At 45.4% G+C, this 288,358-nt stretch overlaps 4 protein-coding genes and 1 long non-coding RNA gene across 8 annotated transcripts; 2 read left to right on the plus strand and 3 right to left on the minus strand.

Moving 5' to 3' along the window:
• Nucleotides 1-16,087: 16,087 nt before the first annotated feature.
• LOC142589021 (uncharacterized) lies at nt 16,088-21,404 on the minus strand. The gene is made up of 3 exons (XR_012829778.1): nt 20,996-21,404; nt 19,779-19,884; nt 16,088-16,504 (listed from the first exon to the last, which is right to left on the minus strand). It is a non-coding gene; the product is annotated as an uncharacterized LOC142589021 (long non-coding RNA).
• Nucleotides 21,405-55,878: 34,474 nt separating this feature from the next.
• Nucleotides 55,879-72,969, plus strand: LOC142589022 (uncharacterized). 4 transcript variants are annotated; one of them, XM_075700814.1, is made up of 6 exons: nt 55,879-56,081; nt 56,406-56,546; nt 60,918-61,072; nt 64,151-64,215; nt 67,041-67,124; nt 72,552-72,969. In XM_075700814.1, the coding sequence occupies exons 1-6, from the start codon at nt 56,079-56,081 to the stop codon at nt 72,689-72,691; spliced, it is 588 nt and encodes a 195-aa protein (XP_075556929.1). In that variant the 5' UTR covers nt 55,879-56,078; the 3' UTR covers nt 72,692-72,969. The 4 variants fall into 4 exon arrangements, with proteins under 4 accessions (XP_075556929.1, XP_075556932.1, XP_075556930.1 ...); XM_075700817.1 differs by having other exon boundaries at nt 55,879-56,024; XM_075700815.1 differs by having other exon boundaries at nt 55,880-56,028.
• A 21,015-nt stretch (nt 72,970-93,984) lies between these two features.
• Nucleotides 93,985-120,527, minus strand: LOC142589023 (uncharacterized). Its single transcript, XM_075700818.1, has 3 exons — nt 120,422-120,527; nt 110,883-111,077; nt 93,985-94,195 (listed from the first exon to the last, which is right to left on the minus strand). The coding sequence occupies exons 1-3, from the start codon at nt 120,519-120,521 to the stop codon at nt 94,110-94,112; spliced, it is 381 nt and encodes a 126-aa protein (XP_075556933.1). The 5' UTR covers nt 120,522-120,527; the 3' UTR covers nt 93,985-94,109.
• Nucleotides 120,528-150,720: 30,193 nt separating this feature from the next.
• On the plus strand, nt 150,721-226,955 carry LOC142588615 (glucose dehydrogenase [FAD, quinone]-like). The gene is made up of 9 exons (XM_075700450.1): nt 150,721-150,801; nt 152,393-152,644; nt 157,263-157,452; nt 173,843-173,974; nt 174,721-174,854; nt 184,090-184,257; nt 209,016-209,193; nt 216,758-216,974; nt 226,820-226,955. The coding sequence occupies exons 1-9, from the start codon at nt 150,721-150,723 to the stop codon at nt 226,953-226,955; spliced, it is 1,488 nt and encodes a 495-aa protein (XP_075556565.1).
• A 13,665-nt stretch (nt 226,956-240,620) lies between these two features.
• On the minus strand, nt 240,621-250,356 carry LOC142587424 (sulfotransferase ssu-1-like). Its single transcript, XM_075698436.1, has 2 exons — nt 250,266-250,356; nt 240,621-241,923 (listed from the first exon to the last, which is right to left on the minus strand). The coding sequence occupies exon 2, from the start codon at nt 241,901-241,903 to the stop codon at nt 240,959-240,961; it is 945 nt and encodes a 314-aa protein (XP_075554551.1). The 5' UTR covers nt 241,904-241,923; nt 250,266-250,356; the 3' UTR covers nt 240,621-240,958.
• Between the last annotated feature and the right edge of the window lie 38,002 nt (nt 250,357-288,358).

Raw genomic sequence — 288,358 nt, forward strand, 5'->3', positions numbered from 1 at the left:
AGGCCACGCGCCTCGCGCCTCGGCCACGAGCCGCCTGCCCATGCCCGAGATTTGAGACCGAACTTTTCGCCTCGTGAACCATCTGCCCGCCGCGTACTGGCCCTTTGAAGGCGGGGTACGCTTCATTTCTTGCTCAAGATTGAGTATGAAGTGGCAGGGGAGGATATCTCCCCGGAAGAGGTTACCCAAGATCAAGGCTGGCAGTCTGCGGGGGCCAGAAGGGTTAGCGCCAAAACGCGCACGGCTGACACTAACGCGCCATCGCCCCAGCCGGGAGCGCGCCGTCACAAATCGGGTGGTGCTGCGCTAAAATCCAAAGTGATACTAGCGGAACGAATGCCCTCACTTCCTCGAGACGATATCAAGATTGTGATCAGGCCGCGAGGTGGACTTAATATCTCCAAGATTGGCGTTGTTACGGTGGCTGACGCAATACTCGCCGCCACTGGCATCAGTCAGGAAGATCTATGCCAAGATACTCTATGCCCGAATCTACAACAAAATATTATGGTTGCCAGTACTCCCAAGCGCGAGAATGCGAACCGCTACGTCTGGATGAGGCAGATGTTCATCTCGGGCAAGGTATATGAGCTCAGTGCTTACGAGACAGCCCCGCATTCCACGTGCAATGGGGTGATCCGCAACATCCCTCTTCAAGACGGCCCTGACGTCATCGATGCCAAGATTGTCAACGCCAATAATACACTTGCCTTAGCAGCGAAGAGAATAGCTCAAACCGGCACGGTCATCGTCGCGTTCGACGGGCATCGTGTACCGAACTTTGTCAGGTATGGACCGCTACTCGTGCAGTGCTCACTCTACTGCAAGCAAATCGACGTGTGCTATACGTGCGGCCGCCGCGGTTATCGCGGCGACGTGAGTCCCAATCCAGGTGACGCTATTTGCCGTGACTCTGGTGCCCCTAGTCCCGATGAGCAGCATCAGTGTACCCCCAAGTGTAAGCTCTGTGGTGGCCAGCATCTCACGGTTAATAAGGAATGTGCTCAAAGATTCAAGATCCCATACATCGTGCGTCGTCGTCGTAGTGAGCGCGCCAAGATAGCCGGTGCCGCGTCACCGTCCCCTCAGCGGCGCTCGGACACTGCGGAACTCGTCCAGGCTTCGTCCACTCCGGGTGCTCAGCGCAGAGGACGCTCCCGTTTCAGGGGCAGCTCGAGAGTCCGTTCCGTATCCAGGGCCCACTCCAACTCCAGGGCACGTTCCGGCTCCCGCCGTGGGTCCAGAGAACGGGCCTGTTCCCGAGGACGCTCCGGTTCTCGGCCTCGCTCCAGCTCCAGGCCGGAGCGCGACACGTCGAGGGGGACCAGGTCCCGCTACCGCACGCCCACCGCCCTTAGAAGCAAGTTCACGCTCTCCTGGGCCGACAAGGTTTGAGGGGGACGTGAGGCTCCAAGAGGTGACGACTCGCCTCGCGATTCGCACCACGCACACGAGCTCGAGGAGTTGCGACGAGTTAACGAGCAGTTGAGGAAAGAAAAGGCGCAGGTTAAACAAGAAATGCGCAGGCTAGCTGTGGAGAAGGTGGAGATTAGGAAGCTCTCGATTTCACCCTCCTCGCTGCAACCCGCTTTGGCCGCGGTCGCCATGGATACCTCCGAGACATCCCACGCAGCTCGCCCGCCCAAGCGTCGAGCGGTAGAGAACAGAGAGGAAGACGAGACTATAAAATTGCTCTCAGAACTCAAGAATGCCTTCGCCAGCATACAGGCTAGCTTAGCAAAGGTCCAGGAATCTATAGCGCACCCAAAAATGGGCTTAGGTGCACTCAGTGAACGGATAAGCAAATTAGAGAACGTCGATGCCAGGAGAGAATCCAGCCCCGCTCCTTCGCAGTTCGCAGGACAACGTCATGTACTAGCGCCACCGACGGAGGGCGCGATTCCCAGGGCCGTTCAAGCCTACTCTCAGCCTAGTCATGGATAGTGCGAACGAGAAGTTTATTATATGGCAATGGAACTGCGGAGGGTTTCCCAACAAGAAGCCGCTTCTGCAGAAATATTTAAGAACTCTCACGGTTAAGCCCCAAATCATCGCTATTCAGGAAGTTGAAACTAGTACTCCTACCAAACTCGCAGGTTATCTGGTAGCATCCTCAGATTCAGGAGGTAGGGGAGTTGCTACCCTTGTCAACAAAAGGTACAATTGCCTCTGTCGCGACCTCGGCGCAATTGGTGATGGCATCGAGTACGTCATGACTGAAATCCTCAGGAACCCACCCAGAAGGGGCCTCAAAAGAAACAGCCTCTTTACCCTCAGCGTATACTGCAGCCCCAGATACCGCAGGGCGAGGGCGAACTCTCTCCTCAAGAGGACCGTCAGCCTGGCCGGTGGGCACCCCCTTGTAGTCGTCGGGGATTTCAACGCCCCACATAGGGTGTGGGGGTACACCCATGACACGCCCAAGGGACGCGAACTGTGGCAGACTGCGATGGAACTGGACTTGACCCTTATCACCGATAAGGATTTCCCCACTCGGAGAGGCAACTCCGCATGCCGGGACACTACTCCAGACCTCTCTTTTGTCAAGAACGTAGGGGAGGTCAAGTGGGTAAACACGGCTTATAGGGGTATTACTCAGGCTCGCGCGTGCGCACCTGACCCTTCTCTGGATCTCACAGCGCCGGCGGAGCGGCAGTCGTTCACTAGCACTTTCGCAGCAGCCCTAGCAGTCAGAGCTGTGACCCCTAACCCGCGGTTCGCAGTGAATTGCGACCACGGCGGGTTCAGGCCAGTGGGGACAGGGTGAGTCTCGACCTAAGGTGTTTATTCACCTTAGAGTACAAGGATACCAACTGACAGCAGCCACAACACATACAAATACAACACAAAACAAAACCACAGCGGCGGAGCATTCCGCACGTCTGGGGTGAAACAAACCGCACAATGTGGGAACCACAAAAGAGGCTGATAACAGTTCAGCTCACCCAAAGTGGATTCGTGCTCGGGCCCTGGGGCGGTGAGTCGCTCGCTAAGGCCGGGCGCAACAGGGGGACGGCGTGCGGCGGTCTCAGCGGCTGAATTGAGATGCGGCCTGTCGCAAGCTCGTCAGCCGAAAGACCACGGTGCATCGGGGGAATAGCGCTTCTCCCCGAGCGGCGGAGAGGGAGTCTCCCCGGCTCCAAGAAAGGGAAAGGAGGGAACGGGGTGCCTTGGCTGCAGCGTTGCGGCCAGGCGCGAAGAGCAGCGGGAGCGGCGAACGTGCCCTGTCCCAGCCACTCTCCGCGAGCGAGCACGTGATTATCGCGTGATAACCGCGTGGCTGCTCCGGAGATATTGGGATGCGCGTGCGATCGCCACAGGCTCTAGACCTCGGAAGTGACCACTACGTCGTCGAAGTCTCCCTCCCGATTGCCCGCTATAAGACGAGGAAATTCAAATTGATCGACTGGGACGTTTTCCGCAAGATCAGAGCCGAGCGCGCACCGATGGCCGGGACAGATTTTGAAGGTTGGTGCAAAGGGATCAGGGATGACGCCGCGGCGGCAACTAAGGAGGTCGTCACTGAGCTCGACGTTGACAAGATGGATAGCAGGTTGGCGCACCTGCTGGAAGCCAAGCAAGCCCTCCTCACGAGATGGAAGGGGCAGAAGCATAACAGGAGGCTCCGCAAGAAGGTTTCGGAGGTTAAGAGGGAGATCGAACATCACTGCAAGAACCTGTGTAAGCAACAATGGGATGAGCTCTGCGATTCCGTTGAGGATCAGCTCAGATCAGGCAAGAGCTGGGGTCTGCTCAAACACTTTCTCGATGAGGGCAGCACCAGATCCAGCCAGAGACGATCCCTCGCGCGAGCCATCCACCTCTCTACGGACTCTACCCCGGACGAGTTGCTTGTCGACAGGCTCAAAGACAAGTACCTGCCGGTCGCAGATAGCTCTGCCCCTACCCAGTTCCCGGACTACGCGGGGTGTGCGGTGCCGGAGTTGGACCAGGACTTTACCGCGGCCGAGATCCGAGATGTCCTGTTCTCACTCAACGTCAAATCTGCCCCTGGCCCAGATGGCGTCACTAACAGAATGCTGAGGAATCTCGATGATGAGTCGATCGACTTCCTCACTGAAAGGATTAATGAAGTCTAGCGTAGTGGACAGGTCCCCAAGCAGTGGAAGGTGGCCTGCGTGGTACTCATCCCCAAACCCGGTAAAGCACCAGGAATAGAGAATACCGATTTCCCTGACGTCGTGTGTCGGTAAGGTTGCAGAGCATGCCCTGCTCAACCGGCTCAAGGTGCACATCGAGGCCAATGACATGTATACCCACAGTATGATTGGTTTCAGAGCCGGCCTCTCGACACAGGGCCCCATGAAGCTGACAAAGCATCAGATCATCGACCGGAGCACGGGTGATACCAGAGCCATCCTTGGATTAGACCTGCAGAAGGCGTTCGACAATATCTCACACTAGTTCATTCTCTAGTCTATTGCCGGCCTCGGGCTTGGGAAGAGGACCTACGACTTCGTCCGATTCTTCCTTAGCCAGAGAACTGCCAAGCTCAATATCGAAGGATACCTTTGGCAAGAAATCACCCTCGGTTCACGCGGCACGCCTCAGGGCTCAGTCATCTCGCCAACATTATTTAACATCGCAATGATCGGGCTTTCTAAGAAGCTCACGAAGATTCAAGGAATCAACCATACCATCTACGCAGATGACATCACCATCTGGTGCGTCAGCGGGAGCGACGGCCAAGTTGAAGCCGCCATGCAGAGCGCCATCGATGTGACCGAGCGCTTCCTCCGCGCCACTGGGCTCAGATGTTCTCCAAGGAAATCTGAGCTACTCCTCTACAAGAAAAGACCCAGAGGCGGTGGCCATCGTGATTGGAAACCGGCGTCCGAAAGCGAAATACGGCTTTTCACTGGTGACGGGTCCCCGGTGCCAAGAGTGGCCTCACTCCGAATATTGGGGATGTATATCGAGTCTAACGCTGCAAATGGAACCGCAGTCAGAAAGATCACCACCAAGATGGAGAGTGCTCTCTGCCTCATTCGGAGGATCGCCAACAGGCACCGGGAAATCAAGGAAGACAACCTCATCCGCAGTATACATGCTTTTGTTCTCTGCCACCTTTCATACTCGGCGGCCATGCATAATTGGCATGTTGCAGACAGGAACACGCTCAATTCACTCATCAGAAAGGCCTTTAAGCTTGCCCTCGGCTTACCTGCGAGCACCCACACCGAAAACCTGTTGAAGCTCGGAGTCCACAACACGCTCGAAGAAATTATCGATGCACAAGAGCACTCACAGCTGCTCAGGCTATCCGGCTCCCCGACGGGTCGCAAGTTACACGGCGAGATTGGCCTCAATCCTGTCGACCAATGGCCCGACGCCATGCGGATTCCCAGCGATATCAGGTCTCCCCTGCACATCGCGCCCCTTCCCCGTAATATGCACTCCGCAAACAACGTCGGCAGACGTCGGGTCAGGGGTACAGCTCTACTCGAGCATGTCCGCAATAACCACATTGAGGCAAGCTTCGTGGATGCCGCGGCATATGTCCAACAAGAGGTATTCGCCGTCTCCATCGTAGACTCCAATTCAAGACTCACTTGCTGCGCTACGGTACGCACTTCGAGGCCCGTGGTAGCCGAACAGGTTGCAATCGCGCTGACTGTGCTCGATGGTCGCAGAGAGGCAATATATAATGATTCCAAGGCAGCCATTAAGGCCTACCAAACCGGTATCGTCTCCCCCCAGGCCCTCCGCATTCTCCAAAGCGCCAAAAGTATCTCTCCGCATTCTCTCATTTTGTTTCCCGCTCACTTGGGGTCGATTGAGGGTTCTCCCTCTAACCCTAACGAAGGCGCACACGAGGCCACGCGAGGACTCAATGACCGCGCCACCTCAGCAGTCCCCCTGCCCCGCGGGGAACCCTTGCTTACGTTTAATGAAATCACCACACACTACTATCTGTCAAGACGGGTATTCCCCTTCCCGCAACCCGCCTTATGCAGGGCGCGGGCGGTTGCCCTTCGACTTCTACAAGCCAGTGCGTACCCTAACCTCGCGGTTCTTCATGCCATATACCCTGAAAGATATCCCAGTGCAGACTGCCCTGCCTGTGGACTAAGGGCCACATTGGACAACGTGTTGTGGGAGTGTGAAGCCATGGGCTCCTCCTTCAGCGAGGATAGGTGGGCTGCGCTCTTGGGCAGCCCCGAACTCAACGACCAAACCCTGGCCGTCCAGAGTGCCCGCGATCGGGCCGTCAAGCTCGGCTTGGCGGTCCCTACGTGGGACTAGCCGGGTGGTGCGGGGTCTTCCCTGCGTCTTCCCTGGACCGAAATAAAGTTACTTCACTCACTCACTCACTCACCCCTAAGCGATGGCAAACATTATCTTGCTTCTCTCCAGACACGTGGCATGTGCATATCTTTAATACTTGGCTAAACTTACGTGGGCCATCCTTAATAGGCATGTGTCTGAGTAACAAAATAAGAATTCTGAAGGTGCGTAAGATGACGTATTTCAGGACAAGTTTATCATGTAAATCAGTATGTCACAATGAAATAAAACACAAAACAACAAGATATCGTGCACAGAAGAGGTGTACAGGGGTGCTATGCAGGATGCGCCGAGTTTCTCGTTCATACGAGTTTTACCCGAGTTTGCTCGACGGCAGTCAGTGAACGGAGATAGCGCTGAACGCGCGAAAGCTACAGGCAAAAAAATATCTAGACAAAAAAAAAAACGCGTATGACAGCATGAGCGCACCCTGCGCGGCACGCTGCTTCCACGTTTCCACGTTTCAAGCGCAGAAGGCTGCACAACGAAACGCGCCAGCGCCGCGTATTGTTATCAACGGATTATCGCAACTTAGCTATACACCAGAACACCGTGAATTCAAAGCGCGCCGCCATATTGATGAGCGCTCGTCGCGCCATCTATCCCAAGCGCCGCGAAGTAGCAGGTCTGGGCTGCCACGCCGGGAGATGCGACCCGGCGCATAAGCGAAACTTGGGCTTTTCAGCTGGGCGGAAGGCGTGTGTCGCGTTTTTTCTAACCTGTAATTTTCGCTGTCTCGATCCAATCAAACTTCAAGACATCATGCAAGTCCGCAATGGCCACACTGAGTGCTGTGCAGGCTGGAGAAGCAAATACATCGGGCAAGTACGCTATTACGTTTGTAAAAACCGCGCGCTATATGCTAGAACACGTGTGAGCTGTAATATCTCCGCATTTTTGGCACGTAACCTGTGAAGAAATATACAGCACTGTGTTGGTGCCATATATTAATAAAGCACGCAGAACATTGTCCTCTGCACTTTCAGTTTGGTCTTGTTTGTCATGGTCACTACAGGGTTGGCCGCGTTTGGCAACCAACTGGCGAGGTCGTATAACTGGGCTTATAGACTGCCTGATTAGCGGACGCCTGCCCTTCACCACCTGCACATTGAAAACAAAATATATGTTATAGTAAGAACGGCTGTGGTTCTTTCCCATGCCATCACTATTGCGAAGATATAAAGTCCTCTCAATATGAAAAATACACCAGGCAAATTGTATCGTGCAACCACTTAAGAGTACAACATTCAGAACACAAGCCTACCGCACTCGAACAAGCAGCATACGAAGCTAAACCTGCACTCAATGGAAAATGAGGAACCACAGTAGTTATAATGCTCAACTACATGTGCAGTCAAAGCCCGTATAGCAGGGTGAGCATGACAGATGCAGGTGTTGTACAGCTGCTGCAAAAACCATGACAGGGCACATAAAATTACCATCCCTACTTTAAGCTGCATCATCAGGGACCCCTTTGTACAATACAACAACCGCACCTGCATTAAATTAGCCCCACCAACTGCAGCTACCTGGTATCAGACCTGTTTCGCCTGTGCGAGGCCATATCGGATTGTTGGCGCTCCCTTAGAAAAGAAAACAGTAAAATAAAAAAAACTGGCGAGAACGAGCAAAATTTTGTTACAAAATGCAACAATAACTAACCACCTTATTTTCCTCGCTATATGAACGGAAAAATCTTGCGCTTTACCCCGCATAACAGCCCGCGCGCAGCTTAGAGCTCAGGAAGCTCAAATGATTTCGTCACGAATGACACCTGCAACACCAGCTCGTAAAGACAGGCGCGCTGCACGAGCACCTTCGGCGACAAGCAGTCATCGTTTACGTTTTTATGGACGCGTGCTACGTGACGAGCAGACTTCGGTTTACTTTCATAGCAATAACGCTCACCAGCAGGGCAACATTCTATTGCCTACAACTTGTGGTTCACGCTTATTGGTCATGCCGTGCACCAGCTGCAAGTATCGCTAACCGCAAACTCAACTGTTCCGCTTAAACGTCGAGGGCTCTGCATGACTAAAAACACGAAAAGGCTTGTCTTCTTGTTATAGCCAAGGCGAAGCACCGGCACGGGATTCTGCTCTGTAGGCTTGTTGCCCAGAAAGTGCTCGGAGCAAACCTGCGTGTTACACATATTACGTTCGTAGGGCGCAAAGTTGAACGTGGCACCAAAATATACAGAGATCGAATACTCACTCGTGCATTTTCACTGGGTTGGTAGTTCTTCCTATTCACAGCAGCTATCCACCGGTGGCGCAGCTTGGCATTCTTCGTTGCGGATGGAAATCGGTGCAGGCTGAAAACACCGCACCGGCACGATTCCCTACGTGTGTTGTGCTCTTCGCAAACAGCGCTAAGCAACCTGCTCCTTTTGCGCTGGTTGTTTTGGCATCCAAACACGACGCAATGATGCCCAGATGACTTCTTGTACTTTGGATCCGCGTGAACGGGCACATTTCCGCACTTTGGAGTCCTAGAGCTGACGCTCGCCATGTGTGCCGGTCGCCGGCGAACACGCTTTGGCAGCCCAGTACAAGATGGCGCCGGTCGATCGGGCAACCCGGGTGCGAGAGTATGCGTTCGGTTAGTCTGGGTGCGAGGCTGTCGTGTTCTGGTCTATACCGTGACTGTCACGCTGTCTTTCTGCACACTTGCCTTGAGCCTCTTGCCACGCCATTTTCGGGCGCGTAAAGGGCGTGCCTCCTCTCTCGGGCACTATCTTTCTATTCTCCGTCGAATGCGAACAGGGTAGATGCGGCGCACACTTGCACCTACACTTTCGCTCAAACGAATACGTTAAAATACAACAAATAAAATAACAAACATTTTTTATTTCTAGGATATCTGTTTTTCGTTTTGAATGCTAAAAATTTCTGATGACAAACGGAGATTGAGAAAATTATTAAATTTTGCACTTCTTGCCGCGAGTGGCGACAGTGAGGCGAAAGCTTAGAAGCGAATATATTGCAGAGGGTCGCACGCACGAGGGAGTTCATACGGTGAGAAGTCGCTTAGGGGCGCTGCTATTAGGGGAACAGAAACGCAGCGCCGTGGTACGGCTGTTCATCGCTGGCGCTTCAATAGGCTATTAAGGCCCCCGCTTTACCAACTGAAAACGCCACCAGGGGTAGCACACTCTCAAGTTCAACAAATGGCCACAGAGGGCGAAAAAATCGAACGCGCGCCGCTGCTAACAAAACCAGCGTAATAGAATCATTTCGGGATGCTTACGTTAGTTCCAACCTTTCACCGTAGAGGCGTCGTAATAAGCGCAATTTTATTTTACAAAGTTTTTCTCACAGCTACCGAAGCACTTTTGCTACATGAAAAATAGGGCAAAATTATGATTGCTAATTAGATATTGTACTCTTTGTTAGTAAGTTTATTGTTTCTTCGTCATTGTAAACGGAAATAGCGTTCAGCATCATCGGTCTTTCACGTGACCTCTGGCCTGAATTAAAAATTTTTACCGATATTCTCGAGTGCACGGCGGCACAGATTCATTTGTTCGCACACTCAGACTGGTTGCTTCTTTGTTTCAAAAGCTACTTTCTTGCGCTTCGATGTCTCGCGTTATTTAACTTGGGGTGAAGTTAAGTGTTTGTAAGCGGACATGTAAACCCGGAAGTTGGGTTTCTGTCGTGAGCCATTTGGAACACGTGTGCATCGAAACGGGAGCTGGATTTTGCTGATGCTGAAAACGGCAATAACGGTGAGTTGTTTAACACCGCTGCTTGAATCGTTATACAATATCCGTCTCATTACCTTCCATGCGGGCACAAGTTAACGAACTAGATCCTGCATTACAATACGGGCAGTCAGGATCTCAGTTGCTGTTTCCTAAATAAACTTTTACTTGCGAGGCTGTCGTTATACACACACAACCGGGAAAGAAAGGGCGATATCGGAACGCGTGTCTTATTTTTCACCTTATTGTAGCCGTGGTCGTAGGTGACTGAGTAGCTTTATCAATATACATATTAAACTTTTTTTCGAGTGCGCCGGCAACTTCTTTCGTCCACAAAGCCGAATAATCCTTTGGTAAAATGAAGTGAAAGTACAGAATTTAGTGTATTAAGCAGTTGCAAGCATGATAATTCACCCGTATTTCGTACTTGTTGGTTCCAAATGTTCTTGCTGTTCAGCTTGGTTTACCGTAGGGCATATATTTTTGCAGTAGTGAAGCAGTACATCACGTTCGTGCAGAAAAATAATGCATCAGTTCTAGTAGCTTCATGGCTTTCATGCATTTGCTGTGGAACCAGCAGTGTGATCTCTTCTAGTGTATAAATGAACGCACAAATGTTATCGTTTGTGATCTTAATATTACTGAAGCTGTTGACATGCATTGTAGTTAGGCAGACATACATTTTATGGCAGACATAAATTTTAAAATTAAGAGTTACGGAATGGATTCTAAGGGAAGGAAAGCGTAGCAGAGGGCGGCAGAAAGTTAGGTGGGTGGAGTAAATTAAGAAGTTTGCAGGGACAACATGGCCACAATTAGCACATGACCGGGGTAGTTGGAGAAGTATGGGAGAGGCCTTTGCCCTGCAGTGGGCATAACCAGGCTGATGATGATGATGATGATGAAATTTTATGGAAAATAGCAATATTTTTTAACATGCTGCTTAAGCACCCTAGAAGAGACAGTGTACATTTGCGTGTGTTCCGTAGTCGCAAACCATTACAATATTTATGTCACACCTTTTTGTAATTCATATTGCAAAATTTTGCTTTTTCAATTTCAGATTCAGTCAAAATTTCTGTTCCAGACATGCAGTAATGAGGACGGCACCCGTATAAAGCAACACAGACCGCGCACTAAACAGAAGCTGCTGCCTGCTACAACAAGACCATTGTGTGGACCTTGGCTACTAATGAATGAATGTATGGTTTTTATTGGCGCAAGAGCCAGGTATGGTCAAAGAGCGCCATGCAAGTGTTAGTGATTTCGCAGTGGAGTGATGGGTTCCATGAAGTTGATGTTACGTGGCTGTAAAAGGGCCTAAAATATAGTCGCTGTAAAGTGCGTAAAATGTACGTGTAATAAAATTAAGGCGATGACAAATGACGCGTACTATGAGCATTAGGGTGCATTTCAAAATAATGATATGACATTAAAAATTACATAAGTTTCTAAAGTTCACTAGAGCACCATGGCCTCGTTAGAGCCCTGGAGACACAAGGGCGTGGAGGCATGTGCTATATAAAACAACCATCACAGCGGCATCCTCTGGAAAAGGGATGCGCTACGAATTTATTGGGCTCATAACACGTAGGACAACCTCATTTAAAAAATTGAGGAATACTTTGGTGTTGAAAAATGGTTCTTTACCAAGAAACATAGCTGGGTGAAGAGGTACGTAATAACGATATGCAAGAGGAAAATGTTTCTTTCTTTCAGACTCGGCTTTGCGACACTCCAAGAGGACGTGGAGGACGGTCAGCCTCTCACCACATCGACCACAGGTTGGCGGTTCATTTCCTGTAAGCAGAAAATTGTGTGTACCAAATCTGTGCCCTGTTCTGAGGCGGCAGAATAGGACATCTGTTCGCCGCGATTTTGTTGGGGAGGGCCAAGAACCTAGCTGTGGCTTTATAACATGCAGTTTATTGCTTATTTCTGCGTTCCACATGCGTTGGCAGTGTTGTCGCAGTTTCTTGCGCAAGAAAGGCTTCAGATCTGTGACAGGGACAGCAGCCGTAGGAAAAGTGTTTAGTGATGCGAATGATGTGGCCATTTTATCAGCCAGTACATTACCCTCTATACCTCTATGGCCAGGTACCCAGCATATTACTACATGTATATGTGATAGATAAATACTGCATAAGAGGGAGAAAAGTTCAATGAAAACAGGATTTTTAAGCTTTTGTAATGAAATTAACGCTTTTACGAGACTTAGCGAGTCTGTGTATACAATTGCTCTGTGGAGCTTTACTTTCTGTATATGTTTTACTGCATACAGTACTGCATATATAGGCTTCTGCAGTGAAGATACTTGTTCGCGGTTTCAATAAGTCAGATTTAGAAAGAGAGGGACCAACAGCAGCATAAAATACACCAGCATGTGATTTTGACGCGTCCGTGTAGTATTCGTAGCACCTGTACTTCGATTGAAGTTCACGGAAATGCATAGCGATTCCGAGGTCAGGTGCGTGCTTTGTGACATCTACAAAGGATACGTCACAGTCTATCACCTGCCACTCCCAGGGCGGTAATAGCTTAGCTGGAGGCATTAGGCGACTTTCGAGAACAGGGACATCCATTTCCCTGCTAATTTCTCTTGCACGCAGTGAGAAACGAAGTCTCATAGAGGGTTTATTATGAAAAAGCGTTTCACACGTCAAGTCGTTAATAGTTTTGAAACACGGATGTTCTTTATTGGAGCGCACATTGAGAAAATAAGTAAAGCTTATGTACGTTCTCTGAAAATGTAGTGACCACTCGTCTGACTCTGCATAAAGACTTTCCACCGGGCTTGTTCTAAACGCGCCAGTGGCCAGGCGGATACCCAGATGATGAACGGGGTCAAACATCTTTAGCGCACTCGGTGCAACAGAGTGATACACTACGGCACCATAATCTAATCATGATCAAACTAGGCTCCCGTAAAGATTCAAGAGGCACCTGCTGTCGCTACCCCATCTAGTGTGGGATAGAACTTTAAGTAAGTACATGGGTTTTAGACATTTTTCTTCAAGATATTTTATGTGTGAAATGAAAGAGAGCCTAGAGTCGAGAATAACACCTAGAAATTTGTGCTCTTTGTTGAAGGGAATTTGTTGTCCACCCAGTTCTACACAGGGATCACGTACCAGGCCTCTCCTTCTTGTGAAGAGAACACAAGATATTTTGTGCGGGTTGATTTTAAATCCGTTTTGGTCTGCCCACTTGGATACCTTCTTTAAGCCCTGCTGTACCTGTCTTTCACACACTGTAAGGTTGCAGGATTTTAAACCTTAATGTATATCGTCCACGTAGACGGAATAAAATATGGCCGGTTGCAGTGAAGGACGAAGTGTGTTTATTTTAACGATAAAGAGAGTGCAGCTGAGTACTCTTCCCTGGGGTACAACTGTTTCTTGTATAAAAGGTCGCGACAATACGTTGCCGATTTTCACGCGGAAGATACGATTCGACAAATGTGTTTCAATTATGTTCAGCATATTTCCACGGATGCCAATTTCCGAAAGGTCTCGCAAGATCCCGTAATGTCATGCCGTGTCATACGCCTTTGCCATGTCAAGGAATATCGATAGGAAATACTGTTTATGTATAAATGCATCGCGGATATTTCCTTCAATGCTCGGTTGTTGACCGCCCTGCTCTGAAGCCACGCTGATAACGATTGAGGATATTGTTGAGCTCAAGGAAATGTATAAGTCTGTGGTTTGTCATTTTTAAAAAAATCTTACACAGACAGTTTGTTAGAGCTATCGGTCGATAACTTGCTGCCGTGGACGGATCTTTTCCCTGCTTCAAAACAGGAACCACAATCGCTTCTTTCCATGTGGATGAGAGGTATCCCGAAGCCCAAATAGTGTTTAACAGTGTAAGTAGTGTAACTTGTGTGTCAGTATGTAGGTTTCTGATCATGTCATACATGACTCTGTCAGGTCCCGGTGCAGTGTTTTTGTGTTCAAGGCAGCTCTCAACTCGGCAATACTGAAAGGCCGGTTATACGGTTCATTCTGCCTGGATTGTCGTATGATTGGCTTACGTTCTACTATTTCTTTATGTTTAATAAATGATTGGGAATAATTGATTGAGCTCGACACACGCTCAAAGTGTTCCCCAAGTGAATCTGCCTCGTCTTGCAGGGTATCGCCTTGTGTGTTTATCAAAGTCGCCCTCTTATCCTACTAACCCTGTTCCAGACTTTGGCCTCATCTGTATGCGAGTTGATACCCGATAAAAACTTCTGCCAACTCTATCTTCTGGCCTGTAGGCGGGTTCGCCTGCCTTTGGATTTTACTTTCTTAAAGTTGATAAGGTTCTCCCCAGTGGGGGAGGCGCGTAGCAACCCCCACGCTTTGTTTTGTTTCTTACGAGCGATCCTACAATCGTCGTTCCACCACGGGACACGCCGTTTACATGCCAAGCCATTTACTTGTAATATGCATTTAGATGCGGCATCTATTATGAAGGTTGTAAAATACTCCACAGCAGCATCAATTTCTAACGAAGAGATGTCATGGCATGAGATACTAGTAAGAGGTCGAAATTTCTGCCGATCGGCTGTCTCAATCTTCCACCTAGGTGCCTGTGGTGGATATTCGTTTTCTATAAGCGTTCGTAGCAGTATGGGGAAGTGGTCGCTTCCGTAAGGGTTCTTTGTAACTTCCCATTCGAGTTCAGGCAGAACAGAAGGAGAAACTATGCTGAGATCGATTGAAGAAAAGGTTCTGTTTGCTAGGGAGTAATATATGGGTTCCTTCTTATTCAGAAGGCACGCACCAGAAGAAAAAAGGAACTGTTCAACAAGACGACCTCGCGCCTCTATAGGAGAGTCGCCCCACAGGGAGCTGTGCGCATTGAAATCGCCAAGAACAACATAAGGTTCTGGAAATTCGTCTACAAATGACTGAAATTAATCTTTGTTTAATTTGTAGTGTGGGGGTAAGTAAAGCAAGTAAATTGTGGCGAGTTTATTTAGGAGAACAACTCGAACCGCCACTGCTTCAAGGGGCGTTTGTAACTGTAAACGCTGACACGAAATACTTTTATGAATAAAAATGGCAACACCGCCTGATGATACGACAGCATCATCGCGATCTTTGCGAAACGTGACATACGGTCGGAGAAAGTCTGTGTGTTGTGGTTTTAGGTGTGTTTCCTGTAGACACACCACTTTATGATTGTGTTTTTCGATAAGCTATTGCACATCATCAAAGTACTGAAGAAGGCCTCTGACGTTCCATTGAAGTATTTCGAATCCATATTTGAAGTAAATCGGTGCTGTGTATACAGAAACAGAAGGGATGCATTAGGTTACAGAGCTCTTTCGAGGCCCTGTAACCGAGGTTTTGCCTTTTCTGAAGCGTTCGAGGGAGCCTCGCCGCTCGTTACCCTTACAAAAAATTGTAGTAACTTTCAATAAACTTTCTTTAGACAAATGTTACTAGAACCTACCGACAGTCTATTGAATTTCTTTAGACCGTTTTCAAACTTCTTATATACTTCATACCAACATCCTATCGACTATTGGCCACCGATATTCAATTGAAACCCTTTTTACAAACTTTCTTTAGACAATGAATGAACATCCTTTAGACACTAAAAGCAGGATTTATCGACCATTTTCATACTTCTTAGAAACATTTTAGTAACATTCTACTAACTTTCTATTGCTCGATCTAGAAACATTTTAGTAACTTTCTGTCGCTCGATCTAAAAAGTCTTAGTAACTTTCTGTTGCTCGGTCTAGAAACTTTTTAGTAACATTCTGCTAACTTTCTGTTGCTTGATCTAGAAACATCCTAGCAACTTTCTATAACTCGACCTAGAAACGGCCTAGTAACATTCTACCCACTTTCTATTGCTCCCCCTAGAAACATTCTAGCAACTATTTTAGTATGCTTTAAATGTGCTGGTGACATTTAAGCAAATTTCTCTGGTATTGTGGTGCTGTTCCAATGTAACCTTCAACATGTGTAGTATATATAAATGTACTTGCCTATGAACAAAACACTCCAATCTTTTTGAAAACTAACATTTATTTAGCACATTTCAATACCTATGTGCAAGCATCAATGACATGTTTTTGATCTCCGCTGTGTCGAAGTGCCTTGCTGTGTAGCCTAAGGGAAGAGAAAAAGTAAAGAGTTAGTTCAGCCTTATGTCTCTATTAGTGTATCTGGGTAGGACGGCACAAAGGAGTGATCCACAAGATTTTAACTTCAAATTACGAATTAAAGCAAACGTTTTAGTTGTCTGCGCTGTCACACATACTCAGAATGGCGTTCTCACGCCTTGGGTCCAAAGCCTCTTTTTCGGCGACATCCTTGTGGGCTTAGGAATGCCGCCCAAATAGAGATTTGTGCTCTCTTAACTCTTCTGGGCTGAAAAGAACCTTCAGGAGGCCCCGTGCACATCTTTAGCCTGAGTTTTTGCGTCTCGCTGCAGTCGTGCCAGTGTGGCCTCATCAAGGAGGATTTCTTACCCAAGGTCCACCTGAAAACGAAAAGCAAACATTAGTTCTCTTTTTTATGCTTTGTAACTAAAACACTTGTTTTTCCTATGCTATAATATTCGGAAAGGATAATTTCTTACTTAGATGGTCTATTGTAGGAAGTCATTCTATGATACAATAACATAGGTGACTTTGCAACAAAAGCTGTGGTTTATATCTATAGGTTTCTTAAACACTTCCAGTGAGTCAGGATGAAATAGAAATGTGATGGCTTCATTCGGCATATTGCTGCATCTAGACTTTCCAGCTCACGTAAAACTTGCAACAATTGCTACCCCATTTCACTCTTCAGAAGTGAAGTGTTTCATGTTTCGACTTTATTTTATGTCACCTAAGCAGCGAATTCCAGCAATTATGTAAGCTTTGCCACCAACCCATCTTTCGTCCTAATTAGCCAGTTTTTCATTTGGGGCACTTCAACGCTTTCAGCCACACACATTAAAATAAGAACTGCTCCTGGCTCCAGCCCATTTGTTCGTACATATTCTGCTCTCCCTATCATGCATTACTGCAGCAGATTGCACGTTGGTCCTTATAGCATCAACATCAATGGCAGCTCACCTAGTGGCTTTGATGAGCAAGATGTCGGAAGGGTGAAAAAAATAAATTATGGGGTTTTATGTGCCAAAACCACTTTCTGATTATGAGGCACGCCGTAGTGGAGGACTCCGGAAATTTCGACCACCTGGGGTTCTTTAACGTGCACCTAAATCTAAGTACACGGGTGTTTTCAAGTTTCGCCCCCATCGAAATGCGGCCGCTGTGGCCGGGATTCGATCCCGCGACCTTGTTCTCAGCAGCCTAACACCATAGCGACTGAGCAACCACGGCGGGTGTCGGAAGGGTATGCCAGATGGAGTGTCAGGCTGAAACTATCTTACAGCCTTTGAAATAATGGTGTTGAACTTGACTAAGTGAACATCATTCAGGACTATACAAGATATCTGCAACAACATATTCCATTGCACTGGTTAGTACCAACAGCGTTTTATCCACATATCAGTGTACTGTCTGCATGTGCAGCATCTTACAATCACGTCACAAATATTCTAGGCTCGTGCAGCCTAGCTAGTTCACACTCAGGTGGTTGGCAACAGCCAAACTTGCATGTGTGTGTTTGGTTTCATTTTCTTTAACCAAAGCTTTGCTACCAAATAAATGGAGAAAGGAGTTTTGAAGGAATAACTTATGTGACTAAGATGTCTTAATGTTTCATTTAGTGTCTGTTTTGTGAGGTGGGCTAGGAGCTTCTGAAAGCCGTGCTGCTTGGTTCAGAAATGAAGTAGCTCAATTTTTTATAGAAGCAGAATTAACTGCACCTGCAATCAATGTAATGGAATTGAAGTAGTTTTTGAAGCCCAAATTGAAAATACCTCACTTCACTAGCTTTCAATGAGGTGAGTATGCAAGAATGAGTTTTTTGCCTCTAAGCTCGTAAAGCCAACATGAGGCAAGAAACCCATCCTTGCATACTTAGCAGCTCATGAATGTCCATAACCATAGTGTCTTACAAAGAGTATGCTACGTTCTCTTTGACAGATTACTGCTGAACAAGTATTTAGAAGAAATTCTCCATATTGAATAGAGTTATGATCAAATTTCAAGAACAGTAATTGCCAAATTCTATATCTTATAGCTTGTAGATTGAAAAAATTAAATACACAGAATGCATAATGAAAGAAATCTATATGTACATTTACAGCAAGGTTCCACAATTACTTGCCCTATACTCAAAAGTATAATGTGCATGTAAATTTCTATTTTCTCGGCTAGATTGAACTTTGACAGACATGCAACTGAAAAGCACTTTGCTTGAAGCAAATGGCTACTCGTGGCATCGAATGCTTTGCCAGAGCATGCAGCAATTATTAAGCACAACAATGACTGCATGAACTGTAGTGCAATTGGCCAGGAAAGAAACTGGAAGCCACACCTGTACCTGTGGGTTCCCTAGAGATACAATCAACAGGACACACACTTATCGAAACGAAGGAACCCTCTCCGTGTTATGCGCGATGGATGCGTCACATGCTAAAACCTACTAAGTAGGCACTTCTACTTTGTGCCCCATTGAGAATAAGGCTTTCGAATAGACGCCAAACTGTCTAGCTTTTAAAGTTTTATTTGATTAGTCTATGTCATTCTTTGCCATGTTCCATTGCGACCAGACAAGCTTCCATCAAACTCTCAATGATAGAACTTTTGGCGAAAGCATTAACGCACTTTTTGCCTAAACCATGTATGTGGGTAGCAGAACACATTCTTCTAGGTGCTCTACAGTGCATTATTCGCAGTATGAAACCTCAATTTGATAAGAAGTGCAACAAATAATTGCACTATAACAAAAAGTGAATAGTTCAAAAATTAAGTGCAGGGCAGCTTGAGCTTAAAGCAAGCCTCCTTGCGACATCTTGGTAAATCCGAGGGAAAGTAAAATCAGTTCTTCGCATTACACATAATTGCACAGAACAAGCTTTAGCCCATGCCAACTGAAAAAGGGCAAGGAAATTGAGAAAAATTATGGCAATGTAACAGTGAATTGTCAGCACTGAGCTGTGCTGTCATGGTATGGTTCGCAACTACTGCACTGGGCTGGTTGTTATATGATTCAGCAGTTTCCTATAGCGTGTTACCAACTCAAATTTCTGTAATGTATAAAGGAGACCAGCTTCCAGCCTGAAACGAACCTGCACTTGAGACTCATTGTGAGCTTCTAACAGCAAAAGGTTAATGATTTGTTATAAGTTTGAGGAATTGGACACTCATACTGACTAGGAATTCAGCAGCTACATAATAAAGCCAGAAAACATTATTTTATGCAAATGTATTTAACAGGTGAAGTATGGCATGCAATACATAAGTGTGACCGATTGGAGGGAAGAATATAGGCACACAGGCAATAGTGTGAGAATTTAACTCCATAAGACTGCATAATGAAAAGATAAAAATTATACACGTCTGGACACCTCATGCATCTCAACCACGTTCTTATAAAGGTAATTTGGCTAGATAGTTATAGAGCCTGTATGGAGTATATCATGCATCATTACTTAAGCCCCCCCCCCCCCAATTATATGCAACTCAGAGGAGGCTACTTTGGTAAGTTGATTAAACTGAGGGCATTCCAGATCACCAAAAGATAAAATTCAAGTGATCTGCCACTAGAAATCCCGAAAATGGCACATACAGTAAAATGATTGCATACTGCACAAACGTATCCTACAGCTCACAAGGTAGCGACAGTTTTGTACGCACCTTTGTGAAAGCATGCAGATCAGGTGCTTTATCGTTGTGCTTCCCAGCTTCCAGCAGTGCAGCAGGTTCCTGCGGGGTGTAGGGATGCCTCCAAAATCTGCATAGCCTTCAACAGGAAGAAATGATTGTTTATTGTACTGTGAAGGAGGAAATTTGTGATTTACCAGTGTCATGTGGAATTGCAATGAGTGCCTCACATAGCCAGCTGCATCAATCTATGTCTGGTTGTACAAATTTCTTTTCGTTATATCTCAGGAGGTTTACACTGCTATTTTGTAACAAGTGAAATTTCAGGAAGGAACGAAATTAGCAGCAACAACGGACAACTAGGACGATCATCAACAAAACTCGAATATATAGTAAAACACAGAGCATTGGATTAAGAAAAAAAATATTGAGCACATGAGAAGCATTCTGAAAGCTAGGCCGCGATTTCGTAGCGATGCTATTGTTTTCGCTATCCGTTAGTGGTCTGACCAACGCCTCGGCCCTTGTTAGCCGGCCGTTAGCGGTGGGCGACAAGAGCGGCAAAGAATCGAGCGGTAAGCATCGCTACAAAATCGCAGTCCTTACTTTATTATGCACTAGCCCTAACCTACGATTGCCAAGAGCGGACATCCAGTTATTTATATATAAAGAAGGCCAGCGTCTCACCGAAATGTCTCGATTAAAAAGAAACCTTGTCATTGTACTATCGGCCGATATCTGCTCCGGTTCACAGACAAATTCGCGAAGACACTCAAGAACATGAACGATACAGGCAGGTTCTCGCGACGCAGACCTTCAAACCCAACTGCATACGTACAAACATCTTCATACAAGGCTATATCTGCTCAATCGTCAAACTTAGCTATCGTGTGCCAAAGCGCGAAGCCCATCACACATCAACGTATACATTACACATGTACTATAATTGCGGGAACGCCGACATAACGAATAATTTCTTGCCAGGAAACTACTGAGCAAACAGCAACTTTCAGTGTTTTCTTAATTGTGTGCCTATTCAGTCATAGCAATCAATGCGGGTAGCATATACTTCACATAAGAATACTAGTACGCTGCAACATCAGACGAAGCTTTCGTCAAATCGCTTGCTAAATGAACACAGCAGCACGGGCAACCTGCGATCAGAAAGCGCTCTGCTCTGGCTAGTTACAGGACTCTCATTACATGAACCATAAGCTTCAAGAATGCGCGCAAGCGCCCAACTTGCTTACCTTTCAAGACGTAGTCAGCAAACGCTTCTTCGTCTCACACGTACCGTGGCACCGACGTTTTTCTGGCGCAAGCACTGTAGAACTTTCGATGAACTCCAGCTCCGCAAAATCACCACCTTCAACAAAGTCTTCCACACACTATGATTCGAAGCCCCAGTACCAGACTTTTCACGAGAGCGCGGGCGGGCAGCTCGGCAGAACAAAGGTAGCTCGGACGAGCGGGCGCTGCAGTAGGACACTCACTGTCGACACTAGTGGATCGCACGAAACACACGGCGAACTAATGTCGTTACACGAGTCCGGAAGGTTTTGCGATGGTTAATGCACACGACATGGTGCACATTTTCTCTAGGCACTTCTAAAACATAATTCCACTACCGCCTTACAGCAACGAGCACTTTGTACAACCAACGTGATCTGTGAACCAAACAAATACTGCAGTGGCGCCACACTGCGGTTCTTTGAAAAATGTAACGTAAATGAGAAAATTCCGTGTTTTTTCCTAATAAGAATCGGTAGAGACCTTTTAACGAATTTGGTAGGTTTGAAAAGTGTGTAATTTGTAAAAGTATGCACTTTGTGATACGAAGTTTAAGGAAATGTATATAAGAAAAAAAAAAAAAAGAAACGAAGTGGATATTGCCTCCAAGATTCCCATCCGCTTTAGGCGCATGCAGTTTTCAAAAGCACCGCCTTCGAGATCAGATTTTGTTGCTCAAAGGAAGCCGCAGCTGGGAGGAGGGCAGGCATTTAGGCCCCATTTGGTGGGCTTACAGTATCTGGGTAAGCTTGCTTATTTATAAAGTATGTACATACAGGGACTTAAGCCGAACCATGAGCGAACTTTAGTTGGCGAACACGAGCCTATCAGCGCGCCGTCCGTGCAGGTCCGTTTGCTTGCAATGGTGGACGGCCTACTGGCTTCTTTGACACCTACCGAGCGCACATACATGATCACCGCCCATATACACGCTTCCAGAGCCTAGTGCAGCGCCCGATTATGGACCCAGTGCCGTGCTCTGGATGCTGGGGCGTTGGCAGGCGCGGCGTACTGGGAGGTGCTGACGCGAAAAACAGCTCTAGCGTGTTAAATACGCGGTGCCTAGACATCCCATATATTTTTTGAATGCAGAAAGCAACAGTGAGCGTTTTAGTGCAATAAAAAAATAAAAAGAAAACGTAACAATAAAAAACGCTTTTATCAGGATTCGACCCTCCGAGCTTCACATCTCAAGTGCGGTACTCTACCGCTGCGCCACGCCAGCCAGTTGAAGTTGAAGGATAATTTGTAAAATTAAACCAAGGCATTGGTTAAACTCTAGAAGCAGTTTTAGTTTTCCTGCGATACGTTTCGCACAGACCTGGTAGTGCGGTAGATGCGCTATCGCCCAGCAACTAAAACTCACGCCTGTACCACAAAGGCAAATCTGCTGTCCGTATTCAACATGCCTTTCAGTCGACCCGTCTGCCTAGTGATATCTCTTCGTCAGAGAAGCGCAGGCTAGTGCTGGGAGCCTTCGGCGACAGCACATATACCTGTGTTTATGACGCGTAGCATCGGCACTGATCGCTTGTGCTGGCACTGTAAATATGAAAAAATGGTTTATTTAAAAACACCGATGCGAAATCCGAAAAGAACAGTGATTTATCCTTGTGAGACTTCTTTATTCCTGAGCCTTGACGCGCCGATAGCGTGCAGACGGACTCGGAAGGATACGCTCTGCCTAAGCTTCGGTGGGGAATGATCTCGGCGCGGGTATAGTTGGCGAAAGTTAAAATGTGTCTATTTGAGCCTCAGAACTCTTTTTAGTACAATAGGGAAAGTGTAAGCGCACGAACCGCCTCATATTTGTTATCGGTGCGATAATATCAATCAGCGGTAGGCTTCGAACTCGGGGCCCGTTCGAGCGCGTCTGAACGACTTCTGGATTTCATGTTCGCTCCACAACACTGCGACAACGGCGACAACTCCAAGTCATATGTTGCTTGCGAACTACTAAAAAACGCGGCGTCCTCTGCGTGTGCGTGGTTTCATTCACGAATTTAGCTATCCGCCCAGTCAAAAGGGAAAAAGGCAAAAAAGCGTCGCGAACAAAAGTAAACAGCCTTACAATATGTCAAGAAGTCCAATAATGCCACTGTTTTAGATGGAGCAGAGGTAGTGTGTCTGCCTCACACGGAGACATAAAGGGACTCAAAATGTATAAAAGTATTTTTTTATAGTAGAAGAAACGTCCTAAATAGACAATTTCGCCGGTGTAGGCAAATATATTTTACTTTTGCTTCAGCTGATTATATGTCCATACGCAGCAAAAAATTATTTTGTCTCCTATTATTGCTTTATTTCAAAGTGCACGAAGGAATTATCTCTATGACACTCTGGCATTCGTACTAATTATTGTATTACCAATTTTCATATTACGCCTCTTTATCGCAGTATTAAATGAACAAACGAATTAAGCAAATACAATTGGTATAATTTTCTTTAAACGAAAGTAAGAACAGAGTCTACCAACTTTTCTAAAACTTTCTTGCAACAAACTTTCTTCACACAAAAGTAAAAACACAGCCTACCAACTTTTTTAAAACTTTCTTCAAACAAAAGTAAAAACAGACCCTACCAACTTTTTTAAAACTTTCTTTCAACAAACTTTCTTCAAACGAAAGTAAGAACAGAGCCTTCCAACTTCCTTTAAACTTTCTTTTAACAAACTTTCTTCAAACGAAAGTAAATACAAAGCCTACCAACTTCCTTTAAACTTTCTTTTAACAAACTTTCTTCAAACGAAAGTAAATACAAATCCTACCAACTTTCTTGTAACAAGCGTTAATAGGAAGTAAAAGTACATAGGATGTTAATAAAGTTGATTGCCTCTTGTGAGGCGCCGGACACGCGCTCTTGCGAGCGAGAAGTTTTTCGGGAGAGTCTCGCCTCGGAAGGCAAGACCCCTGCGCCCACCAGCCTCGAGGTCTATGGGGCTCCTTGTGGAATTTGGTTGCGCCGGCTGTTGTCAGCGCTGGGAGTGGCCGGGGAGGTTGAGGCAACCTCGGCTGCGCCTACCTTCGGGGCCACTATCAGTCCTGCTGGATTGCCACAGATGACTCTTGTGGGGCCGGCAACCGAAGGGTAGCCTGGCCTGTTTGCTGGTTGGATGGCTTACCTACTTCCACCCTGGGGGCAGCAGCCAAAGTGCTCGCTGCACGCGGGCAGGGCACTTTGCATTGGCCGCTACGACGCCGCTCGCCGACGCGCCGCATCAGCATAAGGTGTGCTGTGGAAAGGTGAGCACCTCTTACGGGCTTCCTTAAACGAAATGTTTTCTTTAACTTGGAGAGTGATTATTTCTTTTTCTTTCTTCCAGTTCGGACAGGAGCGTGAGTAGGCAGGATGGTCACCACTGCAGTTCACACAATGGGGTGTGCCACTGCAGTTGTCGGAGGGGTGGCCCTGGACTCCACATTTTGCACAAGTTGTTTGGCCACGGCATCTCTGAGAGCCATGGCCAAACCTCTGACATTGGAAACACCGTCTAGGTTTGGGGATATATGGTCGGACAGTTAACCTGATTTATCCTGTTTCGATGGTTTCTGGCAGAACACTGGATGCAAATATCAGGACACGATGCTTGGTGGGTATTTCCTTGTTGTCTCGTCTAAGTATAATTCGTTTTACATTGGTGACATTTTGTTCTTTCCACCCTTCCAGGAGTTCAGCTTCTGTCAAATTTTGGAGGTCTGCCTCTGATATGACTCCGCGTGAGCTATTCATTGATCTGTGTGGTGTAACAGAGACTGCTATATCGCCAAATGTCACAACCCTGCCTGTTTTATCATACTGATTTTTCTAAGGGTTCTCAAGAAGAAGGTCTCCACTAGTCATTTCAGTCACTTTATAACCTGACCCTTAGGCTTCGGTGAAAGATTTTGCTACTGTGAACGGTGAAATGAATCTGGCTTGTTTTTCAGGGTTCTCACTGTGTACTACGTGGTATTTTGGGTAGGTCTCCTTAGTGAGGGTGAAATATGTGATCAGGTCTTCGGTGCGCTCCCTCTTCTGAGGGTGGCGATCAAGTAGGCGGGGAAGTGCGGGTGTTCGCATAGTATTTCAGTTTCTTTTCGGCAGCAATGGCGGCCACCCACGACGGAGCCCAACATGGCGAGGCTGCAGGACTTAACGCGTAAGGCTGCAGGCGCCAACCGTGCATTGCCACTATAACCTAATATATTATGCCCAAGGGAGGGCACATACACAAGGTTAACCCTAGCCGCCTAGGAAAATTAGGAAGTGCGGAAGAGAAGAGATGAAAGGACAGTAAAAGAAAGAAGATAGAAAAGAAAAAGGTTGAAGAGGTGGACAGGAAAAGGCGACTGCCGATTTCCCCCAGGTGTGTCAGTCCGGGGGTGCCGTCTACGTGAAGCAGAGGCCAAAGAAGTGTGTTGCCTCCGCCAGGGGGCCTTAAAGGTCCGAACGCCCGGGATCGGCTCAACCCCCAGGATCCCCCTTTTCCCGGACACGGCTAAGCCGCGCATGGCTACACGCGGGAGAGTCCAACCCTCATGTGCTCGGGTACGTGGTGTCGCCACACACCAAAGGCCTGCTGACGCAGACGCCCCTGCGGGGGTTGGCTACTACTACAAGGTAAAAAAGACATGGTTGAGAAATAAATATGTTTGATATATGCTGTATTGGCTTGCTGTTTGCAGCAGATATGAATGTTTGTTCACATCTATGGTTGAGTATAATTGGTTCGAACATAAAAGAAAACACACATGAGTTTGGCTAATCGGTGCGGTATCACATGTGTCACCGTTCTGCCCCAACAGAGTCTAGGCCAAGCACATCTTGGTCATCACAAGAGCTACTATCTGCACCAACAGGAAGGGGCTGGAGCCTAATTCGCAAGGCTTTTACACCAGGAACCCTTCTAGAAGCGCATGCAGAAGAATATGGAGGAGATATCAAGTCTGCAGAGAATATCAAGACTCCAAAGAACCTCAGCCACCATTTCACCAGCACGGACATTTGGCTGAGTCATCGAGGTAACTCAAAAAGGACGTTCTGGAAATTCTTCGTCTTCAGATGCACCTGCAACATCTGACCGAGCCCGCACGACGCTGGCCAAAAGATCGAGTTCCGTCAGTTTGCCCTTAATCAGCTTCCTAGCTATGTCAAGTCCGTTTGTGCCAAGTGTAATTTTTCTTCTACAAATGCAAGTTTTTTCATTGCCTATTCTCGTTAGAGATCTTTCATCCTCATTCAAACATGAAGGTAAACCGATTCTTCGCTGAAACTTAATACCAGTCACTGTCTAGTAGCCTAACATATCTGTAACAGTATCTTCTAGTGTATGTTGTCATGCACAATTCCTCTCCTGAAATAGCTGATGCAGCATCGGCATGTGTCTTGCATTAACCTATGCACCATGTGCTATGCACCATTTTACTTTTCTTGATGTTTTTAGCCTTCAATGCTTGCAGAGCTGAGTGGCTTCTCTCTTGAATGCAAGCTTTCTCATTTTCCATATTCCTAGTCTCGTTGATGATTGCTCTTCTTCCTCGATAGCCTGGTCTTTGCGCAAGCTACGCTGAAGTGATTGATTGCAGAATCTAGTTTTGCTGCCCCACTTGGTTGTGGTAACTGTGTTACATTTCTCGGATGTGGGCGCCTGGTCAGTTGCATTGGTTAGCAGTCCCTAGAGGTAAGCATTTGCTCCTGCAGTCCGCAAAACGACATAGACTCCCAGTATACACGCACCGTAAATGGTGCTCCCCGTTCGTTCTTGCCTGCTGCGCCCATAGGCAAATTGTGCTTGTGGCCTACCTCGGCCATGATTTGCTCAAAACAGAGACCAGCATATGTGCTTACATGGTTCGAAGTGTATGACGTTGATAGCCGTATGGGTGGAAAGGCCCGCAAAAATGGCTCCCGACGGTGATGCCCACAAAAGTGACTTGTCCACATTGAGATAAAGTGGGACACAAAGTGTGAGCCACACGTTAACGGCCCTCGAACGAAAATAATGTGCAGGTTGGAAAGGAGTTAACGCTAAATGCCGGGTAGTCCATGTCGCTGTGCTGGTTGCGGCAGTAGATGCCTGCGTCACCTGATTGTTTCGCAATGGAAGTTGCTCATCTTCAACGGCAGCTGTTGGTTATAGAGGGGCGAAGCTCTGTCCAATCTGTTTGTACCGCTGGTTGTCGCTCGTTACCAGACCACCACATGCGACAAAGGCAAGCATTATGCCTGTAAGATGGTTCGTAGCCAATGTATAATGTATTGTCTGAACCACATGCGGTGACTGATTGCTGTTTAATTTTGTTGTTATGTCACTTGGTTACGTTCGCAGTGTTATGTCTTTAGAATATTGCGGCCTGGTTGGTTGCACTGGGAAGCAGTCTCTCGATCTAAGCATCTGCTCCTGCAGTCTGCACAGAGACATAGACTCCCAATTTACACACACCGTGATTCGTGCTCCCCGTTCACCCTTTCCTGCTGCAGCCATGGGTAAGTTGTGCCTGTGGCCTTTCTCGGCCGCGATTAAGCACGAACGGAGACCAGAATACGTGCTTACATGGTCGGACGTGCATGAAGTTGGGTGGAAAGGCCCGCAAAAGTGGCTGATGAAGGTGATGCTCGCGAGAGCGACTTGTCCATATTGAGACAATGTGGGACACCAAGTGTGAGCCACACATTAGCGGCCTCTGAAAGAATAGAAACGAGCAGGTTGGAAAGGAGTCAATGCTTAAATGGTGGGTAGTCCATGTCGCTGTGTAGGCTGCGGCAGAAGATGCCTGCGTCACCCGATTGCTTTGCACTCCAAGTTGCTCATCTTTAACAGCGACTTGTCGCTGCAAACAGGTGGGACACTCTGTCCAATCTGTTTCTGCGGCTGGTTGCCGCTCCTTACTAGACCACCACGTGCGACGAAGGCAGGCACTACGCCTGTAGGTAGGCGGCTGAATGTGCCCTAAGAGACCCGAGTATGTGAATGCTCACTGTTGGCATATGGTTCGCAGCCAATGTATAATGTATTGTCTGAACCTTATGTGGTGATTGACTGCTGTTTAATTTCGATGTTATCTCACTTGGTTATGGTCGCCGTGTTATGCTTTTCGAATGTGGTGGCCTGGTCAGTTGCATTGGGAAGCGGTCTCTCGAAGTAAGCATTCGCTCCTGCAGCCTGCATAGCGACATAGACTCGCAATTCTCATGCACCCTGATTCGTTTTCCCCGTTCGCCCTTTCCTGCTGCAGCCATGGGCAAATTGTGCCTCTGGCCTTTCTCGGCCGCGACTAGGCATGAATGGAGACCAGCATACGTGCTTACATAGTCCGATGCGTATGAAGTTGATAGCCACATGGTTGGAGAGGCCTGAAAAAGTAGCTGATGAAGGCGATGCCCACGAAAGGGACTTGTCCATATTGAGCCAATGCGAGACGCCAAGTGTGAGCCACACATTAGGGGTCCCCGAAAGAAAAGAAACGTGCAGGTTGGAAAGGAGTGAACGGCTAAAATCCGGGGTAGTCCATGTCGCTGTGTAGGCTGCGGCAGCAGATGCCTGCGTAATCCGATTGCTTCGCAATGCAGTTTGGGCACGTTTAACGGCGACTGTCGCTGCAAACAGGTGGCACACTCTGTCCAATCTTTTTCCGCTGCTGGTTGTCGCTCGTTAACCTGACCACCACGTGCGACGACGACGGTGAGCCTTTTACGAGCTCGAGTCAATTATTCCAGCGTATCTCGATATGCAAATTTTATTTCTGCTATTGCACGAGAATGTACACTGCTTGTCTTCTGCCAATAAAGTATCACGTTCTGTTTACTCACTTGTGGCTTGTTTGTATGGGCGTCAGTAGAGGCTCCTGGCAATTAGAACGAACCAGCTACGCGGCAGCCTAGGCAATGAGGCATGCCGCATAGCCTGCAGGGCAAGCACGGGGCGTACCAGCGTACGCGACCGGCAAGAAGCCGCTGTATTTGATTTCGCTCTTTAAAAAAAAAGTGCACTTCCACTTCCAGATTGAGCAACATCATCTGGCGTCCACCTAAGTAAGTTCCATGCGCTGCCGCTACTTATTTTTGAACCACTGCGGAAGGTGTAGTTTCCCTTCTCTTAGTTGGTTCTTTATTCTATGACGACACATTAGTCATAGATACGGGAGCAACCGCTGTAGCTGCAAAATGGCGGTACGTTATTTTAGGTTCCGTAGTGACGCAGCTCAGTGAAAATGTAACAGTTTATCTTTGTGCGCGAAGCCTCTGCGATACATTGCGAAGTAGTGCGTGCTTCCCAGCGACACATTTCATCGCTTGTCTTCGCTTGCCCAGTGAAGGTGCCTCTGAGCGCATGTACGTAGTATTTGAGTGTGTTGTGCAGTCCAAGATACTTGCTGATTACCTCTGCTGGAACAAGCAGCGATCGCAGATGGATATCGTAACGACACCGCAGCAATCGCATTTTGGCAGGTGAAGGCTCTTGTGTGCAGTTATGAAATGAGACTTCGAACGGAGAAAGGTGTTGGAACTGTTGAGTGCGCAGTGCTTGTGATGAAGATATGCCATTGCACTGGGTCTAGAAGTGTCAGCGATTCTCGGACGCTGATCGTGTTTACGACGCTGTGGCTCCGATACATCACCGATGACAGAGCAGCCATCTCAAACGAGTGCTGCTATACGTACTCCTCACCATCGTCGTCCCCCTCGGCGCAGCGACGCCTTGCAAGCAGATACAGTGACGGGCCGATAATTATTTACTGTGCGCTACGTCCCCACAATGCAGACAATGAAACCGCGGTGTGGGGCCATCTCAGCCCGAGAAGATGTATGCATAAGCCAGTGACAGTCAACGCTTTGTTTTTGATCGTGGTGCTCAGTGCATCACCGATGACAGTGCATTGTGCATGTTTTATGTCGGCGGTCAAGGTTGTTGATGCCTCTCGGCTCGTCACCGCGTAGCTGTTGCCGAAAGATAATTGGGCGAGGCCCAACCGTGGTGGGTGTGCGCACAAGAGTTACATGCCTATCGCGGGGCGTGACCTCTGGCTTTGATTGACAGGCGAACTCGTGCTAAACTCGTAAATCGCGAAACCCCCTCCGAGTTCAACTCGCGAACATAGCGGCGGCAGCAGCAGCCTGTGTCATTGCATCCAGCGGCAGCAAGCGTCAGTATGACCATCTGGACCCTTTCACCTACATGACCGACATTGAGTTTCAGCTTCATTTTCGCCTGTCGAAGACATCAGTGCGCTGGCTGTGTGACGAGCTAGGCGAAGACTCTCGTCTGCGGAGAAAGCGTGGCAGGCTTCGTTCGCTCACCGTCGTAGAGCAAGTCCTCTGCGCCCTCCGTTTCTACGGGACTGGCAGTTTCCAGGGAAGCGTCGGCGCAGAGTGTTGCAGTGGACGTCATCAAACTACTGTTAGCCGCTGTGTCAGAGATGTGTCTGACGCGCTTAGTGATGCCGCAGTGCGTAAGCTGTAGGTAGGTTTCCCGAAGACTGCGGCTGAGCGGGCATATATAAAAGAATGCTTCCTACTTCGCGGGGATATTACGAACGTAGTCGGGTGGGTCGACAGAACGTACATAGGAATTAAGGCGCCTTCAATGTCCGCGTTACTGTGATTAGCATCGAAGCAATGTCTAGACACGCCATATTGCCAAATTTGTCCCTTCTTTGTAGGCGACTTAAATTTTGTGATGCCGACCTCTCACCTGCGGCTGCCTTTGACAATGACTTTTTCGCTGGTTGCTGAATTTGTCCCGATTGTTCTACTTGTCTGTCAGGGTGCCTTCCAAATGGCTCACTTTCTTGGGAAAGAGGTTAATTAAGTATAAATAGATAAATGGATATCACAAATTGTGTGAAGTAACCTATGAATGCCAATCTCATAAAGAACGTGGGGTTCTTCATTGGTGAAGTTATTAGTATGCATTATGCTGAATTTTGGTCATGCGCCATGTATCGGCCGCACTATGAAACAGCGAGGCATTGCACAATTTGTTCCAGCACGAGATGTGGATGTTGCGCCAAGCCGGTTGTGCCTATGCATTAGTGGCGAAATCAACCTAGTGAATATTTGTGTGGCTGCTAAGCACGAGGTCGCAGGTTCAAACCCCGGCCACGACGGCCGCATTTCTATAGAGGTGAAATGAAAACACCCGTGTACATAGATTTAGGCGCAAATAAAAGAACCCTAGATGGTCACAATTTCCTCTGGTATTGCATGGTTAAACAACCAGTTTCAAAGCATCATTTTCCTTCACCATAGGATCCATAGAAACATAGCAGGGATTTGTTAAATATTTGCTTTGATTCTCTGACCTTCATTTTAGGTCATTATCAAATTTACCTAGGCTTCTAAAGAATGGTATCGTGCACAGCTTCCAGGGTTTACAGGCAGCTTGAGCACATTGTGCCTGATTGTGAAGAAGCCGCAGAGGTCGCAGTGTCCCTAGTCCTGTCCGGTAAACGCAAATTTATCATTTGATGCATTATGCTTAGCGCAAATTGCATTAAGTCATCTATTTAGCAAAATGTTTGTTTTCGAAGTATATGTCAGTTGATGTGCGTCCAAAGAACCGCACTTTTTAATCAAGTTGCTCATTTCTGAGGCCACATAATATTGTTATGAAATGCATGTGCGTTGCAGAGCGTAGTCTTTGGCCTTCAGCTGAAGGCAGTATTGGCCCATTTGCATGCACATAAACTAGCCATAAGACAACTATAAAGATTCAAATGTTAACACGACACAGATATGAAGCAGAAATTTACACGTGAGCAAATCGTCTGGTGCAATCACTAGGAAAAAACTAAAATATAAAAGTCTGCCTATATGATACACAGCACCTATGTTTCCAGGGCATTGCCTTTTTTTTACCTTTAGGTAGCATAGCAGCTCATTATTCAGCATCACAAAGCTACTTGTCTAATTGATGTTCAACTGCTCTAAATTTACAATTTTCATTGATTGCACTGGAAAGGTTTTGGGAGTGCCTTGAGTCACTGCCAGAATTAAATTTATGATTGTAGCCGTCCTATGTGTGATAACAAAAAGCATGTTGAAACCAGGTGAGTGTTATGCAGTATGCTAAGTGAGTGTATTATTACAGTCAACTGTATCGCTATTCTAGAACCCGCCGTGGCTGCTCAGTGGCTGTGGTGTTGGGCTGCTGAGCATGAGGTCGCGGGATCGAATCCCAGCCATGGCGGCCGCATTTCGATGGGGGCGAAATACGAAAACACCCGTGTACTTATATTTCGGTGCACGTTAAAGAACCCCAGGAGGTCGAAATTTCCGGACTCCCCCTCTACGGCGTGCCTCATTATCAGACAGTTGTTTTGGCACCCAAAACCCCATAATTTCTTATTCTAGAGATGTATATGTGTACGTACACATTTTGAAGTCATAGACTGTGCAATGAGAGTATTTGGTGAGGGTATTGCGTAGATAGAAGATTTGGATAAAGCATTTGGATAAAGCATGCTCAGATGTATTCTACCTCAACTCAGAAATTACTGGAATAGGCACCCGTGCATTGAAAAACACAGCGCCTGATAACTCTAGATAAGCGTGCCCGCTACCGCATACTTGCTCGTAGCCGAGTATGGTGTCAAACAGCGCATTTCTCCAGTTTTGTAACACGAAAGAGTCCTCTGCAGAGCTAAAGATAAAATTTGTTCTATGTATCTATATCACATAATCATCATCACAAATGTTCCGTGGCATCCGAGACAAGCGTATGTGTGTAGGGGGGGGGGTTAATTACGCGTAAACACTTCGCTAATCTGTTTTCAATTCCTTGAAATATAGTTATGCGACCTTGTCAGAAGGTTTTCTTAAAGGCAGTAAAATTGTACATGTATTTCATAATTAGAAGCCAGCTTCTAGAAGACCTTATAAAGGAATCTCGTGCCACGGTTATTAGTGAATCGAATGAGTTCTACCATACAATACACCCAAGGTTGGCTACAACCGCAGCGGCTCAGTGAGAACAGCATGCGGAAACTGCGCGAACTGCTAACGAAACTGCCATCAGTGTTCGGAAAATGCCACATAGGCAGTTTTTATACGTTGCATTCTTTTAGTTTATTTTTTTCTTTGCTAAGGCTGAACAAGTCAGGCTGTGCTAATTATGTGCAAAAAATGGAACAAAATGGCGAACCCACCGGGTGTTTTATTTTTTTTGTGATTCGTCCTTTTACATGCAAGGCGGGAATAGGCCTGCTTTGCGGATGACGTTAGATACCTCGTAGCTATATATCTCTTTCTTTTTCTTTTACTGTGGAAAAATAAGGGCAGCGGGCACATCCGGGAAAAAAAGTCTAACACACCCGCTGTTTCGTTTGCCACGTGTCTGCTCAACCCCCCACCCTCCCAATGACCTCGAGCATGTTGACCCTGTAATACTGTCGAGGGGCTAAGATAGTTGCAGCAATAACCTTGACAGCAAGCGCGATGAGATATGTCGCGCGCTTTGTGCCCGCGCACCATACACCGATCCGATGGATGTTCTTTGTGACGAGACAATGCAACGAGCCGCAACAGTGCGTTCTTTATTCGAAGCATCACATGGTTGCAAGATATTTTTCAGGAGAAACGACTTATATCTGAGTGTTCTTATCAAGAGGGTGATATAAAGAACAATAGCACACTCATTTTCTCAGATCTGCAACGTTTTAAGTTTTAAATGTAGCAGCAAGCCGATAGAGACCAAGGCACTTTTCATTCGCACTGCAATTCTGCGTCTCACGGTGTTGTTGGTGGATCATATGAGCCCACTGAGCTATACGATCAGATTTCATGGTCTTTAGATTTATAAAATGCCTTTTTTAGTACTGAAGGATATTGCCTTTTCTACCATGTCGCGCCTTCACACTTCCTGATGTCATCAACGACTAGCGGATCTCCGCATCGTCTGCTGCATTAGCTACTGACTTTTCATTAGCAGTTGTCGCATCAGAGAAGACAAAAATGACTTACTTTACAAAAAAAGCGAACAGTGCGGAAATAAAATAAATTTGACTGGTATGGTTGAACTTTGGCTGTGCGCATAGAAAACACAGGAGTAACAGAAATAGAACGGCTTTCTTGAAGGAAAAGAAGAGAGCTTGCCCTGAGCTAGTGTATTCTAGCCTCCTACTATACGCAGGGGTATAAGGAACAGGGAAGAAAAAACAGGCTGACTGGTGATGACGACACATTAAAGAGAAGCTGGATCTAGAATAATGCAGCACTGCTTTATTCAACTAGCCCAGTTGGGGAAATGTTCCTAAACACCAAGCATACTTAGGAATTCATCTCGAAGTGAAACCTGTAGAAAAAGAGGTGGTTTCTTGTACTTTATTGTAAAAAGAAAGAACTTTTATGAATAGATAGCACAAATGAAGTGAATATGGGAATCATTTGCTTCGCATGGAACTGACTAGTTACTTGCATACGCCTTCCACTTTCGCTCAAAAGGATGAAACAAGAATCGGTCAGACATCTTCAATCGTTATCAACATCACGACTATTTTTTCTCAGATGTAAGCAGAAGAAATAACTTCTAAATCATAAATTTCATTACGTGAACTCTTCCCAGAACACACAAACAAGAATAGTCGTGATTCAGTTTTTTTTTACATGTTGATAGCCTTTTACCAGAAAAAATAAAGATCGAATGCAAGATTAAAAGGACACAACGCACACAGTAAACGTAATTGACGGTTTCAAACAGGCATAACCATATACACAGAGTGATACTCAGCAGCTAAGTTGTTACGTGCCCGCTAGGTGGTATTAAAAGTAGCATTTTTACCCATTAAAATACAGCTTTCATATTTATTTCATGTGCTGCGGACTCTAGCATTGAACAACCTTTACAATTAATAAAGAGAAAATCGGGCATACACCCGTTCGTAGCAATTGCTACAAAGGAACTCCATACGGGTTCCTCGAAAGAAAAGCCTCAGAGTTGAAGAAAAATTCGTCTTAGACCGGGACTCGAACCGGGGACCACCGCTTTTCCGGGGCAGCTGCTCTACCATCTGAGCAAACCAGGCGGCTAACAGAAGACAGGGCGAAGTTGAATTTGTCGACAACACGAATCAAAGACAAGTGTTTGCCGTAGTAGTTCTGCGGAAACCTGCAAGGTAGAGACAAGTAATTATTAAAGGGGAAATCAGATATTCACCCGTTCGTAGCAATTGCTGCAAGGAAACCCAGCAATTGTAGAAATTGCTACGAACGGGTGGACGTCTGATTTCCCCTTCATCAATTACTCTCTTGCAAAGTATTTTTTTTTTGCTACAAGAAGAATTACTCAATTTGCAAGGCTTAGACAAGTTACACGTTGCAGAATACAATCTTTTCAGATGAGCACATTCAGCAGCTTGTTACTTTCTGTGAAATTTATGCAAAGTTGGTGAATTTATATTTTCCACATGCCAAGGGGGTTCAAAACATTTATGTGGTCATATTTAGTGAACCTGAACAAATAAATGAGTGATATTTCAAAACACAGTGAACGTCTCAGTTTGAGGGGAATATATTTGTCTGAGCAACAACGAATGATTGGTGCATCGTTCGATCGCACAACTGAACCAATTTTTTTCAGGGCTCTTGCAAAGCCTTACCTGGAATCTGGGATTCTGCGGGCCAAAATCACGACATGATAACAAGGCACGCCATTTTTGGGGACTCCAGATAATTTTAGACCACCTGGGGATCTTTAAAGGCAATTAGAGAGGTTTTGGCTTACTATAGAGAAGTCAGGGGCAGTATCTACTAGTGTTGTCACCAGGCGCCCATCTATGTAAACGGTGAGGCGAGATCGGCGCTAACATTTTCCATTCGAGTCGGTGACGTCGTATCGTCTGGTCGTATTGATGACGTTGGGGGTATTGTAGCATCTCGAAGTGCGGCAACCTTCTCCCCAGAGGCAGCTGCTCCTGGTTTCCCCGACGAGGACTAGGGGACCTGCGCCGGACTACATCGGCGTAACTACAACGATGCGGTGAAGTGCTTGTTACAGGTGACGGAGTTCGAGCTAGACGATATGGTGGAACTAGTGGCTGTGCTGGCGTGGATACGCTGGTGTCGTATCGGTTTTTCCGACGAGTGCGAGGGAAAAAAGGTCTGGTATCCAGGGTCACGGTACGGGCAAAAACGGTAAGTACGGCCTGTTTCCCCGCAATGGAAGCAAAGTGGACGTCGGCCGACGGAGCGCCACATGTCCGTCTTGCGAATAAGTGGTCGATTGATGGGCGGTCCTTGCGACCAAGTTGGGGTAGTTGGCATAGGGTAGTAGGATGGCGTTTCCACGGGCACAATAAGCAGTGGGGTCGGCGACGGCGGCGGGTGGTACGGAGGGGTGAAAGACTCGTTGTCAGGGATGACGAGCTGTGTGGCGCTGGGGTTGGATGACGGACGCCCGACGCGCAGTTTATAGACCTGCGGTCTCGTAGCGATTCGGGCAAAGAAAATGCTTGCGTGAATTCTGGCCGTGCAACCTCTGCGAGAGAAGCCACCACAAGTTCTTCCAGAGTCAGCACAAGGATGCGAAGCTCCTCCTGAACGACCTCGCGGATGAGCTCACGCAAGGAACACTCAACGCCAGCAGCCCGAGCACAGGCGCCGATCAAGGCGTTGCTCGGTGGGTCGTACTAGCGGCACCATTGTTGAAGTGCTCGCTTGATCGTAGAAGCCTCTTTGATGAACTCTACAACAGTTGTCGGCGCGTTGCGAAGAAGACCGGCGAACAGTTGCTCCTTGACGCCTCGCATCAAATGTCTCATTTTCTCTATTTCAGGCATCGCGGGTTCAGGACGGTGAAAGAGGCGGTCATGTCCTCCGCAAACATGGTGACGCTCTCACTCGTTTTTTGCATACGCGATTAGAAAAGTTGTTGAACCGAAACGCGACGATCGTTGTTAACGAAGGTATCCAAAAGTTGCTGCCGAAATTCATCCTAGGAAGACAGTGTGCCATCCTGGTTCCCGTACCATGTACAAGCGCTGTCAGCCAGGGCGAAGTACACGTGTGAGAGTTTCTGTTCGGAGGTCCAACCATTCGCCTTGGCGACTCCCTCATATTGTTCGAGCCAATCTTCAACATCCTCAGAAACATCACCGTGGAAGGTCTCAGGAATCTCAGGGTACTCAACAGTCAACTGTGAAGCGCCTCCTGTTCCCATTTCTTAAGATGGGGGCTCCTTGGCTGGGAGACTTCCAAGCGAATTAGCTCGAGGCTGAGACCTCGCTGTAGGCAACTGTAGCTGTGGACTGGAGTATCCATGGCTGGAAGGAGCTTGTGGGTTCGGAGTGCAAATGCCGTTCCGCAGATGATTCCCGAGCATCAGGTGGTGATACGCGTCCTATGGTAGAGGCATGGCATATCTTTAATGGTGGAAGTGCGTGCGTAAGTCAGCCTTCGATTACTTTACATAAGGAAGAGATTAAGTGTCTTAACAGTTATCTCTCACGTAGACCGGCACGTGTACCCGACTGACACGTGGTGTTACCATTCCTGAGCATGCGCAGATGTGTTTTGTGTCTTCTTTTTTCGCCTTAGTGCTCCCTTCAGTTGATAGTTGGCGTTCGTGTTGTCCACTTCTCTACTCCTGTGTCCTGTCTGCACGCCTCACTTCTTTTTTGCATCATGAACACATCCCACTCCATAACCACGGAAACTGGCTTTCAAAACGCTGGAGTGAGGACGCATGGCAGCAGCAGCGGGCGAACTGACCTTCGCGCTGCCGCTCGCATGAACGCGAACTAAGCCGCGAAAACGGTGCAGCGTGGACTTTGTACCCGTCGCAGATGGCTTTCGACATACCGTGGTCGGGCTAGGTAAACGCGGCCGCGCGGGCTACCGGGAGTAGAACTTACCCTCCTCCCTACCCTCCCCGCGAAGGCTTCAGTGATAGCGTACCGTTGGGCGTAACGGTAACCACAGCAATTCGGCAACCGCACTGCGAAAATGAACAAAGGCAAAGGGTCAAGCCAAATGAAAAAAAAAAAAAAGATGGACTCGCTATACCCGCGAAAGCGGTTGAGCACACGTGTACTGTTGAAATGAGTCGGGTCCAGAAGTGTGCTGGAACTCCGGGAGTGTGTTTAATCGGTGTTTCTGGGTGGCTCTATTAGAAGCTTCCATTAGGGCACAGGAAAAATACGCTAGTGTCCCAAGCCTGTCATTAATGCTCAATACTGCAGCATAGGAGAAATAAACGCATTACTGTGACACAAGCATGTAAATATAGATAACCTACACCAGTTAATTGAATCAGATTGTTCGTTGTATAGTAGGAATGCCTGATGGCAAAGCATTGTTTGTTTGAGGTGCCTCACATGAATATGAGCTCTGCGAAGGCATAAGAAGCGAGCATGATTACGGCGCAGTGATTGCATTTAATTACATGCCTTGAGCTTCTGTCGACTCGACATGAGCAGCCACAAGTAAGCCATACTGAGGCCTGCCAAGTCAATTAAGGGATAAAATGTAAGAATAGAGAGATGTCAACATCCCCATCTGATGTTGTGGATGATGTCACAGAATTTTGTGTGTAAGGTTTCATTATTATCTTACAGCACTTAGGAGTTTACCATTAGAAGTTTAACGGAGACAAGAACACCTACTTTGAATGACATAGTAAACACAGTGTCTAAAATTCTAGAGAACAACGGACATGTCTTCATCATTATCATCAGTCTATCGTATGTTCACTGCAGGACGAAGGCCTCTCCCTGCCATCTCCAATTACCCCTGTCCTGCGCCATCCGATACCAACTAGCGCCTGCGAGATTCGTAATTTCCCCACGTCACCTGGTCTTCTCTCGTCCTCAACTGCGCTTTCCTTCTCTTGGCACCCATTCTGTATCTCTAATGGTCCACCGGTTATCTAACCAACGCACAACATGGCCTGTCAAGCTCCGTCTATTTCTGTTAATGTCAATTTGAATATCGGCGATCCCGGTTTGCTCTTTGATACACACCGCGCTCTTCCTCTCTCTGAACGTTACGCCTAACATTATTCGTTCCATCACTTTTTGCGCGGTCCTTAACTTGTTCTCGAGCTTCTTTGTCAATCTCCAAGTTTCATCCTCATATGGTAGCGCCGGTAGAATACATTCATTGAACACCTTTGTTTCAATAATAGGTAAGCTTCCAGCCAGGATCTGACATCTGCCGTATTCATTCTAACCCAATTTTATTCTGTAAATTTCCTTCTCATGATCAGAGTCCCGTGTGAGCCATTGTCCTTGGTAAACGGACTCCTTCCTAGACTCTAGAGGTTGATTGGGGATCCTGAACTCTTGTTCCCTTGTCAGGCTATTGAGCATTATCTTGGCCTTCTTCATATTGATCTTCAACCCCACTCTTACACTTTCTTTGTTAAGGTCCTCCATCTTTTGTTGTAACTCATCTCCAGTGCTGCTGAACAAGATAATGTCATCTCTAAACCGAAAGCTTTTGAGATATTCACAGCTGATCCTGACTCCTTAGACTTCCCTGTTTAGTAACTTGAATACTTCTTTCAAGCAGGCAGTGAATAGCATGGGACAGCCTGTGTCTCCTTGCCTGACCCGTTTCTTTGAAGGTACGTACGCGCTAACAAAAATGGGCATGTGCATTGACAGCCTTTTTGAGCACGTTTCGCAATATTAACAGGCCAGTCATCGACAAGCAGCGTTGCGGTGAAATATCTTGTAATCTTTTTTTTTTACGTGAAAGATATCTCTACCTTAAAGGAGCCTCTGGAGTCATCAGTCTGTGAAACTCAAATTATTTCACTGAGTTAAGTGCACGTTAATCTTTAGGCACATATTCACTATAGAGTAGGGCGTAGAAGAAGAGGCGGTGGTGCTTCTGCCAGCATCGACAACTGGCTAAGACAAGAAAAGGCTCCCCTTCTATTTGAAGTGAGCGTAAAGGAGAAGATTCTGTTTTTTTCTGCCACAACAGCGCAGACAAAATTTGTACGATTCGTTTGTAAATTTATCGCATGCAATTTTAACAGAACTTTCGATCCCCCAGAAGACAGCAAATGTATTTCAACCCTAATATATCTGAAAAATGGCAAATAAAAGGGAAAACGTTGGAAAACGCGCAGCTGTTATAAATGAACACTGTAGGCTAGCATGAAAATGTTAGCATGACCACAGTGGGCTAGGCTGCAGCGGCACCGGCACCGTGTTTAATCGCCGCTTGTTCTTCATGGAGTTCTTCGGCTTCCTTGCTGTACCCCCCCCCCCCCCCCCCCCCCTTTGCGGCATCACATAGTTTGGAACTGCTTCGGTAGAACTTGTTGCTGGGCGAGTTGGTTGGGATCTAAAGAATACATTGTTGCGCCAAAAAAGGAAAATAATGACTTGGGAAGGAAGAGTACGAAAAGACAGATTGAGCGCTGAACTTCAACTGATTTTATTCTTACAGCAGGGCAGGGAGAATGAAAAAATTCGCATGTGTACATCAGTGTTGCCTAGAGCGATTCCAGTGACGTTTTAAACAGTTGCAACTCGTTTTCAAACAGAAAAACAGACGTGTCACTAATACAACTCGTGCCTCTCTTTTTAATGTGATATGCCTCGAAAATTTCTCTTGCTAACGTATCACCACTCCTGCCAAGTATCTTTATCTCACGCAGCAGTGTCTGGCATCTGCCTTCCATGCAAACCGTGCAATGCTCAGGTAAATGCGCATTTACCTTTATTGATTACAGAGAATTCATGCTCCCGGGCCCGGTCACTAACACATCTCCCCGTTTGTCCAACGTAGGCTTTCCCAGATTTTAGCGGTAGTCCAGATTTAGCGGTATATAACGCCCGTCACACATTTGACGTACTGTCTAGTGTGCTTTTTCTGGCATCCTGACTTTTTCTCAACGCGGCTTATGCGCGAACACAGTCCAGCCAACTTGCTTGGTGCCGAGAAAACAACTGGCACAACTGGCACACCAAACCTAGTAGCGACTTTCTTCAAGTTGTGGGAAAGCTTGTGGACGTATGGCACCACTGCGGGTTTGCCTTGTTTTTGGTCGGGCCTAGGCTCGGGCCTACTCTTGCTGTCCATCATGCTGTTGCAAATTTCATGAGCGAGATTAACATTGCTTCGTCGAGTTTTATCTGCATGGGTGACTTCAACGCACCTGGCATCCACTGGCCATCATTGTTTGCAGTCGGTCGTGACACAGCTATTTGTAAAGAACTAATAAGCATTTCCTTGTACTTTGGTCTCAACCAAGTTGTTCCTAGTGTAACCAGGTTAAGTTCCGTCCTTGACTTAGTTATTTAAGCGCTAGCCTAGCCGAACGTGACTCTTCTTGCAAGGTAATTAATGGTATTTCAGACCATAAAGGCGTTTTAGTGCCACTCTCCTGTCTAATTTCTAAATACCCCAACACGTTTACTAGTTTCCCTGATTCCACTCGTGCGGACGACAACTCCATTACTGCTGTCTTATCACATCATTTCGATACGTTTAGTGCACTTTCAGACAACCAGGACGTCAACTGCCTTGCTAATTACCTTGAGCGTCTTGTCAAATCATAACATTCCATGGATGATTCGTGATATCTTGCATTTGTCCCATTGCGTTAGAAGGTTAAGACGTTCCAGAAGAGGCCGTGATACCATGGCGTTGGATAGATTTGTTAAGGCAAAGAAAGAACTCAATCTTAAATTCCAAAAGGCCAAGGATTTCTTTTGTCGCGTTCACCTGCACAATTTGTTAAGAACTAACCCACGAAAATTTTGGTCTTCTATTTTACCTCGCGATGCTTCATCCACTTCTTTCAGAATAGATAACGACGTCATCAACGACCCGGCGGTGATATCCGATGCTTTCAACAAGTATTTGCAGTCCGTGTTTGTTTCCGATAACAACTTTATCCCGATACTTACCAATATAGTTTCTTCTAAAGCAATCAGGGACGTTGAGATAAACTGCGAAGGCATCCTCAACCTTATATTAAACCTTGATGTTAAGAAATGCACCTGTCCGGACGGGATACACAACGCGTTCCTTGTTCGTTATTCGCTGTGGTCATCGAAATATCTTTGTCATATTCAGAATGTCCTTATCATCCTCTACTGTACCTTCTTCATGGAAGTTAGCCAAAGTGCTCCCTCTTCATAAATCTGGAGATTAGCAGTTTGTCGAACTACAGGCCAATTTCACTGACGTCACAGTCATGCAAAATGCTAGAACACATCATTCATAAGCACATCCCGCTCTTTCTTGAATCAGATAATTTACTGTCTAACATGCAACATGGGTTTAGGCGCGGTTTTAGCACGTTAACGCAGCTATTTGAGTTCACGCATGACATTTCATTCAACCTTGATGTTGGCAACCAGGTTGATGCCATTTTTATAGATTTCTCGAAGGCATTTGACACCGTTTTACATTCTAAACTTATTGCTAAACTTAATGCTGTATTGAATAATCCTCATTTAGGTAACTGGATTTTAATCTTTCTCTCATTTCGCTCCCAGTTCGTCTCCTACAGTTCGACTGACTCCGCTACCGTTGATGTGACATCAGGTGTGCCCCAAGGCCCCGTCCTTGGGCCGCTTCTTTTTTTATTATGTACAAACAACTTGCCACTTCACTGCTCTTCTAACATCCGTCTCTATGCTGATGACTAGTCTATATGAAGGGATTAACTCTTCTAATGATCATTATCGCCTTCAAGAGTCGTTTTCTAGGTTTTGCGATTGGTGTAACACTTGGCAAATGAACATTAATTTCCATAAAATCGTTCTGGTGTCTTTCTGCAACAAATCTTCCCCCTCCCTTTTCAGTTACTCTTTCAATGGCCATGCTGTAAATAAGATTTCTGAGTATAAGTGTCTTGGTATCATTTTTACGCATAACATGTCATGGTCCAAACACATTGATTACATATGCAGTAAACCACTAAAAAAATTACGTTACTTGAGGCGAACGCTAACCCGATCTTCTAAAGACACAAAGTTACTATAGTATAAATCTCTATTCCGCCCTGTTTTTGATTATACATCTGCAGTTTGGAGCCCGCATAACCAGTTAGAGATTAACAAACTTGCAGCAATACAGAAAAATGCTGTGTGATTTATGTCATCGTTACGATCGCGACTTTTCGCCCTCTTCAACACTTTCTTCCTTGAACCTAAACATGCTCTCTTCTCCTCGCAGTGTCGAATCATTAAAATTCTTGCATTGCATTGTCAATTCTTTGGGTAGGCTCTCAAAATATAATTACATTAACTTCGTGCCGGGATCATCAACGAGAAGACATCATGACCTAAACTTGATACCGTACTACTCACGTACTAACATGTTCAAATTCAGCTTTTTTCTTCGCTCAATCGAAGAGTGGAATTCATTACCTGGGTCCATTCGCTCATGCTCATCCCAAATTTTTGCAACCGCCATCGCAGATGCATAATCGTGCTCACCCATGCCCTGCAGCCTTTGTATAACTGCTTTTGTATTTTCCTTCGTCGGTGCTCTTTTGTAAAAGTGTTCACTTTTGTTTACCGCTGTATACTTCAATACATTTTCTGTACCTTTTCTCAGCCCACTCCTGCTATAGCGCAAATTGCGCTGCAGTATGTATAAATAAATAAATCAACACTACCGCTCCAACGCATTTTTTCTTACCCCAACTATATCTAAGTTCACGCTTGAGTCAAGGCTTGTGCCCGACTGTATCCCAGGCGGAGACAAGAAGCTGCCACGATAGCCTCGAAAGCACACGTGTACAGAAAAGTTAGCTTTGGGTTCCAAGGACACCGGATGAATGAGGGCGCCCAGTTTCTTGTAGAGCTTCATCATAACTCCTTTACGTCGACTTTGGTAGCGAGAATATGGTGTCGCCGTCAGCATAGGTGGATACCTTTGACCACACTCACAGCAAGCCCCAATGTGCAGTGCAAGTAGTATGCACGCTGAGATGGGTACTAGGTTTGAAACGCTACCGGGCTTGACGAATGATCGACGCGATATCCCTAGCCAGCGATTTTTTTCTGTAGGCTATGTGCACCGATCGCCTCTAGGTCCTAATTTTTTTCTGGCTGCGTACAGCGTACTCGTCCGCCACACTCGCACACATTGTCGCCAAAAAAGAAAAACAATAACGAAGCGTACTTCTTATAAAGCATAACTTCATGTTCAATTTTGCAGCCTTCTTTAAAAGTTACATTTGACAAGCATGAAGTCCGCGAATGCTCCAAGCATTTAGTTAATATTTTACAGGAACTGAAGATGGTGTTAATGTTATATATTGTCGTTGAATGTGCCGGGAATTTTGTGTAACAAAGGAAAGTGCAGTGTCCATGCTGTCCCCGGAGGTCTTGTAACTTCGACTTCCTTCTGTAGAAAATTCATATGGAGTGAATTTCCTCATGAAATCTGTATATTCTGACGCGTATCTCTAAGTGGATCAGAATTCTCTTTTTCCCACGTCTTTCTAAAAAAAAATTTGGTCTAGAAGAAACTGTTTCTTATATATGATTTATTCAATTTAATTGAATACAGTTGGAGCTAGAAAACTAGCCGTACGCAGGAGCTTCAGACATCGTGTTTCTTGCAGAGCGCAAAAAAAAAACAGTCGTGAGAAACGAAATAAGACAGCACAAAAACAGAAAGAGCTACTGCTTTACCAGTAGTCTAAAAAAGAAATAAAATGTAGACACATGGTAGCAGTCTCTCAAGGATGCAGTTGTACGTCTAGCTCATTGACTAGCAGCAAAAAAAAGTGGCAGATAAGAGTTATGTTTTCCAATGGATGCCTATAAGGTTACAGCAGTAAACACTAGAGTTGTTGCAAATTATTTTACGAATGAGAAGTGCAAGGGTCGTATAGCCATTAATTACGCCTTTGTTGTATCAAGCGCCGTAGAACACAAACAAAAAAAACAATTCGACTATGCTCCCCAATGCTAAGAGCATAGTTAGCAAGATCCAGCTCAGATTCTACACGCAAGTCATGTTACGTGCACACTACCAACAATACTCCTTCCACGCTAGTCCGACGTGAACAAAAGCGGTACGTTTCGGTCACTTTGTCGGTGTGGACAGTGCAAGAAGTCAGAACCCGCCAAGGTTTTGCGCCTACACGTGCATTGTACTCCCGCAGCGCAAGCTATTATAGCACGCCGGCCTAGCTCTCAACATTGTCGCGCTGACGGCAAATTATCTAGGTACACTCTGGTTAAAGAACGAAAAGCGCCCATTAAGTGAACTTCAGAGGGCCACGTTTTTCAGTTGCTGCCCGCAGCACAGAGTGCGCAGGTGTTCGTCCCTCTCCGTGTCGCAGTATACGCGCACATACGACACTCTTTAATTGCAAACAAACACAATATCAATTGTATAAGTATTTGGCTGACCTTCAGCATACCTCAGCAGTCACATAGCAAGCGCAGACAGCGGAAGTCGGCGTCTCAAACAGAACAGAAGAACGAGCGCTGAAATGAACTTGCATGCGCAACGCGTAAAAAGGAATAATTACGCTACACTGGCGATGACGGCCGGGGCGCGGTTCCTAATACGTACCCTTCTGCGTAACACCACATGACACTCGTTCCCCTCTGGTGAACTTCTCTAATACTATTTATTTTCTCGCTTTTCTTCTTTCGCCTCTGTTGTGAACAAAGGTGCGCCGAAGTCATCAACACGGTGGATGACAAGAGCGGCATAAAATCGAACAGAAGGCATCGATACAATATGGCGGTGAAGGTGTTACCGGCCCTCTGTTGAGGAGCGGAAGAGTACGCAAACTTCTCGACCACGTGGCGCCCAGCCAACTGATTTTACAGGCACAGGGATGTCTTAATAAATTGCGGCCGAGGTGCTGGAGATTTTGCACTTTACAGAATGTAAACCACACTTCATACAATCTGAAAGTGCCTTTAATATATAGACAATATTGAAAGATTCATGATGAGCGGTATTGTGGCAAAATTATTGTAGTTGTTGTTGGGATTGGACACAATATACAGCGCATGCCCTGTTAGCAGCGTTCACCACCCTTGTCGAATTGAGCTTGTGGAATCTCTCAGGTGCTTGCCTGAACGCTATGAGCCGACCCTTAATTAAGTTTGTTGGCATTGCAACATTCGATACGTTATTATTTTAACCAATGTGCTGCTTGTTTTTCACATCACACAAGTCAATATCGTCCCATTCAGTGGTGGCATCATTGGCTAAAGAAATCATAGCAGGCACTACAGCAGAATATGCAAGGAGCAGGTCGCGGCTTTCTATGTTTTCATGCTCTAATGCGAGGGTGTTGCTAGGTAACCAAAGCGTTTGTGCGGTAGCTAATCTTAGAAATATTGGGATCTTGAAATTCAGTCACATCTTATAACGTGAACATTTGATGCGGCGCCGGGACAAGTGGCTTTCTGAAAGTACGGTATGGTTACAGCGCCTTAGTATTGCGGGTAAGTGTAAAAAAAAAAGGAAAAGAATGGCTAACGAGTTTCTCTTTTTTTTTGTTATCTTGCACAAATAGGGAGCCCCAAATAGTGTTCCGAACATCTTATGCTTAATCAAGCTGCGAAAAAATAAAGCAGCTATGGCGCCTAGGGACACAGTTTCTTTAAAAATGTATCAAGTACTGACATATTACGCGCCAAAATCACCGCAGGATTATGAGGCATGCTTCAGTTCGGGATTCAAGATTTATTTTGGCAGCTAGGGATTCTTTAACGTAAACCCGATGCCCTTTAAAGGGGCGTTCTTACACTTCGGCCCCACCAGCATGTGACCGCCGCCAGGGCGCCTTGGTCTCGTGACCTGGTGCTCAGCAGAGCAACACGAAAGCCACCACGCCACAACGTGGGGGACATGGCCTCCTTGAAATTCTCAGTCCTCCCAATAAAATGTGTCCGCCTCTGGCGCAGATTTAACGAAAAGCGGCGTCGCTCCTGTTGCCGGGCGCATTCTTCTTGTCACAGCAGGTATCGCTCATTGTTCCCCAGCGGCAAACACAGTCGTGAGTCCTCCGTCAGAACACTTGCAGAGTACGCACAAGGTTATTACTGCTCACATTCCAGCAAGTCTGTAGCAGAGCAGCGTAAATATGTTGGCGCGCGACGCACGAGAATGCAGAAAGAAAAAAAAAAAAGTTGCACCGCACTGAGGAAAGATGAAGCAAATGGAAAAGCAGCTGCGTTCTACGTGTTTTTTTTTTTCATTTTTCTCCCACCGGGTACGCACTGTGGTTAACCTTCGACCGTAAAAAAAAAAAGGAAAAAGTAGAGCAGCAGGTCGCATATTTTTATCAGGAGAGAAATTCCATGGGTACGTCGCACACTGAAGGACGAAGTGCACTGAGATCAACACTAGCACAGCGTGTGCACTCGGATTTCCCTGCTGATGACTAAAATACACTTTTAAAAGATTGCATCCATGTTCCTTGGTTTTTTATCAGAAAATCCTTCCTGCGCTCAAGGTTTGTTTGGCAGTTTTTGAGTACGAGTGCGCTTACAACTGGCAACTAAAAAGCCACGCGAGAATGTTTTCGAGCATTTAGTGCAGTCATTCTATGAGCACGCCATTTACTCAAAGTAGCCTTTATAACAGCGCATCTCGGTACAGTGGTGGAGCTGAGCAACACGGCTTTTTTAATGACTAAGCATTCTTTGGCGAGCATACAGTGAGATTTGTCCATAATGCGAAAAGTGTCACACCCTTTTTCTGGGAAAAATGCATATTTTGCGAAGTTAAGACATGTCAATGTTATAATGTTATAATACTATAAATATGGATTATTACTATCTTTAGATACGATAAGGAAGTAATGGAAACTGAAACAAAAAAGGGGGTGGGGCATGCCCCCTTGCACGCAGATTTTTTTCGCATTATTGGAATGCGTGGAAAGAATCCGGCTTTGTGATTGCGGAGTATATAAAAAAGTCTAATAGCTGATTGTTAATAGTGTGGTTGTGATAATAGCGTAATAGATCATTCGTAGCCTTAAAATATGGTGACGTAACCGCACTGAGGTCGTAGCACAAAAAAGGAAACAAATCAAAATAAATTAAAGGGAAATATTGTGTACTCGAACCAGTAGAGAAAAGAAAGCGAGATGGCGACGCAGATGAGGGACTAGCAGCTACAGTTACGCAGGAACAAGACATTCGAAGCCAGAAAGAAGCATGTTCCCAGCCTCCACAGCAAAAATGCAGCCTCTCTGATTAACACAAAATATATAATTCCACAGAACGCAGAAATAAAATAAAATCGTAGTGCCGTTTATGTATGGCATTGAATTTTGTTTCGAACGGTACGGTATGATATCGTCTAAGCAGAATATATATAAGCAACAAAAAATGAAAAAAAAAATATCAGGGACTTGTTGACTAATATGTTAGAATTCCTTGTCATCGGAAAACCGATGGGTAGACGTCTATACGCTAGGAAAAGTAACTAAGCAAAAGCGAAGTAACAGCCGAGCCAGAGAATGCTTATGGATTACTAGACAATTGTCAGAATAGCTGTAGCATGTTCTTTTTTTTTGCTATCTGCCTTTCGTCTCTCTTTTAGCGGACTCATTGAAATTGTTTGAGCTCGCTACTGGTTATAGGTCTACTGCAAAGCATCAACCAATCACAGCATTCCAGGCGCATGATGTTACTGTTGTATTGCCAGCGTTGCGATATTGTGTGCAGTGAGCCCTGCGCTTCTCCTACAGTGTTTATATAAGGGCCGTGGTTGCTTAATGGCTTTGGTGTGGCGCTCCTAAGCACGAGGTCGCGAAGTCAAATGCCGGCTATGGCAGCCGCATTTTAATGGGGAGAAATGTAGGAATACTCTCGCTTCAAGGGCTGCCTCCCTAGAATGCCAGAGGCTTTTGCAGGAGACACTCGATCATGCCGTTGCTCTGCGGATGGTAAGACGTGGTGTTGCGAATGCGCGTGACAAGAAGTCTCGCCAGGGCAGAAAAAAAAGCGAGCTTTCAAATTGACGGCCTTGCTCAGTAGTTCTGCCCAAAGGGCAACATAGCGCGATACCCACGTAAGAATAAATGCTTTCGCCCCTCTTTCGGCCATGATGTCCTGGAAAGGCCTCGACTCAGGCCACCTTGAGTACCACTAGACACACGTGAGGATGAAGCTGAAACCTTGGCAGCGCGGAAGGTCCCCACCAAGTCTAAATTCACGTGATCGAAACGGCTCTCTGGTGATCGAAACGGGTGCACCGCTGAACGCATGTGCCGGGTAACTTTCACGGCTTCACTTGGTTGGCAGATTCTTACCCAACTGCGAACATCTTTGTTTGTAACTGCCTAGATGATGCGCTCTATGATAAGCCACTGTGTCGTTCTGATGGCAAGATGGCTGAGTCCATGCAGTGAATCAAATATTGGCGCCGAAACTGATGGGGCACGAAATGGCGTGGATATGCCGGCGATGTGTCTCGCATGACGAACGTCGTGTTGGGAAGCGCCACCTCCGCAACCTGGAGCAACGAGCCTTTTCTTCCATTTCGCAGGCTAGGGGTCGTTTTTCTTGCCAGAGGCTATAGATTGGGAATCCCCAGGAGCAGCAGGCACAGCGCGAATCTGAGACAGTACTTCAGCTGCCTCATTTTCGGGCGCAAAGGTATGGCGGATGCGCGTTGAAGATTTCGCCCTAAAGGAAAGTTGCCGAAACTCATATTCTGTCTGCGAGGAACAGTTCTTGAAAACGATGGTTAATGGCTTGTGGGTGGTCAAATATAAAGAGTACTGTGTTCAAGAGAAAAGAAAAAGAACAGAAATACTTGACAGCGCAATAGATGGCAAGCATCTCCCTCGCGATGGTGCTGTAGAAATTTCTCGTGGCTTTCAGCCGCTTTGAGAAGCAACCCAGCGGCTTTCAGTCTGTGCCAACGTGATGCTGCAGTGCTGCATCCACTGCAATGGTCGACGTGTATGCCGGAAGGCGAGTTGGGGCGTCTGGCAATGGATGAATCAGCAACACTGCAGTTGGCAAACGTGTTTTGCTTTCTTGGAAGGAGAGTTCGTGCTCCAAGGACCAGGGAAAGGCAGGCGGTTTTTTGGAGTCGCGACACAGCAGGGCCGTAAGCGGCTTTAGAACTTGCGCACAGGATTGAATGGGGCGTCTGTTATAATTTAAGAGCTCTAAAAACTCGCAAAACACAATTTGGAGAGGCGAAGTCCTCGATTAACCGCACCCGTGATTCCAGTGGCTTGATGCCTTCGGGTGAAAGCAACGGCCAAGAACATGCAGGGCTTCAATCCGAAAACGCATTTCTGGGGTTTTATGGCTAGGCCATGCTCATCCAGTCTCTCAAATAGAAAGCGAAGGTGGTCTTCTTGCTTTCGTCTGTGCGACTTGCAACAAGATTGTCGTCAAAGTAGACGAATATGGACGGGTATCCACTCGAAACTTCGTCTATAGATCTTTGAAAAAGTTGCACCGCGTTTTTCAAACCGTGAGGCATATGGACAAACTAAAATGCGGCAAATGGAGTAGTGACTGCTGTCTTCGGAATGTCGCTGGGTTTGACAGACTTTCGGTGGTATGCGCTCATAAATCGATATCGCTGCACATTTTGATTCCCGCGAGACGAGCGCCGAAGTCATGTATGTGAGGAAGGAGATACTGATCCGAAGTAGTGATGGCACTCAAAGCTCGGTAATCACCACAAGGCCACCAGTCGCCACTGGCCTGCTTTAGAACCAGATGGAGAGGTGAACAGCAATTGCTGGAGGAAGGACGAATAACGTCGAGCTGAAGCGTGTGTTCGAACACACCGTGGGCGACCTGCAACTTCAGTCCTGCGAGCCTCCATGGCTACGTGGGGACAGCGGGGCCGGCGCTGGTTAAAAGATGCGCCACCATGTGTTTCTCCAGCAGCGCATCGTTTCGGAGCTTCGTGAGCCGTGGATGCTCAGCAAGTATCTTTTCGTACTTTGAGACCATCCGAGACGTACGTATGCCAGATGAGGTAAGGTTGGACTGCGAGGGCAAGTAGACCAAGGGATATGACGTTATCATTTAGGCGCCGAATGCGAATGTTCACATCGAGGTTGAAATGGCTGCGGAAGACCGATCCCAGTATGGCAATGCTGACGTCGGCGATCACAAACACCCATCTGTGCAAGCGCCGGAGTCCGATGTCTAGGCTTATTGACCGGAGCCCATACGACGCGATGGCAGTGTTGTTCTTTGCGTTTAGCTAGGGTGTGGATTTGCCGCGTTGGCGATCTGCGGCCATGGCTGGAACGATAAACAGCTCGGCTCCGGTGTGGGTGAGGTGGCGCGTGCCGTTGATACGGGTGACTACGCAGAATAGGCAGCTTATGCGAGGGCCGTTGTCGCATGCCACCATTAGCGACTGGCCGGTGCGTTTCCCGTCCATGAACAGGACTGGGGACAGCGACTGGCTTGTCCGCGAAAGCGACGGTGGTACCTGCAGAACTGCTGCGGCGAGTCTCTAGGTGCGCTGCGGGACGGTGAAGACGAAGGGTTACGCTGAAGTTGACCGACACACGTTGGCACCCGTCGTCTGCTTCTGTAGTGCACTAGTGAGGCGGTCGACTGTTTCCTACAGGCGCGAATGTCGGTCTCCTGGCTCTGAGTCTCTCGCAGCAGCGTGAGGTATCTGTGCGCAGACTAGCAGTCGCATCTGCGTATGACGGGTGCAGTTCGCCAATCGAGACGCATCTCGCCTGAACCCACCACCACCATTCGTCCGGACTGTGGGAAGCGCCGCAAGAAGAACTGGCGCATAATTGGAATCTCGCTCTGGCTTGCGGAGTGGCCACCCAGAAACTCACGCAACTGGTGCAGGAGTTGTGATGGTCGTTGGTCGCCGAGTTCCTCGGATAGCAGCTGTTGGAGCCTACTCGCTTGCGATCGCGTGTGGCGATCCAGGACCGTGCGTTCAAGGTCATCGTATGGTGTGACCGAAGGCGTACACGTTAGCAAGTCGTCTGTGGTATCCGCGATATCTGAGGACAGCGCGGAAACGACATGCAGATATATTGATCTCTGTGAAGTTATGCGCCGTTGTCGAAAACGGGCCTCTACTTGCATAAACAAAACTCGGGGATTCTAGGGCCTAACACTGGGGAAGCTAAAGCTCTGCGGCGATGAAGGAGACGTAATCGTGGCGTTGTCTTTGTCAGTAGGGGTAGGAGCAGCGTCGACCATGCCTAGTGTTCGAAAAAAAAAAACTCAAATGTCCTGGGTGACCATTTGTTGGGAGCTCACTTTAACGGAGGCAAGTAAGACACGTTTCGACAGGTTGAGAAAATGAGTCGACTGGATTTATTCATATGTAAAAGTGGGTTTGCCGAGTGGCTGTCGTGGCGCCCCCGTCTGGGAGCAGGGGTCAATGACGCCCATGTGATGACACGGCAAACGAGGTAAACTGGTAACTCGCGGAGTGGAGAGCGCGAGCAGAAGGCGGTTGCGGCACGTTTAAAGTGCGAATGAAGACGACACGAAAAACACAGTCAAGTGCTTACTTCATTATTTGTTGAATGCGGAAAACCAATGATACTACGCGGTCACTAGAAAGATAAGAAAAAAAAACTGCTTAGTGTGGTAGGAAACGCTCCACCATAAGTGAGGCGTGAGAAAGTTAAGGAATAATCGAAACACCACAAACGTCTATCACATCAGCCTTCGCATTCGAAGAAAGTCAGATCCCTTTCTCTTAATAACACAGAACATTTACGGACACATGCGCACTCCTACCCTTTGGTTTGTGCCGCTTCAATTATAATCTGAGTGCGAACATCATTGTGCTTTTAAATTACTGTGGTGCCTTCAAACAGTCATACAGCCACAACCACTACACTGTAAACATAGAAAACCAGCATTTTTCTTCCATGCATTGTTGGCGTGTTCGAGGCGCAGTCATTCAGACAACGGCCAGATTGACCGATGTAGCACGCACCGCATAGGAAGGGGATTCTGTAAACCGCCTCGCCCTCACAAATCACGTATAGCGTTTATGGTAGACGATTCTGCATCAATATTTGTTTTTTGACGAGGCTGCTCCGTTTTACTACTACAGCCAACTTTTGCCGAGCGCAAAACTCCACACGTACACTTTCATGCTGTCCGATGTTTCTTTTTTAAAGTTTTTTAGACACTTGGTGTTTAGCGGGGTTACTGTAACTTTGTCACGTCGTTCCCCGCTCCCTCGGACACGGTTGCTTGCTGTGCTGTCTCTAGCCGACGTTTTTCTGTAAATTTTCTCTGCAACAGAGACCAACAATACCTCCTGGGATCTCGAAGGCTTAAGGTAGTCTACATGAGCTGCGAAGCTGGCCTCCATGGCATGGTGGCACGACATGCCGAAGGCACTCAAGAAGTTGGGAATTATCTCAAGAAGTAGGGAATTATTATCTCAAGAAGTTAGGAGTTATCTGAGTTTCTTCTCGCCACGTCTTCGTTCACGCTTGAAACTTGTTAGACTACTGGCTGAGGTAAGCGCTAGACCTTAAGCATTCTACCAGATGTGTACTATATATAACTGCTTCTCCTCTAATAACGAATTTCCAACGCGATACTGGAATGACCATTGGAAGCGTACGCGATCAGTGCCTTCTGCTGTCCTGATTAAAGACAGTGGGAGCAAAAGCGGGTAGCAGCGCTGAATCTCGCACAATGTGCGATTCTCCAATAGTTTGACGCAGGCATATGCAATTCGAAATGACATATCTACTGTGCTGTTGCGCGGAGCACAGGTAAGTGAACTGGAGCCCCTCATCGTTGCATGTAAAGAAACGTTTTATCGAAAGCGTGGTGGCAACTCCATAAACCCGCATCAGCTTAATATGTTTAGGGGAAAAATGGCTCACTCATCAATAATTTTTATCCTTTTGCTGCATCGATGATCAGAAAGCTCTCGACCACGCTCCGTCTTCAAGGTAAACAAAGCGGCACATGGGCCAATCTGTCGGTGTTTTCTTGAGAATTCATGCCTTAGCTCGTTACTCATTGCAAAACTCGCAAACAGTACGCGCACGTACTCAATCAGCGAGAACGGCCCACATCAATAGCTGGAACGTGAAATCGCAAATTACGCATACGGAAACAAACAGCAGTAGTCAAAGCGGCCGCAAGTTTTTCTCAGCCGTGTTCCATGTTCTCACATGTTGCGGAGCAACAATTGCCAGATCAGACACGCTGCTGCCGCGTATTTTATCCGTCAAAAACTCACAGCGGTGGCGTTGCATTGGTAAAACTGTGAATTACGCTTTGCCGTCGTTTGACAGGGAAGATCAGGTAACTGAAACACACATCTTTATCATACCGTTTACCGTTTGCTAAGCACATTTAATGATAGTGTCGATATCAAACGCTTTTCTGAATCGGAGCAGTACACTCGAGTCGTGGGCCCATTATCAGGGTATTCCCCGCCGGAGGAAACGTGGCGCAGTTTTCATGAAACGCAACGGAACACTGAGTGAAGGAAGACCCGTTGCCTCGACTTGGCCGAGTAGAGAAGAGTCGACTGAAGCCGTATATATGAATATGTGGAAAGCTGCTATGGGGCCCTACATGTGTGTGTGTGCGTGTGCGTGCGCGTGCGCGTGCGCGTGCGTGTGTGTGTGTGTGTGTGTGTGTGTGTGTGTGTGTGTGTGTGTGTGCGTGCGTGCGTGCGTGCGTGCGTGCGTGCGTGCGTGCGTGCGTGCGCGCGTGCGTGCGTGCGTGCGTGCGCGCGCGCGCGCGTGCGTGTGCGTGTGCGTGTGCGTGTGTGTGTGTGTGTGTGTGTGTGTGTGTGTGTGTGTGTGTGTGTGTGCGTGTGTGTGTGTGTGTGTTTTGAGCAAGTTGATTGTCCGTCCGCACAATCAACTTGCTAAATAGTGGGTCCGATTTGTCATGTCGTCTTTTTCCTTCCTGCAGCATTTGACACGCTGGACATGATTTTTTCTTGTCTCAAATTGTGCTTGACCAGCCAGGCGCGGTCAGCTTCTCCTTAGAGATGTAATTACATACGTATATGGGGACTATGAGAGTAGCTGTATTAAACTCCCCAATATTCATTACTGTAGCCGACAGAAAGGAAGGATCGCATATGATAAAGTAGGAAACGCCAGATCCTAAATATGTAATCGATTATAAAATATAAATATCTATTTCATATAAATATAATTTTTTACATGTCTTCCAAACATTTCCTTTTTCCCTAATTTGCACATGGAATTGCGCAATTTTACGCGTCGAGCGCACTCCGCATTAAACGGCCGTCCAGCAGTTTGCTTCTTTGCCTTTCCCGCGTAGTGTTTGATAGTAACTACTTAAAAAAATAATGAAACATGCAGCCAAAATAAGATTATGGTGTTTACTGTGGAAGAATGCTGTTACAATAAATCAGTTCTGTTCGGAAGAGATCGCTGAAGTCTGATTTCGCTTTTTTCATGTAGTATTGTTTTGTGGTGGAATTCCACACACAGAATGTGGAATGCAGAAGTGTCGAATCTTGACAGCACTGTCGCTGTAACGAAACACGATGAGTAGAAAAAGTGTAATAAAGGTTGCTGGCATGTGCCCGGGCTAAAATTAGGATCTTCCGGAATATTTATTCAGTGCATCGTTTTTACCTTATTCGTTATATTTTATACCAATGCTAGTGGCCTCTTTGCAATGCACGCATATTGATGCACTAATCAAAGGAAAAAGCTATGAATGACACTGGACGAGAAATGACTTTTGCAGTAGTGATAAAAGGTACATCCTTGACGCTTATTACAGAGAGCTGTGAGGGAATTTAGTTTGCTATAGCATGATACCGTCTGCGCGATAATAGACGCTGCAGGGCTGTGCATGCCTAGTGAGGCAATTTTCTACAATAAAAGCAGAGTACGGGAGGAAAAAGAGAGGACAAAATTCACCAGCTGTTTTTCTTTAGGAGAAAACACTGAAAACAGCCTGCGAACTCGGACCATAAAGAGGGAGCCGTTCCACCTGTCGTGCAGCAGTTGCTTTGGAGGTAGTTGCTTTGCAGGTAGACAACACCACCAGTGTGACGCTGCACATTTGCCGTCCCCAAAGTGTTCTTCGATCTGCACGTGTCGGCAAACTTCGTTTATCAGAATGTGAGAGAGTCAACTGCCTTTGTAACATTGTGCTAAGCTTACTTAGCTTCATGGTATGTTCTTTCTTAGCGCTAAATTTAAGGCCTTTTACAACATTTTTTTTATATGAAACAAACATGTATTCGTGTCACTAATAACAAGATTGTCCTAACATCACTTCCTCACACTGCAAAATTTGATATTCGGCGTTTTCATTTTTGTTCGATTTTATGCCCGTGTTACATACTTGCGCCTTCAGGTGATGTGTGCGCTTGTGCAGCTGCCGTGCCCCCTTATGCCTGTATAATGAATTTAAATCTTCTTAGTTAGTCTCGTAACCTTGATTTCTGATATCCCTTTCTTGTATCCCTGATTAACGTTTTATTTTTTATGTGTAGCGCAGTCCCGTCAACATGACTTCTTGCAAGCTTTTCAAGCTTTTTGTCAGCGTCATTGCGGCTACCACAACAGTGCCGCTGACTATTGTTACCGATGCACAGGACTGCCAGCAGAGTCCACAGGACTGCAGCGCCACGCAGGTGAGAACCCTCGAAGGATTTTTTGACCCAGCGTTAGGTTACAAGAACACCGCAATAAAGTGCGCAAAGGGCGGGAAGGGTTTCTAGGTGTTCATTGCGCACAATGCGGCTTTACCCCGCTCTTTGAGGAAACCACTATCTTAGCCAAGCATTCTAATGAATGCACCCGACTTATCATCGAAGCAGCAGCGATTGCCGATGGTGACTCAGTTAGCAAGCCATCAATTGCATTAACAGAAAAAGCGCTGGTTTTTCTGATATCGCACATGCGCTCTCGTTCATCCTAGGTCATGTATTTTGAATGCATACTCGTGTAGGGCTGATGCTTTGTAGTGGGCGCTTTTGTCTTGGTGTCTCTGTTTATGTATATATATGTTTCTTTCCCAAAATAAAAATCAGTTGGAAGTCAGTGCTTGTCTTCGTTGTCCTTTTTTTGTCCCTCGTCTATCTATGCGCTGTAAGTGACGATTGATACCATGGAATACCAACTAGCCCGTACCCAAACCTTGCTCCAGCGTTAGCATTGGCATGTCCACAATGACGAGTTGTTACAGAATTCTCCTGGCTAAGGCAGACATTCAATAATGTCAATGCTCGCATGTTCACATAAGTTTATTTGCCACGACTTTCTGTGTGGAAGCATGCACAATGGCAAATTAAAATTTCTACCCAAGAAAAACCTGCAACACTTAAGTTGGCCATTTTTTTAGCAAATATCACTTCAGTATAAGTTAGGCATTGCTAAGACTAAAACGAAGCAGTGGAAGGGCGCTTACTTGAATTTATGTTGCGAAGGAATTCAAACAATACCAAACTAGATGTTTGCCATTCTGAAGCAAATCACAGCTTTGACATACCGTATTTTTCAGGTATTAAAATATTTGTATTGTTTTTTATGGCTGAAATGTTTACAAACATTAAAAATAGAACTAAGGATATAGTAATCACTGACATTACGCTACTGATGGAACATACATTCCAAGAGCTAATGTTTGAAGATGGGATGATTGCAGTGTAGATAAAATAGATAACGTGGGCACGTGATATCTTAATTTATATACAAGATAAAACAGGAGTGCGGCTAGGCAAGTCACGCGCAAATCACATTAGCAACTGTGTATATAAAGTAACATAATGTATCCTTTGGAAAGAGCGCCCAGTCGCAGACTAGAGATGATTGGTTGTTGTGATGTGATTAGGATAATTGTAAGAAAAGAATGATCTCGGCTGAAGGAAGACCGCGGTAACTGGAGGTCCCTGGGAGAAGTGTTTTATACTTTAGTGGAGGTATAAGCCATGGTTATATTGATTATAACGACAACAAATAGTGAGACTAGTCTTTCCATGATTCTACATCTGAAAAATTTTTTGTCGATTTCATTACGGCTAGTAGAGGCTTATGTAAAAGTTGACTGATAACGTTGCATAATCCTTAGTAGCATCATGAAGGCTAAGTGTGACGCAGGCCTGTCATCTACAATAATTGACTTGTTTTAGATGTGTAACAGTTGTTTGATATGGTTGATTTGTCAGAAATCTCATTATTTATTTATCATTTTATTTATTGAGTTTAGTCACAAGGCCACGAGCCGGTACGCAGAAGAGTGCGAGTTTGAACAACAATAGAAAAATAAGAGCCAGGTGCACTTCCTTAAAATCCTCTTCCCTTGTAGACTTGAAGGATGCACGTACAGCAAAGGAGACGACAGAGGTAGGCAGGTGATTGCAGTTGACGCTATATTTTGTTACAAAGGATTCAAAATATCGCTAAGTATGGCAACCCGACACACCAATTTCGAGAACATGGTTGACGCATGCTGATACCTAATAAGGTAGGGAGAAAAGCGATTGGTTGAAGTTTTTATTGAAGTAGTAAATTTTGTTAAATGCGCATAGTCGGGCTAGGTGGCGTCGTGCCAAAAGGTAAGGAAGATAAAAAGCTTCCTTTATTTGGGAAACGTTGGACTAGGGGCGAATAATTATCAACAAGGAAGCGTGCAGAACCGTTGGGAAGCGATTCAATGGAGGTGACTAGGGATTTAGTTCGGTTATTCTCCGTGGTTTTATAATTTCACAAATGTCTATATATCTGTTTCTAACTGGAACAGAGGAATCATTAAACAAAAATACGCATTGGCACTGTTGACAATCAACAAACAGAGGACGGCCTCGGTAGCTCCTTAAGTTGAAACTATGTTCTCTTAGGCGTGCGCTAAGGTGGCGTGATCCCCTTCGTCTTATGTATTTTCCTTCCAGATTACAATAGCAATTTATACACAACGGCCTCTACACGATTAACGAACAAGTTTCCAAGCCTCTTCAAAGGGCCAGGAACCGTTCTGCGGCCAGTGTTGGTCAATCAACAGATTTTTCTCAGTTTATTAGCTGCTTAGAAAGCAACTATCGATCATGACCGGCTGTCATTCTCTTTATGCCAGTGTGCCTACCTATGCAGGTAGGACACAACCACAGTCTTTTGCTTGACAGATACCTGTTCATTTGCTGTATACTGATTACCATTTTCTGTATAGGACCTGTTCTGAAAGCTTCCTGCTACAGATACCTGCAAGTACATCGAGTAGCATGCTGCGCATAAAAGTACATTTTGTTTCGTTATGCTTGTATGGAACTTGCACGGAGTATTGAGCTATTGGTGTGTTAAGCTAAACATCGAGATTCGCCTGCAGTAGTGAAGCTCATCGACTGATCTCTCTTCGTGACCAGCTGCTACTTTAGCCAAATAACTTTAGTCAGAAAAGACACCTGATGTAGACATTGGAACTGAAATGCGTATTAGAGGTGATAGGGTGTAATCACTGATAGCCGTTAGTGGTTTTCTTTAATATCATCTGTACCGCAGGAATATTTGACATTATCAAGAAGAATTTCCTTATCAAGAATAATAGGGCAAGTACCTCATACAGTTCAATGGGACAATGAGACACACTGAAATAACAGTCAGTAGTTAAGAAAACTTTACACGGTACCTGTACGTCATTAAGGAGCATACCATGATGAGAAATTCTTGGTTAAACATGCCTGCAATTTTGACGTCCGTCATATCAGACTGCTGAAATGAAAGCCCCTTCGTCATGGGATTTTTATTGGTTACTTCAGTTCATTATCTCAACGCAGTAGTTGCAGTACCACGCAATGGTGCCCAGGTGCTCTATTTATCACTACCTTTCGTCGAAATTACCAGGCTTAAGTAAGCTGCCGTTCGGTTATGAAGAGCCAGTTGGCTCTCCGAGCAAATGTTGCCGCTGAATAACTGCTCGCTATCTTGACGTTGCAGCACAGGAGACAGCTACTTTGACATTGAAGTATCGATCAGTGGCGCTGCATGTGTGGAAGGATGTATTATGCTTCAGTACATAACACAGAAATGGCACGGAGACAAATATGTGTTATAAATGGTCACCCGTGACGCGTTCCGAAGCATGGATGCGCCTACGCGATAGCTTGTTTAAAAGATATGTGTTATGACAATGTGGTGCATATATATCTAAAGGATGATAAAATTCGAGCGTGTGCCGCATTGGTATGTCGCCTAGGCAAAAGGTACGTTCGAAGGTGATTCTGTGCACAAGAAAGGAATAAATTGGTAGACAAAAAACAACTCCCTCTTGTTTATATTAGGCAGGCTAAAAAGTAAAAAGTAATCTTTTACTTGACTTCTCAAGCACGTTTTCCTATTTCTCTCATCGCACTACTTTTGTGCTAGCGCTGCTTAAAAAGTAATATAATGCAAGATTTTGAGATGATAGGCCCAAAATGAAAATAAAATAATGATTGCCGAGAAAAATGTGGACATGAAATTACCCATTTACCGAGATAATACATATATTACTGCCAAAAGCATGGTTTACCGCAGCAATGTGTATGAAATAGAATGTACGGAATCATTCTATGGTAGCCCATAGATTGAAATTATCCGTACGTCTGTCTGCTGCACAATCTTTACTTTTATGATAAAATCTTGCTCCACGAACAAGTTATCTATAACTAAGGCTCAGGCGTCAATAATGGGTAATGTCCGAACGCTCACCCGTGTCAATTGGCACAATCTGAACGCCGGTCTTCCTGTCACTAACTTGCGAATGTTGCAACTGTGCTACCATTATTATGGGCATGGCTATGCTACAGATCCAATGCGTAACAAAACGTTAACTTTTAAAGGCTGGCTGAAAGCAATCAAATAAAAATGTCGTTCGCAGCTACAAGGGCAATCATTGCAAAAATGCAGAATATTTGCTCCTTTGTAACTAATACTTCTGGAGAATTTTTCAGAGGTCCAATTTACTAGATCAGCTCTTGTGAAGGTGACACCGAACGCCGTCATGTTCACAATCATGCACGTGCGTATTTCAGGTGCTGTCTGATTTCAGCTTGTTCAACACGTACGTAACATCTGATCCTAATCCCTCCAAGTTCTGCGAGAGATACGACCAGACATCACTTTCAGATGACGGCAGCACTGCGCAGTATGACGTTGTGTACAGGTATGCCGATGGAAGCGGCGACCCGTAAGTACTCCTTCCGATTCACAAAAGTACATGTATATAAAAACGTGAAATGCTACAAACTCGCAACAATTCATGGTAAAAGTGCTTATGCTAAAATAAAATTTCCATCCGGTATAGAACTCCAGAAAGAGTAAACCTTATGAACGAATGTCTGAAGTTAAGCTGCACCATTAAAATTCCTGTACATATAGGTGCAACGATGCCGATACCTTCATACATCGTTTCAATCAATTACTGGTGCTTGAGTTGAAAACATGCCACAGGTTCATTTTTTATGTTTAGCTACCGATCATCTTTTTAAAGAAAATACCTTATTATACCATTATAGAACCAGCTTTATATCCAGCAACAATCAATCAAGGATGCCATCTTTTCCGCCCCCCCTCCCCCCTGTTTACCTCATGAGATACATTCGTTCTATATAGGCTCATTATTCCTTCCCAACTTTACGCGTTTCAACCAATCTTATACTTTTATTAAAGGCGGCATGAAGCACTCCTCAGGAGTGGCGAAAAAACACATTCCCCGGATAGTCTACGCTGCTGTGAACACCTCAGCCAAATTTTGTAACAGTGTCCGCAGCGTGGAGCCGGCTAGGGGAGCGCGAACTAACCTATTTTATCAAGCACACTCTTCACAACACACGCCTTGTCCTCATTTTTTCTGTTGGTATATTTCGTCATATATCAGATTCCCATACGCAGCTGCTATTTGCCAATAGCTGTCGTCTATCAAGAGCGGTGTCTGTATCAGTGCACTGGTTCCTACTGCTAATGTGTGTATATGTTCAGGCCGTGTAATAAATAGGCTGAAATGAGCGAATATGGTTCTGCACAGCAGCAATACGGAGAACTCAGGAGATGTGTCTATCTGGGTGTAAAGAGCGGTGTATTTCTTACAGTGCAGTGCAAGTAGGCTGGATATTATAGAACTTTGCTCAGCTTTGAGATTTTAATGCGATTAGCATTCTTTGGGAACTCGGCCCAGGTTGTGACACGTTTATCTATTTGTTTGTCTTGTTCCGGCCTAACCTCTTTCCCACCCAGCTATGCCACTTGGTAATCCGTAGTCTAATCGCTGAAGGATATGGCATCTGTGCTGGAATTACCACGCTCAAAATCCACCGGTGGCCCATCTTGAGTTCCTAGGTATAAGTAACTGCGTATGTGCCGCATTTCACCTAACCTCCTTGGCACCAACTTGGCCCACTGGGTATGCGCCACTCTTCAATCACGAAAACGAAAACATTAGGCAGAACACATCTGACGACTATTTTCGACGGTAATGCGCTTGGCATGTAATCATTGCAGTGACACAACGTATTGCCACCGTCGAAATGAAGTATTTATGAGGCGTGTACAGCAGCAGGATTCTTCTTTCGTGCTTCCTTTATCAAACTCGGCGCCACATAGCTCCGCCAGCGAAACCTACCCATGACTTGTCAGCGTGCTAAGCTAGATGTACAGGGAAAGGAAAAAAAGAAAGATGACAGGATAGAGCGACATAAAAGAGACAGGATACATATAGTCTTCTTGCTCTGTTCCTGTGCATCTTGCGCAGCACAATAATATTTCAAATATGAAACAACTAGACCACAATAAAGCATTATTTCACGCGGCGCCCCGAAATGCACAGTGCGCATGTGGGTATGAACGCGAATAAACGTGCCATGTGGAAACCGGACTCTCACGATTCTTTGTGGACAAGCTGTGCAAATCTGGTGATGCCGCCGAGAAGACCGGCGCTAGCTCCGAGACGAAAAGCGAGGAGTTCCGGTGCCTGCGTACGCTGAGAATTGTTCCACGTTTTGCCGTATATTGTATGGTATTACAGTCACCTCAGTTGACTTGATGTTCATTGAAGAGCGGCGCGTAGCTAATGCACCATAACGCAGCTCGCTAAAGCTTCGGCGCAAGACTTGCTTGAAAAGTGCCACATACGCAGTGCATTTGTGGCGCAGCGTGCTAAGGGTCGCGTTGCTCTCCTTGAGGAATACATATGACGTGGGTTCGATTGTGCGCCGCATAGGAGGAAAAGTTTTAGGGATTTTATTCGTCACTGTAGATGGGTAAATACAGATTCCTGCACGCCTAATTACACGAGCAGTAGACATTCATTGTAAAGGAGCGTAGATCTACTGGCACATACCGAGCGACCCAAGTTGGCATCAAAGAGATTCATGGAACACCAGCACAGACTGCGTATCAAATATCCATTGGTCCAAGTCGGCGTCAAAGAGTTTCTTTGAACAGCTGTACTTACCCAGCCCCGCAACAACAGTGACCCCTGTCGGCGTGATAGAAGTTGGATGAAGAGCGGCACATATGTACACATTTCTAAATACTCCGTGACCCAAGTTGACCTGGCAGTTGGTTTCGAAGCCTGCTTAACAACAGCGGCCCGATGCTCTGCCCTTTCCACCACGGTCTGTGCAGTGACACAAGTAGGCGGTAAAACGGCTAGATGTAGCGATAGATAGATAAATGGATGGATGGCTCATTGAGGGTTCTTGAAGTACCTTAACAATGCCAATAAGTTTCACAAACATTTAGAGATTGCTCAACGAGATGGTATTGTAGCGCAAGAAAAAAAAACAGACAAGGAAGATCCTAAGTGAAGACGGAAGAGAAAAAGGCACTTAGAATCTCCAGTTTGAAGTTTTTTTGCGCTACATTACCATGCCGTTGAGCAACCAGGCACTCCTCCAAGAAAAAGTTATCCTGCAGTATATTTCGAGATTGATTCTGAGTAAATATTTCAACAACCAAAAACAAATAAATAAACCTGTTAATCAAAGCACGTTGCACCTTGCTGAGGAAGAAGCGTTATGGTCAATTAAGGTGCCGCTGTTCGGTTAATGGACGGCACCTTGTACACGGCGGCATGATTAATTTTGTCGGCGAAGTATAGGAGTAGCGACAGTGTTTGGTCGTTCATTCTGCAAAACAAAAAAAAAACATAGATTTTATGAGGAGATACGTGGTACCTGACAATTAAGCGCGGTGTGATTGCTTACAGGGCCGCGCGAGGATGATTGATAATATTTTCCCTTTGATGTATTTGATATTTTCTCTTCAGCATCAGCGACACCTCCACTTTCGAAGTAGCGAACAACACTGTCTTGTACGTCACTTACGGAAGCGGTGAGCTGGCGTTCTCGCTTTGATATCTTTTCGTGCCTTATATATTTTCACTCATGTGATACGTGATATGGATTAAACGATATTTGTAAATAGCCATCCTCAGAATAACATGCCTTATTGATTAAATTTTAGCTGATGCGGAATATCGTTTCAACATTATTTATGCTCTTTATGCATTGAAAACTCTGAAGCGTGCGTGTTGGTGTCTGTACTACTTTATAGACCCAATATATGAACAATTCATGGCACGATACACAACGGCAGTGCAGTGATAAGTGGCTTGAGCTTGTTTCGGCCAATCCTGCAAGAGAGAGAGATAGACGGAAAGAGAAATGAAAAGGTAGGGGTACTTAAATATATAGTGCCTGGTTGGCTAAGAGTGGAAGATAATATTTCCAGGGAGCGAGAGAGGAAATGAAGGTTCGGTGAATTATTGGGCAAAGAGGTGCATCATTAGGCAACTAAAGGCGCTCGCACAGGCCTCTCGTCTTCAAAGCTCACAGAAGTACGTTTCCTTGAATAGCAATAGATTCTTCATAGTACAGCCTAAATGCTCGTCCTGGACAGTTTCCAATGTCATGGCTGGTCAGGAATAACGACTAGTCATAATTACTTACATAAATCACAGGTGATTCACTGAGCGCCGAAACGCCTACCGGTGAATAAACCATATATGCCAGAACAAAGACCATACATTCATATATTTAGAGAATTGTGTAAGCTTTCATCGAAGTTTATTCCATAGGGATTGTACATGGGGTTTTTCTTATAAGGACAACTTTTAAATAGTATCCGGCCACGTTTGCAAATGTCGCTTGAGAAGATTGCCGCCTAGGTCTCAATATCCTATTCTTTGAAGAAACTTTCTCGCAGGGTGTTCAAGCCAGAGTCGTCTAAATTATTAGAGATACCCGCGCATTGTAATTCATAAACTATTTTTAATATGTATTGTTCTTTGACGAGATGTGCGCTCACACTTTCGAACTATGGCACCATAATCTTTCCGTGCGATTTAAATAGAAAACCAGGAGATATCAAAAACAATGTGCGAGAAACAGACAGCAAATTGCATGCAAACTATGGAAACAAATTAGAACATAGAGACGTGCGATATTTAAAAAAAATATAGAAGGGAAGGGAAACAGGCTGCCAAAGGGCAGTGCCTTGCTATTTGAGGCTCGGGCTCTTTGCCTGAGGGCCAAACTTCCCTGCGCAAATACTCGATGCAAAATGAGGTATGTGTATTCTTCAGCAACATACGAAGAGCGAAAATTCGCATTCTATTCTAAGGACATGCGAAGGAATTCACGCAGTGATAACCTTATGTAATATACACCTTGCAGAAGTGCTTGAATGTAAAATGGACGGAAACATCAGCCTGTCAGCTGTTGACATAAGAAAGAAGTTAAGAGTATTGGTGGAAAGCAAGCCGGAAAACCATTCATAGCACCGGATCCATTACACACGTAGGTAACCGTGCGAGTCAGATAAAGAAGTTTTGAAGACAATAAAAAAGTAAGGGAGATGTATACAAAGGTGCTAGAATGATCGACGAACCACGTTGAGTGGCCGGCGAAGGAAAGCATGCGTGCAAAGCGCCATGCAGGTTGTCCGCCTATGCGTTCGACATGGCATACGTGGGTAGTGTCACCTCTCCGAGACAAGTCATGTTTTATGGAGACGTTATCGTCACCGTAGCAGAATCGCTGTTCGTGTGCGACAGGTAAAATAGCGGCGACACTCCGTCGGCTGCCTGCGGTGGTTTCAGTGACCGCGCATGACTTCATGCAAGAGCTACGCCTTTTGTAGGTATAGGCACGATGCGCTAGGACCACGTAGCTCACTGGTGACACTCGGGAAGTCGACAATAAGGTCAGAGGGGGTACGTCGACCGGTACGCGCTCCGATGTTAGAGGACCGGGCACATCCACAAAAACAGCTGGTATTAGAGCGCTGCTTCGGGAATCCGTCACACCGAATAGGATCAGGGAATCCCGCTTTCACTTGTAATGTGTGGCGCACTGTGAAGGGAAGAGCAGGCACATGACTACATGCAGCGGGAGGACATACTCAAGAACCTCATGTTTGAAGAGCTGTGTGATGATTAGATTTTGCACCATGGAAGCTTCCAACTTGACGAACCAGCCGACGGCATCCTGAGGCGGGAACCAGGTTTGTGGCGAGTTGAACCGTATAATCAGGCACTGTCCGGCATGCCCCGTGTTGCGTAACAAGGAGGAATCCTGATCGCGTCTGCAGGTCACCAAATTGGGCTGCTGGTTTATTCGGGTCTTTTAACTATTTTGCACACAGCGGCGGTTAACTTTGGTGGGTGGCCAGTGAAATACAATACAGATTTCTGGGCTAGTTGGTTCGCTGCAATAGTTGCGGTCATAGGGCTAGATTCGCACGAACAAGAAAGATGACAGGATTTGTGCTACGTCCGGTTATCTACACCAGTATAGCACATGTACGGACGTTTTTTCTTTGTCCCTGCCAATTCAACGCTATGGCCTCGATTACTGGCCGGTGAAGCAGCATACCGTTGCTCAGGCCCGGTAGCCAGTCGCGTTATTTATCTCTAGCTCTCTAGCTCGTGGTGGCCACCACGAGTGTTCGATGCTAGCGCCGCTACAATACCAACGTGTAATGTGGTGAACGTGGCTTAAATCATGGATGCTCTACCTCAAATAGGTGGAACGTAATGCCGACGCATTTCTACCGCATTTGCCACTAATAAACTCCGAAATGTTTTATACCTCGCCTACTACCACAGCGAGCCTCCTCAAATAATACCAAACTAGGTACTTTTCTTTCTCTTTCAGATTCCAGTACTGTCTACCAACTCACTCTTGATTATGTGAACGGAAACCAATGCTTCGTTGGACACTGCAACTGCACTGAAACCCGTAGGTATCGCGCGAAATTTCTGTATTGCATTTCCGAAGAAAATTTTGCGAAGAATGTATTTTTTTCCTATTTAGTCGTTGGATCACACATCGCTACGTCACAATTATCGCAAAAATGTCCCTATGACGCCAACTTGCTAGAATAGGTATAGGAGCGAGAAAAAAAAACAACATGCGGTTAACACTTCGCTGCGAAACCGATTCCGTGTTCTCAAGCGACGCTAGGCTTGAAGACCTCCGACCGAGTTGAGTGTAGTGCTCCCTCTCGATCGCTGCCATGGTAAAAAATATGAAAAAAAATATGCTTGGTGTTTCGTGCCAAATGAATGGTCGGATTGTGATGCACGCTGTAGTGGGAGACCCGGGAGTAATTTTGGCAATGCACTTAATCCGTGGTACCCGGTCATTATCGCGTTTTCCCCCCAGCGAAATACACCTGGCGTTGCCTGGACTTCATCAGTACTTGCTGGAATCACCAGCGACGGCTCTGATATCCTGCTGAATACCTGCGGGTACTCCTTCCCTGTACAGTGCTTGATGGTCTTCTCAAATTGCAACCTTGCCATCATCTAGTGTTTATTTAAAAATGGCTTCTGTGGTGCAACGCAGTTTGCAGCCCCAGCTCTTTCAGCTGTCATCGTATGCTGTCGCATGGCACGGAGTAAAAAAAAAATTATGGGGTTTTACGTGCCAAAACCACTTTCTGATTATGAGGCACGCCGTAGTGGAGGACTCCGGAAATTTCGACCACCTGGGGTTCTTTAACGTGCACCTAAATCTAAGCACACGGGCGTTTTCGCATTTCGCCCCCATCGATATGCGACCGCCGTGGCCGGGATTCGATCCCGCGACCTCGAGCTCAGCAGCCCAACACCATAGCCACTGAGCAACCACGGCGGGTGGCACGGAGTAGGGCAGCTCTTGTCGAACTTCTCCCGGGCTGAGAAACGGTTCTGCCAAACAGCGGCAAAAATCAGCCTGTCTTCTTCTAACGTGGCCCTTGGACGGCCGCTACGTTTAGCATCCGCTAATCGGCAGTGCTCATTACGGTAATCGATTATAATTATTATTATATTAATTTCTTAAGTGCCTGCAAATTTCATGTGGTGGACACCATGCAGGAAGAAATTCACAATACGCTACCTGTCTTCCAGCAGCCCCTCTGGCGGCATTCTTGCAGACTGCATTTGTCGTATAACCAGCAGTTTACAAACCATTCGCAGCTCATCACAGTCCTATTATGAAATGCGTCTTGAGGCAACCAGTTTTTAACGCCATCAAGCAACAGTAGTGATAAAAGCGCGTTTGTCTCGTGCATTCGTGACAGTAATGCAGTGCACGAAGCCGCCAAATGGCAGCCATTGATGCTACAGGCAGAGGAAGAGGCTGCAGCGATGACCTGTTGCGCCAAAATCGTGATAATCTGCAACCACCTCGCGAAAGCGACCACCTAACCTGCAGAAACAAAAGCCGCGTATATGCCAGAGCAATGCTTTCTGCACCAGAAGTGTCGCCACTAGATGGCCATTTCGGCACGCGCTCGCGTGGTCCGTATTATTTTGCAGCCGACTTACCTTGCGTCCGTATTACTTTGAGGCAGCAGCAAGAGAGATAATCTCTCTTTCTGTGGTGCGAAGTAAAACAAAACACCGCAGACATTCGGCTGCTGCATTTTATTATTTCTTTATCATTTAATACGTCTATTAAAGCAACAGTTGGCACAACTAACAGATGTTGCCTTGAATAATTCTTGAAGTGGCGCGTCTCACTATGAGCGACGTCACAGCATAGACATGCACGTAGGCGCACTTGCTGATGTACGTCATCTCCCCTTTTTGGATCGTGCTGCCAGCAAGCAGATGGGCAAACGGCGTTTAGTTTGAAATTACAGCTCTTTTTACCGCGCGTAGCGATCCAATTCTGAGCAGACACGATCGTGAGCGCGCATTTTATGAAGTGCTTTGGTCAGCTCAATATGGTCACACCTAGTGAAGGGCCCCTTCAGGGGAGTTCAAGTGTTCAGTCTACTTGCACAATTGTTCATTTGTTAGTAGCATGTTTGAAGGCGCTAATGTGGCTCCACACAATCTCCTAGTCACATGGTACATGTTTTATGAATCTCGTGCACTTTCTTTTTAACACGGAAATATTAAAACCACAGTCGCTATCTTCCAAAATGAAATAATTTGGATATTTCTCAGCGGGCTCTATAACTTTTCCTTTGAGGGTCATTCACCTAAATCAATGTTTTAGATATGTTACAATAATTAGTGTCTACTGATAGTCTGATTTGACCCTAAAAAAAACATTTTCATTTGCTCAAGGAAACGGTGAAAAATACTGAGTTACTTCATCAATGAGCATCTCTTAAGTATTGGCCCAAGTCAGCTCACACATACTATACAGTGGATTTCAAAATAGTCTGCACACCCCAGTCGTGTAGTGACTTTGGTGTTGCGCTGCTACGGCCGAGGTTGTAGGATCGAATCCGGGCCGCAGCGGCAGCGTTTCGATGGGGGCAAAATGTAAATAACAAATGAAAAACATGTGTACCATGGATTGGAGGCACGTTAACGAAGCTCAGGTGGTCAAAATAAACCTGTGGTTCCATACTACGGGGTGACTCGTAATCATATCGTGGTTTTTGGCACGTAAAACCACAATTTATTTTTTAATACTTCAGAACATTCCGCGCGGATGCCGTATAGCTCTTTTCGCTGTGTATATATGATCCTTCGCAGTCTCTGGCCAACTATAAGTAAACGATATATAATTATCTGTAAAGCCACCTCAAATAAATTGTAATGCAGTTATGTTAGGGCCATTTTATATTCCGAGTAACGCACCCCCCCCCCCCCATTAGGAGCAATATATTGATATAATCCTTATCTTTTCTGCCTAACGCCAGTTAGTATGCGAGTGTGGCGCACTTTTCTTCTGGCTCTCTTGGCAGTGAGATAATTTTCGGCCTGCTTTGATGTATCTCTCTTTACGGTAAACGTACAAAAACAAAAAGAAACAGGCGAGGCGCACTTGTCTTTATGTTGCTCGATGCCTTCACATTCCATTTCAATAACCAAGCAAAACACCTGCATTGTTCCCATAAAAAATTTAATGAGATTTATAAAAAGACCGTTTGTGAGCAAGAATATATCTATATATTTCGTTCTTTTATTGTTACTTCTTCTATTGTTCGAAGATTTGAGTTTTCCTCGCTAGGTGAGCCCTTGTCTACATTTGTAGTGTAACCTGCATTTCGATAACACAATATATATCCAGAAAGTTTGGACATTACAACTCCAAATATCGGTTAGATTTCACCGCAATACAACAGCATACCTCAACGGGTAAATTAAAAAGAAATATATTGCAGAAGGGCGGCCGACCTTTCATCAATTTTGATCAGCAACCTCCAGTGGGTACTTAGTTCAAATACCATACGCATTTGTGGCACTTAGTACAAACTTTACTGCCACCTTATGGTAGTGTTTTTGTCAGGATTACCAATACCGTGCTCAGGACAAAACTGGGCTATAACGCAGCTATAAAATACCTGTCAAGTGTCCTAAATGCGTATTTGAAGCGTAGGAAGCACCCTTCCTTTGTTTCTTACACAAACTCGTGTAAACTAGGATGATGTTTTGAAATATAATTTTTTAAAGGCCTGTCCATTGTGTTAAGCTGGTATGTTGCGGCAAAGTTTAAAAGAGTTGCATAGGTGCAATGCCAAAGATTCCTGTGTGGACTAATGGCATTATTTTTTGCAGGGGTCTTCAATATTACCAGTGATATGCGTGACATCATTACAATACCCTATTAATAGCACATAGGCGTTTACCCCAGCAAAACCAAATGGGAACGGGAAACCCGAGTGTAGCATGCAATCGTAACACAAGGAACTAGCGGCTATTCTACGCAGTTGTGAGAACTAGAACCACCTAATGGACTTCGTTTACTCGTATGCTAAAGCAGGCTTTTTTATCAAGTTCATTTTCGTAGACAGCGGGTATGTACGCAGACAGGTTATTAAGCACAAGGATAAGTGATTAGGTCTGAGACACAATGAGCGCTAAAAGGACGCATACGAAAACACATTGCACGGTAAAACAATCACGTCGACAAGGACAGCGTTGTGAACAGATTTGTTTCGGGAACGGGGACGGGAAAAATTTTTTTCTTTTTGTGCTCAGCCTGCATATGTCAGTTAGGTTGAGCGCTCCACAAACTGATACAGGGCAAAACTACCATTCTTGTAGCTAAATTGCAACACTTGCCCGAAGTACAAGTTAGTTAGGCAAGAGATTAGGCTAGATAATTCTTCATCATCTCATACGCAGGAATGACACGGACAGCAACAAAATGGCAGACGAAGCGAAATGCTACAATGAAGACAAGAGCTTGCCATGTTCAAGTAGCCTCATTGCAGTTTTTCAGACCATTATTCGAACTCAGGTCTTGCGATCTTTATTACGTCTTGCATTGAGTTTTGATGAATGCGTTTTGAACACTTCAGCTTTGATATTGTTGTGCTCACAGAAGTAGCTACAGTACGATGTATTTCTTACGTTGTTTATAGTTTTTAGTTGAATGCAATGCCATTATCAAACGCAAGAATGATATCCAACCATTGACGGCCGCAAACAAACCTGCATTTAGACCATTAAAAGCTTAGTCTGTCCTTCAAAACTGTTTTCTGACGACTTGCTACCTCGACATTCATTTAGTATTTGTCGTCACTGTCTACGATGACTGTCCAAGGTAATCCCATTATCGTCCTAGCAGCGCAGCAACAAAGCGTATGGCAAGCGCTAAAAAGCTTCATGTATGAGCAGGGTGCTGCAGTACACTGCGACTGTGACTAAAGTACGCTACGACAGCTAGTGACGCATACGCGAAGTCTCTGCAATGTTCCCTCATTCTGCATGGCGTCAAACATTTCACCGGTGGTGCGCTTGTGCGTATGAGCCATGTTGTGCACCACAATTTCTGTCTCGCACTGATTTCGACACGCGGCCCCATAAGCGGCGCACCTGCGAAGTCTCCGTTACCTTCTTCCGTTTTTCTGTCACCCCCGAGATGAGTGCCGCGCAGGTGCAAGCTAACGGTGAGAAATAATTCCTCGCTGTCAGCTGGCATTAGCTGTGCAGCCCTAACGCTTCGCTTTGCTGTGTTTGAGAAACCCGTGTGACGCGGCTTCGCTTAAATGCGTATTGGAGAAAAACTCAAAATATATTTTATTTGAAAGGCGGGACTTCAGGAGGCTAACAGATTGACACAAGGTAATGACGTAGGCTCAGAGTGCTAATCTCAAGAAAGCGACAGCCTCTTGAGTAGCCATATTCTAGGACTAGGGTAGGGTGGTACCAAAGACAATACATGTTCAAGTATTTTAAAATGAAGACTCACGGAATCTTGTTTCTTTTTCAGAGTATTACCTTTTCGACAACCCTGACTCTGACATCTCGAAATATCATGAGTGCTTCAAGAAGATTGACGAATACTCAGGCGGCAGCGTCACATTCCTGCGTGACCTCTCGAAGTGCCAGCAAATTCCCCCAAAGCCCTAATGTGCAGCATAAGGTTATATGATTAATGCTTCGTTTTCTCATGAATGAGTTGATGACTTTGCAATATATACATTGCGAGCAATAAAACCAAACCGCATAGTTGTAGAGAAAATTAGTGGCCATGCGGGACACCTCTTCCCTCTTGTTGAAGCAGCCGAGTGAAAAATCCTAATGACTGGTTGTGTACTGTCCACTTCCCTTTCATCGCACCTCATTTTAGTATTTTTTTGGCACGCTGTGTAACTTTGACTCTTTCTAATAAAGGGCGAGAATAGCAAGTTCGAAAGTGTGATCGAATCATTGCGGGACGTGATCAGCAGACAACGAACGCACTTGTTCACGCACATAGTGCCAAAGTGAGCTCGACCCACAGCTGTCTTGGAAAGTCCGGGCTGTGAATGACGCAGACATTCGTACCATTAGGCAGTTGTCTATTAAACTATTTATTTGTTCCCATGAATAATTATTGCACTCTGCAGAAAGAATTTAGCAACCTCGAATAGCACTTAACGTGAAGTAATGATTTTAGAAAGTTTTAAGCAGTGGCATTTCGGTTGTTCAAATAAACCTAAAGCCGTAATGATGATGAGTGTACATTATGCATAACTGCTGTCGCGTTCCCGTGCAGCTACGAAGGGATACACGCATTCGTATGGCATATGAAGAATAACGCCTACTGCTTGAAACACATAGTTCGTTGAGAACTGAGAATGAAGGATGGTAAACGGAGTGTTGCTTACAGACGCCACTAAATTAGATCACGCGCACGAAGGGATACAACAGGCGCATCCGTATGGTGAAGGAATTGTGTTCAGTTGCATCACTTGCGCTTATGTCTATATATATGAGCGGCCACAAGTAATTGAAGCTCACGCGTGCCAAATCATCTCAAGAGAAAAAAGATTGCACTACAGCGCTAATTGCCCCTGCTTATGTTGCTGCTGATTTCGCTAGATTGTGCGCTATAGTTTTCATGTTGCTTGACGGCACTTAGATATATAGCACTGCGAATGTGACGAAAAGTATTAGGCATAAATTAAAAGCCCGAATAAATAGAATGCATCCGAAACTTTGGAGAACACACAAATATGCGCAGAGAAGCTTTCGTGTGTTTGTCTCCTTCTCTTTTGACTATGTTCGGCAAAGGAGAGGGCCACTGACCAAAAACTAATGTAGCTGTGAAATGCATTTTGTCGCTTTTATGCATGTGCAAATTGAAGCCTCAAGTTTTGAGTCTACAAAGCTTGAGTGCATCATGTATAAATGGTCACCAAGGAAGATCTCCACGTAGAAGCTGAGTTTCAGTTGAAGCAAACATGTTGGAAACATTTAGCCGCATATGCATTAAGAGCTTAGGCGAATATGCGTGTCGTGGGGACACTTCAGGGGGTACAAAAATGAAGTGAGGCCATGCTCAGGAAAAGAAGGCATGTCATTTTTGTTCAGAGTGGCGCCAAAATTAGTTTCTTCACCAGCCCTCAGGGCAGCATCTTTAGGGTGCAAAAGGTGGCGCGAAGCTCCAGCCCTAGGAGCGCTCTGATTTCGCCCTCACGCGACACATCCATTATTCGCGCACCAAAGAAACTACTGTGTTTTCAATGGGGGTCTGGTTGTACGTAAGGCCATATAGATGCTGAACCCATCAGCCATCGCAGCCAGCTCAAAGTAGGAATTTTCTTCTAGTTAAGGGGGGGGGGACTCACCGCTTTTGAAGGAATCATTGATGCATCATGTACCGCACCTCGCAGATGCAGCGCCCAGGAATTTTAGAAAACGCCAGAACCAATTTCCCATAACGCGCGAAAGGTGCGTATAATGAGAGACCAACTTTACCACCGCAGCGTCTATCACAGTACAAGGTATTGCCATTCAGGCAATGTGTTTTAAAATGCATTTTATGTTATGGCACATCATGAGTGCTGCACAAATGAAGTGTCACTAAGTAAGGTGAGAAACCCAGGAACAAACCCATGGGCGAGAACCACTCGGAAATGTTTAATAAAACGATTGCTGAGTAATCTATTAGTTCACTTTGAAGTAATTTTGGTATTTTATAAATTTAAGTGTACGGATTTTTCTTCTGCTTCGCAATTTAATATTTTGTTCTAATGACCCCCAAGTGCACTTCTTATAGTGAACCCCAGCTCACCACGGGCAAATTTCGCAATACCAGATACAAAACGCCGTACGTTATACGAAGACGCCTCCGAGAACGCCGAGCAACACAGCCATCAACCCTTCAATCAGAAGATTTCCCGCCCATGGTGATCAAGCACCGGTTCCGGTCCCGCTCCCTCTCGAGACCTAGGACTAGCCATAGATCAACATGCACGTCTACTCCAAGAGTCAGACATACCCCAGAAAAGGCGAACTTCGCAGAGTTCCTGACAGGCGTCTCGCGAGAGGGCCAAGTAAAATTCCCCCCTCTGTCTAAACCCAACACAGACAACACACATATCAAACACCTTAAGAAAGAAAATGCAGTTATGCGTGATTTTATACAAAAGCTTATCCAGGAGGTTCACATCCTCAAACAACCGAAAACACAACTCACACCCAAAACCCCAGAACCCGCTAGCAACACACAACCCGAAGAACTCTCAAGACCAGCCCCGAAAAAGCGAGTTCTCCAAGAAGGAGCTTAGGGGCAAGTGCACTCCGAAGTCAAGGACATGCTCGTAACACTTAGAAACTTTACACTTTTCTCTAATTGCCCTTATGCAGACAGTCACCGCCATGGAAGCTAGATCCTTTTCAGACAAACCGCTTGCACCGCGCAAGCCGTAGTCGTGGACACCACAGGAACCGTCGTCGCCACCCTGCCACCTGTGGCATCCCCTATCCTTCATCATGGCCCACACTAACACTGATATAACCTTTTGGCAGTGGAACTGCCAATGCTACTTCGACAAACAACCGCTTCTCCATCAACACCTCCGTACTACTTCATGTCAACCCGACGTAATCTTGCCCCAGGAGACGTACACCACTCCCGTCAATCTTCCCGGATATCAACGTTTCACCGCGAACAACGCTCCACATGGAGTCTCCACACACATTCGAAAAAAGAATTACCGCAATCGAACACGATCTACACGATCGGCGCATCGAACACCTCTTTATTGAGGTCATCCCGCGCAGAAAGCGAAAGGAAGGTATCTTTATCCTCAATATCCACAATACTTCATGTCAACGCCATGGCCGATTTCTAACCCTCTTCACAAATGCTCTGAACATTTATTTATTTATTTATTTATTTATTTATTTATTTATTTATTTATTTATTTATTTATTTATTTATACTGCAGGCCAATTCTTTGGCTCTAGCAGGAGGGGCATTTTCGGAATCACAAACAACATCGCAGGCAGCAACCCCCTCATCATCGGAGGCTACTTCAATCTCCCGCACACAGGATGGGGCTACAGACACAGCTCTGCGGCAGGTCGTAACTATTGGCAAGACTCCCACGATATTGGTCTTACACTCATTACTGACCCAGCCTTACCCACTCGCTTCGGAACTTCCACTGAAGTAGACACGACACCAGACCTCGGTTTCACCAAAAATGCAGACAACACCCAATGGCGCAACACTCAACACGACCTCGAGAGTGATCATTATGTCATTGAAATTTTTCTCCCACACCTAACAGCCGTTACGGTAAGAACAAAGGACCTTACTTGGACGGAATGGGATGCCTTCTGTAAACGCCATGTAACAGCAACAACCGACTCTCTCATTACCGACATAGAATCATGATCATGTGATCTACAGTCTGATACAAAATCGGCCACCTGCGCCATCACAACAGATGCCCCAACTGAGCACATGGACTGTAGACTCACCCACATTATGGAGGCCAAAACCTCTATCCTCTCTAGATCGAAGGGACAATGGCTCAATAGAAGACCCCGACGGACGGTCGCACTTCTCAACAAGGAAATTGAAGCACACTGCCGCGTTCTAAGTCAATAGGAATGGTTAGAGCTCTGTAACTCTCTAGACGGGCAAGTCCACTACCCCTGGTCGTGGAAAATCCTCAAACATTTGCTGGACAGCATGACTACTCGCTCATATGAACAAGAGCGCCTCACCAAGCTTTCATTCACAGAAAGAATACGTATAGCCAGGACCACGTTAAGAATACCTTATGTCAAAAGCATATTCCATCTGGACACACTCGACCTCACGGGCCATACACAGGAACCTCCAACCCTGCCCTTCATGAGGATTTCAGCGTGGCAGAGATTCATGCTGCTCTGTACAAGCTGAACAGCCATTCGGCTCCAGCCTCAGATGGTGTTACGAATGAAACACTACGAAATGTAGATGACCCATCGGTGAAACAACTCAATAGAAGACTCGCGGCAAGGATTCATTCCTCCGACATGGAAAACGGCCAAAATAATACTGATCTGCACACCCGGTAAGCCATCTAGCCTCGCCAATCTACGGCCCATCTCGCTAACTTCATGTGTAGGCAAGGTCATGGAGCACGCACACCTAACGCATGTAAACACTTACTTCAAATACACTTCTGTTTACCCCCACTCGATAATTGGCTTTAGAGAGCACCTTTCCACCCAAGACGCTATGCTCCTAATTCACCATCAAATCCTAGATGGCAAATCCCGTCACACAAAGACGATCTTGGGCCTCGACCTCAGGCGCGCCTTCGATAACATCGGGCACTCCACCTCACTTGAACGCATCTCCTTGCTCAACCTTGAAGAACGCACTTAGAACTACGTAAGAGACTTTCTATTTACTCGGAAGGCCTTCCTGTCGGTCGGAGACATTCAATCGAAGGAACTCTCCCTCGGCAGCGAGGGCAAACCCCAAGGCACTGTCATTCCACCCAAACTGTTTAATCTGATTATGCGAGGATTAGCACAAGAACAACAAAAACTCGATGGCATTGAACACACCTTATACGCCGACATTTCAATCGGCTGCAAAGGGCAGTGACGGCAAAATTGAAACGGTCCTTCCAGATGCCATTGACGTCGCAGAAAATTACCTTGAAGGCATGGGACTCCGCTGTTCCCCTGAAATGTCGAAGCTTCTCCTACACCACCTCACACTCCGTGGACACCCCCACGCAGTTCCACGAACAAACGCGAATACGATGAGATCGAACTCCACCTGAGGGATGGCAGACCCATACCTGCGGTCTCAAGCACCCGCGTTCTTGGTATGACCATAGAAGACAACGGAGCCAACTCTACTACTTTCTCCAAGATCCTTCGACCGACCGCTAATACGTCCAGAGGGCCTAAACGAGTAACCAGCCGGCGATGGGGTAAGAAAGCGTCGTCCGCCTAGTCCAGTCTTTTCTCATCTGTCACATTACTTGCGATGCGCCCTTTCTCAAATGGTATAAATCTGAAAAAATAAATGGAAATCTTCATCAGAGAAGCCTTTTAGCAGGTCTTAGGACTACCCAACCATACCAGCCCGAAACTTCTACTAGAATTAGGTATCCACAACACCCTAGATGGTTTAACCGAGCTCAACGTCGATCCCAACTGGAGCGGCTTACCCATGAGGAAACGGGCTGCAGCATTCTAACGATGCTTGATATCACCTACCACCGGCAACATGGAGACAAAAATCCAATAACACGGGACATTCAGCAATGGATACACGCCGACTCTATTCCCAAAAGCTTGCGCCCAGGCAACAACAAAGAACTCAGGAAGGCATGAGCTAACTCCCTTATCAAAGCTTATGCCAACAACGCGGCGTCACCCTCGTCGACAGAGCTGAATACCAAGATGGACGTCGCTTTGCGGCGGTTCCCACAACATGCGGTTTGCTCCAACATGCTGACAGCATCGTTACCCGAAATGACAAGACGGTCGAGGAAGTGGCCATCACCCTGGGCACTCTCGACCCAGCCTGTCACACCAGACTGAGCGATTCTTACACAGCAATCAACTACATCACGGGTCGTATTTCTCAACAATTACTCCGTACCTTACAAGAAGCCCCGCATTCGTTTAAAAATTAAATCACTCTCGTCTGAATGGTAGAACTCCTGTCTGATCTCAAAAACGCCATCTCCAACATACAGACAGGTCTCTCTCACGTACAAAAAATGATCGCGCACGCTTAGCTGGGCCTTGTCGCCCTCAGCGCTAGAATACTTAGGCAGGAGGGGACCGGCCACGGATCTTTGCCAAGCACATCTACAGCGCAAGTCCCAAAGTTGCACAGCGTCATTGCCTCACCGACGGAGGGTGCCATTCTGAATACGGTACTTTCGCAATCCATCCCCGAGCCCAAACACGCATAACGGAACTAACGTCATAACAATGTGGCAGTGGAATTGCGCAGGGTTCGTCAGCAAACGGGCGGCCCTGCGACAATACCTAAAAAGCGTAAAGGACAAACCCCAAGTAATCGCCTTGCAAGAAACGATCACATCATCACCTATCAAGCTCCCGGATTTCCTGACGCTGACTGAAGGAGGAAGGGGGGTCGCTACCCTGGTCAGTAAAAAGTTCACGTGCCTTCAGCGAGACCTTGGTCCCGCGGACAATGGGATCGAGTACGTCATGGCCGAACTCCTTGTCGGCCCCCCTAAGCAGCGCTTCAGAAGAAACAGTATATTCATACTCAATGTTTACTGCAGACCCAGCGTTCACAGAGCCTGGCCTGGTGGTATTCCCAAGAAGGCCGTGCATATGGCCGGCTGTCAGCCTCTAGTCGTCATGGGGGATTTTAATGCCCAGCAACAGACGTGGGGCTATTGTACCAATACGAAGAAGGGTAGAGAAATATGGGACGCGGCAACGGAGGAACATCTTACGCTGATAGCCGATAAAGACTTTCCAATCAGGAGAGGGAACACGGTGTGCCGAGATACGACTCCGGATCTTACCTTTGTGAAGAACCTGGAAAACGTCAAGTGGACCAACACAGCCATGGACCTCGGTAGCGATCATTGCATCATCGAAGCGGTGATCAAGGCTGCCCGTAACAAAACGAGGACCTTTAGGTTCACTGACTGGGACTTGTTCCGAGCAACAGCTCTGAGCGCGTCCTTAACGATGATATGGACCTAGACTCTTAGTGCGACGAGATAAAGAAGGATGCGGCTAGAGCCACCAAGGAGGTGACAACCGATCTGGAGGTGGACAGGATGGACAGTAGGCTGGCGCATCTATTGGAAGCCAAGTAGGCACTGCTCGCGAGATGGAAGACTCAGCGCCATAACAGAAGACTACGCAAGAAAATTTCCGATATAAACGAGATGATAGAGGCTCATTGCAAGGTGCTATGCAAGCAGCAATGGGACGAGCTGTGCGTCTCGGTGGAGGGCCAGCTCAAGAACGGTAAAAGCTGGGGTCTCCTTAGGAACCTATTGCACGATGGCAACACCAAGTCCAATCAGAAGAGAGCTTTGGCGAAAACTGTCCATTTGGCCACCTTCTCGACCCCAGATGAGGCGGCCACAGAACACCTCATAAACTAGTATCTGGCGGCTACGGACGATCCGGTGCCCCTCCCCCCCCCCAGTTTCCCGAGTATGAAGGGCGTGACGTACCATCTACGGAGGAGGATTTTACCATGGCTGAGGTCAAGCGGGTTTTCGCATCTCTCAACGGCAGATCTGCCCCTGGGTCCGACGGGATCACCTACAAAATGCTCAAGCATCTCGACGATCAAGTTTCTTACGCACAAGATGAATGATATCTGGTGCAGCGACCTCATTCCCAAGAGCTAGAAAGCAGCCTACACAGTACTCATACCGAAGCCAGGTAAGGCGCCGAGCATCGACAATCTAAGAGCAATCTCCCTGACGCCGTGTGTTGGGAAGATGGCCGAGCACGCCATGCTTAACCGCCTCACTGAACATCTCGAGTCTAACAAATGCTATACACACAACCTGATTGGCTTTCGGTCGCGGTTTTCGACTCAGGATGCCATGAGACTGATCAAGCACCAGATCATTGACTCTGCCTCCGCCGACACTAAGGCAATTCTCGGCTTGGATCTGGAAAAGGCTTTTGACAACATATCGCACGCCTTTATTCTCAAGAGCCTGACAGAGTGTAACGTCGGCAAACGGACGTACAATATAGTGCACTCCTTCCTTTCCTCAAGGTCCACTAGACTCAAGATTGACGAGTTTTTGACCCACGAAATCAAGCTTGGGCCAAAGGGAACACCTCAGGGGCCGGTGATCTCCCCGACGCTGTTCAACATCTCCCTGATCAAACTGTCGAGGTCCTTGACCAAAATCCCGAACAATAAACACACGATCTACGCGGTTGTCATCCCCATCTGGTGCTCCAGCGGATGTGAGAGTCAGTTCGAGGGTGCTTTGCAAGAGGCCATCGATGTGACGGAGCGTTATCTTATCACCACCGGGCTATGGTGCTCGCCCACTAAATCCGAGCTCTTGCTCGACAAGAAGAGGCCCAGACGCGGTTCGGACCGGTCCTGGAAGCCAGCAACAGAGAGCTACATTACATTATTCACCGGTAAGGGCTCCCCTGTAGCGCGGGTAGACACCATCAGGGTCTTAGGAATGTTCATCGAGTCGAACGGGGCCAATGGAGCCGCCATCAAACGCATTTGCTCCAAGACCGAAAGCGCCCTCGGCCTGATTCGAAGAAGCGCCAACAGGTACCGCGGAATCAGGGAAGACAATCTCATCCGGATTATCCACGCCTTCGTGCTATGCCACCTCGCTTATTCAGGGGCTATGCACAACTGGCTCGTATCGGAGCGCAACAAGATCAATGCCCTTATCAAAACAGTCTTCAAGCTTGCCCTCGGCCTTCCCATCCGAATGCACACAAAAGACCTCCATTTGGCAATTCGCAACACGTTCGAAGAAATCGTTGAAGCCCAAGAATTTTCCCAGTTTGTCAGACTCTCCGGTACCCCAGCGGGCGGAGCCATACTTGGCAAGCTGTGACGTAACCCCACAGTCGTCAGTCTCGACGCTGTGAAGCTGCCCAGCGACGTAAGATTCAAGATTTACATACACCGGATGCCACGAATTTGCATCCCACCTATAACGAAGGACGACGACGAGCCAGGGGTAAAGCTCTGCTCGCCAGTGCCCGCTTGAACAAGGACCGAACATGCTTCGTAGACGCTGCTTCGTACGTTGAAGAAGAGGCCATCTGCGCACTATTCATCGACTGTGATTCCAAAATCCTTAGCTGCGCTACCATCCGCAGTTCTAATTACAGCGTTGCCGAGCAGCTTCCTATTGCTCTTGCGTTGACAGACAGTTTACATGACACGATTTATTCAGATTCCAAGGCCGCTGTCAGGGTGTTTCAGATGGGAATGGTGGCTCTCCAGGCCCTACGTATCATCCAAAGTGCCAAAGACATGAACCACCACTCTTTGGCCTGGTTCCCTGCGCACCTTGGAACCATTGAGGGTGCCTCGATCAACCCCAACGAGGAGGCGCACTCAGCTGCACGAGGTTTGACTGACCGTGCGCTGGGCAACGCGTCCTCTCGTGGGTGACCCGAGCCTCTCTGCTCGTATAACGAAATCTGCAAATACAATTATCAGTCAAGAAGACTCCTACCTTTGCCGCAGTCGTCGCTGTGCAGGGCCCAGGCAGTCACTCTCAGACTTCTGCAAGCAAGCACTTACCCGAACCCCGCGGCGCTGCACACTATGTACCCCGAACGGTTCCCAAGCCCGGACTGCCTTCTGTGTGGTGATTATGCGGACTTCGAACACGTCCTGTGGGGCTGCGCCTCTGCCGGCCCCCTTTCACTCAAGAGTAAATGATGAGGCTAATTAGGGCCCAGGATCAGATTTCTCAAATCCTGGCAGTCCAGAGGGCTCGCGAGAAGGCCGTCAGGTTTCACCTGATGGTCCCCGAGTGGGCCTAGCCAGGTGACGTGGAATTTGCTTACGTCTATAGTGGACCAAATAAAGTGGTTTCACTCACTCACTCACTCACTCACTCACTCACTCACTCACTCACTCACTCACTCACTCACTCACTCACTCACTCACTCACTCACTCACTCACTCACTCACTCACTCACTCTCGTCTGGATCCCAGCACACGCCGGTGATATCCTCCCACACATCACGAACCTCAACGAGGTTACATACTCCATAGCACGGGAACTAGTCAACCGTGCAGGAGGCTGTGCAGGTGCACCCGCAGGACGCAACCGCCTTGCAAAATACAAAGACCGTGTGTACTCATTTTACATCGAAAGAAGAACATTTTCCACCCTCCACTGCAAGTTAAACGGAGCACAGGCAACCTCACTTTACCTGTTACAGACCAATACATATCACTCCCTTACACTATATCACATCATATACCTCGACATCTACCCAAGCCACACGTACAAGATCTGTAAAACTCAATAAGCAACACTCCCCCATATGCTATGGGAGTGCATACATCAATACCCAGGCCTTAATTCTGTGACCTTCTCGTCATGATCGCACGCCGCCCAACGCAACGCCAATTTCGACAACCAACTCTGGGCTACCCAATAGGCTTACGAAGTGGCGAAGAGGCAAGACCTCGCCGTCCCATCGCGGTAGGCCTAGGCACAACTGACTAAACTGCTGGTTCTCAATAAATTTATCTCTCTCTCTCTAACGACCTCTACAAGTCGGTATTTCAGGAACGAAAATAGGGGACTTCTCCAAGCCCCTGTGCAACTTTCGTGTATTGCGGATTGGCGGTGTTCACCCAATTCACACACGGATGTTCCGTCCCAATTCTGTTGCTTCTTTGCGTTTCGTCGAAGGCGTGGCGGGCGCTTCACCGAGATGCTCACCTGAGCTAGTCAAAGGTCTTCATTGGAAGGTCCAGCGATTGGAAGGTGGGGAAGGTTGTTCCAGTCTTCAAATCAGGTACCAAAGAATCAACCCTTAACTACCGTCCCATCTCTTTAACAAGTGTGCCGTACAAAATCATGGAACATTTGAAACATGTCATTTATTAAACATAATGAACTTTCTTGACTCTATTAATTTTTTTCATCCTGCTCAACATGGCTCCGTAAAAACCTATCCTGTGATACACAATTGGCTACTTTCATGCATGACTTGCATATGAACGTTGACTGTAACCTTCAAACTGATGCAATATTCCTGGACTTCGCGAAAGCGTTTGACAAAGTACCCCACAAACGCTTGCTACTGAAAATTTCATGGTTAAACCTTCATCCTAACATTTTAGAGTGGATAAGTGAATTCCTTGCTAACCGCACCCAGTGTGTTTACGTTATTAATCAAGCCTCTAGTCCTCTTCCCGTAACATCAGGTGTCCCGCAAGGATCAGTCCTTGGCCCGCTATTATTTTTAATATACATTAATGACCTACCAACGCATGTCTCTTGTAACATCCGTATTTTTGCCGACGACGGTGTCATCTATCGCACAATCAATAACACCTCTGATCAGCTCGCCCTCCAGAATGACTTAAAAAGCATACAGGACTATTGTAACCAATGGCTCATGGAACTAAACCCCAATAAATGTAAACTCGTGTCTTTTAACCGAAAACGTAATCCTCTCCTCTTCACATACAATATCCCCCCCTTCACGGTAGAATTAACTCACACTTATAAATACCTCGGCGTAACATTGTCCAATGATCTAACCTGGAACGCACATATCACAAAAATCATATCATCCGCTAACAGAACCCTTGGATTCTTAAAACGTTATCTACGACATGCCCCACAAAACCTAAAATTACTTGCCTACAAATCATTTGTCCCTTGTCCCTCCTAAATTAGAATACGCCTCTGCTATTTGGTGCCCTAACCATAATTATCTAACAATTTCCCTAGAATCAGTACAAAGTCGAGCCACAAGATTCATATATTCGTGCTATAATTATAACGTTAGTATATCATCATTAAAGCAGAGGCAGGTTTAACATCTCTAGCTTGTAGACGTCGTATTACTAGTATGTGCTTGTTTCATAAACATTATTACAGCTCACTTCGTCATCCGCCCTACATCAATCCGTCGGCACGTATTTCCCCCTGCATTGGTCATCCCCTTCAAGTTGCACGGCCTCGTACGCGCACTGCTACATTCGCATCTTGAGTCTTTCCCCGCTCAGCCCCGGACTGGAACGGCCTTCCACACGACATCGCCGCAATCACCTGTACATCTAACTTTCGGAATTGTATAGCTACTATATTTACCAGCGAATAATTTATGTTCATTACGTGTTTTCTTTGTTTATTATATGATTTATTCATGTAACCCACCCCTTATGTAACACGCCCTACCCGGGGGACCCTTAAGTTAATAAAGTGAAGTGAAGTGAAGTGAAGAATAATTACAACGAAATAAATCGGAAAGCAATCGCAAAGAGCTGCATACAGCATAAAGTGAAAAAAACACAGGCGCACCTTCTGTCTTCCATAGCACTGTTCAATTTTCTTAAAAACATGCAACAACTAGCCCAGTTCGCCATAATGTTGACACAATAGCTGCAAAAATAAAGCTTATTGTACGGTTTCGTTTGGTGGTCGAAATGACTGCACCTCTGAATACGTGTTTCCGGTAACTTTGACAGCTTGACAGGCTTGGAAAGCTTCTTGCCCAGCTTCGAACGTGTTTGTTAATAGACAGTTTTGGACTGCGTTTGTAGCCTTACGTACGTTAAGCGTAAGCACCTTTGTATGTCATTACGCTGCGTGTCCTTTCAAGTCTAAGTTTACCTTACGGAAACACAAACGCAAAGAAAACGTTATAAAACAGGGCGCCGTCTGGTGCCTCGTGTCAAACGTATCCAAGTCAAGACAGTCCATTAGGAACCGTCCTTCTGTTGCTATGTGGACGCGTCTCGTTAGGCGTACCGCCGCCAGAATCGCTGAATGATCTCAGAAAATGGGCGTGCTATGCGCTCATAACTGGCCTTTCAGGTAAGTTTAGAGAAAGCGAAAGCTCCTTTGAACAGTTGCTGGCGATCAACGCGAGTGAGAGCGTAGTCATCACGAAAACTCACGCTTAAGCGGCAGCCATGGGTGCCGACCATGTTTGACAACGCTATTTCTTAGCGTCCGTAAACATTACGGGCATTTAACTGGCCAAATAACGTACGTTATCATAGCACGCGTACACCGCAGAAACCCAATAAGGTTTCCGGTATGCGCAGCGAGGACGACGCTCTTTCTTTACGTGCGTAATGCTTTTACGTTCGGTTGCAAACGCTAAGCTAAAGCTGTCTAATGACTGGCCAGACGCAGCAGTCTCTGGTAAGCCGCAGTGTCACTCTGATGCCGAGACGGTTTATCCCGGGCAGTGAATTGAATATTCGACGCCGAAACTGATGCGGCACGAACGGGCGAGGAGCTGCTTGCTATGTGTCGCGCGTGACCAATGCTGTATAGGGAAATGCCACATCCACAAAGAGGAGCGACGAGCCTTTTTCCCGCAATTGGGGCAGCTTGGGGTCTTTTTGCTGGGCGGAGAGTGGATGCTTGGAAATCCATCGGGCCAGCAGACAAAGCACCTCGACACTGTGTCCGCTGCCTGATTTTCCGGGCCACATATATGGCGTATGTGTGTAGAAAATTGGGAGATAACCAGAAGTTTCCTAAGCTCCCCTTCCGAGTAAGAGGAACTTCTGTTCCTGAAAACGAATGTTAACGGCTTGTGGTCAGTCAGACTGTAAAAGCTATAGCCTTCAAGAATAAAATGAAAATGCTTGGTAGCGTAATACATGGCCAACATCTCTCTCTCGAAGGTGCTGCAGCGTGTTTTTGTTAGTTTTAGGCAGTTTGAAAAGAAGCCCAGCGGCCGCCAGTCTGTGCCGCGGTGCTGCTGTAGTACTGCGCCCACTACCGTGGTCGATGCGTCTACCATAAGGCGAGTTGGGGCATCGGGCAATGGATCAATCAGCAACACTGCAGTCGCCAACTGTATTTTCGTTACCTGGAAGGAGTGTTCATGCTCCGAGGACCAGTGGAAGGCAAGAAGTTTTTTTTTTTTTTTGAGTTTCGACGCAGCAGGTCGGTAAGCAGATGAAGGACTTGCACACAGGATGGCTTGAATCGCCTGTGAAAATATACGTGCTCCAGAAACTCGCGCAACTTTTGGAAAGAGTTTGCAGAGGGAAAGTCCTCCATTTCCGGCACCCGTGATACTTGTCGCTTGATGCCTCGTGGGTGAAATGCGATGGCCGAAAAAATCCAGGGCTTGAACTCCGAAAATGCAATTCTGGGGCTTTAGGATAGGCCATGTTCATCCACTCTCTCATACAGGAGGGGAAGGTGCCCTTTGTGCTCTTCGTCTGTGTTACTTCCAACGAGAATGTCGTCAAGGTAGACAAAAATGAATGGGAGTCTGCGTGTAATCTCGTCTATGATCCTTTGAAAACTTTGCGCCACATTCTTCATACCCTGTGACGCAGTTTCGCCCTGTGACGCAGTTTCGCGTGTACTGAATCTTACCGGGACAAATTTTGCCGCTTTCTCTGACCCCAGACACTATAGCAACTAATTTCGCTACTTTTTGGGGTACTTTTCAAGCCCAGTGGTCGCGTTCGGCGTAGTGGGGCAGTTAGCGAAAAGCAGCTCAGCTGCCTGACGTAGCTATTTTCGCGTGTACTGAATCTTACTGGGATAAGTTTGTGATGCATTCTCTGACCCCTAAAATTATTCTAATTCATTTCGTAACATTTTGGGACACTTTTGAGGCATGCTCGCCGCGCCTGTGGTTGTGAGGCTTTAGCAAAAAAGCAAGCCGGCCGTAGTGAGTTAGTTTTCCGTGTACTGAACTTTAGTCGGACAAGTTTGTGATGCTTTCAATGGCCCTGAAACACCATATACCTTACTTCAGTAATCACGCTTGTCGAAAGCGCGACGAGCGATTGCCGAGAATGATAACACGGGAGTGTTGCTTGCGCCGGCAGGACGCGTAAAACATAACATCGAGGAGCTGAATAACTTGACAGCTGTCTTCTGAGCGACTGAAAACTGGCTTTGCACCCAAGAATCTGTCTTGAGTGCGACTAAGAGGCATTCTGTGAGCTTGTAACATGGTCTGGCTGAGAACCTGTTTCGTAGTCACCTCTGTGTACTTGTCGTACGATCGCGTTGACAGAGGCCAAGTTGCTTTGGAAACGCAGCCGTCACCCGTGTATTTGTGCTCTTAAAGTGTAGGAAATAATGCCCAGGAAGGGTGCGATGCTTGAAAATCGGATGTATTCTTCAGATTTTATGGCACTGTTACGAAATGCATGTAAAAGTGAATTTATCTGTAATGCCGCTCATTGACCACTTACGCACGTTTCGCCTCTACACGCAATATTCCTGTTAGGTCAATTTACCCGTATGATCCATGCTTGTAATTACATTTTTCAGCTGATGGCATCCGGTTGAGCTTCGTACGGCAACGACTGTTGCTTACCTGGTGCCCCAACTTTGGATGAATGCACAAGAAGCCCGGAAGGAGCATTATTATAGATCAAAATAAACAATTCATCATTTCAGAAGACGTCTTGAATTTTCTTTGTGAAATGGCACGTGACACAGATTCTGTGGAGGCTTGTAACGATCGTTCGCAATCATTTTTACTAAATAAAACGTTTCCGCGCCAAGGCCGCACGTGGTTCAGCAGAAGCGAAAAAAAGAAATACCGCGCCGATCAGCGGAGCCGGCGTGGCCTGTACAAACTAGCGTTGAAAACGCGCGCCCTAAAACCATACCGGAAGGTGTTAATACCATCCGCTTGGTGCGCTACAGTCAATTCGGTTGCTGGGCTCTATGGGAGCGTCCGCTCTTGCTGAAATTTCTTTCTGTGTGCTACAAGCAAGAAAGCAGACAGCACGGGCTCTGGTTCTGCACATTCTTCACTTGCCGTCACTTCTGCCGGTGATAATGGCGTCACTTCTTTCAGTTTCGGTATTAAAAACATGTATTTTTGCGAGCTCTTTGAGACGAATGTGAGCTGCATTTCAAGCGGAACACTTGTACAGAGGCTCCTAAGTGTCCAAACTCTCTAAAACAAAGCTTCTTGAGACTGTCTCAATTTCGTTGCAACCCGCCGTGGTTGCTCAGTGGCTATGGTGTTGGGCTGCTGAGCACGAGGTCACGGGATCGAATCCCGGCCACGGTGGCCGCATTTCGATTGGGGCGAAATGCGAAAACACCCGTGTACTTAGCTTTAGGTGCACGTTAAAGAACCCCAGGAGGTCGAAATTTCCGGAGTCCTCAGAAAGTTGTTTTGGCACCTAAAACCCCATAATTAATTTTTTTTTAATTTCGTTGCAGTTGGCCTTTAACAACTAGCAGAGGTCTAAGACCCAGTAATCTTCGACGAACCTAGGCCGAGTACCAGCCCGGCGACCGTGCTTGGATCTGGACTTCGGTAGGCCGGCGAGGAGTTACGAGAAACGGTTACGCCGCTATTTCGGGTTCTACAAGGCCATGCGATGCCCTCACGTCTCGTAACCAGTGGCGCGCTACTGCTGCAGCAGGTGTTCCCTTTCGCCCGCTCTGCTTCGTCGAGGCACGCACGTGCCATGCGGTCGCGCCAATGCAAATGCAGCTGCTGCTACAGACGAGGGACGCCGGCTTTTTCGGTCAATGAGCCTTTGACGTTCACGCATAAATAAATGCCAGTGGCGTAATGGTTTCGATATCGGGCATCTGTACTAGACGTCCTGTATTTGAATACGGCCGTCGGACAATTTGAATGGTGTTTAATCAATTCGAAAACAGTTTTTTTTTAGATTTAAAGATTAAGTTAATGCAGCTATTTGAAGCCACAAAGGCAAAGTTTTGATAAATATATGTACTGACTATCATTTGCATGATGTATAAAAAATATTGCATCGAGGGTTCGGGCAGCCACAAGTAGATAGCGGTAAGCGTACGGCAGTTTGTGCATTCAAAGAAATTCGCCTTTTTATCACTGATGGCGATACGAGTTCCTTGGAAGAGGAAAGAGAAATACAAACGGAACGGAACTCAAAATGACCCTGTGCACGTATCCGAAGAATGCTATGCTTCAGATACCCTCCAGATAGGCACACATAGTCGTTGAGCGCATCACATACGAAAAAAATTGGAGGACGCTTAAGCTTCGCCTTAGAGAGGGGAACGCGACAGCGTTCCCGTCCACCCGCCAAGGGGTGTAAGACAATGGGCTACGGCGCAGCGACTACGCGCCCCGCATCGGACGCGGTGAGCGTCGAGCAACGCAGCGTTCGGCGCGACAACGAAATGTGCGCCTGAGCAAGCAACGCACGCCTGAGCCTCAGAAACAGCGCGTTCACTAGAGGTGCTTTTGTACCGCTTTGAAGCATCGAACTCGTGGCTCAGTGGTAACGTCTCCGTCTCACACTCCGGAGACCCTGGTTCGATTCCCACCCAGCCCATCTTGGAAGTTGCTTTTTATTTATGAAGTGCCTGCCGTGATTTATCGCTCACGGCCAACGCCGCGGACGCCGACACCGACACCGACGCCGACGACACCGGCTTTTCTGCGACACGAGCTCCTTAACGCTATCGCGTTAATAATAGCTAGAGCAGCGGCTGAAACACCGGTACCACTGGCTTGGACGGAGGTGGAGTGTCTGTGCACGCGCTCTTCGTATGCAGTGTGAGAACACGGGCATCGGAGCCAGCAGTGGAAGTGGAGGACGAAGTGGCTCGTGAGCGCGAGCGGGGGTGGTTCGAAGCTTGGCTTGGCGCTCTTGGGCCACGCGGGTCAAAACAGGGCCTTCTGGCGTGGACTCAGGGAGCGCGCCGTTCCCACATTGGGGCCCGTAACGCGGGGCCCGGGCTGCGTTCCGGATCGGACAATGACCGTGGGGAATTTGGGTGGTGCCTGTTCCACGGCCAGTAGCGACGCCTGCATAGCCTGGCGCGTGACCATTTCGGCGCTGCGAGCTGCAGCTCAGGCGTTCGTTGAGAAGCGTTTCCGCCGGCTCCACCTCTGTTAACGTCATCGGGTCTGGCATAGGACACGGGGGTGGAGCGGTCTCATACACGCTGCTCAAGCTTCCGGTGACCGTTGATGAAGGGACGTGCCGGCACGGTTACTGCATCGACGCGACAAGTTGTCGAAGCATGGAGACAACGCTTGGCAGCAAACCCGGTGGTGCGGCTGCGTCCAGCGACTCGGAGACGTCACAGAAAGGCGACGACTACACTGGAGACGGTAACGGAGCCGCCAAGGCACGCAAGGCAAGCTGTCAAGAGAAACGGCTAGGACATATGAGGACTGGACAACGTGGACACAACGTTTAAGAGAATAAATTTGGTTTTACGGGCAAAAGAACACGGCGAATTAGTGATGGTGCACGCGCACCCGAACGCGGCTACAAAACTGAGCTCGTACTTGCACAACATGAGACACAAGGTTGCCAGAATACATATATACAGATATGGGTGGCTTGGTTTACGGTAACAGGTTGGCAGATCCAATAACATTGAGCGAGAGTATGGTCTGCTTAGAACCACTGTCTGGAAAGGCATCATCACTGCCTATAAGTGGAATGTATGCTCAAATTACAGCACACTGCAGAAGTGACTCCTCAGCTGGTTCTGAAGCCTGAAGGCACGCCATCGAAGCAAGCTTTGTTTGCTGGCTACAAGGCGGTGGAGCATTGGACTTGGGATGAGGTCACTTCGATGCAAGATGGTCGGTTTGGCGACAATTATAGCATACGTCTTTGCTTAGATCTTCCCCAGGAGGATAGGCTGGTGCGCCATGTTGAGAGCTGATTGTAAGATAGCGAAAATATTGCTGGTCCAATGGTAAGGAGGATATTCGGCGTGAGGCTGATGAATTAGCTGGTCTCATTTGTGAAGAAGCTGTGTTCTTCGAAACATCAGGATGCTGCACAGGCAAGGTAGGCACTTGTGAAGTTGATGTTCTCGCTGCAACAGGTGGGCGGATTTCAGAAGACAGAGTAATGTTCCATAGTTCTATCAAGCTGTGTGGCGATGGCAAGAAACACACCCACAGTCGGCGTACGTTGTGCTGAAATAGTGATTGCCAAGTGTGCGCCACGCACGCCCTGTACTGCATACGCAACGCGCTGATGATCAGTCACTTGGACATGACATCTTGAACTGATGCGTAGTTTGCCCAGGGAATAATCGACAAGGCTCTCTCCAGGTGACTGGGCGCATCTAGTGACTTTTTGCTGCCACTGCAGCAGCGTAAGTTTGTCGCCAACAGTTCTTCAAAGGCAGCTTTGACGTTTCCCCAGGTGTCGCAGTGATTTCCGGCCACGCTTTTCCAATCTGCAGCAGGGCCACGCAGTGTACCTAGCGCTACGGAGAGAAGAGCAGAACGTGTCCATGCGGCCAATACTTGCGTACGCACGAGTTCCTCGATCCACTGGCGAGCAGAAATACAGCTGTCGCCACAAAAGGTTGGGAGCGACGATGAAAGGTCGGGCAGTGTTTTGACTTGTGAAGAGCCAATGGCTGTTCCGGGCTGGTGCGCACGAATCAGGGCTGCTTGACGGCGCGGTTGTAGGCGTTGTCGGAAAGGAACCGTTCTATCATTTCCTCCTTCGAGTCGGTGGTCCCCAGGTTACGACGCAACAGTTCAGGACGAATATACTTTTTTGTGAAATCATAGAAGTCTTCTGCGGTGGTTTCGGTACAATTTGTGAGTGGCATGACGGAGGACAAGCAGGCAGGCAAGTTCGAAGGGGGCTAGGGCAGGCGAAGCCGCAAAGGCAGGTGGCCAGCTTTGTGTACTAACTCAGGTGAAGCAGGTGGGTCACTCTGGGTTCCTCGGAATGGTTCGTCTTCGACTGTACCAAATGTGAGGACTGGACAATGTGCACATCACATCTACGGATTGTGGTGGCGGTTCCTCGGTGCCGGCTGGCTGCAGCGGCAGCGAAGACGACGACGACAGCGATTCTGAAGAAAAGGAGTTCAGCATTGGCTAGGACGACAACATTGTGGGCGCTTGAGGTTTGTTGCCAACAGTAGAGGAAGTGGCACCGTTCCAGCGACGATCGTCATCATCTGCGAACTGCGTGGTGCGGTGCCGTGTAGTCTCTTTGCGTTGGAATGGCAGTGAACGGGTGGCTGCTAAATTGGGAGACCTGCTTCGTGCACTCTCTTGAACGAGATCAAGGAGGAAGACCGGACCAGATGTGCCTCCGTGAATGGTTTAGGGCCTTCTTCTTCCTTCAAGAACTCGGCGGCTCCACCATATGGTCTGCCGCAGCTTCGCGAAGCGTATGTCCGGGAAGCCAGCCTGGTTTAGGGTCTTCGGGTTCCTGGAAGACCTTGGTGACTCGAACGTTAGCTTCTTCCCCAATCTTTATTAAGTGCAGCAGCCTGCAAGGTTTTCCCGCCGCTGGGTGTACGGTGCAGTCACTGCAAGCCGCCGTGTGCCAGTGCTATCTTTGCCTTCGCAGTAGGTGGGGTTGTACGGCAACTGGGGCATCGGAGCCAGCAGTCGAAGAAGTGGAGGGCGAAGTGACTCGTTAGCTCAAGCGGTGGTTCGAGCCTAGGCTGGGCGCTCTTCGGCATGGCCGGCCAAGACCGGGGCCAGCTGGCCTCGACTGTGGGATCTTCCCGTTCACAGAGCACTTCGTCCGGAATCCAAGCACCGCGACATCCCAGAATATTGTGTAGTAAATGTTGGAAACCATAGAATCAGCTGATGGTCTTACCTCACGCTACCCCCCCCCCCCCACTGGTTGAAATACCATACTTTTCAACACCTTCAGGCTTAATTACAAGCACTACTTTCGGTACCTAAATTCAGTCACAAATTAAAAATGTATTACCTTTAACACTAACCTTCGGCTACGACTTTATAAACGAGAAGGGAAAGACAACAGCAATATTTTTTCTTTATTTTTCGCAGCACTAAGGTATAGTACCTTGTGAAGCAGTTGTGTAGTACCCATATCACCGTCTTCATGTATTAGAACACAACAATTCACATATTTTTATTGCATTTTAGGTAGTTCAAAGTAGCGCCAAAACATAGAGAAAGATGTAAAGAACCTAAGGGACATGCGCTGACAACGTAATTATCGTCATTTCTGTTGTCGAGGCGACAGAGCGTGGTGCGACGCCAAGCAGTCAGATTACCTTACTTACCCTAATTAGATAAGTAAAATGATCATAAATTGTTTGTGATTGCATTTCAAAGTCTTTATGGCTAATTCTAGAGCCTTTAGCGCAATTCAGGTCTTCCGACACTGTCTTTCACACTATCAATATGGCGTATGGGATGACTAAATGCAACCGCGCGAAGCGTATGATGAAGCACGTCAGGTTAATGCGGCTATGGCGCCGTTGGCGGCAGAAGCAGGACAATTCCGTATGGCTAGCTTTCTTTATTGCAAACTTTAAAAACAGAGAACAACAAACAAAATCTGATGGCTGAGTTTGCTCAAGAACACTTTAAACAAGCACAGTCTTGTGAAACAGGTCGGAAGGCAACTAGTCACAGGGATTCCTTGATGCCAGGAACATCTGGCCGGGATGCAGGGGCCTTCTTCTCGGGCTTTGCAGAAGGTGTTGGTGTTGATACTGCAGGAGAGAGAAAGTTGTTCGATGAGGAGAAATGAATTTGAATTATTTATATCGGAGTCAGAAGTGTAACGCATTAAGAATTAGTTATCACGACAAATGGTCATTTTCTGGGCTTAGTGTAGAATGCATAACAATTTCTCTTCGCGTTATATATACACATAGGTAATCTTCAGAAGCCGACAATCAAACACACCAAAGACAGCATAGGAAAAATTATCTGCAGTTCGTAATGGAATTAAAAAACGAACATGCGTAAATGCAAATCAAGGTGGATGATAACAGTACTAGCCACTGGTGGGATACGGACCCACGTCCACGCCTTACGCGTATCTTGGCAATTGAGCTACCCGGAGCCATTTTCCCATCTTCTTTCAGGGGAATTTATGTTTATCTAGTAGAACTAACCCTGGGAGTCTTAGCCAGCGCAACCATTCAAGGTAATGGTGGTGAAGGTGGATCAACCGATCTGCCGCAGGCGTGACGAGTACGTGATCTTTTTGATTGAAAGGAGCTAGTCAAGGAACCCACACATGCTACCTGAAGGCATTAATCGTGCCGAATTCGAGAGCCTCGCCATGGGATGAACGAGAAGAAAAGTATGAAGTGACCTGATTTTAGAGTGAACCTGTTAAGGGCTAGTTACACCAGGATCGCGTCCGTGTGTATACACAAAATCCCGAGATGGTAATGGCGGGTCGTCCCGCCATTGCGATAGTGCAATGGCAGGACCACCCCTGGCGGAGGTGAAGCAGACGTTAAGCACTCCCCACACGTGGGCCGATCCCGAAGCGAACCGTGACATCAAGGACAGCATAGGTGAAATTATCTGCATTTCTTAATTGAAATAAATACTTCGTAAGAGAATCACTCGCGTAATGCAAAGGCTGTGTCAAACCTGCATCAATTTGTCATTAATTCACTGACATTTCGATTTATTTACACCTTTGCTTCTATTAATAAATGCACATACTTTCTACTATGCAGTCCTTGGGGTCATTGTTCGTTGGCTTCTTATGAGAAATTAAAATCGGACCTGTCAGTATCCTTTCTTCCCGTGTATCCATATATATATATATATATATATATATATATATATATATATATATATATACCGTGACATAGGGCGCTATTACGTAAAACTATTCCAAGCTTTTCTATTCAAATTATGCAATCAGACCTGCGCGATTGGTCAAAAAATTTTTGGACCACCCCCCCTTGACCTGCCTGTCACGCGACTTCACGAAAACCGCGAAAACTCATCGCGTCAAAATGACATATACGCGTTAAAAATGCATTAATATGCCGAACAAAACGGGATATTCTTCTGAATAGCCGCAGGCTGCCCCGTTCTGAAAGGAATAAAAGATGGCTGCTGCCAATCACTCAGGCACTGGCTACTGGCATCTGCCGGAGATCATGGGTTTATTTGCGCATAATAAATCTTGCTGCGTGGTCGTTTAACGTATTCGAGCACTTTCGGCACGTTTACGACCTCGTTCTACCAATGCTTCTTTGTTGAGGATCCATTGTAGTATCATTCTTAAACTTCCGTTGCATACCGCCGCGATTTTCGAGCGGCCCTCACAAGCTAAGTGAGGAAAAACGGACCAATCGCAGAGGCCAGCATCGCCCTCTTCATCCGCTTATCAATTTTCAGTGCAATGGCTCGGCCCCATCGAATCCCTCTCTATTTGACTGTGCTCCTCGCTTCTTGTCAGCCAATAAGAGACGACAAGCCGCTCAATGTAGGCAATGTTTTTCAAGCAAACAAAAAATGACCTCCTGTGATCGAGGAGAGCGTTTGATTGGTGTGTTCAGACAATCCTGCGGGTGACCGCCCGATGCTTGCGTCGGCGTTTACGCAAATTTGACGTCAGAGGTTTGGAATAAAAACATATTGGAAGAGTTATACGTTATTGGGCCCATATTCCCCTCCCCCTGAGAAAGCGCGTGCTGCAAATAACATGAAAGGGACTAAAGATGCTGATAAATGAGTAGTATAAGAATGTGGAGTTACGGCGTTCTTCCAAGAAGGTTCTATAGCTCTTAACCACTTCATAGAAAAATTTATATGTCCGGTGACATCTAGCATGTGCTCTGGAGGGCGAGCCTGACTGTTGCACTCCTGGACGATGCCTTGATGCGCCGCAGCTGGTGATGCGCCGTAGCTCCTCTTACCAGTACACGCTCACCTCTTCACACAGCTGAGTACCGTTTGAACGCCTTGAAGTATACGGCGCCGTGTTTTCTCTTGAAACAAGTTTGGACAAAAGGATCACGTAGCGAGTTTTGTTTGTGATATTGTGCTCAATAAAGATGCACTGTTGGCGCGTGAGTCGCCTCTTTTCTGAAGGTTGGAGGTACATGTTTTCTAAGATGTCTGCCCATTGTTCGGGGTTTCTGACCCCAGAGAATGGCACACGTTCTTTGTGCCGTCGCATGCAGTGTTTTTGCAATTTCCCGCTCAATAGGCGCAGTCTTGACTGGTTAAAAAGCTGTCTTTTTCTTCAACCGACGCACATTTCATCGCGTGTGGACCGCAAGTTCAAGGTGGGTGTGCCATTTTGCTGAACCAACAAATATAATTATTCTTTCATTCCTAAAACCAGTGCAGAATAGAACCACCTTCCTGCATCCATCGCTGCCATTATCGACACTAAATTCAGAAATGTTATTGAAGATTACTTATTTTGTTAACTTGTATTTTCATAAATTGTATTACTGCACACTTGTATATGTATTACCCACTCCCTTTTGTAATGCCCTCGGGCTCTGAAAGTATTTGTAATAAATAAATAAAAATGAATAGTGTTGATGAGGTCCTTAGTGAAGTAATTTTATTGCAGCACGACGTACTTTGGTTCACCTTTGGTTTAGTTGGTTTCCTTAGTCACGTCTTTTTTGTGACATCTGTGTTTCCGGCGATGGCCGTCGTCGTCGTTTGTGTCGAAGCCGTCGTCGTGGTCGCGGAAGTTGGTGATGGAGTTGATATTTGTCTTTTTGATGTTTCTGCGGAACTGTTGAGGTATTGTGCCCATCAGAATTGGTTTTTGATTTGTTTTGCAATTTCACGTGGTGATGTGTGGGTATCCAGTACACTCCTCGCTTTTGAGAGACTTGTCTGGTGGCTAAAGCATTGTACCAGGCTTTACAGAAGGCTGTTCTGAGGCTGCTCCGACGCCATAATAAATGAGGGCTACTGTCATATGGCAGGATGTGACGCATGGTGCCTGCGACGCTTCTGCAGAGGCAGAGGGTTGTTCCGGTGTTGCACGCGGAAGTTTATATGTTGCGGAGTGGTTTGGTCTACTAATGTACGTGTTTCATCCGTTACTGGGGAAATTGCATTGCCTTCCGTGTACAAAGAGAACTCGTTGGGTGTGGTTCCCTCCGACATATTGTTGCATAGCAAGTAGGTTGCGATTCATCAGAATAATTAATAGTTACGCTTGATATGGGGGGGGGGGAGGCGTTGTTTCACGGACGTGGAAGTGTCACGTGAGAAGAAACCCGGTGGTGGGCCATTCTTACGTCTGTATCTTTAGGAAGAGTCACATGCGCGTGCTTGCCACCACCTGAGCGTAAAAAGCCAGTTTTGCGTTGCTCGCATACTGTAATAGCTTGCAGCATCTCTTTTGTAAGAACACCGCCGATGTATAATAGGATGTTGCTTTCATTTGGTTCAACTTCTTCGATGAATAAAATTTCGATTTCATTCGATGACATCGGCCTCCCCTCGCCGCGCTCTTGTTCACCTTCCCACAGCATGTCAGCGAGGTACCACCTAGTTTTCCCGATCCACTGCAGCTTTCTCTTGTGTTGCGTCAAAAACAGCAAAGTTTCCAACCATTTCTTGGATTCTTCGTGCGGTAGGTACGCAGCAGCCAATCACTTTACAGAAAAAGAAAGCGACCAAGCGCCCGCAGCTTCTTCCTCGCACCTGTCGCCTAGCGAAGCGAGATACCTAATGGCGGCGGCTCTCGGACAAAACTGGTCGAGATGGCGAGTAACCGCTGAAAGAATGCCCGCACCCTGCTCGGAGCGGCGCTGAGCGAGAGACCAGACAGGCATCTTAGTCTAAATACTAAAATGGCACATGCGTCTGATTTCCTTTTCTTTAACTGATGCCGCCCAGCGGATCTCCGTACGGGTAGTACTTCTGCTTACTCGGTGCCGCAACATTGGATTAATGCAGAAAAAAGCCCAGAACGACCATCTATATAGACAAAAATAAACATTTCCGCAATTGACAAGACGTATTCCGTCTACGAAATTGCACGTGACATATATTTGTTGGAGGCTTCTAAAGATCGTTCGCAATCATTTTTAGTAAATAATGAAACGATTCGGCACCAATATAGCACGCGTTCCAATATTGAAAACGCGAAGTGTGGTTCAGGTACTATTGCCGGAGGCTTGGTGCGCTACAGTCGATGTGGCCGCTGGGCTCTATGGGGGTGTCCGCTCTTGTTGAATATCTTTGTCTGTGGCCTAGCCGTCGCTTACTGCCCACCGGTTTGCATTGCTGTGCGGCTGCGGTGTCGCTCCATGGTACGCGGCCACGCGCTTCCCTGTCTCGCCATAATTTGTGGGTGAGCGCACATAGGAACTGCAAAAGCTGCAGCTCCACGGAATAGTGAGCAGACTGGAAACTTTCAAATACAAGATTGTACACTATTTGCCAGTGGAAAGCTTGAGAGCAAGGTTTACCTAACTTAATAAATTCGCAGAGTGCTGGTCTTCACTTAAATAGTAGAGTCCCTATTCTAAATATAGGAGGAAAGCTCGGCGAAAAGAAGTGGCAACCACAATGACCCCACCTTGTTTCTACCTATCATTCTTGTAATATCAGACATAACGAAAATATGTTAAAAAAACAGGTATTTTCATGTATAGTATCTGCCTATGAATAATGCGTAACGTTATTTCGATACATTTTTGAGAAAGATCTTCTGGCTACTTATAAAGCTTTATGTAAATTTTACGGATCGCGGAATGGTGTTTTTTCAGGTAGCTAAGCTAGATGGTGTCATAGTCATAGTCAGGAAGGCTTGGGATCGCGTTTGACTGAGACGTTCTGATTGGCTGGGCTGGTGTACACGTCAGACAGAGATAGGTGCTCCCATCAAATGAGTGCTTCAGCAGCAGATGAAATGGAAATGTCCATAAGGTGATCGCATACAGAATAACCCACGTGTCTTACGGCGTCGGCGCTGCGGACACGACCCTATACTTGCTCATGCCACGCCAATCAAAGAAAAATGGACCGAAACTGGGTATACGCTTTCAAAATGCCCGCGTGTGCGCATTGCATGTCAACATAGAAGGCGGAGCATATTTCTGAACGCAGGTTCGGAGGTACGACGAGTAACTATTGCGGCCGATGGACAAGTATGCTTCAGAATAACTTCACTTTGGCCTAGTTGGTATTTACTGCATAACATATTGACCGCAAATAACGACGGGGACAGAGGAAGAGGACACAGAAACAGCACGGGCAGTAACTTTTCACTTTATGCAGCATGCAAGTTATGCTGTAAATACCAACTAGGCCAAAGTGAAGTTCTTCTGAAGGTATATGCCCACGGGCTGCTGTGAATAAAACAGTTGAAAGTTACCGCCCGTGTTGTTTCTGTGTTCTCTCCCTCTGTCCTCGTCATTATTTGCGGTGAATATGTTATGCGATGCACAAGTAGCTGCGACAATAGAGGAGGCCATACCGAATTTCAAATTGAGTATCTTGGTGACGTGGAGCTTAAGGGGGTACCGAATGTGTCGGTAAGCTCAAAGGGAAGCGAAGGAGAGCACTAATCTAGGAATCATTGCGCTGCTCCAATGCCGTGTGTCTGCTCTGCGGGGGCGAAAATTCTTCCTCAAAGGTAGAAAGGCATGCATCGCTGTGTTGCTCCATACGTGATACATAAATGCTGTTACGAGCGCGAAAGAAACCCACGAATACACGACCAAATCGCCGCACGACTGGCCGCTCGAGGCACTTTGCGTGTATTGGCGGGTGTCTTTCAGGCACTGAAAAAAAAAAAACGTTTACGTGGCACGTATTAAGCAAGAAAAAGCTGTATAGGGAATTTTCCATTTTGCTCTACAATTTTCTCATTGTCACTTTTCGCCAAGCTTACTATTTAATTAAGACTAATTATGTAATTAGACGGAATGAAAAAAAATATTAATCGGACTGTCACCAAGTGGCTGCAAACACTGCCTTGGTTCCGTCCAGCTACGTGGCATTTGCATATATTTAAATTTGGCTCAACTTACGTGGGACGCCTTGTATACCGGATTTGGTGAGGTGAATAAATTAGGAAAGTTGCAAGCGCAAGTTGGAGTCAGCTAGCCCAAAACAGACATAATTCTACAATATTACATAATATAATATTATAATAATATTATATATATAAGATTATAAATATAAATGTAATTACAATATTATTATACTACATAATAACAATAGCGATGTGTGTGTCCCTCTGTGTCTTCTTTTGTCCCGTCTTTTAATCGCGCTACCGTACTCACCTTGAATATGCATTACCCACAAGCCCACATTGCGACCCTCCTAAAGATTATTACTTCTGACAGGGAGGACTTGAACCTGAGCACTAGTGTTACGGATCGATTCTTCAGAAAGAACGACACTGAAGTATCGGAATTGCTGCTCGAGCCACCGCTTGTCAATGACTGATATACACTAGATCTTCAGTTATTGTACTTGTCCTTAATGCTCAATAAAGCCCTTTACATCTGACAATGAAGCAGAGTACCTAATGTATCCCCTTAGAATTCCTCAGCCGTATACATTTTGCTGCTGGAATCGCCCGACGACACGGGCAAACGACAGACTTGGTCAAACTGACCAGTCACCTGCGGTGCCCTTGAGCGCCAACGTGACCCAGCTTTGTTCAGTGTGTCAATGAAACAGGCGTAGCAGGCTTGCGGTCATCGTACCTGTAGGGTGTATATTACATGTTGGAGCTGTCGAGAAAGGTCTTGCAGATATCACCAATCAATGTTCCAGGGACAACGAGGCAACTATTGCAACATGGACTGAAATTAGGACTGCCTGCATGGAGGTACTTCACCGTCCCGCCATGCGAAACCTCCACGCCAAATAACGCGTCGGCCAACGAGCATATAAGCCAAAAAAGGAATATACAAGTAACAGGTACAGAGTACGTACCCCATCTTTGTAACTGTGCGAGTGCAACAATAACTTGGGACCATAAGATTAAGCGAATTCTCAGGTGTCCCAAACACGACCTCTTTATGTTATCCTGGCGAAAATCCGCAACCACTACCAAATCCTTTCAAGGAATGGGCCAGGAATGAGCGTTCGTCCTCCAAGCGTTCCTCAAGGGGATTTCGTGTAGTGCTTGGCCATCACTCCCATACAAACTGATTAAAGCGCTCTGGTGCCTTCGATTAGGGTCTCCATTTGCTAGAGCTCGTCAGCCAGCGCTTACGGCTCCTCCTCACCCAAGTGGATATCCGACCCTTGTTCGGGGACGTCCAGCATGTCATCTGGAAGAGGTTGCGAAGATTTTCCCATCGGACATCAGTGCGCTGAGATTGCCCCGCCCCACACATATATTGCTCCTAGAAGCTTCGCGTGTGGCCCTATTTATTGTGCTTCCCCCTGCCTACTTTCGGTCACAACATTCCAGGTGCCTGCGGTACATTCGGGAGGTATTGTTTACCTGTGATCTCGCCCGACATAGGGCGCACCAATTTCAACGCCGCCTGGCGCGCCCGAACGTCATCATTGATCCGGCCATGACTCCAGGCCACCCGAATAATGATCCGAACCCATCGCCGAACTTCCGAACCCCTCTACGGAAATTAAGCACCCGTCGTTCCCCATCACAGCACCACCACATTATATCGCCGATTCATGCCGTCGTTGTCCTTCTTGTACGATGGAAACTAATTGCTGATGCAGGTCTGACGGCAGGAACTTCAAGCCCTTTAATACCCAAGACTTGCACCGTCAGCGCGACAGTGGCGTTCCTCCTCTGTCTGCGTAGCACGGTTCAGAACTTCGCTTCAGAAGCTGAAGCCAAACGAGCAGTGTAAGGTTCCTCCAATTCGGCCTGTTGTCGCTGTCGCATCGCCTTCGGCTTCTTATGGCGAAGGCGATGCCAAATGTTTCCGTGTTTTTTTCTATTTTTCCAAAAATTTCAATACCGCTCGTTGTCGACAGTGCATCCAGTTTCAACGGTACACAAAGACACGTGTGAGACGTACTTCACAACACAGCTGTGAACTGTCAAACGCGACAGGCAATCTGTCAGCAACAACTTGAATTGGGCGAGCTAGTTAATCTGGATTATCACTTCAACCAGCCTATAGGGAGGACAGGGACGTCCTGTCGTGATCGTTTCCTTGTTTATTTCCTCGTCGCTTTGCGCTGCTCAAAGTTATACGCAATCGGTCAAGTCCACCGCCGCGCGTCACAGCGCGATTCCCTCCTTTCCACTAGTGGGCTGCAAGCTGTGAGAACTCTTTCTAGGTAGCACAAGGCCGGCGCATTTAGACCTGCAACGACATGCTACCTTGCCCCGTTACATTTATTTATTTATTCATTTATTCAAATACCCTAAAGGCCCAGCAGGCATTACATAGGGGGGGAACAACAGTTAGTACAAAGCAACGCAGTACTATGATGTGTACAGAAGTCGCTCACCATTAACAGCATGTTGAAGAGAAAAACCAAATATAAAGGTACATATCAACAATAATCAACAAACATTCAATTGTTACAGAGAGTAGCGTTATATATATACACACACATGTAAGAAGTGAGGAGAGGGGAAGAATGAAGGTTACAGCTCAAGGTGACATTTCAGGCTGGTTACAAACGCTTCGTAATCAATGACAGATGCAATGGTGCCAGGCAGAAGATTCCATTGACGGATGGCTAGAACGAGCGGCGAATGAAAGAACAGGTTTGTGCCAGCAAAGATGGGTTCGACTTTGAGTTGGTGGTCAATGCGTGGGAATATGCGATGCGCTGGCGTGAGACGGGATATAGCAAAGGAAGAGTGGCTGTGATACAATTTGGGGAAAAAGGACAGTAGGAAAAGCATTCTACGTCTTTCAAGATGAGGTAACTTGAGAGCTTTCTTTATTTCAGTGACGCTTGCCGTACGCGAGTAGTTCTTCGATATGAATCGAGAGGCTTTATTTTGAAGAGACTCTAATTTTGTCATTAAGTATGCTTGGTATGGGTTCCAAATGAAAGAGGCGTAATCCAACTGCGAGCGCACTAATGTAGTGTATGCTAAATACTTAGTGTCTGCATTAGCTGAACGCAGATTTCGTCTGAGAAATCCGAGTGTTTTCGAAGCCTTGTTAATGACCGTATCTATGTGAATGTTCCATGAAAGGTCGGATGCTAAATGGATCCCTAAATATTTTATGACCGGTACCGATTCTACAGTCATGCCGTTTAGAATGTAATGGCAAGGTTCTGGGTCAGTTTTTGTGGTAAATGTCACGACATTTGTTTTCGAGGTATTAATTTCCATTTGCCATTGTGTGCACCAATCGTTAATCTTGTCTAAGTCCGATTGTAGTAGAAGTGAATCAGAAGGTTCAATTATTTGCCTGTATATCACGCAATCATCTGCAAACAATCTGACCGTAGAACTCAGGTTATTGCTTATGTCATTAATATAAACTAAGAATAAGATAGGTCCAAGTACAGACCCTTGTGGTACTCCAGATTTAACGTGGGAGAGGGTTGATGAATGCCCATTAACAAAGACTGATTGGTAGCGATTGGCCAAAAAATTGTTAATCCAAAAAATAACCGTCGAATTAATGTTCAGATTGTCAAGTTTTTTAATTAGACGTTTGTGTGGAACTTTGTCGAACGCTTTGGCGAAATATACAAATACAGCGTCTATTTTAGAGTGAGCATGAACAGCACGATGAAGGTCAGTAATTAATTCGAACAGTTGTGTTTCGCAAGATCGACCGTGAAGAAAGCCGTGCTGATTCGCAAAAAAGAAGTTATGCTTCGTCAGATAGCTCATGATGGCCGATGAGATTATGTGTTCTAGTAATTTGCAGCTGGTGTTGGTTAGCGAAATTGGTCTGTAATTTGACGGGTTAGAGCCATCACCAGATTTGAAAACGGGTATGACAATCGCAATTTTCCAGTCGTTTGGGACACAGCCCGTATCTATAGATTGCTGAAAAATTGCGGCTAAGATTGGGCTTATTACAGGCTTTGCTATATTTAGCAATTTAGGACATATTCCATCGGGGCCAGGTGCCGAGTTAATAGGGAGACGGTCTATGGCAGAATATATGCCTTCTGGCGTGACAGTTATGTCAGGCATAGTTTGGCACAGCGTTGGAAATTGTAGGTCAGTAGGTAAGGGGCCTTCATGGGTGAATACTGAGCAGAAAAATTGGTTAAATTCCTCTGCTACTTCAAGGGAAGTAAGAAGATTACCTTCTTTATTGATGGATACCGAGGAGTTTGAACTGTAATTTGGATTAACAACCCGCCAAAATTTTTTAGGATTGTTTTTTAACATGTGTGAAAGGTCACTGTTATAAAACTTGTCCTTTGCTGATTCAATTTCACTTTTGCACAGTTGCTCATGTGTGCGGTAGTTGTTCCAATCGTGTTCAGATGCTGTCAGTTTAGCTTTTGCGTACAACCGTTTCTTTTTGTTTATGCATTGTTTCACATGTCTTGTGAACCATGTGCTTTCTGTAGATGTGGTAATGGTGACCTTAGGCACGTGTTTATCTTTCAGCAGAGTTAGTTTATCACGAATTAGGAACCAGTTCTCATTTGCATCTCGCATATTGAAAGAGTGAAAAACATCTGTACAGAATAATGATAGTTCATCAAGAAGAGCGTCAACATTCGCTCTGGTATAATCAAATATAACTTTTTTCTGTTTTTCTGGTTTATTCCTGACTACTGTATAATCGCACTGCAGTATCATGTGGTCACTGATGCCATCTAAAACGTGTACAGATGTCTTCTCCGGTTCCGTTGTCAGTGCAAGATCTAAAAGCGAATGACCACGCGTAGGTGTGGAAACTATTTGGTGCAGATTGAAAAGTGTTAACACATCCAGAAAATTCTGGCATTCACGCTTTCTTGTGCCGTGGAGGGGCCTGCATGTTTTCCAATCAATATTCGGATAATTGAAGTCGCCGGCCAGGAATACTGGTGCGCGTGGAAATTTGTTCTGAATGTGAGTTAAAGATTCATTCAGATGTTCAGGGAATTCCTCGGGTGAATCAGGTGGGCGATAACAAACCCCAACGGCACAAGTTACAGACGGTGACAGACGTAATGCAATCCACAAAATTTCCAGGCACGATTCCGTATCAATAACAAACGCTTCCAAGCTTTTCCTTACAGCGATTATTACCCCACCACCGCGTGAAGTTATGCGGTCTTTCCTAAATAATAAAAACTGGCTGGACAAGGATAGTTCGGAATTATTAACATCGGGAGATAACCAAGTCTCTGATCCTAACACCAGGTCAGCTGAGCATGCTTCGACATAAGAACAGAAATGATCTTGCTTTGGAAGGAGGCTACGGAAATTTGTCACCAATATTGACAACGTTGAAATTATCCCTTTATATTTTAGTCAGTTGTCCTGAGAGGTCGCATCGCCTTCATGGGGAGTAGTCATTTCTTTAATACTCAGGTTCCCTCTGCAATTGCTAGTAAGTGCAGCAGGGCTTGGCACTTAAGAGGCGCGCGACGTTTCTGCGCAGGCGCGAGTAAGAGCGGGTGCGAGAGAGAAAATCTTGCGGTTTTCGCTCCTTGCATACCTGACTTTGCCTAGGCACTGCCGAGGAGAATTTCCTTTACTCGTGTTGTATGCGTTTGTACCCTAGGCGCGCCGGCATTGCGGAGTGGGGTCGCGTTTGTTTACGTTCCTACGCTGGCTGCGCGCGCGGTGAAGCAATGGGGACGGACGCCCCACCCCCATTGGGTACGTCGTGAAGGTACGTCGAATAAAGATTCAGTCATGGAGTTAGTCATGCCGGATTAAACCTGCTTTACCCCTTTCGTGCTCTACTTTCAAAAAAAAAATCACTGAAGTTTCCGGTGGAGACGTAGAGGCCATAGTAAAGGCCCGGTAAGGTCTCCTAGTATAACATTGCCGTTCTTGGCAAGCTTTTTTATGCTGCTTTCCGCGACATTTCAGAATTTTTAGTAGTCCCATTAGAGCGAAATAAACGCACAGCGCATTAGCAACCTGAACGTCACTGCCTGTTGTCACGCCGTAATAATTATTGGCTTTGCGTCTCATCTACGTTAGGTTAGGTTAACTTAGCCTTAGGTTAGGTTCAGACTACCTAAGGTTAGGTTAAGCAAGCGTAAGGGGCGTTAGGATCGCGCGGTGTATTCTCACAGCGGTGACGTCGTGCAAATTTTATGTTTGCGATTCGGCCACATTAGGTTACCTTAACGTCAGGCTACGTTAGATTAGGTTAGGCTAGCGTAAAAGGCATTATAGTGGCGCGTTGATTCTCATAGCGGTTACGACGTGAGGACTAGTGTCGTTTCGTCTTGGTCAACTTTAGTCAAGTTAGGGCTCGGTTACATCAGTTTAGGTTAGCGTAAGAGGCTTTAGGGTAGAGCGATATACCTAGTTTCTTTGTGGTCGCAGGGGCGTCGAGCTTCACAGGCGGTTTTACAGCCACTTGCGTTGAACCGCGGTTGCGAAGGCGCTCTGCCTTCTAGATTTTGATTACATTGACTGAAAGGCGCGGGCAAATCTCGTAAGAGAGCTTGCGTTATGGCTACTGGCAGGTTCCCTTGGCCGCAAATAATCGTCCTGAGACACCATTCCTGACGCTTGATCACTTATATCACTTTACTGTACTGCCTGACGCACTCTGCAATGGGCTGGCCACATTTAGGCGCAGATTTAAGCCTCTGAGCACCTAAGTGGAACCTCTGTTTATGGTGACTCAATAACATATTGTTCTGCCAAGATTTTTGATTTCAGCTCGACGGTCTCTATCAAGTGCTGGCATACCTAAAATGTCTGATCTATAGAACATCAAACAGTGTCATCTCGCGCAAATTTTGGGCCATGTTATGACTAGACATAAGCGGCCTCCCATACCAAGCGAAACTATTCGCTTTTGCCATCTCGGAAGGCCCAAAAAAGTTTCACTGGCCTCTACTTCTGTTTCCGTCATCTCGTGCACAATGTCGCGACAATCATCGAGCTTTTGACGCAGCTCCTCAGCTTGAGCACCAATGTCTACACTTAGCCGTTTGAACACGCTTTTGCCTTCCAGACCGTCCTTAGGGTGTTGACATTACCAATGCTTCGTTATTACGATTCTCAAGCCCCTACGGTTGTACACGCAGAGATGAAAGCGTAGTGGGTCTAGATGCAGTTCTCGCTGAACGCAAACCCGCCAATGACTAATCCGTTTTTACCTACATGAGTCCATCCATTAAAACGTCGAGCGGAAGTATTTACTCACCGAAAATGGCTTCCTAGTCACCCTGTAGGCCCTTACGAAGTTCTGACATTAGCTGTATGGGCATGCTGTTTACATCATGACGGATGTACATGGCGGATTTGTAGTCGCCTCTAAACAATCCCTTTGGCCGCCTCGGCTGCTGGGAAGTTGGACTACAAGAATACTGCATCCAAGTGGTGTACAGATCTGGCTGGAAACAGTGACACGGATGCCACTACTTACGCTCCCCTGACATCTGACGCTGCCTCTGGAGGTTTTAGAGTTATCTCCGCACACAGGTTTGATACTGTGGCTGTGGGGCAGCGTGAGGATTCGTGGAACGTCGCCATGCTGGACGTACGTACTGTCCGACTGCTCGGACCTTCACGCATGCTCTGCTGTCAAGCCTCTCATTCCACCGTGTGAGACATCCTGTACTGCTGCAACTTGACCACCAAAGCGCTCGTAGTTGTAGACCGTCATATGAACTCCGACATCTGCCCTGCTTTTCATACTGACCCCAGGAGTACCCACGCCGGCGTACTCGAAGCTAAGCAGTTCCATAGCAGTCTTCGCGACTATTCAAACTCGGACATGATTCCCTGTTTTCTAATCTACGTCTATAAGGCTGCCATACAAACAACCGATAGCTTCACACCACTCTATAGGTTCCCTGAAAACGAACCCTTTTGCACATCTTACTCTCTACTTCCCTGAGAGCCTAACACCTCCGAATGCGGACCCAGGTAACAAGTTGCCCAACTACACAGAAAATGCTAAGAAATTGGTTATGACTTGACAAAGATTGATCAAGCTCATTACCAGCCAAGATGACTGGTAATGCAATCTTGCCTGTTATTACCAGACAATATGGCTTCGCCACTACAACGCTCCGCACGACCTCCCACTTTGACCAAGATACGTTACATGGGGTTTTCGATTTCAATTGTCAACGAAACGTAAACGCAATACGCATGTAAAAAAATACCTTTGTCCTCACTTAGCATGCTCGATAAGGTATTTGGTTTGCACGGGCAACAAACACTATCCGCACGTATTACGTTTGGCGAGATTAACGTAATACTTGCTTATGCTAAGAAATACCGTTGTTCAGTATGGGGCGGCAACCATGGCTCCTGTTTCAGCGTGAATTGTCGTGATGGTTAGGTTCTCGCTATAGCTGATTGCTAGTAGCAGTTTCAGTGAGCATTTGTTTTGTGTAAGTTTATCATAAATGGTAGTCATGAGCGCATAGCACGTACCATTTCTGAGGTCGTTCGGCGAATCCATCGACCATATGTTTAACGACACACGTCGTCATACACGCCGTATAATGCTTTCTATTGAATTCTATTGCCTTGGATATCTTTGGCGCGAGCCACCAGCCAGTTCTCTGTCTTCTAGCATCTTCTTTACGTTTGCTTTCTCGTGCGTTAAATTACAAGTCTTGAAGGGATGCACACCGCAACCATCCATTAACGAGCCTGCGTTTAACGTACGGAAGGCGTCAAACGCTATTCTGAAACTCCAATACCGTGGACGGACTCCTAACTGCTCTGTTCATTTAGCCACCTGACATCACTTATAGAAGATGACTCTATCGTTCATTTCGAACATATCTACCCAAATTACTACTTTTTTAACAGCTACCAATCTCAACATTCGAATTGTGACTGGGACTTCCCCATGCGTAAGTTGCTTTTCTTTCAAAATTTAAGAAAATGAATTATGCGCTCTGACCTGCCAAAACTACGATCTGATTATGAGGCGTGCCGTAGTGGGGCAGTCCAGAAAAAAAATTGACTACCTGGGGTTCTTTAACGTGCACCAATAACTAAGTACACGGGTGTTTTAGTATTTCACTTCCTTCGAAATGCGGCCGCCGTCGCCTGGATTCGATTCCGCGACCTCGTGCTTAGTATCCGAACACCATAGCCACTAGGCACCCACTGCGGGTCTTTTAAAATTTGGCGCAGCTAAAACGACACATAATAAATAGACACATGTTTGCTTGACGCCTACGACTATGACCGCTATCGTCTGTGTGATAGAATGGATTGATGGAAATATAGAACGACGGACAAAGCATCTCCATTTAGAACTTTTTACTGCTATAGAAAAAAGTGCCTTTTGGAAAAAAAATGTACGGCGTTGAATTGGTCATCTGCGGCAGCCGACCACGTGAACAAAGAGCCATACAAAGGCCTCTAGTAGTAGTCCGAAAGCCATTCGCTAACTGAAAGTGCTAAATGGGGATCCACGTCATCTTGTATATATTTTGGTGGACAGATGGTTTCATAGGTGATCAAAGAAGGTTACATGCTATTGTATAGCATGAAGTTTAACTGTAGATGCGTTGTATCATGGAAATGAAACTTGCTCTAACTTTTTGAATACATGCCGCCAGCTAAAGCTGTCGCATTTATTTTATAACACATTGACTCCAAAGTGGCATCTGGTTTATCATTCGCGGAGTGCCAATTGTTATGATAATTCACAAACCAATCTCGGACTCTCGCCTAAAAGAGATATTTAAAGAAAATGTTGGCAAGCAATTCTGAGAATTCGCAGCGCTACAGAAGCATTATTTCAGCATTCTTTGCATGATGATCTCAGATCGCCGCCGACATTGACTCTATGAAAGGTTGACTGCAAGAGCAAGAAATCAGCTGTCTCAGATATCTCTGAACCGTGCTTAGTGTAACAACACTCTCACCGACAGCGTCACGTATAAATTTCTTGCGACCTTTGGCGGAAAACATACTGCTGTGCCTAATTTTATCCAAATAAGTGCCCCACAGCAGACACTTCCGCCAGTATCAGCTTCAGGTCCCATATTGATGAGTTGAGAATGGAAACTTGTGATAATGATTTTGTCAACAATGCAAATGACATATAGAATACCAGTCATAATTGTTGCACGAGAAACAGGCTGACGCAAGTTGTATTGCTACGCAAGCCGGGTGCGATCACGCACAGCATGAAGTTGTGGCAATGAAGGAGTGTACGTGCCGCGATAACTAACGTTGCCGTATCCACACGTCTGCTGTCTTAAGCACAGCAGAAACAAATTTTGGTTAACTTCACTGAGGATGAGCTTCTTTAGATAAGCGGAAGCGAAAGTTTACATTCTATATATAGCCCCTGTTTCCATGAACCCTGTACATATCTGAACAAGATTTCGTGGCGACCCTCAACTCACCGATCTTTTTCATGAGCCGCCTCTTTCCTTTAGCCTTGATCTTCGACGATGCCGGGCAGCTGCAGACGTAATCTTCTTTTCGTGGCACGCCATTGCCGGAGACAGTCGGTGAACGCGCCTTGCGGCATTTGCAGCCGCGCTCACGGACCATGCGGGCCGCCTCGTCACGGCTCAGCAGGATCATGCGGTTGTTGCCTGCGTCACGATGCATATCCTGAGACTACTGAGAACACATCGCGCCAAATACGCCCATGGCAACAGGGAGGCACTGCACAGCGTTCTCATTGGACAAGACTTTAATTGGCATTGCGACGATTTCTGTTGCACCCCGTTTTAAATGGGGCGGCGACAAATAGCCAGCAGTTCTTCTTAAGCTAATGTTGTCGCCCTACATATATGGCAGCCTAGCAGTTTTCCTATCTTTTTTTAATCTTCTCTGTCTTCATTCGTTATTTCTTCTGTCTTCATCTTTTCTCTCTTCGCAAACGACCCTTATTACGCGCGCGCCGTCTACTTATTGCCACCACAAAACTCGAAGCGCCCTCTTTTATCCCGCATGAACGTGGCCGACTAACTGTCGCGTGTCGAATTAAATATAATAAATATTGTGATGTTGACGACACAGAAATCTGGCCTCTGAAGTTCAGCCTCGATGTAATCAGTGCCGTCCTTCAACACCCATACAGCCTTATTTTGCCGCACGGCACGTTTTCTGAACAGAGTAAACTTGGAAATTGGGGCATTTTATTTAAAGCGGACAGAAAAATACATTATGGAATTTCAGGTCAATGTCGAAACTCGCTGTATTCGATAAAGGCACAGAAAAACTAATCGATGTGAGAATGACAGGATTTTGTGAAATGTGAAACAGAATGTTCAAGTCAAAATATGGTTTGAGGAAGGCTTTATCAACTTAGTCGGGGCTTCTAAAGCAGGAAAAGATAATTTTACATGCCATAGAAAACAGGTTACTAAGCCTTTGAATCTTTGTACTTCTATATCAGGCATTTGATCGAGTAAACCGCACTATTAAAAAAAAGCTAGAGCCATAGACCATCAATGGCTTTTTCTTAACCCAATTGACAGGTACTATCGCGCTGCATGTGAGGTACAACAATGCAAGAAGTGGCTTCCGCGATGCTCTCCTTAAAGAAGTCGAGAGGGTGCAGCAATCGCTCCAGCATGGATTAAAAAAACTCCAGAAAGAACAACTTGAATAATTACCAAGCTAAGCCCGGCATGACGACGCAAGCTGGGTTAAAGTATAGGAATGACGGGCTGCTCTGCGGGCCACAGTATTATAGCTCCGCTAAAGAAGCAGACAGCATAGTGCAGAGAAGTAGGCACATTTCAGGAATAGTATGACCCTCTCCTTTTTTTGCTCGAGAGCGTAGATGGAACGACGGCTCGAGTTTTACAGCTCATCTGGAGCGCAATACTACCTGAAATCCCAATGCCGAAAAGTTGTGATAGATAACGAAACGTCCGATTGGACTGTAACCACAGAGAAATCAATTTTATCACGTATGCAGACGACACCACCTTGACGCTTACATCTGATAGCGAAAAACTGACAGATAACGCAAACCATGGTCTAGTCAGTGGAGTTAAACCAGAGGATTACCACAAATCATCTCATCACAAACAGCACTAAAACCAAGACTGTACTTTTGAGCCAGAAAGTGAGGTGATAAACATTGAAGTGCATATTAAATTGGTGCCTCTTGATTTGACATTGTGAACTCAGTATAAAAGCCTCGATGTTGGAGTGCTTAATTAACAAGGTTTCATTTTGTGAACAATGATAAAATTGTTATTTACACTTCGCTTTTAGAGCCCAGCGCCTAGGCGCCCGTTCCTGCATTGAGCGTCGGCGTGCCTCGGAGTCGTACCTCGCAACCGAGCGAACGAGCTCAGCGAAAGATGAGAGCGAATGGGCAGTGATGCGGGATACGAAAGAAGAGAGCGCGAGAAGGGAAGTGGAGGAGGCGGCTACAATGAAAGCATCGGGCGGAAAGCAGAGCAGGAGTGGAGGGCAGACGGCCTGCGCATGCCCTGAGTGGCCCGCGGCCATGGAATCTGCAGCCACGCGGGCGATCTCATCTCCGCGTCAGAAGTGGGAAGTTTGGTGTGAGTTGCGGGGGACTAGACTCGTCCGCGGCGTCAACTGCTGATGTCAGTTCCCGATACCAAGTAGTGTGACGGGGTCACTGCTCCTGTTAGAGGCGATGATGAGGGGAAACGAGTAAAGCTCGATGTAAGGCTCCCTTGGGTGTTGTCACCGCTGAGACTGGTGGCAAAATATCCCCGCTACGAAGGGCCCTTATAGTCATTGGTGGAACGAAAGCGTGAGAAGATAGGCATAGTGCCACGCAAGACGGGCTGTGCATTGACGATAGCTACGATATGGCACCACAGTGACGCGCGTCGTCTGTATGGCAACTATGCGCTGCGTGGCTGCTGTGAATCGCGCCCAGGCCTTACCCACGCGCTGCCTCTCGCCATATCCCGATTAGCGACGCAGGCGCGTCACAGTTCGGTCCGTTTGCAGTGGGCCTTGTGAGACAGAATGTCCATGCCAGCTACGCTACTCACAGCTTTATCTTCTTAACATAAACTCTGTACCTATGTAATCATAATTCAAAATATTGATACGCGCAATGAAAACACGTATATAGTGGTTTTCTAATTTCACATTAGGGAGTATCGTAATTGTCGGCGAATTTTCTTGGTCGCATATTTACTGCTGTCTACCCTGGGGAAATATTACAGAAACCAACACCAGGAACCTGTATTTGCTACAAGAGAAAGATGTTTCTGCTATTTTACGCGCAAGCGTAACTGGCAAGCTCTCCAAATCGGCGGTGCGTCTGAGGAAGCGAAGCAAGCGAATCAAGAAGGCGCCCGAACGTGAAGGTAATCGCGCGGCCGGGAAAGTACGAAGGAGCGATCTCAGCGCGCGCCAAAATACCGCCACCTAAAGGAATGTGTAGGCAACGTTGAGCGAAGTGGGGATGCAGAAACGAGGGGAAGTTACGCGGATGTACGCTGAGTTGACCTGCTCTGGCAGTTACTATAGGTTTCCGTTGCGATGCATACGTACTGGGTTCGTATCGTGTTAACACCGTTCTTACGCACCGTACGCTGTGTGTGTGAGTGAAAGCTAGTGACGGTGATCCGACGATGGCGGCTCAATCTGCCGTGCGCAAGAGCAAGAAACGCGTCGTATTCGGTCGCGCGCACGGTTGGCACTATGGCGAGAGGGAGAGGGGAGGGGGGGCGTTTTGTACTTCGGCCGCGCGCGGTCGCCGCGGGTTTTATCTTGAAAGCCATCTGCTTTGGGTGAACAGTGTATGTAGGCAGAGGGCTCGTACCTTTGCGTGCGCTGTGTTCTCACCGCTCAGTTTGCGTTGAAGCGATAGAGAGTAAGAAGGTCACATCGCTCGCTGCTGCTGCTGCGATTCCTCACGCCAGAGTTTTGACAGCGAGCGTCCACGTTCATCGAGTTTGAAATTCTCAGGTTTGCCCATGCGCGGTCACACGATAATAACGGAATGTTTACAAAGGTACGTTATACTGCCGGGGCTGCTGTGTATGGCGTGCCCGCGCGAGCCCTGCCTTGAATACGATCTGCGATGCGGACAGCGCAGCCGTCAAGGCTCACTGAGGGTCAATAGCGTCGTGTGCGCTATAGCACCCTCACGCTTGCGAGTCACCCGCGTTCACGAAGTGAAACGTTCTTCTAGCTTTTTTTTTTAATTTAGCTTACGATGCTCATGCGGACTCTTTTTCCCGGAGCCTTAGTGTCTCTAGTATTCAATAACTTCTAAACTTACACGCTAATTATACGATTCAACTTTGGAGTCAAGAACTGTACTAAGTTTCCTTTTGAAGCTATCAAATCTTACACTAAAGTAATAAACATGATACATGTCACTCCCAGAAATGGCATGTTCCACATACCGGAACTAATTGCGGACACCAACATTTATCTTGTGTGCACGGAACATTGCTGAACTTCTTTAAAACATCATTATTTTTATAATGAATTTTTGTTGTTACTTGTTATTTCTTCGGTGTTTTTTTTTTTTTCACCTTTCAATGTATGCTCAACTCGCTCAAGGCCACTCACGCAATTTCTTTTGGGCTTTCTTGTCCGTGCTTCTGGCATTATCTGCACAATTGCGATTAATGATTTTATTTCATTTGACTTGATTTTATCGGAATCTTTATCTTTCAATTGCAAATTTGTCTATACAGGTAGCGACGTCACCTCTATCGATCTCTCCCTTGTTTCTTTTTCACTAATATCATAGTTGCTGAATACTTCTTTACTGGCCACGAAACTACAGACCGAGTTTGCAATATGGACAGAAGCGGCCGCTAGGGGTGCCACTACAGCTGAGGCTATGATGGCCGGTGCTGTCGGCTTGCTTTGGCGGTTTACAGTAATTGAAATCGGTTTAAGCACTATCGCACTAGGCTGGCACGACTCCGATTTTTAAGTGGCGACTTCCTGAAACAGATGTGTTGCGCCGAAAACCGTGTTGCCAGGTGTGGAGCCATCGCTAAGCAGGTTAAGATGATTTTCTTTCCCCCCTCCAACAGACACAACGGATCCCTGTGTTGAAGTAGTGGCTGTGGAACTTTTGCCGCTAATTTTAACATGTGCTCCTCACTTTTTTTGTGTGTTTTCTTTTACTCATTCTAAACAAGTCATTAGCGTATTCGGGGCAAGGAAAAGTTCCAGCGCTAACTTTTCGTGTTTGACAACCGATTTATTCGAGCGGTGCAATTGTTGACACGGGTACGTGCAGCCACAGTTTGTGTTTCGCTTCAAACACAGGGCTGACTGCACAGCGCTGACACGAAATAATGACGAGAAAGCCATGCTGCTTTGCGAATATGAGCGCCGTCGCATCACGCTAGCTGAGGCGAGTTCATTATGTGAGTGACTGGCGGCTCCAGCGGCACCTATAAAAACACCGACTGGGAGACAGGCGACAGTTATTGACAGCTGGTTCTTGCTTTTCTTTTAGAACTCTTCTCCGTGCACACCGCATGCTCGTTGAAGTATCGTAAAAGGAAACTCTCTGTCTGTAAGCGCTCAGTTAGAAAGCGCGCCGCTTTTCTCGGAAATGTCCATGCCTTGTGTATACTCATATAATTCAGCGAGGCGCGCTGCACTATTGTGTGCGTGTTGGGGGAGGGCTTCATTTGTTCAAGCCCGTCTGAATTGTTAGGTAAACAAACGTGTCAGCAGACCCGCCGTGGTTTCTCAGTGGCTATGGTGTTGGGCTGCTGAGCACGACGTCGCGGGATCGAATCACGGCCACGGCGGCCGCATTTCGATGGGGGCGAAATGCGAAAACACCCGTGTACTTAGATTTAGGTGCACGTTAAAGAACCCCAGGTGGTCGAAATTTTAGGAGTCCTCCACTACGGCGTGCGTAATAATCAGAAAGTGGTTTGGGCACGTAAAACCCCATAATTGAATTAAATTGAAACGTGTCAGCAGAAGAATATCACCACTTCTATAGCTCTTGAAGAATGTGTACTAAGCTCCCGCTACACGAAGTCGTATTTCGTTCGTGTAAGTGCCGGCGAGTGTTACCGGCAGCATTCGATGGACAACGGTCGCATGACGATGTTGGCTTAGGGCCGTGTCAGAGCTTCCGGCTTCTTGCATGCGCATCATACTACACTGCGAATCGCTGTAGCTAGAAAAGCAGTATCATTCGTCCTAAATTTTATTTACTTTATTTATGTTTCCCTGCATCCCCCACAAGGAATTCTGTAGGGGGACGCGGGACATGGATCACAACATAAGACAAATAACAAGATATCGTTGTGCACTGTACACAATAAGAAAGGAGAAAACCATGAAAATTAGGCGGAACTGAACAGAACATACGAAAATTACCGCGAACATACATTCTCATTATTAGAATCACTTCGGCAGAATACTTCCATTTAGGTCGACATTATTCACGTCGACGTTACCATAGGGAACAGAACAAAAGCTCATCGTAAGTTTTGTTCGCGATATCATGCGGGAGCCAGTTCCATGTTTGTATTGTTAGAAAGAACGAACTATTGAAAGTGCACGTGTTGAACCGGTATTCTAATCTTTTTCGTGAATTATCTCCACGAAGCAAGATGTACGTCAGTTCTGAGAAGTATTCGTGTAGTATAATGGCATTCTAATTAAATAAATATTGTGACAGGCAGACCAAGTATTGTTTTAAGATTAGTCCGAAGAAGGCGACGCTCTTAACGTTGCACTCTAACAACTTCTCAGCTGCTTAAGTCAGAGACATTTAGAGTACGGGCAAGAAAAGCCGGGAACCAATTGGGGGAGCGGGAGTCAGTGCCAGTGTAAGCAAAGGTACAGTAAAGTGAAAGAGGTTGTAAATACCAACGCTAAGATCAAGAGGAGATTGACAAAAGGCCAGATATTGATAGGTGTACTAAAATGTCATTAAATCAAGCAGGATGAGGAACTACTTGCCTCTGCCCCACTTCAAAACGCGAACACTAATAAATTAGACATCATCGAAGCGCGGAATAGAAGCCCAGTTGCCGCACGACGCGTTTCTCAGCGTTCGCACGCACCGGCGCGCCATACATTCGAGAGGTGACGCGCAGGTTTTGCGGCGGCGCCACTAGATGGCCCTTTCGGTTCCTCAGGAAGAGTGTGGTGACGCAACCCTACACCCCGTTCCAAAGGGGACGCTCATAACATCCATCCATCCGAAGCGCCAAAGAGGAGTCCCGAAGCAGTACACGCCGCATACACTAATCATTTCGACGGTGACAATATGTTGTGTCGCTACATTGGTTCAATGGTAAACGCATTACCATCGGCACTCATAGTAAGGTGGGATGTGCCGAATTTCGGATATCATGTGCTTACGAAATTGAAACGCCTTGTTTATAAAATACCAACATCTCGCTGATTACCTTTAAAGTAACTATACGGCACATATTACCGTGTGGAATTGTAGCCGGTCGTTTCGCATATCATACCCGCTTGGAACAAGTTCTTAGAGTAATACGAGTTTCCACATATGCGTTCGAGAACTGAGGCCTTATAACGTAAAACTATTCCAATATGTTTTTATTCCAATCTCCTGATGTCAAATTTGCGTAACCGCCTACGCAAGCACCGGGCTGTCACCCGCAGGGTTGACTGAACAGACCAATCAAACGCTCTCCTAGTTCATAGAAGGTCACTTTTGTTTGCTTGAAAAACGAATAACATTGCCTACGCTGAGCATCTTGTCGTATCCAATTGGCTGACTAGAGGCGAGGAGCACGCACAAGTGAAGAGGAATTCAACGGGGCCAAGCCACTGCACTGAAAATTGATAACCAGACGAAGAGTGCGGTGCCGGCGTCTGCGATTGGTACGCTTTCCCTTACATAGCGTAGCTTATGGTGGCTGGCCGAAAATAGCGCCGGCATGCAACGGAAGCGTAAGAATTACGCTAAAACTAATCGTCAGCAAAGAATAGTTGGCAGAATGAGGTCGTAAACATGCCGAAAGTGCTCGAAAACGCTACACGGCCACACAAGTTTTATTATACGCAAATAGACACATGCTTTCCGGCAGGTGCGAGTAGCCAGTGCTAGCGAAAGGTGGCCGTCATCTTTTATTTCTTTCGGAACGGGGCGGCCTGCGGCTATTCAGACAGAAACTCAGTTTTTTTTTCGGCATATTAATGCATCATTAACGCGTACACGTCACTTTGACGTGATGAGTTCTTGCGGTTTTGTGACGCCGCGCGACAGGCAGGTGAAGTGGCTGCAGCCCGAAAGCTTTTGACCAATAACCGAGGGCTAATGGCTAGAAGGCGTCGAATCAAAAATAACAATTTTTCTTTTTTTCGGGCAAATCATGCATAACCTGTCTGTACACATCATATCAGATGGGGAGCTATCGCGGTTTTCGTGACGTCGCGTAACAGACAGGTGAAGTGGTGCGGTCGAAAAATGTTTTGACCAATTGCGTAGGACTGATTGCACAATAGAAAGTTTGGACTAGTTTCACCTGATAGCGCCCCTGTGCGTCAAAATGCTTGGTGTTAAGTAATTATTTAGCTTCATTACTAAAGAAGCCGTTTTCTGAAAAAGGTAAACGGAAGTACAGTGCAATCTTGCCCGCATGTTTTTGACAGTGCCTATTTCAGAACTAGTGTGAGTGAAATATTCGTTTCCAATTATTATGCTTTGCGTAATCGCTAGGTTTATTAGGATATGTGCCCTTATGTAACTAGTTAAAGAGGTGATTATTGCATTTTTATAATTGTTCCAATATGCGTTTGTATTTCCTGTGCAAGTAATGTCCGGCTTTTCAAGTAATCCAGCTGTAATGAGCATATTTTTAGTTGATTCGAAAGATCAATTTAACAGTTTCTTTGCCCTAAATAAATGCTGGGTGAATCCATCCTTCATATTGAGCGCTAAAACGTTTGTTTCTTCTCAACGAGATGCAAGAAAGATGTAGCATCAATTAACAACGGCTCTTCATCGCGTCGGCGAAATTACCTTCTCTGTGCTTTCTTGGTAGGATGAGTCTTCATGCCTTCCATAGTCCCAGAGATCTGCGTTCGGAGCGCTTTCTAAATGCAAGGATGTTATGGAAAGCCCGCTGTTCTAATGAAGGCTTATCCCACACATATGTACAGTGTGTATAGATAAGAAAGCTAGGACAGCTGTAAGACAGCTACGAGTACAGCGAACTTGGCTTTCTTACAAAGGAATATGTAAGGCGACGCGGACATACATTGTCGCTAATAACGAATGTCATAGTTCTACTAAGAAACGTTTGTTTAATATGCTCTTGACCCGCCGCGGTTGCTTAGCAGCATGGTGTTTTTGCACGAAGTTGTGGGATCGAATCCTGGTCGCGGCGACCGCATTTCGATGGGGGTGAAATACAAAAAGACCCGTATGCCGTGCATTGGGGGCACATAAAAGATCCTTTCGGGCTCAAAATGAATCCGTAGTCGCCTTCTACGGCGCGCCTTATAATGAAATCGTGGCTTTGGCACGTAAAACCACATGATTCTATTCAATATGTTATTTTGAGAACTTCGCCTGTACTTGCCTATATGGAGAAATTGAAAGCGGTTACATTTTAATAGATCCCATTAAAAGGAAATATTCAAATTGCACCTGATAATTTAATATTTATTATGGTATTACATTCCTCAATGCAAGCAGCATGACATCGAGCGCACCAGCAGAGTAGCAAAGGCACTACCGCTGTTGCGACACACGGAAAAGGCCCGTGACGAAGTGCATGACAAGTTCGAATGCGGCTAGATACGGGCAGTTAAAGGCAGTGCATATCTGTGCGTGTCGTCGCCCTGCCATTGAAACAGTCCTTCCTGTCATTCATGTCGGCCACATTGGCATTACTGTTGCAGCTATAGTTTCCTAGGATTGATGAAGCACCTGCTAATCTTACCGAGTAAGCTATAGTCGCGAACGCTGCATAAAAGCGATTCTCCACTTTACATTAAAGGCACTCACCGCCAAGCCACGTGAAGACCGTGAAGGCAACCCAGGCCATCAGGAGGGCACCACCGAAAAATCCGACGGTGAGCAGGATGCTCTTGGTGTCCCATATCATGGGCCTGCAAAACGACGAGGATTTTTTGGTTAAAGAGCGGGAGATTTCGATCGCGTTTTCTCTCTAGCACAAACCTGAAAGAAGTTTGTCACTTTCAGGCGAACGAAAAGCGCGTCAAGCGAAACCGAGTTTTAGCGTTGCGCTGAAGGTGTCTCAGAATGCTGGCTTGATCACGAGTGCGGCAACAAAAGCTGCGGGCGTCGCAATTTCTTGGTGCACAAGAACATACCGAAGGAAGACCGTGAACGTATATGTTTGTGCACATACCTCAAGACAGCTGTAGAAGCCGAATACGCTGCCCTGCCTTAAACTGAGCCAATTTAGTGGAGCCTGCCACTGCGTCAAATTGGCATCGTGGTGTTTCAGTCAAACGCAATGCGCGTCTGTAGAGATCTAATCGTGCACATGCGGGCCGCGTTTGTACATTTATACCGTGAGAGTACGACGTCGACGGCGTGAATACCTCTTGAAGGTCTGTATAACTGCCGTCGCAATAAAAAAACTGGCCATTTGTGCATGTGATTTTCGAATTACGATAGTACCATGGCGGGTTCGATCTGCGGCTATGAGGTTCATGCGCTGTGCTTCACTTAACTGGTTTTGTTTAAGGCCGCGATGACCGCGTTTAGGCGCGTGCTAAATGAAAAGCACTGATGGCTTTATATTGAGGTGCCCGGTATTCACCTTATCTGGTAAAAGTAATCCGTAGCCTTCCAGTGATTCGTTTCTCACAGCCCCAGCCTTGCTTTGGCTTTGTTGCGTGAAACACAACGAATAAATTATCGAATCAAGTAGTAGGGTTTCTCCACACAAAGTATAATACTTTTGTTTTATGTACTTCGGATACATGAATACCGCTAAAACCTGCATCATTGTGGACCTGCTTGTCTTCTTGCATCATTTGATTTTAACTCCTGCAAGCCTTTGCTCGGTGGAGGAACAGAAGTGCTACTGGTATGTCAGTAGAATTCACAAAATTGTGTTTCTACATTTCCATGACAATAAAGTAACACAACGGCCAATTCTATAAAGCGTCTTAGCTTAGCCGTCACCTTCGCATTATATAGTACGTATGTCAAACAGCTTTGATTGATCGTTGTAAACATTACGATTCCTTGTAATGTCTTCTAGTCATAATTTCTAAACAGATAAGCACATGTAATTTTGGTTTGCGTTCAAGGCGTCAATACATTATTGTTTAAGAAAAGCATTGTAATGAGGCTTGAGTGTCATTGTTTATACTTACAAGTCGTCATATGGTGCTGAAAATGAGAAATAATGTCAACTGTATCAGTCACGTCTGTTCATAGGCGGTAATAAAATGCCTACTTGATTACCATGAGCTGATTACTAATACACATATTATCGCAATGATCATTCCACATCTCACTGTACTTCTCGCAAAGTTCCATAGGATGTCCACTAACATGAGCACCTCTGGACTGATTTCTTTGTCTCGGCTAAGAAGTTCCTCTGCAGAGGAAAACGGAAAGAAACATCATAAATCGTTACCAATCATTATGAAGCACCACCATTCGATTGCAGAAATTTTCGAGCGTACATGATGATATCCTGCTGAAAAAAGGTAGCGGCAAGATAAAATGTGCTATCATAAGTGTCATACTAGCCACTGAAAAGACGAATAGAGAGATGAACAGGAACGACGGTATAGGCGTTCGTGTGCATTGGTGTATTATTTTATGCTCCATAGTGTGCCTTCACCTTCCTAGCGGCACCTATGTCCACAAGTAAAAAGCAGCGATGCTGAGAATAATTTCTTGTATATTGCCAGACACATTTTAAAATTTTTTTGAAAGATGCTAGTGGGCGTTTTAGAAAAGAGGGCATTCCGTTTGCACTACAGACCAGGAAAATCGTGGCATTTCAACAGGACGCTATTAAACACCTCGACGCGTATTCACAAAACTTTTAGTAAAGTGTGACTTATCTCACTAGCTGCTGTCCAAGCCCCTCTCATCCACTGCCACTCGCAATAACGATCGCGATAAGGATTCGGAATTCATATCGCGCCCGCGTTAGTGTACCACAATGAAAATTAGTTGGGAAAGGTACAAAAAGCGTGAAAAAAACATCAACAGAAGGCCAGAAGAACACTAGAGAAGTGCCGCACTATTTACTGAAGTTTATTGAAGCAATACGTAATATATATACAAATGTGTCAACGTCTCTTGCACGCTGCAGCTAACATTTTCAACCGTGAGTTCTTAGTCTCGCCGAAATTGCGATACTTTTAAAAATAACTGCTCACATGCAGGACACTAGCCACTTATTTTCACTTTATACTGTCGATTCGCACATCTGTTCAACGAAACAAGAGCGGTTTTGTGGTTTCGTCATACGATAATACTTTCAAGCGAACTTGCATATGGAACATATGCTATGTACAAGCGCGTCACTTTCTTTATTAGAGAGATTAGTTCGGGGACATTTCACATAATTGACAGAACTTGGTATATCCATTGTCTTGAGGCTTTCGACTTTGTCTCAGTCGATGTTTAAGTCTCCCACAAGGAGTTGAGTGAGTGCCTCTGCACGCATGATGCCCGACTTGCGACGTCTAACTCCTGACTGCATATAATTGTCTTACATTTCTCTGCGCAAACTTTACTACAAAAGGTGGCCTTATGGTTTTAATGTGAATTTCGTAAAAGTGTGCTTTGTCATGAGCGTGCTATGAAATTTGCCACAACAGGCTGTTCTTTCACGCTACGCGTTCTCGTTTTTCTTAAATTATAAAACAAACATAGCAAGCATGCTTTTCTTTCCATTTCCTTTAAAGTACTTCGAAGGAGCATTCACAGCGTCTTCGGTTAAAAGCTCATCGACTTTTAAAGGCTCTTCCCAGTGGTCTTCAGTGACATTCCAGTTATATAGTTTAATATCACGCTTTCATTTTGAAGTAAATCTTCACAAATACCATTTTTGTCCACTTTACATACCATTGAAAGTCATTAAGGTTATCTGCTTAAATTCTCAAGTGCCTCATTAACAAACTTCTAAATAACTTTGCTATGACACTTTGGCGACGCCGTTGCCTGATAAGAGCCGGAACCCAGCCTTATGCAGGTTTCTAGCACTCAGTCAGCTAATCAACTTCTGCATTGTACCCAGATTTGAGTTGCCTCTATGACCACTGGGGCCTCAGCTAAACTATGCGTCTTGAAATAATTGTTCACGTCTTTTTAAAAGTTGAAGCCGTTCTTGAGAATTACATATTTAGAGTTCACCTGTATATTGTAAAGGATTCTTCCAGAGCACGTAACAAAACGTAAAATGCCCTAATGCATTTCCTGCTGGCCTGCTGCAACAGACAGGTCAAATCCATCTTTTAATGTCTGCTGGTACTTTAGAACTGTGAAACGAAACCCTATCTTCCAGCCCAAACTCTACGGAAAGCCTTTTGGAAGGCGCTCAGGCAATAAGCGTAAAATCACACTGGTGGCACGGAGCTAAATGAAATAAACGCACGTTTAATATCCCTGAACCTTACTTTGTTTTTCAACCTTGGTCTGGGAAATATATAAGGTAAACGAAAGCACTTATAAGAATGGAGCAATGCTTATTGAAAGGCTTCAATACAAAGCTAAGAAGCGTTGCCTGGTATGCATAAAGACTGCAGAAAGGACAGTGGTGTAGGACACAATCGAGAAGTGATTATTATCACGCGGACAAGTGCAGGGAAACGTCATCAAGGCTTCTGCACCTTGAAAGAGCCCACAACGGTGACCAGCGACGAGCAATTCTTAAAGGTTCCATGCTGATTGCTCAGACAAAATTCTTGGTGAACAAGGGGGGTTAAACTTGTCTCTCCAAACTTTACCAGACAACTTCGCGATGTAATCATTACTTACATTTCTCTTTGTCATCAGGTTCCTCCGTTGTGTCCCGCGATGGCATGATATCAGACCTAGATGTCGTCGGCGCGATAGAAAGCTCTTCTTCGTTGCAACGAATCCCTCTCACGCCTGAAGAAGACAAAGTGAAATGAAATCCTGGAACATGTGCATATTATCTGTACAAAATGAAATACCTTGAAAATATTTTTTGTGTTACACGTTCGCGAGTATATTTCCATTACTTGGTCTCTAATAAAAATGTTTAATTGGCAAAAATAGAAATTTCCTAATGTTCAGAAAAAAGTCTCTGAGGCACTGTTTATGCACTCGTTTCAATTCCTGATGCTATTTTTATCACGCAGTATTGTCTTGTTCTTGCGAGGCTGAATAATGAGTTAGGCATTACATTATTTAAGATCTGTTTCTCTCTTAGATTCGATAATATTTTCCAATTGTAATAAGATAAGGTATGTCGTCTATCTCCCACAGTGGGTGTTTGCCATTTTCGATAGAAACCATGCACTGTCAGTATCCGCACCAAATGTCGTAGAAGACCTCACAATTTTCCAACATAGAAGAAAGGAAATTACAATAAAATGAGGGGCAGAGTGAAAAGAAAGAGAATATTAACAAATTTTTGTGCCTGTCAATTTCTTTTTTTTTCAATTGGAGCTGACTGCTTAAATTTCCTTGCGTGGACTCGAACCTGATAATACAATTTTCACAATTAGGCACTCCACTGGAAATGACACATACGTCTTCAATTTAGACAATAATGTAGCGCTCACTAAAACGTTGAGTAGATTCTCGAAAGCAATTTTTTGAAGGAATTGTAACACGTTGCCATGGCTGACATCAAGCATCAAGTTTGCAAAGCAAAACTCTTTGCAAACTCTAAGGACGTGCCCTGTGTAGACGCTGCCGAGTATCGTGACCAAGGCGCTATGACAGCGGCTGTACTAGATAAGCAAAATCAAATAATCGCTGCAACCTCAGTTATTACAAGCTCGCCAGAGGTCGGGGAGGAAGTCGCAATCGCCTTGGCGTGTGCTTCCTCCGCAGCCAAAATCATAGTCAGCGACTCAAAGACAACTATGCGAAGTTTCGTGGAAGGGCGTATTTCACCTGACGCCCTCAACATTCTGACCAGGGTACCCGAAACCTGGCACAGATGAACGCAACTCGTTTGGGCACCGGCGGACTCCAGTGTTCCGGCAAACGAAGCTGCTCACAGTGCGGCGCGAGAACTGCCATTCATGGCCGCACCACAACCTCTTGCGACGAGGAGTTTGAATCCCTCCGCTGCTCAGGCAGAGACCGGATGGTATCCTGCAAGCAAATTCTACGATTCTACCGCCAGGCCAGGGGGCATTACCCTGCCGCTCAGAAAAATTTAGATAGAAAGAAATCAGTTACCTGGCGACTTTTACAGACGCGCACTTTCCCAAACCTAGTGACATACATCCTCTATCCGGTGCTATATACAGCGGATTGTAAAAGCTAATTGCCTCTCCTTCCCACCACTACCCTAGAGCAGTGGGATTCTGCACTGGTCAGCTCAGACCTGCATCTCCAGTTCCGGGTCATCCAGATGGCCGAAGACGCCGCCGAAGCGCAAAGCCTGGCCGCCGCCTGAGGAAGAAGAGGACGGGCCCCCCCACCCCACTTCCCTCCTCTCTAAACCCCACCTCGGGCAAAATAAAGTTTATGCTACTACTGCTACTACCTCCCTCGCAGGTCTGGACGGTATTGCAATATCTTCGGGATCGGCCCTCCTATGGGGAGTGCTTAACGCCTACTTGACCTCCACCGCAGGTCGACCCGGCATTGCACATCAGCTGGATCGGCCCACGCTTGGGGAGTTTTTTGCTTACCACGCCAACGACACATGAAAATTTCCTTCGACGGTAGAGGTATACAGCTTTGCTGTAAAACATGACGCCTTCTATCTATATCTGAAATTTGTGTGTTTAATTTCAGCTGAGAGACACTTGTGTGGTATGAGTAATCAGAATAAACAAAACAAGGTACACGAGTTGCAACTGCTTCTAGAGTGTTAGAAAGGGCGGTTTGGTCTGAGTCCGAAACCGAGCATACGTATTCTAGTTGAGGTATGACAAAAGTTAGACATGTTAGTATTTTTAACGGGGGTTACGAAGAGCAACTTGCCGGGGGGGGGCGGCGGAAATAACCAAGTATGCGATTGACTTCGTCAGTGTTCTTCGTAATATGAGTAGACCAAGAAACCTTATTTGAAAGAGAAAAGCCAAGTTAGTAGCATGACTCCAGTTATTACATTTCCGTGTTGCAGAGCACGTACTTTGAAGTATGGTGAACCTTCCTCCGATGAAAAAGCACTACTAAAGTCTTCGTACGGTTCAATAACATTATCCACTTGTTGCACCAATGGTAACTTTGTCAAGATCATCTTGTAATGTGCGGCTATCGTTGCTAGTAAGGATTGGGCAGTATGTGACACAATCCTCAGCAGAAACGCGAGTGTTAGAAAAAAGTTTGTTGGGTAACTCATCAATATACTGTAACAAAATATATAAGGAAGAGAAGACGCCCAAGGACTCGGAGTACTCAGTAAAGAATGGGCATTTTAGAGTAGGAGTGGTTATTAGCATGCAGAAACTATTGTCTGTTAATTAAGAAATTGCGCACGAGCTCTCAAACACAAAGATTTAGTTGCAAGCGACGACATTTCTGGAGAAGCCGTCGATGCCTAACTTTGTCAAACGCCTTTTCCAAATGTAAAAAGAGGGCATCAACTGGGGTTTTTTTATCAAGGTTAGAGCTTATGTCATTTATAAACAGAGCTAATTGGCTATCACAAGATAGACCTTTACGGAACCCATGTTGGTTAGGGTGGAAGAAATTGGCAGACGTTAGGAATGTTGCAATGTGAGAGTGAAGTACATGTTCCATAAGAGACGGTGGTTAGATAAATTGGGTGGTAATTAATACATAATTATGAAGCACCTTTCTTGCGGACTGGTGTAACCTTATCCCGTTTCCAATCATCCGGCACCACTCCTGACCACAAAGACTACTGAAAATGCAACTACTGAGACCATGCGTTTTCCTGTGAGAACATAAGTGCTAAGAATGCTGTGAAAAATTTTCTAGCCGCAGATAACCTGAATAGGTCTCAATAATAATACCTCCTAATGCCTGTAATATTTTTGCATGTGTGCACCTTCTTCAATTGTTTAAGAATGCGTATATGCTGCACTTCTGTAGCTTCCTTTTTTCTGCTCCCATGTTTGCTGCCAAATGCCTTGGTGAGGTGGGGCCAGGGGAGCTGTAGTAATGCAGGTTTTATCCTGTCACCACCACGACTTATGTTCACCAGTGTATTTATGTAGTAACTCATTTTGTGATATCTTGTGACACCCAACCAACGCTCCTGTTCGTGTTCTGATCTTTCAATTTTTGAGCACGTAAGCGTGAATCGAACATCGCGCCAAAAGTTCTCAAAACGTATTCATACCAGTTTCTGCAGTTGCCGGATGCCCATCGAAAAAGTAGTCATGAGCTGTGGCTTCTAAGCCATAAAAGTAGCAGCCTCGCACGTTTTCTTGAACATGTAAGTTGCATTGACCATCTCCTGCGCGCAAGCACACATGCCAGTACAACACATGTACCTGTTTGAACAGCAAGCTTTCTTACATTATACGTACGCGAAGGCTTTCTCCAGGTGTGCACCCAGGCCTATCGAATTCATCGGATGAGATGGCGCTACATTTTATCTCGACCAAAACTTTAATACCGCTGCTATGCTTCTTTACACATTTAAAGCTTTCATTACTGTTCTAGGAATGATCAGTTGGTTTTTTGTATTCCATCAACAAGTAATTGTGCATCAGTTTTGCCTTTAATCAATTAATCGCAATAGATGCAGGCTTTTTGGTCGAACAATTGATTCATGAAAATTTTCGCCACGATCTCTTAGAAATGTTGAAACAGTAATCTATTTCTGTAGGAACATACTTTGATGCTTGATCACTAGAACCAAGCATAAAACACAAGTTTCTATAAGTTTTATAATGTTCATCTTCAATCTTTTAGAAACTAACTATAGTTGGCAATAATGGCTTTTGATGAGATAAACGTTGTAAGTCATAAAACGACCCTTATTTGCAAAATTAAATAAGCACAAGGTACAGTTAAACTGGAAATAAGAAAAATTACAAAATAAAAGGTGAAGTCCACTTGAAAATGCAAGAACTTTGAATATGCACAGGGAAAAGAAAAATACTGATTTAGGATTTTAAGCCACATCCGCTTTTCCACAGAACGAAGGAATGCCATATGACTGGGATGTCTTGGTAAAACCGACACCTCCTTGTAATATCCACACAACCACCAAGCGAGAATAAATTGTCAGAATAATAAATAAATTGTCAAAATAAACTGACCAGTCCGAAATCCGTTACTCGGCCTGCAGAATAGAATGCAGCATCGAGCAATATATATATATATATATATATATATATATATATATATATATATATATATATATATATATATATATATATATACATATAGGCAGTAGGCAAGTACGTCTGTGGGACTTTGAAAAGCTAAATATAGGTATTGCGCCCTTATAGGCCGAAGAAAAAAACTGTTAGGTTACCTGGTCAGTGTGTCTCTGTATATAAACGAATAAGAGTTCCATTAGTGAGTCGGGGTGCACCTTTCTCTTTATAGTATGCTGATCCGTGAGCTACGGTATAGGTCTGGTGGCTCGCGCTTGTTCCTACACGCATTTCGGAGTGTTCTAGCTAAGGCTCAGGCTGGGCAACACAGAAGACGCCTGCCGCGCGTACAAATTCTCAAATCTGGTGAAAAGTGAGAAGTAAAGAACAACCACCCCACAGGTTTCTAAAACTTAGCGAAGTTTTTGTTTTAGCAGAGTCAGTTGTATTACTGTAAATGCATCCATCGGACACAAATTGAACCAGTCATAATTCAATGTAACTGTGTGCACAGTGCCCTAAAACAAATTAAAGGCGTTGTGCATAGGTATAACGCTGCAAGATAAAACGAGCGCTGTTTGCAGCTGCTTCCAAGTTTATAGCGAACGAATAAATTAGCATCTCGCCGCGTTGAATGAGCATCTGATGCTTTAACCACTAAACAAAAGCGTGAAAACAGCATGTCTCCTCCCGGCAAAACTTATGCCATGATTCCAGTTCAGGGGAGGTATTCTATAAGGGTCCACCTAGTGGACATGTTCATTTAGCCTGCTGCTGAAGTGCTGATTGGCTGTAGCGTCTCTCTGCTGCGGGCGCACAGCCCAGCCGATCCAGTCATAACATCAACAGCAGATGAAATGGAGATGCCCACTAGGTGGACTCTTACGGATTACCTCCTCAGATATTCCGAGGTAGTTATAATTTCTGCTAGCGTGCCTGCAGGCAAATGTACATTAGCGAGAACATTCCCGCTGCTTAAAGCATTATGTAACACTAATACTGCGGCAGAAAATTACAAACGAAGCAAATGAAGTGAAGCTTGAGTGGTCATCACTATGATTTATCAAAGCACCTGACTAAACAAAGAACGCTCCGCAGTTTGAAACACCAGCAAGATAATTAAAACAGATAAAAAGAAAGCAATGGCCAAGAAAGAAGTCGCTGTGAGTACAGTGGGGCGAACAAGCCTGCGCAGTATTAGCCACTTTTTTCCCAGTATGTATGTCTCTTGTCCAAGTCACTCTCTGGTGCGCCTCGTGTTTTTGTTTTTTTTTTCTGGAAATGATTAAACCTCAAGCTGACGTCTTTCCAGCGTGTTCACACGCATAATCGTACGCAACAAAAGTCCTTCCACATGCGTCTGTGTTCTTTTCGGGGCGTATGCGCGGCGGCTTGACCACTAATTGGCATTCAGAAGAACTCGTGATATCATATCATCCGTCGATTCAAGCAGGAGCATGGATCGACTGTTTCTCAGCGCGGCCGCTAGGTAGCTAGTATTTACTTCGGGTTGCAACCTATTATGAGTAACTAGCTAAGAGGGAAAAACGAAGTCAGCAAAGAGACAACTTATGATAGCTCATAAGGAAGCTCTTCACTTTTCGAATCAAGATAAGAATGCCTAAACACGTGTGCTTATAAAGCGAGGTACAACAAGAACGAAGAAGTGTATGCTCACTGTCGTAAGCTAGGGAAACGATGGAACCTGTTTTATTAGAATGAAGATATTTGCCCAGCGGTAGGGTTAGGCTCCTCTGGTCTCCTGGGAGCCATTGAATTAGGGGATAGCAGAGGCAAAGTAAACATGTCCCCAATAGAATTTACTTAGAGGCGATAAGAAATTTTGTGGCAGAAGATATGAAGACGACAAACGTACACAAAGGCATACAAGACAAAGTTGCCAATAGTGGTAAAAGAAAGCATGATGCTGTGAATTCTTTAGGTTCTTTGAAGATGAGTAGGTCCCTTGGCAAATTAATATGAAGAGCTTGGTGGCGCAGCCCACTGCCCTCTTTCGAAGGGAATGCTTATACCTCCATCCATCCATCCCTCCATGCATCCATCCATCCGGATATCCATCCAAGCATCCATCCGTCCATCCGTCCATCCATCCATCCATCCATCCATCCATCCATCCATCCATCCATCCATCCATCCATCCATCCATCCATCCATCCATCCATCCATCCACCCAGCGCTCCGCTCGGCATCATGCGTGACTCGAAAAAGCAGTCGCTCTACTGCAACCGCACAGTTATCGCTCGTGCGCCGTTATTGAAGTATGGTTTCAAAATTTTTGCGCCACTCCTTTCAAGCTCTAGAAAACTATTATTCGACCAGGTCTAATCGATTAGGTCCAATAAATCAAAGATCGACATCGATGAAGATTACTCGTTTTGCGGGGTGCAGTGAATCGATTAAGTGACTAATCACTAATCAATATTACCTAGCCTATACTGCTCCTCTGGCCGACGTCTCGTGCGCCAGGAGGCAAATGAAAAACAGCTTTTTCAGTCTAGCCTAAGTGGAAGGCTTTAGCATTGCCAAGGTAAATGTGTCGTGCGCACAAGTTTCTGACTTAGGTTTCTCTTCGACCCAACATGCTTGAAACAAAAGCGTAAGCGTTGAGTAACTTTGAGGGCTGGCGAAAGGGTTGTGGTGAAAGGATAAATATGACGAGGGATGACTAGAACCGCATAGAAAAGGCGGCGTTCAAGAAGGGAATGTGGACACACAGATGAATACTTAGCTTTTAAGGAGAACACTTTAAATGGCTGATACCCTCGATGACCCTGAAGAAACGCGTAGTCCGGTCCAATGGTACTCAATCTATCATCATCAGCAGAGGCTCATACCCCCCTAAGCGAGAAAAAAAATGCAATGGCTCATCCCTCTCGTACTTCAGAGACCACAAGCACTAAGTAATGTGAAGCGAAGAGGGCGTACATTCATTGAACTCAACCGTACAACACACAGAACACCACAAATTTTAATCCCAGGCTGAGATGATCCCTGGCTGTTCGCGTAAGCCTAACCACGCAATCATCATCATCATAATAATAATAATCATCATCATCATCATCAGCAGCAGCAGCAGCAGCAGCCTGGTTACGCTCACTATCTATTTATTTATTTCATTTTATCTTCTTGCTATGTACCGACCTCCTAGTCAGAATGTGTTGGGATTTATTGAAGAATTACAAACTATACTGAAAACCAACTTTGTTGCTAAAAACGTGTGCATGATAGGGCACATCAATATCGATTTGATGAAGGGTGATCGTCATGGCACTGAAAGTTACTTAACAGTACTCGCAAAATCTGGCATTGAACCACATGTCGCCGATCCTACTAGAGAAAAATTTCTTAATAATCGCATTACAACTACTTGCAGTGACCACGCTAACGTCCGTGCGTCGGACATTTCTTCAGTGTCCGGAGCTGTAATCAGAAAGAAACTGGCAGATCACTATTACATTGCGTGTCACCTTATAAAAACAGACTCTATGCAGCACGCTAACTCTGCCAGGTGTGTTGTGACCATTCTAGACCAAAAAAAGTTCGATAAACATGTCGCTGAATATGATTGGGATTCATTTACTCATCATAACACTAACGACACTGCGTACGATAGCTTGGTCAGGATATTAGGCGAAATAAAGAAAGTGTGCAAAAAAACTTTGGTTGTGAAGGAACGTAAAATTGACTGCCAGTGGCTGACTGCGGAAATCCTGGCTGCTATCAAAGAAAAGGGCACTTTCTGGTCTCGATGCCGCAGGGCGCCAAAAAATGAGAAACTTCGAGCAGAATATCGTTGCATCAGAAATAAGGTAACTGCGCTTATCCGCTTATCAAAGAGGAAGTTCTTTGCACAGCAGTTTCACAACACTCGTCGCGACGTTAGGAACACTTGGTCTCTGATAAACCAGTTACGTGGTAACATACGCTTGTCCGTCCAAGAAGCAGTGGAGCATAATTTCGGTGTAGTGTCGCCTATTTTGGCTAATGAGTTCAATAACGTATTTTCCGCTGAGCAACGGGTCGCAGTCCAAACTTTAAACTCGACAAAGATTAAAAACAGTGTATCGCCATCGGCCTTCCTTCCTCTTATGACAGAATCTGATCTTTTCAGCATTTTGTCTAGTCTGAAACGTAATAATTCCGCCGGACTTGACAACGTTTCCATAGCTGATCTGATAAGAAACATTACAGCTCTGAAACATGTTCTGCTATTTATTTTAAACGGCATAATTGCAACTGGTACATGGCCAGATTCACTGAAGAGTGCTCGCTTTGTTCCTCTGTACAAAAGTGGGAAAAAGAATGATATTGCCAACTACCGCCCTATTTCTGTTCTTTCCTGCATATCCCAGATTTTAGAAAAACACGTACTTTCTGTGATGAATGCATTTGTTGCTAAACATGACCTAATGAGTGTGAATCAGTACGGATTTGTTAGTGGGTCTGGAACACAGGTGCTATTAGAAAATCTCTCTGATTTACTGCACCAAAGCCTGGAAAACAATGAGGTGGCATTTGGGCTTTTTTTGGACGTAAAAAAAGCTTTCAACACAGTAAATCATCAAATTTTAATCTCTAAACTGTATTCATATGGATTTAGGGGTCCTTTTTTGTCACTAATTAAAAACTATCTTCACAATCGCTCAAAGTAGTCATGTTTGGGCCTATCTGCAGTGACGCGGTAAGTCTGGTGTGCGGTGTCCCGCAAAGGTCTATCTTATCTCCTTTGTTGTTCAACTTATATGTGAATGATATATGTGACCACGTGAAAGCATCCACCGTATTCCTTTATGCCGATGACACTTTACTAGTATCAAGCAACCCTGAGTTTTCATGTGCCCTGGCTAACCTTCAAGAGGACGCTATTAAAGTTAGTGATTGGTTTGCCTCAAACTTAATACAAATAAATAGCACCAAATCCAGACTTGTCTGTTTTCGTAACCCGCACAAAGATGTACCAAGCGTCGCTTCCATATATTTACACCCTTCATATTGCTCTTTGTGCTCTTGTCAACCTATAGCTAGCGTCCAGTCGGTTAAGTATATTGGTGTGCACATAGACAGTGATCTGACGTGGAATACTCATTTGACCCACATCTGTAAGACACTTGGAAGTGTTGCATGTTTGTTGTTTAATTTAAAAACCATGATGCCTTTTTCTATCAGAAAACTAATCGCCCGGGCTCTGGGGTATAGTGTTTTAAGATACGGTATGTGTTGTTTTTTTAACTGCTCTTTCACATGGAAATGTCGAGTTAATAGGATTTTGAAAAACATCGCTACAAGCGTCCTCTACATGCCGCAGGAGAATTTGCCCAGCAGTGTCTTTAGAACAGCCGGTTTGCCTTCTTTTGAGAATCTTTTTAAACAAATCGTAGTACTTAAACATTTTTGGAGCAGTGTATACAGGCACATAAATACGAAACCGGTACCGTTGAGACATGTTCCTCGTTATCTTAAACCGAGAGTGCGCACTCACTACGGTAAAGCAACAAGACGCTATTATGTTCCTGCTATCTTCAATGAACTACCGGACGATGTATTTTCTTTGTCCACCCGCAAAACACTGAGAGTTGCTGTTCAAGCGTTAGAGAACCTTTAATATGTACTGATGTTATCAGTGCACCTTTGACAATGTGTGATGGTTCTGCCAAATGCACAACCAGCTTCTGATGGAGTTCTGGTGTGGCGCGTAGATTGCCGCGGCTGCCGGTTGTCGCCGCACAAGCCCTCGTGTGGCTTCGGCGCTTCCGTTTTGTATACTGTTTTAGCTATGCTGAATAAAGATTATTATTATTATTATTACTGCAGGGCAAAGGCCTCTCCCATATTTCTCCAACTACCCCCGTCATCTGCTAACTCTGGCCATGGTCTCCCTGCAAACTTCTTAATCTCATCCGCCCACCTATCTTTCTTCCACCTCCTACTACACTTCCCTTCTTTTGAAATCCAATCCGTAAACCTTAATCACCATCGGTTATCTTCCCTCCTCATCACATGTTTTGCCCATGCCCATTTCTTTTTCTCGATTTCAACTAAGATGTCATTATTTCGCGCTCGTTATCTCACCCAATCTGCTCTTTTCTTATCCCCTTAACGTTACACCCATCATTCTTCCTTCCGTAGCTCGTTGCGTCATCCCCAATTTAATTAAAACCCGTTTGGCAAGCCTACAGGTTTCTGCCCCCTACGTGAATACTGGTAAGACACAGCTGTTACACACTTTTCTCTTGAGGGATAATGGTAAGCTGCTGTTCACGATCTGAGAATGCCTGTCATACGCAGCCCAATCCACTCTTTTTCTTCTGATTATTTCAGTATCATGATCCGGATCCGCGGTCACTACCTGCCCTAAGTAAATGTATTCCCTTACCATTTCCAGCACCTCGCTACCTATCGTAAGCTGCTGTTCTCTTCCTAGAGAGTTAAACATTACTTTAATTTTCTGGTGATTAATTTTTAGACCGACCCTTCTGCTTTGCATCTCCAGTTACTTTGCACCTCCTGAGTTACTAAGCAAGGCAATATCATCAGTGAATCGCAAGTTACAAAGGTATTCTACATTAACTCTTATCGCCAATTCTTGCCAATCCAGCTCTCTGAATACCTCCTGTAAACACGCTGTGAATACGTGAAAATGTGCTATTTAGACAATTGTCACCTAGTCAGTGAGAAAAATTTAATCATTGGATTTTTGTTAAGTAGTCTTCTGAAGCTCAAGTTATTCGCTCCAAAGTATGTCCACCTCGCATCGGCACTCGTCTGCAATAACAACACGGTAGATGCACTCATTACTTTTTGTTTCATCTTAAATGAGTATTGTCTGAAAAACGCATGTCGCGTGTCCATAACAAAAAAATGTATGGAACTGTTGCGGAGCATCCAGCTATCGTTATGTACACAGACATGGCTGGAGAACGCCTCCGAAAGAAGTTTGGAGCGAAGTTTAAATCGCAGCCTGGCATGTTCTGCTGGCGTCATCAAAAGGCGAGCGCCATTCATTGCAACAAGTCTTCATGTCGTCGTTTATTCTTTACGTGCACATTTACCATTTCGTGTGTAACATGCACCAATTATATCAACAATTTTTTACCGCAAAGCTCTATATGCCTAGCCGATTGGTCGGTCCCTCCGTCCATCTGTCGCCTGTACGCCGAAAACTCCTCCGGCGTAATCCCATGCGGTTGCGCGTAAAAATCACAGAAAGAGCGGCGCGATTGGCTGTGCCAGTAGTGACATAGTTGCTCTCCGTCGTAGCCGAGCGCGCGCGGAGCAGTTTCTCTCCGACTCCAAAATGTGTAGGCCACGCGTAATACGTACTCCTGAGAAGCAGGTATCTATGCATCAAGCAAAGCCGTGAGCAGAACCGGGAACGAGCTCGTCTGCGCCGTGCCGAAACAGCAGCCGAGCACAAGAACACATTCGTGGCGCCGAGCACAAGCAGCAACGTCAAACCCAGGGTTCGGCCACGTGGTCACATGAATAAAAACGACTATTGTGAGCGGAACTAACGTGCTACAAACATTTCAATGCGCCGAAGCGAGAACGCGAGTTACAAGACCGCGCTCTTACTTTCTTTTTTTTTTTTTCGTCGCACCTGACGAAGCAGGTGATTTTTACGGCGGAACGCGACAGTTGCTTAATGCAGCTTCCTGGAAGCCCGACTCTGAAAACTACTAAAGAAAAGTTAGGCATACCTCCTGCTCAATTGCATAAATCAAAACCGAATTCTCTGTTCATATTCCAAATGCAGTAGGGCCGACAGCGCTTGTCATCTTTCTGAGTCGACGAGTGAATAAGCACTTGCCATCCGCGATATAATATACGTGCAAGTGCGAAGACAAGTTTTCATGTCATACGCTGCTGCCTGGAGTTTCCGTACGTGCTCGGGCATCTGTGTGAACGAAATGGCGCCGCTGTCCTACATTCGGTTTCTTATTCCCAAGTGGCCCGTGCTAATGTTGGCATCCGTCATCTCGCTTCTCCACCTGGAATTCAGCCCGGACCTATCCAACTATGACACTAAAGATTTATACGATTCTTACGACTACATCATAGGTAGGTATGTGTTGTACTTTCCCGCGTAATTATTACTGACTGTTTTGTCGATGAGTGTAAAATATTGTGGTCGAGTGCACTGTGCTGTACCGATGTGACCAATGGTTAAGCATGTTAAGCTCATACGTTCTGGTGCTAGTTGAATGCAGCTGGCATTTCTCATAGACGATTGGCTTCAAGAGGCACGTTGTTATAAGTTGGAAACCCTGTTTTGGCTTTCGTTAGGAGATAAGTTTTCCGGGGAACACAATTCAACTACACTTCGCGCCATGCAAGGACGGTTGATGATGCATTAAATGCAAAGTTTCAATAACTTTGTTCCAAATTTAAAGTAATGCAACCGAGGCATCAATTTTGGGCCAACATGCTGTTAGCACCAGGCCACGCCACGGTTGTCGTAGATTAGCAGATGACGAAGAAAAAGAATGGACCGTGGGCTGCTGCCTCTGCGGCTGGCGCCAAGAAGTGCGCGCACCCTTATCATTATCATGTTACCTCGTGTGTTCTTTCTCTGTTCATGAAAGTTTCTGGTGGACATCTTGCGACTGCGTCTATTCTGGCGGCGCTACCTATAAGGGGTCAGCATTTGGTAACACATGGAACCGACAACCCACGGACAACGAGTGGCTCCCAATGATGTGGACTAAGAGCGACGGCAAAGACGAGTTTATTATAAGAACTGCAAGCGGCGAAACCTAATACTCATCGGAACTGCACCCATGGAAGCAAAACACGGAGCCGGCTACATTATGAGCAAGACCAAGCCAACCAACGAAAATCGTGAATGAGGCGATGGCGCTGTAGGATAGCGAATGCGACGACCGAATGGCATTGAGCAAGGTTCTAGACAAGCTCATAGCAAGCCGTGACTAGCTTCGAAAGATCAATGTCGCAATCGAGGAGGTCGTTCCTGTCGAGAATTTCGAAAGGTAGTACGTGTCTGAAGCGCATTATGACGAACAGACGCTTGAGGCAGTAACACGCCTGGGGGTCCCACTCAAAAAGTTCAGCGTCCGCAACACGGTGCACACTCCTCCCTCGACGACGCTAAATAAGCCACCGACAGTGGCTCACTGAACTTGGGACCTCGTCTCCCAACACTGACCATCAAGCCTTTCCATGGAGTCATGTGTCAAGGACGTCGTTTTGGAAGCAATTCAACGGTGCAGCCCACGTGAATACAAGTATCCTATGTGAATTTCTTACGCTGATTACAAGGGTCTTACAAATCCCTTGCTCACATATTTTTGGTCTACTTAAGAATTACGTAGGATAATCCAAGTTTGTCCGCTTTATATGTAGCTTTAGATAAAGTGACAATGCTCTGTTATCATTTTTCATTTTTCAGTTAGCGAGTTGTAATCTTGCTAGCTTCGTTTTCTGAAAATTCACAACATTGAAAAGTTTTAATAGAAGAAAAGATTGCTGAAATCAAAAGTTCGTTAGCAACTGGTATTAGGTATGAAATTTTCTTTAAATGCAACAAGCCTGATTAGATTTGGAGCAGTGGTTGCCTAGAAAATTTATTTCTCCTTTTCCACGTATTTAGGTAGCAGCCCCCGAGCTAAAGCTTCCTCTTAATCTCCGTGACATTTAGAATCAATTTCGATAACTTGAGCGGGCAGCTTTTCCTTGATTCCTCGTGGCTTAACCATATTAGACAGTGCACTTAACCAGTACATAATAGACAGTACTAGCAAAAATAATGGACAGTAAGTAAGTACTGTAATAGACAGTACTTAATCAAAATAGACAGTGCTGACCAAGTTTGACTATAAACACGACACGCAACGAAATGGCGAAGGAAGCTGCTATAGCGTTAGCCATAATACAAGCCAACGCATACTACATAATCAGCGATTTTCAAATGGCAGTACGCAACTTCGCAAACAGCCGGATCTCACCTGAGGCGCTAAGCATACTCAGAAAACGCTGAACAACAAGGCAAGACAGATGCGTCCAAATTCCACGAATATCAGCCCACACCCCTGACTCAACGGGAGAGGACAACTCTAACGCGGCGGCATACAACGTATCCCGAAGGCTCACTTTCCGAGTTGCGACGAACGTACACCCCTCCACAGGGCCCTCCGAGGTATATGAATGGGAAGACAGAATGACCAGGTTCAACGATATTACCAACCATTACAACATGCAAAGATGCACCACCACCGCATCCACAACTCAATAGATTGCAACCTGTCCAGTGGAGAGAACTACAAATAAAATCATACATGAGTCCGATACTAACGCACCACTATTTGTCCAGAAATATACACAACAGATAGATGAAAAGTGTGTGGCATCAGAGCCACGCTAGAATGCTGGCTATGGGAATGCCCGGAACGAAAACACAATAATGGCAGTGAGACCTCCACCGGCAGCCTCCGCGCGCGATGGCAGGCCGCGCTGCTAAGCTCTAACCTGGAAGACAAACTCTGGGCAGTCCAGCGGGCCAAGGAAGCTGCCGGTAGACAAGAACTCTTGGCCGTAACTTCGGCGGCTGCCCCAGCCCACTAATTCGCCGGATGCGAATCGTTCTGATTCGAAATAAAGTTTACTCCCTCACTCACTCACTCAGGCCCCCAACCCTTTGTACAGGACCGCATTACATACGCTACTTACTGCTCAAGCAAGGTACAAAAATACTACTTTCGTGTTCTTCGTAATGTTTGTTCACAATATTACTGAAGCTGTAACTTTTAGTACGCTGAAGTTGTATTTGTCAATTCCAATAGCGACGTTGAAATTGCAGATACTGGTTACTATACACTTCCTTGTCACCTTTTGGCTCTGAACGCCGGCTGTCCGCGGGTTTCGCTGCGCATGTTTTTCGTCACCTCAACAGATCGCGACAGGCTGCGTGGAGCCTTCTTATGGTGTGTCTACCGGCTGCGCTGGGTCAGCAGGTTTTGATCTCGCGCTGCTAAGCACGAAGCCACGGGATCATATTTGTCCGCGGCAGCCGCGTTTCGACGAAGGCGTAAAGCAAATGAGCCCGCGTGCCCTGCATTCGGGGCACGTTAAAGATCCCCTGGTAGTGAAAATTAATCTGGAGTCCCCTACTATGGCGTTCCTGATAATCAAATCGTTGTTTTGGCACGTGAAGCCGTAGAATTCAATTCATTCATCTTCTAACAGAGCAGCGCATTCTGTCTCCTCGGCGCCTTTCGCGGCCTGTCGTGCGGCCTTCAACGAGTTTTCTGCTTTTAGCAGGGCAGCATCCATATTAACCAGTGTACAGTATGACGTGGTGCCATGTGGTGTAGTTGGGTGTACCGTGGAGAACATGCACTACACCCATTTAATACTGTGGCTGGTATCCTCTCCAACTAATCGGCTTTGCCGGTTGCCATTTCATGCTTACTATCTACTCTCGATTAATGGAGCACCAGCAATATTTGTTTATGGATATTGGGTGTATCGTGCAATAAGATAAGATCAAGTAAAGGTTCAGCGAGAGCGTACAACGTCGGAAATCCTCGGGCTACATACACATGTGCGCGGATATGTTTTTACAAATGCCGCACGCAACCACAGAAGGAAGAAATACTGGTGGAAACACGCGGTAGCTCAACAAAGTCGTAGTTTTATTCAGTACGAATCCAACAGAGATGCATGTATGGAATGAATGGCAATAAACAGTCTACGGGCATAACAACTTGCGCGCGAAGTAGCGCAACACTTATTCCCTGAACGGCTGGCTAAGCAGCGCTGCATGCATGAAACAGGATGAAATGAATCGACGGGACTCACCAGCGCACGAAGGCGTCAGTGGCATTTTGCGAAACACCAATGTGGCCAGCTGTGCTGGCTACGTTTTCTTCGCTGCATTCGTTCATGGCCTCCAAGAATTACGTGCACCAGCCCGGGCCCGCAAATGTCGGAGGCCATGTTTCGTTACATGAGCTCGTGACTACGTGGTCGGAGTCAATATGCGCGGCGTATACAACGGCATCGCTGCTTTAGCTGCTCAAAAATTGGTCGCTTGCTTCATCACGCGAAGTTTGTGGTGTAGAAAACATGGCATTCGATATCTGGAGCAAATACGGCAACAAACGGCAGCTATGCTCCGTTTGTACTCCGAACCTCCGTCTATGCTCCGAAGCTGACGTGGTTCGGTGGCTGATTTTGTAGCACACAATAGCTCGGTTCCGTGCAGCACATGACATCACACATGGCATGGCAATATGGCGGTCGATGCCGGAGGGCAGCACTTAGAGGCGGCGAGTTCTTGCTCATATTTTGGGCAGAAATGCGCTTTTACGAGCCTCTACTACAACTTCTGGCGGACATCCATAAATTGTGGGGTCACCGTGTCATGCCCCCTTTAAATTTTTATATTAGACTGAAAATGTTTCTTACACAATGGAACGAAAGCTACTTTTCTCACATACGTTTTTGTGTCACAGTGGAAAAAAATTAACTGCCAGAAAGGGCAGAAATCTCGTTACAGAGTTGCAAGGTGTTGCAACTTAACAAGGCTGTGTAGAGAATGCAGTTTTCTAGACATGTTAGTCTAAACTTCTACAAAGTTTTTCTCGGAATTAAGGAGAATTGCGTTTAGTTGGTCTTAACATGACATGGACATAAGTGGTCAAATATATTTGCTCTAGTAACAAGGGAAGAATCGCGGATACTGTATCAGGCTAATGAAAAGAATTCAGTCATACGGGAATGGGAAAGGCACAAAATTTCACCATGGAACTTTCTCGAACGTTTCTCGATGGGCAAGCTCAGATTGGAAGACGTTGTGAATGCGCTGTGGGCACACGTTCCGTGACTGATGATTTACTGGAATTACATTCCACAGTCTTAAACCCGAAGCTGTGGTTCGTGCACTTCTATATAAATTCATCACACCCTCCCTATCAACCCAAGACGTGAACGATAAACTAGACAATCTCTGTTAGTCTCCTCATAGAGCCATAACAACGTTTTATTACAATAACGATTCGTGCTACATGCTTGTGACACTACCAACTCCAGCCACTTTAAAGCTCGTTGATTCAGTAACATGATATGAATAAAAACGCGGTTGACCATGAAACTCTGACGTGGATACATTAGTCTACGTCGCATATATGCATTATTAACAAAATATCAATAATTTTGTAGGAATCTCACCCAGAAAATGAAGGTCAAGTAGTTTTACACGATTTGGAAACTAGTTTTTTATTTGCAAAGTAAAAATATACAATATCGCCAATTTTCATTTTTTTTCTTTCCGTATACCAAACATTTCCAAGAAAAAAGAACAACAAATTGGTGTACACACTTGTTGGCATTAGTTTAACACGAGACGAACAATGGGATATTTTTTTTTAATTTTAAGCCCATCGATCTACACAGTCCTAAAAAATAAAGACGTCCACCAAGGCACTCATATGAACAGAAAGATTGTCCATGCCGTGCCATGAAAAATCAAACTCAAGTTATCTCAGTTCCCGGAGAGAGGTTGTATTCGCGCAGAGTACAACGCTTAATACGCAGAAAACTGCTTTCTATACCACGCCTTAGGGTGCAACATTTTGCGATTCGATTACGAGATTTTCTCACTTTGTCTCAGTTATGATGTTTTCTGGGTTAAATAACACGTAGTAAAAATTGGACTCGGTTACGTTGTGCGGTAAGTTTCTGGCAACCAATAGAAAAGCTTTCGCTAAATAAAATCATAGCGAAACTAATCTCAAGGCTATTGTGGACGGTAATGCAAATAGCAAACGAACAATGTAACAACAGGCCACATCTCTGAAATCATATTTATTTAAAACGGGCAGTGGTAATTGCAAGACTTTCGTTGCTTCGCGTATATGACACATACTTTGACAGTATTCTAATTTGCTATTGCACTCCCTTGCCAAGGTCGCCATGGGCATGGAGGCATGACGATAACTGCATGACGCCGACGCAGTGAAGATGAAATAGCGCAGGAGCAATGATAGCGATACAACGATAAATGGGTATAGCGAAGATGGCATCATGAGAACGGGATGTCTATGCTTGACGTATGACGCTAGTATAACGGCGACAAGAAGACAAAAAGAAGACTGTATGGCGACGCTGATGTGCTGAAGGCGGTATGGCTAGAGCCGGAAGAAGCGGAAATAACGACCATGGCACGACCAAGATGACGTGACGAGGACGGTATGAGAACGGCTGCATGATAGCGTCTGTGTCATGAAGACCTGATGACGACGTTGACATGACAATGGCAGTATAATCATGACGGAATCACGACAGCAAGATCAAGGTAAACTGACGAGCAAGGAATGACGTTGATGGATCGACGAAGTTGGTATGACGACGGCGTTCGCACTATGGCAATTGGATGAGGTTGCCGAAGTGAGGACGATTGTGAAAGGACAGCGTGACGACGATGGCATGGAAACGAAATTTTCGCGTAGTATTGACGGTGAAGAAATGAAAAACTGTGACTGGTGAAACTAGCATTTTATTGGGCAAACTTGTGCCTACAAAACCAAGTTACACTGAAAGCACAGCAAGAGCGGTGAACACGGTCAGCGGTCGTCGAAATCTGATGCGCCGGTGAAGTGCGTCGGCTTTTATACACCATTCAATGAAGGTTCCTTAGTAATCGTTGGTGCCCATGTGTCTTCCAGAAAGTTCAACACCATTGTCGTCACGCATACATGAAATAAGATAACACAAGGTTCGGTGACTACAGACAGATGACTACAGACAACAGGCGGATACAGGTGACTACAGACTACAGGCGGAATGAATCATCGATAGGATTCGAGAGATTTCCGATATATGGAGGCGCGTTCCGCGCTGAGCGACAGCGTTTGTTAGATGGTGAAAAGTGCCCACCCGAAAAAGATAAACGAGTCCACGTGCTAATATGACGACGGCAGCATGAAGATAGTCGGATGACGCAGTTATAATGATGACGATGAACTGACCGCCACGGCATCCCGACGAAGATATAACAGAGAATGCATGATAACGATGCAGTAACCACGACGGCATGACCACGTCATGAGTACAATGAGATGACGACGAGTGTGTGATGACAATGCGTGAGGATTACTGTATCACAATCCTGCATCACGAGGAGGCCGTGACGACGATGGCATGGTGATAGTGAGATGATGAAGCTGGAATATGATGGCACGGACATGACTGCATTACGACGATGATCTGACAGCGGAGACATCACAGAGATTGACAGGCTATGACGGCATGACAAGGACGGCATATCCGCGATCGAACGACGACGGTATGATTAAAACACAGCGAGGAAGTTAAATTGACATCGATGGAGCGAGGAAGGCAGTATGACGGCGGCGGTATGATGACAATGGGATGACAATGATAAAATGAGAGCGCAACAACCATGGTATCAGGACGACTAAGGGACGACGATGACGTAATGACGGCATGAGGATAGTTGTAGGACAAGCGTGAAATGAGGAGGACGCAATGACCACGACGGCATCACAACACCGAAAAAATAGCTATAATGGCCCAAGCTATTACGCATTGGAGTCTTCCTTGTGAACATTCCAATTTAAGAAAATTAACAGAAAATTCCGCTTTAATGAAGCCGCTTGTGGGCAGTCACCTAGCCTCACATAGCTGCTGTTGTGGCTGTCCTACATTATTCATTCCATACAAAGTACTCAGGCGCTATGATGACCAGCGTGTGGGTGAGGTGTACGAGGCTTTTGCATCGTTGAAAAAGGCAATACGTGCGTGGGTGTGCCTTCGGTATAGCTCCTCACCAAGAAACTCACGTATCTTGCACATAAATGGTGACTACTTAGTTATACTGTTTGTATATTCTTCCTTGTATCTATGTTTCGACGATATATTCCAGCTTTCGTATGTTCTCCTCTCCATCGTGCCTGTTCAAGCTCCTGTATACATATACTGATGCGTGCGCAATAAAATATTAGTTGATACTGAGCACTTCGTCTGCCTCAATCTTTACGTCCAGTATTTTGCATAGTTACTCGTACTTATTTCCGACACGTACCAACCAGACCAAGTTCCCACCCTATGCCAGGGTAGGAGGTGTGACTAAGACGGCATGACGACAGTGATATGTCACGAAGCTGGAATAACCACAATAAAACGACCACGACGGCATCGGGATCAGAAGCACACCGGCAGTGGCCCAAGCAGGTATGTGACTTGGGCCACTCGAGCGGCGTAAAAGGCTACATAGCTAGATAGATAGATATGCTCAAAATGGCCTATGTAGGGAAAGAATACTATTCGCAGTGGCGTCCACCAGCTTTTAAATTAGGGTGGTACCTCGGTAACATAAACGCTGAAAATTTCGCAGCAAGTGTAATCCAACAGTAGTTCCTGGAATATTTTCTGCAGACCTTCCTCAAGCAGATCGCTGTGCGTGCTCTGGCATGCCTGGAACTTCAACGAACCATGGAAAAAATACGAATCAGCAACCCCCTAAATGTTAGCTCAAATCATCATCATCATCATCATCATCATCATCATCATCATCATCATCATCATCATCATCATCATCATCATCCTAGTTACGCCCACTGCAGGGCAAACGCCTCTCCCATACTTCTCCAACTACCCCAGTCATGTACAAATTGTGGCCATGTTGTCCCTGCAAACGTCTTAATGTCATCCGCCCACCTAACTTTCTCCCGCCCCCTGCTACGCTTCCCTACCCTTGGAATCCAGTCCATAACCCTTACTGACCATCGGTTATCTTCCCTCCTCCTTACATGTCCGGCCGATGCCCATTTCTTTTTCTTAATTTCAACTAAGATGTCATTTACCCGCGTTTGTTGCCTCACCCAATCTGCTCTTTTCTTATCCCTTAACGTTACACCCATCATTCTTTTTTCTATAGCTCGTTGCGTCGTCCTCAATTTCAGCCGAACCCTTTTCGTAAGCCTCCAGGTTTCTGCCCCATATGTGAGTACTGGTAGCACACAGCTGTTATACACTTTCCTTTTGAGGGATAGTGGCAACCTGCTGTTCCTGATCTGAGAATGCCTGCCAAACGCACCCCAGACCATTCTTATTCTTCTGATTATTTCTGTCTCATGATCCGGATCCGCCGTCACAACCTGCCCTAAGTAGATGCATTCCCTCACCACTTCCAGTTCCTCGCTACCTATTGTAAACAGCTGCTCTCTTCCGAGGCTGTTAAACATTACTTTAGTTTTCTGCAGAATAATTTTCAGACCCACCTTTCTGCTTTGCCTCTCCAGGTCAGTGAGCATGCATTGCAATTGGTCTCCTGAGTTACTAAGCAAGGCAATATCATCAGCGAATCGCAAGTTGCTAGGGTATTCTCCATCAACTTTTATCCCCAATTCTTCCCACTCCAGGTCTCTGAATACCTCCTGTAAACATCCTGTGAATAGCATTGGAGAGATCGTATCTCCCTGTCTGACGGCTTTCTTTATTGGGATTTGGTTGCTTTCTTTGTGGAGGACTACGGTGGCTGTGGAGCCGCTATAGATATCTTCCAGTATTTTTACATATGGCTCATCTACACCCTGATCCCGTAATGCCTCCATGACTGCTGAGGTTTCGACTGAATCAAACGCTTTCTCGTAATCAATGAAAGCTATATATAAGGGTTGGTTATATTCTGCACATTTGTCTATCACTTGATTGATAGTGTGAATATGGTCTATTGTTGAGTAGCCTTTACGGAATACTGCCTGGTCCTTTGGTTGACAGAAGTCTAAGGTGTTCCTGATTCTATTTGCGATTACCTTAGTAAATACTTTGTAGGCAACGGACCGTAAGCTGATCGGTCTGTAATTTTCCAAGTCTTTGGCGTCCCCTTTCTTATGGATTAGGATTATGTTAGCGTTCTTCCAAGATTCCGGTACGCTCGAGGTTATGAGGCATTGCGTATACAGGGTGGTCAGTTTCTCTAGAGCAATCTGACCACCATCCTTCAACAAATCTGCTGTTACCTGATCCTCCCCAGCTGCCTTCCCCCTTTGCATAGCTCCTAAGGCTTTCGTTACTCCTTCTGGCGTTACCTGTGGGATTTCGAGTTCCTCTAGGCTATTCGCTCTTCCACTATCGTCGTGGGTGCCACTGGTGCTGTATAAATCTCTATAGAACTCCTCAGCCACTTGAACTATCTCATCCATATTAGCAACGATATTGCCGGCTTGGTCTCTTAACGCACACATCTGATTCTTGCCTATTCCTAGTTTCTTTTTCACTGTTTTTAGGCTCCCTCCGTTCCTGAGAGCCTGTTCAATTCTATCCATATTATAGTTCCTGATGTCCGCAGTCTTACGCTTGTTGATTAGCTTAGAAAGTTCTGGCAGTTCTATTCTAGCTGTAGGGTTAGAGGCTTTCATACATTGGTGTTTCTTGATCAGATCTTTCGTCTCCTGCGATAGCTTACTGGTTTCCTGTCTAACGGCGTTACCACCGACTTCTATAGCGCACTCCTTAATGATGCCCATGAGATTGTGGTTCAATGCTTCAACACTAAGGTCCTCTTCCTGAGTTAAAGCCGAATACATGTTCTGTAGCTTGATCCGGAATTCCTCTAGTTTCCCTCTTACCGCTAACTCATTGATTGGCTTCTTGTGTACCAGTTTCTTCCGTTCCCTCCTCAAGTCTAGGCTAATTCGAGTTCTTACCATCCTATGGTCACTGCAGCGTACCTTGCCGAGCACGTCTACATCTTGTATGATGCCAGGGTTCGCGCAGAGTATGAAGTCAATTTCATTTCTAGTCTCACCATTCGGGCTCCTCCACGTCCACTTTCGGCTAACCCACTTGCGGAAAAAGGTATTCATTATCCGCATATTATTCTGTTCTGCAAACTCTACTAATAACTCTCCTCAGCTATTCCTAGAGTCTATGCCATATTCCCCCACTGACTTGTCTCCAGCCTGCTTCTTGCCTACCCTGGCATTGAAGTCGCATATCAGTATAGTGTATTTTGTTTTGACTTTACCCATCGCCGATTCCACGTCTTCATGAAATCTTTCGACTTCGTGGTCATCATGACTGCATGTAGGGGCATAGACTTGTACCACCTTCAATTTGTACCTCTTATTAAGGTTCACAACAAGACTCCCACCCTCTCGTTAATGCTATAGAATTCCTGTATGTTACCAGCTATTTCTTTATTAATCAGGAATCCGATTCCTAGTTCTCGTCTCTCCGCTAAGCCCCGGTTGCACAGTATGTGCCCGCTTTTTAGCACTGTACATGCTTCTTTTGTCCTCCTAACCTCCCTGAGCCCTAATATATCCCAGTTACTACCCTCTAATTCCTCCAATAACACTGCTAGACTCGCCTCACTAGATAATGTTCTAACGTTAAACGTTGCCAGGTTCAGATTCCTATGGCGGCCTGTCCGGAGCCAGGTATTCTTAGCACCCTCTTCAGCGTCACAGATCTGCCCGCCGCCGTGGTCAGTTACTTCGCGGCTACTGGGGACTGAGGGCCGGGGTTTGATTGTTGTATTCATGTAGGAGGTTGTGGCCAAGTACTGCACCAGGGTGGCCAATCCTGTTCTGGTGAGAGAGTGCGTTACCGGTTCTGGTCACCGGGATCAGGCCGCACTCCAGGCCTGGTTGTGCAATTTTCTCAACATACGGTTTTTTTTCCGGTGGAGAATTGCGCGGCACCGGGATTTGAACCACGGTCCTCTTCCACGGGAGGCGGATGCTCTACCGTCCCCGCAGGAGTTAAATTAAAAATAAAATTATGGGGTTTCACGTGACAAAACCGCTTTCTGATTATGAGGCACGCCGTAGTGGAGGACTCCGGACATTTCGACCACCTGGGGTTCTTTAACGTGCACCTAATTCTAAGTACACGGGTGTTTTCGCATTTCGCCCCCATCGAAATGCGGCCGCCGTGGCCGGGATTCGATCCCGCGACCTCGCGCTCAGCAGTCTAACACCATAGCCACTGAGCAACCACGGCGGGTCCCGCAGGAGTTGTGCGCCTCATTTCACCTACAGTGGTGCCCTATTTGATCAGTCAAGGTGGACCAATCTGAGCTCGGTTATACCGCACGGATGGCACTCGGCTAGAGAACCTGGTATTTATGACCTGCACATGTGTGGCCATATATAATTGACCATATATATCTTTTTTTGAAGGAGGGTTCCCATACAGTGATAAAATAAAGGAAAAGACATTAAAAGAAAAAAAGAAAAAAAATTGGGGGGAAATAAAAGGAACATAAGAGGTGATTTGAACTCGTGACCCTTGGATGTTGCCCGGAAAGATAGCTCAGTCGGTTGGTTCGTCAGGCCCCAGGTTACTTTGCAGTGCCATAGCTCCTGCTCCGAGCCTCATAATTACGTGGCAAGGGACTGATGTTGTCCGCGATAGTCCGTTTTTGTGGTTGGAAGCATACATTCTTGGAAAAATGGCCGCCAGAGGAGAAGAGGGAACTTGAGCGGTTTTAGAGACTAGGAAAACTGCCTTAAAATATTAAGACTTGAGGGAAAGCTTCGTTAACAAACTATAGCACGGCAATCAGCACTCGAATACAACGAGATAAATTATTGAGATGTGGAAAACTCCCTTGAAATAAATATAGTTTGCGAGACAAATGCTTGTAAGTATTGAACCTCTTAAAAGATGATGGGGAATAAGCGCTCACCGAGAGGGCATCGTCCGCGCGAGACCACCACCAGGCACCTTACTGAGACGGGGAGGACTCTGCGGCCGGAACAAAGCCTCCCTTCTCCGCCGGCCAAGAGGGGAAAACGCGCTTTCCGATCGCTCAAGGTTGTGCGGACCTAGTATAACTCTAGTGTCTAGGAAAAGCTTAAACAGGTGCGAGGGCGGCACGCATAGCGTGGGAAGCTAGCCGCCAGAATAAGTATCTCAGGGACTGCTGCTGACGAGGGCGAAATACCTTCGTGTAATTATAATAACCCCAATAGGACTATTTTCGAAGAAAAATAAGGAAACGGCCCAGAGGGCTATACTACGAGAGCTATTATAGCCCTCTGGGCCGTTTCGTTTTTTTTTCTTCGAAAATAGTCCTATTGGGGTTATTATAATTACACGAAGGTATTTCGCCCTCGTCAGCTCATTCATTTAGTATCTAAGAACAAGCAAAAAGACACATGAGTAACTTTTCCTTTACTACCACAAAAACGGCGAGCTCGGAATGCAATATGATAGTAAATAGGAGTTTAGTATTAGAACTACCCAAGTATATGGATGGTCCCATAATGTTATAAAAGTAGGTTCAATTTTGCCTCTCAAAATAAAATACTGAAGCATGTTTCCCAAATCCTGGATTTAGTAGTCTCGCCTAGCCGTCATTTGAACGGTAGCAGGTACAGCTGACCGGCGATACCCTGGTGGGACAAGAAGCTCTCGTCCAGCAAAACGTCAAGCAGCCATGGCCAGTGGAGTCCTGGAATGAGGACACCACGCACTCGACCTCAAGAGTAACGACCTCGATGGTCCAAATAAATGTTTTCTCTCTCTCTCTCTACTTCGCAGCACACATTTTTGTCAAGGCAAGAGCCTTTGCACCATTTTATTCTCAACGTAGTAAATGTGGCAGCACTATGTGTATGCTTTTTCAAAACGTGCGCGCAAGCTCTTTTCACCCTCAATTTGATAAAAAAATTCATAGCGCAGTCTTTTAGCGCAGGCCACAGAGGTGACCTAATTTTGAGCAAAGGCACGAACTTTCGTATTGTCCTGATCTGTGGTCATCCTGACGATATATGTATGCACGCGCAATCACCTATCCCCCCTGTGATTAAATGTGCCCGTAAGGTAACAGAACGTATAACTCGTACTATGGCTCATGCCCCTCTCCCCCCGCAAACGCCGCCTCTCCGTTACGACGACCGAAGAGAAATGACAGTCTACGTAGGAATGGTAAGCGGCAGTGGCACAAGCTGTGAAAGAAGACGACGTCGAGCACGTGAACAATGGCACAAGCGCGTTCTCGCTGATGGCGCCGAGAATTTTAAATGCGACGCATTTCTTGGCGAACGGACGGACGGAAAAAACTTTAATGGAAAAAGGACCTGCGAGGTTGCCAGCCCGGGCTCAGGCCACCCGGGCATTGTGTGCGGTGAGGCATAGCCTTTCCACCGCTGCCCGGGCCCGCTGGATAGCCCATAATTGGTCTATCCAGCGGGCCCGGGCAGCGGTGGAAAGGCTATGCCTCACCGCACACAATGCCCGGGTGGCCTGAGCCCGGGCTCGTTTGCCACATTAACAGTACCAATCTAGCCACATACGTCAGGGTACTGTCATTGTCGTTTCGTGAAACTGGTGTGATCCGAAAGTGGCATAGCATGAGAAGAGTGCATGACGAACGTAAATGATCGGTCATGACAAGAAGATCATGACATGTGTTTCATCTAGGTCATGAAACAACCGCCTACATTTTGATGCCTCATGGTTGTTTCGTTAACTTGGTATGTAGCACAATTGGCGTAATATGACAAGAGTGTATGACAAACATAAATTATTGGTCATGACATGAATATCATGATATGAGTCATGTATGTCATGAAACAGCCGCCGATGTCATGGTCATTTGGTTAACGTCGTAGGCTGACTGACTGTATGTATGTATGTATGTATGTATGTATGTATGTATGTATGTATGTATGTATGTATGTATGTATGTATGTATGTATGTATGTATGTATGTATGTATGTATGTATGCATGTATGTATGTATGTATGTATGTATGTATGTACAGTCGCAACCAAAAATATACAGCCCACGGCTCCGGGCGCAGGAGCGGCGTCGGGGCCACACCGCGACGCTGCTACCTCCGCACACTTATTCGCATGATAATTCCCACAGGGCGTGGGATCTGCCGACTTTTTTAAACAGTCCATTTTGATAAAGTTGCACAAGACATTAAAAAAACATTTTTCCGTAACCCTGTGCATGGGAACTTTTTATGTCCCAGGTGTGACAAGGGTAGTTAAAGGGCGTTACAGGTCCCCGAGTCCATTGAACTTGGACCCTTTCTGCGCTCTCACACGGATCAGCATACATGGCGATAGTTTCCGCACACAGACGACACGAAACCTTGGATCTGACCTACATACAGCTTCGTTGTAAAAAGAAAGTAGTTTGTCCCGTGCTCTAAGAAAGCAGGTATTTCTTATGAGTTCAATTGTTATAAACGCCTTCCACACATCTCGCTTATTTAGGTGGCTTGTATTTTGGTTTCAGAGTAAAAACGTTTTTTTTTTATAGTGAGAACGTTTTCAGTAGAAATCACTGCTTTAAAAAAAGTAATTCATGTACAAGTGGGAGGGTCCTGAATATTTAGGGATAAGTACAGCTCATATGCTCCCATTTGCACGCTTAATTTAGTGGACAATGTCAGAGGGTTTATCCGAAAGTCTTTCGCAACCTGTGCGCGAAAACGTCGAAGTAGTTGTTACTTGGAAGCGCGAATGATGATGCGCCACTGCGCAATCTCTCCGTAATACTGAGCACGGGCTTTCCCCCGTCTCATTTGCCACGTTTACCTGGTACGTTGCAGTTGGCGGTGGCACAGCGGGCTGCGTACTAGCCAATAGGCTGTCGGCGGATAGCCGTAGGACCGTTCTCTTAATCGAGGCTGGTGGCGTGGAGAATGCCGCCACGGACATACCGCTGTTCGCGCTCCTGCACTTCCACGGCGAGTACGATTGGGACTATCGCACCGAGCCACAGCAGCAAGGATGCTTAGGCATGAAGGACAACGTGAGTAGAGTGTTCGCTGCGCATAATTTTTTTGAGGCGTTCAAGTGCCGGACAAGATCAACTTAGGTATTTGGTGTTTGCTATATCATTTAGTTCAGTATTTATTAAATAATTAAATCCGGAGATGTCATACGAGTCCTACTGTTTAAGCAACTATACTTATTTAGACACAAGTGGCAAATGTGATTAGACTTTTTTTACTACAATTATTTTTCTCCATGTTTTGGCTGCCTTCCATAGATCATTTTGGCAGGCATCAAACGCTCGATTCCTAGATACAGCTAGAAGGCCGCGATATGCATCCCTTGTTTTTGAAGGCAGTATTTCTGTGGCCGTACAAATGCTTGCTAAGGTTACTATCTTGAGCTCACTTAAAGGAAACTTGCGTTATGACTTACTAAGTGCAAGAAAACCCAGACATGTGCCTACTGGAGAAAAAAGAACAGGCCCAATGAACACTTTCTTGCAGCTGAATGTACTGCACTGAAAAATGAAATATATATGTTCAGAATGAGTATTGACATAAAATATGGGAAAAAGTCACCGTGGTTGCTTAGTGGCTATGGTGCTGGGCTGCTAAGCACGACGTTGAGGGATGAAATCCCGGCCACAGCGGCCGCAATTCAATGGGGGCGAAGTGCGAGAACACCCGCATACTTAGATTTAGGTGCACGTTAAAGAACCCCATGCGCTACAAACTTCCGCAGTTCCTATGGCGTGCCTCATTATCAGATCGTGGTTTTGGCACGTGAAACCCCATTATTTAAAATATGGGAAAAAACAAAAGCCCTCCTACACTCGTATGGTAAAAGTAACTGTACTGTTTATCCTTAAGTGGAAACGAAACTTGACTCCCTCAGACACTCGCGTTCTTTCAGATTGCATAGGCACAAGACTTTTGAAAGTGTAGAAGTAGCATGCAAGGACATAGCGGGTGTTCTTTCTTTCAGAACCTGGCTCTGCTTCAATTGTACGGTGCCAATTAGGATGCAAATAGTGCGGCGTATCCTCTTGAGACGTCTCGGATGCCCTTTATTAGGGTAGATCTGTCTGAATCTGATTCTGGGGGCGAGTGAGAGAGTTCAGATGATGCGGCCTCAATATAATTTGGGATAGTCGGAGTTCGTGTGGGCCTGGCTGTATTAAACTTTCCTTAGTTTGTGTGCGCGTGAGTTCGACTAACCTAAATTTTTGTGTGTTTAAGGCCCAATGAGCTCGGCGTGAAGATTCTCGTGAATCTGAGCGCGAGTAAGCCGCCTTGGTAGAATGTTCGGAGTGCATAAGTACGAAATTTTTTACGACCTACGAGGATGATGCATAGTTTACAGCGCAGCTGTTTACCTGCCGAACCCGTAGGAATGAGCCGTATGCTTGGTCTCGTAGTGAGGGAGGGGGGTGGCGTGTTTGGGCTGCCTAACGTCCGTAAGGTCAACATAAAAGATGGCGGCGCGAGCGCCGAGTAGGCGAGTATGAAGGATATTACGGCGGCGAAGAAAGAAAGGACACGTGATTGCGCCGCGCGCCGCAGCTGCGGAGTGCGGCAGTGCACCTGCTCTGGCCGCCGCTGCTGCCGGGTACGTCTGCTGCTGTCTGCCCTCAATACAACGACGCAGCAGTTGTGGCGAGGATGTGCGCCGCGGAAGCCGCCGCGGTGTGTAAGAAATTAATTGCGCATTGCAGAAGTTGACCATTGCAACAGTTGCAACTGCAGCAAAAATAGGAAAACTGGGAGGACCACGCGTTGTTGGCACAGGCGGAGAACAAGCCGAATACGAGGAGAGGCGTTGACAGCAGAGGCGCCACTATAACCAACGACAAAGTGCCCGTGCGAAAGCGGAGAATGCGGCCAGTGACTTTGCCTCCGAAGAACATCAGCGAGAGCAGACGCGAAAGTCTAATCTTAAGCGCCGAGCGCAGGCTACTAATGAAGATAGCGCACTGGAGGCAGCTCGTATGCGTCAAGCGAGGTCGTTCGAATCTGCTTCCAAGCGTCAGAAGCGTGATCAGCATCTCCTCTGAGCTGTTTACCGGCGAAAATTCCAAATTCAAGGGAATGTTCTCGGACGCGACATTTTTGGCCATAGTTGCTGGGTCTGGGATAGACAGCTTCGACGGCTAACCCGTCATCATATGAATGAATATTTTTTAGTACCCAGCGCATGATAACGGAGAATCCGTGTATGCATTGTGATAAATTTTAAGTTTTATAGAATTGTGAAAATATCCTGTTGGAGGTAACACTTCTAATCCTTGAACTAGATTATTCAGTGGGGGGCATCACTTGCCCGAGAAATGGAAACCGGTATTCTACAATTACAAAAGCGCACTAATTATCTTCCTAATTATTTATGTTACGCTACAGTTTCGAATTTACGAAACGTAGCGTATCCAAGGCTCATCTAATTGGAATGAATTTGCAAAATAAAGCCAATTTCAAGACATGCGGCATCAAACTCACCATAAAAATTCAGTGTTGTTCCACTTACTTTTCAAAAAAAGTGATTTTTTATACGTTGACGCACTGGACTAACTGGAACATATATGTATTTCGTCCCACAATTTGGGAAATAATATTTCAAGCCTGTTGTAGTCCTGCAAATTTATTTGAAGTAGATACGTTTTGCAAACTCACTGGCTACTATTTGTAAATTCCAATGTGTGCCATAAAGTAAATAATGAGGAAGGTAATTAGTGAACTTTGCGCTAAATAGTTGCATATGCGTTAGGTGTATCGTGCTAGTTATGTCTTTATGTTCGAATAATAAAGCACAAGGACAAGGAGTTTCCCCTCTACCACAGGCGAACATTAAAAATTCCGTAAAGCTCAATCGTGGTCACCCTGTATATTAGCACCAGTTAAGGAAGTACATTCAGAAATTGCCCCGGCCGTGGTGCTTTAAGGGTTTTGACGTAGCACTGCTAAGCCTGAGGGACCGGGATTCAATTCTGGCCGCAGCAGCCGCGTATTAATAGAGAAGTGCGAAAATGCATATGTGCCGTGCATTGGCAGCATGCTAAAAACCGCATTTGTTCAAAATTATTCTACAGCTCCCTACTACAGCGTCCCTTATGATCATATCGTGGATTTTACGCGCAAAACCCCCATCATAATAATCCATTTTGAAAGGTTTGCTTGCTTTATTGTTTAATGCTAAACATGGCGTAGGCTTCAATTTCACAATGGCAACATGCGCTTGAAAGGTAATATTTAAAAAGATAATAACTATTTTTTGTTGTAAGTTACTTAGACACCTGAGTTCACCTTTGGAATGCGTAGCTGCTCAGGCAATCAGTGTTAACAAATAATCACACTATATGTGATTTCTTTAAATGAGATCTCGTAACGAAATCATAGCTTGCTGATGCGCTATTTTATTTTGTTTAGTTGAATTCTGAGTTAGTAGTTGTCTTGTCTGTGCTGAATTGGCACCTCGTCAATTTCTCGATGGCATTTTCTCAATTACGTACCGTGGATGTGTACCATCATCTATGCTGTCCACCAGCGTAACCTAACAGCGAATACTCATTGCATATTCGAATTGTTCTGGTACATATATACCGCGCAGAAACGAGAGGCATTTCTGGCGGACTGTAAGGGTTCTACATTGGTGACCACCTACCTGTCATTGAAAGCAGTACTTTCTTCTCTGAAGCAATGCTCCGCTAATATTCAATATCACGAACTAAAGCACACATAAACAAACGTTTCACTTTCGCTAAATCTGTTTTATATGCGATTGAAATATATACTACTAAAGCATTTTTAACCGATCCGCAGAGCTGATAAGTGCATAGCAGGCATTAAACGGCATCTAAGCAGACGACATCTGTACCTGGCGGTTAAACCATATGACGTAAATCCTAGCACGTCGCCTTCGAGATATTTCAGCGTGCTGCTGAGGAACCACGCATTTCGAGTCATGTATCACATTTGGCGACTTTTTCGAGACGCTTGCGCTCGTATTTCAAACGTTAAATTCTGCAGGGAGGATCCACTGTAGCCACATTTTCTTTATGTAGGCGTTTCACGCCGTCTTAAATGTCATTTTAATTGGCCTTTACTGTTACACAACTGCAGAATTATTTACGAGCGATAGATCCCGTAGTGGAAGGCCGCGGTCTAATGTTGACCACCTGAGGTTCGTCAATGGACACCCAAATGCAGAAACACATGTGCAATCGCATTTTATTTTCATTTAAATACAGTCGCCATGGCCAGGAGTCAAACCCATGACTTCGTACTCTGCAGCGCAATGCCATATATCCAGTAATGAAGCCCGGTTTGCAAGCAGACTTTTCAAGGACTGACCACCAATTTTGGACATCGCCCTTTCGGCAATCTATTGAACTGCAGCGCACTATTCACGTTACGCATCTTTTCAATTTTTTATATAATAGTTTTGAAAATCCTACCATTTGATTTACACAGGCGTATTGAGGCAAAGTTCAATCAATTTCCGAAGGACAATGCAGAAACCTTTTGGCCATGCGATGCTTTGTCCATCACGGAGAGGCACTGGAGGTTATGCAAGTTGCCGCATGCCATCTATTATTTGATTCTTCCAATATTTCCTAGTGACTGCGCGAAATACTCGTTATACCAACATCCACAACGCAGAGGTGTGACTGGGCACGTGGTAAGGCTCTTGGGGGCTCGAGCGTTACCAACTTCCAGCTGTACGTTCGTGGTAACAGGAGAGACTTCGACCTGTGGGAACAGCGACACGGCGCCAAGGGCTGGTCTTACAAAGACGTGCTGCCCTACTTCAAAAAGTTCGAGAGCTACAGGGAGCCGAAAGCAGATAGCGGTAGGTACTGCTGATATTGTTGGTGCGTTTCTGATAATACTGAAAGCTGATAGTACATATCGGTCTCCTTAAAAGTTAAAAACGAGACCCCGTAGGTAAAATTCATCAGCTGAATGAAATGTGTTTTATCACATTTTCGCATCCGAAATCTTGACACGCCTCCTGTGACATTTTCTTCAACGCTTTACCCTCGGTGTGGTTCATATTGCCCTAGGTTTGCTCATGCGACACTGAAAGCCATCACATTAATGTACGTTCAAGTTCATTCTATTGTATGGACTTGAGTGTTACGACTTTATCAATACGATTATCATTGTTTGCCTACTTCAGGCATTTTCAGCCTCTATGTATATCTCTATGTATAAATGAATGCATTATTCTTCAACAGACCTAATACAGAGCCTGTTAGAAGGTAGAGGCTAAATGCTTAAAATGCCTGACAAAAGCCTAAGACCCTTTAGAGTTTGGCAAGTGGTTTTAGGCAAAGATAACAGTCCCGCTTTCATTACAAAAAAAAAGAAATCCAGGAAGAACACACAGAATATAACCAGTTTACACTTTCATAAGAACAGTATCAATGTCTATGCAGATCTATATTATTAACAAAATGTATGAAGTACATATACACGTTAAACATACATTTCACGTGCGTGTTATTTTTTCTTATGCAACTATATTCTTACAACAAACGAAGTTGTTTGTATACACGCACATATTGCACGGGCTTGTATATATAAACACACCAAAAAATCTAATAGTAAGTGGAGAAAGATCCACAGCAAACATTATTGCCGAGAGTATTTTAATTCATAAATGATTATTAAATTCTTTATGTTATTTATGAAAGTATTTGTAGTGGTACTGAAATCCAATTTTTCTTCGACCTTATTTAATACATCAGCTGCCTGATATTCCATTTTCTGTCGTACGTATTCAGTTCGTATTTCAAGAGTGCATCGTTTTCGGAATCTGAGACAATAGCTAGGAGTTATTTATCTTTTGTGTATTAGATGCAATAGCTTGAAATAATATAACTGATCTGCCCGCAGTATACCATGTTTTATAAATAAGGGAGCGTTCTTAAATCATGAAGCTTACCATAATAAATTCCAAAAGACCGTAAAATTTCCTTTGTTTAAAGTATAGCAAGCTTGTTGCAATTTGTTTTTGTTGTGGTACCCCAGACAAGTAAACCAAATGTAAATTTGGAATAGAAAAGATAATAATAAAGAGTTCGCTTTAACCAGAGTGGTGTGGGTAATCCTATACAAACATCCAACTGTACTTGCTAAATCTGAAATGAGATAATTTATATGTGTAGTCCAACTTAGTTTGTCTTTAGTGAGTGAGTGAGTGATAAACTTAATTAGCGCTAGATTCGCTGGTCTTCTGCGGTCTTCAGATGGCTTCGTCTATCTTCTAGCACAACGATCGGTTGCCCTTAGTCCAGGACTCCGCTGGATGCTGCTGGCAGTTGTGCTCGCAGAATCAGACCTTCTTGGTCGACTAGGCGATCGCTGGAGAGCACTCCCTCCCATTGCTCCCCACTCGGGTTTGATATAACGGGTTCCACGTCTATCTTCTGGCATGCCCACGTTATGTAATACAGCGTGGGTGTTTCGTGCCATTTGTCATTGTATTGTGTGGGACACATTTTGCTGAGTAGGTTTAGGTTCGGGTACGAGCCCGTTTGTAGCTGCATCCACGCGTCAGAGTCCTCTCTGCTAAGGGTGTTGTGCGGTGGTGGATACCGCTTTCTGCAGCCCTTGTAGTAATTTAGTATCGCCGAATAGTCTTGGGGTACAGGTTCGGTACCCTCGAGGTCGCCTACGTTGGATGCTCGGTAATAAGTGTGCCCTCGAGCTATCCCCTCCGCCTCTTGGTTCCCTGCCACTCCCGTGGGTCCCGGTCTAATTGCCTAATTGGTTTCTTCTTTTGGTTGTCGTTGTGTTATGTGGTCTCCGGAGCGGAGTATGCGGAGCGCTCCATGCCCTATTCTGCCGCGTAGGTAGTTGCGGCACGCCGTTTGTGAGTCTGTAAGGATTGTTAGAGACCGTTTAGACCGATATCCCTCCGCTGCCGCTAGAGCGACGGCCGCTTCTTCAGCCTCGACTATCGTACAGCCTTGTAGTGATGCGCTGGTGATCTCGCGTAGGTTCGAATCAATCACCGTTGCTACCGCGTTGCTGTTGCTCTACCCCACAGCTCTGGCGTGTGTGGCAGCGTCCACATATACCGTCGTTTCTTGGGGTGCTAGTGTCTTTTGTAGGTATTCAGCCCTCGCCTCTCTGCGTGCTTTGTGTAGGTTGGTTTCATGTTCCGGGGTATGGGGGCTACCGTTAGTGTGTTGCGATACTTGTCCGGAATTGTTTCGGTCCTCTGTATCTCTTGAAGTTGATCGGCGCAGCCTAGTTTTTTCAGGAACTCCCGGCCAGATGGGGTCTGCTGTAGTCTGCGCTGTTGGGAGACTAGTTGCGCCTCTTGCAATTCCTCGAAGGTGTTGTGTAGTCCTAAGGCTAGGAGCTTTTCGGTTGAGCTGTTGTGGGGAAGATGGAGTGCGGTTTTGTAGGCTTTGCCCAGAATCGCGTCCGCCTGTTGTACCTCACTCTTGATGGGATTGTAGGATAGGAGGCTATATATGCCACTCGGCTGACGACCGGGCTTCTGACCAGCTTGAGTGGGCCCTCTCGCATGCCATGGCGTCTGTGTGAGATGCGCGTGATCATGCGGGCCACTTGTAGGGTGGATCCCTTGAGTAGGGTGAGGGTGTGGGTGCAGCGTTGGTTTGACTGTATCCACATCCACTTACGCACTTGACGCGTACCTTCTCCAGGAGTTCCGAGTCTGGTCCCTCGAACTGGTGGATGAACCGGTAGGTGGTTTTGTTGTTTTCTGCCTTGGTCTTGGTCGGATCTATGAGAGCCTTCAGGATATGCCACGTCCACGCTGTGTTCAAAGTTCCGTTGAGGGAGTCGCTTAATGACTGCCAAGTTTGCCTTGCCAATTACAGCGCGTACTCCTCTGCTTTCGCTGTGATTTCTGCAATCTTTATCTTTAGCTTCCTGTTGTATTTTTGTTTCTTCGACCTCTTGGTGAGCCCGCCTCTAGCTTCCCACAGCTTGAGCAGTCTGGCGCCTACCTCGGGCGTCTGCGTCGCTCGCGCGATTTCTTTAGTTTACTTCCGCTGTTGTTCATTGAGCATGTTTTCCCACTCTTCTATCGATTGGATCCCGTTCTGGGCGAGATTCCTATCGCATGCCTCTCGAAAAGCGCTCCAGTCCGTAATTTTTGCCGGTCCCAGCTGACGCCTTAGCCTGTCCGAAGTTACTTGCGTCTTGAGTATGTAGTGGTCACTACACAGGTTCTGTAACAGGTTCTCCCACACTGCTTGTTCCGCTCCTCGTATGAACGTGAGGTAGGGGCAGGTGTTGGTACTAGCGCTGTTTCCGATTCTGGTTGGAGTGTCTAGGTCTGTGAGGAGGTTGTAGTCGATGTTCTCTGCTGCCTCCGCTAGCGTTTTGCCTTTTGGGTTTGCTGTTTGGTATCCCCATGGCGTTAACGTCTCCTGCGACGATTAGCGTGCTGTCTTTCGCTAGTTTGCGTGCGCCATGGAAAAGCTCGTAGAATTTTGCCTTCCTCCGATTCGGGGGGCTGTATGCATTTGCAACAAAGATACTGCCCTCTTTCTTTTCTTCTTTGGTATAATTTCTACGATCACGTGCACTACGTCGGTGTCGGCTATCCTGTCGGGGCTGATGCCAATGAGTGCCTTGCTGACAAGGGTTGCCGTTCTTCCTTTCTCTTGAGTCTCGTAGCATGTGCATCGAGCTAGTGTTGGTGTGCTGCCCGTCTCTTGAAGCAATATGATGTCGGGCGGTGTTAGTTGTGTTAGCATTGTTGGAGGAGGCCATGCTTCTTACGGTAGCCTCTGCAGTTCCATTGCCATATATCTAAGGTTTCTTGCTTGCTCAAAGTTGTACTGGCCGTGTTTAAGCCTCGCTGTTGCTTGCGGATGTGTCGGCGGGGGATGCCAGCGCGGGGCGGTGGTAGGCCTCCTCTCTAAAGTTCTCGGTAAACTTCTGCTTGCGGATGCTGCTCCGGAGCTCTGTTACTTGTAATTGCACTTGTTGCATTTCTTGCTGCTGTTGCTGCATCATCTGCTGCATAATTTGCTGAATCTCTGCTTTAAACTTGGCGAAATCTTCGTTGCCTGCTTGCCATGAGGCTTGGGTTTGTACGGTTTGTCGCTGTGGAGGGCTGTTCGACCTAAGGTCCCGCGCTGCCTTCGTTAGCTCTGCTATTTGGCGTTCTAGCTCTTTCTGCCTAGCACGTGACATTTCTAATTCGCGTTCCAGCGCTATATTCTCCGCGTCCTCCTGTCTAGGCTGTTCGCGGTTGCTGTTTGTGTTGTTCTTTTTGTTAACTACCCCACCCGAGTGCGGAGCAAACCAGGGGTTTTAAGCTCCCCAGCTCACATTGACGCCGCCGCTCTTTCGTGTAGGCTCCTTCTTCGTCTTCTCCTTCTTCTGCTGCTGCTGCAGCTGGCTCCCTCCCATGATGGCCAGGGGCGGCAGGGGCGGAAAGGACCGTAACCGGCTCCGTGAACGGCTCCGCGAAGTCTCCCCCTCCGAGCTGAACCACCTCGGCTTCTTGCCGTGGTCGTCCTGGCTGCGGCGTCTGCTTTCGCGTCCGCCGCCGTTGTTGCCGCCGTTGGCCTTCCCTCGCACCCCCCTCGCTTTCTTTAGTCAATCTTGGAACTCCCTCGATCAGGTAGCGTGGTTGCCTCCGCAGATCAGGCATCTCGGGGTACACTGGTGATCCTTTGGCGGTTTCTGCATCCCGCGCTGTTTGCAAGCTGTGGCGTCCTGTGTGGGGCACACGTCGGAGCGGTGACCTTGTTGGCAGCAAACGTAGCAGATTTGTCTTGTGGACCGGTACGCGTAGCTCTTGCACTCGTCTCCGTAGTAGATGACGTGTTTCGGTGTGGTGGGTCCGTCAAAGGTGATGACGGCCGTCTTGGTCTTGCCTAGTCTTCGGGCGCTGTGGATGGTAACCACCTCTGTGCACGTCCACAAGTCGGCTTTCACTTCCTCCGCTGTCGCTCCGGGGTCCACTGCGTGTATCACGTCACGCCGGGTGTTTTCCGGTTCCGCCGCGTAAGCGTTCACGTCGCATGAGCGTCCCTCGATCGTGAGGCTAGTGATGCGCCTCCCGAGCTGGGCGGCATCCTCGTTCGGCGTGCTCACGATTATTATGTTGGATCCTGTGCGGAGCCTGGTGATCAGGTCTCTTCCCTCGAAGTTGTTGCTGCATGCCGCGGCTACGGCCCGGGCTACTTGAAATTGCTGGAGCGACTTGACTACGAGTCGCTTCGGTCACAACATAATCTTGAAATTGTCTTTTGGGAGCCTTGAAACCTTACCCCGAGAAAATTTTGTTTTTCAACATGTTTAATTAGGCTTTGTTCAAATTTTAGAGTTACGTTCCTGTAGAATTGCTTGTTGAGAGGGCGAAATATATATATCCTTTTGCTCCGACCCAGCGACACATGTTGTCTACTGGCGTTAACCACTAGGTAGTATGTGCTCCTGGCCTTGCTGTCATGATCGCTCAATCGTTGTCGTTCCAGCTTCGACGTCGGACTCTCGTCATGCCACTGTCGTCACGCCTTTGACGCTTTGCTAGTGTTCTAAACTATTTAAGAGCTTCGGCTACTAGGTATCTTGTCGTGGTAGTGACACCTCGTGGTCATTACGTCATAGTCATTCAATCTTTGTCATTGCACTCTGGTCATGTCATCATCATGCACTCGTCCGACATTCATTGTCATACCATCGTCGTGATGCTGTCGCGACTGTTCTGCCCATGTCACTCCATTTTCGTCACCCGACTCTCTTAATGCTGTCTTTGCCACGCCATCATCGTAATGCACGCGTCGTCGTCCCATCATCTCCATATCGTTGTCAAGTAATAGTCGCCTTAGCGTCTTCATCATCCGTTCGTTGCCCAATTGTCACCGTGATGCAGTCTTGGCCATTCTATCGTCGTCATTCAAATTCGTCATCCCATTGACGTCATGAGTCGTCATCGCACAGTCACTGTCAAACAATTTTACTCATGTCATGATTGTCAGGCTGTCGTCTTACGTCGTCATCACTTCGGAAACGTCACCCCTGTGTTCTCATGCTGTCAGGTCATACTGCCGTTGTCGTTCCAATGGCACCGTTCCTTCTCAATCAGTCTAACGTAAGCATGATGTCGTCATTCAATAGCGATTTTTTCCGCAGTTTTTCAGTCATTGTCTTCATTGCGTTCTGGTTACGCCGCTGTGGCCCCTATCATCGTCTTGGTATCAGACTTCAGTGTCATACTATCGCCTCAATGTCACCACGGCTTTCTATTGCCTTATCTTTAGTATCGTCATCCAACTTTTGACATGCCATCGTCGTAACACCATTGTCGTCACGCCATCGTCCTAAACACTCCTCTTGATCACAATGTCCTAATATATTTTTCCATGTCATCTTCGTCGTTGCGCTGTCGTCAAACCATCATCGTCATGTATTGGTTGTCGTAGTGTCGTACTGATGCGGTCATGGTCGTTCCTTCGTCGTCACTGTAAGTTTGTCATCTCACTCTCTTCTTGCCATCGTCGCCATGCCATCATCCTCACACAGTCGTTGTCATACCATTGTCTTCATGCCGTCGTCATCATGCCACAATTCTTACTAGCATCGTCACTTCAGAAACAATTTCGCAATGTGGTCATGTGATCGTCGTGACACTGCCTTCGTCGTTCTGTCGATGTAATTTCTTTTCTGTGCTTGCATTCATTCTCATTTCGGATTCGACATATGATGTATGTTATGCATTTATCGTCATCCAATTGTCCTTATGAGGTCGTTGTCACGCTGTCGTCACTATATCTTTGTCATCATTTCACAGTCGCCTTCTCAAAGTCGCCATGCCTCCGCCGTCAAAAGACATTCATTGTTGCTCGACGCTATACCTACTTGGTCATTCCGCCATGTTCATAGGTTACCTTGCTAAGGGAGTGCCATCCAAAAGTAAGCTGATGAAGTAAGCTGATGAAGTCTATCTCCCATATGGTCGAAGCAACAGAAGTCTTGGGATGACACCCTACGATTCTAAATTAGCTTCTCTTCACCATTGTGACGTGTGCCTAAGTTGCTTCTTGAATGCTAATCACGTTACTATCGACACTCAACGTGAGATGGGTTGTGTCGTAACTTTTCTTATTGAAGGCACGAGGAAAATATAGTGCTTGATGATTCTTAGGGTACTTCAAGCAATTTTCGTGGGTCATGTATGTATGTATGTATGTATGTATGTATGTATGTATGTATGTATGTATGTATGTATGTATGTATGTATGTATGTATGTATGTATGTATGTATGTATGTATGTATGTATGTATGTATGTATGTATGTATGCAAAGTCACAATAAAATATACGCGGCCCACGACTCCGGGCGCAGGAGCGGCTGTGGGCCACACAACGGCGCTGCTATCTCCATCGGGCGCCTGCTTTGATGCTGCACCGAGTGACACCCTCACTCTCGTGCGGCCAAGTCACGCGCTTGATAAATTTCAAGTGCAGCGTTCGGCTGCTTCGCAGCTGATGGTCAGTACACAGGAAGGCGCTACCATTTTGATTCGTTGGCCGTGCTGTCGTAGTTCTTGGCACGGCGGCTTGGCAGGTTCGGACGGTTCCTGCAATGGGAGCCTAGCAACGCGTTCGCCTTAAACGAGAATGAAACATTAGTCAGTACGGGCATTGACACCAACATAGTGGTGGCTCTTTGCTTGCTACTCCTATGCACCAATGCCTTGCCATTGCGTCTTTCACTGAGGGCCTGCCCGCACGTGCGCCGTCCGTTCAAACGCTAAGCATGGAACTGCGGCCTACATGGTTGCGTGGCGCACGTAAACATGAAACTTGGAACCAAATCGGACACTGCCAAGCACACTTTCTGTGTGCTTAGCCGAATGGCCGAACGCGAGCTGGCGCGAAGAGGAAGGCAAGCGTGCACTGACGAACCCGCTTTCCCACTGACTTGCAGTACTGGATAAATGCCATTCAGTCTGTGCTGGTCGCCAAATGAACCGTTTTTATGGGTACTTGGGCCACCGAGAATGTGCCAGTAGGTGGGTGCCACTCTTCAATGAACATCATTGACACCCGCTTGTAATAAGCTATATGCGCCTGGGAAAGTGTGCCTCCAAAATGGCGAAAGAGATTGTATATTTCCAACCTTACACATCAGCGGGTAGTGTAAAAAGTGCGCGGAGTAAGCGCCGCTTTTCAATGAATGCCTTTCACGCCAGCGCTTTAGCGACCTGCGCCATATATTCAATAGGTATGTTCACTGGTATCTCCTATGGGGGCTGGATAGCACATAAAGTGCCCTGAACTAAAACCAGCATTATCTCGGAAGTCGGCGTTTCCACACTTTGCAGGAGCACTTCGCCGTCACCGGGGCGCGGCCTTTATGCACCTAAAATATCTGACTGTTGTGCTGCAAACTAACAAAGCAGTGTTTTGAGGATATGTCCAGAATTTTCCATCACAACGCCGACATCGTCGCTAACATGAGTGGGGCGTGCTGAAAGCACTGGTGAATGAGAAAAGACTTTATGTAAAAGCATGCTGTCGCGTAGGGGTTCAGATTATAGTAAGAACTCTTACCAAACGTTTACAGACAACAACATCTCCTAAAATGCTAAAAACTACGTACAAAATTATTTACGTCTGCAGTATTTTTTCTTTATCTTTTTTAGTACCCTAAGGACCCGTTAGGACATTACATAGGAGGGCATGAAAAGGTTAAGCGCAAGTGCACTGTGTATAATGCAGATAATACAGGCAGGCGCTAGGAACAATAAAAAAATTATCAGAACATCAAAGAGAAACAAAACTTAAAAAGAAAAGATAGAAGGAAAAGAGAAACGGAGTTTATACAATATTTGACAGCGCAAAAAACGCACAAGAACTTTAAACGTATGTGACCACTCTCACTGCTAAGTGCAGCGTAGGCCGTGATCCCCAGAGAAGGCGCGGCACAACACTGTATTTCCTCTGGCTTCCTATGCGCCCAGCTCGCCGAGCAGTGAAGCGGCATCAGGAAAGAAAGGACTACAAATGAGTGGATATGTGCTCCTCCTCACAGAAGCTCTTGCGAACTTTGTTCACTGGGTATGTGCCACTGAGGTTGCGGCTAAGCTAGGGAACAATTATGAGCTTTCGGAGGCACCAGCGCGCCACGCTTCTTTTATCGGAGGCTACGTGCGGACTTCCAGGCAGTACCACTAGAAAGCGCAGCCTTTGCAGAAGGAAGTGCGAGAGAGGAACCCGATTGCCGCATGACGCGTTCCTAAGCGCTCGCATTCACCGGCGCTTCTTGCATGTTCAAGGTCGCGCGCAGGTTTCGCATCGACGGCGCTAGATGGCGCTGAGCAATCTTAGCCACGTGACCAAGAGGAGTCCGACAGCAGTACACGCCTCACGCATAGCTCGTTCAGACGGTGGCGATACGTTGTGTTGCTATATGGATTCGATGCTAAGGCATTGTCATCACAGTAATCATGAGATGCATTCTGTTGCAAGTTTTTCCTGCCTGGCATCCGCTTAGTGCGATGTTAGGTATCTCGACAACAAATGTGTATTTCACACAGGCCATTTTTATAAGCAGGTCCTGCAGATGTACCGTCTTTTGTTTCAGAATTTTTGTTAAGCAATTAACTTTTTAACGTTCCCCCCAAAGGGTGCACCTGATAACGTAGATCCCATCTATTATATAAAACCTGTACCATATGAGAATATGAGAAGATTGTTTTCTGTTGCCTGCCCTGTTTCGCCACCAGGATAAATTTTATGTGTAATTTTTCGGCAAAGTTATAAATATACCCGGGTAGTTGAGGAAAATGTCGATGAAAGTAAACCGCTTAAACGGAATTACCGCGCGAGTGAACTAAGACTGTAATGACCAGTTGCTTTAGCAAAGAGGCAATGCAGAAAAGTTCGTTACACGGAACCACCTGTTGTGCAATTCCGGGTTCGCGGAAATGAAAATGTTGAAATGAAATATGAGTGGGCAATCTCCACATCGGAGGAACAAGTCTCACTGTCAGCGCGTTCATTTTTCGGGTTTTGTTGCCAGTTCTCTACTCTATCGCCAAGACCTGTTTTGATAGCTTTTGTTGGCCCGGTGGGTAATTTTGTCGTTTCGGGGTCATTGTCATCGTGGGTTGCTCTAGTTTGTTTGAGTAAGCAATGATTGTGAGCTGTGAGTTTGCTTAGTGTTTTCTAAATCACATGTAACGCATACACAATGCGATCACACTTGAGAAAAAATCAAGGCTATTGGCGACATTATGGTTGCTTTACTAAAACGCGTATTTTCATTTCTTCCATAATTGAATCTATGTTTTTCTTTTTCTAATAATGTTCTGTGCTGCTTTCTCCCGAAAACGGCTGAGTTCAATTAGAAACCTTGTCAGAAGCTTTGTGTTGAAATCTGCTACATACATTGTCTGCTATTGCAAATAAGTTATCTGCCCCTTACAAAAGAGCACCCTCTTCAATCTCATTTCTTCCATTTTTATTTCCTTAAAGGTCACCGATGAGGTATTACATAACGGATTGGTTTGTACCAAATAAGGTATCATTGTCACAGTGGTTCTATGCGAAAAACTACTTGTTACGCTTTGCATGAAGCTGGATATGTAGGTGATAGTAGCAATGTTGCAGGAAAGGCCGTTCCAGTCTTTGGCTTCTGCTGAAGTAAATGAAACAGATGTTTCTGAGCAGAATCTCTCGATATATTTAATTACTGATAAACGGAGCTTAGTTACCTAGTCCCATGATGTCTCGTTTAACAAAAATCCATTCTAAGAAAAGCTTAATTCTTGAATTCAAGGCATTACGATTGGTAGAAAAGCGTACTGCACTCTCATGTAACCCATCCATATGCTTTCATTGTGCTGTGCCCTGTGTAATACTTTCACTCATACCGCATGCAATACGAGGCCACGTGATTGCGTCACCGCGCGTCGCGACGCAGTTGGCATGACCGCTATATATTGTTTTGATCGAGCGGCAATGGCATTGGTCCCAAAAGTTATTTTAGGAAGTTACCTCCACAAACTTCCCTTTTCGGCAACCGCCCAAAACAGGGAAATTCTCGGTGCTGTCTTCCACTGATTGCGATAGGCATGTCCCGTGTGACAGGTGCAGCCTACGCAATAGCCGCAATGATGCTTTTGAAAGCGGCCATATTATTAGCACAAAATGTTATCCCGGTGGCGGGAAAATATTGATGAGAGAATATAAATCTTCTAATGGTATAATATACTTGCTTATTCAACATCATAGTTGAAGTTAGCTGGGACAGCCTGTATTGTGAAGGTTTTCTCGTTTCTCTACTGTGCCACATCCAAGTGCGGATGCTTAAAGACCATACACTTGCTAACGGAGATTCGAGCAAGGTACCGTAGTGAGAACTGCAGAAGTTAGGACAACAACATTTAGCAATAAAAGTTTAGGAAAGGCTTGGATACTGTAGTTCTTATTAAAAATGGCGGGATTGCGGAATTCTCTGCTCCAATTATATGGAACATTTTTCAATATTGATGAGCACTGTCCGTGACACTGGGAGATTCTACAGGGTTTAAACTGCAAATGATTCAGTCATCCGTAAAAAATTATTTCGTTTAACAATATGTCACAGGAGCAATATAAAGACTATTTTAATGACTTGTTAGAACTTTTCGGTTTCCTTGGCCCAGTTTGCACATAAACACAAGCTGCAGAAGTACACACGTGTAGGACTGATCCAAACTTCCACTTGAGATTTAGGATCAGTTTGCACTGTAGTGCTTATTGCCACGAGTAAATATTTATCCTTTTCTGGGGGACTGCATTTCACCAGCTATAACTTAAAGGTATCGCAGAGCTCAAGCCATGCCAGCACGATTTAGTACTTATTCAAATCTTATTGTTATTCTATAGGTTGTGTATGTCCTCGCAGAACCTTCTTGAATAAGATTTTATACGCGAAACGAATTGTGTAGTAGTTTCTGCAAACCACGCTAAGACCAGCGATTACACTGGACCCATTGACGAGTGACGTATAAAAGCCCACGCGCTTGAGCCGCTCAGATTTTCTACGATCGACAACTGTGTTCATCGCTATCGTTGTCCTTAAAGTCTTACTTGCTTTTGTCAGCACAGGTTCGCCCAATAAAAGGTTGGTTTCGTCCTTCACAGTTTTGCTACTGTGTTGTTCACCGTCACTACTACGTGATATTTGACGGCGGTGCTTATGATTTCATGTACCGAATGCCCTCGCAAAGCCACGATCTAAGCCCGAAACCCGAAGACAGCACCAACGTCGTCCCAGGTCATGGAGCAAGCCTGAGGCTAGAAACCCTGCGCCCAGAGCACGGACTACTATCGTTGAAGAAAAGACAGTCCAGGACCAAGCGAACATCTATGATAGCGGAAACAGCATCGTCAGCTGCCGTCGTACTTCGACAGCCAAGAAAGCCACCGGCGTTCCGTAGATCATCATTTGTACTTTGAAGCCGGGCTGGAGACTAACGAAAGGACTGCGATGTCCAAAACTAGATCAGCGAGGAGAAGTTGCGCCATGACTATTTTTCTTTCGGTGGCGCTGCTCGTACAAGGTTTGACGACACGGGACCTACTTCGTGATAACTTCTTGAATACCTTCACGAAATTCCTACGCAATGAAAGGGCCCAAGTTTTCTTGGGCCCTTTTCTAAGTAAAGTAAAGTAAGTAAACCTAAGTAAAGCTAACGAGCGAGAAAATCCAGATCTTCACGAAGGCGATGACTTACCTCTGACATGTATGAAGAAAAGAAAATTGTGTTCCTGATGTGGGGTGTGAAAGAACTGCTCTTTGCCGGGTTGTTGCGCAACAAACCTAAGGCTGTCACACAGTTTATTTTGGAGGCCACAACATTAGAGAGGACGCTTTAAATGCGCACCAGGCAATACAACAGCCGTGCAGATACAACAAACTACGCCGAAGTTCAAGCGCTAAGCGCCGACTACCCTCGCGAGACGACCAGAGCGGTCACAGGGGAAGTGCTGCAGATGTTGTGGCTAAGGTCTCAGCCATAGATGCCTCGATCGCTGTCACAGTAAAGGAAGAGCTTTAGTGGTCACTGGAATTAGCAGAACTTCTAAGATCGCCAAAACCCCAGCTGGAAGCAACGAGCTGCGCTGCTGTTGCCCGCAGTTTTGTCGTCTGCCGCCACCACCATCTCGTCCACCAGTCGCCCAGGTCATTTCCCAAGGAAGACTGATGTTGACGTGCCAACGCCCACCACTCGCTGTGCTACAACTGCGAAGAAGCAGTTCAGGTCTAGCTCTTACGTCCATATCGCGAAATGGGACTACGAGGGCTCGCCCAAGCGGCGCCGCGTCCACAGCTAGGCGAACCGCCTGGTAATATCATCGTCACCAGGAGCTACCTGTCCACGCGGCGCCAACTGCGCACAGGACCAGCCCCTGGCCAGTCTGTAAGTCTACATCCGGAAGACTAAAAACCAGCAACCGATGGAGGCGCGGGTGCTGTACCTCGAAATACCGCATATACTCCATCGAAGGCGACAACGCTTCAAGTTCTATCTCAAGGGCGTAGGAACGACATGCCGCCAGCCCTAGGAAACCTCTAAACGAAGAATACGCCTACAAAAGAACACCTAATGGCAGGACATACCAGATACAGAAAAACGCGATACAGCTGTGAAGCGACGCCAGTACCCAACTTCAATGCAAGACAAAGAACCACAGACGTCGACGTGCTTCTCGATGGCCACACCGTCACTGCTATAGTAGACACATAAGCCGACTACTCCTTCACGAGTGGACCCTTCGCCGCCAAGCTGTAGAAAGTCGTCAAGACTACATGGGACCGCCCTCATAAACAGAAAGTTGGAGGACACCATATAACGCCCACTGGAATCTGCACTGCAAGAGTTACAGTCCATGGTAGGACTAACACTGCAACCCTAGTTATCCTGCAAGACTGCTAACGGGACGTAATTCTCGGCATGGACATTCTCAATCAACACGGGGCAGTCATTCGCCTAAAGTCCAAGTCGATAACGCTTTCCACGGACGAAGCGATACAGCCGGAGAGGGCTTCTTGTCAGCGTTCCTTGAGAATACTTGAAGACCAAGTGCGCATTCTGCCTCGCGCCAGCATCATCATTTCTGTAGTGGCAGAAGCAGCCGAAGCCATAGAATCCATCACCGCGAACGACCAAAACATGCTACTCAACCGCGAAATCGGCCTCACAACGGGTTTGGTGCAGTTACACGGAGGCAAAGCGCAGGTAATGATGTCAAATTTCAGCCCAGAGTTTACAAACCTGCACAAATGCATGAAAGTTGCTTACATTGAGGAGGTTTCAACTGTCGGCTATGTATTTGTCGATCCCAATCTACCGTAGCTACAGCTACGGTACCTGTTCCTAAACGAACATTAGATAATAATCTAAGTCTTCGCGAGGATAAGGAAAAACAGCTCAGGGTCTACTCCAGCAACACAAGGCCAGTTTTTCGTCGTCATCAAGAATTGGACAAGCACCACTTCCAACGCACCATATAATCCCCCAAGATTGCTCTCGGCCAATACGACAGAGCTCATAGAGAATTTCGACACTTGAACAAGAAGCCATAAAGGAGGAAGTCGATAAAATGCTGCGCGACAAATTATCCAGTCATCGAAGAGTTAGTAGGCGTCTCCTGTAGTCTCAGAGAAGATAGGGATGGAACTCTGCGATTCTGGGTCGATTATGGCCACTTGAAGAAAATCACTAAGAAGGACATAAGCCCCGCCCACGGACAGAGGATGCATTACACCGGCTCTGCAATGCTAAGTACTTTTGGACGATCGACCTCAACACCGGTTACTGTCAAATTGAAGTTGACGATGTGAATCCAGAAAAGACCGCGTTTATCACGCCAGCCAGTCTCTTCGAGTTCAAGGTCATGTCATTCGGGCTTTACACCTACAACGTTAGAGCTCGTGATAGCACAGCCTTGGCCGAACTGAAAAGGCGGATTTATTCTTATTTTTATTTTATTTTATTCACACAATACTGCAGGCTACTAATTTGGCCCTGGCAGGAGGGGCTACAAAGGATACATTCAATGTAACGAAGATCAACAACAACAAAAATCAACAGAACACGAAGACCGTAGCAATGTTCATCCATCGGAGTTTACAATATGAGACTCGAGTACCTTCATAAAGTCGGCCGATTCAAAAATCTGTCGGGGCAAGGAATTCCATTCGGACAGTTCGAGGGAAAAAAGTGTACTTGTGTGCGTTGGTGCTAGCGAAAATTGGCGATAAAGAGTACTTACGGCTGTGTCTACTTGTCCTTGCAGGTAAAGCTTTTATGCAATTGGGAAGAACTAATTTAGCTTTCCCTGCAAGACAATTGTGACGAAAGCCAAGACGACTAATTTTCCGGCGAACCTCGAGAGTCGTTACATTGTACTTCTGCATCAATAAGGATGGCGAATCGTGCTTTCTGTATCTATCAAAAATAAATCTTATTGCCTTTCTTTGGACTCTTTCCAGTTGCGTAACATCCTTTATATAATGGGGATCCCAAACTTCAGCAGCGTAATCTAGTTTTCACCGAATACATGTATTGTACTTCTAGTCTACTTCAGTGCCTTTGTAGATTTTGCCACGAGTTTTTACGATTACCGGAGGCTCTTTCAGATAGCACCAGAGATAAGATATGTCGACTCACACTGAAGCTGGAAAAATGTAGTTTTGCTTAGGAAGAACTTCTGTTCCTAGGCCGCATCATCATCAAGTCTGGAGTCCTTCCCACGCTCAGAAGGCAGCTGTCATCGCTAAGTTCCCACGGCCCCTCGACTCGAACGTAGTGCGTAGTTTCATTGGCATGTGTTGCTATTACAGGCGCTTTGTAAAGTACTTTTCAAGTATTGTGGAGCCATTAACTCATGTCACGAAATCACGCATCGAATTTCTATCGCAAACACAGAAGGACAACTCTATTGACGAAGTGAAACGGCGACTTCGAAGATGCCAAGGCGGAAATCAACACCGACGCAAGTAGGATAGGTCTCCGTGCCATGCTAGTTCAAAGGAAGGACGGAGTGTAAAACATGATAGCTTACGCTAGCCGATTGCTGTGCAGGACCCACCAGTACTTCTAATGCTTTCCGTAGTTAACTAATTGTTAAGTAAATACTGACTTCATGCTCATCCTTTCTTTGCCATTCAGTGATGAAATAATGGTTACAATACGTAACCTAGCTGGACTGTTTAGAACCATCGGTAATTTTTGCAGCGTATCGAGGTCTTAAGGGAGAGCTACCAGTGACCGTTGCTGTTACGAAAACCGAGCTTCAGCCCGCGTTCTTGAAAGCCGGTGAGGAGTTAGGCTTCAAGATCGTCGACTATAACGCCGGAGAGCAGACAGGTAAGGGCTCGTATTAATGTGGTTTGTACGAATTGTCTTGGATCATTTCTTGTGTGCAGACAAGATATCAAAATGAATAAAAGGTTAAGTATAGCAGTATCATAAAGGTGTAGATTACATAGATTAACTAGCAAATGGAGCGTTTTTCTGACGTAATCCTCTTCAGCTGTCCGGAATACGTGTAAGCTCTCATGCCTCCTGCCTAATGGATCGTTGCGGCTTCTTCATTAGCGCCATGATGCGCAAAGCGTGAAAGAAGGCCAAGTCTCACAAAAACAGGACAGTTATCGTAGGTAAAATGTTCCGATGTTTCTGAAGAAGCGCTACAACTTTTGTATTTAGAATTTTTCGGTAGAGTTACAACTTGAAAATGTAATTAAAAATATTTGTTAATTACGAAGCTTGGCGAATTGGAAAAATCTTATGACGTGCTCCATATGACCCAGAGCAACACTGCGCCTATTCAAGACGCGTAGCGTCTACGTTTGCTTTTTATGACTTGGTCTTAGCTGAAACATCCGGTAGGCTTTTTGTTCACTCCTATGGTCATTTCAAAAGTAGATGGGAGATATCATTGTCTATTTTATAGATAAAATGATTTGCACTGACTAGACCTAATGATATGATGACAGTAGCAATACGTAATATATAGCCATGCGAGCACCGGAAAAAAGAAAGGCGCGGCGAGCAACCTCTGAAAAGTTAAGGAAACCTTCATGGAAATGCTCCTATATATTATGCCGCAGGTTTCTCACCCATGCAGTCTACTGTGTTGGACGGTCGTCGCTGGAGCTCAGCCAAGAGCTTCATCAGGCCAGTGTTTAAGGAGAGAGCCAAAAACCTTCATATCTCTCTCCTGAGCACAGCTACCAAGGTGAAAGTAAATTGGTCGCGTTAAAGTATGCCGAAGAGCAGCGCGAAAGGGACTGTCTTAGCCGAATTTCTTTTTTTGCAGAAAGATTTGGCCACTAATAATCTAACAGCGCTAGTAAGGGAAAACGCTTTCGCGCTTATTTTCCATTGTGGTGCTGCTGTTTCTCAGTATCTACTTCTCTCTTCAAGCCATGTTTGCCCCGTAATCGTAACTGAACTACGCCCATTTCCCCCATTCATTCCTGAATTTTGTAGAGAAATGCATTGGCGTTCCGGTTACTTTTGTGATTGAATGAATAAAACGATGTTTTGTTGAGAAAGTGACTGGAACGATAATGGATTTCTCCGCAATGTTCCGGTATTCATGTCTAGAAACTGGAGTCATCCTGAGAATTCGTTCGAAATGAATTGACATTGTGACCTCCATGGCTAGAATTAGTAAATTGCCACTTCGGGCATTATTGTAAGTAGTAAAAACCTAATTATTAAATTTCTAACAATAAGTCGAATATGCATTTCAGCTCTTTGTGCACGTAATGTCCGCCTTTTCGAGTAGAGCAGCTCATGAACTCGAGTTGTGCTATCGACCACAGGCAACCTTTAGAAAATTTTCAGTGTTCGTTGAAATACCCGGTATGTAATGCACAGAGTCTACTCGATCACAGTTGGTAAGTTCGCCCAGCTGTACAAGTCTGCAGTGGCACTTCAAGACAATCTGAACATTTATTCGAGCTACTTGATCTGTTATATTTGGAATTTCAATAGTGAAATCGAGGTTCTTAGTATTTTCAAGATTGCTTTCATTTATTTGGTAGTGCAAGGTGTTCTTAGGGTGAAACTAGAGGCAGCACAAAGCGATCGCTTCTCGCTGTCAGGACTCTTCATCCCTCCAGCATTGTGACAGCGACTGCTCGAGTTCATGGAGTGAGATGTATTAAGATATTGGCCTGTACGTCCGTGACGCCATGCATATAGTAGGCGTATCTACCAGCGTGTGAGCGGCGGGGGGGGGGGGGCATACGCCTCCCCCTCACAGACAGACACACACACACTTCTGAAAGCGGTCACGGTCGAGTGCGCATTGACAAATCCAACAAAACAGCAGCTGGTGCCAAGGTTTCTAGCAGAATTGTGTCCACATACTTTAAGTACGTATCCCCTTCTTGGGCAGCTAGGATTGTCTTTCGAGTGAAGTCGCCACGTACTCTAGCAGATGATGCTCGGCCGGCCGCAATGAGCATTTGAGTCTTACCGCACTTTCCGGTTCGAGATGCCTGCGGGGCGTGCCTTGCAAGCCTGGATTGCCGAGAAAGCTGTCGCTGGGCAGTCCAATAAAAGTTTAATCTACCACCCCTTGCAGCATCCCGTGTTTGTTGGGACCATCTAGCCTAAGCAACTTTGAACGCACAAAATCAGACTTGCTTCTTGTAGTTTACTGGTATTTAATTAGTGCTGCCATTTAGCGATCTTGTCACGCGTATTAGTGGCTCTTTTGTCTGTTTACTGCAAAGTTTTCTTTGTCGAAATGAGCTGCTTTTTTATTATTGACTTGAATGAATATTTGACAATATTTTTACAACTTAGAACTTAGAACAGTTACTTCAAAGTGGCCTTCCACAACGTACGGTAACATTGAACGGCTGCACGTTAATGACCAAAACTCGCTACACACTGATAGGCTCCGTGACCATGACGAACCAATGGTTGCTTTCACAAGTGGTGGCCTTCGCATTCTGATATCACTTCACAGCACAGCGGCCCTGACTGCTTTTACATTGTTCTCACCAAAATAAACTTTCTTTATAGTTTATAAGATTTTTCTGAATGAATTTAAACGCTGTGGCCACAGCGGTATCGTTAAATACATTCAATAGGTAGACGTCCGCCAACGTGTCACAGAGCTCATTTACCAATACTAAGTGGAATAAATTTGTGGTAAAGGATTTAAAATACAGCAAGTGAAGAAAGCATATCGACTGTGGGAAAAAGGCGTAAATATTGGAAAGGCTGAGCTCGTTCACGCTCGACTGAACAAATCGCTTTCACTTCCCACGTCATTCGGAACAATCAGTACTCCAAGGCAGCATCAAGGGTGAAAATGTAGTATTTGACTAGCACAAAGCTAGGGTAATTGCCATCGTCGTGTTAATAACATGCGGCCAAGAGCGTAGCGTGGAACCTAGTTCTACCACGAACGTTGAGAAGCACAAATAATTTAGAGGTAATATGCATACAAAGTGCACTTTCATGCTACTTAAACTACGTTGCTTGTGCTGATTTGAATCTTGCTACGTTTGTAACCTTCCAACTGAAGGCAGTAATAGTAAACAACTTTATTCAGCTCCACACGAACGAAGCAGGGGGCGTAATAGGTAGGTCCCTACCCAGGCGTTGGCTAGTCCTAAGTCGGAACACGTAGACCACGCCTCTCCGATTATTCATGGGCTCTGTGGACAGCCAGGAGCTGGACGTCTTCCCTGGGTTCTGCGATGGACTTCGCCCAGTCTTCTTCGTTAAAAACTTGCAACACAGGGCACTTCCAGAGCTTGTGATCTTATGAAAAAAAATTCCCTGCCACCATCTAGGCAGAGTGAATCGATGTCAGCGTGGAGCATGTTCAGAAAGCCCCTAGAGGGGTAGGACTCCGTCTGAAGCATGCGGAAGGTAATGAAAAATGTATAGCTGGCATAATCATTTATGAAAATATTAGACGTAGGTGATCGAAAGTGCACTTTTTCTAATATGTATCAAATATGAATAATAAGAATTGAATGTCCAATATAACATCGAATACACCAACGCACATGCACATATGTAAAGCAAGAATATTCATTTCGGTATATTTAGGAACACGCTTGTAGCAAACAGACAGTCACCGATCACGCGCAATTAGGATTGATTTACATACTAGATCATTGCAACCGTCATCAAAAGAACAGCACGAATAGCCGCTTGACACCTTTAGAGCCTGGTTGCACAGAAGCTTTGCGAGGAAAACAGGCAGCTGGATAACCAACTTTCCGGAAACGCAAAATAGATAGTTGTTAAAGAGTACTTGAAGGTATGGAAAAAGAAAAGAAAAGGCTAAGGAGGTACTTATGTGCCCTAGAATCAATAAAGGGTCCGATACAAGGAAAACATTACTGGTTGCAACCTAAAATATAAATCTGCTGCATGACTGTACTTCAAGGAAGAATAATTGCCAGGTCACATGAAAAAAAAATTCGCTGGTAGTCATATATTGGACGAAAAGAAAGGCAACCAAGGGGCAAGCGGTTTTGTAAGGCTGTCGTTTTTTGTAAGAACGCCAGCATATATTTGTTAGTCAAAACCATATAAAACCCGCAGATAATGAAGAAAAGGAAAGCCTATCGGAAATTATTAGTAGTTTTTTATTGGAAGTATAAAGATGAGAAGCTAATTGAAAAGGCAGGAGAAATAAACTTACTGACTGTGACAGCCGAACCCACGACCTCCGCATTACGCGCGCGTTGCCCTACCAATTGGGCTACTGCAACGGCAGTTGCCATATCCACGCATTCTTGGGCATTTATGTTTGTGTGCAAGATGTAGCTGAAGGAATATAAACCAGAGCCACACTTCCACCGCAAAACCGAAAACAAAGCTTGTATTACCGTTTTTGTTTCCGCGTTACTCTCGAAAATATGTCGTCGTTTTGCTTCTGATAATTACAGCTTTGATTGTTGCAAAATATTTTCTTCGCTTTAATATTAAAAGATACGGAATAGTTCCGAGCATTCTTAATATATCACACACCGATTATTCGTATTCTAAACATCGAATATTCGTCAACCCTATACTAAATATATTATTCAAGCCAAAGTCCTCTATAACTTGCTGGTAAGTTTACTGTTATTCAACTGCACGGATAGTGTAAGAACATGAGATGTCAAAAAAAGATTTATTTTATGTTAGTTTACATTAAAGTGTTTTAAAACACCTAGGCTCTGAAGATCCATATCATAGTTACAGCGATAATTTTAGTGATATTCTTGTCTTACGTCAGTAACACGGTTCAGAAAATATTGGCAACACTAGATTTTTGAGGTTCATAATGAGCGATATCTGTCGCTGACAAAGATAACTTTGGCTGAGGCATTTTAAGCCGTTTTTATTTCTAAAGGAAATCGGGTAATCCGCAAGTGAGTCGATCATCACATGACATGCCACTTAGGCCTGCTCTGAGTGTGCGCTGCCCAGTCAGAACGTCAACGTGCCTATACCATACAGTGAATATTTTACCAAAAATACCGTGTCAATGTTTACCGGCCTGCGGTCGCCAGAGTGACGCCAGGTGGCACTTACTGCTAAGATCCCTCACGAATTCACAAGCTGTTTCTCATTCTCCCTCTCTACACACACACACACACACACACACACACACACACACACACACACACACACACACACACACACACACACATATATATATATATATATATATATATATATATATATATAGGACAGTAAATGGGGTATAATAGGGCTCAAAGAAATTAGGAGGCCAAAAGAAGCATATACAGTGCTAAAAAGCGGGCACGTTCTGTGCTACCGGGGCTTAGCGGAGGAACGAGAACTAGGAGTTGGATTCCTGATTAGTACAAATATGGCTGGTAACATACAGGAATTCTGTAGCACTAACAAGAGGGTGGCAGGTTTTGTTGTGAAACTTCCTAAGAGGTACAAAATGTAGGCTGTGCAGGTCTACGCCCCGACATCCAGTCATGACGACCATAAAGTCAAAAGCTTCCATGAAGAGGTGAAATCGGCGATGAGTAGAGTGAAAACAAAATACATTATACTGATGGGCGACTTCAATGCCAAGGTAGGCAAGAAGCATGCTGGAGACAAGGCAGTGGGAGCATATGGCATAGGCACTAGGAATAGCAGGGGAGAGTTATTAGTAGAGTTTGCGGAACGGAATAGTATGCGGATAATGAATACCTTCTTCCGCAAACGGGATAGCCGAAAGTGGACGTGGAGGAGCCAGAATGGCGAGACTAGAAATGAAATAGACTTCATACTCTGCGCAACCCGTGGCATCATACAAGATGTGGACGTGCTCAGCAAGGTGCGCTCCAGTGACCATAGGATGGTAAGAACTTGAATTAGCCTAGACCTGAGGAGGGAACGGAAGAAACTGGCACATAAGAAGCCGATCAATGAGTTAGCTTTAAGAGGCAAAATATAGGAATTCCAGTTTAAGCTACAGAACAGGTATTCGGCTTTAACTCAGGAAGAGGACCTTAGTGTTGAAGCAATGAACGACAATCTTGTGGTCATAAATAGAGAGGGTGCAATAGAAGTCGGTGGTAACTCCGTTAGACAAGATACCAGTAAGCTATCGCAGGAGACAAAAGATCTGATCAAGAAACGCCAATGTATGAAAGCCGCTAACCCTACAGCTAGAATAGAACTGGCAGAACTTTCGAAGTAAATCAACAAGCCTAAGACAGTGGACATAGAAGTATAATATGGATAGAATTGAACATCCTCTCAAGAACGGAGGAAGCCTAAAAGCAGCGAAGAAGAAACTAGGAATTGGCAAGAATCAGATGTATGCGTTAAAAGACAAAGCTTGCAATATCAATACTAATATGGATAGGATAGCTCAAGTGGCTGAGGAGTTCTATAGAGACTTGTACAGAACCAGTGGCACCGACGACGATAATGGAAGAGAGAATAGTCTAGAGGAATTCGAAATCCCACAGGTAACGCCGGAAGAAGTAAGGAAAGCCTTGGGAGCTATGCAAAGGGGGAAGGCAACTGGGGAGGATCAGGTAACAGCAGACTTGTTGAAGGATGGTGGGCAGATTGTTCTAGAGAAACTGGCCACCCTGCATACGCAATGACTCATGACCTCGAGCGTACCGGTATCTTGGAAGAGCGCTAACATAATGCTAATCCATAAGAAAAGGGACGCCAAAGACTTGAAAAATTATAGACCGATCAGCTTACTGTCAGTTACCTACAAACCATTTACTAAGGTAATCGCAAATAGAATCAGGAACACCTTAGACTTCTGTCAAGCAAAAGACCAGGCAGGATTCCGTAAAGACAACTCAACGATAGACCATATTCACACTATCAATCAGGTGATACAGAAATGTGCGGAATATCACTAACCTCGATATATAGCTTTCATTGAATGCGAGAAAGCGTTTGGTTCTGTCGAAACCTCAGCAGTCATGAAGGCCTTACGGAATCATGGTGTAGATGAGCCGTGTATAAAAATGCTGAAATATAGCTGCAGCTGCTCCACAGTCACTGTATTTTTCCATAAAGAAAGCAACGAAATCTCAATAAAGAAAGGCGTTAGGCAGGGAGATACGATCTCTCCAATGCTATTCACAGCGTGTTTACAGGAGGTATTCAGAAACCTGGATTGGGAAGAATTGGGGATAAAAGTTAATGGAGAATACCTTAGTAACTTGCGATTCGCTGATGATATTGCCTTGCTTAGTAACTCAGGGGACCAAATGCAATGCATGCTCACTGACCTGGATAGGCAAAGCAGAAGAGTGGGTCTAAAAATTAATCTGCAGAAAACTGAAGTAATGTCTAAGAGTCTCGGAAGAGAACAGCAATTTACAATAAGTAGCGAGGCACTGGAAGTGGTAAGGGAATACATCTACTTAGGGCAGGTAGTGGTGGCGGATGCGGATTTTGAGACGGAAATAATCAAAATAATAAGAATGGGCTGGGGTGCGTATGGCAGGCATTCGCAGATCATGAACAGCAGGTTGACATTATCCCTCAAGAGAAACGTGTATAATAGTTGTGTCTTACCCTTACTCAACTACGGGGCAGAAACCTGGAGGCTTATGAAAAGGGTTCTACTTAAATTGAGGACGACGCAACGAGTTATGGAAAGAAGAATGATGGGTGTAAACTTGAGGGACAAGAAAAGAGCAGATTGGGTGAGGGAAGAAACGCGAATGAATGACATCTTGGTTGAAATAAAAAAAATGAAATGGACATGGGCAGGACATGTAATGAGGAGGGAAGATAACCGATGGTTATTAAGGGTTACGGATTGGATTCCAAGGGAGGAGAAGCGTAGCAGGGGGCTGCAGAAAGTTAGGTGGGCGGATAAGATTAAGAAGTTTTAGGGAAGACATGGCCACAATTAGTACATGACCGAGGTTGTTGGAGAAGTATGGGAGAGGCCTTTGCACTGCAGTGGGCGTAACCAGGCTGGTGATCATGAGGATATATATATATATATATATTTATATATATATATATATATATATATATAAAGTAAAAAGCCAAGCAACAAGGACACCAAGGACTACATGGCTGCAAATACTTCCACTCACCGATTATATTCAAGAAAGAAATAATCCTGTAGATAGTGAGTGAACAAACAGCTTGCCGTATGTGGGGAAGAGATCTCACGTCTTGGCATTACGCATGAAATGCTCTGCCAATTGAGCTACCACCGCGCCGTTTTCCTATACACTTTCTGGGGTATTGATGTGTTACTACAGAAATAACCTTGGAAAGTTGCGGCGGGGTAGCTTATTTGGTAGAGCGTGGAGAAGTTCCCCACCTGCGGCAAGGTCTTTTCAATCCACTTTCAAATCAATCAATTTATCTTTTCTCTAATTGAATTAGTGAATATAAGTAATTAATCTTGTGTTGTTCTTGCTGTCTTTGTCTGCTGGCTTCTGATGATGTGATTTAACAAATCGGTCCCTTCGGTTAACCACCCTTGTTCACGTTCATAACATTACGAAGGACTGGCAGCCTGCAACGCTGATGCCTTCAGGTAGCATCTGTAGGTTTATTGACCAGTTTCCTTCGCCAAAAAATCACTTTCTTGTAGCGCCTGCGGCAGCATGGATGTTCCACATTCGCCGCCAAGGTTTGCGAGGGGTGGCGCTGGCTAGCACTCCCAGGGGTTGTTCCATTAGTAATACATAAATACCAATGAAAGTCGAAGGGGAAGTGGCGCCAGGGTAGCTCAACAGATAGAGCATCATACGCATAATGTGAAGATGGGGCAACTTTTCATTTAATACAGTTAGTAAGTACAATTTGCCTTTTGTTGTCCCTGGTGACTTTGTTTGGTGGCTCTTTATGATAAGATTAAAAAAGCGGGTGTCCCGGACAACCTCCTTTCTTCTTCTTGTGCATATATACAGATATATATAAACAAGAAGAAAGGGGGTTAACCGAGGAGCCCGATTTTTATTGGGCGTATCATATGAAGCCAACTAACATTGACACCAAGGACAACAATGGGCAGTATATATATATATATATATATATATATATATATATATATATATATATATATATATATATATATATATATATATATATATATATATATATATATATATACGTGTGTGTGTGTGTGTGTGTAGAGAGAGAGAGATACAAAGATACAGAGAGAGATGGCCTCCGTACGCTCCCCCCACTCGAAAAATATTTCGTACTCCAGTCGGTTTGCTTAGCTCATTCACGGATTAATGGCACAATATTTTGTTCAGTGGACCTGCGTCACTTAAAAGAAGCCTAAGATATTCTTCTTTTCTATTTTTGCAGAATTTTGAGTACTTATTTAGTGCGTTTTGAATGCTGTTGACACCAAACTACACAGTTGTAATTGCGTGCCTCTTAGACAAATATTTGCTCTGGAAACATGTTAGCTGCAAAGCAAGTGTATTCACAAAAGAAAACTCAGAAGGAGTTATATGCTTTTCCCGTCAGAAAATGAAAGCTATAGTCGGGCGTGAATAGATACAGTATTTTTTTCTCACTTACCCGAGTGTGTCAGACATGAACCATTTTCCGTAAGTTCCATTGAAGCGCAGCCTGTAGGATGCGCATCGCCAAACTCGTGTGACATGCATAACTCCAGGAATCACTCTTCAAGTAAGATTTATATTTAGTGATTTCGGTTGTGCAAAAGAACACGACGAAATACATTTCGCTGTTTAAAGAGGTAATTAACGATTTAGTGCATTAATTACAACGCACGAAATAAATTTTGATGGCGACGGCCACTTGATCTTATAGAGAGCACAAGAAACACGTCCAAAAAAAAAAAGAAAACTGAAAATTACTGCTGGAGCTGAGCATTTGTTTAAACTTCAGCAGTCGGTTAACTTTTATTTCCTAGCCACTTATTTGGCAAGCTTGCAATTTCAATGCCATTATACTCACAGATTCACGCTTCTTTAAAAGGTACACTTCCTGTTACCTTATAGGTTGTGTTTGACAACAAACGTGCCGTCGCCGTGACATTCGTGAAGGATGGTAAAGAGAAGACAGTGCGGGCCAGGCGAGAAGTGGTTCTTTCCGCAGGTACAATCGGCAGCACACAACTTCTTCTTCTGTCGGGAGTTGGTCCCCGATCAGACCTCGACAGACTGGGTGTAAGTATTTACCTACAGGAAATTGTGTTCTTCAGTTACGGAAGCATTTATCTGGTTTTTCTGAACGCTCCGTTTCGGAATGGAGAACCCTGACATGGCAGTCACGCGACCATTTTTATCCCTACATTTACTTGGGGATTGCAATTTCTAAATTTAAAATATATGCCTTGTTTGCATTTTACTTAACCAAATTGGCTGTATCAGTTTGCACTATATGCAGTCAAGTTATTCCTTTGGACAACTCAGGGGACATTTGGCATTGTATGCAATTCGGGCTTTAGTCTTGAAGGTTTGCGCACCTGCTACGGTTACAAGAAGATACGCATATACACAGAATATATATATATATATATATATATATATATATTAGCTCGCGTTTGTTCCCTCACCCAATCTGCTCTTTTCTTATCCCTTAACGTTACACCCATCATTCTTCTTTCCATAGCTCGTTGCGTCGTCCTCAATTTCTCTATCACCTGATTGATAGTGTGAATATGGTCTATTGTTGAGCAGCCTTTACGGAATCCTGCCTGGTCCTCTGCTTGACAGAAATCTAATGTGTTCCTGATTCTAGTGATTGGTCTATAATTTTACTAAGCTGATTGGTCTATATTTTTTCAAGTCTTTGGCGTCCCCTTTCTAATGGAATAGGATTATGTTAGCGTTTTTACCAGATTTCGGTAAGGTCGAGGTCATGAGGCATTCCGTATACAGGGTGGCTAGTTTCTCTAGAACAATCTGCCCACCATCCTTCAACAAATCTGCTGTTAGCTGATCCTTTCCAGCTGCCTGCCCCCTTTGCATAGCTCCCAAGGCTTTCTTTACTTCTTCCGGCGTTACCTGCGCGATATCGAATTCCTCTAGACTATTCTCTCTTCCATTATCGTCGTTGGTGCCACTGGTACTGTATAAATATCTATAGAACTCCTCAGCCCTTTGAACTATCTTATCCATATTGGTATTCATATTGCCAGCTTAGTCCTTTAACGCATACATTTGATTCTTGCCAATTCCTAGTTTCTTCTTCACTGCTTTTAGGCTTCCTCCGTTCTTGAGAGGAAGTTCAATTCTATCCATATTATACATCTGTGTCCACTGTCTTAGGCTTATTGATTAACTTCAAAAGTTAAATTAACTGCCAGTTCTATTCTAGCTGTAGGGTTAGCGGCTTTCATACATTGACGTTTCTTGATCAGATCTTTCGTATCCTGCGTTAGCTTACTGGTATCTTGTCTAATGGAGTTAGCACCGACTTCTATTGCACACTCTCTAATGATGCCCACAAGATTGTCGTTGATTGCTTCAACACTAAGGTCCTCTTCCCGAGTTAATGCCGAATACCTGTTCTGTAGCTTAAACTGGAATTCCTATATTTTGCCTCTTACCGCTAACTCATTGATCGGCTTCTTATGTACCAGTTTCTTCCGTTCCCTCCTCAGGTCTAGGCTAATTCAAGTTCTTACCATCCTGTGGTCACTGCAGCGCACCTTGCTGAGCACGTCCACATCTTCTATGATGCCAGGCTTAGCGCAGAGTATGAAGTCTCTTTCATTTCTAGTCTTGCCGTTAGGGCTCCTCCACGTCTACTTTCGGCTATCCCGCTTGCGGAAAAAGGTATTCATTATCCGCATATTATTCTGTTCCGCAAACTCTACTAATAACTCTGCAATATCTATTCCTAGTGCCTATGCCATATTCCCCCACTGCCTTGTCTCCAGCGTGCTTCTTGCCTACCTTGGCGTTGAAGTCCCCCATCAGGATAGTGTATTTAGGGTTAGGGAGCAAACGCGAGGTAATGACATCTTTGTTGAAATTAAGAAAAAGAAATAGGCATGGGGCAGGACCTGTAATGAAGAGGGAAGATAACTGATGGTCATTAAGCGTTACGGACTCGATTCCAAGGGAAGGTAAGCGTAGCAGGGGGCGGCAGAAAGTTAGGTGGGCGGATGAGATTCAGTTTGCAGGGACGACATGGCCACAGTTAGTACATGACCGGGGTTGTTGGAGAAGTATGGGAGAGGCCTTTGCCGTGCAGTAGGCGTAACCACGCTGTTGATGCTATATATATATATATATATATATATATATATATATATATATATAAGAGAAGGCAACATGCTTGTGTGCCAAATCTACTTGAGTAATTTATCATTTCATATGTTCCTTCACAATTGCTGCCCCACTTTATTGGACATGGAAACTGATTCGTATGATTTTCGGAAGTTACCGCAAGCGCAAGCAAAGCACGACACTTGAAGGAAAGCATACCATTGAGCGAAACAATGGCAGACCACAGGGTCACCGAATAAATCAGAATTTCTTCTTAATTAACAGGCGTAAACGGTAACTGGTCAGTGCACTAGAAAAATCTTAATGCCAAGTTTGGACTGCACTTTTTCATGTGAAGTCGAAATCGCTGACAGAGGAAAAAATTGGTTTCATCACGCAAACCCTGGTCCGTATATCTTTGCTCACGGGTGTACAACAGAAGCGGTACACATAAAAGTACCTACTTTTGAAGTAATGTAAAGCATTGTTAAAATTAGGACATAATTAAAGAACTTCAAAACCTGTGTCTGGCTACGAGAGTTCTCTGATCCACTAAATTAAAGATTAAACAGATGACGCTATGGGAAAGTGACAAATAAGCATAATTTGTACGGAGCACTGTGGTGCTGTTATATTAATGCGTAAGCGTTCTTCGGCGAGTACCTCAGCCTTGACATGAAAAAACGTGTAATGCCTGGAATCTGTAAAGCAGAGATACTAATTTGCGAAGTTAAGACATATAACCATTATCGTAATGTAATTGTCGATTTTTGGCAGCTTTGTAATCAATGAGAAATGATGAAAAAAATAATATAACAAAGAGAGTACCCATACGGATACATACGGTTTCATAGAAAATGCAGGGGGAGGCGTATAGCAGTGGTGGTCCAACTTCAATTTTGAAGGTGCATCAACTTCAAATTTGCAGGTGGGGCAAATTGTAATTTGGGTGTGGGTCAACTTAAATTTGGGGGTGGACAAGCTTCAATTCGGGGGTGGGCCAACTTGATATGCGGGGGTGGGTCAACTAAACTTTGGAGATGGGCACAATTCCATTCGGGGCGACGAAATATAAATTTAGGGGCGGGTCAGATTGAAATTAAGGGGCCAGCATAGTGCAATTCGGGGGGCACGCCAACTTAAACTTGGAGGCATTATTCCGAATATTTAAACAACGTCAGTGGAGTTTCTTCATTCTTTTTTCATTGAAAACTCTGGGTGCGTATTTCCTAAGAAGTTCTAATGCTAGAATAGTTTCTAAAAGCAGGTGGGGACCGATCATCGTGACAGGCATATATTAGTGAAAAAGGCCAGCCAATAAAAAGAAAATACTACTTCGGAACAAGCTGTTGTTGAATTTGGGTTCTACGCTATGGAGAAAGGCAAATACCACGTATTCGCTTCCATCAAAAGTGCAATACATTAACGCAGTGCAGGCGCAGCAATACAACAGCGACACAAAAATGGAGGAAGTGAATAAATTTTTGATACGGGTATTTATGAAATGCCGAGAAATAGCACAGTGGCTGAGGATTCGTACGTACGCACCCTGCTTTGCACGTTGATATTATTCGCAGAGCATTCTGAATTATCGCACCGATCGGCCACGACGTCTCTCAATATCATGTCTTCATCACAACAGAATAACTAGAGGAGATGTCGAAGAAAAAGCCTCTTTTTGTATCTCTTCCACTAATTACGAAAGCCAAAAATTGTACCAAATTGTGCCTTTCATTTTAGTTTTAAGCAAATTTAGACACACACCCGGAATATTCACAGATCCCAGTGGTGACGGACCTCCCGGTGGGCGAGAACCTCCAGGACCACCTCCTGATTTTAGGCACGGCAGCCACGACAACTAGGAACGTGGAAGTGTGGCCACAAAGCGCCACCGCCGCCACCGAGTACGCTCTGTTTAAAAGAGGTACGCGTGCACGTCACTGTGAGAATATTCTATTATACTCTCCTTATTGGTGGGAACCTGCCACGTTTAAGTCAGACCCATTTGGAACTACGGCAGGTGTCGCGTAGATGAAGCTTTGAGATAACTCAGGGTTCGGAAGCAGTGCGATAATGCTGTCGAGTAATTTCCTTGAGAAGGAAGTTCGCAAACTAAATTTATTTTTCTTATTACCATCTTTGAGTACTACGCACAACTGGCGCCGTGATCATATTTGACATAATTCACGCCAATTTCCGCCTTTGGATATATGTCACAAGAAACTTGCCTCTGGTGTGAGCCCCTGGATTTGTACCATTGGGTACCTGCCCACATAGAAAACATAGGAATAGACCACATGAGCCACTGGGTATGTTTAACTGGCCATGTGCCACTGGGTACATGTGTGCCCGAACAGATTAGCAGAGCAAGACGCGCAGAGTGAACGAAACGGCAACAAAGAAGGAAACAAAAACCGACAGAACAGATCTCGCGATCACTATTGACGCTGATTGGTTTTCACCTAATTGATACGGCCCTTTTCATCCGGCGAGGAGGAAAGGGCGCGAGGCAAGCCTTTTCTTCTATCTGGCTTGAGCGACCCGACGCGGCGCTGCTTGAAAGTTTTGCTGTCGCGGGCTGCGCAACGATTTCGATATGTTTTAGATCATGCTTTGTGAAATTGGCGCAATGTCCCTTCATAAAAGATCGTCCGGGAAGCTTTTTGGTGCATCGCCAACTACAGTACGCGGAATTATCTCTTAGGGGCGCAAATATGTGACTCGCATTATCAGCCGCGGTGTGTGTGTGTGTTGTGAGCTATATTGCGTACGTCGGTTTTAATTCAACAAAGAGAACCGGTGTCTCTGTATTACCAGCATGAAATGGTTAATCTGCTCACAATCTGATCGCTTGGCGTAGGGTTTAAAACATAAGAGCGCATGTGGCAGGCGCTATCAAATATTTGTGATCCACTGGCATCGTTCACACGCATTTGAAATCTAGTAGGCTTGAAATCACTATATGTCTACGTTAGCCTCCTGCATGAGGCCGATGGCGCTGCTCAATACAGTGATCACTGTAGTTGGTGAACCAGCATGAAACATATATAAGCTATGCGCTGAGGCATTCTCTTTGCCCTGTAAAGGCATAATATAGGTGAGGGATCGCATAAGAAGAATGCGTTGGCAATATTTAGGTGCCAATTTACGCGTGAGTGCGTAGTAGAGTACAAAACGAACACAGCCGAAAGAAAACATCGGTTGTCTTCTTCCTTGAAAAAGACAGAGAGAACGGGCTAACGCCGCAATACGACCTCGCATAGTTTATAGATCGCAAAGTTTATAGGTCTATTATTGTTATTGTTCACCTAAACTATTTTTATTCATAGATGGAGACCTTATCCACCAAAGCTAGTAGTCATGCAATGTAATCTGTAGCTAACCGTTTGAACGCTTGTAAATGTATAAAAGCACAGCTCCTAACGTAGCAGAACGGCACCCACGTTGTTACGATCGTCATGTATGTTTCATTGTTCCTAAACCTCAGCTTAGGACTAGAGGAGAATACTGCAATGAGGTCACATTAGTGAATGGAAAATTCGGAAATACAAAATTATCTTCGAGGCTGATTGTACGCTAAAATACTCGCGCAAATATCGCGGTGGCTACTCCGTCCACCTCAATGCCAGCAGAAAGTCCGGCCAAACGAACTTAAACCACTTAAGGACGTCTCACAGAACCGTTTACAACATAGAAGACGTCACGTCACACTAAACAGACCGCACGAGCGCGAAAGCAAACGCCAGAAAGTACCGCCGAGCGTATACCTGCCATGCAAGACGGAGCGCTCGCCCAAGCCAGCATGCCGACTCCCCATAGATGACGCCACTGCGTAGTAATACGGCGGCGCCAATGAAAAAATGATGTATAGCGACACAATTAACGTACTGCCATCGTTGGAACAAGTTATGTATTTACCCCTAGGATTTGTAGATGACTGCGGACGTGCTCTTTTCATCCTTTTCATCATAAAATTACGGAGTGAAAACACGGTCAACATTTTACCCTAAACAAATATACGTACTCAAGCGCGAAAAAAATGTCAGGAGATATCTCCCTATCACTGTCCACGACAGTGCAATGCATTTAATGCAGTTAGCATTAACTCAATATAGCGAGGCAACGTACTGCCACGGGGGAAACGAGTGATGTAGGAGGTGTGTACTGCAGCAGGATTCCTGTTTCCCTCCTCCCGAAGAACACTCTGTGCAACCTAGCAGCGCTTAGCAACCTCTGCAACCTAGCAGCGCAACCTAGCAGAGTTTCTTGAACCGCAACACACATCCACAGGCAGATACCGAATGACTCATGTTAGCAGGAAAGAGATTCATTTGAGATCAGCAGAGACAATATGACACATGCCCAGTACTCCCAGTCACTACCAGAAAGATTCATCAAACACTGGTACATACAGCTCACCACGAATACCTTTGGGACTACAAATGATCTCTTTAGTTGTACTTCAGTGGTTGAGCTTTTTTTCATAATAGAGCTGCATTTAGTCTTAAGTATAGCATGGTCAAAAGTTGACTCACTCGCGCAGGTCCATTTTCTCTTCCGGCTGGAATCGAGGCTACCGCCTTCATGAACACATCGTTCGCGTCACGCGAATACCCGGATTTTCAACTGTACTTGCTCAGCATCTCAGGTGCGAGTGTTGAAGGCGAGCGGTTCATAAAAGACCTCGGCATTCGGCAGGACGTGAGTACCATTGTCAGCAATAGGGCGTTGGAAGGAATAGACAATGAAATAGGAGAAAACATCATCATCATCATCGTCGTCATCATCATCATCATCATCAGCTAGGTGACGCCCACTGAAGGGCTAAGGCCTCTCCCATTCTTCTCCAACTACCCCGGTTATGTACTAATTGTGGCCATGTCGTCCCTGCAAACTTTTTAATCTCATCCGCCCACCTAACTTACTGCCACCCCCTCCTACGCTTCCCTTCCCTTGGAATGCAGTCCGTAACCCTTAATGACCATCGATTATCTCCCCTCCTCATTACATGTCCTGCGCATGCCCCATTTATTTTTCTTGATGTCAACTAAGATGTCATCAACTCGCGTTTATTCCCTCACCCAATCTGCTCTTTTCTTATCCCATAACGTTACACCCATCATTCTTCTTTCCATAGCTCGTTGCGTCGTCCTCAATTTAAGTAGAACCCTTTTCGTAAGCCTCCAGGTTTCCGCTCCGTAGGTGAGTACTGGTAAGACACAGCTATTATGCACTTTTCTCTTGACGAATAATGGCAACCAGCTGTTCATGATCTCAGAATGCCAGCCAAACCCACTCCACTCCATTCTTATTCTTCTGATTATTTCCATCTCATTATCTGGATTCGTGGTGACTACCTGCCCTAAGTAGATGTATTCCCTTACCACTTCCAGTGCCTTGCTACCTATTGTAAATTGCTACTGGAGAAAAACATATGGTATGTTATTGCGACAATGAATTCAAGGTCGACAGAGGAACGAGATTATACAGATCCGACGATTGTGAAGCGAAGATTTTCTGAAGCGCTGATGCATACTTTATAATTCTGAGTCCTCTGCAACGCCTTTAGCACGATAGCGATTGCGTGCCTGCTCGGGAAATAAGCAAAATACTGAACGTCTCGGGTGGCCCCGCATGGATTTCAAGTCAGCGCCACTAGGTGGCGCAGCGCGTCCAGAATGAAGTGCGAGAGAGGAGATCGGTTGACACATGGCGCGTTCACATGCACTGGTGCACCATGCATTTTGGACGACACGCGCAGGCTTCGGGGAGGGTATTCGATAATGGAAGGGACAGTGGCTTCATATTTGAGGTTCAAGGTTGTCTAAGGACCAAAATATAGAAGAACAAACATTCGGAAATAGATGAGGCATGTGTATGCTGCAGTGAAATTAATGAAAGTAAAAGAAAGCACATCATAATGGAAGGCGGAGAGACTCACCCAGAGGAAACCATAACGCACAAATTCCAGAAGTGCTTGGGCTTAATGCGGGTGGAAGCATCAGCCGGTCAGTACGCGAGAGAAGCAAGAAACACTTAGAGTATTTGAGGGAAAATAAACAGGGCAGAGATTGATACGACTGGATCTCTTACCCTCATAGCTAGTGGTAAAACGTAGATTTTGAAGAAGAAAGAAAGATTAACGAGGTGTACAGAAAAATGCTATATAAGGAGCACGTACAGCATACCTGATTACATCAAGCAGGCTGGGTGACTATGTTTCGCCAACCTATTTTAAATGGGATGTCATTAAATCATGATCATCAATCAGCATCGAAGCCCGAAAGAGGAATCCCGCTGCAGTACACCCCTGACATAAGTTGTTACCATTAGACCAGCGAAGTCCTACAGACGTCGAACAGATCTCAGGAATGGAACATTCAAACGTCCCAGGGGCATACGAAAAAATTCTGTGCATCATTTTTGGATGCCCACAGGGTCCAACTCTCAAACACACTTAGCAGTATTCAGTAAAGCACATCAATGTCAAGAAATAATACTCAATAAGCTTATCATACAAGCTCGGCCAAGAAGGATTATGACGCACCATTGCCAGTAAAAGAGACCATGAATTATACAGTTTACAAAAGCACTTTGGCAAACAAGAAAATTTAAGAACTTGCAGTGGCGCAACAACTGAAGTTATCAAGAGGCTTGCTGCGGGCTCACTTCCGTCGTTGCAGGTAAATCAACGCAAACTTTGCTGGAAATTTCGGATATGTCAGCCACTATAAGGAAGTTCCACGAGCCTTTCTGCGGGGAGTCTTAAGTAGTTACACGCATTAACAAAATATATGCTCAAGATGTCACAACTACATTAAGCCTAACGTTAACGAAGTTGTTTCGTTAACGAAACAGCTCATGTAAGGTCGCTCATTTAAAGTTTAAATGCACTCTTCATCCATGAAACATTCTGCTGAAGGTCAGCAGAGCAAGCATCTTAGAGTAGTGATGAGACCACTTCAGTTGAACTAATGTGTTGCACATGCATCTCGGCCAGACAAAGAATTTTGAAATCATTTTGTAAGGGTGCGCTACTGCGGGCTCGCTCACTTGAGCGGTTGCAGGCACCTAAATGCGAGATTTGCAGAAAAGTTACCAGGTGTCTCAGCAATCAAGGAAGCTACTTCATTGAGGCTTTCTGAAGGCTTGCTTCAGCGGTCACACAATAAAAATAATAAAAATTGCATAGATACAATTAGTCAATAATAAAATCACTACAGGCTCAATTTAGCAGTCAGAGGCACGAACACTACTTTAGAGTTCGCAGGCATGAGTTCAGTTATAAGACACTTGCTTCAGCACAAAACTAAACATACTTCAAAGGTACCACAAGTTGCAAAATCCTTGCTGTGCTTTAGTGGTCACATATACAAATTCACCTCAGGGTTTCACAGGCTCAAAGGCCTCTAAGCAAATTAACTGAGGCTGAATGCGGCCTTTCTTCCGTGGTCGCAGCCCAAATACTGCTGAAGACGCCACATGTACGTTGGCGACTACAGAATTCAATAAAAGCTTGCTGCACGCTCGCTTCAGTGGTCATAGACAAAAATAGCTATTGTATGAGTTCACCCGTACCAAAGTTAACAAGATTTGTGCGGAATTGCCCTCAGCGGCTACAGAAACACAAATTCATCCTAAAATGTTCCCGGTATAAGCTGGCCTGAGATGAATTGACCAGAGGCTGGTTGTGGCTCTTCTTCCATGGCTAAAGATACAAATACTTCTGAAAATATGACAGATACCTTGTTGACTACACAATTTGGTAAAGCTTGCTGCAGGCTCGCTTCAGTGGCCGCAGACACAAAATGCACTGCAGCTCACAGGTACTAAGAAATGTAGTGGGGAATTTCGGTGAACTTGCTTCAACAGTCACAGAGACAAGTCAATCCCAAAGTTCACAGGTACATCTGCCTCTAAGGAAGTTACCACTTGAAGGATGCAGCCTTTCATCCATTGTTGCGGATGCAGAACACAAGAGATCACGGGTACGTTCGTGCCTACACAGTTTGCTGGTTTCGCTGCAGGATCATGTCATTGGTCACAGTCACGAAAACGCACTGTTCAGATCAGGGGTGCTAAGTTAGCACGTTTCCGAGGGCTTCCTACAGTATTAATTGGCAACGCAGAAATATGTCGACCCAAAATCACACGTGGCTGGTCGAAAGCAGACATTATAGCTCTAAAGCATGCAACAAGGACGTGTTAGAAATATGTACACACATTACTGTCCGCCATGTGCATGTGAACAAGCTGCACATTTGAGAGCAATCTGCTGGTTCTGACAGCAACTTTGCTTCCATGTGGCTTTATATGAACTAGCTGAGCTGGGTGTCACCAGAAAAGAAATGATAATTTCAACTTTGTGTAAAGGTAAAATGAATTATCCTAATGTCTCTACGTCAGGAATGCTTTATCAAACGAGCTGATAGCAGTAATAATAGCGCACTCGCTATTGAAGGCGAAGCAGTGATAGCGATAGGAAATTACCAGACAGCTATAGTAAGTAAATATAAGCAGCTGTACGTGTTATTGCCAGAGTAAATTCTTGTACAACTTCGCTTCCTATTAGGTTAAACTTGGTGTGGTGCGCCAAGACAAGCATGAACACATCTTACTCGATGAAAGGAGAAACTCCATGTCGGAACGCTGCTGTGCTGAAGCGAAGCAGCAGAAACAAGCGACCGTATCTTGCTACTACTAGTCACAACACGTTTACAGAGCTTGCTGAGCTAAGTTTACGCGATCTTCCACACTATAGCTGCGCGGGAATAATGGTTACGCAGCCACAACCAACGTACGTTGTCAGCGGAATGTCACCTATAGTGTCCATACAATTTCTATTACTATAATAAAAAGATCAGCCAATAATAAAATCAAGCGATTGTCGCCTAAAGCTTCATTAAGGATACAATGACGATATGGGGATGGAAAAATCTCTTTAATATTGTACAGTACGTCGCGCACGCATGTCGAACATATGCTGGCCCAAATGATAGGTTGTGTAAGAGGAAAGAAAACTGGAGCAGCTCGGTTGGCCAGCCACTCTGAGGGAGAGGTACTGCCAGTGAGATATGAATGCCTACAAAAGTTTAGTTAATCCCCCCTTACGCTGTTTACGATTGCTATCGATGATCGTTACGCAAACAAAACGCCTCTGGCAGACGAAGCTCAAGCGACACGGTTAATCACTAGGAGTGCGAGACAGAAAGTCAACACAAACCTGCCAATTAAAGATGCGGTAATGTGTGAACGAGCTAATGATCAGTGCACATGTTTCGCCGTTACAGAGCAGAAACGCGAAGTTGACCTTAACGCCAGGCTAACATGCACTCGTTCGCGTGTAGATCAGTTGAAGACTAAGTCGCACAAATATTTCTTTGTTCTTACAACGTGCGTGACACTCTTTGACAAAAACAAATACCATCCCTTGAGCCCTTAAGACACCCGTGAATAAATTCAGCACTGCGACCAGTCATGACGTGCAGAACTTTCTCTTGTCGCAATACAAACGCCACCAAAAGTTCTGTTATTCCAAACGCATGACCTCGTACGCTTAGTTTGGCAATCACGGTTGCACAAACAAAACGCCAACAGCGCAAGTACGAAGTTTAAGCAAAACGTTTACCATTATGAACGCGGGTAAAAACATTCAATTGAGAAAAAAATTTCACTGTTACGTACGAAAAAAATACGGCCACATGCGAACAAGCAATTAGGTCAGCCCTAACGTTTCGATCGTCAAATACAGCTGAGGAGTAAACATCACTTAATGTCACCACCAAACTAGCATCCGATCACGTGTGAACTTAATCAAGGGTGTCTTAAGGGCTGAAGGGCTAGTATTTGTTTTTGTACTCAGAAGTGTAGCAAGTCGGCCAGAAGTTTCGTTATTCCAAGAAACGTGCACGGCACTGTTTGGCAAGAAAAATGTACCAGCCCTAAACACAGGCACGGTAAAATTTAGCAGCGCGGCGGGGCAAATGTGCAGCAAGTGCTTCGACTGTTATACAAATCCCCACAAAAGGTAAGTTACGCCAATACTACACTGTTGTGCGATTCCTATCACAATCGCGGTTACGGAAACAAAACACAAACGAAGCTCAAGCGTGGATACTCCCGAAAGTGCGTGTACGAAACAGTTATACTTATTTTATTATTTTTCGCCACTGTTCATGGCAAACACAACAATAGCTCTTGCGGACCTATCCTGTGGGCTACATGGTAGCAGTTAGCGGTTCTTAAGCTTTGCATTCAGAAACTTCTTTTCGGCGAATCTCAGCGCTTCACAGAAACAATATAGCACAGTGCAACTTTGGAAGTTAGCAGGAAAACAGCACGATGCAACCAAACACGGTATGGCGGCAGCACAACGTACGGTCAATCGCCGATTAATGTTACTGTTGTCGCAAAGCACGTTGACGTACAGTGCCCGGCATTCAATAACGCACAATCACGACGACACACTAGTCGAAAAGGTTGCAGGGCTGCGAATATAAAAACTGACTCCAATAACTGTCACTGACCACTTCATAGGCGTAAGACGTAAGGGCGCCGCGGAGATGGAGCTCCAAAGTGTACGACAGAAACGTTGCCTGGAGCTGACGAAGGTTCACGCTTGAACTCAGGATCAACTGACAATCTCTGTATCATACCACATTCTGAGAAAAAGCGCACACTGAGCGCGGATGGCACATGAGCGCGGTTGGAACATGACAACACGAAGGGCGAAGAGATCCACTAAAACGGTGGCGTTAAGTCACGTGCCCCACTATGCGCAAATCAGCGCATAGTGTACATACAACAAACAGTGGCGATTCAATTGGGCAAATGCAGTCACTGCTCTCTTCTACAGCAGGGGTTCGAGCCGTTGCAGCTGTTGCAGTACTTGGCTTTCTTTACATGTTGTGAGCGCTTAGGACAGGATTCTTTCAGTTACGCCTTGAGGTCGGAAGTACTGCGCAGCTGTTCCGGTGCTCTTCCTACCACTTTGTGACGTTTCCTGCCATTATGCTTTTTCATTTTCGGTCGTTCAGTGCGACTTCTCCACTTATGGTCTTCATTGGAAGCTGCATTCTCAGTGGCGCAGCTGCATCTTGCTGGCGGACATGTCTTTTTGGAAGAGCGTGCGCTGCAGACAGCTGTAGAAGAAGCTTAACATTCCACGATATGATCACGTAGCGTGTTGGATTGTTCTGTGTTTGTCCCGCATATGTCCGGCGTGGGACATGCCGCTGAAATAATCCTTCGGACTTGCATAGGATTAAAGTTTTGGGATTTGTTTAGATCCCAGCACTTCAATCCTGTAGATGTCTGAAGGTTCTTTTTAAGAGGGCGTTCCAAAATAATGTCCTCATATTATCCACTGAACGTCCTAACAGGGACATGGAGGTTCGGATCTATTCGAGATGTTCAGAGGATATTCGTGGTCCAATGAATTTTGACGCTGGCAATGCCTTGTGTTGCTATGTTGATTCAACGATAAACGCATTAACGTCGATAGTAATCGTGATATGGGTTTTGCCGTTTTCAAGTGCGTAAGCATTTCTATGACCCGCCGTGGTTGCTCAGTGGCTTTGGTGTTAGGCTGCTGATCACGAGGTCGCGGGATAGAATCCCGGCCAGGGCGGCCGCATTTAGATTGGGGCGAAATGCGAAAATATCCGTGTACTTAGATTTAGGTGCATGTGAAGGAACCCTAGGTTGTCGAAATTTCCGGTGCGCTCCACTGCGGCGTGCCTAATAATCAGAAAGTGGTTTTGGCACGTAAAGCCCCATATTTATTAAGCATCTCTAAGCTTACCCAACGAGAAAAACCGTTTGTCACGTAAGACGACTGCTTTCAAGATAGTTCCAGCAGCTGCGAGTGATTTTATGTTCGTGCTGCCTGTCGTTTGAACGCTCACGAAGCGGCGAGAAGACAGCGCTCACGAAGCTCTCAGCACACGCCGCACCCTCACACTTTCGCAGATCACTTTTGAAATATGGGCCCTCTGCCTCTCTTCAACACGAAGCGCCGAGAACACAGCGTGTAAAGCTATTATTAGTTAGCACTCTCTTTCCGCGTGGCAAATCACTTTCAAGATATGGTCCGCACTGGCGTGTTTTATGCAGCCAACGTCAGAGTACGATTCATAATGGTTCCTCGCGGATGGATAAGGCACTAAATTGCGATAACGGCTTATAATGATCGGAAGTTAATCAGCGCAACTGGCGCCGCCACCTGCGGTACTTAGGTTGCGTCTTCAATGCGCCTTGCGCCGCCGTACGCAGCAGTTGGTGTCACCGCAGTGCTATCCGACTGCATGGTGTTAAACAAGTGGCACAATGCTTGCACATGGTTATAGATCCCCCAGAGGAGTTGTTGTGTGGATTTTTTGTTTGCGCTTGAAGACGTATATTTGTTGTGGTGACAACGTGGACGTATCGTTTGTTGTTTCATTGTGTAATTCTTTAAAGAACGAAGCAGGCTCCAGTCATGCACAAATCCTAGGGTAGTACAGATCGGGCTACTTTAGCCCGATTCCTTATATGAGTGCGGTAGCCTGCGTATCAGTCATAGGAAATTACAGTTATTGAAGCTAGAGAAAGCATAGGGGAACCTAACTGTTATGCTTATTTGAAGTTCGACAATATTGTGCTAAAATGAAATTAAACCGGAGGAAAAGATGATTTACCACAGGTGGAGACCGAAGTCACGGCTCTGCATTAGGCATGCGCTGCTCTACCTGTTGGTGTATCACGGCGCCATTGCTCCGGCTACATTTCGGGGAGTTTGATACACACGATTACCCCTGGGAGTGTTATCTAGCGCTGCATACAGCCAAGGCCGTGGACATGAACATTTCAACGTTTCTTTCATTTCTCTTACCTCATTATCTACATTGGTCTATCTAATGCTACAAAAAAACATATCTGGTGCTTCGGCTGGCCCCATTTTCTGTCATTTCTAATGATTATAAGAAAGAAAATAAAGCCCTTCTGTTCCCCTTATTCTTCTTATCCTCTATCTGAACCATTTGGATCGGCAAATTAAAAAGTAACACCAACAATCCGCAAAGTCTGGTAAGGTTCATTTAGAAAGCTTCGCTTTCAATGAACGCAGAAAGAAGGTGTTAATTTTAACACACAAACATCTCGATGGCTTATCTCCTCTGGCAAGATCAGGTCATATTCATTGTATTGTTTCGACCACACGTACAGTAAAGTTATTATTTCACTCTTTACTAGGGAAAACGAGAGTTCCAATCACAATAAAACCTTAGCTTCTAATAGTGAATGTTTGCCGTGGCGTGATTTGGCCAATACATAATTTTAGACACATTCAGTCGTTTCCAAGAGCCAGTTAGTGTTTGAGCTGTATCAAAAGGCTAGTTGCCACAGGGGAAACATGATTATGAGATTTTATAGAAAGTATTCACGTGACATCACCTATGCCAAAGCAGTGTCCAATTCAAGGATTCCACTATGCTGCTAGAGATATTCAATCCTATATAGCGCGTAGCTTGTCGGTCATCATCATCATCACCAGCCTGGTTACGCCCACTGCAGGGCAAAGGCCTCTCCCAGACTTCTCCAACAACTCCGGTCATGTACTAATTGTGGCCATGTCGTCCCAGCAAACTTCTTAATCTCATCCGCCCACCTAACTTTCTGCCGCCCCTGCTACGCTTCCCTTCCCATGGAATCCAGTCCGTAACTCTTAATGAACATCGGTTATCTTCCCTCCTCACTACATGTCCTGCCCCTGCCCATTTCTTTTTCTTGATTTCAACTAAGATGTCATTAACTCGCGTTTGTTCCCTCACCCAATCTGCTCTTTTCTTATTGCTTAACGTTACACCCATCATTCTTTCCATAGCTCGCTGCGTCGTCCTCATTTTGAGTACAACCCTTTTCGCAAGCCTCCAGGTTTCTGCCCCGTAGGTGTGTACTGGTAAGAGACAGCTATTATACACTTTTCTCATGAGGGATAATGGCAACCTGCTGTTCGTGATCTGAGAATGCCTACCAAACGCACCCCAGCCCATTCTTATTCTTCTGATTATTTCCGTCTCATAATCCGCATCCGCCATCACTACCTGCCCTAAGTAGATGTATTCCCTTACCACTTCCAGTTCCTCGCTACCTATTGTAAATTGCTGTTCTCTTCCGAGACTGTTAAACATTACTTTAGATTTCTTTAATTTTTAGACCCACTTTTCTGCTTTGCGTCTCCAGGTCAGTGAGCATGCATTGCAATTGGTCCCCTGAGTTACTAAGCAAGGCACTATCATCAGCGAATCGCAAGTTACTAAGGTATTCCCCGTTAACTTTTATGCCCAGTTCTTCCCAATCCAGGTATCTGAATACCTCCTGTAAACACGCTGCGAATAGCATTGGAGAGATCGTATCTCCCTGTCTGACGCCTTTCTTTATTGGGATTTTGTTGTGCTGAACCTCACGCGGAGGAGACGTGCCCGGCTACTGTCCTAAAGTGCGGCCACTGTAATGGTTCCCATGCTGCGTCGTCTAGGGACTGCCCTCGCATCAAGAAAGAGGTCGCTGTTCTCAAGCAAATGGTTCGGGAGAATTCGACACACAAGGAGGCTGCTGCAAAGATCCGGCGTCGGCGTCGGCGTCGGCGTCACGGAACCGCCTCAAGAAAGGCAGAGCCGCGAAAGGAGAGGGCCGCTTCCATTGTAGCACCCACTTTCTCCAATCAGGCCAAAAAGGGGCTGAACAGCACAAGGAAGTCGCCTGAAAGGAATTTGTCTCAAGAAGAATGGCCTGCGCTTCCAAGCCAGCAATCTCCCACAGAACTACAGATTGTCAAGCCCGCTCGGGAGCGTGCTCCTGCCGCTGATGCCATGCCCAAAGCAGATCGTCAAGTCCTTTCAATGCTGCGTCCCCTCATAGATGCCATTCGAGTGATTCTGTGGAACCTTGGAACTACGTCTGCTCAAAATGCACTGAAAGTACTGGACGCCTTAAACCCAGTGCTTGAGTGCCTCGAATAGAGACATGGCCAGCCATCGCCCATCGTTTCGAGAGGAAGTCAAGGCAGCGTCAATCATACAATCGAACGCAAGAGGACTAAAATCACACCTTTCGGATTTTCGTCAGTATATATATACTCATTTGTTCCCAGTCATTGTCATATGTGAGCCTAATGTGTCAAAACCAGTCAGATTATCGGAATACGAAGCTGTTATATCCGCAACTAATGCATGCAGCAAAGTCATCGTTTTTCTTCGTTAAGAATTGACATATGTTCGCCAGCCGATTCCGCCTCATGATAAAAATCAATACGTTTGCCTAACAATTAAAAAGGGCGAACTCATGTTTACACTTGTTGGCGTTTATATATCGCCTTCAAGTGTTTTTGATCCCAAACGATTAACGAACATCTTGTCTGTGTGCCCTGCCCCATATGTCATCATCGGAGATTTTAATGCGCACCATATAGCATGGGGAAGCGCAAGAACAAATGCAAGAGGGTGAAGACTTGCAAACTTCGCCTGTAACCACGGCCTTTCACTCCTGAATGACGGCAGCCCAACGTTTATACGAGGCGTGAATTATGGCAGCTGTCTTGACCTAGCTTTCGTCTCCAGCAGTTTCACAAGATATGTTAAATGGTTTTCGGATATCGAGACACACGGGAGTGATCATATTCCCACATACCTTGTCATGAAAGGAATGTCCAGTCCCACCCCACGGAACACCATTCGACTAATTGACTGGACCGCTTTTACTTCCACCATGGAGGATGCTTGTCGAGAGGGCTTGTCCTCTGGATTAGAGGAAGCAATCAAGTCTACAATGCTACACGCCGCGCGCACAGTCACGGTTTCGTCGAAGCACACGGAATTGGATATAGAGTTGGAGCGACTTCGTGCACTCCGTCGTCGTGCGGAGTGGCGTTACCGGCGTACAAAATCCATCGAAGACCTTAGGACAGCCAGACGACTACAAAAAAAACTTCAACGTCGCATGGATAGATTGGCATCTCGACGTTGGGCAAGATTTTGCCAGTCACTAGACCCCCGAAAGCCACTTTCCCACATCTGGAGAACCATACGTGGTCTACGTTCCTTCCCTGAACAACGCTTCCCATTCAAAGCGCTGGCGCTCTTCCAGGGGCGGTTAGAGGCTGATGTTGCAGAAGACTTTTGTGCAAGGATCGCTGGCCAAGCAACCGTTCCAGGCTTTCGAGCCCCCAGTCGCATCCCTGTTTCACGTGACGGCCGCATGGATCTTCCTTTCATAATGGAGGAACTAGAAGCGGCTCTTGCTCTATGCAGGCGTTCTTCATCCGCGGGACCAGATGGAATATCCAACCGCGCCTTGAACAACCTGAGTGATGGCGCACGGAGAGAACTGTTACATCTCTACAACTTATCTTGGCAGGATGGCATGGTTCCCGAAGAATGGAAGATAAGCCGCTTGGTCCCTCTCCTGAAGCAAGACAAGTCCCCACATGAACCCACCTCATACCGCCCAATAGCGCTGGCCAGCTGTGTGGGAAAGATAATGGAAAAGATGATCCTTGCCCGCTTGGAGTGGTACCTGGAGCACTACAACATGTTACCGAATTGCATGGCTGGTTTTCGTCGAGATCGCTCTTCAGTAGACAGTGTTGTTGATCTCGCTACGTACGTCCAGCTTCAAAAGTCACGCAAAAGATTATGTGCAGCTTTGTTCTTGGATGTCAAGGGGTTATACGATAACGTATCTCAAGAGGCTATCCTCGATGCTCTTGAGATGGTTGGTCTAGGTGGTCGAGTTTTCCAATGGATCTCTCATTACCTTTTTATGAGATCTTTCTTTGTCTGTACCGGTGATGGTAAAACCGCACTACACTACACGTACCGAGGTGTTCCTCAAGGCGGTGTACTAAGCCCTACCCTATTCAACCTCACACTCATTGGTCTTGTTGATCATCTGCCAGCAGCGATCAAGATATCAATGTACGCCGACGACATATGTATATGGACCTCAGGTGTGACACGTCCTCAGATACGTGCAAGACTTCAAAAAGCTGCTACTCTAATAGCTATATACCTCCGCAACCAAGGTCTTGAAATCTCGTCAGCCAAATGTGCACTGATGGCGTTCACTCGCAAACCAATGACACCCTACGCCATATCAATAAATGGCCAGTTAATTTCTTATGAGAAGACTCACAAATTTCTTGGCATAATCATTGATAGAGATCTCTCATGGAGCCCCCACGTGACCTACTTGAAGAAGCGTCTGACAGTAATCTCCCAACTTTTCAAGTTTCTGGGAGGAAAGACTTGGGGAATGTCAATGCATGCAATGTTGGAATTGCACAGGGCTCTTTTTCTGGGCTTCTTGAGGTACAGTTTGCCCGTACTGGCCAACACCTGCCAGACAAATCTCCGTGCTCTACAGGCTATTCAAGCTCGGGCTCTCAGAGTTTGTCTTGGTTTGCCAAAATGCGCATCGATAGCAGCGACTATTGCGATTGCTCGGGACCAACCTATACAAACACACATTGCGGTAGAAGTGTTGAGAGTGCACATTAGGCACGTTGCCCGTGCCTGTTCCCACCATCTGGCAACACTACCGTCAGAAAGGCCGTAGGCAGCATGTTGTACTACGATTTCGGAGTATTCCACCTGCCTCCCGTCAGGCTTCACCCCCGCAACTAAGCCATCGATTTCTCCATGGTGTTTGGCTCGACCCGCAGCGCACCTCACCGTACCAGGAATCAGGAAAAAATCTGAGCTGTCATCACCTGCTCTTAAACAACTAACTCTGCTCCTTTTGCACGAGAAGTACGCCGAACACGTACATATTTATACTGATGGATCGACAACTCTCCAGTGTTCCTCTGGAGCCGTGGTCTTCCCAGCGAAAGCCACCACCATCAGTTTCAAGACATGTCACCCAACGACACCGATGGCCGCGGAACTTGCAGCCCTTCGCGCTGCACTTCGTCTCGTCAGCCAAGAGCAACCTCGAAGGTGGTCAATATTCAGTGACTCGAAGGCTGCACTGCAATCTTTGCTATCGGCCCTGCGGCGCGGACCACACGAACAACTGATATTTGAGATTAGAGAACTCATTCATACCTTAACTGAGAAAGGACACCACGTGACATTTCAGTGGCTTCCAAGCCACTGCGGAGTCATAGGGAACGAACACGCTGACAACGCTGCTCGGTCGGCTCTTCAAGGGGACGAAGAGGAGCCGATACCGTTATCAAGGACAGATGCCGCTCGAAAACTTCGAATGATCAGCCGTGACATCATGTTCTCCTTGTGGAACGCTGGAAGTTTTCACGACTACCGATTCCACAATCTTGACTACTCTCTACGCCTTTGTATTCCAGCTGGACTGTGCCGTCGCGAAGCTACCCTTCTTTGTCGACAATGGATAGGGGTTGCTTTCACCAAGTCTTTCGCTTACCGAATTGGATGGGCCGACGACGCCACGTGTGAGGACTGTGGTAACGAGGAGACTTTTCAACACCTTCTTTGTGACTGTCCTCGATATAATTTACAGAGACAATCACTCGCAACCGCGATAGCGTGCTTTGACCAAAGACCTCTCACAGAGGAACTTATTTTAAAATACCGCCATCACAAGCCATCACAGCAGAGGGCGACGAGAGCACTGTTGCGGTTTTTGAGGGCGACAGGATTGGACAGGCGGCTGTAGCCTGAACAAATGTTGATAGTGTGGCAAGTGTCACTGTGCGATGACAGTATTCGGTGCCAGTGAGCGATTGTGACTGTGTGTCTACGCTCCTTCCTTTCCTTATCTCTACATTGTTACCACTTTACCTCCCCCTCCCCTCTCTCCCCAGTGTAGGGTAGCCAACCGGATCTTTTTCTCTGGTTAACCTCCCTGCCTTTCCACTTTCCTCTCTCTCTCTCTCTCTCTCTCTCTCTCTTGTTGCTTTGCTTAGGGAGGACTATGGTGGCTGTGGAACCGCTATAGATATCTTTCAGCATATTTAAATAGTTTGAATCAGCTAGGCATTAAAATTCTACTAAATGCTAAGTCATACTTTCACACTAAAACCAAGCCATCAGTTTGTTACGCATTTATTCACATTCATTTTAATCACTTTATCTCTACATGGGGTAAAACTTATCCCTCGCATTTGTCCCCGTTGCAGCACAGTGAAAATCAGACTATAGGTACCATGTCCTTTATTAATCCCACAGCTATTGTTTCATTGTTTTTCCGTGATTGCAACATACTGCTACAGGATAACCGAAATACTCCCTCGACATTTTATTTTAGAAGTTCGTGAAGGTAAAACTCGCAATAGCCCTTATTAAGCCAGATCAGTTCCCCCAGGTCACGTCTACGAGATTCGCTTCACAGAATAACTTCTTGTTGCCTAAACCAAGAACTAATTATGTAAAATTCACCGCTAATTTTGCCTCAGCTTCACTATGCAATGGTTTGCCCACTAAGCTTAAAGAATACTCTGCAATTAGTATATAAATTAGAATTGCGCGCGTTCTTGCGATAAGTGTAAAGTTGGCTTTTATATATTTTATGTAACTTTCTTTTTCTTTTCTTAGTCTCCTTTCTTTTGTACCTATGTTTTAATTATTATTACGTATTTACGCTCTTACATTATTCACGTACGCACCAATTTCCCGTTTGTCGTAATAACGTATCTTATTTTCCTGTTGTAAGTAATTACAGGAGGTCTCGCCCTTACAGTATATGACTAGGAAACCTCCTTCTGTATATATTTCATGCCTAAATGTACTTATATATCCAACGTGTCAAATTTAAGATGACAGGGGTAATCAGAGATCGCAGGGAGAGGCCTTTGCAATGCTGTGCACATAAATATAGGCTGCTGATGATGACAATGATGACGATGATTTATCACATCGAAGGTCAACCTTGTTTCACTGAAATAAAGCTCTGTCTTGCATTGAAACCCGATATTACAAACAGTGCTCAGCATTCAGTTATTGACGGTCCGTCTTGGGCGCAGCGTATACGTAAAGTAAATACGGAAATTGCCACCCAAAGTGGCCTTTAAACACCTGTCTATATTGCGTATATTGTAGGCCTCGCCATTTGCATATCTGATATAATGAGGCAACATATGACGGCAACATATGAGGCCATTTGCCTCATCCCAAGTTCTTGTGCGACATTTATCTATGGTTGAAAGGACGTTATGCGTACGGCATCAAAACCTTGTGTTGTGGCTGTGATTAGCTCTGCAAGGACACATAGCACACATACATACATAGCACACATACAATGATACCAAGGAAAGTATGCAGAAAAGCGGCCTCAACAGAAGCTCAATCGGTCAATCACGGGACACCTAATGCAAAAAGTGTGAGTTGAGCTCTAACCTTGGTCAATTTTGTTTTATTTCCTTTCAATCCATATTATTGTTGTTTATCTACTAATTAAACCCAGAATTCTACTTAACTTTCTTTGGCTTAGTTGTCCACTCACTATCGGTTATTTATAAGGCCTTCGCCGACCAACATTGCATCCAGTTTTGCAGGAGCGGTTCTCGTGTTGGGTCTGTTTCTCCCCTTAATTCTAATCAAACTGGTGGAGCGGCTGCTTTAGTACGCTTCTAGATGCTGTCTTCTGGCTATGTACATTTTGTTCAACAATCTAGGGCTTCAGGTGCTGCGTTGCTGAAGGCAGTTTTCTCAATACCATATACATATTTTTAAAACTAAGCTTTCTTCTCATGCCATACCGACTGTTGTACACTATGGCTACTGATTCTGCTCTTTTGCCGAATACCTCCGAAACAGATAAAGATAAAAGATTTACGCGTCCGACAATGGCATGAAAATTCAGACTCCAAGCACACAAGGTCGATTTTCTAACCAATAGGTCAAAATCGTACGCAGAATTTTCTCTGCCCAATGCTAACTATCTGTTCGAAGAAAAATCTTTTTGAGGAATTTGCGCGCGTCTTCCAGACCACTGGGACGCCTGTCCCACCGCGTAGCATGTGCTTGCCCGAGCGCTTCGCGCGAAAGTACATGTGCTCGTGCCAGTTTCAATGACGCCAAAGATGTAGGAATAAAACGTACGATTGCTGTAATCAAACTTAGCAATATATGTCGCATCACACTCATTTCTGCGTTCACTTCCTCTCATTTTTCCCACCTGTACCAATATCAAACATGGCTTTCTTCCTGTTCACACCACTGCATCGACATTTTACCACTCTACATTACCATTAAGTGATCTCTGCGTTAGGCGTATTTTGTGAACAATGTGGTCCATAAACAAACTGTGAACGACACCAATGTTGTGGCTTGTGAGGTGGAGAAACCTACACACATATCAGAGTAGACGCCGTGTATGATGACTATAATAACACTTGTACAGATGGCACTTAGTTTCATGTGATTTATTAAATACCCTAACGAATACTTCACTTCACATACATAGCAACTCGTGCGTTGGGTCTACATATATTTTTTACAACCTTGATGTCATCGTCTTGCTCAACAAGAGGACTTCCTTGTGACGTCCCTTCTAGAAGTTTTAATGCAACTCCATTTTGACGCATTTCCCAAAGCGCCTCCTTCTTCGTCGATTGAAGTACTGAAACCGTTTTCCCACATGAGTACGCACGTTGCACGACTGCACGAAGTAAAAAATGGCAAATCTTCCTCAAGAAATGACGTGCAACAGTCCGGCAAGCCTTTCGGCTTTTCATGAAGATTTTTTATACAAAATGTACTGTGAAACCTAAGTACTGTTGTTTAATTGTTGTCGAGAATATGTATATTATAGAGCGAAATTTATAGATAGCCTGCAACATACTGTTATTTCGAATGTACATATTGGTGTTGGATCTTGTACTGCCGTTGTTGTTTATGAGTACAAACAATGGTTTGAATATTTTGTATATTTTCAATAAATGGTGACGAATTTGTATAAATTTGAAATTAACTCTTCGCTTAGTTGGCAAAGCCGAAAAAATTGTAGACACACTAAGAGAGGCGTAGCTAAATGCTATATGAAGTAAACAAATTGTGGTTGCTTCAGTAGTACCACCCACCACAAGGGAAATATACGGTGAACCTTCATGGTCCTCCACGGCGAAAAATAACTTGAAGGATTCCATTCGAGAAAAGTGCCACTGCCACGAATGTTCAGTGTAGCCACCCAATGCCGTTAATGAAGCAGACGCAAGAGCAGTAGAGTGACTGGTGTGAGTCAAAGAAAATGGCGTGAACTGGCCTTCGGCTTGTCACTTATCTCAGAACGAAGCACTTATCATCACCAGAGATTCTTGATGCCCAAAATGAACGTTAACGATTCAGGCTCAAGCAAGTACCCCTGCCACCAAATCAATGAGACCCACAAAACAGTTGGCGACTTTCTAGAGTTACAGCGCATTCTTTTTGCACCGTTAAATGAACAAAATGACACCGATCGATGCCATTTCAGCAATGTGAAGAAATTACCTTGACGGTAGCTGTCGAAACACTTCATTGTAAAATGAGCCTTGCAACTCTTCAAAAATGTTTACAGTATGTCAAAATAAGTGGCGCTGCAAATTAGTTTTGCAGTATTTTACGTTAGCGTTTTAGTAGCTTCAATATTTTCTTGAACCGAAGCTGATTGAAGTTACTCAGTTAAGATTCAAATAAATATCGGGGAGTGGCCAGACAGTGCGCAGACATAATTGACGTTGCTTTTTACACGTTTGTTTTGTTTCCGACCTGCAGATATACGATGGATACTTCAAGCCCAAACGCGGCAGCAATGCATTTCATATCGCAGTAGTAATGAATCGCTTGAAGAGCAGAGGTGTTATCAAGCTTCGCAGCAGAAACTACGAAGACGCACCCATCTTGGACCCACGCTACTATACACACCCCGACGATGCAAAAATGGCAGGAGAAGGTGAGAATAGCAACTGCATATTTTTTCCCCTTTCCCTATTCTCGTGCCGATTTTGTAGAGCTATTCAAGAATTAGAGACGGACATCCGTGGAACGTAGAAGAATATGTGTGTATTTAGTAACAATACCTTAGAAAAAGCGGGAAGCAAGCAGCTTTTGAGCAGGCTTCATGGCTGCAGAATGAATTTTATATGTTCGGACGTATTGGTTGTCTCCCTGTGTTCGTTTATAGATGACATACTTATTGCACAATTATGCAAAATTTCTAGCGTTTTTGTCGAATTCTTGAACAGAAATACTTATCATATGGTGGTATTAAGAAGTAAGCATTCCACTTATAATCAGTTGACAGACAGACAGACAGACAGACAGACAGACAGACAGACAGACAGACAGACAGACAGACAGACAGACAGACAGACAGACAGACAGACAGACAGACAGACAGACAGACAGACAGACAGACAGACAGACAGACAGACAGACAGAGAGACAGACAGACAGACAGACAGACAGACAGACAGACAGACAGACAGACAGACAGACAGACAGACAGACAGACAGACAGACAGACAGACAGACAGACAGACAGACAGACAGACAGACAGACAGACAGACAGACAGACAGACAGACAGACAGACAGACAGACAGACAGACAGACAGACAGACAGACAGACAGACAGACAGACAGACAGACAGACAGACAGACAGACAGACAGACAGACAGACAGACAGACAGACAGACAGACTTCAATTACAAGGTCCTGAAAAGCGTTGCCCTAGGGCAGAACTGTGGGCCCCTCCTACGTGGGGACTAGTAGGCCGAGCCTAACCGCCGCATCGTGGGCTCTCTGGACAGCCCAAGTTTGACGTGAAAGTTCTGAGCTTTGGATGGGAGAGCTCCATTCTTCTTCCTCGATGCGATTGGGTCCCTGTAACGAGGGGCATCGCCAGAGCATGTGTGCGAGAATGCTAACAGCCCCACAGTCGGGGCAAGTAGAGCTAAAAGCCTCTGGAGTGAGCGCATGGAAAAGGGTCAGGTTTGAATAGCACTTAGTCTGAAGCATGCGTAAAGTGGACGCCAGAGGTCTAACCAGTTTGCTGTAAGGGGAAGGATAAGACCTTCTACCTAGGTGATAGTGCGTAGTAATTTCGCTGAAAGTAGTGAGAGCGTCCCGAAACTCGAGAACCTCGGAGTCTGATCTCGATCCTGCTCCCGCGCAGTGGGTTAGTGCGCGCACTTGGGAGTGGGCGATGTCATTGAGATTGCGAAAGGAGTCAAGGTGGGGGTCGAGTTGAGCTGGAAACCGCGTGATGGTGTGCGGACCGGCTATCTTGTTCTTGAGAATCTTGTGAGCCTCCTCGGCGATGGATCCTGAAGCGAAAGCCCTGACCGCCGATCTCAAATTCGTGAACATTTGCGATCTGCTGTTGTCTAGGAGTGCTATGGCAACTACGACCTGCTCTGCTCTGGTTAGTGTTGAGCGCTTCAGGGAAGCCGCATTCACGATCTGTTCATTGTGATCAACGAGGGCGATGGCAAAGTTAGACGACTGTCCATATTTGACTGCGTCAACAAAACATTCTGAGTAGGGATCGGTTGACAGGCCACGCCAATTGTCTCCGAACATATACCACAACATTGTTCAAATTATTTGTGAACGCCACATCACATGTTCAGCATCCTTCAGTGCCCGTTTTGAACACCCCACTTCAAACATCACTCCCATGGATGATCGACACATCGAGGAGCACACATGTGTGCTGCAGTCGAAGCAGCGGTGTCATGTTCTGGAGATTTCAAAGCTATCTTTACTACTGCCAACTCACTACACTTTAAGTTTATGTGTAATTATACTGCGCATTCATTACAATTAGCGTCGATGCAGTCAAAGCTAGACTCCAGGTAAAGCATAACAGGGGCGAGACCCAAAGGCATTTCGCTTTGGATCGTGACACTGATATAACTTTTAGGTATGCATAAAAAACAATTGAACCCGCAATATTGCATTTCTTCTTCAAAATTATTTGCTTTGCAAGCAATATTTGACGCCTTCTTTGGACATCCGGGTGTGTTTTCTGCGGAAAGATAGAAAAATAGACTAGCTGGATGTGTTTTTTGTTGTATCATGGTCAGTCAATAATTTATTTCACATATGAGGTGTTCTTTTTTTCAATTTTAAAGCTTCGTAATCGCATACGGGAGACATACAGTCAGTCAGCTCCTGACTGGATGCTTACCATTATCATTGAAAGGAAGGTGCACAATCAGTGCATTTTACCAGTGATGACACATGTGGCACAGACTTGGAGACCGACAAAGAGGCTTGAGAACAACTTAAGGACCGCGCAAAGAGTGATGGAACGAAGATTGCTAGGCATAACCTTAAGAGATAGAAAGAGAGTGGTTTGGATCAGAGAGCAAACGGGTATAGCCAATATTCTAATTGACAATGAAAGAAAAAAAGTGAGGTGAGCGTAATGCGCCGGTTAGATAACCGTTGGACAGTTAGGGTTACAGAATGGGTACCAAGAGAAGGGAAACGCAGTCAAGGACGACAGAAGTCTAGGTGGAGCGATCAAATCCGGAAATTTTAGGAATCGGTTGTCGCAGGGCTGGGGTACTTGGAGATCGCAGATCGTCCTGCAATGCACATAAAATAGGCTAATGACGATGATGATGAAGATGAATCGCTCAGGCCCATTTATAGTCAGAGTGAGGAGGCGGGGAGGGGGAATTGGATGTTTTGTGATACAGCGTTGCTTTACCAACGTAGGGAGTGCATGGTCAAGCTATAGTATTAGAGCGTTCAATTGCACAAACAGTATGAAAGTACCTTTAGTGCTCCCGAGTATGAGGCTCGGTTACCTGTCCTGTAATAAGTAAGAGAGAAGCCCACAGGAAAAGGAAGAGTTGAAGTGAGGAGCAGAAGCAGTGCGAGAAGCTGCCTTTGTTAGTGGTGTTATCACGTACGCGTTGCTCACTCCCCTCACCCTAAACGGAGAAGGTGAAAGAAAATAATATAGCGTGTACATTAGGATAACTGAAGTGAAACTGCTAAAAGAAGGACAGACAAAGAAAGGTAGGCGGGGGTACTGGTATTAGAGTATTTCAAGAGGTGGAGATAAGCAACAGAATAAATTTATACAAAAAACTGGGCACTACCAATCTAGAGTACCCTGTTCTTCTTTAAAAATCCCGCACATATTAAACACGTCATTTTTAATTAGCCATGCCACTGTTTCTCTTATACCCGTATTTTCTTTGTCATTATCTAAATACGATGTCTGTTAAAAAAGTATCCGGCCTTATTCTCCTTTTGCGAAAACCTAATGGATATGAAAACAAGCATGCTTGCATCAGCCGACCTTGAACCTTCGTGCACATGCGCGAATTTTTTCCCGCCTGCCGATAACGTCAGGCGCTGGAACGCAGCGTTTGAGTGAGGTAGTGCGCAGTGCTCTCTTCGGTTTTTTATTGTAAGGAAAATGGCGTAGCAACTTGAGCAGCGCTACTGTATAGAATTTTGCCTGAAGCTGGGCGACAGCCAAGTGGAATCCATCCGGAAGATTCAGACGGCTTTCGGTGACGATGCTATGAGCAGCACATAGATTAAGGAGTGGTACAACCAGTTTAAAGAAGGCCAACCAAGTCCAAGGCCCAGTCGTCATAGTGGAAGCATTCCACATCACCAAGACCAAAGAAGGCCTGCCAAATGCGCAGCCACCTCAAAGTGATGCTGACTGCTTTCTTTGACTCCTGCGGTGCGGTACACCACGAGTACGCACCACAGGATCAAACAACCACCAAAGAGTGCTACAGGAATGTCCTCCGTCGCCTACGCGATGCTGTGCGGCGCAAGAGACCGGAGTTATAGTCAACAGGACATAGGCGCATCCATCACGAAAATGCTCCTGCGCATTACTCGCACTGATTCAGACCTTTTTTGGCGAAAAACCAGACACCTGTAGTTCAACAGTCTCCTTACTCTCCTAATATGGCCCCCTGCGAAACCTGGCTATTTCACAAAATCAAGAGGCCATTGAAAGGAGCGCGAGTTCAGACAAGAGAGCACATTATGGCTGCAATGACAGCTGAGCTAAACTCCTTTCCGAAAGAAGCCATCTCGGAATGCTTCCAACAATGGCAGAACCACTGGGAGAAGTGCGCGAAGTCCCAAGGAGACTACCTTGAGAGTGATTAGGTTTCCAACGCTCCAGTTATGCGAGCTCTTTTTCTTCGGCCAAAAATTCGGATACATTCCTAACATACCTCGTATATATTTATTGAATAAAAAGCTCCTTCAACGTATAAAAACATCCAGGATTGTATAAGCTGTTTCTCTGCATGTTTTGCATTTTTTTCTTGGCGTGCAAAAACGAATTGCTGTCGAATACATTTTTCAAAGCCGTATTTGTTATTACTGCTAAGTTCATTTTTGAACCAAACTTCTGATATTGTGCGTTTGATGAACTGTTCAGCAATTTTAGGGAGAATGGAAGCAATGACCTTGGACGCTAATAACTTCGATCATTCTGTGCCCTGCGTTCAGGAAGGGCGATAATGCGCGCTACCTTATTAAACTTGGAGGAATAAATTTTGCTTTAGGAAAAATAAGTGTGAGCAAAAGGTGGGCTCATTTGGTGGTTTATTAAACATAACCTTCAAACGACTTGTTAGGAATAAGAGCTGAAATCTGTTCATTTACTTAAGTGGCAGGTCATGGATCTGAAAAATAGTTGATGTAATTGATTCTTTTATGTAGAACTGGGTATCGTTAAAGGAACTATTTGCAAATATAACAGCTTCTCACGTAAGAAAATGTCAAAAAAGCATAGCGACTACTTTGCGACTTCATTCCCTTAAGGTCAGTGAGATTATAATTTTGGTAAAGCTTTTTGTTTGTTTCCATAACGAGGAACAGTAGTTTGCAACCATAAAGATGTGCATGTGTAGTGTTGTTTTCTCCCTTTGTGTAAGTCGGAGTTAAATTTATTTCGGAATTTATTGTACCCTAAACAATCTTGTTTCTTAGTTCGAAGAAACACCGCCAGAAGGTATAGCTGCTATCGAATTCTTTAAAGTAGTTTTTATTCAACTTTTTTTTCGAAACCCATGGCTTTCATAATTTTAACGCGAAAGACCTACGGCTCCATGGTTACAAAAAATAAGATGTCAGCGTTGGAAGTGGCTTGGCGAAAAATCTTTCTGATACCAGAACCATGCAAGCCATCCAAGTGGCGCAGAGGCGTTAGTGGACTAATTGAATTCTTCAAAGTAGCATGGACCAGAAAAATTGTAAAGTACAATCTAAACACAATCTACAGGCAGCATTGCGTCTGTCTAAAGCTTTAGCATACTAGAAAACTTAATTTTCTCGCGGAAATTTAGGCACAAACCCCTTTTCCCGCATGTCCACCACTCATAGGGTGGCCATGGCTTCCAAATTTGTGTGCTCCAGCACGCGCCTACATGTACGCGAATCTCGGAGGCCACAGAAAGGCGCGCCCATTTCTTTGAAACACTTTCAGATGGCCCTCACCTCCGCCACTGCACGTACCATTTCTACCAGAAAGCTCGCCTTCGTGCATAACGTTCGCTGCCAGCATTTCCCGGTACACATAACGGTTACAAAATCTGCAGTTGCAGGGAAGCCTGAGAAGCAGCCGGCGATCTTATAAAGCTATCGCATTCACTCTTAAAGACGAAGCTTAAGCGTTCTCCCAGTTTTTCGTTTGGGTCGGCACGTAATCAAAGAAAAAACGATTCGAAGTACCGAGTCCGAATTTACGGAAGAACAAAGCATAGGCTTCCTTCTAGTAAGTTCCATCAAAAAAATTCACCAAGTCAGTAGTCGCCAGCGACCCACAAAAAGCCTGCATATTCGTATTGTTCAATGTTCTGTGCTACTTTATAGGCTATTTTTTTTTAGATTTAGCCATACTCACATCTTTCTTAGTAGACATGAAAATGCTGGCAAGTAGTCATTTAGATAAGCGGAAAAGACATTTATTTATTATACGTAATACTCTAAAGCTCACAAAAACAGGACATTACTTCACGGGACATTATATCATCGACAACATATTTTTCACAACTGGTAATGTAAATATTCTCCAGTGTAAGAACAATATTGTTTATTCTAGTCGGTAGGCGTTTAATGTTATCACAGAGATAAGCATTTACCAAGTCAATTATTTCTGCTTTGTAACTGTATTCTAAAAAAAGAAATCAATGTCGAAGTCGCCCTGTGCAATAATAGATGTGTGAATAGAATCAGCAAAGCCAAGCTTTTCAATATCGTGTAGAAAAGCAGAAATATTACTCGATGGGAAAAGGTACGTCACGCACAAATAACACCCAACATTATGCATCGAACATAACGCGTAACATCACAATAATGGCCAAGGCATGGCACATACAGAGCAAAATCTAGTAAATAATCCCAGCTTTTTCATTTTCGTTATGGACTGACACACAGCGGCAACGGAGTGTAACAGTCACGTCACTAGAAGCAGTGAACCAGCCTTCGCTAAAGGCGACAACAGAAAAAGCATGGCTGAAAAATATGAACATCATTCCGCATCTTCAGAGTTATTACATATACATCTAACGTTAAGTAGAAAAGGAAATAGTTTATCTTTTATAGCTGCAGAGCACGCGCACAAAAACGAACAAACGTCTTAGACTGAAGGTTAATATTGTGGCAGCTCTCAGACATTTTTGAAACACTCAACTATGCTTATATCTCGCTAAAATATTAGCCAGTTCATCGTTGGATGCCATCCTAGTGAAGGGTAGTTCATGCCTTTCTTTAAGAAACAGCCTTCCATTCTTGAACCACGTGAACTGGTAGCTGTTTTCCTTATGTTTATCTACAGACTCGAAGTACAGATTCATATTGGCCGCAGTAATGTTTTCTCGCAAGTACACATTCACGCTCCTTAGAGGCGAAATAGCTTTTTTTTGTAATCCATTGAGCTGAACTACAAAGAAAAGAAAAGCGGAAGAGCAGGAATGTTATGATATTTGCAAGCCAGCCAATGTCTAGCTTTACTGTTTTGCTGTGACAGTTGGGACCTCGTGCATTGCAGCATGCTCGGTACTTTAATCCGGCTAATTTTTATTTCCTGCAAGTCTGACTAACATAACTTTGAGATTTAATGTTACGTACCTTGATTCGGCACTTTCGGAAGACAACAAGCTCTTTCAAATTTCGCTTTCGATTCACACTACTGTAAATGAGCTTCTCATAACCATTGCTGCCTCCAAGATACGTTTCATTCAATAAGTTGACCAATGAAAATCCCGATAAAAAACATTTAATCTGAACAGTAAAGCCGCATACACTGCATTTCAATTGAGACTTTCTGCCATTCAAGTCGGAATCAAGTTGCCCACCTAATAAGGCACCTTATTGAAAATACGGAGATGCAGATTGCACACAATATTTTTGCACGGGTTTCTCTGCTCCATACACCTTATTACATAATTTTCGAGATTCCGTCTGAAAATCGCAGACAAATTTATTAAAGGATTAATAGCCAAATATGGTATTTTCAGCGATAGGGCAAGTAGTTCATTTGATGAAGACGAAAGCCTTTGCAGCGCTGGGAACAAAGCCTTGGGACGTGCACTTTCCGCCATGTAAGATGCACTCAATCTGGAGCAACGAGTACATGCAATGCATGGCCAGGCATCTCTCGCCAACCTCGTGGCATCAGTGCTGCACAAATCCCATGGGCAGTGGCAACAGAGCTGTCGTGGACCCGAGGCTAAGGTAAGAAGTGTGGTTACATAGTTATTCATTGTCATCATAATCAACGCCAAAGCCAGGCGTCCAACACTGGTAAATGGCTTGCACCAACGGCTTCCGATAACCATGGTACCAGCGTTCTCGGAAAACCGGGGTATACCTTCAGATACATTCCACGCATGCAGATTTCCTATCGCTTCCCTTTACCTAAGCCTCTGCCGACTTTGAATGCTTTGCTGTCATTTCGCACATATTCCCATGTTTTACGAAAAGGCAATAACAAGGGAAAAAGAGAGAGGTCAGTCAGGCTTTCCACGAGCATGACTTGCCTCCCCTATACGCACAACTATATCTGCTGAACCAACTTAGTTCCTCCCAGCTTTACCTAGAATATCAAACACTCGTGCTTGAACACTAATCTATACGGCCCCACTTGGCTGTGTAATGAAGTCAAACACGTAAGTTTTCTGTCCAATTCCTCATGGCACGGCTCTTACATGAGTCGCGCTTTGTCATCCTACCAATTTGGGCTCAAAGGGTAATTACTAGGAGAACGAACGGGTAATATAGCCAAATTGCACGTGTATGAACCAGCTGCAACTATTAATATGAAAATGGCTACCATGTAAGCTCCTACCTACACCTAAAAGAGGTTACTTCTGATTCTAATAGTAAAATTTATTCTCAGCTTCACGGCATTATTTTACGTGATTGTTCTTTGGTGTTCACCAAATGATGGCATCGGCTCGTTGTGTTGCCAGTGTGTCAGTTGTTGTGAACAAATCATTTAGAGTATGATGGGCGATCGATTTCAAAGCAAAGTACACTGATTTGACTTGCTGCCGAATTGAAGGACGACTTGGGGTAATGAAGGACTGTAACGAATGAAGAGCCCCAGAGAATCTGAAGACCAAAGGACTTATGAAACTACAAACGTAGTGTACAATTACGCAATAGTTATTTTCAGCATTATAATAGCTGTAGTGCTTACCGAGGCTGCGTAAATATAATCGCATAGCTTCGAGCAGGTGTTCTGAACAAAACCATATATGATAACGTATATCGTTGTTTATTGTAGCACGAGGCAGATATGACGCAAGAGCGCCAGGGACATCAAACTATATATCCTGTTACATTTTGGTGGAATAGATAGTCTAAAAGGGGCAACCATGATACGAACAATTTCCTACATTTCAATGGAGTTACTTTGCTTTATTATTTTAAATATTTTACTGATTGGTCTATTTATTGTGCTACTGATGAAATGATCCTGGTGAAATGGGTGCACCGTGTTTGTTGTATTTTGGTACGCCACAGGTTACCACGAGAGGGAGCATTGGTTCAAAAGCAATTTACAAGATATTTTATTTAGGAGGAAGTTTTCATGCTCTCTGGCTGAATACGATATTTCTGAAAGGGAATGGACCCTTAACTTTCCCGCTGTGAACAATCACGATGGCGGCTGTCATGGAATTCGCTTTATTTATGGTGGTCTTATCTCTCGTGCTATATCAATTCTTGTGCCTGTGACAATGCAGAATAGAGAAGCGATCCGCTATACCTAACTTATCGGAGGTAAAACACCGTGTGCAGGCAAAGCAACAGTTTCTCTTTATGATTCTGCGCCAATATTTTTGTAATCCCGACTTTGAGCACGACACACACACACACACACACACACACACACACACACACACACACACACACACACACACACACACATATATATATATATATATATATATATATATATATATATATATATATATATATATATATATATATAAACAGCACGGCGCACGCGTCAATGCCCCAGTTGATTTAATTTTTCTGCACGCATTGGGCGGGCGCTTCAACTACTATAATTGTGTGATACTTACACTAAGCCCCCCGAGAAGCATGTCCGGTCGTTCTTAATGGAGGTGATGTCCCCTTCAGGGATATTCTACACGGATGCGCAAATAATTTTGTGTTCCCTAGCTTCAAGAGAGAAAATGTAACCGCTGCAACTGTACACAGGATCCAAATAGTTATGCTGCTATCCCGCCCGCACTGCACTCGCCTACTGATTAGTTATGAAGCTGAGTGTGTTCGTTGTGGGCGTGAAAGGCTGTGCATACTTGTTTCCTGACAAACTCTTACGTGAAGACCTATCATCTAGAGCTTTCCCTGGAAACGCATGAAGCCTACAGAAGATAAAGTAATTCACAGGGTCTCTTATCTTATCCCTAAGACAATTTGAAAGCTGATGCAATAAAGATGCGATGATGCAAGTGCTGATGCAATAAAGACAGACACGTGACGTGCACATCCCCCTTAATTTGCTTAGTACTTCTCTCAATCCTCCTTCTTATTGGCATATTCCTCCTATTAATTCGGCGCTCTCATCCAATGTCAGGGGTTCGAGTGCCTTAAGTTACTTCGGCTTAATTACCGCCAAATGTCGTGGGTTCGACTTCCACCAAAGGCCGAGTGTTCAACTCCCAGCTATGCTAATGTGCTCGACTCCCCCCAATCATAATGGGTTTGACTGCCTTAACTGCGTCTTAATTAATTCCCAGAGAAAGCGGCGAATGGAACCACCTTCCTGCTCCAATAGTTTGAATCGTCAATGCCAAGGAATTCAAAAAAGCCCGTGTCAACAACTACTAAGGCTACTTCACCGCTAAAATGTGTGTTGTTTTTATACCGCCCACTTCTTTGTGTAATGCTTTGGCCCTGAGCGAAAATAAATGAAATGAAATGAAACGGTGTCTGGATTCACTTCGCCTTCAGTATTACCAAAGTTTGTGGGTTTGACTCCAACTAAAGACGTAGGCTCATAGCCTTTTTTCTACATTTTGTGTCGTCTACGCGTTCTCGCTCAGTCTTTGAAGGTCGACTGACGGATGAGACGTATCGTGGTTTGGCCTTAATAACTGTATTGTACTTATATCGATCGGGATATGCTAAGAGCGCGCTACGATGGCGAGGGTAAACTAAGGGTAAGAATGCAGCACAATGTATGGCGGGAGGACGCGGCATAAGTATGTTGCTCGTATTTAAAAAAACATATTCTACTATACATCAACTAGTATCTCTGATACTAGTGCAGTTCTCTAGTTGTACTAGTTATGAGGTATAGTTATGCAGGTCTCTCCGAAAAAAGCTTGGCCAACTGCACGACGTTGCAATAGCATTGAAGAAGATGAAGGTGTAGACATCGAAGCAGATGGTGCCGTAGAGTGTTCTCACCGAATTGTCACTGCGATATGTTTCTATGACCTGAAATGTGATTAAAATAAAGAAGGCACATTAACCTGCCTTAAGGACGACAATATAGCTGCAGTGTTTTTTGAACTGCCATCGCAGGCGAATGACAAACGCAAATGCGCTGTTGGCCAATGCTTCTCGCGCCGTTTCTGTAGTGTACTAACCGTTATTACAGACGTAACAAAAGCATGGCGGCTGTCTATACGCGCCATATATTCTGGTCTATACGAGATGACGCCTGACCGTCGGGGTGCTTTTAACGCGGCGCAGCAGCACATGCCTAGCGTGCTTGCCATCCCGTCATTCCTTTACCTTTCGAGCGAAACTGTAGTTTATAGAATCCAACAGAAGCTCTTTTATAACTCTGTTAAGAGTGGCACATATGTGTACATTGGCATGCAATCAGAGACCCAAGTTGGTACCAAGGTTGGTTTCGAACCATGTTGCCTCAACTTAGCAACCTGATGCGCTACCCATTTGGCCATGGACTATCCGGTGACACATGAAGGCTGCAAAACGGTTAGATACAAACATATCTACATATAGAGAAACAGATCGCTAGCACCCAGAAAGAGCTTAAAGTACCCTGAGAGTGCTGCACACTTATGCACTTCTTTTTTGAATATGCAACAAGGCTGCCACTGCTTTTGATGCGTTAGCAATATTATGGTACTGCACGTACGTCCAAGGACTATCTATCTGTATGTACATGTATCAATGTTTGTATCTTGCCGCTTTATCGCCTACCGGGGTCGAATGGTTAGCACATATGGTTGCTGTGCTGAGGTAGCGGAATTGGAAAGCACGCATCCGATCAATTTGGGTCACCCAGCATGTGTCAGAGTGTACATACGTAGATATCTTCAACTAAGCTCTTCCACGCCGATATGGGTGACTAGATACGGGACTGGGTAGGCAGCGATGTTCGAAAAAACTTGCTGACGTCGATATGGAACACTGGGTATGTGCTAATCTGTCTGGGCTGCTCTTCAATGAACCTTGTTGATGCGGTCTTGGGTCCCCACGTATGTGCCAGTATGAGTGCGCCGCTCTTCAATACCTCTCCTTGACGTCAAGCTGGGTAACTAGTTATCGGCCACTGGCAGTTAGACGCCCTATAATGAGAAGGAATTGGACATGTCGGCTGGCCATCTGTCAACATCATGACAAACCTCCTTGCGTTTTTTCACGCAGATCCTGCTACTAGGAACGGCAGTACCAGCCGCAGCACCTGACAGATTGTCGCACATAGTCGCACCAAAGCCATCCCCCGGAGCCTGCGCGATCAAGTTGCACTTCGGAGCGTGCGCACTGGTGTCGTCGGACCCCGTCACTGCCAGGATCACTGACGGGACGCCACCGCCCCCCTCGACCTCGGCCTATATAAGAAGACCATCGAGCCATCAACACTTTAGTGGGCATGTCGACTGGCAATATGTCAACATCATGACAAACCCCCTTGCGTTTTTCACGCAGATCCTGCTACTAGGAACGGCAGTACCAGCCGCAGCACCTGACAGATTGTCGCACACAGTCGCACCAAAGCCATCCCCCTGAGCCTGCGCGATCAAGTTGCACTTCGGAGCGTGCGCGCTGGTGTCGTCGGACCACGTCACTGCCAGGATCACTGACGGGACGCCACCGCCCCCCTCAACCTCGGCCTACATAAGAAGACCAGCGAGCCATCAACACTTTAGTGGGCATGTCGGCTGGCCATCTGTCAACATCATGACAAACCCCCTTGCGTTTCAATACGTATTCATCTATCAAATCTAGCAACCGATTTTTGGTCCAGCTGACGTGCCCCAACTGTATTTGTTGCTTTCTGTTGTGTGTACGAAACATTGCACTGTCCTTACTGATGCTCTGTGGAGACATAGAATCTAATGCTGGTGCCGAGCACTGAACAGCTTCTACAACAGCTACTTGACGGTCAAAAAAGCATGCAGCAAAGGTTTGACGCAATAGAGGGAAAACTTAAGGACGTCGAGACGCCTCTGGCTGTAGTGAAATAATTTCGCGGGAAAATGACAGATATGGAAAGGACAATCCAAAATTTGGAAAGAAAGTTAGTTGACACCGAGGACCGAGGTAGAAGGAATAATCTCATCATATTTGGTATTCCTGAAACCACTCGGGAAACGCCTGAACTTCTCGCAGAAAGCGTGGTTGACAATATATTCCGGAACAAACTGGGCTTGCAAGTACTATCTGTCGAAAGAATTCACAGATTGGGAACGAAGAAATCGAATAGACCACGGGCTACGATACTGAAGTTGTTCGACCATCGCGAAAAAATGATGGTGCTCAAGAATTACTTTAAGCTAAAAAGAAGCAGTGTATCGATTTCTGAACATTTTTCAGCTGCAACCAGACAGCTTAGGAAACACCTTTGGGATAACACTGCTGACGCGAGACGTAATGGCAGAAAAGTGAGGTTGCTTCACGATAAAGTTACAATTGACAAAGAATTGTTTGAATGGAACACTGCCGAAATGAAAATCGTCCCTCTTCATAAACACAGAAAAGCGAGTGCACAGCCAAAATGACAAGGACGCTGCACGGAAAGAACACTTTGTTTTGTGAATATAAATGCCCACAGCATTGTCAATAAAACGGTGGACCTTGAAACTATCGTGATCACTCATAACCCGGATATATTAGTTATCACTGAAACTTGGCTGCACCTCGACATTAACGACTCGGAAATTACACCAGTCGGGTATAGAATTTACAGGAAAGATAGGGGCTCTCGCGGCGGTTGTGTAGCAGTTATGTTTCGCGAATCTGTGACTGCCACGAGGTTACCCGATATCGCGGACGTAGAATGTGTTATAGTAAAATTTGTTTCAGGGGAATTCCGCCTTCTGGTTGGGGCATTTTATCACCCACCAAATTCACCCAGTGTTTTCTTTGAGAAACTTAACGAAATCCTGTGTGTACATAGAAACAGTAAGAGCAATTTATTATGAGTCGGAGACTTCAACGTTCCAGATGTCAGCTGGGCAAACGAGTTCCCTGATGCACTTTCTGCTTCCGCTGAGCCTCTCGTTGACATTGTCCTCCTCCATGCTTTAACCCAACTTGTAAAGCTACCAACACGCGTCAATAGAACTACCGCTTCTGTTTTAGATTTATTCCTCGTTAACAATACACTGCTCAAGCGAAACCCGACAGTGCATCTTTTTGAGGGAATATCGGATCATAAAATGACTTGTCTCACCGTCCCAGTTAACGTCGTGCCTGAAAAACAGAGAAAAGATAGGCTAATTCCCTTGTTTAACCAAGCAAGCGACGTCGACATACTAGTTACATTGGATTCTTCATTTTATATATTTCCGTCCCGGTACGAGTCAAGCAACATATCTGTCGACAGCCTGTGGTGTTTTTTGAAAGAAACTGTCTGGCAATGCATGAACAATTTTGTAGCTTGGAAGCGGAGACAGCGATGTACTACGAATCCTTGGATAACAAAAGATATTGTTCGACTGGGAAGAAAAGTAAAAAAAAGCAAGTAGGCAGCACCGGCGACGCCCCTCTACTGATAGTGCCCATAATCTATCTGAACTGCGAACTCGACTAAAGCACGACATCAAGAGGGCAAGGGACTATTATCAATATGTGTCCTTAAAAAGTTTTCTTTCTACATCTCCGGAAAAATTCTGGCGACACCTATCTCCGAAAGAAAGGAACCTATCGCGAGTCTCCCTATTAACGGTACGGCTAGAACTGATAAGAAGGAAATGGCTGATGCACTTAACAACTACTTCTGCTCGGTGTTCACTGACGACGATGGTATCGTTCCACATTTTTTGACGTTTGAAGCAGTACCACCAATTGATGACATCACTATCAGTGAGGAGGGAATACTATCAATTTTACTAAACTAGACGTCAAAAAATCACCCGGAATAGAGAGAATCCCTAACGCTTTCCTACACCGATATGCTGAGTGCTGCGCAAAATTCTTAATAATAATATTTGGGGTTTTACGTGCCAAAACCACTTTCTGATTATGAGGCACGCCGTAGTGGAGGACTCCGGAAATTTTGACCACCTGGGGTTTTTTAACGTGCACCTAAATCTAAGCACACGGGTGTTTTCGCATTTCGGCCCCATCGAAATGCGGCCGCCGTGGCCGGGAGTCGATCCCGCGACCTCGTGCTCAGCAGCCTAACACCATAGCCACTGAGCATCCACGGCGGGTGCAAAATTCTTATGTTTCATATTTAGGAAATCACTGTCACACGCCGAAATTCCCAGTGATTGGAAATGCGCCAGAATAACTCCAATACCCAAAAAAGGTGACACATCCATTGTTACCTCTTATAGGCCGATTTCCCTTCTCTGCACTTGTGCTAAAGTATTCGAACACATTATTTTTAAACATATTTCCAGCTTCATTGAAGATAACTAAATAATCGATAGTCGCCAGCATGGTTTCCGACGAGGAGTTTCTACATAAACGCAACTACTCAAGAGCATTCACATCTTTGCCGCAGCGTTGGATAAATCTGGTCAGGTTTACATCATATACCTCGACTTCGAGAAAGCTTTTGATCGTGTATCGCATCCCAAACTTCTTTTGAAACTAAGACCTCCACTCAAAAACGATTCCCTCCTTGCATGGATCGCCGCATACTTGTCTTTCAGGCAGCAATCACTGTCCATCGACGATGTCAGTTCAGATTCTGCCTGCGTTCATTCAGGTATCCCCCAAGGTTCTGTTCTTGGGCCGTTATTCTTTTTAATCTTCATAAACGACATTGCTCAAGATATACCGGTAAAAAATCCGCTTATTTGCGGACGATTGCATACTATATAACGAAATCCACAGTTCTGACGACCAGGTTTCTCTTAACAAATATTTAGCCCAGATTACAAATTGGTGTACTTCGTGGCAGATGCAAATAAACCACAGCAAAACGGTAGCGATGAGACTTACGCGTAAGATAAATCCACTCACTTTCACTTATAGCATCAGCGGTAACAATCTGTCTGTAGTTTCAAGTTACAAATATTTAGGGGTAACTATTACATCTGATCTTCGATGGAATGATCACATCCCATACATACACAAGAAAGCCATGAGACAACTAGGCCACTTACGGCGAACTCTTCCCAAAGCTTCAAGAGATGTAAAAATTTTGGCCTACAAAACGTATATAAGGCCAACACTCGAATACGCTGCTGCAGTGTGGGATCCGCACACAAATACAAATATAAGGAAACTAGAAAGTATTCAGCGAAAGGCAGCTAGATTCATTTTTAATTCGTTCAGCAGCAAAACATCGCCAACTGCTTTATTAATTTCTGCAAATCTAGAATCCCTACAAACAAGACGGTACCGCGAAAGGCTAAAAACATTCGACATGATATACAATGATAACCTTGGTATCGACAAAAACACGTACTTGAAACCTCTTACGCAGCGTTCCACTCGTTCTTTCCATTCAAAAAAAGTTAGCGAAATTTATTGTAGAACCAACACTTACATGAATTCTTCGTTTCCCCGTACCATCCGTGATTGGAATCGTTTGCCGATAGAAGTAATCGAGAGCTCTTCTGTTGCCGCTTTCACTGCCGCACTTAAAAATGTGAAATGATAGTGTCTTATCACCAATGATCTAGCAACGTTTTATGAAAGCGTCGCACTTATATGCTGCTTTTCTTTATTTTGATGTTTTACAGTTATATTTTCTTTATATTGTGCATCGCATTGACATGTATAACGCATCGAACCAATTACTTTTTTTTCGCTTATTTCCTTCACATTGTCAACTGTTGAGCAACGCACTTGTCTAATATGTCTTGATGTGTGTTCATATATCGGCTATTGCGATGTGATGTGTGTTCATATTTATATACCATTTTACCATTTGACATTATATAATTCAGTGCCGTACTTAACAAACCAGTCACTTTTCTCCAGTTCCATCGTTTGTATGTGCTCTTTTTGTTGTTCAGGTACATTTGTACCGAAGTGTAACCCACTCCTGCTTAAGGCCTGGAATTCAGGCTAGCAGTACTTAATAAATAAATAAAATAAAAACAACATCTGTTAAATTTCTTCTATACTGAACGGAATGAAACCCAGGTCAAAAGGGTTGCTCGAAGACAGCAACCTGACGCGTCTGTAGGCTTGAAACCAAATGCACCGTGCATGAGAGTCACTTTTCAATGAATGCGCTTTACGCCAATGCTTTAGTTAGCTGTGCCGTGAATGCACTTGAAGGCTGCTCTTCAATAAACGTCTCACCAACTTGCGTAACTGAGTATGTGTCCTTCAATGTGAGGCAAGCGAGAGAATAATTATAAGCGTTCGCAGGCGTTAGCGTGCCGCGCTTCAAATCTCGGATGCTACGGGCGCACTTCTGGCCAACGCCACTAGACGGTGCAGCGTGTCCAGAAAAGAGCGCGAGAGAAAAGCCCGTATCTCGCATGACGCGTTCCTCAACGTTCGCGCGCAAAGTTGCCTCATGTATTTGGGATTCCACCCCAGGCCTCACGTCGGCGGCACTAATAAGCCCTTTTTGACGGTCGCGATACGTTGTGTGGCTATGTTGCTTCAGCGCTCACCAGTTCCTCTGAAACAGATGTAAACGATTTTCTTTACAGAGTCCACGGTGGCATCACTGGACTCCGCATAGTGGACGCCTCCGTAATGCCCGATATTGTGACAGGCAATCCGAACGCAGCCGTCTATATGATTGGGGAGAAGGGCGCTGCCATGATTTTGGAGGATAACAAATAAAGCCGGCTGGTCTCACAACGTCTGTTTCAATTCTAAAGTTCTTTTACATTTATTTTTGACATTTTTTCACGACCTTACCAAAACGCATGCTCTTTTAAATCCGCTGGGGCCCTCCAATGGCTGTGGCGTTGCGCTGCTGAGTACGAGGTCGCAGGTTTGATCGTGGTACCGGTTCTCGGACTCATGGCGGGGGGGGGGGGGGAGGGAGACAATGAAAGACCTCATGTGTACGGGGCTTCTATTGCAGGGTAAAAAACCACCGGTAGACAAAATTATTGCAGAGCGCTTCACTATGGCACCCCTCGTAACTGGCTCCATACTTCCAGATGTCACGTCGAGTATGGAGTTATATGTCGCGAAGCTGTGGCCGATAAAAGTTCTGTTAGTGGGTTCAATTTTTTCTAGAGCGCCGATAACTGGTAGCCCGTCACAATACATTTCTTAGTTAGCTCATCACTTGGTGATTGTAACGTGAACAGCCTTCAAGCATTCATAATAAACTGAGTGACAGCATAAGACGCGCAATTTTGTTTTGATAGTCGATTATAATATGTATTAGGCAGCAGGCCTAGAGAGTAAGATACAAAAATATTTCTACCGTACCAAATTTTCCTTCGCCTTGCAGATATAAAGAGTGTGACAAAGTTTATCGGACTTGTCAAGCGTGAGCCAGTAACACAGCGGCAGCACCGATAGCTCTGGTTGATCGGCGAACTGGCCGCGCGACATGTGATGCCGACGTCACTTTCTTGCGGCCCGATCTTCTTATGGCTCAGAGACGCACCATGGCGACGGGACCTTGCAGTGCAATTCTTCTTTCTTACAACAATCACAATGAAATCGATTAGGTGTACATAGTACAACCGAAATGCAAGTCCGAGTGCACACACTCCTGTAAGTACGCCCGTGTTCTGGCACTCGTCTTCAGAACTCCATTGCCTTATAGAAAATAATGATGTGCAAAATACATACAGTGAGGCAGTTTTGGTGAAAGAAGCAACAGCCGTATAGAAATATAAGTTGAACACAACGCTTCAATAAAGCAAGGCAGCCTTCTTTGACTCGTCGAGATCCTATCTCAAAAATAATCCCCTGACAGTTGTGGAACATGGTTAAAACAAATGGCGAAGATAACGTCGGCACACCGCCTCTTACGTGCAACAACAATCCTATTAGCAATGGTGCAGACACAAAGCTCATTGCATAAATAAGTATTTGGAGTCAGTATTACTCTATTTGGCCACTACCAATCCTCCTTGTCTTTCCAAACCGCATGGATTAACACTTTCATGGCTGATATCTCTGTTGTTCACACCAGCGTACTTACCTCAAAAAGTAAAACACATCTAAGCACCCGGGTCTGATGGCGTTTCGAGTTTTGTCCGGAAATTCTTCGTTGATATCATCTCTAATTACTTGTCAGTAATGTAAACAAGTCACTCAATAGTCATGAATTTCCTGACGATTGGAATACTGCTAACATTGTTCAAGTTTATAAAAGCGAGTATCGGGATAGTGAGACTAATTACAGGCCCAATATCGAACTAGTGTCCTTCGCAAAGACCCTCAACACGGTATTTACACAAGCATATTCCGAAAACTTGAAATCAATATATTTATTTGGAATACCAATAAGTTTTTTGATGAGTACATTTATGCGTGACACAATTATTAAGCGTTTGTCGCAATGTACTTTTTTCATTCAATAAAGGTTTGGATGCCGACTGAAATCTACTTGATTTTCTGGCGTTTCACAGAATCTGTCATTCTTTTATTTTGCACAAGCTGTCTTTCCTTGGTTTCTCCACTAATGTTCATTCGAGTTCTTTCCCTCTCTCTCAGCTCTTCTTCACCCAGCCCGGCGAAGGTGCGCACGTCAAAAAAAACCCAGCATAGTTCTCACAGCTCCACTACAAAACTTCCGCCGTAGATTTTTCTCATTGAAGTGAAGTCGCGTACGAATTACGGAGTATTTGTTTTTTGTGATCAAAAGGCTATTCAGACACAGATAAACAGAAAATACCGTAAAGAAGCCCACATACATCATATTTTGTTGTTTTCCTAGAAAATTCCGTTAAAATATTTAGGGCCTGTTGCAGTTTATGCCTACTGACATAAATTGTGTAACAGGAAACCATGACGTTCAGGAGAGGCATGCCCAAAATTCAGCGACGATTATGGTTTTCCCTAATGCGAATTTTGTGAGCAGCTGTAGACGTGATTTCATTTCGATATACACGATGGCAAGGACTATTTGTCTCGTGCGGCAGGTTGCAAATTCTGCGAAGTATGGCACTAAGTGTGGAAGTATCGCAACTGGGCAGATCGCCATAGGTAACGCGTGGTTAAGGCGTGGGCACGATTCACAGCAGCGACCGCAGACAGATCTCAGCTCATGCAGCGCTTTGTTTCCATACAGGGAACGTGCGCCACTTTGGCGCTATCCTGTTGCCATTGTCGCCGCACAGGCCGTCTTGCGCGGCACTACGTTTTCTTCTCACGGTTTCGCCATACCCGTCTCCTCCGCTTTCCACCTCGCGCTCTTTCCGCTATTGCCGTCTTTTATACGCTCTCCTTGTTCGCTTATTTTGTCTTACGCTTTGCTCTGTGCTCGGTTACCAGGAAGCCGAAGGACGACGCTGACCCTCACCGCAGGAAAGGCCGCCCAAGAGCACGTTCACAGTGGAGAATCTGGCGCCTACGGCAAACAGAATTCTCAAGCCATCGAAGTTCGTGCTCTTCACACTGCTTGCCCACCGCGCTAGCGGAACGCGATACAGCGCCATTTGCCGTTTAAAGTGCTAACCTCCAAGCAAGCGCCGGATAGCCCAGATGTCCCCCTGGCTTCAAACTGCGCAGATAACTCCGTTCATGTAGAGCTCCCGTGTTTTTCTTATTTCTTTATTTTGCGCCTCTTCATCACTGCTTCCTCGACGATGAGAAACCCTGAGCAAGAAGACGCAGTACTGCTAGGACGGCTGGCAAAGACCTCTCTGGCGATGCATGACGCTCAGAAGAAGCATTCGCCGAAGAGATGATCCTAACGGTGCTGGTGGGTTCGTGGCCGATCTTATTCCACAGGTAATCGTTCAGCATGTTCTCCTTCTGCTTGACGTGTTTCTTGTCGAAAAATATGGGTTGCTAACGCAGCAATACGATGAGCATTTTTGATGTCGCCACGAACTTTGAAGACTGCGAAGACTGGCCGGCATCTTTCGAATTTCTGAATCATGCTCCGATTAGTCCCGGTCGACGGAATCCGGGAGCAGCTGCAGCAAGAGTCGGTCTGAGAAATATTGACGCGCATAAGTTTACTCCGGCGGATTTCGATGTCACCGAACTGGGTTCCGCACCACTACAGACTTCGAGTGTTTCCGTGTGAATGAGTCATAGGAGCTGTGCTCTGAAACACGTGAATAATCGAGTGAATTAACTCCGAAACTAGTTCGCAATGAATGCCCACGGACTGTAGGCGAACATTTATTGTTATCTTGAACCCAGATCATTTTTTAATATTTTTTTATGTGTAGACTGGTTACCCGCCGTAGTTGCTCAGTGTCTATGGTGTTGGGCTGCTGAGCAAGAGGTCGCGGGATCAAATCCTGGCCACGGCGCCCCCATTTCGATGGAGGCGAAAACACCCGTGTACTTAGATTTAGGTGCACGGTAAAGAACCCCAGGGGGTCGAAATATCGGGAGTCCTCCAGTACGGCGTGCCTCGTAAAACCCCATAATTTAATGTTTACACTGTTCTAGGGCACAGCCGATGAAGTATTATATTGGAAATTCAATTTTAAGTAATTTTTTACATGCAATGAATTTTCTGTCCCTAGTACTTCTTCAGCTCGGCGGATACAGGCTGGTCCAGTGGCCATAGCAATCCGCTAAGATGGGTAATTGACTTTTTAATGCCTGTTTGTAACGCCCACGATGGTATGAGCGTGTAGGAGTATCGTGCCAATGGAAGCAAAACTTTTTTACGCAGGCTTGGAAACACCATCCGTTCTTAACGTATTAGTAAAGGAAATTTGATTTTTTCCCGCTTCAGAAACTGCCCAGCTCGTCCTTCCTACCTCCTTTGGTTTCTTTACCTATACGGGTTGACGACTGCATGCGGCTCTGATCACTTTCCTCCCGAAGCCCTTGTCTTGGCGATTTGCCGCTGCTTGTGGTATAGAGGCGCGATGACGGATTGAACTCCTCAGGGAGTCATCGTAGTAAGCTGCTTTACGTCATGACAGCGTCAAGGGCATCGTGGCAATGTCGCCAGCGCACTTGGCGCACCCTGTATTGGTATGGGCGTGGCGTATGGCGAATTTTTCTCCGTGCTTAGTTGAGCAATGAGGGGTCATGTTTAAACTTACACAAGTTTTTATTGCCTGCTGCGGCATACTTATACACTAGAAAGCTAGTAAATCAAAAGGTAATTTGAATGTTCTCTGATTAGCGTACGGGCTGTGACGGCTACACAACCATCAAGCGTGTGGTTTGCTAAAGAAATGAATTCCGAAGAAAGCGCTATCATATGGGACAACCATATCTTTATTGGTTTCCAGCAAAATCGCTCACCTTTTATATATCCTCACGCGATTTATTAGCCGCATGCATACACGCAGTCATGGATCCTAGATTGCGTAGAGCGTTCCTCTTAGATTGCTCTTAATGCACTTGCTGCCGACTCGAAATTTTAAAGATGGCAATAAATAAATCCACCATGTGCCCTATGACACTGCCAAAGACTAGTCTCATAAAGGATGCTAAAACTAGTAATGTATAAACAGTCGACGATGACTTAAAGCTAGCCAGGGATTTTGCCATAAAGCCGGTGTAGCCTGTCCATTTGAAAATGTACTTCAATATAGCCGCCTCCTGCATCTTTCCACCTAGCAATATTATAGTGTCCAACAAACATCTACGGTTTTTTTATAACTGGGAAACTTTAATTTATTCCGCTTAAGAAGTACTGCAGACAGTTCTAGATGCCCGAAATGCAGAATACTTGACAGAAGCGTTTCAGATTACTCTTGAGTCTTCGAATATAGAGCTAGGAGTGGATATATGGGTGAAACGCCGCATTCCACTCTGGAAAACTTAAGCAATAGGTCACAAGTCTCCGGATAGAAAGCGCTGGAACTTGGCACAGGAATGGCTCTCAGTCTGAGCTTTTGAGTTTATAACCACATGGCTCGGTATGCTGCACAAATTGTGTTTCATGGTAAGAAAGAGAACAAACTGCAAACCATACACACATCGACCACCTAAGTAAGAATTGAAGTTCCTTTTTACTTATGGCTGCGGTTGACGGTGCTACTGGTGGATTAGGCATGTTTAACTTTCTATTTGGAAACACAGAGAACACTTTGCTGCTAAAATATATTGAGGACGATTGCGGCAATATAATGCAGTGAAGTAAACCTACGTGCATCAGTGTTGTATAAAATCAAGGCAACAACGCAGTTTTTGTAGTCAAACTAATCGTAGTATGCCCTGTACGCGTGAATAAGGTGCGATGTAAGATTTTTCGATGTGACGTTGCACACTAACAAAAAGAAATATGCAAACAGCTGCCTACAGTGAATAGATCGGGAGAAGGGAGTGCAACTGCCGTTCACGAGGCATTGCTAGTAGACTTTTGGCTAATTTCGTAATATGATAATTACCAATTCGATGAGCGGATAAAGCAGCTGCTTCAAAGTATACTGAAATAAATTCAACTTGATGCACCAATTTTTCTTTCCTCTTCCCACCCGGCCTATAAGCCGTCAGACAATCTGAAAATTCAAACACGAACGTCCCCTTTCTCGGTAAGAAAAGTTGGAAATTAAGCGATTGCAAAGTGGTGATAAACCTAGCGAGAAAAGAAACGGATGTTTCAGTTTTACCGAAAACTGAAGCATCGATCCATATAGCAAATTGTTAGAGTTGGGAAGTAAGGATTACGCTTAGTAGCAAGCTTATTGCATAAGCGAAATCTCATGACTCTGCAGTATCATCAACATCATCAGCTGATCTTTATGTCCGCTGCAGGACGAAGGCCTCTCCAGCGCTCTTCGAGTTCCCCTGTCTTGAACCAGCTGATTCCAACTTGCGCGTGCAAATTTTCAATTTCGTCACCCACTTAATTTTCTGCCGTCCTCGAAGGCAATATCTTTCCCTTGGACCTATTCTGTAACTTTGATGCTCCACCGGATGTCTGCCCTACAAATTACATAGCCCACCCTGCCAGCGTGTTCCATCGCCTCCAAGCGTGAGGCCAGCCCGCTCTTTGGCACCGTATAGCCCTAGCGGCACCGATGCTTGCTGGGAGTCATTGGAGCACCGGTGAGACCTCGTGAGAAGAGCTGGATCGCAATGGAAGAGTGTTGCTTCCACGGCTATGATAATGGGGCGCACTGCCAGGTTCTGGAAACGCGCTTGTTCTTGTTAGGGTTAACTGGCGCGTACGGCAACACGTTCGGGCGGCAATTGTCCCGCCCGTGTTGCGGTTTTAGGTACGTCGCAACAAGCGGATGTCGTTGAACGAGAAATGCTTGACCCCATATTATTGAGATATTCTATTATCCTGTCGCAAATATAGATATATGAATATAGTATTTTGACCAATACAAAAATGTCTGTTCAATTCACGAGCTTGGAATGAAGGTGCGTGAGCTGCTAGACGGCGTTAATGTTTCCATAAGCAACACAGAAGTTAGCTTTTCCTTCAGAATTTCCGAATTTTTATGTTGTTTAACCACAATTTGCGAACACAGGTACCTACTTGCTTAGTAGTTGTTTTTTTTTCTTCTTTTCTTTATGCAGGCAGCGTCAACGAGGGCTTGTACCCAGCATCAGCGTATGCTTAGATTCCACGCACGTTGACCACCCTTCTTTTGTAAATGTCGGATCGCTGAGGGGTCGCTGTGAATATGTTATCGCAGTCTTTGATGGCTGGGAACTGACGGTACAGACAACTTCAACTGGACGCGATGTCGTACCGTTAACATAAGGCCAAAGCACCTTCCACCGTAGTTCGAACGCAGTCGGACGGGCCCAAGGAAGCCGGCGTCTGATCGATACTGACACCGAAAACAGAGCTAGATAAGTTTATTCCCAACATTTGTGTTAGCTGTACTCAATAAAGTAATGAAAAGCTTCTGAAGCTCAAATGCCCAAACTTTAGCTTTCACCGAGCACTTTCGCTCAGATGGTTCCCTTCCAACAAAGTTTAGAATAGGCCTGGCAGCTGAGTTTGGCTGCACACAATTGGCGCTACTGAACTTAATGATAAGGAACTCAGAGGAGAAGAAACTATTGCGATACAGCTGCTAAGCCTCAACGGTTTATTTGGCAGCTCGCACGCTGAAGACGATGACGCTGGCCTTGCTGATGAATATATACACATGAAGAAGATGAAGGGGTAAAATAATGCTCACACAACTTCCCCCGCGCGTGGAAGCGGCCAACCTGCCCGCTGGTTACGCTGGTTATGGCGGGAAATTTAACGTAGTATGAAAGGCTTTAAACGCGAAACACGCACAATCTCTGTGGCACGGCAGCGGCCGTCTAAAGGCGGAACAACTGAAGTGACACGATAGTTAACTGGCGAGGTTTGTTCCCGAACAATGTAGGGCCCGATAAAACGGGACTGAAATTTCTCGCACAATCCAGGAGCGCGAGCTGGGGTCCACAGTAACACTTCGTCGCCAGGGTGGAAGGAAATGACACAGTGTGATGCATCATAGCGAATTTTGCGGTCTTATTGACTGGCGTCGGGGTTGAGGCGGGCACATTCGCGACACCGGGCAATGCGCGAAACGAACTGCTCACACACTGATGTGAACAAAGGCACGGGGACAGTGAAGAAAGAAAGGTCGAGGATAGTGAGCGGTTGGCGACCATACACAAGAAAAAAGGTCGAGTACCCCGTAGTGTGTTGGACGGCCGTGTTGTATGCGAAAGTGAAGAATGGTAGAATGTCATCCCATTTGGTGTGGTGAGGGTTGATGTACATAGATATAATGTCGGACAGTGTGCGATGAGAGTGCTCTGTGAGACCATTAGTTTGAGGGTGGTAGCTGGAAGTCGTTTTATGGATGGTGTTGGACGCACGGAGAACATCGTCAAGAAGTTTAGAGAGAATGGTTCTGCCGCGGTTATGTAAAAGGGGACGTGGGGCTCCGTGCCCTGAAGAAATGGCTTCCAAGAAAAAGGCTGCAACCTCCTCTGCAGATCCCGAAGATAGTACGGCTGTTTCAGCGTACCGTGTCAAGTGGTCTACAGCTGTGGCGATCCATCGTTTACTGCCGGTGGATAAGGGTAACGGTCCATAGAGGCCGATACCAACGACTGTGAAAGGTGCTTCAGGACACGGGACAGGATGAAACAGTCCAGCCGGAGGTGATGTCAGTCGTTTGCGCTGTTCGCAGAGCGAACAGGAAGCCACGTATTTCGCTACGCTGGTTGCAAGTCCAGGCCAAGAGAAGCGGCTGCGAATTCGCTCATAGGTTTTATGGAAACCAAAGTGACCGGCAGTGGGATCGTCGTGTAAGGTCTCCAATATCTGGGCGCGAAGTGATCGGGGAACGACAGCAACCCAACGGTGTCCTTCGGGATCAAACACGTACCGGTATAATACCGAATTTTCGATCTTGAAGCTTTTCAACTGCCGACGGAGCCGAGCGTAGGTGTGCGAGATGATCCGCGAATACGTTTCATAACGGAGTGGCAGTAGGAGTCATTACGTTGGCTAGAGGCAAACGTATGAGAATGGCTGGATGGGAGCCGGTCGAGAGCAGCGAGCGAAGGGAATGCAGGCGACGTGCCCTGCGGTTAGCTCACGAAAGGTGGTAAGGAAGGAGCGTTTGAAGATGGTTGTAGGGGACAACGAGAGAGAGCATCGGCATCCTTGTGTTTCTTTCCAGACTTGTAGGTGACGTCGAAGTCGTATTCTTGTAAACGAAGTATGCAACGGCCGAGACGTCCCGTTAAATTCTTTAGCGTCGCCAACCAGCACAAAGCGTGGTGGTCAATAACGACCGTAACGTGGCGGCTGTGCAAATAAGGCTGAAATTTTTAGGCGGACCAAACAACGGCGAGACACTCTTGCTCGGTAATCGATAATTTTTCTCTGCAGCTGTTAGCGTGCGACTTGCGTATTCAACCCCACGTTCTTCAGGATTTTGCTTATGTTGCAGAAGAACAGCACCGATACCGTGTCCGCTGGCGACAGTATGTAGAAGAGTGGGTGCGGTGTTGTCGAAATGACAAAGCACAGGTTCGGACGTGAGGGCACGCTTGAGGGCGTCAAAAGCAGTTTGGCATTCGTCCGACCATACGTAGGGAGCTCCAGAAGGAAGGAGTTGATGGAGCGGCGCCGTAATGGTGGCAAAATTACTTATGAAGCGCCGGAAATACGAAACTAGGCCAAGGAAGCTACGCAAGTCTTTGGCACGTTGAGGCCTGGGGAAGCGGAGGACAGCTGTAACCTTGTCGGGGTCGGGTCGAAGGCCCTCCTTGCTGACAAGGTGTCCGAGCACTTTAATGGTTTTGCTGGCGAAGTGGCACTTCGTTGTATTCAGCTGAAGGCCAGCAGCTGAGAGGCATTTCAGGACTTCGTCGAGGCACTGCAAGTGCTGATGGAAGGTCGACGAAAATATGATTATGTCGTCAAGGTAGCATAAGCAAGTCTTCCATTTTAGGCCCCGTAGTACGGTGTCAATCATCCGCTCAAATGTCGAGGGAGCATTACACAGGCCGAAAGGCATTACCTTAAATTCTTAAAGTCCATCGGGTGTGGCAAAGGCGGTTTTCTCCTTGTCTGCTTCGTGCGTGGGTATCTGCCAGTCTTCGGAGCTTAGGTCAAGGCTGGAGAAATACTCCGCGCCTTGTAATGAATCTGCCGCATCATCAATTCGGGGCAGTGGATATACATCTTTGCGGGTTATTTTGTTCAAGGCGCGGTAGTCTACGCAAAATCGAACTTGAGGCATGCGCACCAAAACGACCAGACGACCAAGGGCTTGAGGATGAGCGGATTATGCTACGTTTCAACATGTCGGCAACACGGGTATCGATGATCTGGCATTCAGCGGAAGAAACGCGATATGGCCGCCGGCACACGATTGAAGTTCCATCTGTGTGTATGCGATGAACCGTCGCAGAAGTCAGTCCCAAAAGAGGAAAGTTTAGGTCAAAGGAGTCTTTATGCTTGGATAACAACGCCAGTAACTCCCCGTCTGCTGTGGCGGTAAATCGGAGCGGATGGCACTTGCGAGAACAGAAGCAGGGACCGGATTTATAGCTGTGGGTAGTTGTGAAACAGCGGTAGTCGAGGTAAGCACAGAGACAGGCTGTTTGTCTAAGACGCACATGAGAGCGGCGCCTTTAGAAAGCAGAACTGGCGCATTGGTTGTGTTGAGTACAGCCAAAGCGGCCGTACAGCCAAAGCGAACAAGGCTGGGCGCCAGAGCAACCCCTTTGGATAAGCAGCGGGCTGTCGGTACAACTAAAACGCCACCATCGGCGATGTCAGAGTTAACTACAAAGAGTTGTTCGCGACCAGGGGGCACCATACAATCGTCAGCAGATCTTAAGGAAGGCGTGGTTCGTGCACGTCGTCATGATGGTCGGTCTCTGTCATGTTAACTAGGCGTTAACGGCACGAGATGAAAGCAGACGCCGAAGAGAGAAAGTCCCTCCCTAGTATAAGCATGGGAACACAGAAAGTCAACGCTGCGAACTGGATATGGTGGCGTATCGCGTCGATCGAAACTAACGGTGCATTGCGCCGATGGCCGAATTACAACGTTATTTGCACCACGAAGAAGAGCTCCACTGTAAGGTGTAGTAACTTTGCGTAAACGAGCGCACAAGCCAGCGTGAATAATGGAAATAGCTGCTCGCTGATCAAGCAATGCTAGGACTGGTACACCTTCTACACACACGGATAAAGTATTGGCCGGCAACGCTGGAGGAATTGTAGTCTGTGCGAGCCATGCAGCTTTCCCTCCAAAAACTGCACCATTTAGTTTTCCAAACGGTAGCCAGGAGTGCGGGTGGCCGGTTGCAGGGGTGATGCCGAGCGTCGGAGAGGGGAGGGCGAGCGGCGGCGACCTGGACGGTAGTTGCGAGGCGCCTCGGGAGATGGAGAAAGTGAGCGTGGGGGCAGCCGGCGCTGGTAGGGACTCGGAGGAAGCAACGGGTCTCTCTCATAAATATTGTAGCCCCCGCGTTCGTCTTGTTGTTGTCTTCGGCAAAAACGCGATATGTGCCCCCGGATACCGAAATAATAAAAAATGGGGCGGGGCGTAGGCCGGGTAGTGTAAAATCCTGTGGCAGGTGGACGGGTGGTAGCGTCGCCAGATGGTTGGGGCCAGTATAAGGAGCAGGAGGCACTGTCCGAATGAACATTGGTTGCATAGCCGCGACCTCAGCATACGAGGTGGATGGCGAAGGAGGGCCACAGCTCGCAGCGCAGGTCATGGAGGACAGCTCCTCTTTGATGATGTCACGCAGGCCAGGAACCGGAGGCTGAGTCTGGAGAACGGGAGGACTGAGCAGGCCACACGCTTGGAGCTCTTCGCGTATGAGAGTTCGAATCAGGAGGCGCAGGTCGGTATCCGACGAAGGAGGCGCGTCACCGGCGACAGGTTGTAAACGGGTGGCCTGCAGTGCGTCCAGGTGTTGGCAAGTCGCGATCACATCATTTACGGTATTTGGATTCTTGATCGCCAGTGTGTTGAACGCGACGTGGACAATGCCCTTTAGGATGTGACGAACACGATGAGATTCTGTCGTTGTGGCGTTAACACGGCGACAAAGGGCGAGGACGTCCTGGATATAAGAGGTGTATGTTTCCCCGAGAAGTTGCGTGCGTCCAACAAGCACTTTCTTGGCGACCTCAGAGTGAACGTAGGGAGCGCCAAAAATCTGCCGAAGCTGGTGTTTGAATGCCGCCCAGTCAGTAAAGGTGCTCTCGTGGTTGAGAAACCAAGTCCTGGCAACGTCAGTGAGGTAGAATGCGACGTTGCGAAGCTTGTGCATGTCATCGCACCGGTTCGACTCACTGACGCGGTCATAATTGGCCAGCCAGTCACCAACGTCGTCACTACGAAGGCCAGCAAACATGGTGGGATCGCGCTGCCGCGTGCTGACGGTCTATGAAGGAACGGCCGGTGGGGCAGAGACGGTGACGCCGGAGGCTCCTGGAGGATCTGCTTGGGGCATGCTGGCGGAAATGCGGAGCAAGCGGCGGCCTGCACGAAGCTCCAGGGAAACTCGAAGGCGTAGATGACCAAGGGATCGAAACCAGCCTCCACCACTTGCGAAACAGCTGTTAAGCCTCAACGGTTTATTTCGCAGCTTGCGCGCTGAAGACGATGACGCTGGCCATGATGAAGAATATATATGGATTAAGAAGATGAAGAGGTAAAATAATGCTCACACTATATAGAGTTCCGCTTTGCCATCGGAATTCTTAAACAAGCCGTGTTTTTGCAGTAAACGGTGCTCGCACACGAAATAGTGAGCACAATTATATGTCCGTATATAATATTATATCCGTGTATATGCTCTCGCTGTTTCTTTAGTTCTCAAGCCTCTTTGTGCACCAATATCGAGTACCTCGTAGTATTCGACACCAGTCCAACGCTGCAGCATCCTCTATGACGCTGGACCCGTATTGAGGCGCGGACATGGGTACTGGGAACGAATAGTAGTGTGTTTTGCAATAGGGTTTGCTATTCTGTCAGCTGATTACTGGCTTAAGACTCGCGATAAAGTGAAGCGCGACGCAAAGTGGATGCCCTCATAGCATGATTCTGCGTTTTGGTGTTTTTAGTTTCACCAAATTTGGCCCCTTAATTTGCGTTTCTTCTCGCCATGGAAAATGCAATTCATTTTCAGTCTAACTGTCACGGGCCTTTTTCGGTATATAGTGTTCTGTGTCAAGCCTACGGTATTTGTATAGGGAACATGTGGTTCACAAGTTTTGTTCACGTACAAGCGTGCTCTATGAAGTGTAGTAGCCTCCGAAATCTAGAAAGGAAGTTTGTTGATGTGGATGGCGCCATATGGCTGCTCAGTCTATGTGAGAGAGCGCATCTGATTTACTAAAATATATACACTGGCAATCTATTTTTAACATTGTGCGAGTACATCGCCCTAATGTATAGTACAATAAACGACTAGTACAATATGACGCCGCGTTCTTACCGGTGAACTTGCCGAGTTCACCCACCGCTCGGACAACAGCGCGAAGACAGCTGGGGCAGCTGTGCACGAGTTGCCGTCGTAGGACTGTGCTAAAATGCTTTAGCAGACTATTTTTTTAATAAATCAAGATTAAAAAAATCTTTGGCGTAACCTTCCGCACTTTCGCGCCACCACCAGCGACGTCACAAATTTTACTGCTTCGTTAACCATATTTCGGTCATTGTGACTCAGAAAATGCCCTCAAAACACGTTTACTTCAGGCTTTATATTTCTACAGTACGATGTATTCTATGTTAAAGAAGAAGACATTAACTCAATCCCAACAGGCGGGATAGAAATTATTGACGCCACCGTGAGGTAGAGCGAGAATTTCAAGGTGGCTTTGCCACTCGTCCTTTGTCTGGCTTCCCTCGCTTCTTCTCACGGCAAGAGGGGATGCTTTTCTTTTGCCATCGTAGAAGGGTGATGTCCTTAGACAGGTAAACCTTATTGTTTTATTTAGCTTTTCTCTGACAGAAAAAGACATTTAAAACGTAAGCAATGTTGCCGCTGATGTTTATAGCCTATTCTATGGTGTGTTAGCTTCTTTGTAAGCTATCGACCTCATTTGCGCGATCATAAATAGATACATTACCTTTCACTGGTTCGCTTAAATATCTATGTGCATCACGATGTTACAAATTGAGCAAACTACAATTGGGGGACAATGCACCAATAACCACAAGCGCTGTTATTTTTTAAACATCAGTTTTCTCTGGAAGTCCGCTGGTGTTTTATCAAACAATCACAAATATACGGCGCCGTACACCTCAAGGGAGATCTATGTCTTTCCACAAGTGCATCACATCGCTTTCTTTAGTCTTCTTTTCAATCCACGCCTTCATTTGTTTAATCTGCTCCGGTGTGAAGTGGCTCTTCCAGTCGCCTACAATTCCCTTGCGGACATAGCCGCAACCCTCGTGCGTCTCTTTATATGTTACGGGTGCTTTCTTGAAAACTTCGGCAAGTTTCAGAGACTTTTCCGGTGGAAGTTCAAGCATACGATTTACTCTATCGTGCGGGCTATAATTAAAGACGACCTTCATATTCCTCAGACTCGCCGCTTCTACTACACTCTGCAGGAGCACGTGATCTTCCCTAAGAGCCCTGATATGCTCCTCGCCAAGAAACTCGGCTATGTTAAAAATCCACTGCGTCGTGTCGGCTTTCAGCTGCTCGTACGTGAGAAAGAGGACATTTGCTTCGTTTCGTTGGTCATACCAAGGGAGCAGGTGATCAAAGTAGTCTCCGTAGAGCAGTTGTCCGGAAACAAATTTCTTAACAAAGCTTTCAAAGGAGGCATCTTCGTAAGCTTTTGGCGTGATGCCTTTCAGAAAGTGATACTTCGAGACGCAGCAGTCGTAAGGGTTCCTGGTGACATAAATGTACTTTGCCTGCATGGTGTACGGGAACACTTTCATTGGCAGATGCGTTATAATGGGACCTTTCCTTGCTGGGTTCATTGCAGATTCAGCGCCAAACAATTCTATGAAGGGAGAGTGCAGCATAAACTCTCCTGGATCATTTGGTGGTTTGCCTTTGGTTATAATGTTGGACACAATGTATTGGGTCCATGTCGTGCCACATTTTGGGTAACTAACGATGATCACATCACTATTGCTTGGCTGGTAATCCATCGCCGAACGAACGTTGACTTCGGGGAACAAGTTGGCCATTGGCAGGCCTCGGATAATGGTGTAGTCTTCACAGTTCATTGCAGATGCTGGCCGGGTTGCTGCAATAGAATGAAACGGAAATGCTTATTTGCAAGACACAAGTATTTATTGCTGTGACCAATTGTTAATACATATGGCATGTAAATACTTTCAGGAAACAGACGATGTTCTTAGTAAGGTGTCATGCTTTATACCAGTCAGTATGATGTATAGCAGTGCATCATATTCCTGCATGTATGTACGCCTTAAATCTAACAACGTGACTGGGTAGTATCCACTTGTGCAACTACGATGTGAAATCACTCATCATATCTGTTCGTTTCTAGGCGCATTTTCAAAGAAGGAACTACCGATGTTTTCGATTTTCATATCTGAGGATGTTTCCAACACATGATATTTTAATTGTAATACGCTCGCACACGGCGATGTCAGTACATCCAAGCATTTAAGAAAAGTACTCATTATCAGGAGTGATATGTCTCACAGAATCCTCCAGCCATCATGTAGTCCTTAACCAATCCTGAAATTTTGTCACATAAGCTCACCAGATGTATTCTGCTAAAATGGTTTAGTGTGTTTGTACGTGTGTGCGTGCGTGTGTATTTGTGATCCCTGGAAAATCGGGTTGAACTCGCACATTAGAATGATATTCACGAAAACCTTGTGCAATCCAGGATTCTTGAAAACCATCGGCGCACAGCACCAGTCACGCAGTTACTATACGGCTCGGAACCAAGAGGCGTCGGCGAGCGTCACATCAATTTTTTTCGATTTCCACGCGTGATTGTAGAGAATATTTAGAAGTTCCCAAAATCGACATCAGACATGACCCGCTATCAGAACGAGATAGTCCAGTTTTGTCTACGGAGGTCTATACTATGCATTCTTCAACGTTCTATGGATTAGTATACATTTACCTGAAAGATTTTCTTAGGGGCGATACGCGACCGAAAAGCACCTGTATATTTGAAAGCGTCGCCTACGCAAGGCAAGGTATCCGATATAATGCTCCAGCCAATACCAAGCCTCGTGTGATGAGTGCGCATGCAAAATAATCAATCACTTTAAACTAGTTAGAATATGGTGATGCCTTATAATAATAATTTTATCGCTCACTGAACTTGTTTTCTACTTAGCAGTGCAGCAGTTCGTTTGCAAACGACTCCATATTGCAGCAACAGCTCGAAAGAGAAGCAACTTGTGCTACCACTACGGTCCCACTCTTTAGCATGGTTGCCACGATACGGCAGCATATGTTACTTTAATCAGAAACTTTATGGGTGCCACATTCGTGACATCATAATATCCTCAGGCGACGTCAGCCTAAGGCGTGGTTCGGGTCTGCCTTTTCTCAGTGCAACGTAATTCATGTACTCAAGTTTTGCATCTGTCCGTTAAGGAACAGGAGCTGCGAGTCCAACGGGGGTTGAGTGAAAGTACATGCACCACAGGCTCACCGAAAAAGTCTAATTTATTCTGAACGAATTCAAAGTGAAATTGACGACTGAATTGGAAAGCACGCAATGCAAAGCTTGAAGTACTGTCCCACAATTCAATTTACGTTTGTAGGTGGAGGAGGAAATCGGCTTCATCCAAGAATTCCTATTACGTATACTTTTCCTGAGGCGAGTATATTTGTTATGTGAGATGTCATATGTGCAGAGATAAAAAGAAAAGAAACGTTTCGCAAGAAGGGGGATCGCGAAGGAAAAACGACAGCCGCTGGCGATTGGTTTTGACGAAAGTTTAACGTCGTGACGAACGGAAAGCAAACATCATTTTAAATAACTTGGACAGACTTTTGTTATTCAGTAATTCTCTTCTCACTTTGCCTGCACAATCTTCGCATTTTTTTCAGTGTTTTGTGGTATTGTCTACATGTACTGTGATCAGTATCTTTGTGTTCGTTAGAGGTAAGTGAAGCGCAATATTTATTTACATCCGACAGCGCGGTGGCATATGTAAGCGGCACCTAAGCGTTGCATTACAACCGACAATTACGCACACACCGTAATAAACGCGAGAAATGAGGTAGCCGCGATTACTGTAGGTGAAGCATTATGTATGAACTCGTAGTAACTGCATTGACGTAGGACGTATGTTAAAACAGGTTAACTATTACGCAACCTTTTTAGTTAGGAAATACCTATTGAAATGGTAGTATTTGCACGTGAAAAGTAGTAGCTGCTACTGTTACTAACATTTGAGCAACATTTTTGGAGAGTAGATAGCGAAATTCCAGCAACCAATTTCCACCGAGACTCCAAAGTCCTTCTGGGGTAAAAGGAAACCTGCTCTGAAGTCGCTTATTTTTGGTCTTTCACTGGAGAGAAGTGCCTTTGTCTCTCGACCGGTTTCAATGTCGAAATGTCTTTGACGTTGAGGAAGCACATTGTCTTGCATTTGAGCAGTTCGATTCACCCATGTTCAACGTTATTAGCCTGTCATTGGGCAGGCCTTAAATATTATGCGTTCTCGCACAAAAATTACTGGGAAGGGGGGCATTTTATTTATGTAACTTCTTTTTTTTTCAGTTAATAAACGTTTAGATATCTCTCCCTCAATCTCACGATTGCTGCCTCCTTTCGTGACATGAGATACTCATAAAAATGCGTTCCAAACGATTTATTTCGATAGCAATTGTCTGGACACTCCAGGTGAATTCCCACTGCCGTCGTCGCCGTAAGGTTCCGTGTCAAGTCCAACTGCGATCAGGTCGCGAGCGACAACCGCATGCTGTAAGTGCAAGGTCAAGGGCGTGAGGGTGAGCCGAGAAGGAGGGTGGCTTAGTGATGTGGCGTCCTCCCGGGGAATGGGGCTGGTTAGGGCCGCATCTCTACGACTACGGTCGCGGCATCGCAAGGCACTGCTGAGCGCGGTCGCACATTCCCTAGCTTGGAGGTCATCGGTGGGACTTCAGCTGCGCCGCGCCTACGAGGGCCTACTTAGCGTTGATGCGAGAGGCGGCGCGAAGGGGGATTCGCTCGCCGCTACTGCCGCTCTTCCTGACGCCAGCGCTCGGGCAGCCAGCGTCCGCGGTCATAGAGAGAGAGGCGTTCAAGCTTGCATGTGCGAGCGTGGCACCGTGCTTGTTAATTTAGCTCGTAGGCGCATGTTTACGGTAGTTTTGACGGAGGAGGCAACTGAACAATTCACTTCGTATAGCTGTCTAACAATTTGCTATCGCGCTTCAAGCTTCGCTTATCGGGCGATGCTGCAACTCTTTACGTGACTTCACAGAATATTATTGTTCACACTAGGCTTCAGAAAGAGCCTTGATATATGTACTCCATTTCGGATTCTGTGGTGCTGATCTCAACGTTGATCTCCCGTTTTACTTACATTAGCAGTCATCTCAGGTGTCATGAGCGGATTCGTTGATTGCAATGCGTAGCTGTCTGGTACATTTCCGATACAGTTTCCGATACAATGTGGCGATTTGAATACAAATAAAATAAACAAATCTAAAGTTCCTGATGCCCAGTAATTACGCATACATAAGTGCCACTTGGCGTCTTCACTACGAAACGTCGTCCCATTTGCCTTATTATCCGAAAATCCCGATACGACGGAAGAACTCCTTGCTTTACCATGGACAGCTAATTACTCAGCTAAGCCAAGTTAGGCAAGCATCATCTACTGCACGCAGGAAAAAACTGTGAATTGAAGCCTATATGATCAATGGGCTCGATCTGGGTTTATCGGGAAAACTCGACTTCAGCCCAACCGAGCGCAATGGCTCATTAGTAAGCCTATTGTGTATTTATTTCATGACTGCATTACGACGATAGCTACGTTGGAAGAAATTTTGGGCGCTTCGGGAAGCGGACTATAGACTAACTTATTGCCCCGTCTATACAGCTTTATTAACCTTAATAAATATTTCACCGGTCACTGAAGTTTCATAGCAAATTCATTCTGGCTGCAGAAATTTCCTGGATGTGTGGATGTTTCGCACACGCGCCTGCACGTCGTGCTGTACATGCAATTCCAGATGGCGTTTCTGGCCTGTAAAATTTGGCTGATCGCTTGGGTTTGGAAGCTAGGCGCAAAGAACTTTTTTTCACTCCTTGGGGTTTCGGTGTTTCAGTGAAGTATATTGTAACGATTAAGTAACGCGTAGGTGTATGTGTAACGCGTAGGTTATGTGTATGTCTTGCAACACATAAGTAGCTCACCCGTGACTCATTTGTCGCTATCCTGTTTCTGAGGGGATGCCAGTAGAAACAATTGGAGTTATCATCTGATTCCTGGCATTTTTTATTTCTTATTATATTTCCACTTAGCTGCTCCTCCTGCGCGATTTCCAAAGTTCTTGCGTTGCTTAGTTTATAATATAACAACAGTGTTGCCTTTGTACGGCGAGCTTACATTCCTAGTTAAGAGCCTAAACGTCTCTAAATATTGTCCTAAAGGCTTCTCAATAAACTTGTTGAGAATAACAGAAAGCCAAGCCCCGATCAGTTCTTATCACAAAGACATCTTTTTTTTTACCGTCGTATACTTTCATACTACATTCTTTTACCCATATGAACCCACAAGTGGATGTTATGGAAAGAAAGCAAGTAAGCGAAGGTGGAATCGCGTCACAAGTTAGCGTGCTAGCAGAAACTGTTTAAATAAAGGTTCATTTTGTATATTCTACCAGTTTTCACACGGACGTTTCAGTAAATATGTTTTTTTTTCTGTAACTCCCACGGGTTGAACTAAGAAGTACTGTTAGAGGCAGGCGATCAACATTGCTGGTCGAATACGAGGATTTCAACGCAGCACTGATTACTGCGCAGAACTACAGCTCTCTGATGAAAGCTGCAATGTGTGACCTCATTGATGCTTTAAGTGCCACTGACAATACCACCGTCTACATCGGTCATTGCTCTCAAGATGAGCGACAACTCTAGGACGTCGTACGTTTCAACCGCGCTACAACTGAGATAACTGTGCTTCTGTTGGTCAAAAATACGCATTTGCTAAAAAAAAGAACACTGCACCGGGTCACTAGCTGGTACGAACAAAACAATAACCCGAAATGACAGTTTAGCTGTTGAGGAAACATCACTCCCCCAAATTGTCCTCAATGAAACTCATCGTGACCCTGTAGTAGCGTACACATCACTGGCTCTTAACCACCATGTGGGTATAGACAGGGCTGCAATAGAATTATTAAGCAGAATATGCATACAATGAAAATAGAAAAATGCTTCATAATCCTCGAAGTTATGTACTCGTCAATGTAAATAAAATGTGTCCAAGCAGCAACAAATTGTAACAATAAGTACGCGAGGCTAAGCAGAAAATGAACCGAGGGATATGAGAAGCCAATACGGGATAACGTTTTACTCTGTTTAATGTGTGGCTGGTATAATAGCCTCATTATCTGTTTTCTGAAGGTGCTCGATCCTATGCGGCATGTATTTCTGGGACATTGCACGTGCCATAAGCTGCATAGCTGAGACACAGCTGATCTTTAACCCTCTCGTTACCACGTCAGTTGAAACCACTCACCGGTGAGCGATGACATAGACCTCAAATTATAGCGCCTTGAGAACGACCTGCCGATGCTTAACGCTAACTGCTAGTAAACCCGCGAAAGGACTTTCATAATGAGTTTGGGCTTAGTTTCTTGGGAAGATATGTATTTAGGATGCAGCATTTGGTAAACTAACGCCTGCGTATTGTCCTGAAAATTGGCGTAGCCTTTGCCCTTCACGGCTTCCTAACAATAGCATGCTGCTCGTGAATACAGCGCATCAAATTTGGCTCATAGCGCTGAACGGCGGTAATGAAATTTTGCGACTGTCCAAAAGTGAAGTTAGGCTACAACTCTCGCCGGAATTATTTCATTAAAGTGCGATAAAAAAAGCTTTACAGTGCATCCAACATATAGAAGTAGGCACCTGCTCGATGTCTGCAGAATTTGTAATTTCATAGAAGCACCAACTAAGGCCATTTTCTTTTCACGCTGAGCTCTTCTGGCAGCTGCTGGGGTTCGACCGATAAGACCGTTACGCCCTTCCAACACGAAAGCAAGCAGGAGGGCCTGACATGCAAGCTTGTAGTTGGGCATATCCTGCAAGCTGTGCTGTCAGGACCGCTAAGTTGTGCACAATAGACACGTTTTCCGTCAGAAATGCGCAGGCTGACTTTGCGTGATCAAGTCGGGTACTGCTTCATATCATCACATGATCCCTAGAAAGCCTAAATTTCATGTACTTTCTCCCAGAAAACAGCGCGTGCAAATATTTTTTCAGGAAAGTATTCTTGGAACAAATCATTGTAAAGCGCGTGATCTTTCTGTAGAAACAGCGCCCAGTATAGTTTTCTTTTGGTGGACAATAAATGCTCTCATTGAAAAGATTTCTTTAAAACTTATAAAATTCCTTGTAATTCTTGCGTTTGCGTAACCTGCGTGGCCTGTAATGTATTTTCTACAATAAATAGTACCGCATTATATTCTAAATCATTCTTCTGGCGACAAGTTGTTTCTTCGAACGGCCAGTAATTGTATTTTCCCGTGGCCACGAAAGAGTTCGACTGAAGTCCAATACACCTCATAACAGATTGTAAGGCAACGATATCGGATTGTTGACGCACCCTTCTCATGGCTTCCAAGTGCAACAACGCTGGGCGAATTTCTAAACGCCGCTGAAGGCTGCATTACACTGGCCTATAAACAAGGATGCTTTAAAAAATTGGAAGGCTCTTAACCTTCGTGTTTCAGTAGAACGCGAAAGCATTCAAGCATCTCTGACTGCTTGTAATGCTTCCTGAACCCCGCATCTTTTTGCGGACGCGCGGAGGCAAGCGCCATATACATGGTGTTGTTCCAAGGAACAAGGCCGCGCCGCTCTAGAAGTGGCAGAAACACTGGAACAGTGGTGTGAATTTGAGTTTCCGCGGCATATAATTATGTTTTCAGGTATATTGCAGTTACAATACGACGACATCATGTGTGTAGGTTGTCTTTATGTCGTACTTTACAATTTTTCTCACGCATTTTACTTTGAGAAATTTAAGTAATTCAGTAACGCCTCTGCGCGACGCGGAGGGCCAGCGTAGTTGTGGTTCGGATTTATTTTCGCGAAACGACGTCCAACATCTGATTTTTTTTGCAATGTAGCGTCCTTAATGCTATCGCGTTAAGAAATTGCTGGAGTGACAATGATGTCGCGAAGTTGAAGCTGCAAAGCAGCCATCTCAGAAGGGGCTCGGAGGGACATGATAAGACATTAGCTTATAGCGATGAAGCGGCGTTGTCACACTTACCACGAGCTAATCACGACTTAATTCATCTAATACTACGCTACATGTTTCTCTGTATTACTGGTTTTAGTTGTGAAATCTGAATATCCTGCTTATCTGTCAACTCTTCCGAGTTTTTCGTAAAGTTTAAAAATGTCTCACTGTTCTACTAGTTTACACATGTTGCTTCAACTTCTACAACAAGCAATATTTTTTTGCGGAAATGTTCGATCGGCTGTGTGCGTACTGTCCGTTTGGAGTCTATTTGAAAGCGAAAGAATGCAAGAGTGACACTTTCTTTGAGCATGTTTATGCACGCGATTTCTCTAAGGAGGGCAAATTGGCTGCAACTAAACCGGTGAAAAAGTCGCTGTTTCTAGAAACAGTTTGTGGCTTAGCGTTTTTTGCTTTGGTAGCTTTGTTGCTGCCCAATGAGCTGCGTCTAAAGATAAATACTGGCTACTAAACTGCTTATGTGCACTGGAAATGACGACAGATCAAAGAAGATTGAAAAACAAAAGCGACTATTCTGCACTTCTCTCCCACCAGAGCACCTCGGAATTTTGATAACTGTAGAGTTCATAGATTGTCAGAAATGATCCTGGGATATTTTACTGGGGATAACGTCATCAATACTAATACTATACTCGTTAGGATTAACGAGATTTCATTTTCTAAATAATCTAGAATTACAATAACAGAGCCAAATTATTTAAATCTGTAATCGAACATCACCCTACAAGGCTCTATTTGAGAGGTGAAAGACGGGCAAGCATTAGCTTCACTTCTCTGACAAGCTATGAGAACTTCCCTTCCAGAAATTCGCCAACACCCCCCAAAACTACGGCAGCAGCGGACACATGATGGCATATTCAACTGACCTATGTTGGGCTATAGCCGCTCAAATTGCAAGGAAAGATGTGTTGAGAATGCCATATGTGAAGTGCAAAAACTGCGAAAGCGTGGATGCGCGTGCGAAAGCCGAGCAAAGTGCTGTGGTCACAACACGCCAATCATTGCTTGCTGTGATTAATTGTAGCCCGACGTTAAACGTTTTTCAGGTCTGTTTGCCCCCTGGGCGCCAATTTACCTAACGAAGTGTTGGCAGGCCTACTCTGTGCTTCCAGTAGAAATCGCGCTTCTAATTCTCTGCTCTCACCTGAATTCAGACTGCTGCGACGCGGCTTCTGGGTGCCGTCTCTTGACAACGCTAACAATGGAACATGTCATCCAGATGCTCAGCTTTACAGAGACAACTGAAATGGCGATACGTCTGCGGTGGTGCTGCTGTAAAGGTGCTCAAAGATAAGAACTTGTTGACGAAGTCGGGCTCCTTATCACGTGTTATCAGTCAAACTAAAGAGCACAGTGGTGGAAACAATGAAACATGATAATTTGGCGTAACAAAATTTCCACTCGTGTTTGCTGGGAAAAGCAAGAATGTGTGCAAAAAATTACGACACAAATGCCATTAATTGCAAGAAATACTTCTTTCCGCCTACTACGAAATGAACTTTTCAGGTGCTTGCGTTTGCAGGATATTTATTTACAAGTCTCTACTAATTCGAAATAAACATTGAATTGAAACCGAAACGACTGTTCCCCCAGATGTCGCGAAATTTGATTCCGTCATGCCAGTGCCATTGTTTCAAGATTGTAAAAACTGAAATTCCGACCAAAATACATAACCAGTTCTGATAAAAAAAACGACACAACACAAGCAAGAAAACGCGCTACTTAAAAAGGGCACCACACAAGTTTTCTCTCAAAAGCTTAGCATTGCTTGTCCTTCAATAGAGCCGTTACACAGGATTGGCATAAGGGGACGTAAACGTCTCTGCTCTTTGATTATCAGTGCCACGACCTGTCACCAGTTCGCCGTCGGCGCGAAGTCGTCGACGGGGTTTAATAGCCGGTTGGTCGTTCCGCACTCAAGGGAACAAAGCGAATGGTTCAGAGCCGGGGCAAACAAAAAAGTATATTTATCGACTGACAACGGACACATGCACCTAATATTGATCAATGATGATGGCAAAAGACATATAATTTGCAATTAACGTTGTATATGAAAAATATGCCGATCCCGCGCACTGTGGCTGTCAATGGAAGTTAAGCTACCTGTGCCGTTTGTTTTGATTGACGATAATTAGCGCTAACGTTGACGCCAAATGTTTAATTTCTTCAACGCTTAGTCTAAGAAGGTAGTGGTGAGTTGATGTTATACATTACCGTGCTTGCACCAATGATTGTTGTTTGTGTAGTGCACGAAACACAGGAGGCCGTGTTTGCTTGAGGCGTTCTTGTACGCCACATTTCATAACGTCTGAGAGGGTTGAGCATATTCACTGTCTCACATGGCACTTCGCATTGTGTCAAAAGTACTAAACTTTCATTCATTTACGGGGCTGCACGAGCCAAATTCACAATCAAATTATGAGGCACGCCGTAGTGGCGGACTCCAGAATAATTTTGACACCGCCCATCTAGCACGAAAGCGATACAAGTCTGTTTCCATGTCGATTCGCCAAGACCAAATGAACGTCTGACCGACCCACTAAATGATCCGTGCACTCCGTTTAGAAGGTGCGCAAATTGTTGCTACTGTCCGGCGAATATGACTATTTCAAGAAGTTCTAGAATCCTGCATAAAGATATTAAAACCATTACAAGCTTTTCAATATACAGATAAAATCGTTTCACAATGCGAATTTTCTTATCCTTTTCTTTTTTGTTTGCTTCCCTCCCCCACCCTCCCCTCCCGTCTGTCTTTCCCTATACTCTTCCCTGTGGTGTTTCGCAAGCCGACGGCCCTCAGTCGGGTGCCTCGATGTCCTCCTTGCCCGCTGCACCGTATTACGCACGGAGCGGTGGGCAAGGAGAACATCGAGGCACTCTAGCCTGCAGGTTTGATCCAATACACGAAGCAAGACAACTAGACAAGCAGGATTGCGTTACAGGTTTGTTGGTACGTCGTGTACGTGAAGCTCACAGACTGCTAAAATTATTCATAAATCCACGTGACTTGGTGGAAATATCACAGTAAAACCACAGTAAATCACAGTAAAGTTATCAGTGCACGAAATCTACAGGCGTCAACTTTTGCAGAAGTTTTATCACATGAACAGGAAAAGCGATCTATCCCTTTTTAAGTTATCATGTTTAGAAGAATGTGTCCCCTCACTTTTCACAAGAAACACAGAACCCTGGACAGTGCACCGTTTTAGAACTAATTACAGCTCACAAATGCTAAAAAACAACTTGCCAAGGCTTTTAAATGCTTACAACACATCTGGAATTATTATATGTGCCCTTACCCCTCAGAATTTTCTCGACTTAATCAGTGGGACAAATGTTCATGCTTATACGGTCAGCTATTTCAGAAGTGCAGATTAGTTAAGTTTAGAGCTTTTTGTTCACATTTATATTACATATGTATGTGTGTATACGTGTATTTTTTTTTTCATCTGTCATATGTGAAACGTTTTGTAACTTCACTACACGCAACTACTCACTTTTCACTTAGTGCTTCTCATGCATTCTTGGAAAACTGCGTATTTTTGCACTGTTAAAAACACGCGGCAGCTCCGCGCTGCCCATGCCTTGTGATCATAGGGGGCAGGGTGTTTTTTCAAGCTTCACTTGCAGCTTTTCTTCCCTGTCTCCCCCAATCTGTTGAAAATAAAGATATATTCAATATGGAATATTGCGTGCTGGCCGAACGTATAGAAAGACAGAATCAGTATAAACAGCTGTTTTTGATCAGGTACTTGCAAACCAAATTTGCAATTTAGTGAACTCTATCAAAGGAATCTTCTCACCAATGAATTAGAACGCACAAATAGTTCACAATTTATTAAGTAGTATAAAACGCTTCAATATATAAATTTAAATGCGCAAATATAAGTTCTCCAGAGAAAAACTACATATGTGTTGATTGTAAAAATAAGTCGACATTTTAAAGAAAAGAATAATATTGCACAGAACAGCTTGAAATCAGGTAATGATATGAGAAAGAAAAGCTACATCTACCAAACATGGGCGAAAATCAGCCACATACAAGTAATAATGTTAAAGTGCACCAATATGCAATCAACACATCAATGAGTTAGAAAAAACAAAAAAATGACAAAGGCACTGCGCGGCTCGTGCAAAAAACATCACAACTTGCCTTCCCTTTGGTGGGGAAACAAAAGTGAAAGCCTATACAACATTTGAAGGGTAATTACAAGGATATAACTTGGAAGGGAATCGGACACAGGTACAGACAGGACGAAGTGAAGACGACAGCGAGACCTCATCTCTTCCATAGCGCAGTTCGATTCCCTCATAAACATGCAAGAACTAGCCCAGTTCGCCAAACTGCTGAAACAATAGCTGCAATAACCAAAGTAAAGCGTATTTACTACTAAAATCTGAAGAAAGTACATGTTCCACCACAAAAAGGCTAGACAGGATGAGTCAAACTTCCATGTTCACGCAGTCTAAGAAAGCAAGGCGAGGTTGACAGTTTGCATGGTTTCTAGGTTCACCCTAAAAAAAAACAACCAAGCACCAGTCGCCAGTCGCGAGAGGTGTCCAGTCTCACAAAGGTCAACACCATTTACTGCACTCCACACGTGACAGCTTTCTTAGCTTAATGATGGTCATCAGTCTTTTGTTTATGTGGAAGCACCCTTTACTAAAAACAGCACACAGCTTTAGTTTTGTCAGTCACTTGAGGCACGGAACGCAGAAGTTGAAGTTCTCACCACTTGCGTTCTTTTGCACTGTAGTCTTTCGTGAATGCAGATGCCTACTTCAACATCAAATATGAATATACACCCACCTCCTCCCCCATCCACACCCACAAGCAGACCTTGTGCACTATGATGGTAGTGTGAAGAGTATACAAACCGAATAAGGCTTAACTTCTCTAGCAGGCTTGAATTCTTCCGAGGTTCTCGTGTCGCTTTCTCAGATATAACGCATCTTGCCTCTCCACGATGCCAGATTCCACCCTATCTTCATTTCAAAATTCAACTTGGCTTTTCCGGCACTGAAAGCACTGAAATTCTCGCGCGCTGATTGTGTACGAAAACAGATTGCTAGGCTAGTTCTTTCAGCAGGTGTTCTCAATGTAAAAAGATTAGGCATGTGGAAATCGCATGTGAATTGAAGCGAAATTTCCTTAGTGTCTACTCTGATTTTTCCATATGACTTCGCAATCAGCACTGGAATAAATCCTTACAATATTCCTTGCAATAGTGTATTGACATCAATGCACAATTTTCAAGCATTCTACATTCATAACGTGGTTCTAACACTGACAGGTCGCAAGTGAAATTCACTTCTCTGTTTTCTTTGTAGACATATTTAAATGAACTGAAGGTGCTGCACATCGAAATCACCAACTAGTGTAAGGTCATCTTTTTTGCACGCTTTGAAGAGGCTGTTGCCTCGATTAGTTGATGATTTTTAAGAGAACATCATCCTCCTGAAAATTTTCAAAGGAAGTACCACTTATCATTGAAGGAAAGTAATGCATCTTAGGTAAAGTTCTACCTGGAATTAGGTAACTGCGGCACTGCAAAGGCAGAGCTTCAATGACGGAGCAGTGTTACAGCACCCCAATTTATTTGGTATTGTAATTTGAAAGTTTCTTTAGCGACACAGATGACATAGTTAATTCAGAAATGGTGAAGGTTTGAGCATATAGCTGCAACACCAGTGCCTGTATGGAATATTGAACATTTGGCAATGTCAAAAAAGACATTGCATATTTATGATTGAAAAAATATTTTGCGATTCCTCAAAAAAATTACAGTAAAGGAGTGCAACTTTGACGAATCGGAATCATTTGCAGTAAAGTAGTTAAAGCACTTACAGTAAGAAGAAAACCTCACACGCCTCAGAGATACTGCTTTGAAACCCTGCCTGCAATAGCATTTTCAAGCACTTCCTTTTAAATGCTTGTCAAAAAATTTCATCATCTTACTTTTATAAAAGCCTGTTGCACCGAAGAGGATATTATGGAACTTTACAGAACTACAATCGTGTAACAAACTTTTCTAAAGATTCACTGTTGAACATCAATGTGCGGTATTTATTTAGGCAAACAAATTTCAATACGTAAATGGATCACCTAATGCGGTCTGACATATTGGTATTTCGTAATCTAAGAAGTAAACTATTCTCAGCTGCTGATAATTTCTAGTATGTACTATTGCTGAAGTTACCAGGCTGGATGAAAAAAGCAGTATTTAAAGCCATAACCTATTAACATGGTAAACTATACAGACCCAGTCCTTATAATAATTCTTGAAAATGCCTGTATGATTCTATACTCTGATTTCACATAGTGAGATTCATTATTTATGTTGCATCTGCCCACGCTGGAAATTTCATACAACAGCATTAATATGAATTAGCGGTTACCTGGAGTTTTGGCATTGTTGAATTTCATTTGAGTGGCTGCGTCTCCCTCTGATTGTTTCCGCTTTTGTAACGGGCACATGCCTTATATCTTCACTCTTGGGTGCCGTCTCCCTTGCACGCACGTATGCGCCTGCAGAGTAAGTTACAAAGAAATACTTCATTGATATACTGATATACTTGAGCCGTCTGTGTACCTAATGTGACAGTGGCTATTACAACTGTGTATTCAATGTTTCTTTTTGAACAGAATATCGTCGCTACATGTACTTGCACAACAAAACACTTGTGCGACCCCAATATTTTTTGCTGAATTACTGCACAAAAAAGTTTAAATTAGGCAAAATAATAGATGCTGTAAATAGCTGCGGCACCTGCTTATATTACCAAAGAAATTAAATGTGCAAGTCGCAAAACAAGGCTGCAGTTCACTTTATTTAGGGTGGGCATGGTTTTAAGCTATAATTTATTTCTAGAGTACTTCGCTGTCATTACTTACTGTACATGTCACCTCCCTTGGGCCCATCGCACTTGAGCATATTTGTTAAAACTTAATGTTATTTGCTATCAGTGATTTAGCAAATGTAAGTTTTTCTCAACTGATTGTACTGTGTGCCTTGGAAATAAAGACACAATTAGCCCTATAACTTATGACTGTGAATGCAGGAACATTTTAAAAATATATGATGCAATCAAGATGCACAAGAACATACTTATATATGACATTTACTCGTGACGGGACTGCTTATACCTCGTTGCCGCGCACAAAATGGACTACGGTGAAACTTAAAAACAAAATAAAAGAGCAATTAGGGTGGCAGCTGGAAAATCGAATGCACCATAACTTTCAGCTGTATATTTTGCACTCACGTGATCTAAGCTTAAAGACGACAGAGGTGTACCACCCCTAGCCATAACGGGCCTGGGAAAGGTATTATAAATCTTGGAATAATGTTCTTCGTATGCACATAAACACTTTTGAAAAGTCAATTTCCATTATATCCGTATCGGAATGCACCCCTTATTGCCGAGCCCGAGTACTGTAATCTTATGCTACGCATCATAGCATCAGACCTCACGGCTCCAGATGTACGCAACGCATTGCTACAGTTGAGTGGACATTATTATTCGTTTCTCGCACTATGTTGTAACTTAGCGTGTTTAGTGAAAGCACCACTGGGTATTGCAAATGTGCTCATACATGAGTGATGGAGTGCTTGGGAGTATCGAGAGCCCCTTACCTAAGCAAAAAATAAATATTAGTAGTATAGGGTAGGCCTAAATTATTTCTTATTATTAGAAGAGAACCACGGCAGGTCGTATATGATGAGCATGATGAGCGGCATTGCAGCCAGCTTTGAAAGAAGGCGACGGCGAGTAGTGGCTCAAGCGTGTCTCTGTCACCACCTGGCTTTTTGTACCATCTCCGGCGAAGTTGCCGAATTTTCCGCTTCATGATACATAGAAGGCTTCCCCAATAATAAAATGTGAGCGATGCGGAAACCGAACATTTACAGCCGACAACAGAAGCCGGGGGCTCTAACACTTACGCCACGATTACTTTTCTTTCTTTATTAATAGGAAGCATTCTTTGCATTATTCTTGGCACATTGTGGTAAGTTGATTGGTTCCGTGTCTCTCTGAAATAAAACGAAAATGGTGTGTTACCTATGCTGGAATCCAACGGCTCGCGGGGGGCACAGCTGCGCGGTGCTCTAACTAAGCCACAGCCGTTGTTTTTATTATTAGTATTGTCTGCCAGACTGAAATACGCGTTAAGTGAAAAGACAAAACGAAACAACATATTTTGGCGTATTCGCAAGTTCACTGACCCTTCGCGTCAATGTATACGCTATATACCTTGAGCGTATACGCTGCGTACTTTCAATGTATACTGTGGCAATGACGTTACTCGACTTTCGAAGCAAAATAGCTTCAATGAAAAGCCTCTCGTGACTAAAGTACTCATCTCTTCGTATTTCTGAGGATTTTTTTTCAAGACTACGCACTCTACATAAAGAAATCTGGAATGCTATCATGTCATTTCAAAGCAACGGTGTCATTATGAAGCGCCGATACGACCATGTTTTCATTGACATCGTTCGTTACCCCTGGGCCAAAAGCGTGGTAGTTTGGGCGAGTTGGTATATCATTACTTTTTAGGCTTTTAGTGCAACTCGGAAAGAGCAAAAAGGAAGGTGCAAGAGGTAATGAAGAGGAACGGAGAACAGAGTGAGCGCTCACTCTGTTCTCCGTTCCTTTTCATTACCCCTTCCACCTTCCTTTTTGCTCTTTCCGAGTTGTGCTACAAGCATAAGAAAGCTACCCATGGGATGAATCTTCCAACAGGCCTATGAATGACACCACTGAAACTACTTCATCATCCAGATCGCACAGTTGGCGGTCCCATACCTCCTCTAAACAGCTTACTTTACTGAATGGAAACGCTAAAAGCATAGCCATCAAGTTGCCTGATTATCTGACACTAACAACTTCATATTCTCTGCATGTAATCCTCATAACTGAAACCTGATGACATGGCGGTATAGTAGATCCCGTATCTACAGCTCCTGGTTACGTCGCTCTCCATTCGAAATGATAAAAATTGGCATAGGAGGTAATGTCGCTCTCTTTGTTTAGGTTGGCCGTGAACTTCTTTCGCAAACTTTACCTTCCTATGCAAAATTTAATAATGTCGGCATTATACCATACTCCTGCAACTTCGGCTTACAGTCTACACGTGCCCTATAAGTTTACGCAGAGACTCAACTTACACATTTGAAATCAATTATTATGAGACTAAACTGTGCAAAGTGTCGACAGGAATACACAGACACTGCTTTTGAAGATGACGTCTTTCCGGCAGGTGAACGTATCTGGCTCACCTTGTCCTGCGACCTACTACATATTGTCCAGAGTGGCACATGGCAGAATTGACTCCGACAAGGCAGAATTCACTTCCTGGCCTTGTATTTTTATGTTCAACTGTTACTGAGAATTATTCTAAGTGAAATTATTGATGGCATTTCCAACCGCAAGGCCGTACTTTGTTCCTTTTCTTTCCCGGTTTTAAGGTCGCGCATTCAGTTCACGACGTTTTATTACTTTGATCATCTCGATGATACCTATCATTTAGCTTCTTCCTTTAATCAGTTGAGCAGCCGCAGCCACAGCTTCGATGTGGATACTCTCGTATACAATTTCGAATGTATTATTAAAACACACATTCACCACTTTGTCCACCTGAAAATGTTACTCTACTGTAGATGACTAGAGAAATACTGTATATTTCACGCCATCAAAGAAGATCAAGACGCTCTAGAAGAATCCTGAAAGCTTCGCCAGATTTAATGCAGTAAAACAAGAGCTTCGTCTCACATTGAACGCAGCAAGCAATTTTCATATCGAAGTACAACTTCCCAACTTGCTAAAAGAAAACCCGCGTTAATTTTGACACTCTGTTTCGCATGTTTTGTAGTCTTCCGTTTCCTTATAATTGGTACCAAAGCTGTCAATGGCAGAGAACGGATTTCTCATGTCCTTATTAGATATATTCAGTCCAAATTCACTGCTGACAACGCATCAACACCCGTGTTTGACACTTCGTCTTCTTGCTCCACTCTCGACGTCACAATATGAGCAGAAGGGCTACTGAACCTTGTGCTTCATCTGCCCACCAAAAAATCATCTGGCCCCCAAAATATTTCAAACGCCTTATTGGTGCTACACGCTTCATTAACAGTTAAATATCAATCAATCAATTCAAAAAAAAGTCTGTCGAGTTGTGCTGCACCCTCTTTTTGGAAACTAGCGAAAGTTCTGTCTCTCCATAAATCTGGTGACAAGCACATATGCAGAATCTGTACCAATTTTGCTAACGTGTCACGCTTGCAAAATGCTTCAATACATTGTACGCAAACACACTATTCAATGTCTAAAATCAAACAACGTATTAAATAGTGCTCAACATGGCCTGCGGTTTCGGCACCGCACCATAAATCAAATGACAGAGTTCACAAATGACATTTCTTTACACCTACATTGCGGCAATCAGATCGTTTAAACTTTCATCGATTTTTTGAAAGAATTTAACACAGTGCTACATCCTAAAGTTTTGTTCAGTGTGAAGGTAATTATAGATGACAAAAACTTCAGTGAATTCGGTAGGCAGCTTCCTTTCTAACCACTCGCTGTTCGCAAGTTTTAATTCTGAAGAATCTACAATAAAGAAAGTTTCATCCGAGTGTCCCCCAGGGCTCAGTTTTACGTCCTCTGTTTTTGCTCATTTATTACGAACGACTGAAGGAATAATCTTTCCCTCGAAATTCGAATTTAGGCCGAACATTGTCTCCTTTACGATGTAATTCAAACCCCTCAAGACCTCGCGCACCTGAACAAGTCATTCGCCATGATTTGCACTTGGTCTGTGAACTAGGAAATGAATAATACCTTCTCTAAAAAATGTTGTATTGTCATTTACAAACCGGACTAGACTCTCGATAATTATTCGCACAACTTGCCTTTGAACAAGATATACAGCTATAAATATCTAGGTGTCGTCTTCACAAGTACATTATTTTGGTCTTACGATGTTCACACGGCAGCTTAAAAAGCACTAAAAGAACTTGGATTTGTGTGCCGGACAATGCCATCGGTCCAAAAAAGGCTAAGCTTCTATAATAATAATAATAATAATAATAATAATAATAATAATAATAATAATAATAATAATAATAATAATAATAATCAACAAGGTTACGCCCACTGCAGGGCGAAGGCCTCTCCCATACTTCTCCAACTACCCCGGTCATGTATTAATTGTGGCCATGTTGTCCCTGAAAAATTCTTAATCTGATTCGCCCACCTAACTTCCTGCCGCCCCCTGCTACGCATCCCTTCCCTTGGATTCTAGTCCGTAACGCTTAATGATCATTGGCTACCTTCCTTCCTCATTACATGTCCTGCTCACGTCCATTTATTTTTCTTCATTTCAAATAAGACGACATTGACTCGCGTTCATATTTTTTTCTCTTGAGGGATAATGACAACCGGCTGTTCAAGATCTGTGAATGCCTGCCAAACGCACCCCAGCCCATTGTTATTCTTCTGATTACTTAAGTTTCATGATCCCGATCCGCGGTCACTATCTGCCCTAGGTAGGTGTATTCCCTTACCACTTGCAGTGTTTGGCTACCTATCGTAAACTGCTGTTCTCTTCCCCGAGAGTGTTAAACATTACTTTCATTTTCTGCAGAAAAATTTTTAGACCCACCCTTCTGCTTTGCCTCTCCAGGTCAGTGAGCGTGCATTGCAATTGGTCCCCTGAGTTACTAAGCAAGGCAATATCATCAGCGAATCACAAGTTACTAAGGTATTCTCCATTAACAATTATCCCCATTCTTCCCAATCCAGGTCTCTGAATACCTCCTGTAAACACGCTGTGAATAGCATTGGAGAGATCTTATCTTCTTGCCTGACGCCTTTCTTTATTGGGACTTTGTTTCTTTTTATTATGGAGGACTACGGTGGCTGTGGAGCCGCTATAGATATATTTCAGTATTTTTACATACGGCTCGTCTACACCCTGCTTCCGTAATGCCTCCAAGACTGCTGAGGTTTTGACTGAATCAAACGCTTTCTCGTAATCAATGAAAGCTATATATAACGGTAGCTTATATTCCGCACATTTCTCTATCACGTGATTGATAGTGTGAATATGGTAACATTTACGAAATCCTGCTTGGTCATTTGGTTGATAGAAGCCTATGGTGTTTCCTGATTCAATTTGCGATTTCCTTAGTAAATACTTTGTAGGCAAGGGACGATAAGCTGGTCGGTCTATGATTTTTCAAGTCTTTCGCGTCCCCTTTTTTATGGATTAAGATTATGTTGGCGTTCTTATAAGATTCCGGTACGCTTGAGGTCATGAGACATTGCGTAGAAAGGATGGCCAGTATTTCTCGAACAATCTGGCCACCATATTTCAACAAATCTGCTTTTACTTGATCCTCTCCAGCTGGCTTCCACCTTTGCATAGCTCCCAAGGCTATATTTACGTTTTCCTGCGTTGCTTGTGGGATGTCAAATTCATCTAGACTATTCCCTCTTCCATTAACGTTGTGGGCTTGCCACGAGTGCAGGGACGCGTAACAGTCTCGACCCGGCGACGCGGCCACAAGCTGGCGAAAGGAGTTCAGAAGGGCACAGAAGATCGAACGCCGGCCTCGGGCAGCAGGCGGCACGACAGACGGGGCGGCGTTCTGGCCGGGCAGCTGGCTTAGAACTCGGGCCCGTAGCCCGACTGTTCTCGTCCTGCCCACTGGCGCAGAAGCTCACCGGCCTTGAGGTGCTGGCTCAGGTAGGCGGGCGACGCACATGAACAGCTTGGCAGGAGGCCACGGTCGGGTGAAGTCCTGGTGGGCTCGGGTCGGGAATCCGACAGCCCGTCTTCAACGCCCGCTCCGGTGGTTGACCTCCTCCTGCCGTCGCTTCCTGGGACTCTCCTGGCGTCTCCCCGGCGTCTCCCTGCGTGTCCTTTCGTTCTGCCAGCGCGCCACGCTTTTTCTTCTGATCTGGCCGATTTGGCATTATCGGATTGGCTGCCTGACGCTCCGTGGTCTTTTCTAATTCGTTTGCTTTTCTTTTTGTTGTTTTTCATGCGCCGCGCGTTCTCGTGCCGGACGCTCTTCGGCGTCGTTGTTTTCCTTCTTCCAGCATGGAATCCGCCTCGGCGCGCGTGCAGTGTCGTCTGCTCCTGGCCGTCCCGATCATCGCACCATGTCGCGCACCACACATCACACGTTGGTAGCCTTAATTTTAGATCATGCAACTCTTGATTACATGCACACACTCCCATTTTTATGGACGACTCTACACTTGTACAGTATACACATACAGGGTGTTTCAGCGAGCACTTTAAAAATTTTCAGAGGTTTCCTGTGGCAGATACCTTAATTGCAGTTGATGAGCAGGTCTGCTCGAAGCGGCGGACACTTCTTCCACAAAAATTTGGGATTCGAAATCTACTAATTAACAACAAAGCACTAATTCATTTTAGGTAATTTACTTATGACCCATATTGCAATTTACAAATTCTAGCAGTGGACTTCACAAGGCAGATTCACTTCAAGCGAATGCTCAGGCCGACATCAGTTTCGACATCTAAATTCCCGAACATTCCGGAGAAATGCATTGACGTTCCAGTTACTTGCGTGCTTCACTGCATGAAACGACGTTTTGTTAACAAATTACCTGGAAAGCCAATGCATTTCTCCGCAAAGTTCGGGAATTTTTATTTCGAAAGTGGTGTCCTTATAAAAATTCGTTCCAAGGGGATGCGCCTTGCGAAATCCACGGCTAGAATTTGTAAATTGCAATATGGCCCATAATGTAATTAGTGAAAAATGTAATTATTGAATTTTTAATTATTATTCCATTTTGTCTCTCAATTTCTTGTGCAAGCATTATTCGCCCCTACGAGTAGGACAGCTCATGAACTATAACTGTGATATCTGCCACAGGCAACCTTTAAAGGTTTTTGGAAATGTTCGCTGAAACAACCTGTATATATGTACATATATTAGTAGATAGCATGACATTATTCTAATTGTTCTTATCTGTGCAACTGCCAATGTACAACTGCAGTGTTGTATAGCGATTAGTAAGTTGGCATTCCTGCAGTGCGTTTTCGGCGCCCACGGATGAATAACACAGACATAAATCTTCGCTTTAATATACACCAATCATTTTCGTTATATCGCAGATCCTCGGAGGTCTCTTATACACAAATATGCGTGATCATCATGACCAGAGCTGATCAAACTGAGCCTTATAATTGCACCAATCGTTAAACCCCTACTGAGCCTAAGAGGTGACGTGTGGCCATGTACAGGCCCTTCAGTTACAAACAGTTCGCGTTCTGGAATGAGCAACGACATTTCAAGGTGCACGGAGTGTTTTTTTTAATGTACAAAATAAATAATAAAAATACCTGCTGATGACAGTCTGCTCCTCGAGCTGGGTTACTCGAAGAAGTAGACGTTATTTTCACAACTATTTAGGATTAGTAATCTACTAAGTAGAACATATTACTGCGAATCCTTGCTAATTATTTTGTGATACATGTCTCCGTTTAGGAATCATAACTGTTGAGTCCTACGTTCGTATTCCATCGAAGAAAATTTATGAGGATGATAGCTTTAGTCTCACGATGACAGTTGAGTTTGATGTATCGCGTTTTTTATCCACCATGTTTCAAAAAAAAGAAAATTAAACAACCCAGTACTGTAAATGAGCCGTGGTTAGGTGATTTCACGCGTGACATTTTTTTCTGCTTTTTATATTGTCAATATCCTTCCACGCATTTAACTTGCCTTCCCTAGGACAAGCTGCAACATTTTTTTAAGTGGCTATCCCCTTCCAACGCCTGTTCTGTTAACTCTTCAAAGCCTAGAAGACGATGAAGAAGGAGGAAGCAGGCGATCAGAAGGTAAGCGTTTCTCAGCCTTTTTTCAGATTTTTTAATTACAGCAGATAATTTTAATTGTCTTTCTGTTTGGCCAATCCCTTTCGTGGTAATGTAGCATGTTTTGAAGAATCGATGTCACTCGAGAGCTCTAACGGAAATAGTTCCTTTGATAAAAATTCATTTCTTAACCGCTCATTTCCCGTGCTACAACTGTTTGTTTACCTTAATGATGGGTTGATTACCTCCGTATATACCGGGTGTTGTGTGTATCTAGAACGGAACTTTAAAATGCATTAATATGCACATTAGCGCATTTGCGCCAGCGCTTTCTTGCTTCGCGAGCTTCCTTCGAAGCCCGGAAAAAGAAATCACGTTAAAATGAACCTAACGAAAACAGCCTCATGATGTGTTTCTAAGCGCAGCATAGAAATTTTGCGGCATTGCTTTTGCCCTGGGAGGAACATATAAAAGTTTCCATGTTTAGAGTTTGCTCGGGGTAACTAGATATGACTACGAACAACACACTGATGCCATCGGTCTCATTTGTCTAAGATGTAAAAGTGTGTAATAAATGTTTGGGTCTAGTTATAAGAAACACGACGTACGGAATATTATTCACTGCGCTCAAGTACAAGGTTACCAGGAATACAAGAAAATATGCTCTTGAAACCGGTGCAGAAGAAGGTTTAATAATAAATATAGGCGTTATGAAAAAATGAAGATGGAGTTCGGATGTACAACAGCAAAGGCGGATATATGTCAGGAAGACATCATACAAGCCAACATTATTGACAGTTCTGCTCGTAAGTACTTCCCGTCAGTTTTTCTGTGCAGAATCCTACTCTGTTTTAATAGCCAAGTGTTTGCAGATACTGCACGGAAAACAATCGGATGAGTTCAAGGAAGGAAAGTGCGGTGTTAAGAAGAGCACAATAATAGCGGCGGCTTCAATTGCAGTTAAGTGGGCGCAAGACAGGCCATAACAAGCGCAGGAAGACAGTTATAGTAGATGACACCGCATACGAAGGAGCATACAGGCCTATATGTCACTGTAGGCCACTAAATCTGTGTGCTGATTCATAACTTGTCACGTTATTCAGGGATTGGGAGCCAACTACCCTTACAATATTTTTTCTAGAAAGTCTGTAGACAGTCTGTAGACAATTCCCTATGAAGTCTATAGACTGTTTATAAATATTTTATTAGACTGGTCTATAGACAGTCTATAGATTATGGTCTTGCACTTTTTGCAGACTAGTCTATGAAATGTACGAGTCTATACACTGTCTATAAAGCTATGAAAACTCACGTTTGTCGGTAAATGTCGGCTGAATGTCTATAGACAAAAGTGTATAGGCTTATACAATTCTACTTCTTCGGACTGAAGTCTATGGAATGTCTGTAGGCAAATGTCTAGAGACTATCTCTAGACTACTCCTATAGGCTACTCTGTAGACATTCTATGGCCTGATGGCCTTAGATTTTTTACTACCATATAAACTGTCTTATGAATGCAAAAGTAGAACTGTATGCAGGTATACTTTTGTAGACTGAAGTCTATAAAATGTTCAGTTGTACTTTTGTAGACTGAAGTTCATAATATGTCCACTTATGCTTTTGTAGGCTGAAGTTTATAAAATGTCTAGTTCTCCTTTTGTATACTGAAGGCTATAAAATGTCCATTTCTGCTTGGGTAGTCTGAAGTATACAAAATGGCCATATTTATTTTTGTAGACTGAGGCGTATAAAATATCTATAAGCAAATGTCTATACACTATCTATAGGCATTTGTCTATAGATATTCCATAGATTTCAGTCTACAAAATTAACACTGTATAATCCTATACACTTTTTCGTATGACATTCTGCAAACATTTGTCTACAAACGTAACTTTTCAATTATCTATAGACAGTCTGTAGGGTGTCTATAGAGACAGACATTATAAAGTGTCTGAGACATATTCAACTATACGTATCTGTTTGAAATTTCACTACAGGTGGGAGTATTTTTTTTATGTGACCCTTTTGCAATAAAACACGAATTATGTAAAAAATACTGTTTCAACCGATAGACGCGAAGACTATTATAGTACTAGATTATGTCCGTGCACGTAGATGAAGTTCTATTACTGTGTAATACACAAAGTAAGCTGCGCATAACATAAATAAATAAATTTCAGACATATAAACAAATCCACACTATGTTTCAGCCCTACCATACAATATTAGGTACATTTTAAATACTGTTATATGTCGGCCTTTGTGGAAATTGATACATTAAAATAATAAATTATCATACACCTACACCATTCCACCTCGAACAAATCGGCCTGTAAGCAATGGCTTCTTGTCTATTTGCCCGTAGTCGGTGAACGCAAATATTTGAAGAAAAACAGGCAAGCGAAAATAACCTGTGGCGGAATGCACTAAGCTACGTTGTTCGTATGCAATTTCTTCGCCAAAAAAGTTATTAGCTAAGATAAAGGTGCAGCCGAAGCGGAAGCGCATTTACCTTACGGCATCTATTAAAGCGAAGAGGAAGCAAAACTTGGATAAAACGAGAAGTGAAAGAAGTGCGGTAAGCGGATAGCACGATCGCTCATCATACATATCTAATTGAGGCTATATTATTAGGGCAAATCATTGCACACATCTATTCGACAGCTTTCTTTTCCGGAAATCTGCTACAGCAACGACGAGTCCAACGGTCTTCGCCGGTTCACCACACTGCCGCCATAAAAATAATTGCAGTGGACGGGTTACGCATTCGTCTCACTTTTCAGCGAGAAACAGGACTGCTAGACACATGGTAATATATTAGGAGCAGAAACAGACGCTCAGTCGGATCAATTGCGGGCCTTGTCTGCAGGGGGTAATCCCGCCCTTACAGAGCGACTAATGTATGTATTTAGGTAGCAATTACAGAAATGAAAAAAAAAGCTCAGTAACATATAGTTCTATGGCCCCAAGGCAAGGGGCCCTGCACCCGAACGTTCAACGGCACGGTATATGATTGCGCTACACACGATGGCAAGTCCGGTTCTAATGTTGCGCTTAGGCTCAATACGAGCTCCCTCGGCAGCCAGTACCGTCTATGACGTGCTAGTTGATGATATCATCCGCCGCCGACTGACAACGAAGCGCGCGCTCCCTTCGCATAAGATCACTGTCGAGTGCACAGATATCTATGAAAGCAGCCCTAAAGAAGAGATGCAGAGTGAGTCTGTTGATACCAACACCCCAAAATTATGACTGAAAACTTCACTACGAAACATCAACAAGTGCAAATTTTGCTGCCTATGGCCTATTTGTCATCGTATCAGCTTTCATCGCTTCTTCTTGGCTTCTCACCAGATAAAACACGATGGTGCCTGGCACCGGATCAAGAGGTTCACGCGGTGGTATTCGGACAGAGCGAAATGCACAAAGGCGTACACATAGCAATTTTGGAGACGGGTAATAAATCAAACAATGGTGACTTCAGGGCATGGTGCCCATTACTAAACTGTCTGTCATACCCCAAGCGGCACCTCATAGATTCAGTCAACATCACCCCTATGCTGAAGTGCTCGTCAGAATACTCCAGAGCAGAGTGCACGAGGCGAAAGTGATTCAACGTTCTAGCTGGTTTCGGATCAAATTGGTTCTAGTCATCAGTATTGCTACACTGACGCACTTTGTTCAGAGCAGTCACTGCACGTACAGTAGGATGCCATGATGGAGGTGATGGTACGCAAGCGGCACCCGACGCCGTTCTAAAACATGCTAGTGCCGCCTCGCAGTGCGAAATAAACTGCTTCTCAGTAAGAGTCCGTTATAATTCCGGGCAAGCTTTGAATGTTGTAAAACGACATCAACGTTCTTTTTTGTTGACTACAGTATAAAGGCTTCTCCCAGCACTTTCTGATTACCTCTGACCAACGCTAATTGATTCCAAGTTGTTACTGCAGACTTCCTCATTTCATTACCCCATCTAATTTTGGATAGTCTTCCACAGTGTTTCTTTTCCCCTACAGCCACTCTGTATTTCTAATGGGCCACCGATTATCCGCATTACGAATTACTTGCCCTGCATAGCTCCAAGCTAGATTTCCTGTTAATTTCAGCTACCACTACCCAAGTTTGCTTTTTGATCCACACCGCTCGCTTCCTGTCTCTTAACGTTAAGCATAATATCATTGGTGTCACGGCTTGCCTGAGCAGTCGTCTACTCGTTCTCAAGTTTCGGCGTTAACCTTCAAGTTTCCGCACCGTATGATAGTGCATGAAGAAATGAAAGATTTTAGATTCTTTTTTAGAGCGGTAAGGTCTCAGTAATGTTGGGTAATGCCAGCCATGTGCGCTCGGACACATTTTAATTCATCTGTAAGTTTTGTTCTCATTATCAGTGCTCCCTGCGAGTACTAACTTAGATAAACTTCCTCCTGCATGCAATTTAATGTTTCACTACCAATGAGTAATTCTTTTTCGTTGGACAGATTATTCAGCGTTAGCTTTGTCTTCTGCATAGTGATTTTAAATCCACTCTTAAACTTTTCAGGTTAAGTGCCTCTATAAATGATTGCAATATGTCCATAACGTTATTGAATATGGCAATGCCATCGGCAAGCTGGAGGGTATTGAGACATTCACCGTTGATCGTCGCTCCTAATCCTTCCCAGTGTACCAGCTAGAATATTTATTGTAAGCACGCAATGAATATCATTGCAGAGATGGTGTGTCCTTGCCTGACCACTTCCTCATAACTTGCTACTTTTCTTGGGGATAATTAAAATATGTGAAGCCGCAACTATCACCGAGGCAGGTTCGAAGCATTTGGAGTTGCGGAGACAGGCGCTGTGGCCTTACATATTTGCACGGCTTTTACACGGCGATTACCACGGCCTTTATGTGAAATTCGTTCAGTCCTGCAGTGCGATCCCCACAATCGGCACTTGTAGCGCTAATTACGCGTAAACGTCGTAGTTTCGCCCAAAAGCACTGAATAAAGAGCTCGAACTGTGGCCGCCGGGAGAGAAGACAATGCAGCTAATTCGAGTGACGTGAATGCTGATCTTGCTCATACGAGGCTTTTTAGAGACCGCGGTTATCATCGGTGCACCGTTCACTTGTTCACTTCGCGATACCAGACCACTTTGGCCGGCTTTGTCATCCTTCATTTTGACCTACCTACTGCGCAGCAGACGTGGAGCACCGTAAGACCGCCACCGGGTGGACTAAAATTCTTGCAATATTTCACAAACGCCTGTGAAATGTGAAAGAGGTTTATTGAAGCTCGTTCTAGGGATCGCAAGCAGCTCTTAATGACCAGTCCTATATAGCTCTTGGCATCAGCAGCTCGAGCTCGGGTCTCGCGCCGCAGCGGTGGCATTACGAACAGCGCTACATGCATATTCCCCGCAACAAGTGCCCCCTCGGCGGCAAAGAGGAGCCATCCTGGCGACCTAATGTGACGAGACGAAAAGGCGATCATGTTACCAATTCAGGCGGCTTACGTGAACCGTCGCCCGGCCATGGCGGCCCTTGTCTGATGATATCGTCAGCAGTTCGACCACCTAGTTCGCAGGTGATGTAGACACGATGATCCGGTACGGACCGTCATATTTCGGAGCAAGCTTTGGGCTAAGGTCTCGAGATTGGAAGGATAGCGGAAGCCAGACGTGAGAGTGTACGGCGAAGGACTGTGGGGGCTCGTGGCGATCTCCTTGGATGCTTTGGATATCCGACGCGAATGAGCAAGCCACTTAAGGGGAATCTTCGGCATGGCAAGCACCTCCGAGGGGTGAATTAAGAGGCATCCGAATGATATGGTAGTACGATGTCGATGAAAGAGGATGGTTCACATCCATAAAGAAGACAAAATCGTGAGAAGCCTGTGGTAGCCTGAGTGGCGGTATTATACGCGTATGTCACCAAAGGGCGGACGTCTTCTCAACTGGAATTATCAGATGCAAGATAAATTGTGAGCATGACACCAAGAGTTAGGAGTTATGCCGTTAGGAGTTGGATGATATGCGGTAGTGGTGCGGTGAATAGTGCGGCACGCGGCGAGTAGCTCATTAATAACTTTGCACTAGGAGACACTCCACCGCTCGCTGAGCAGTTCTCGCGGTACACTGTGCCGTAAGATAAAATGCCGTAAGGTGAATGCGGCGACGTTGCGAGGAGCAGCCGAAGCAAGTACAGCAGTTTCAGGTTATCTTATGAGGTGGTCTACTGCGACAATTATCCAACGATTTCCGTTAGCAGTGCATGGAAGAGGCCCATAAAGGTCAATGCTGACCCGGTCAAAAGGACGTGCAGGACACGGTAAAAGCTGCAGAGGGCCTATCGTATGAGGAGATGTCTTGCGTCGCTGCCCATGACCGAATGTATTTGCGGACATAAGAATACATGCCGCACCAGTAATACGGCTGGCGTAGCCGGTCGTGGGGTCTCTAGACGCCAACATGATAGTATTGTGGGTCGGCGTGGAAATAAGTGCATATGTCGAAACGCAAATGGTGAGTGATGACTAACACCCATTTTCGACCGTCTGACTGATAGTTTCGGCGGTACAGGATGGCATCCCCTAACATGACATCAGTGGCTTGGCGACGAAGCGCTCGAGGGCAAGCATCCGCTGAAGGACTCGTGAGAATGTCAATGAGAGGCACAATACACGGATCTTTTCTTTGTTCAGAGGGCATGTCAGCAAGCGTAGCAACCAGGCACTCCATGGATGAGGGGGGGGGATTCGTCGGATCACATTGGTGATCGAATGAGCGCATCTGCGTCAGACTGTTGATGCCCGGAGCGGCAGATGACGCGAATGTCAAATTCTTGGAACCGGAGAGCCCAACGTCCAAAACGCCCCGATGGGTCTTTTATTGGCGCAAGCCAGCACAGCACGTGGTGTTCGGTCCCAACGTCGAACAGGTGCCCATACATGTAAGACGAAGTTTGTTTAAAGCCCAAACTATAGCCAAACATTATTTTTTGTGACAGAATAATCGGTTTCTGCTTTCATAAGGGCACGACTCGCATATGCAAGCACATATGCCGGGAAGCCAGGCTTGCTTTGCGCAAGGACGGCTCCAAGAACAACGCCGCTGGTGTGCGTATCCACTTCGATCAGCGCACTCGGGTCGTACTGGTGTAGAACAGGCGGTGAGATAAGCAGACGACACAAAGTGGTCAATGCTTGGTCACATACTGGAGTCCGATTGCGAATGCCACCGGGCCCAGCATGGAGCTTCGTTCTGCGTGCGGTGAGTATGGTGAAATTGCGCACAGCACGATGAAAATAACAGCAAAGAAAGACAAAATTTTGGAGCTTCGTCAACGTAGTCGCGCGCGGTAATCCTGCGACAGCACGAAGCTTGTCAGGGTCTAGAAGGACGCCGTCTTTGGAAACGACGTTATTAAGTATGTTCAGCTGGCGGACTCCGAAGCGACACTTTTCAAGTTAAGTTGTAGGCCAGCTGTTGCAAGGCAAGTAAGAAACTTCGCGTAGACGAGAGAGGCGAGGGCTGAAATCAGGGGAGAAAACTACCACGTCGTCTAAACAACACAAACACGTCTTCAGTCTGAGGCCTCGCAGAATATTGTCCGTCATCCTTCCGAATTTTGCGGGCGAATTGCGTAGGACAAGTGACATTACCGCAAACTACAGGCTGTCAGGCGTAAAAAAGCAGTTTTCGAGTGGTCGGACTCATCCATCGGGACTCGCATATAGCGTGATCGCCCGTCCAAAGAAGAAAAGAATTCGGCACCATATAGACAATCCAGGTAGAATGGAGGAAGAAAGAGAAAAGCAGAAGGCAGGGAGGTTAACCAGAATAGAAAACTCAGGGCGTCATCTATGCGCGAGATAGCGTAACCACATTTTCGTGTAAACTTGTTGAGGCGACGAAAGTCCACACAAAACCGAATCGAGCCATTTGTTTTCTTAAGTGCTACGGGAGACGACCAAGGACTGCAGGATGGCTTGATAACACCACATTCAAGCATATCATCAAATTGCTCGTTGATGACACGACGCTCAGTCGATGACACGCGGTACGGACGTTGGCGTAATGGTGCGTGATGTCTCGTATCAATGTGGTGAGAGACAGTACTTGTGCGGCCCACGGAATGTTGTTGAGGCATACGGGCTGGTCGGACGCTGTAGCTGTGGTTTAGCGCGATGCCCATGTAGCCCGGTAAGCGCTGGTGGCAAAACACACTACATTTGGTGGGGTACGGCAGGCGTAGCACATTGGGCGGTTGTCAGGACTTCGCCAATGATTTGTACCCGGCGGCTGTGCACTGAAAAAGGGAGCCGCCGGCTGGCGAGGGGAAGGCGGAGGAGAGTACCTGGGAAGACGAGGCGCCCGTAGCGTGGATTCAGCATATGTCAGAAGCGCGGTCACGGGGGCCGGCTGACACGGAAGTGGAAGAGCTTCGGTCACTTGCTCTTGAATCATCTATCGGATCGCTGGAGCCAAATGTGGAGAAGGTTCCTACGTGGTATGAAAAATGGAGAGCGGTCGCGCGACCTCCTCGCGCACAATTTTTTTTTTATCTGCGTCAGCAAAGTTGTCTAGTTGTCGCCAGTAACCAATGCTGCTAGCGAATCTTCCGTGGGTGGTAGGTGCCGAGATAAGATGGATTGTTTCCGTAGCTCGTCGAAACTTTGGCACGAATCGATAACTTCGGCCACGTTACGCGGATGCTTCGCCAACAACATTTGAAAGGCGTCCTCACAATGCCTTTCATGATGTGTTTGATCTTCTCCTGTTCTGCCATTACGGATTCACGCGCTTACACATGGCAATGACATCTTCGGTGTAACCTGTGAACGTTTCGCGCTGATGTTGTGCACGCCCCCGTAAGCGTTGTTAGCGTGAAGTTTGAGCACAGCGGGGCACCTGAACACTTCTGCGTAACTTATCTTGAAGCCGCGACCAGCACGACAAAGGACCAAAGGCGCAAGGAACAAGAACCGCTTTAATTTACGATAGAATGTAACACTCAAAATTACCGCAGCCTCGCGGCCAATAGCAGAAAAGAACAAGGCAAAGAAGCAAGCAGTAAAGAAGCAAAGCAGCAAAAAGCAGCAAAAGCAAAGAAGCAAGCAACAAAACAGCGAGGCAACAAAATATACAAGCCAAAGGGAGCCACAAAAGAACGGCCGCTACAAACCATCAACCAACACAATCTTTCGGGCGATAACAGAATGCAGAAAGCGCAGAAAGCAAGCAAGCACCGAACCAGGCGCGCAGATAGTCCCAAAAGCGAACAACAAGAGCACTCTTTCACGCAGACACAATACAAAGACGCTTTTCCCCCTGCTCTGTAGCACGCTCGGACAGAAACCTAGACGGGCCACGCCCCACCAGCGCCTCCCCAAGCCCGCGCCCAGCAAAAAGCCCCGAGTGCCGTCTTCGCTGCCTTCTTATCGGGCAGCTCCCTTCCCGGCAGTCCCCGCGCGAGTTCTTACCATAACGCGATCGGTGCGCATGCTCCATGCGACGAGTGCCGTTGTGGCGCGCGTTTCAAAGGCTTCACCCGTGCGCGCTACAGAGAGGGCCTAAGGGCCCGACAGAATATATATATATGTATATATATATATATATAAACGGATGTTCGTGCGTGTGTGTGTGTGTGCACTGATGCGATATTTCACCAGTCTTATCGCGAGGTGTATTATTTCACAGCATCACTGTTGTTCGAGCAGTCCACATGATTTTCGCATCAATGGTAGTACGTGATTGAATTCGCTCTGTCCTTTTTATCATGTATGCTTACTTGAACTCCCACTGCCCATCATAGGCAGAACTGCCGTCCGTCGTACGCATACGGTCACTCACACCGTAGGCCAGAGGGTGAGCAAAACCGTGACCGCAGACACCACGCAGTTTCGACTAAGTGCAGAATTGAAACTATGAGAAATGTAATGCAAGGCTGAGGCTAAAAGCGGGAAAGACGACAGCGAATTGTACAACACCAACAAGTTTTGATAATTAGAATCGTTGCGGCGTTTGTTTCGTTATTTCATCTCTTGAGGAGATGTATAGCTGCGAAAGCGTCGCGATATATATTCATCCGCAGCCCTATGAGGGAGCGAAAGCTCGAAGTAGATAAAATAAAGGATAGAAGTGCTTAAAAGTTATGAATGACAAAGGTCATTGGGTTCAGGGGCGGACACTATGCTTCTATTTCCTACTACCCGTTTGAGTGCCATGAAAGTATGAAAAATCCGGCTTATGCGCGAGTAAAGACGCACAGCCTATCAGACGTTCACCAGAAGCTTGCCGTACATCAATAATGCTAGTACATTTCCCAGCACAGCGCGTCCAATACAATTATGCATTAAAACTGCTCAATGCATTTGAGATGGCCAATCAGAGCGTGCCTCAAAATTATAAGCACGCGCCATCCACGGCTATCAGTTATGGCCTCTGGACAAACGGCCGCTACAGTTTGCTTCAGCGCTTGCCCGCGTCAGCTCGAGTGGTAGAGACATAATTAGGTTCGTAAGACTGCTAAGCCTCTGTCGTAGCAATTTCTCTTAAGTCCTCAGCTGCGACGGCTTTTAAGGTTTTGTGAATCGACTTACGCCTAATATTGGCGTAATTGCTGAAGTTCGCAACTGCACCACCATTACATACATGCCTTTTTTCGACTACAGCGTTCGTCTTTGAAGCGGCGGGTATCGCAAGCTTTCTGATTTTACGAACAGCTCTAGCTTTGTGAAAACGTTTGTTTCGTAAAATAATTCTTACGCCAAAATCGGTTCGTTAATTCGTTTAGCGAGTTCCGCCCCTCATCTTCACTGCAGAAAAATACTACTGCCGAAGTAAATTAGTTGAGAGCCGTACGAATTGGTGCAGTCTCCTGTCGTTCCTTTAGGTGTGAGCAATATCGCCTGTCTTTATAGCGTATAATATATTTTTGCTGTTGGAAAGGTGCCTGATGACTATAATGCCAGCAACAACCGCCAAATTGTCTCCGAGAAAAAAAAAAAGACTGAATAGTTGCTTCAACGCGACCCATCACTCATGAGCTCTAAACCATAAACACGAAAGGCGTTCGACTGACACACTTTTTACCACAATTTGACTTCTAATAAATGAACATTATTTCAAAATCCCACTTGTTTCAGATATGAAGATCGAGAAGTAAGTAAAACGCCGTTTGATGTTTTACAATCCTGCTTTCACTTCGCCAGTTGCACAAATACTATACAATTTTTTATCTTCTTAGAGCAGATACAGATGAGCACTGTTTGGCAACAATATATTTGCATCAATAACAATTTATTGCAAGCATGAAAGTCACACCAGCCCCAGGAGTATTAGATAGGGATCTGTACAATACATTGTACATGCCACGAACAAAAAATGAGAGCCATCTTTCCTTCCATTGTTAACCAATACCGTAATTTTTTCACACTGCGCATTAAATGCGTCAATTAAGAAGTGCTGAATGGCACACTTCTGATCTTTTTTCGCTATTACGTTAACTCCTGTTTTAGTCTTGTTGCACAAATGAGTTACACTGCACTGACCTTTGTGAATGGCAATAAATGAAATTGAATGACAAGTGTTATCGATACAGAAGACATCGTTTCCACTGGAACTGCAGATTCACAGTTATTTATGGCATGAATGAAAACGGCCGTTTCTGTGGCAAAGGAACGCATTCGGTAATTTACAGCTGAAAACTGCCGGTGTGTTTAAATTTGCTCGACATAGTTATGATAAGATGATCTAGTCGACAAGGGCCGTACGGAAATTATAATTAATTAATAACCAACACTGCATATGTATGCTGCCATTTGTTAAAATTAGAAATGAACTACCAATCAGTACCATTTACTGCAAGTATTTGTGCACCGCTTTGAAACTAAGAGCGGCGGGAAAAATCTGATTTTGCTCCATGCAATATTGTAAAACTATTGTTCGCCACACATATGGCGCTCTGTCTTGTGTTTAATAATTTTAGCAATTGGTCATCCCCGCTGTTCTGAAATGTCAATCTATCTGGTACTCGTACATTTGCATAGCAGATTTTTCATAGAGAAAGGTTATGAGCACAACCAACTTGGCGTTCTTAAATGGAAGCTCCTCGACAGGCGGATACACTGTGCCGGTAATACCATAAGTTTTAGGAGTCTGACTTCCAAAAAAAAACACAATATTACTAAGGTCTTGCAATTATAACCATAGGGGCACTTCATTGCAAAATCAATTTAGAGGCAATCATAGTTTAATGTACTTCCATTTATTCTTAAATACTGAAAATCGCAACTCTTTCAAATAATTCATTGACAAATTTTAATGCTGCACCCATACACTACTGAAATCCAGAGCGCCAGGAGCACTGAACAGGCGGCTGCACTATGATATCTGCAGAGACGACCCGTAACGTGAAGCATGACGAAATTTTAAGCTGAACGCCGTGGCAGGTGGGGAAGATACCGATACGGCATATTTTTTCTGACAATCATCACCCGCGGCGTGCAGTAACAGTATCTGCTGCTTGGGGCGCTATAACGTAAAACTTGGGGCTCTATAAACTTGGGGCGCTATAACGTAAAACTACTTCAAACTTTCTATCCCAATTCTGTAATCAGCCCACCGCGATTGGTCAAAAACTTTTTTGGACCCCCCCCCTTTCACTTGTCTGTGACGCGACGTCACGAAAACCATGACAGTCCCCATCTGATAGGACGTGTACACACTGATTAGACTAAGAAAATCAAAAATAGTTATTTCTGATTCGACGCATTTTTGCCATTAGCCCTCGGTTAATGGTCAAAAGTTTTCGGGCTGCACCCATTTCACCTGCCTCTCACGCGATGTCACAAAACCGCAAAAACTTACCACGTCAATAAGACGCGTACGCGTTAGATATGCATTTATATGCAGAAGAAAACTGAATTTTCTTCTGAATACCAGCATGCTGTCCCGTTCCGAAAGGAATAAAAGATGGCTGCCGCCGATCGCTTCGGCACTGGCTACTCGCCCCTGCCGGAGAGCATGAGTTTATTTGCGTGTAATAAAACTTTTTTCGTTGCCGTGTATTTTGAAAGTATTTAGAATGTAAAAATAGTAATTAAAAGTAAAGAAAGGTAAAAGTAATTTGGAAAGTATTTAGAAATAAGGCTGCATTACAACGGGACTGCTTCTATATACGCCATATGAACAACTACCCTCAAGGGGGTGACAAAGAAAGTTGACAAATTTGTCTTGTTATTCTTCTGAAACCTACTTAGCGGCAAAGTTTCTCACATCACCTATGACCTCATTTGGATAAACTCCTCGCTTACTTCACTAATGGCTCCATGGTAGAAAAACCTCTACAGCTTAAGACGTACTGTAAAATTTAAATGTTTGTTGGAAGATGATGTCTCAGCTTTCCAACATTTGGCCGCCTGAGTCGTTTTTTGTGGCTCTGTTACTAGTCACGTCTGCTAAGGATGCAGAGATGTGACTGAGCTCTTGTATATATTTTATGAATTGTAAACGATTTGCATTCGAACGTCTTCCGAAGAGTAGTTCGACATTTTTTAAGGCTTTGTTTTGTTAATATGGATAATTAAGAAGTTCCTAACGAAGCATAGACGGTACGTAACACAAATACGTAAGGGAGGAAATATCTGTTCTGTAATCAGAGTGGAACGTATTGGCGCACTCAACACACTCCAAACACTGCTCTTACTCAATTGTAGCGGCACCGTGTCATACTTTAATAATAAGCAAGCTCTCTTCCATGAGGCCATATGCACTACAAACATTTGCACCCTGTACTGATAACGCAGTGTGCGCTTCGGACCATTCGAAAGGCGCAGCAATTCCCATAGGAAGCGAGCTGCGATCAACACAGTGTGTTCCCTGGCCGCGACAATTGGAGTGTTCCTTGTGTGGGCATACCTGGTGCTCGTCCAAAGTGAGTCGTGCGGTTATTGCTGAGTTGGGAACTATCAGAAAATTTGGAAGCCAGAAACTGTATAATAGCGTTGCAATTATACGGTTGGTCACTTGGAAGAGTTCTGTTACTAGAGTGCAAAAATGGGAAAGAGTGAGCGAAAATGCGCTCGCGAAAAAAATTAAAAAACGGCTGCGCTTTTTTATGTAAACTGCCAAACATTTACATCCCGAACATTCAACTGGCAATAATAGTCGCGATCACGGTAGCAACTAAGTAGAACCAGCAATCACGTTTATAATTCTTTTTTGCCCTGCTCTCCCCTTGACATGCTGTCGCCTCATACTCTAGAAAACGCGTGTTCATATAAATGCGTGCCTCTTCACCTGCTAGAGCTTCTCGACGGCTTCGGAGCAGAAACCCACAGGCAATGTTCAAACACATGCTGTATCGCTAAAAGGCCATAAGGTGAATGTGCGTATATACATGAATGAACGAACGGTGCGCTCTAACCAATTGTGGCTCGTTTTATCGAACAGCGAATGCGGTCCAAAGCGGAATGTGGCACTTTCAGTGGGGACACGTATACTAGGAATAAGACAGAAACAGCGCTACACAGCACGAGCGAGTGAAAAGCACGAGACAAAGCGCTGACTAGCAACTAAGTGCTTTATTTGCAGAAGCAACATATAAATACATCATTGAAATCGATAAAAGAAAAAAAAGAAGGATAAATGTTAGCCACGGAGTGCTCTTTACTCGCTCATCGTGTGTTGCGCTGTTTCAGTTTTATTTCAATGATGCACCAGCCAGCCCCTTTGAACACATTGTGAACGTTTACCTGAATCATCCAGCTGTTGAAAGGATGGGCCGTGCTAAAACTTCGTACGCTAGAAGTAATCATACGTGACGTGAACGGAACGTTCTGCTGCATCATTTCATTGTTTTATCTAGAAAATTCAGAAGTACGCATTTTCTGCTCTAGTGCTGTTCAAGAAATAAATGTGCGTTCTGCTGCAATGAAACGGCGACTCCATCCATCATCCTAGGGAAGAAAATTACGTGTACTCCTTCGCGATTACAATGACAGACGGCGCCATAGCTCGTTTCTAAGAAATATTTATCTATTTTTCATTTGACGTCAGCAGAAAGAGCACCTTTCTGGCTTTTCATTGGTCAAGTCGTCTTTGGCGCCTTAAGGTCGTTTAGTTCTTATGGAATCTAGGCATTTAAACACTTTCGTCTCTCCAATTAGACAATACGACGCATTCTAGTAAACCTATAGGACAACAAAAAAGGCTTCAGAAGGAAACTTACGACAAAAACAATTGCACGCCTAGTTAGCATAGGGATGTCTATGTATGGAGCACTTAAGAGGTCGAAATGAAACCGGAATGCGCTCATTCACAGTACACGCCCGTAAAAGCCTAACCGGAAGTGTGGCTCTACCTAAGAAAAAGTGCGGATCGATCCTTTAGACATTGCAATTTAGAAATGCGACCAGTGGCAGTATAAAAATCGTTTGCGATCTGTCTTCAAGATTGTGCCGCGCGCCTAAGCCCAGGAATACGAGGTCTGGTTTTACTCAACAAAAAGTGTGGACCTATCCTGGGAATATTGTTGTTTAAGTATGCTAGCCGATCCCTCAAATAGTGCAGCACACCAAGAAAAGAAAGAAATGTAAAGGCAAAGTACAGGGAGTTATGTAAGATGGTACTAAATCGAGGTAAGGTACCGTAGGTGTAGTCTACGTGATTTAACAGCCGTTTATATCGATGAAATTCAAGCTCCGCTGTAGAAGCTTTTCTTACACTCCTTATAACTAACATAAATAATTATGCCGATTCTACTCACTGTAGGTATCTATGTAAGCGAAGCTTTCTGGGCTGTTTGATGATAATTAGCGATCGCGTAGACGGCGAATGTTTATATTTCTTCAACATTTAATCCAACACGCGAGTGGTGAGTTGATGTTAAACGTTACTTTGCATGCACCGCTGCTGTTTGTCTGCGTAGTACACAGAGCACATAGAAGAACGTATTTGCTTGAGGCGTTGTTGTGCACCATACTTCATGACCTCTCAGACGGTTGAGCTAATTGCTTCCCGTGATACACCGCCTCGTGACAGAACTATTAAACCTTAATTGCATTATGTGGGTGTACTTGGCAAAACCACAATCATATTATGAGAGACGCCATAGTAGCGGACTCCGGAATAATTCTGACACCTCGGTGTTCTTTAACGTGTCGCTAAATATAAACGGAAAAGCATTTGTTTTCATTTTATATCGCCCCCGTCGAAATGTCGCTGCCACGGTCGGGTCAAACCCGCGACCTCGAGCAATGCCATAGCCGCAAAGCTACGGCGGCAGGAAATGAAGTATTGATTTCACGTGTGACCGCTTCTGTATTGTTGCCTAGACCCTAAAAGCATTTATGCGGAGTACTGCATGCCCACCGTAAGTTGTCCGCTTGACAAATATGCATGGTGTTTATTTTTCTGAAATAGCAGAAAAGTGCCGCACCGCAGCTTCAAATTACCCGCAACTACTATTTTGGCTATAGTAATAGGGTTTCTTTACCTTCTCACGTGACTTTCACATTGCCCCCGCTCCCAACACATACGTTTGCATGGGGACTGCGAGGGAATAGTGGCAAGGCTGTTATTTCGTTGCTTCGTGACTGCGTCGGTTCGGCCTATGCTGTGCAGCCTCTCCCCCTCCTCCCTAGCATATCTACCGGCCCTCTGTACTTGCACGTTAGTAGAAAGGTAATCGCTGCAATTTCTGCAACGCTTTTATGCGGGATCACGCATAATTGCAGCTGTCAAGAGGCTAATGTGACGACTCCCACGGAGCTCCAGAGGGCATTGTGTGCATTCGATACTAGGCAAAAGTGCAAACCAGTTTCTCGCTTCGCCTTTCCTCTCTTCCACGCTCCCGCCAAGTGTACACACTTTCTCAACCACTTCTCTACACTGTGTGCAGACAGCAGCAGCTGCAGCTACATTGGCTAAATCAGAGGAATAGGCAAAGAGAACTTCGTTTCAAACACTTGCAACGAATCACATGGTACGCTAATATGCTCCGAAAGACCTTGTCTTGCTTCGATGTCAACCGCTGTTTACTCGCCTTAACTTCACCTACGCCACCATGATCTGCTTTAGTACTATCGTACTGTCACAAAGAGCCCTTTACTTTTGTTAGTGAAAGACAAAAGTAATGCCCCTAAGTATCATATGAAATAGCGTCTATTTCGTTATATCAACTCTGTACGAAATTAGAGCGCAAATGACTGAGAAGTTTAGCCGGAAGGTTAACATCGATTAAAATTTAACATTTACCCCCTTGCTTGCGATTATACCATACGCATACTCTTTGAAAATGGCATTTGTCTTTGACGAGTTGCACTCACTTTTATCTAATTAAAACAGCTGCTAGAAGTAACCCGCTGTTTTGTGTGTGCGTGGTTCTTACGTATCTCTGTGTCACTCTGACAACGATAAACGATAATCAAATGGTGTTAACAGCGATTAAGTTGGCACACTTTTCAGAGGACTATAAAACGCTGGGATCAAGGTCGGGTGACCTGAAACCTTTCGGGAAACGATTAGGCTTTGTTCAAATATTCTGGACGTATTCGCGGCCGTTCACTGTGCGCTACACAATCTCTCGCGTTTCATGGTTTGAGCGATTTCACTTAATCAGCCGATAACCGCGCACTGATAAGGATATCTCCGAAAGTGACCATCCGAGAATGCGTCCCTTGGTGACAGCCACAAAAGAGTTGGAAAGCAAATCGGTAAACATGCATTTGAGAGCGTTCTACAGCAAGGAATTAAAAGAATAAAGCTTCAGCAGTTGCCGAAATAGACGCGAATCAGTTTTTTAAAGCAACGGTGCGAGGAAGCGCGCAACAATCCAGTGGTGTGAGGAGGCGGGTCGATTCGATGAAGGACAAGTGCATGTGCCTTCTTATTGTAGTTTTGAGACATTTCGGCGGCGTACGTAAGTTGAATACGTTACACACACGCCCGCACCTTGTGATCTACGTAAAACGATGGCCTATTTACAATGCCCAGAGTTCATCACTTAACATGCTATAACTACAACTCAGACATTATGCTTTCATGGGTGCGCGAGCAGTGGCCTCGCCTGGATCATCATCATCATCATCATCATCATCATCATCATCATCATCATCATCATCGTCAGCCTGGTTACGCCCAGTGCAGGGCAAAGGCCTCTCCCATACTTCTCCAACTACCCCGGTCATGTGCTAATTGCGGCCATGTTGTCCCTGCAAACCTCTTAATCTCATCCGCCCACCTATCTTTCTGCCGCCTGGATAGCCCTCTCGCCTGGATAGCCTTCTCAGAATTTATAACTACCTTCGTGCAGACATCTGCATATGTAACTGCAGCTGTGCAGAGTGCGGTATCTGCTACAGATTGCATCTAAAAATATTTAAAAGTGCCTTTGGAGCGCCTCATGAACTAAAGTTTGTTACCATACTCATTAACCTGTGCACTTTCTTCACTTGGTTTTGCTGTCCAAAAAACGTTTATTTTGTTATCTTCTTACATCATGAAAATAAAGCCGGTTAACCTTCCATATACACCACGTGGCTTAAAAATGCGATATATATTCATAGGCTGCCGTCAGTTTCATCATATTATGTGAACGTATGTAAGCACAATAGGATCAACGTATTTGTTGCAAATTGCGTTGCTTTCGCCACTCACTCGTAGAAATTCTCCACGCCTTCAATATAATATTGCTGACACAACTCCAATGTGCTCGGTATGGTAAGTAAACAAATCAAATAAAATATGTTGTTTTGGAGGCCCAAACTACGATATTATTGTGAGGCGCGCCATAGTGTGGGGAACACCGGAACAAATTTGACCAACCGGGATGTTTACCGCGTACACAATGCAGCGAAAACGAGTGCTTCTGTGTGGCTCATGTTACAACTGACACCTGTTCTTAGGGGAACAGGGTTTCGGTAACGTTGAGCTCAAAGACAAAAGGTACAGAAACGTTCGGCATGTGTGCTCCTGCACGCAAGGGTAGAGAAGATCTTCACGTAGCGTTTCGGTGGCCTTCTCATACCCTAGAGCATCCGGGAAACCTCATTCTCACTTGATCCCCGGTAGGGGGCCTTGTCAGCACACTGCTGAGCCCACACAGAAGAATTCCCACAGAAGCCAGTCAATGATGTATAGGTTGTGAGCGTAGGTTACGTCGAAGGTCAGCTCACACTGAGGGAATTCGCAGAAAAACCACTCCCTGGCGTAGGCGTAGTGAGCATACGAGAGATGAGAGTAAGATTTGCACTGGTGCATAATCCCGTCGCAAACACCCGACGGACAAGTCCTTTCATTTGATGACCGTGACGATTAGGCACGCCGCGTCTCAGGCGTTTAGCATCCGCTCCATTCCTGGCCGCACTAAGTGCACCGTAACAGGCTGCGCCACCGCCGAAGGAGCTGTCGATGGGCAAAGGAAGACATCTGCTGGACAGAGGTATGACGCAGATCGGTGCTTGTAGTCGTCGTCTGTTGACGCACAGCTCTCTAGAACACGAAACACGGTGGGCGTCAAGCCACATCGCTGAACGTTTCAGTCCAAGTCTAGATGACTCGGAGGGGCTTTCAACAGTTTCTAGTTGATGGAACCCATCGGAATAATAACGCCGACGCTCATTCGCTCAGCCAACAGGTGCGAGATAAATTATCACTGAGGTCCACAAGGATTAGTTCCCACTCCCAAGTGAGTTCCCAAGTGACTTTTACAAAACTTCAGCAGCAGCAAATGCATACATGTACTTGCTATACATGTCACGTGAAATGACTCAACTGACAGCGTAAGGTATAGGACCCTTCCAATAATACATGAAAAAGTAAAGAGCAAGAAGAAGCGCAAGTTCTGGGAAAAGTTTGAGGCCGACTCTCGGTCTAGAGGCTTCGACTCAAGCCACCGGCATTGCCATTGAGGCCCCTTTTTATAACGTATTTGATAAGAATATGGCTGCAAAGCGAGACTCCAGCGCAGGAGACGGCCATTTTTGGAAGGCGTTGTCTGCAAGAATTTGAGAGGACAATGACGCGTTTCGATGACCAACCTCTGGCCCCCGAGTAAGCAAGCCAATTTTTGAACAGCCCACATGAAACATGCACACTTTTTATCAGTAGCGCTGTACACCTATTCTCGAATAGCGAGTTTCCGACTTGCGTAAAGGACGCGATGTTCCTTGCTGCTCTCTCCCTTTTGTCCTAGTGCGACACCAATGCTTCAATTGCTCGCATCGCATTGAACCACAAATACCATCGTATAGACCGATCATCTTACCACGGGCTGACGTGTCAGCGCGCTGTTCATGTCGTTGAATGAGGATTTATTTTTTTCATCCGAGAGAACATTCTTGCGGCTCACTTTTTCGACGAGCATCAGTAAGAACACTAGGTAGTTGCGAATACCTAAGGATGTACCGTTGATAGTTTAAACTGTGCGCCCTTTGAATCCCTGCCAACCTAATTTCTTGGCTGTAAAATTTTCTTAAAAACCAGAAGCAGTTCACAACCGCTAATAACTACGACTCACCTCTCTCTGACGTAACGTCAGGCACACCCCATGGTGCCTGTTTCTCCCCGCCTGTCTTCCAAATATACATAAATGCCTTGCCCACTAACATACTAACCAAGTTAAGACTTTTTGCCGATGATTGTGTTTTATACTCTCCCATCCGTAATCCACACGACAGCACTACACTTCAACATGACCTAGGGTTAATCGCAACTTGGTGTCACAAATTACTCATGCCATTAAACCTTACTATATGTAAAATAATGTCTTTCACTCGCATAATCAGCACAGCACCTTACACCTATAAGATCAAGTAAGTTCCGCTTAGCCGGACATCGTCATACAAATATCTCAGAGTGATTATGTCACCCTCGCTACCATGGTCAACGTATATTCAATCCATCGGCGCAGAAGCCTCGCGCACACCCGGATACATTCAGCGCAACTTGAAAACTTGAAATTAGCATCACCTGACATAAAAAAGCGAGCTTATCAAACCTTCGTGCGACCAAAACTTGAGTATGGTTGTTGAATTTGGCACCCCTCACGAACTTATCTAACTAACGATTTACAAAGGATCCAAAAGCGCGGTCCGTTTTATATGCTACCAGTACTCATACAATACCAGCATCATCGCACTGAAAGAATCACTGAATCTGCCATCTCTGGAATCTCGTCGTGTTGTTTCCCGAATGCGCCTTATCCGTTTTATTTTTACCACCCTCAATCACGACACATCCTCATGCAATGATCACATGGAACTTCACCCCGCAAGAACCACAGCCACCCTATAGCTCCAATAAACGGCTGAAGTTCTGTCATGAATTACTCATTTTTCCCAACGGTATAACACTATGGAACAACCTACCCGATAATATAGCCAGGTGCAGTAACCGACAAACTTTTCGCAATATTCTTAACAATCACATGTGGCAATCTAACCGAATATGCTCGTTTTATACCGCGTTAGAATGCACTTTTATATCCCGCTTTGTAATATTGTCGTTGCTCTTGAATTGTTTGCGTTCTGTACGGTGTTTTTTTCTTCTCTTTGAATTTTTGTCGAATAGAATATTACACGTTGTACAATCCCCCCCCCCCCACTTATGTAATACCTTCGGGCCTTTAAGGTGAAATACATAAAATGACATAAATGAAAGAGTACCCGCCGACCCCTAAGACAGATCGGATATCGGTCTGTGCACGGATCCTGAAAATCTCGTATCGCAGCCCCCGTTAGCTCAGAGGCACGGCGACGGGCTTGTCTGATTGCATGACGGAAATAGATCACTTCCGCTTGCGCGATTTGGCATTTTCATGCCATGACGGTTAAGCCTGCTTCACCCAAGGGGGCCAACAGTGTCCTCAGATGTTACATGTGCTCCAACGAGGATGCCGAATATATTGCGACATCATCTAAGTAGCGCAACATGAACTCTTCCTGTCTACAGAAGGCTTGAAAAACATTACAGTGCATTATGCAAACTGACGCGTAGGACCTTAGGGGGGAACGTTCCCAACGTAGATATGAAAGCGGAATATTTGCTAGCCCGCTCTGTGAGCGGAACCGGCCAGTAGCCTCGAATTAGATCCAGGGTAGAAATGAATCGGGTGCTACTAACTTTCTCGATAACACTTGAGTCAAATTTTTTTCCGCCGTCGCATCCCCAATCTCACGTTGACGTGGTGATATTCGATAAGCTTTGAACGTAGTTGCTCCGACGTAGTGAGCTCGATGTCTTGTGCACACTCCTAGGGCGCTATAACGTAAAACTATTCCAAACTTTTCTATTCCAATTTTGCAATCAGCCTTGCGCGATTGGTCAAAAACTTTTTGGACCACCCGCCTTTCACCTGTCTGTCACGCGACGTCACGAAAACCGCGATAGCTCCCCATCTGATATGACGTGTACACACGGATTATGCATGATTTGACCGAACAAAAGAAAAACAGTTTTCCCTGATTCGACGCCTCTTCGCCATTAGCCCTCGGCCATTGGTCAAAAGTTTTCGGGCTGCGCCCACCTCACCTGCCTCTCACGTGACGTCAGAAAACCTCAAAAACTCACCGCGTCAAAGTGACGTGTACGCGATAAAGACGCATTAATATGCCGAACAAAACTGAATTTTCTTCTGAATAGCCGCAGGCTGCCCCGTTCCGAAAGGAATAAAAGGTGGCTGCCGCCGATCACTCAGGCTCTGGCGACTCGCACCTGTCGAAAGGCATGGGTTTATTTGCGTGTAATAAAACTTTCTACGTGGCCATGTAACATTTTCGAGCACTTTCAGCCCGTTTACAGCCTCGTTCTGCCAACTCCCCTTTGCTGAGGATCCGTTTTAGCGCCATTCTTAAGCTTCCGTTGCATGCCGCCGCGACTGTGGACGAGCCACCGCAAGCTAAGTAAGAGAAAGCGGACCAATCGCAGACGCCGGCACCACCCTCTTCATCCGGTTATCGATTTTCAGTGCAGTCGCTCGGCCCTATCGAATCCCTCTCCACTTGAGCTTGCTCCTCGCCTCTTGTGAGCCAATGAGATAAGACAAGCCGCACAGTGTAGGCAACGTTATTTGTTTTTCAAGCAAACAAAGGTGACCTCCTATGAACGAGGAGAGCGTTTTATTGGTCTGTTCAGAGAACCCGGCGGGTGACCGCCCGATGCTTGCGTCGGCGGTTACGCAAATTTGACGTCAGGAGATTGGAATAAAAACACATTGGAATAGTTTTACGTTATAGGGCCCCTAATCTTGTTCCGCATAAGTTTCAGTTAGTAAGCGGAACTTTTTTGCACAAAAGTTCCGCTTGCCTAAGTGTGTCTTGCGCCCCCAGATGAAGGCTAAAATATGCGGAACATTGTTTCAATTAATTTTACTCGGTTGTATACGCAGCATTGTCTCAGTTATTTACGAACTAGATCATAGTTCTAGTAAATCTATTTAGTTATCTACGTAGCACTGTTTCACATAATATTTGGAACAACGCTTCACATATGTTGTCACCAATGTTACCTGTAATTGTGTTCCACAAGAAAATATAGGGGCAGCACGGCAGAAAAGCAGCAACTGTTATACAATGCAATGTTCTTGTCATATCATACTGAAAAATTTTCTTGAAGCTGTTGGTTCAGGTATACAATGAGTATATAAGAGAAGTTGATGCTAAGTGGTCTGGTTTAAATGACATATCGGTTTAGTTATACCAGACACACGGGTGACGCCGACTGTGGTCTGCGTATGCTGATGCCACGAGATGCCCCATCAGTCAATCACCCACGTATTCATTGCACGTAAATAGCGGCATAATTTTTTGCTGCATCTGGAAACAGCCATACTTCAGTGAGTGCTTAATAGTGTCAATGAAAGCACATGCAAGGAATTGAGAAGGACCGCAGTATAGACTACAGCATTTCCATTCCGCGGCCTTGCTCAGGATTTGGCGGAGATGCATGCCTACATTATTCCATGTTAAAACAAATAACAATGCCACGCAACACATTTGAGGCTACAATCGCGATACCTGATGCCAATACTTTACGTAGGCATGATCTAAAAGTTGAAGCCTATTTCTGAAAGCACACAACACTATAATATGCTACTTACAGAGGAACAATACTGCAACAAAGCCTGTTATTCTGACTTGTATTACTAAGTAAAGAAAAAAACAAAGTAATTTTGAACACTTTATACTACAGAACACATTCTGTAGCATGGTTAGGTACAAAGAAGTACAATATATATGGATGATGCAAGACGAGCCTTAACACTCAAAAAATAAACCATCGTAAACAACTATATCGAAGTCTGTGCAGCAAGAGCAACCATAAGCTTGAAATAAGCAGGAAAACCATGATAAATAGTAAGTAAAACAAGTATTGGCCCTTAGTATTCAGTTT

This window comes from Dermacentor variabilis, chromosome 7 (assembly GCF_050947875.1).
Source record: "Dermacentor variabilis isolate Ectoservices chromosome 7, ASM5094787v1, whole genome shotgun sequence".
Classification (NCBI taxonomy): Eukaryota; Metazoa; Arthropoda; class Arachnida; order Ixodida; family Ixodidae; genus Dermacentor; species Dermacentor variabilis.

Bases quoted from the DNA above. Each gene is read 5' to 3' on its own strand.
- LOC142589022 (XM_075700814.1), top strand. The intron at 61,073-64,150 runs GTAAGTACTCCT...TTTTCTCTTCAG, and splicing joins GCCGATGGAAGCGGCGACCC to CATCAGCGACACCTCCACTT. The intron at 67,125-72,551 runs GTAGGTATCGCG...TTTCTTTTTCAG, and splicing joins CTGCAACTGCACTGAAACCC to AGTATTACCTTTTCGACAAC.
- LOC142589023 (XM_075700818.1), bottom strand. From the start codon at position 120,521: ATGATATGGGACACCAAGAGCATCCTGCTCACCGTCGGATTTTTCGGT. The intron at 111,078-120,421 runs GTGAGTGCCTTT...ATCGTGACGCAG, and splicing joins GGTCTTCACGTGGCTTGGCG to GCAACAACCGCATGATCCTG. The intron at 94,196-110,882 runs GTGAGTTGAGGG...TCTCTCCTGCAG, and splicing joins GCGGCTCATGAAAAAGATCG to TATCAACACCAACACCTTCT.
- LOC142588615 (XM_075700450.1), top strand. From the start codon at position 150,721: ATGGCTCATGCCCCTCTCCCCCCGCAAACGCCGCCTCTCCGTTACGAC. The intron at 152,645-157,262 runs GTGAGTAGAGTG...TCCACAACGCAG, and splicing joins GCTTAGGCATGAAGGACAAC to AGGTGTGACTGGGCACGTGG. The intron at 173,975-174,720 runs GTAAGGGCTCGT...ATTATGCCGCAG, and splicing joins TAACGCCGGAGAGCAGACAG to GTTTCTCACCCATGCAGTCT.
- LOC142587424 (XM_075698436.1), bottom strand. From the start codon at position 241,903: ATGAACTGTGAAGACTACACCATTATCCGAGGCCTGCCAATGGCCAAC.